This window comes from Camponotus floridanus, unplaced genomic scaffold, assembly GCF_003227725.1.
Source record: "Camponotus floridanus strain SB8 unplaced genomic scaffold, Cflo_v7.5 scaffold173, whole genome shotgun sequence".
In the NCBI taxonomy this organism is placed as follows: Eukaryota; Metazoa; Arthropoda; class Insecta; order Hymenoptera; family Formicidae; genus Camponotus; species Camponotus floridanus.
Genome location: NW_020229296.1, coordinates 288 through 288,645, shown reverse-complemented (window position 1 = coordinate 288,645; position 288,358 = coordinate 288). Strand labels below are relative to the sequence as shown.

The 288,358-nt window shown below is 38.8% G+C and overlaps 7 protein-coding genes across 12 annotated transcripts in view; 3 read left to right on the top strand and 4 right to left on the bottom strand.

Annotated features, from left to right (window-relative positions):
• LOC105251612 (fat-like cadherin-related tumor suppressor homolog) overlaps positions 1–95,711 on the top strand; it is a 100,806-nt gene extending 5,095 nt beyond the window's left edge. The window contains exons 2-23 of one of the 2 annotated variants that reach the window (XM_025407401.1): positions 51,702–51,808; positions 52,954–53,158; positions 59,766–59,827; positions 73,898–74,053; positions 75,692–75,802; positions 78,104–78,256; positions 78,789–79,002; positions 79,695–81,255; positions 81,518–82,088; positions 82,218–82,389; positions 82,475–82,699; positions 83,544–83,567; positions 85,381–85,617; positions 85,733–86,785; positions 86,896–87,539; positions 87,623–89,020; positions 89,185–89,322; positions 89,391–92,099; positions 92,442–92,775; positions 93,090–93,230; positions 93,639–93,785; positions 94,355–95,711. In XM_025407401.1, coding sequence (XP_025263186.1) covers positions 51,702–51,808; positions 52,954–53,158; positions 59,766–59,827; positions 73,898–74,053; positions 75,692–75,802; positions 78,104–78,256; positions 78,789–79,002; positions 79,695–81,255; positions 81,518–82,088; positions 82,218–82,389; positions 82,475–82,699; positions 83,544–83,567; positions 85,381–85,617; positions 85,733–86,785; positions 86,896–87,539; positions 87,623–89,020; positions 89,185–89,322; positions 89,391–92,099; positions 92,442–92,775; positions 93,090–93,230; positions 93,639–93,785; positions 94,355–94,908 — 10,916 coding nt within the window. In that variant the 3' untranslated portion in view covers positions 94,909–95,711. The remainder of the gene's footprint in view (positions 1–51,701; positions 51,809–52,953; positions 53,159–59,765; positions 59,828–73,897; positions 74,054–75,691; positions 75,803–78,103; positions 78,257–78,788; positions 79,003–79,694; positions 81,256–81,517; positions 82,089–82,217; positions 82,390–82,474; positions 82,700–83,543; positions 83,568–85,380; positions 85,618–85,732; positions 86,786–86,895; positions 87,540–87,622; positions 89,021–89,184; positions 89,323–89,390; positions 92,100–92,441; positions 92,776–93,089; positions 93,231–93,638; positions 93,786–94,354) is intronic. The other variant, XM_025407402.1, reaches the window with a different exon arrangement.
• Positions 95,712–98,254: 2,543 nt separating this feature from the next.
• LOC105251611 (heat shock protein 75 kDa, mitochondrial) lies at positions 98,255–102,012 on the bottom strand. The gene is made up of 13 exons (XM_011258550.3): positions 101,868–102,012; positions 101,592–101,684; positions 101,427–101,509; positions 101,124–101,351; positions 100,809–100,975; positions 100,629–100,738; positions 100,464–100,537; positions 100,048–100,394; positions 99,831–99,978; positions 99,631–99,758; positions 99,369–99,556; positions 98,980–99,278; positions 98,255–98,873 (listed from the first exon to the last, which is right to left on the bottom strand). The coding sequence occupies exons 1-13, from the start codon at positions 101,983–101,985 to the stop codon at positions 98,772–98,774; spliced, it is 2,085 nt and encodes a 694-aa protein (XP_011256852.1). The 5' UTR covers positions 101,986–102,012; the 3' UTR covers positions 98,255–98,771.
• A 13,525-nt stretch (positions 102,013–115,537) lies between these two features.
• Positions 115,538–258,974, bottom strand: LOC105248674 (neurogenic protein mastermind). 4 transcript variants are annotated; one of them, XM_020026705.2, is made up of 9 exons: positions 241,184–241,325; positions 239,280–239,335; positions 190,222–190,279; positions 157,292–159,058; positions 122,531–122,884; positions 119,087–119,276; positions 117,775–118,089; positions 117,209–117,463; positions 115,538–116,920 (listed from the first exon to the last, which is right to left on the bottom strand). In XM_020026705.2, the coding sequence occupies exons 3-9, from the start codon at positions 190,270–190,272 to the stop codon at positions 116,676–116,678; spliced, it is 3,177 nt and encodes a 1,058-aa protein (XP_019882264.2). In that variant the 5' UTR covers positions 190,273–190,279; positions 239,280–239,335; positions 241,184–241,325; the 3' UTR covers positions 115,538–116,675. The 4 variants fall into 4 exon arrangements, with proteins under 4 accessions (XP_019882264.2, XP_011251896.2, XP_011251893.2 ...); XM_011253594.2 differs by lacking the exon at positions 239,280–239,335; XM_011253591.3 differs by lacking the exons at positions 190,222–190,279; positions 239,280–239,335; positions 241,184–241,325 and adding an exon at positions 257,034–258,974.
• A 466-nt stretch (positions 258,975–259,440) lies between these two features.
• Positions 259,441–261,852, top strand: LOC105248673 (elongator complex protein 4). The gene is made up of 6 exons (XM_011253590.3): positions 259,441–260,071; positions 260,233–260,375; positions 260,475–260,510; positions 260,676–261,298; positions 261,380–261,589; positions 261,669–261,852. Exons 2-6 carry the CDS (start codon positions 260,246–260,248, stop codon positions 261,780–261,782), a joined length of 1,113 nt encoding a protein of 370 aa, XP_011251892.1. The 5' UTR covers positions 259,441–260,071; positions 260,233–260,245; the 3' UTR covers positions 261,783–261,852.
• Positions 261,853–263,238: 1,386 nt separating this feature from the next.
• Positions 263,239–266,737, top strand: LOC105248672 (tetraspanin-9). Its single transcript, XM_025407406.1, has 6 exons — positions 263,239–263,513; positions 263,743–263,961; positions 264,847–265,029; positions 265,322–265,534; positions 266,162–266,369; positions 266,558–266,737. The coding sequence occupies exons 1-6, from the start codon at positions 263,451–263,453 to the stop codon at positions 266,614–266,616; spliced, it is 945 nt and encodes a 314-aa protein (XP_025263191.1). The 5' UTR covers positions 263,239–263,450; the 3' UTR covers positions 266,617–266,737.
• A 4,906-nt stretch (positions 266,738–271,643) lies between these two features.
• Positions 271,644–273,284, bottom strand: LOC109609797. 2 transcript variants are annotated; one of them, XM_025407405.1, is made up of 3 exons: positions 272,717–273,284; positions 272,346–272,568; positions 271,644–271,701 (listed from the first exon to the last, which is right to left on the bottom strand). In XM_025407405.1, the coding sequence occupies exons 1-3, from the start codon at positions 273,041–273,043 to the stop codon at positions 271,691–271,693; spliced, it is 561 nt and encodes a 186-aa protein (XP_025263190.1). In that variant the 5' UTR covers positions 273,044–273,284; the 3' UTR covers positions 271,644–271,690. The 2 variants fall into 2 exon arrangements, with proteins under 2 accessions (XP_025263190.1, XP_025263189.1); XM_025407404.1 differs by lacking the exon at positions 271,644–271,701 and adding an exon at positions 271,815–271,844.
• A 241-nt stretch (positions 273,285–273,525) lies between these two features.
• On the bottom strand, positions 273,526–275,015 carry LOC105248675. The gene is made up of 5 exons (XM_020026703.2): positions 274,656–275,015; positions 274,003–274,554; positions 273,831–273,896; positions 273,674–273,766; positions 273,526–273,567 (listed from the first exon to the last, which is right to left on the bottom strand). Exons 1-5 carry the CDS (start codon positions 274,989–274,991, stop codon positions 273,526–273,528), a joined length of 1,089 nt encoding a protein of 362 aa, XP_019882262.2. The 5' UTR covers positions 274,992–275,015.
• Between the last annotated feature and the right edge of the window lie 13,343 nt (positions 275,016–288,358).

Genomic DNA, 288,358 nt, shown 5'->3' with positions numbered 1-288,358 from the left:
GCGAATAATTTATAGTGCAACAATAACAATACATTGGTTATCGAGATTCGCAGGTAGACGAAACATTTGACAAATTCGTGTCGAGAAAAGCATGCATAAATAAAACCCGCGGCATGCATGCCATATCGCGACAAATGGGACTATAAAATTCGACAAATATTTCAGTATTTTTGCGAGTGATGACTACACGATTTATCGTGAGCGTGCATAGCCGTAACGATAATGCCATACAGTGGCTCGTATAACTGCAGTTGCGATTCGTGTGATGGGCGAGCGTTGTACGTTATATACTCACCTTTCTATACCGAAAATGGAAAGTTCGACCCGACCCGTTCCGTTCCCGGTCACGAGAACCGAATTCACTCGAATCAACGCGACAAAATCAACCCCCCCGACATAGCCTCTCTTCTCTTTCAAACTTAAGTGCATGCTAGCAGACTGGATATTTACAGCGACCGTTTCGAGAAACTACTTTAGACCGGCAATAAGAGAGCGATTCTCATTAAGCGGTAAGGTCACGCGACCACTTCCGGTTATTTCTCTCGCGAAGAAGACTTTCGAGGCTTCCGCGAACGCGCGAAAACCAATTTGCATTTTGCTGAAAATCGAGGGGAAAATAGTCCTCCGGGAAAATGCCTTGATGCGCTACCGGTTTTTAACTTCTCATCTCGGGTAAAAGCGGGGCTTCGAGCACGCAATCATAGAGAGAAAGGCGAGATATTAAGGACTTTACGTCTTTCATTGTTTTTTTTTTTTTTTTTTTTTTTTACGACTTGTACATAATTACACTCTAATATTGAGAAATAGTAGGAATTAGTAGAGAAATCTCAAGACAACATTATAGTACCAAGTCTTTAGATTCCTGTTTTTATTGCTCGAATGATTTAACGACGAGATACTACTTACGAGATACTGTTTATCAACGCGTTTGCATTTATGTACTTTGTATTTAAATGACTTCCAAAGCTAAGTATTTTTACGGTTCGCTAACGTTCACTGATCTCGATAAGTTTCATTCGAACAGTGATTTCGTCATCGCGCTATCTCGGTATCCATCAAATCGCGCGCAGTCGATGACAAATTCCCGATATCATACGTCTGAGCTAACATTTGTAGAAATATAAAAAAATACGCGGTAATCTAAAAATAATAATATTTCACCGTTGATTTTCCTCTTTTTTTCGCAAAACGCGCTGAAACGAAAAGATTGTCATCGACGAGCGTTCGCTTACATCGAGCAAAGATAGAAATTTATCAGAATCATTATTATTCTAATTCTATTACATTATGATACTATAAAGTCCACCAGGAAGCGACGTGCGATAAAGCAATTATTAAACAAAGCATCGTATGCTCATCTCATGGAAGAGACCGAGGGAAATGAACCCGACAGCTGTTCTATGTCTAGCGCGTATCAGCGCGCGACTCGAGTGCACATTATAGATGATGACGCTGAAGTGGCGATCCAACAATCATGGTGGTTCAATAGATGCCACTGAATAGCCGAGGTTCGTGCCAGCGGGATTTAGCAGGCGTCGATCTTTCGTTCGCGTTCACTGTCCCCGTCACAATCGCCTGTAAACACCCTTGGATAGCTCGCGCTCCTCCGTGATGCAAACGTGCGATCGTATCACGACACAATGCAGGATCAGTCGAGTCTCTCTCACACGGTATAGAAACGCAATCATCCAACCGGAGCGACAAATCGTCGCGTGATTCGTCGTATTGTAACGCGGTCGATTTTCGTTCCCGGTCTCATTTCCGACACGGCAATTGCGGAGACGAACTCGCGTATGATTCGTTAACCGCGATACGGCAATGATTAAGACACGAGAGCGTTATATTTCTCCGAACTATTGCGCGAGTTCTTGGAGCACCTCGCGGAAATTAATCGTTGATTCGAGCGATTGTTTAATACAATTCCCAACGAACATTTATTTTTCCCCAAGTCGCTAACTTGTACGGTACCTTGAGCTTTTGTGCATCGTAATGCAATCGGACGCGCGAGACGACGCATCTCCTGTACAAAGTACAGTCCTGTACAGCTTCCCAGAGCGTCAACATTAAATTAGCATCGCGAACTGTAACTCGATCTCGGAGAGTCGCTAATGTTGGTGGGAATCCTCGTTGTGCGTAAGTCAGAAAACGTAATTAAGGAAGATCCGACGAAAGGCGAGGTGTATCGCGCGATATCGAGGTGAACGCGATCTCTCGCGAGACGACGTCGTCGTTCGATCGCTCGGGCAATAAAATTTGCGAGAGACGCAACGAAGATGAAACGGCCAAGAGCGGCTGGCGAGCTCTCCGGCTGTCATCGGCGTTGCTTTACTCTCGAGGAAGCGTTTGCCTTACACGCTCGAGCGACACTTTAGCCGATGAACGGTGTCGACGATCGAAGGGGGGAGGCGCGCGACGAGAGGGTCGTCGAGAGGGTGGCTCGCGAGTGTACGGCTAATATATTAATAGGATGCGAGAGTATATCCCCCTCCCTTTTATTACACGCACGTATACAGACACACACACAGTCGATCGAGGGAGTGTCATTAATCTTTCCAAGGCGGCTGGCGCAAAGTGCTCGGCTACTAACCTGTCCGCCTGGTACAGGCACGTAGCTACTTGCTGTGCTCCGTTTACCGTCACGAGAGTCTCATTTATTCCGATCCGGGACACTCGGGGGGAACAAAGAAACGGATAAAGTAATAGATATGTCGAAGTTGCCAACTGGGATTTAATCAAGCACAAGCCGAGATTTAAAAAATGGATTGCGCGGCTGACTTTTTTCCGTTTCGCGCGAGAAACATCCAGGGGGATATTCTAATGCGAGATCGTTCTTCGGGGCGTCGTTCTTGCAACGCGAATTGATATCGTCGCCTTTGATACGACATAACGGAACACGTGACACCTGCGGCGAATTTAGCGTCGTTCCGGTAAACCACTCTCGACTAAATACACGACCAGTCACGAACTTTTGCCATTTCGGCGATCCAGCAGGATTTAATAAAAGCGCCTAGTTGTTCTTGCAACACGCTACAGCCCTCTCTTATCCCTCGTAACGTGTAACACAAGCAAGACCCCCCTTGCGATAGTTACTCTGGTGTTACGAAGAAAGGATTTTTCGGGACGACGCCGAGATGCGAAAAGTTTCGCCAGAATTCCCGAGAACGATGTACCTCAGACGACAGCCTCAGTCGTTTTCTCATTATGATCTAAAGAGGATTAAATAATTTGAGGTTCCGAAACTCTCTCCTTAAACTTGCTTTTTTCTATTTTCTATTTTGTAAAATACTATAGGATCTTTTAGTAATTATCTACATGTGTCTTACAATTTTTTTTAATTTTCTCAGTTGTAGCAAAATCGAATATTCAATGTTTTATTTAAATCTTAGGCGTTTTGAAAATTGGGTCTTGCCGAACACTTTTAAGCATTTCTCAATATGTGTCGTTATGTAAGCGTCTCAGGAATATTTCAGGACTTGCTAAATTCAATACATCACAACGTCACGTAATTTTTTGTCTGGTACTTTAAACCTCAATTTTGATTTCCATCAAAAAAGCACTCGTGTGAGCGCGTAAAGTATTATCCGATGTGAGTGCGAAAGTTCGTAAAATCAGCTGCAAAAATAATAATTGCAGTCACGCGATCGGGATGCACTCGGCATTATTATTCAAGTGTCGAACGCCGTTTAGGATAAACATATCATGATGCGATCGCTATTGTCGTAAAGTTTCAAAATGCTCCGGAACTATCAGATGGTCGTAAATTTTACGATGAATTGCTATCGGTATTCCGGTAATTCTGGGGTAGCCGTTATACTTATGGCGACGGCGTATATGCAGAGAGATATACAGGACACGTGCGACACTCTCGAACATTTGTCTTCTTCTTAACGGAGAATCTTTCTTTTTATGAAGAAAAAATTTCTTTCGGACCCTCTTTATGCGACATTATATATAATAAATAAAATACACACATGAAATATGAATTTACTGACAGAACGTGACGCAATTGGATAGCCATGCTCGATGGGTCGTGCTAGTGTAGATGTGCGTTTCCTTTCTCGCAAATGTGGCACGCCACACGCGGATGAAACAGCTTCACGGGCATCCGAGAAAGGGGCGCATTATTCTGAAAACTCTCGGGAGAGTATCTTTTATTTGGTAGGGAAATCTCGGAAACTGCCACTGATATCTCCGGTTAAGGACTACTCCGATTCCGCAATAAGATCGTTGCGGGCAAAGGAAGGGGAGGGAGGTGGGAAGCTCGGTGAACGTTCGGAATGGAACGAAAGGGCGGGGGAGAAGGAAGACTAAAATTCCCGGGGGACTCCAACCCAATTTCCGCCCCGGTTCCAACGCGGTTTCCACGGAGCCCCGCCGCGAACGGATCGTTTAATTCGCTTCCTTCGAGTGCGCCGTGGAATTACCGTATTATCGGCAAAGTTATTTCGGATTCGCGTCTCTCCGAGACGCAAACAGCCTCGTCGAAACGATCCGTCGATCGATTGATCTTTTTGTCGGACTCGTGTGAGACCCGCGTCGTTCCTCGACCTTTTTGCGCGACCGACGAGGCAAGCATCTCGATGGCATCTCGGGCTCTCTCGCGTGATCCAATGATCGTTAAGGGGCGATTACGGCACTTTTTCAAGACACCCGCGCAGATTCTCGACGTCGCTGCCCGAACGAAAATTGATTTTCGCGCTTAACGTATTTTCTTTCGCGTCACTGATCGCGTTCACCCTTCGAGAGAAGCAGCTGCATCATCTCGCGAAGGGAGACTAATAGCGTCGTTATTAACAGGGCACCTTATCAATGTCGTCCCCTTCGTCATCGAGACATTTTCCAACTTGCTATCAAGAGGTCGAACATAAGAATGTAACGATAAGATGAAGACAGTCGTTTCGGGAATTGTTCGAGGGGGAAGGAACATGGATCCTGGTGAAAGTTCCCCCCTTCTCTTATAGAGAAATTAGTACTTTATAACTTTCAAAGTATCGGATCGTCGGGCCAATCTATAGATTCAAACTCCATTAAAGAAACTACCGATCATCAATTTTAGCGATCGACCACCGTTTGGCAGATAACAGTGAATAACAAGCCGTGTAATCAAATTTTAGCCATGAACGATGAACATAATTTCAACTCTACATGTTTTTAATAGACAGGGAGAGAGAGAATTCTTGTAACTTTCGTTTTAAATTTTTTAGCATCTCATTATTCTTTAACATCATTTTCATACAAATTGATGATATAACTCGACTCGGTATTCACTCTTACAATTAACGCTCGTTCGTTGTAAAGCTTTTATTCACGTGGTCGTAAAAACGAGCCCAAACGCACACACTCGTCGCGCAAAGTTCCGCGCAAAAAAATCAAGCGTTAAAAATTCACAATGTAGTTAAGCTCCACTATGTTTGTCGCGCTTATTACGATTGCGGTCTATCACAGAGTCATCCCCGCAATGTCAGTCGCTGACACATTCGTCTGTGGTTTGGAGGTAGCCGTAAAAAATTAATTTTTTTTCTACCATAGAAGCAAGCGGTCTTTTTTCTCGAGGCACGAGAGGCAATTTTTGCGGTGACCTCAAGTTACCGCAAAAATGTCCATCTATCTTAGTCTTCCTATTAAAAAACCGTCGCTAATTTTCGATCAGCTTTGAGCGTAGATGTGAAAGAGAGAGCTCAAAGGGATAAAGGAGTTACGTGTCACATTCTGACAAAGATTGAATTATCTTCGGGGAAATTTAATTATTTCGCGTACACGCACGCAAAAGAAAATACCATCGGTTGATGCCAAATTAAATGCGGTTTCGTGAGGAATAAACTGGTAAAATGTATTGCCGTGTCGATACATTCAGCAATGAAAATGGAAATTCATTGAAATGGATGCCGCTATGATTTTATTGTCCGCGGTATTCGTCGCGACTATTCGGTCGACCTGACGTTAAGTGCTTCCTTTGATCGTTTTTCCTTCTTTGTTTCACATTAAAGCACTCCACTAAGCCCGTATTAAAGGAAGAGAGCGAAACCTCGAAAAGCCTTTTAACCTCTTTGGTTCTATGTCTAACTCAATGAAAAACTTTTACCAGCTTTCTCATTAAAAATTGCTATTCTTTGTTTCGACGCGGCAGTTTATATTTGCTGTTGTTTTACTGTCGCGAAATATCGCGGGATATCTGCAATATTTGCGCGTAATGCGTTAACGACTGAATTAACCGAGGTAACGATAAAATATAAAAACATACGTAATGGTGAAAAATGTTTAGCCACACATGAAAAACAATTCGCGTCACCGTTAAAAAAAAACATATTTACGCAAACGTGCAAATTATTACGCGTTCAGAGTTGCGGAATAATTAAAGTATATGTTTATTAACTTTGGTGGACAAAATTTTCCGTATCAATAATTTTCAAAAAAATCCACATTACAAGAGCATCGGAAGAATTATGTCATTAACAAAACGTACAAAGCCACAAATACAAATGTACAAAATTTACAATTAAAATTTTAATCGACTTTCAATATATTGACAGATTCTCCTTGACGTATCTTAAAAGTCGAGAAGTCAAAATCAGTTTCTTTCTTAAAGTGCTGGTAAAAAGACTCGGTAACACACATCGAGCGTGAGAAACTTTGCAGCAGCGGGCGATCATTTTATCACGAAAACGTAACCGGCCATAACTTTCGACACGGAGATCTCGGATCTCGCGATGTTTGTCCGAGTTACACTCGTATAACAGATTGTCGGTTAGCACGCCTATTCTTGAGGGAACGCACGAGCGCGCCGTCGTGTATCTTTGGTTTACCCACGCGAGCGTTTCCCCCTGGAAACGCGCCCCTTTAGGAAACGAGCGGGGACCATCTCTTTTCGAGTTTCATGAATTTTTGATGCATCGCTACGGTATTCGGAACAAGAAACGATTTCGAGAAAATGCTCTTCGATATTATGCAAAGCGCCTCGAGGAGATATCTTTAGCGAAGTTTCTCGTCGACAAGCGATTCTGTCTCTCTCTCTCTCTCTTTCTAGGCATCGAAAACTGTCTCGGGTAAGTTTTTCCCTCTCTTTTTTGTCTCCTTCCTTTTTTCCCTTTTCCAATACAGTGTAACGGAAATAAATCTCTTTCTTGGAGAACGATGTTTTTACGGGATTTAGATTTTTTAAATCCGCCTTTGAAGAGAAACACGCCCGCAGTTTTGTTAGCTCGTTTGTTTCCGCAATTTTATCCTGAATTGTATTTTCATGTATATCCGACCGGATGGATCGTACATCACTATAACGGTACGCACGTGGCGGCCCGGGCCCGGTCTATGTTTTCAAAGAGCGAATATTCGCGTGATATTCGCGGTATTTAAATCCACGCGCAGCGAAATTTCGCGGAGTCAACTTTTCACCCTGCGCTCGGGTAAATCAAGCCCCTGGCGGGCAGAGATTTTTGTTTTGTTTTTTCGTTTTTTTTTTTTACACCACGTTATTCCGCGTTCGCGCTTTTGCCCGAATTCGACGAATGGGGCTCGATAGGTCGGAATCTGCCGATTTATTTGGATCCGCCACGCGCATCGGTCAAGATATCGTTCGCGCGAACTTCTTTGGTATTTTTTGGTCGCTTCCTCTCTTTTCTCTCGTCAGTAAATTGTGAACCGACGCCCCTCGACGTTCCCCCGGATATCTTTTGAATTTTATCCGGCATCTGTAAATTTTTACGACTAAAACTCACGAACGTTCTCGGCTAAAGCGCAGCGAGATTTTTTTGCGAAGCTGCGCGTGCACCTCGAAGTGCATCCTTCGAAACGAGGTTGCGCGTGTGTATACTCGGGTGAAAGGAGGTTACAGACGTGCACATTGATGCGCTGCAAGGAAGATATTCTTGATATCGTAAATCACGACTCCGAGCGACGTCGTCAGTTTTGATATTCGGTATATTCGGGAATTTTATACATACGTAATCGCGTTTTCACATCGAAGGGATCTTTGTGTAAGGTGGAATTTCACGCGCGCACACGTTTTCATAACATAATTACATCACCGAAAATAAAATTTGCATCGCGATTATATCGGATTGAATTTCTGATGTGCGACGTGAATAAACGATTGTATCGATTGATTGCATTAGCTATTCCCTCTCTTTCTGTTTGAGATAATATTTATCATGCATGTTTATCATCGACGATATTTTTGTCTACGCTTTGACAATCGGGAATAATAACGCGATGATAAATTGATACGGGTGCATTCGATAATTTTCCTTCTTTTTCGCTTTTTCGATCTTGGCATTGTTATGCGTTGTTAGCTATTCTATCTGTCAAAAGATGAATTTTTGATTTATTATAAATAGACGTCGATAATTTTATTTCCGTTTAGAATACGCGATGATATGATTTATTAATTACATTAATATTCGATTATTCGATGTCCTATTAAGTTACATTAGATACCATCAAGATACGTGTCGACGTTACATTCGATTGAAATTAGAGCCGTGCGATTATTGCGGATATCGATTGGTGGACACGGAAGCTTATCGCGTCCCAGTATGCGTGCGTCTCCCGGCATCTTAGACTGCTTGCAATAATAATGTCGCATAGTTATCGCGGGCGAATATTACGCACTCTACGCAGCGTACGATCTGAATTTCAAATCCACTTGGTGCGTCCCGTTAATTACGACCCGGGTTATTCCGCGCTAACCACATATCTACCGTGATATTAATTGCAAACGATCGTTCCCTTTGCTGCCTACCTCGCACGAGCAACTCTAACTTGATTTATTCACCCGTGGCTTGGTATCCCTAACGTTCTCCAACCGACGTGTGGCTATCACCAAGGGTCGATATTATACGATATATGCCCGAATACTTCAACGTCCGCTCGCCTCTCTTGCGGTGATTTAAACGAACAATTTACAATATCCTCGCGTTTCCAACCAACCGTATTTTCTTTTTTTTTTTTTTCATCCAACTGGTATTCATTTTTCTCACCATATTATATACGCGTCAACCCTCTCCAGTCTTTGTGTCGTTCACTTGTCACGGGGATGGTTCTTTAAGGATGTTTTGTACAATCAAAAAGTAGCTGAAAATTACAATAATATTGACGAATATATCCACTTTTGGTGTATTTTGAGTAAGAAATTGTGTGGAATTTACAATTTGATCTTAGCTACAGTGCAGAGATGTATTTTTTAATATTTATTGCGTTTTTACTGAAATATTCCAAATTTTGTTAATCGAAATAATTAACTTTTGGCAGAGAATTTCGCCTTGTGACAGATACATGGCTAACTTCATTGAATTATATTTAATATCTTTTTAACCAGTTTGTACTTGTATAATATTATTTGACCAAATTTATAATATTTCCTCTGTATCTAAATTTTTGCAAATTTTAAACAAATTCTGAATATTATTTCCATGTGTTTTTGTCATTTGAATCGATGTGGTTATACATTTCCCACAAAAACACATGTTAATTCGATGCAAATTAAAATCCTTATAACTTGTGAACGCTTTAGTGAATCGATTTAAAAATTGTACCGAAGATTCTAAACATATGTAAGGACATTCTGTACAATTTTCATTAAATTCTCAATATTTTGAAAATAGGTACAAAACATCCTTAAAGATTGATCACCGAAAAGACTCGATTTCGGATGCGAGATCTTCTGTCAAACATCGCTATTTCATGTTATAATAATATCTTTTGAATCGGCGGCAAAAATAACGTATTTAACGAAAGTCTCTGTCGATGATCGACATTTGACGAACTTTACTCATTTTGTATGATGTTATTGATTTGTTTTGGAATTTATTTACGTAAATAGTCGTCGAAAAACACGGCGAAAATATTCGCGATTTAGCGAACGTTCAAACGCAACCGCCATGTTTTACCTCTATGGCGGAAAATATTTTTCCCGTGTCAAAGTTCTTTCGAACATTGATCATTGGGCCAACGATCATATAGTTTTTAATTAAACAAACTGTTCGACGACAGACGCGTATATAAAGGTCCGCACAAATAAATCCCGGCGAAATAAACGCTGTTTGCGAAATGCGCGGATGGTCATCTCGGCCTTTACCTCAACTTTGTGTTTTTTTTCTCGCTATGTCTGTGGGTCGAATTTATCTCTTTTGCCATAGTCAATAAAAAAATAATCAATCGTGATTGGTAACATAAACTCGTGCAACTTTTAGTATCGGATGTGTTTTTTGTGTAATTTTTACGCAATGTTTTTACTCATTGCGTTTGTTTTTTAACTGCGCGAATTTCGATACCTGCTTCTATACATTTGGCTTTAACTGTATTGCATGATTGCCGATTCGTAAAATTTTTTACTTTGTTATAAAAAACGATACACAGACACACATGATAAAATTAAATGACGAGAAAAAAAAATATAATTTTTACGTATTAATATGTGATAATTTTCTTTTTTAATAACGTTTGTCAGAAATTCTAGAAATATGTTGAAAATTAATGATTAATAATTCTCATTTCACGCGGAACGTGTTTGTAAATAACAACGAGCTTGTGAAAATTGATCGTAATCGAATCTGATCCGATTCAGGGAAACGCGCAAATCAAATTACAAATCAAACAACTTTCGATGCGGCTTTATTTTATTTTGCCTCCGACGAGATGCAATTGTTTCTATCGTATATTTACGCTAATTAAACGCTAATTAAAAGAAGGAGTGAGAGCCGTAAGAGCGCGTAAAGAAGCGAGAGGACATTTAAGGGAGCGTGTCACGGATTTCGTGGGAACGATGCACTCGGGTTAGTCGAAACAAAACCGCCGACCCCGGCGACCGCGAAACTTAACACCGCCCGTTATATTCAGACGCGGAGAAACGCAGCGAGACGAAGGAGAGATACTCGGCCGTGCAACCGGTATGTGAAGGAAAAAACACAATTTCTCTAGACGAGGAGGAAGACCGAAGAGAGCATTAAAACTGAATATTTTTTGGCGTTTTTGGCGTGCACGCTTGTGTCGGGCTATAAACCCTGGCAGAGTAATTTCGGTAACGGCTGCGAGATGTTGAACTAGTTTTATTTTTTTCATTCTCCCCGTTATATACGATTGCATTGTACTTGCGTTCTCTTTCGCTCCTCTTCTGGTTGACGGGTTCGATTTAATAAATCATATGTTTTACAGAAAAAAAAAATTTTGGCTACCTGTTTTAATTCTTAAAGATCACATAATTTTGATTATCGATATTTTAATAGTAGAATATTTCCTTAATCAATAAAATAAAAATGTAAATTTAAAACTTATTTTTTAATTTTCACTGATCATTTTTTACAGATGTTAAGAAATATAATGTAAATTTTTTTCTTTCAAGACAGATAAAATTGCGACAAGATATTGTGGTGCGTATATAATCAGGAAAAAAAGCAAAAAATGTGCGACCTATAAGAGTTAATTGCTTTTTCGCGTCTATTATTTCGATAAAATATCTGCGTCGCGATTCTGAACCGAGGACCTCTCGAACCGGAATTGATTCATTTTACGCGTATTGATTAGAAGAGGGAGGTTAATTTAATGGACCAGTTACACGCGATGCGTATCAATGGCGTGCAACTTCCTCATATTTACCCCTCGAGAGAAGGGAAGTAGTCCACCAGTCGTTATATAAATTTTAGCGATGTGGAAAATTGCGGTGTACCCTTTTTTTGTTGCTGGTCTCGCAATCGCCGGACCAGGATGTTGCCAAAATAATTATGTTTGACGGGCAGGTGCGGACGAGAACGCGCTCTTTCGAGCGTCGATAAAATCGGGTTTTTTTACGACTACACTAACTATAAAAAAGACGCGCTCATTCACTCCCGGCGCGAAATCTCTTTTATGCCTCCGTTAATTTTACTACCGTTCGAACGGTACGATTATCAATGTTTGAGACATTCGTGCACGCGCTCATCGAGATCGACACCGTAAATTGTGTAACACATACTCATACTTTCGTCGCGTTTCAAAAGCCATTCGGAAAACTTGTTTCGTTTTCTTGTGTTATTCACGAGCGATGGTATATGGCACATTTTCTCTCTCTCTTTGAAAAGAAACGGGATCGTGAACGAATCCGCCTGAGAAACTCCAGTTGGTCTTTCATCTTTCTTTACATTGAACGATCTTCACATATAAGAACGCTAAATAAAATAACGCTTTAGTTCTCTGACTAAAAAGTTTAAGGGATAATCTTTGTGTACGATTGAGCTTTTTTCCACTTTATTGGGTTATTACTGACGGTCATCAACCACTTTATCGCTTTATCTAGAGATCAAAGAATCCAGTTTGTGCTTTATAAGGACACTATAAATCCTAAATGGTACAGATAAATACAATTTGCGAGGCGGATATACGTGTTCGTGTCCCGAAAAAAATTGTCGGAAGAATTGGATATCAACGATATACGAGACATATGAAAAACGTATTAATTTTATTGTAAAAGTGAACGATGATATAATCCTTGTATTGTGCGCGGCAATCGATTTCCGGTCAATGCTGCATTGCATTGATTTCTGTTTTTCACTTTGCAATACCGTACATGTTTCGTTTATCCTGATGGAAACCGCAATTTATTTACGATGTGCCATTTGCCAATCCGTAAAACACAGCAATTTACATCTTCTCAAATCCTGCGATGTCGAAAGAATAAAATAAACATTCATTTTCTGGTTTAGTAAACAAAATTTCTCTCGATTCCATTAAAAAGTACATATTAATCTTGCGCGTTTATGTTTGCGCGTAAAAAATTAATAATTTATCTATATCTATTTCAATTCGAGTATAATTACGTTAATGATTGTAATATTTGAATTATACACCAGATGGATAAATAAATTTTAATACATATCATAATACATATATAAAATTTAGATACAATATGGCAAAATTGCCGGTAATTATGTGGCGCAAGCAAGTCATGCGATGCAATCAAACATGTTGTGGCGCGTTTATCATAAAACAACAGTCACACAATACATTAATGTAACTTAATGACGATCGCAATTATTCACATATATTACAACAAAATCGTACATCTCTCCCTCTACATTTTTGCCTCGCATATTAACAGCGTTCGGACGGGCATTCGAAGATTTGCCGCAAAATCGACAATAGTTACTTTAGTGCATCGAGCATAATTTCGAAGCAAAAGCCGCGTTTTAATCATCAAAAATTAAGTTCAATTTTTCTCTGTTAAAAGATCATCACGTAGAACAAAGAGGAAATTCGAAAGCCGATTACTTTTAAATTTTCCATATGTCTTCTGAAGGTGACAGACGCTCATTTTTACTCCCTTGGACGTCAAATTCTCCTCCCTTTTTTTCATCGGACATTCAGTCGGTCGGGCTTTTCGGGGTATGTAAGGTAGGTGCAATTTGCAAATGGGTTTATCGATTCATCGATCGAGTAGTAATTATGCTGGCACGTCAATCGCCGCATTGTCCATTTTGGAACGACGCACTAACGCGATAATCCAAGCATTAGATGCCGTGGGCCACACGTATGTAACGGGCACAAGGGAATTGTCCATTGTTGGTGCGGGCCGATACGCTTACCCAAAGAGGCTTAGCGGTTAATTAGAGCCTGATCGAGCGTCACGCTTGCGATATGTCATTCGTGCTACATATACGACACGAGACGCATCGAGCAACAGATAGTCACGCCGAAGAACACCAGTGCGTGAACTTTTATTTTTTACATAAAATCACATTTCTGTCGCAATCTGATTTCCGTATAAAAAAACACTGAGTTTTATTCCTCGGAAGAAATTAGATCGGCTCGTATTCGTTGTAACTGAAAATACTTGAGTTACATTCGAGCGTAGATTAGACGTTGTCGAGTCGGGATTAAGAGGAAGATAAGGCGAGTATTTTATTTTATCGTGGAAGCTTTCCTTAATTTGATTCCTTCGCGTCGTTGACATTTTACTGCCAGACGACCAGTAGTCGTATTATAGCATCGCGACTTCTCCATCGGGAAGGAAAGCGCTGACTTTATCCCGGTCACTTTATTATATTGCTTGTCATATCGATAACCGGTTTTCTGTCTCGCGGCCCGTTGATTTATTTCCACGACGCGAAAGAATATCATGTTAATAAGAATTTGCAAAAAATAAATTGTTAAAAGATACAAATTGCAGAGATATTCCAATAATTAGAAATATCTCTGTAGAATTTGAAATGCATACTTTCAATCAATTTTATTAGCACATTCCCACGGTTTTAATCTTCAAGATTGTAATTGTGTCAATTGTCGAGAAGATTGGAAATAAAAATGCGTGACGCACGCATCATTTACAACCACCTCGATTTAGTGCGAAAAAAATCCGCGCTTGCTTAATCTAATATTAGAAATCGCAATCAGCCGCCGAAAAAAAGTTATATACGGCAACATCTGGGCGTCGCACGCAATTTAATTCCGCAATCGCAGTGCGATGTGCGCGAGCTTTTGATTACGCAGCTGAGTCATCGACAGCCAAGAAAATTTATAGGTACCGGGATTCTTTTTCGCGCGCGAATAAACGGGTCAACCGCGTCCATTAATCCATTTTTGCGCGATCGTTCGCGCGTGCACCGCCATTTTATCGGACGGAGATTTACAGCTCATTCAGGGTTATCACGCCCGGTAATGACAACGTGCGCCGTTCGCTTGGCTCGCCTGAAAAAGCCTTCGACGAGACGATTATACGTGCGAGACGCGCTCGTAAATTCAATGTTCTAAGACGTCGGCGACGGATTAGTCCCGCTCTCTTAATGCGACTGGATTTTTCTCTCTTTTTTTTTTTCAGAGAAAAAAATCCCGTCTTATATTAAGATCGCGAGGCGCGCATACATCGAGTATCTTATGCGTCGTGCCGGCAATTCATTACGCTTCAAGCAGCATTCCCGTGAAGCGGATCGGTGTTATCGCGCACACAACACACACGTGCCGTGCGACGATGGACGTTGTTACGTCTTAAATCGCAAAGGTGTTTATCTGACCTCGCCTCGCGACAAGATAGGCGTTACGTCAAAGGATTTGCTTGCGTGGTAAGAGCTCGTTAACGGAGCGCACGATTTCAGGACACTTTTATCGTACCGTCTCGGTGGCAACGGAAATAAAATGTTCTATAATGCTCCCCCGTTCGACATGTTAATGTCAACAACGTGGTTATCTCATAGCGAAGTGGAGGATCGCGAACATTTTTATGCTTGTTTTCGCCAAGACCCGTTAAAACGTTTCTACAATTTCGCTGTTAATGCACTTTCACCGAGAATGGAGTGAGAAACGACGATTCTGCGAAAACTGTCTTATTTATTCCCTAATATATCGCCACTTTATTTTTAGCAAGAATATAATCTTTTAGAATTCTAAATGTGGGACCGTTTTAAAAGTAATTCATGTGAAGAAAATGAGAGAAGAGAGAGAGATCTGTGGATTTTTGTGAGATACAAGAAATAGTTGTATTTTATATAATTAACTTGTATATATTGTTATAAATTAAAGATTAATATCAGCCGTGCTTCAACAACGTATTTATCAATTTGCACTCGGTAATTATTGAAATAAAACATGGCGGATTTATCTGCCTTCATCTTTAGAGAAGATCGTTATTACTGTAGTTAAAAGCCGTCATTTTCGCCGTCGTTTCCGACTTCATTTGCCCGACACGCTCTTGATTCGACAAGAATAATTCATATTTTAATTGTAGCCTCCCCCGGTTCGCAGTTAAATAATAGTGATTTATAGAAACGATTTTATTGCTCGGCGTTATAAGTGCAAGTCGTTAATGCGCAAATCGTGCTCGCCTCGGTAAAACGTATTTATGATTTCTCATTCACTTTTTGCTTGCGCTTTGTACAAAGATGCTTGACGAATTAATCACCTCGCGCAGATTTTCTCGTGATTTTTACATTACAGGAATGTCGAATTCTTAAGCCGATTACTCTCTTACGGTCAATTTCATTTAATTAAGAAAAAAAATATAGACCTTAAAATTCTTAACATCACGACATTCTAATAATTTATAATTAACACGCTCTACAAATTTTCATTTCGCTCGCTCCCTCAAGAATCGCTAATTAATCTCGATTGCAGCCGGCGACGTTCGTGCCCACCGTAAAGAAAAAAAAAAAGACTACCGATCGCAAAGCCTTGTTTAAGTATTGTCGGTTGCCCGAGCAATTACTTTGAAGTAATCCGTACCAACAGCCCTGTTTGTACCCTTGCGACGCATTTCTCGAAAAGACTTTCCCACGACGTAACGCCGGCTTAATTACGAGCCAGGGCGCTTAGCGCGCCCGGAGCTGCCGGGTATCCGCGGTTAATCAAATCCGGACGAGGTGAGGAAGAGAAGGAGGTAAGCGTGACGATGGGAACACGCTGCTGGGCAGAGGTACAGACATCGGCTCTCTGATCCGAATACAAACGTGCGCGCGCGCCCGAGCTTTTGCTTAAGTAAACGAGTTTCTATGAGCTGGTCGATCGGTCGTCGCCGCGGGTACCATCGAGGTACTTCGGTGTTTGCGAGTTCGAGTTCCACTTGGGAAGCCCCCAGTAAACCACAAGCCACCGGCCGTATTTCCCTTTGAGCTGTCCTTCCGCAACGCTTTTACCGCCGCCGTTCGACCTCCCTTTCTGTCCTCATCCGGTGGCGGACTTCCGGTGACGGAAACGTCTCGATCACTGAGGACCTCAGTGAGGATCTCCGAGGATTGCGGCGCGATCCTTTTTCAGTTTTTATCGAACGCGGTGACGTCTCGATATCCCACTCTATCACGGATACTAGTTTAACAATGGATGATTTTTCAAATTGGAAAAATACTTGGAGATTCAATGTAGCAGAATACAATAATAATTCAAATACGATAGTTTTCTCTCTATAGTATATTTACAACGATGAAAATTAAAGCTTGATGAAGATTTTATATTATTTTTTATTTTATTTTTATCATGATAAAAAAATGACACGAAGGTTTATAGGTTGCTGCACGATTCTCCCCCTCTCCCTTTCTTTTTCTGTTTCGAAAGTACTCGCAATATGTAGAAGCTTTCCATCTCTGACTTCGCTAGAAGAGCCTTCGATAAACCACAACGACTCGCTCCAATTCCCTTTGAATGCTCTCGTTTCTCCTCTCCATCCCCTCGCGCACCGATCTCCAATCGGCACCTTTATTTATCGAGCTCGACGATTCTCCGCTCGGGACGGTGAGACGCGGAAAATCTCGCCGCAATTTCTTATCCGGTGCTACGGAATTTCGCCACTACCCGAAAGAGGATAGACACGAATAGAACTTATGTAAATCGATTGCGAGCGCTTCCGGCCGCGCACATCGCGCGGCGCTATTGAATATACATTATTTAATACCTTCGTCGAGAGATCAAACGCTAAAATGCCGATCGCTGGCATTTTACCGTGCAACCGTGCTGCCATTTCATCGACCTGAATTTCAATATGAGATTCGAATGTACAATAAACTTGCCAGGAGATCAATGGATACCGCCAATCTCAGAAAAAGGATATTCTAATGCATACTTTTCAACGGCGACAGTTGAATGTTGCTAGTGTTATTACTTATTACTTTTCCGAAGCGGAATGAATCCGACTGTCGATTTTTTCAAAACTGCAATGACGAGCAGCCCCAGGTAGATCCAAGAAACTACAGACGAATGAATGTACATCAAGTACACTGAATAATTGGTCCATTTTAAAGGGCTCGAAAGTTTCTACGAATGTCGTCTCGTAAGACCGACGGAAAAGCGTCCGACTAGGAGAGGGAAGGAGACAAGAACGTCTAATGAAAAGTTTGCCCATCTTTTTGTATTCAACATCGAAGAACGTGCGAAGAAGGGGTGAGGGAAAGAGAGAAAACTACATAATCAGTCTTAACTCGGGATGTCGCTAATTTACTCGTGGAATCATGCCAGGTATGGCGGAGTTTACGGCCGGTGACAGGCCGAAATGCCGCCGACGAGTTTCGCCCAAAGTATCGTCGTCGGCAGGCGGAGGAAACTCGGAGCAGCGACGACGTGGCGCGAAAGAAGAGCCGAAATAAAACGAGAGCCCCGTGACCAGAAACGCGACCAGGCCGCGTCCATGACAGAGTCGGCGACTAATTTCGCGGCGAGCACCGAAACGCAAACGGGGGGCATTTCGGTGTTAATTAAAAGTTGCCGTAAACGTAATACCATCCGCACCGGTTGATTACGATCTGAGATAGTTTAACGAGCCGTAGAAACTTCTCTACCTCCTAACCCGACCGACCCGATGCGCCTCCAAGATACGGACCCCGGCACGAAATTCCGGAGCACTCGCGTTGTACATGACGCGCGTTTCGTTCTCTCACCAGAGAGAGAGGGAAAGAGAGTCTTTCCACTTTCGACGAGAACGTGCTAAAGTGCTCGATCCTATCGCCGTTGCACTATCGTTGCCAACTATGCGCGCACTCACTTGACATACGTGATAACTGCGTCTCTCGAGTAACGGAAACGTAACAGCTGTATTAGAAAAAATTATATATACAGGGTGTATCTTAAAAAGCTCCCATTAAGCGAATAGCGTTATTCCTGATTAAAAACCGAGTCGAAAAGTCCTGAACCGTTTTTTTCCATAATGCTTAATAAAGCAGTAATTAATGAATAAAGTCGCGCCAATAAAAAGAACATATGAAGATTTGGATAAGCAAAAAAATAAACTGTTTTGTGTTAATTTTTAAACAATTCATCTTTTTAATACTTAAATCTGATTAATTATTTAATGAATCTTGGAAAAAAATGGTTCAGGACTTTTCGACTCGGTTTTTAAACAGGAATAACGCTATTTGCTTAGTGGAAGCTTTTTAAGATACACCCTGTATACACTGAGAAAAATCGTTTGATTGTACCAACAAGACGTATATGATTGAAGGGATTTTGGTTAAATCAAACAAGAATTTCTAGTTATTATGATAAGACTCGATTTTTTATAACTAGAACGTTTGATAGATTTTACTATAAGGATTTGGTTAGTATTTTCTGATTGGATCTATAAAATTTCTTGTTACATTAATTTCTTTGCTTGCTTCTTGACTTAACGCGTATTCAATATTTGCCATGAAATGTATATAAAGAACTGGTATTAACATTAAATCCAAAGTATTTTTTTTTCTCTTACGAGTGATGCCAGAGAGAGGACGCTAGCTCTCTGATTGCGTGTGTTTGAGCTGCATCCTCTTCTTGCATCACTGTTTATCAGTTTAATTTCTAACAAACTGAACTTAAAATAATTTATTCAATAATCTAAATTGAATTTATGCAATAATCGTGTTGGAATTCAGAATATTAAACATACTTTTGAGATTAGATGGAAAAAATTTTAGATGACTTGGTGCTGGAGAGTTTAGTATTATTAACCAGAAAATTTGGTAAATTTAACAAGAAGAAATTAATCAGATTCATCTGGTAACTCTTATGAGAATACTGGTTGTTCGTCCATTTTCCAACAGACATACTGGTTGAATCTATCAGAATTCTAATTAATGCAACCAGATTTTTTTCTCAGTGTACCTATAAAATTAAGAATCGAAAATTATGTTACGCAACGTTATTAATGGTCTCCTATTTATACACGTGTCAACCTCGTTCTAGTGTATAGACAACCGTGTAATCCGGATTTATAGCGCGTAAGAGAATATTTTAAGCAAAGGGGGATGAAGCGAGAGAGAGAAAGAGAGAGCTTGATCTAAACGATTAAACTACCGTTGATAAATTATCTCGACAGCCGCATCGCGCACGAACTGATACGCGACGGGGAGAAAGGAGAACGCGGTTTCGTAGTTTTCGTCATCGGTTTTCAACAAAAGTTCCCTAGAATGTTACACGAGAGAGAGCAAAAGCCGTGCGCGCGCGTGCGTCATCAGTCTTCATTCAGACAGATCAACTGGAAGGCGTTGACAGGTGAATCGACCATAAATTATTATTAATTTCCACCACCGACGATTATTTATAATTGACCTAGATACACGTGCGACACATGCCGCGTTATTATTTTATGGCGTTATAGCGCGCCATAGAGTGTAGCAGTTAGCGCAGTCCTCGCGTTGTATATCACCACCAGCTGTTTCGACGTCGCGATTTCGAAGCGATTTATTCCCCTTGCGAACTCGACATTGGAAAAACAGCAAACGTGGCTAATAATAATATTATGTTAAAAAAATTCATTTATTAACTTTCATCATTAGGTATATTGTACATGAGTCATTAGTGGAAGCTGCCTATTTTTTTGTAATTTTTTATCAGTTAACGTCGCAACGTTGTTTGAAAAAAAAAAAGCACAGTCATTTTTGCCGTGGTCTCTTTCATGTTGGCCAGATATACCCGGTCATTCCCTCGTAACGAGCGCGTCACGCAATTGGCCGACAGTGCGGATACCGAAGTGCCGTGAAAAATGATGAGCCCGGGTGCGGTCATGGGAGCTTTGAATGTCGCTCGACGCGACGAGAGTTCATGATCGATCGACTCGGCGAATCTCTCGAAAGGTGCGTTTCACCCCGCCGCGTCTCCTCCTGATCTTTGAACTCGCAGCTTTCTCTCGCGCTGCGTGATGTCGTGTCGTGGTTCACGTCCTCGTCGATGTATCGAGGTACCGACCTCTCATTCTCATTCCGAAAGTACCTACGTGGAGCTGCTAATTGAAATTCATTTCTACAGCGTAAGATGATTGTATAGCTGCTAATTTATCTCCCACAGTTTACGCATGTATTTTCGCAACGCGGATGTAAAGTGCAACGTAATATCGGTAGATGATACTAATCTGATTTCAAGTATCTACGAAGAGTACGTAAATGCATTAGCGAGGATGACACGTGCTTGAAATTACACTGCGGTGGTTATCGATAATCCTCCCTTTGCAATTCAATGTTGATATTACGTGTAATACGGCTAATAGGATAATTGTAATCGCGAGACAATAATGTGCATAGAAATGTATCGAATCATAATATTGATTATTAGCAATTCATGTAAAACTGTATTTAAACAAGACGCGGTTATAATGCCAATGCGCGAAATACAAACGAAAAAATATCGCTAAAACTGGAACAGGAGTGCGCCATAAATCCAGTTTAGCTGTAATTCCATCCTCCCCCTAAGGGAACTGCCTTACTACTTTTAGGATTGCTATCAATTTTTTAACGTCGATCGATTTTTCTCGGCGCCGACCGGTTACTGCTGAATGTTAAAACGGGATCTCGGCACCGGCAGTTTCGGAAAAACGGACGGTCTGTCGCGAAGACGAGCTGCTGTCGTGTATCTCCGAACGGCTGTGTGAGCTAAATAGTCTCGGGCAGTTTCCCTTCCAATTTGACTTTTCTTTTTTCAAGGGGGGAAAGAACGAAAGAGCGAAAGAAAAGAATGAAGAAGCGTGACTAAAACGACGACGCTTCGTTCCTCCATTAGAAGCGCTCGAAGATAAATTGATTAACGAGGAACAGATCTCGGACGCTATTGAATCACGCTGAAGATCGCTGCGCTTTGATCTTTCTTGCATTCACGACTGCAACTCGATCTCATTTCGGCCCCGTTCCACGTGACGGGATGAAAACATGGAGTAATATAATTCGAGAGCCGATCGATAATGGCGCCGCGATGATTGGACACGATAAAGGGTCCCGGGATTAAGATACCCGAGCCGTCGATCGGATGGATTAAGGGATCACAAAAAGCGAGAGAGAGAGAGAGAGAGCACTATACGTTTCGCGTTACGAGTCGAGCTGGATTAAAGCATCGAGGACGAGGTGCGATTGAGAATTTCTCCGAGTAATTATCGATGCCTTCGGTGTCCTCTCGCGACGACGACTATGGAATAGAATGAAATGTTCCACTTGGCAAACGCGTTTGACGCGATAACAAATTCCGGTTCCTCGAAATCCGTTATGTGCGCGTTATATACGCGATTTATATACGTGACGCTTTAATTATCTTCCCACGGTTGTCGCAACGGTCCGCGAGCCCGTAAAAAAGGCTCGTTACACGATCGAGGTGCAAAGAAACGCACGTGGGCGCGTACATGGGCGCGATTTGTCATAGCGCTTTCCGGCGCAAAGTGACTAATGCTGATTAGCTGCCGAGCGATCTGAGTATATCCAATTACGCCGTCGTTCGCGTGTCCAACCACCTCGCCTCTCGTCCTCGTTCGCTTTAATCCCGCGGAATAATGCGCTTCCGCGCGCTCCGTCAACGAGAAACACGCGTTCGAGCAGCCCGCACAGGTAGCTGGCAGCGAGTACACTTGCACGGGTAATTTTTCTCTTTTTTTTTTTCTCTTCCTTGAGGGGAGATTTTAGATCAATTCGCGCACAACAAAACCCTTCTTTTTTTCGTTGCGTTACGCAAGACATTCTGCGCGCGTTCCGGTACGTGAGCTCGTGAATTTCGCTGGAGAAACGACGAATCAATTAGTTTGTCGGCCGATCCCTTAAATGATTTCGCCGCGGTCAAATCGATTCGTCGGGACGACGAATTTGCCGGCGCCTTTTGCCGCCCCTACAACGGGAGAAATCGCGCAATCATGGCGCGTCAGCGTATCCAGGCGCTGAATCGGTCTCGTCGGCTGTACCCGGATGTCCGAGCGATCTCCATTGTATCTCCCGCGCAACAAAGTTAATATAAAGCTGACTTGTATCGTCGGATGAATCTTTAAATATTCCTCGGGAGATATTTCGCCTCGTTTCAAGCGCGATATTTTCTACTTTGTTTATTATCGCAAGAGGAGTAGAAATTATATAATAATTGGATCGCGTAACAGTAAAAATGAGAAATATAACACCTCTTTAACTTGTCGAATAGCGTCAATTACTGTAATAAAATCAATCGTGCGTTACATCGGCTAAACTACTCTCATCTCGGATGTTCCTAAGCTTTCGCGATCGCCTCGCGCGTCGCGCGCTCCTTCCTCCTCGTGAAACCTTATTATAACGTGACTGCTCTCCGGCGCAACGGTATTTCTTCTTCACGATAATAATATTATCAGGCCGGTCGGGACGTGTAAATTATATATTGTCGGGCACTAACGATGCCGGCAGCTCCTCGTTCGCTCTCGGCCATTTTCCGCGGCGATGCCACCGCGCATTAGGGCGGATCGCGGGTTTTAATCCGCGTTCGATATCGCGTCCGAACGCTCGGCAACTCGTTTTGATCGTCTCACCTATCGGCGAGCGATCGTACAATCGATCTTGGACCGTCTTGATGGCCGCGCGAAAAGATTGCGCTCTCTCGAGCGGAATATTGCCAACTTTGACAATTTTTTTCTACAGTCCTATGGTATTTATATAATTATTTGTTTTCTTCCTTATGTAAAGAAATCTTTTCTATAAAAACAATTTTCTATTGAAACAAAATTTATTCCGCGATTGCGTTCTCGAGGATACTTCGCCGGGATGTTGACACCATCTCGTTCGTTTTTCATTGCGTCTTCTCTCGCAGCCGCATTCATCACCAGGTCTTCGCACCAGGTTATGCGCCAGACAATAATAGCCGATGTTAAAGGAGGGAGAGAGAAAGAGAGAGAAAACTGAAAGAGGGCCCAGCCGTCCGTCGCGTTTCGGACAATGAGCGATCGCCGCGCAATGGATCGCCTTTTAATCCCTCACTCTCGCGGCCCTTTTTTTCTCGAATGTCGGCTCGATGGCCGGCGTCGGTCAAATGGAGCGTGAAACCGTGGCGTGCCAGGTTTGCCGCGGATCGTCCGCTCCGATCCGACGATCTCTCTTGCCTTTTCTTCTACTCTTCATCCCTCGCGAGAAATACTTTTGCGGACAAGAATGCGATCGTCCAAGATTGAGGGGAGCCTCCGGTGAATAGATGTTTAGGACGTTGAATATCCACTCAAATAAGTCGAAGAAAATAGTACTGTATTTTTTTTATTACTATTAAAATGCAGAAATAAAATTTGCAAGCAATAAATTACCAATAAAATACACGATTTTGCCGCAAGTGTAAATATGAAAGTTGGACTTTGAAAATAGATAATTGAAAATGAGAAGCTTTTCTCGAATTAAACTTGGTAAGCTACGCTTTGTGTCGGTCCAATTGGGTAAATTCGGACTGTAAAGAGTAACATTACGGATCGACGAATATACTAGACTTCTGCCTTTTGCAACACGCCGAGTAAAATGGAAACCGCATGAATGCATACGGTCAGGAATATGATGGGATAGAACATTCATATAGAGAATTTGGATGGGAGTTGTAATACGACCCGTTCCATTTGAAATACGTGAATCGTAGAATGAGTGTCTCTTGCGAAAATACGATTTATTATTTAAACGCGAGTCTATACTGCTGGTTTGATTAAGTCTCGTTATATAAAAGATTTATAATAAAAAATTTCTACATATTTTACATTCAATTTTTTTTTAAAGATCCACTATTTTATATGTGTATAATATAATAGAAAAATTAATTTAATGCAAAGATAATTCATTTTTTAACAGATCTATTTAAAAATTTAATTTAAATATTCGCATTATAAAATATTTTCCTGTTTGCCTTATTTTATTATCAAGAAGATTTTTTGGGAGGAAGAGAAATAATATTACATTTATTTTTCTAGATTAATTCTACTATTGATATTTTAAATATAAAGCATAATATTAAAAAAAATTAATGTCTTAAAAAGATCAATATTCAATACAGATTTTATTTTTTTCTTTACGTTTCTTCTCCTTTATGCTCATGATACAAGTACACATCAAATGAAAATTTTCCTTAAGATACTCAAATGTCAAATGCAAAATGTAAAATACTTGACAACTGGTGTAATAATAATTATGTGTGAAAATTTTTCGCAAAGAGTCTTTTTTATATATTTACTATATATATATATATATATTTCAAGTGAACTTATGTGTCTATGCAAACTTATTTAAAATGAAACTCGAGAATTTTCCGTATCAGTTATTTTTATGCTATCAATTCTTTTTGTAGAATTAGCCGCGAAAAATTCCTCTCTTCTTCTCTTTATTAAATGCACTTCCACTAACTATGCTAACTATATCTACGGCAATTTTGGAATGGCAATTATTGGAATGACAGAAAAGAATCCGATGCTAAGTCATCCGCGAATCAATTGCCAATCAATACCCGAAACTTTATCGAACGCGAGGCTTTGAACTCATCCATCAAGTAATTACTGTTTTAACTAATTATATCGGAAATTACTCGTCCTTCTATCTTTTAATCAGTTTGTGCTTATATTTAATAAATGTTCTACTAAGTTTCATACATGTAAATATTACTAATACACACATACACATTTTAATTAATATTATTGAATGATTTAATTTTCCATCTTAATTACATGCATTATCTTAATTACATATCCATACAATTATATCACAGCGTAACTGAATGCGATTTGGTTTTGGGGACGCATATTGTGTGTATATCTAGATACGAAAATTACCTATATGTACAAATGAAGAAATTGAATAGATACCTCTAATAAAATCTCTAATAATCTTACTTAACAAAATAATGCATTTCGATACAATTCATGATTCGCGTATTATTGAAAAAAAAATAGTCTAAAATATTTCTATAGGTATATAATAAACATTCGCATTTATTTTCTTCATCGACTTCCTCGTTTGGAGTCGCTTGCCGATACTATCGGTTATATTAGCCGACGTAATGCAAGGCATAATATATGCTGAGTGCCGACCGTCGTTGCTCGCATAAATAGTGTAGACCGGAAACGATGCCGATCGGCATCGCCGATCGGGCTGCAAATCGTTAAAAGAGCGCCCGGTCGCATAAAGATATCAAGGAGAATGCCGATGTTATCTTTTCCGAGGAACTTTGCCGCCAAAGTAACGAGGTAAATAACGGCGGTAAGTCCCTGCCGCGAAAAACACTCGCAATCGGCCAGAGAAGCGGACTATTTCAAATCGCTCGACTAGTTTATATTCAAGAGTTCCGTTAATTCGTCGCGCTGCTACTACTGCAAGACGACGACGACGACGACGATGACGATGCCAGGGGCTTCGGATTATCCAGTGGAAACGGCGCTGGCGCCGTCGTCTCTCCATTGCGGCATATAAAGTTGGTAATCCGGATGCAGTGTAAACTAAATGCATAAGTAAATCCGATACTTTGCTTCTCGCCGCACGAAGGGAAGAGCGAATCAACTGGGGAGGAAGAGAGGGAGAGAAACGCGCGTAAGGCATTGCATCAAACATGTCAGTGACACTGATTTAATACATTTTAGACAAATAATTCGATTTTCGACTTGGTAACATTTTTATGATAGCTTATATGATACTTCATTGTGCGATAATTCTGAATAAAACTCCCGTTTCTCAGAGATTTGCATTCGGTTATGCATCGTAATTCTTGTCTTATTTTCATATTACACGCATATGATACGTAAAATATGCGAGGCCGCAATGCCAGATTTATAATTTTGCCATTTTGCCCGATAGCTACTTTCCAGCAATCGTCTTTTATACGTTTGGAAGCGTTCCCAGATGCGTTGCGAGAGATGATCTTGTAGGAAAATACGCGAATTGCGGAGAGAGAGTAAACGAGGGTAAGGCAGACGTGAAATACGACGGCGGAAAATCAGGAGGCACTTCGCGACGCTCCTTAAGTCTCCTTTCAGATTAACACCGATGACGTTAAAGTGGCTTTAATCGTCGCTAAGTGCGTGCTTTATTTAACGCGGTTGTTTCATGGAGATGCGAGAGGGCGGAATAAAATGAAGGGGAAAAGCGAGGGAGAACTTACACCAACGAAATTTTTTGCTTTACAAGATATATCGCCTCGAAACGCGAGCGAGATATAATTGTTTGCACTATACATTGTAAAATTTGCGATCTTGTAAATTATTAATATTTAGTAATGCACAAATACTTACATTCAAAGAATTTAATAGAAATTAAATGTTTTTCCGATCAAGATTGATTGCAAAATAAAATATAATTAATGTCTTATTGAAGATTCCTCATAAAATACATTGAAAAGATTTCACACTCGAAAAAGTTTGAGATATACTCAAATTTAAAATTATATATGATAATGAATGCGATATATTAGACGATAATCGATTACGAAATATGACTGTAATGTTTTGATCAAGTTTCAACTTGGAAAAATTGGCCATCGCGATTAACATAATTAATTTGGCTCTAGTAATTTTGAGCGTGATAAATATTAATGCGTGAATAATATTTCAAAATTTTAGAGTAATTAGCCTCTTTCGCAAAAGGCGAAAATTATAATTTCCAAATGGATGGAATCGCGCTTTTCTTCGACTAGAACGTTGTTCTAGCTTATTTAACACGCTTTTGTTACGGCGTGTTGCACAATTTTATCTGGAAAACATTATAAGCCACGGAATGTGTTTTTAATTAAACGTCCATTTAATTAAACCATTTAATTAAGGTCTCATAAACGTCATCCGCAACCTTACAATAGCATCAATGCTCTTTGTTCCTCTCTTCCAATGTTTCAAATAATCTTGAGACGGATATACGGTTAACCGATTATTAATAATATAATTAATTATTGTCCTTTTTATTCATTATTCGCGCTGATAAATTTTTTGAAGTGTCAATAAATAAACAAGTAAATAAATATCAATTTTTTGCCTCAATCAATATCATGTGCGATGGAATTCGCGAAGATCACGTTGCGGAAAATGTGAATTATATGATCTGATCTCTCTTTGTCTTTTGCTCTCAAATTTCACGATAAATCTGAAAAGATGCAATTAAATGCAATAAGAGCTTAAAACAATAAAGCTCGGAAGAGAACCGTTGGTTGTCTCACGCACGTGCGTTTATCGTTCGACAATTAATCGGCAATTTTGCGAGCAAAGAGCTTTATTTCTCCCATTATGCTTACACGATCTCGCGGATCTCTGTTGGGAAGAATCGAATAACGTGCTCGGTCGCACGTGTCTCGAGCATTGATCTCGGGTCGAGCCCGCGATTCGATTACGTTATATATCCGCGTAATGGCGACAGTACGTCTGCATTCGTAAAATAATAACGTTGCGCAATTGATAAATACGGCCGAATGGCACGAATGGCCGAATCGAATCGTAAATCCACTTTTGTAATTTATCGCGTATTTGCTGCAAGTTATCCGGTTTACGAAACATTAAACGAGTCGCGAATGAACGTTACATTAGAGCGAGATTATACAACAATGCCGCTTGAATATCCGTGCTGTTTATCATCCAATTAAGGTCGAAAGTTTTACGTAACATCCTGCATTTAATAATCAGATCGGAAATATCATTCCAGGGACATTGTGTTATTTTACTCTAAATCGAGTATCTTGGCTGTTATCCAGGCAATCGCGAACAACGTCGATTCGGATGATTGTCGAAACTACGGCGAATAATCGCAGGAATTTAATTACATCGGACTACTCCTCGCTCTCACGAGCGAATTGTTGCGTATACATAAATCTCGAGTGCAACGAAGACTGGGTGATTCGCTTAATTGAGACTGCACTCGCCGTGCAACGTTACCGGTCGCTCGCGTTTCCCCGCAGACGCCATCGATCAGATTCTTGCGTCTTTCTATCGCCGGATGATGACGCGGTGGCCATCGGTTTAAATCGAGCCAGTTAAAAGACCCTATGTCCATATTTTCGAGAAACGAACACGCATTCTCGCGATTCTCTATCTCTGAAATTCCGATAAGCGATGCCGCGATTCGCCGGCTCGCCATCGACACTTGACCTGCGGAATTAAGGACGACGAATGGCTGGCTCCATTGATTACCGTTAACCCCGCCGATGGAACACATCGAGGCGAAATCTCGCGGCGCGTCCCGTTATGCGATTGATAATGCTCGTCGACGCGCGCGAGTCAATTTATTATGCGCCGTCTATACGACGTAAATCACACCGTGCCGTGACGAAAATATCTCACCATTTTGCGCGATAATCTTGCTTGTCCTACGCTCGTGTGATTTATATCTCGCGCGCCCAGTAATCCATCGCGATCAAATTGTCGAGAGCAAATCCAGACAAGAGACAGGTCGTCGCGTTATTATTGCGCGGGACCCTCCTGGAACTCATCGTGTCCCTCCGATTATGCGAGGGAATATTATTTTCGCCGAAAAACAGATTTTCCGATTTCACAAAATTCCATAAAATTTCATACATATTAAAATGTCCATCCATTAAAGAGTCTATTGTTGAGGTTTAAAAAACAGGAATACAATCGAGCAAATTGATGACACTAAGATGCGTGACGAAGAGGAGGCAGCGGTCCACGTAAACACGCGTTGCACGTCGTAACGAATATTAGAGACGGCTAGTTGACGGCACCTAGTCAAGATTACACCTATAATAACATTTAACGAGCCCGGTTTGAGCGGTATATACGAAGGAGCCGCAGAGCGAAGCGTGTAACGCGCCTCGCACAAAGGACCACCGTCAACACCGGCAGCGGGGTCGACGACGTGATCCTGGATGGGCAACAGTGGGTCGAAGACCGGCCGCATTACGCCTCCGCGCACACGGTCAACCACCAAGGAGAGAGGCAGCCGGGCTAATTCCATTACACATCCTTTGATGTTTACTGCACCCGGGGGTCGGCGGCAGGGGGACGTCTTTCTCCACCCTTTCCGCGTTTCTCCCTCGTCGACACGCGGCTGGCGTTTTCGCGCGCCAGGAGATCGCGTGCAGTCTGCGTCTGACGACCGTATCGCTCCAACCACCACCAGGGGAATTCAGATCGTGCAGCTTTTCGCGTAATACGCGCGTCTCGGAGCTCGCCTCCTTGCCTCTAATTTTCTCTTTTTTCCTCTCTCTCTCTCTCTCTCGTCTCCAGTCACGAAAACTCGAGTTATCTCGCACGCCGATTCGCGTGTCACGAGCCGACAGTCTGACTCGCGGTTACTTCTGCTTCTCGAGACTTTGCGCGTGTCTTCCTCCTAAACGAGATATACTTATCGCTCGTGCCAAGAAATTCTCCAAGTATCTTTCGACGGTTTCATACATTTTTCAGCCCGATGCTTGTTTTATTCCTCATATTTTTTCCCGCAGAAAGCAAACACGCCTCAATGTTTTTCTTGTTAGAAAATAATGCTCTTTGAAATCTATACATCTTAATTCAATATTAATAATGCGACAATATCGATAATCCGTATTATATAATTTACACATTACGCTATTGCAGATGTACTTAAAATATTGCGCTTACAAATTAGACATAGTTCATAATCGGCGAGATTATATACGACGGAAAGTAGCAAGTAGTAAAAAGAGCTGATAGCGTGTCCGGATTCATTTAAAGGTCAATAACCACGCGAAATGCACTCGGTTCAAACAGGTGAGTTGTTCGATTCCCGTACGACCTTTAGTAGCTCGCAGTCATGAACGTCGATACCGTGCGCTCGATGCATCACGTGCAGTCAACAGCACCGTGCACGCGACGTTGCAGTTGCTCTTCTGCCATTTCGCTCGCCTTCTCCTCCGAGGAGGATGGGCTATCCTTAACTAACGAGTTTAACTATTCCGCAGAATGAATTTATCGATCCAATATAGATCGTTTGTTAATTATGGATAGCGGGAGAGTGGGTGATTGGAAACTCTCGGCAATCTATCGAACGAGACACGAAGCTCGGCGGGAATGTTCGACTCGAATCCCAGCGATTGGAGGGCCACTTAGTTGAAATGGGTCTGGAGGGAAAAAACAGGATTAACGGAGAAGGATATATATCGTCATTTACGGCGTTGCGAACGGAAACAACGGGACAAAGTTTCGGAATCGAGCGCGCAAACGCAGCTTTATTGTGTCGCTAATGGAAGGTGATTCTTTATTATTGAAGTTGAAATTGCGCGAAATTGTGAAATGTTTCCCTATTACATACATAAAATAATACAGTGTCGAGGAAATGAATACAAAAATTTCTCGTCGCGTTACAAAATTATCAAGACTCATACACTGAGAAAAAAATTTGATTGTATTAATTAGAATTCTGGTAGATTTAACCCAGTATGTCTGTTGGAAAATGGACGAACCAGAATTCTTGTAAGAATTACCAAATGACTCTGATTAATTTCTTCTTGTTAAATTTACCAAATTTTCTGGTTAATAATATTAACTTCGCCAGCACCAAGTCGTCTAAAATTTTTTCCATCTAATCTCAAAAGTCTGTTTAATATTCTGAATTCCAACAAGATTATTGGATAAATTCAATTCACATTATTGAATAAATTATTTTAAGTTCAGTTTGTTAGAAATTAAACTGATAAACAGTGATGCAAGAAGAGGATGCAGCTCAAACACACACAATCAGAGAGCTAGCGTCCTTTTTCTGACACTACTGCTCGTAAGAGAAAAAAAATATACTTTGGATTTAATGTTAATGCTAGTTCTTTATATACATTTCATGGCAAATATTGAATACGAGTTAAGTTAAGAGTGGCAAGCAAAGAAATTAATGTAACAAGAAATTTTATAGATCTAACCAGAAAATACTAATCAAATCTTTATAGTAAAATCTATGAAACGTTCTAGTTATAAAAAAATCGAGTCTTATCATGATAACTAGAAATTCTTGTTTGGTTTAACCAAAATGCTTTCAATCATATACGTCTTGTTGGTACAATCAAACGATTTTTCTCAGTGTAGGAAGAACGAGAGATAAAATAATTTGACAGATGCATGAAATACATTTCTATAAATTATTATGTAACTGTGATTTATAATCGATCGGTAAAAGAACAGAGCTTACATCTTGCAGTGTTTTTTTAACTGCACCAACTGTCACGTGGCCATTTATGCGAATCGAAAACACCTGGGCCGTATTTGCTTGGCCGTGGTGGAAGCACTTACGCATGCTCGGTTCATTAGCGGCGGGCGAAACTGCAGTCGTATAATCCTCGCGAGTTCCGCAATTGTTTCCCCGGTTAATTGCCTTATCGAGTCGCCGACCCGCAACGAATCGCTACGTTCGACGTCGTCGCATTACAACGCGCCGTAAAAGAGCCAGGCAAATGGGTGCGCTCGAAGGACGACAAAAATATACGATCCATTTTTTTCTTCGTCATCAGGCGATCTAACTAACGGGGATGAGTCTAAAGGAGAAGATTTACGGTAACCTTTCGATCGGTATCGCAGGCGAAATATCACGACACGGCATTAAACACGCAATGCTCTCGCTTCTCGATACGATCAATCTGTAAATTAGCCGGCTGGAAATAATCTTGAGGATTTTTCGACGACGAGTATTTTTATACGAGACATCTTCTGTCATCCTGTAATTTTATTTTTAGATAGTCAGTTCCATAAATTGTATAAAGAATTTTATAAAGCAGTCATATATGTATAAAAGATTTTGATGATAAATGACAGCTTGACAAGGAGATAATCTCGTTATCTTGTCACGAGATTATGGTGTGTTTAGTGCATCTAAAAATGAGCTCACACGACAGTGTCATGGCCACCTGTCGCGCGTGATCTGGTCACATAATCCGAGAGAGAGAGAGCGACGCGTACACCAGATGGGTACCAGCTCGCATAATCGAGATCGCGAAGTCTATTTGTGTGTTGAGAGGTCACGCGCAAACTTGATGTGAATGAATATACACTATCGTGAAAACTGGCGTTCGGCCATCGCGGTTCGCGACCGGTTACCCGCAGCAGCTAGTGGATGATTTACGGGATTCCAATTCACAGGTGACATTGAACTTCTTTGCACGATACATGTCGAAATAATAGGATTAAAATTTCGTGCGTTGTATAATTTCTCTCTCCGAGAGAGATTGTCTGTCAAAAGATTCAATTATTACCATCGAAATCTAATTATTTTTGTCAAATTAAAAATACATCCGGAGCAACGTATGCTCTTTAGGAAGATGCAAGAATTATAGCAACATGATAGACAATGTTTTCTTCAATCTTGCCACTATTCTTGAAAATTTCGAGTTTTTTGCACTCTGTCCACATCGCGATATATCACGCGAGGGCGAATAAAAATGAGAACGTATATATTTCTGTTGTACACCCTCACATTTTTTACAGCTCGCCATAAATGTCGCGCGACCCTCGCATTCCTCGCAGTACGTATCTGTTCTTTAGTACTTAATCGTCTGGTAAAATAACAGCTTTAAAAGGTCGTTACGCGGGACGTTGGTTACGCACTTTTTTATTATAGCGATTCTGCACCCGCGTTATTTGCCTTTGCGCTCCGTTGCCTTGATTGCGCAATGACGCGAAATTCTGCCGACTCTTCAACCACCCTGGAACGCGAAATGTGCAAATATTACTCCGTCTTTACTCGTCTGACACAATCGCGGAACGTATTTTTTTAGAATCGGGACACGACCAGTATATGTTATTGTGCTTTATTTTTCTTCACCAGAGAGTGATCGCTATTTCGCTCAAAATTAATTGAGAATTTAATTGCGATTGTACAAATACATACATGTATTCGTTCTTCCAATTCACCTAAAATTGTTTTCTCGTTCATTTTGAGACCCATTCCCGTGGTTCTGGGAATGGATACACCTGTGACACTGAATACCGAATTCTCTCTTCTATTCTCGCATCGTTTGTTACGAATATGACGTGACGCACTATGTAAATCGTGCAACGTGCACGAAATCGTAACGAGCCTACGCTAGATACACGGAATCAGTGAATAGATGAACTTTGTTGCCTGTAAAAAATGTAAATAAAACTTTTTTCGAATATTGAAAAATGGAAAGAGATAGAACTTGCTCGATATTAAAAGATAAACAAAACATTTTTTTTTGGATGTTGGAAAATAAACACGCGCATATCTAAATATTTAATTTAAATAAATAAAATAGTTTACGACGATATTTAACTTGTTTTTAAATGTCGCGAATCTTTTCAAGCGCGCTAGAAAAAAAATGTTTGATCGTTGATGGTAGTTTTGAAACGCTCGGTAGGACAAAAATTTTGTTCAAATATTATATACAAACAAAATAACGAAACGAGATGCAATTTAACATAGCTCGAATCTCTTTGTTTGTTTTATGTGTTTCATCCATATTTTAAAACATAAATTGTTTAATCTCTTTTAAATCACGTAGCGCTATTTGTGCATGTATATTGTTTACACATACATTTATGCGGCTTTAAGCAATTGTGTGTGCGAGTTAACATCTCTCTGGAAAGAAAATAAAATCTCGTAGATCTTTATGTAAGCTTTATTTATTTTCATTATTTCATTCAATGTAAGGTCAGTGAATATTGGAGCGTGAATCATGCTATTACGCTTGAAACTCTGCTTAGTAAGTTGCCAACCCTTAACGGAGTCGGATCTGAATGAAGATTAGTGCTATTGCTATAGTACGGAGAGTAATCTGCTACGGAAAGTGACGTAAATCCTACGAAATACATGTACTGCAAGTACTTTATTATATAAAACCTTTTACGCAGATGGTTGATTAATATTGATTCATATTCTACGATGCGATGAAATATTCTTCCATAAATAATGTTATGAAATTTATTGTATCGTTGCAGATTTAATGTGAATGAAAACATATGTACTAAATATTACATGAGAATATTTTGTCGTGTCGTGTCGTATAAACAATCCTATTTCAAGACATGAACAGAGAGAAGAAAATAATAAATGAAAGCAGGGCGGATCGAGAAACGCGAGGACATCACGTTTCGGTCATTAATATCGCTTTTTGTCAGCGGGCCAATTAGTCGCGAGTAACGACATCAGCCGCGAGGGAACGTTAAACGCGTCGAGATATATTCTTCGGTTCCGGTCTTATTCCGTTCGGGGAAACTCTCCGAGTCCCCTTGTCGAGCATCCACCAGGAGGTGTGTGCACGTTCGCCCGTTTCGACTGACGCTTTCATCCGCTCGGAATTGCGACAACTTTACGCCGAATGAATGAACTTCCCCAAGTGCGAAGTTAGATGGACGGGAGATCTTCCGTGTAAGCCCGACTGCAATTCAATTAGCGATTCTATCCTTGGCGACGGTTATTATTTAAATGCGAATCGTGTAATCCCGGGCAAATTCTCAGCAAACGTCGATTCACTGTCATAATTTCATCTTCCTAGTAAAACGTTTAATCTCCCTAAGATTAGATTAGAAAGATTAGAAAGAGGGAGAGAATTTTCATTACTGTTTGTAACGTATCAATATTACAGGAAAAATCCCCATAGCGTTTCGAAACTCGGTTTTTAATCAGGAATAACGCTATTTGCTTAGTGGAAGCTTTTTAAGATGCACCCTGTATACACTGAAAAAAATCGTTTGATTGTACCAATAAGACGCATTATGATTGAAGACATTTTGGTTAAATCAAACAAGAATTTCTAGTTATCATAATAAGACTCGATCTTTTTATATCTAGAACGTTTAATAGATTTTATTATAAGGATTTGGTTAATATTTTCTGATTGAATCTATAAAATTTCTTGTTACATTAATTTCTTTGCTTGCCATTAGGCGGTGAGCCACTCATAACTTAATTCGTATTCAATATTTGCCATGAAATGTATATAAAGAACTAGTATTAACATTAAATCCAAAGTATATTTTTTTTCTTACGAGCAGTAGTGCCAGAAAAAGGACGCTAGCTCTCTGATTATGTGTGTTTGAGCTGCATCCAATAATCTTGTTGGAATTCAAAATATTAAACAGACTTTTGAGATTAGATGGAAAAAATTTTAGTCGACTTGGTACTGGCGAGTTTAGTATTATTAACCAGAAAATTTGGTAAATTTAACAGGAAGAAATTAATCAGATTCATCTGGTAATTCCGTCAAGAATTCTGGTTCGTCCATTTTCCAACAGACATACTGGTTGAATCTACCAGAATTCTAATTAATGCAACCAGATTTTTTTCTCAGTGTAGTATTATAGTATATTCAAGACAATTGAGGGATAGGAAAAAGGCTTGTCCGCAGGCATCAATCTTGATGGCGATACAATAGCTTCCCTGTAACAATCATCGTCAATTGAATTCCGTGAGCGTGAAACCGCGAGGGCGCGATTAAACCCCCGCTCGAGACGCGTCTAGTTAAGGGAAGCGTATTATCGATTCATAGGAGGAATTACATAACGCACGGCGAACGCTCCGAGGGGAAACTGCCTCGGCGGCTGCCTTACATAACCGGAACTTCCGCCTACGATAAGCCCGATTAGATTGTAATTCGGCCGGGCAATTTGTCGCGATAAATCTAGAGCGATTGTCGTGCGTTTCGCGCGAGGAAAAATGAAAGTTCGTGCTCGCGCGAGAACACATGCTCTCAATAATGTAGCCATTTATTGAACGTCGGACGAGAAATCAGCCGATAAATCCCGATAACGTTTGAAATTTTTTACCAGTCTCTGCATAACTGGCAGTGCCAAATTTATAATGCAAGCGAGACCTTATGTCGCTGAAGAGAGAGCGAGAGAGAAATGTTGTTAATATCACATGACGCCCGTCGGGTTACGTTAAAATTAGGGGATGTTTAGTAATGTAAATTGTTTGTATGAAACTCAGAGATTCGCGTGTGCAGAAATGCATTGTATTTTCCATACTACAAGTTGAATTAACTATTATATAAGTTAAAAGTCTGCGTATTGTAATATAATTTTAATGTGCGTGTACCGTAAACACACATGCAAAGTAACAATCTGTCAAGGAAGTAAATATTTTCCCAAACAAAATTTTCTGAAATGTATAATGGACTATATTTTTTGTACTCTAAAAAATATCTTTTATAATTATCTATTTATTAATATTCTTGTTATTTTTAATTAGAAACTTGTTTTTGTAATTTCGTGACACGATAATGAGCTCTTTGTAACATTGAGTCATTTGAGACGCTTTATCTTGTTCTGGCACTCTGAAATTTCGGTAATATCCGCTTGTAAAACAGCCGTCCGACCGTTAAATCGGAAATGAGTTCTTAATCCCGTAGCTACGTCCAACGGTATACGTAACAGCTTTACACTATTTGCCTTTTTCTCTGGAAAGTAATTCGGATTTTATTACGCGCGTGACCTCGGTCGCTATGCGATTAGCGCTTCAATTTCGTGCCTTAAAAATAAAAATCTGAGTAAATTCGATTTTATCTTTGATGTCTTACAAAGTGACGGTCGTGAAAATCGTGACGCGAAAGAAAAATAGCCCGCTCGTTTTACCTGTATTTTATAGTACTTTATATATTTCCCTTCTCATTCCAAATCATTCTCTCTTTCCAAAATACAAATATATGCACGTGTATGTCACTTTAAGATCCAGAGGATACAAAAGGAACAGACTTCTATTTCTAGCGTTTTGTAAAAATATTTGAAGGGAAACGCACGATGCAATCTCTACAAAAATCTACAATTTTAACCGCTGAAAGTGACACGGAATTCTCCGCATCTCGCGGAGAGGATCTATTTATTCGGCATGAAGGTCATTTTGAGTTCCATTTTCGCCCTGTTTTATTAAGGATGATAAATTCCGGAAGGCGTTTCCCGTTGCGCCGTTTCCGCGCGCCTTATTCCAACGAGATGCCCGAAACAAGGCCGGTAGAGAAAAGCCTGGCGAAATTTATTCGTTGCGCGCACGTGGAACGAATGCACATCTCGTTGTACGAGTGTCAACGAAACCGGCAAAGTCCTCCAAGTCACGACTTTGAAAGAAACTATAAGACTAGAGAGCTTCTCGTTATCCGCGAATCCTTGGAGATGAATTGACGGAAAATATTGATGAATCACGACTCGACATGACAAGTAAATGTATCGAGCAACATTTTTTAAATATTTTTTATTATCAAAAGAAACGTCAGTTTAATTAAAATTAATATTAAATTAATATCGTAGGATTAATATTCTAAAAAGAATTCAGATTTTTGATGTCTCGCTAAAAAAAAAAACGCATAAGAATGAGATAACTTCATTTTTCCACAAAAACGCTGTCGATAAAAAGGCGTCGATAAAAAAGCCACCTCTCACTTGTCGCTTCGCAAAAATCTGTCGTATGTTTCGTCGCGCGACAGGCTGTCTGATTCGCGGGAATAAATCTCTCGCGGCAACCTCCTGAAAATCCAACGGGGAAAATCCACGTGGTAAATCTAGCCTCCGTCCGCAGATCCACAAGATTTCGCGGGTTTTATCGCGTTTCTGTTAGAGGACTTTTCTCTCGAGTATGGGATTTAAGGGAGATAAAAAACAAAATACACGCGCGTTACAAGATTAGAAGTCTCCTTTTTTTCTGTAATTTAATTCCTCGGCACACAATTTTACCTGTTTTCATTTATTGTTTCACCAGGTACGCTTTGAAACAATAGTTAGCGTGTACATACATTCTGTTACCTTTGTCTCGTAACAAACAACTATCTTCTCATTAATAATGTTTTCGATTGTTTGAGGTACAAGAACGGGGAAGTTTGTTGACAAGTTTCATCCTTAATACCAGACGCGAATTTCGTTACTGCAACGAAATTCCGAATCAATTCCTAAGCAATTAATAGTTGTTTCCAGGAGGAACGTCTTTCTTCTAATCTCTACGTATTCTCTACGTATTAGAATTGTAACGTTATCGGAATTATTAAGACAATGTTTCCGTCTATCGATCGCACTTTCGTCATTGCTCAGGTTACCGTAGTGATAGACTAAAATAATTTCAATATATGTTATATTTAATTTACGATATTTCGCAATTTTCCATCGTCGTGCAACAATGATGAACAAAATTATGAAATATTGAGCAGGATTATGTCGTGTTTGATCGAGCCGTGTGCTGCAAGTCTCTTGAACGCGTAATCTCAGAAAAGCCAGAGCGAGCCACTTTAAAGGGCCACCCAAGAAATAGGAGCGGTCTGAACGGTAGCCGAGAAGCCGGATGCACGATCCCCTTCATCTGTCGGCTTAACCACCTTTCATGTTTCATCTCTTTACACGCGACGTACTCGCGAGCTAACGTTATACCGCAACATTGGCGTGTTTTATATCGTGCAGAACGAATTGTAATCTCTTTTTACCGTCATTGAGAGACACCATGCGACATTATAACGCTTTTAAAGGAAGTGGGATAGGGAAGAAAAAAAAATATTTAAAAAATCTCTTTATAATTCGCACTAATATCTTTTTTTTTTTTACTTTTGCCTTAAATCGTGTAAGAATCGGAGCAAAAAAAGTGCTTCGTTATCGTACACGATGTCATTCCTCGCTGCAATGAATTTATCTCTCGCTCTAATCACGCTTTTCGTTCGCGACTCATGGCTCATGATTGCCCGAGTTGAAGCGAATTATCGAGAAACGATTTTAAATCGGCGACAGCAATTATCCGTCGAATCCGTTTTCGCTGACCTCCCGACGATGATTCAATTGCGCTTTTTCCACCGAATCACGATGCGATATGTCGAAGAGAGACATCAAGATTGCGTCAGGAGGAACAAACCGGCCGCTAAATTAATGTGCACATTTTGCTCGCAAAACTGCCCCATTTCGATCCTCTTTATCCCGTCGCGCTTTCTCTCTCTCTTGTTTCTTTCACCGTCTTTCCTTCAGCTCGCGTCGAGCACCAAAGTGAAAGCAATTTAGCTGCGGCGAAAACGCATTTGTCCGCAATACTTTTAATTAACGAGCGATTCGCCGGCGGCGGGATCAGAGGATCCTAATTGGCACGAGACTGAAACACGAGATGGGTGGACGAGTCCGTTCAATATACTCGACACTACTAGGGAATAAACTCACTCCGTACAATGGATCGCGCGAAGCAAAAGGGATATTTTCTATTTGGCCGTCGACAACGATGGAGATAAGGCTTTGATTTAATTTAATTACTATCGAGAGATATCTGTTCCACTAATTATCGATGATGCTTGGTAAAGCTTTATCGAATGCCTGAAAGTCGCGATCGAGCGCCAAGAAACTTCTAAGCAGAGATTCCAAGTAAAAATGTAGGAAACGCGATTACGGCTCCATTAATTTAATAATCGGTTATCAGAAAGCGCTTATTTCTAAAATTATGCGTGTCCAGCGTGACAAAAAATCGGGATCGAGTTCTCGTGATTTTTTCACCCTCCCCCGGTGAACGGAACGCGCTCGCTCGGGCGTGTCGCGATATTATCTCGTCAGTCGGAGAGATGCTTCCGCTCGGCCTCCTTAATTTTCTCGGAGGGAAGACGGAGGCATGACTCCTCCGAGGGAAACAATCCTCCGATGTCTCGGCGAAATTACACCGGGTTCTCGTCGTACATCCGTCCGTACATCTCTGTCCAGCTCTTCGCGCCGGATCCTTCGCCGCGAAAGACGGCGGCACGTGCAGCACGCGTCACGTCGGACGTGCACCATCAGTCAGACGGGAGAGACACGTTTCTCGGAAGCCCCCGCGTCGCATCTCGCGCCCCTGCCTTCCCCGCCCCCCCTCCCCGCGCCCTACATCCACAGACTGCGCGGAATCCCTCGGTGCATCCCTCAATTGAAGCCGCGTATGCACGCGATGCATCTCCCCATCGGGGAATTGCACGGCAAAGATCGTTGAATACCGAACAAGCGCGGATCTCTCTCCCGAATCCTAAAATACCGCGCTTATTTTTCGATCGTATTCCTACGATCGGTGCCCTAATTCTCCGAGAGCGGAACTTTGTTGGCATCTCTTAGCAGGATTTCGATGTAATTGCTGGAGCAGTGATTTTTCTCTCCCCCAAAAAGATTCTAAAGTTTCCGAAAGATTTTTTTCCGATCTTCCGTACAATGTGAAAATAAAAAAGCAACAAGTGGCGCAATTCCAATATATGTTGATGAATTGTGGTAGGAATAGACGAAAATAAATAATATAATGTTGATATAAAGTTGAATTAATTGTTTCGAGTGCAAGATACATGTTTGTATACATTTTTTCTGTCAGTGTGAAACACATAATTTATTTTTCCGCGCTAGCTATCTAAAGTTGCTGCTCGCGAAATAAATAGGAGAGTGGCAGGTGTCATATATTTCCAGCAGTCTTCGCGCTTATGAAATATTCGCCGGTGTTTACTTCGTTAAAAGTTTGATAATTAGCATTTTTATTCAATTTTAAATTCTACGCATCTCCGAGTCCATATCCGTGCTCCTCGATATATATATACGGTCGTCCATAAGAATATCGCGAACATGATTTTATATTCAAATAAATTTTTCCAACATGCAGTAAAATGAACGATATATTTGACAGTCGATTATAATTTTCAATTATAAATATTATTTCCTTTTTCTTTCTCTTTTTAACCGACTAAGAAATTTTTATCACGAGAATCTTATTGCGGCAGACCAAGGACTTGGATCCTGAGGATCTCGTACAATGTGGGAAACGTTTCTTCGGTGTCAGCGACAAACGCTTAAGTGCCGCGCATTAAAGATGGAAGAGACACCGTTTGTGTGTCGACGATGCAATCGCGATGTGATCGGATCGACGTGCGGCCACGATTTCGCGAAAAATTCACGACGAACCGTCGAATTTTTCCGAAACGACGAAGCATTACGGGAGATACGGTTCGAGCCGTCTTTTCGAACCAGGTCGAATAGCGAGACGGGTCGTGTCAATCAAACTGAGAAAGAAACGTTGAAACTCTGGCTTCTCCGCTCGAAATAAAACGGTCGCGTCTCGATCGTCGTCCCTTTTCTCTTTTTTCTCCATCAGAATCCACGATAGAGTACATGTGCGAGACACGTCTTGTGGTAATGTCTCTCTTTACATATTCGGAGTCGAACACAATACGTGGTTATCTATTATACACAAGCAATTCCGTACCCATTCTTTCTTTCCATCTCGTAATAAATGTATCGCGCAATAAGAGATATGTGACGCTCAATCGCGGATTTCTTATCACGATGACACGCACACCTGTGTGTGTCATCAGCCACGTGTACAAGATTCGATTTATTACGCGGCCAATAATTTGGTCACTCGTAACGCAACGTTCGGGGACGCACGAAATATTTCGATCAAAAATCCAATTCCGCGTTTCATAAAATATGGAATGCCGGTAACTATGTAATTAACTTTCCACCTGTCTAGAGCCCCGGTGCAATAATGAACGTTCCATGAGATAACGTTTCGGTCGCATTGAAATGAATTGTAAGGCATTTAAGTTCAACTACGCAGCCGGGAAATGAATGTACATTGTACATATATAACGAGGACATATATGAGAGAAAAACTTGCTCGGACTTTGACGTAAAATACAATTTTGCTTTTTTATTTATAAAGTCAAAAAAAATTTAGAATGCATATAATACTTTATAACTGTCTGTAAATTTCATTTCTTTGCAATATTAATTTACGTGAGTTTAATTGATGCATCTAGTTAAATTGAAAATAAAGCTGATATACGTTGCGTACTCAATCTAAGGTCAGACAAAAATTAATTTTCGACGCTGAGAGAGTCCGTAGCTTAAAAATACGAAAAAAGAAGGGAAAGAACGGGATATACTTGTCTCTATTCGTGACTCTTGTTCTTCTCCCTAGGCGAGAACGATAGCGCTCGCTACTCGGGGATAGTAAAAGCGATAAAAAAGGGGCGAGAGAGAGAAGATGCAGTAAGTCAGGAAACTAGAGAGCCAACGGGAGAGCGAAAGAAGACGGAGGGTACACGACGAAGGCGGGTCTTATGGCACCCTAACCGCCGACATAATTCCTCGTAACCGGCTCCCTGCGTCGAGGACAGAACGGTTTCCCACTGTTAATCCGGCTAATGACGACCACCGAGCAGTAGCGATCATTATTTTCGCAATAGCTTTTCGCGAGTTTTGTGAAATCGCCGAGTCGCTCATATATATCGATCAAAAATCAACGTTATAAATGTATTGCATGATAAATTTCGAGAGAGAGAGAGAGAGAGAGAGAAAGAGAAAGAGTAGCGACTTGATAAAAAAATCTTTAACTTTATTAGTAATCATTGAAACAATGAATATTTTTATTTCGCGAACAGAAAAATTTTCTTTCTTCAAAAATGCTTAGACGGGAGAAATAGAATTGAGATCTCAATGAATTTTCCTGTATTTTGTCGATTTTTCACTGCAAAAATGTAGAAAATGAAAGAAGTTATAAACGCCATTTGCAGCTACGTGTCAACATCTGTTTTAAAGCGGTTTTCGCAGATTTTCGAACTGCTTAAATTCGATTGCTTCCAAACTGTATTCACACTTTTGAACTTTTCTATATGATACCCCCCTCCCTCTATCACGAACTGCAGAAAGAATCGTCAGCATCGACTTGCACATCGATGCAAACTCTTCAGAACTTTCGGGTATGTAAAATCTTGGTCGAGCAAATTTCATGCAAAATTTTTACTTTATCCACACGAATCGTTTTCATATTTGAATGATTATGGAATTTTTTACAAATTTCGCAAATTTTGAATAAATGTGCCATTTATACATTAATTAATCAATTTATATATTACATATATTACATGTTATTTAGTAGCTGAGTACCTCAAAATTTTGAAACTTTAATTCTAAAATATTATAATTATTATTTATTGTTAATATAAAGTAATAAGTGTATATATATATATATATGTACTTTATATGTGTAAATTATTATTAAAAGTAATTTATATACCACGAGACGAATGTATTTAAAATACAAAATTTATAAAATATTGTATTCGATTTTGAGTGTAATTGCACAAATAATCGATATAAAAAAATATGTGCAAAGGAGATGACTCGATTATACGTAATAAAATATTTTTATTAAATTAGCAGACTTCTGTGTGTAAAACTTTTGTGGCAAGTTTGTTAACTTGGTTTACAGCTAATTTTTGTATTCATAATTTTATATTACCATAAAGTTTTTCTTCTTCCCTTTCTCTCTCTCTCTCTCTCTTTGAGAATTAATAAAAAGTGCAACACAAAAACTCACCAAACGCAGCAATGCCTTAATAGATACAAAAATGCGTAGAAGTCAAAGCCTTGATTATTATTAATTATACATTTAATAATATTTTTAAATTTAAAATTATTATTATTGTTATAATTGTTGTTATAATTGTTTGTTATTATTGTTATAATTATTATTATAATTATTGTTATATTCTTATAGTTATTTAAATTTTTTTTCATTCTTTCATCTATTTATAATAATATATAAAAAATATATATTTAAAATTTATATCTTTTATAATTAACAAGATATCTCTTATTTCTGATTTATTTGTGAAATAAAATATTTCTTATTCCTAATAGTAATAAATAAAATATTTTTCGTTTAAAGAGAAAGAGAATTCTATATTAAATTTTACATATATGCATATGTAAAGAGAGAGAGAGAGGCGCGCGCATGCGCAAACACGAACGATACCAGAGCGGACGCGTCGAGCAAACACACCTATTTAACATGTAAATTTACATTTATATAACTTTTATATTAAATATTTTAATCCAAACTAAAAATTGCTACAATGGATGCGTTCAAAATTCGATAGTAAAGACATGCAAAAATGATTTTTATATTTCCAAAGCGTCTCTCTCTCTCTCTCTCTCTTTCTCTCTCTTTCTTTCTCTCTCTCTCTCTCTCTCTCTCTCTCTCTCTCGAATAAATGAATATAAAATATATGTTTTGATACATACAGCATCGAGAATAACTATTATTCTATATATTATCTACTATACACTCGTCTCAACTACATAAATTCGACATTGCTCTCAATCTCTGATTTTACATACATCTTATCTCAAAACGATATGATTCATCATTCTTACACACCTGCGTCCAAGTCTTAAATCATTTTTTCATGTTTCTCGTTCCGATCCTCACTATCATACTTGACCGTACCTGCTCGATTTGTCACAACGTTTGTTTCCCAACAAATATTTGACAATATCGACGCAAAGTTACACAATAAAAAATGAGAGAAAATACTGCACGATACGAAAACGACGAGGGAATGCGCGCACCATGACTGCAACTGCCATTCAAGAATCGCAAGCGACATGCGTTCGATAGTATCGAGGTTGGCTGTGATAGGCTAATGACAGAGAATGAAACGTAAACGCTTACATCTATCGCAGTCATGGATGTAAAGGATAGAAAGTTTCTAAGGATTCAAAAAATTTCTATCCCGCAGCCAATCAATATGCTTAAAAAAATTTGTCGTACGACAAATGTAATATTAGCCTTTTTGCAGAGAAAAACATATACGTAAGTTAAAACATACTCTATACGTTTTTCTCTGTCTTACGTTCATCACTACGACAGACGTAAGCGCTTGCGTCTCGTTTTCTACCATCAATCATACGCGATGCTTCACGGCATGAAGTATTAACGCGAGACACATTGCGTATAAGTACGTGGTAAGATTATTGGTGAATTAAAGGATAGAAAATAGTCAAAGTCACCTTTTTTTTAAAGAATATACATGCTAATGAACACTACACGTGGAAACTGCATTCATGATGCCTGATGGATCCGAGCATTGAAAAAGACTGCTGATTATTCAACGCGAGGTTATAGAGATTGCGCTGTCAAATGCTTGAAAGAATAAAAAAACCTCGCTTTTTCGCTTCAAAATTCCTTTATATAAGGATTATTTTATATACTGGCATTTTTATGTTTAAAATGCATGTGCATTTGTATGACGTAATTGTCGTCGTAAAGTTTTATTATGAAAGTGTAATGTTATTATGAAGGTTAACGCGCGAATCTCATAACACGAAAGAATAAATTTCGATTTAATAGGATGGAAATAAATTAAAGTATCTTGTTTAAAGAAGTCTTTTAGGAAATTCTGAAAATATTAGGAATTGGAATTTCCAGATAGCTACTGTCAATATTTTAAAGATTTAAAGAGAGATAAAATGTATAATTTAAAGAGAGAGATTATTATATAGATTCTTAAGATTTATTTCAGATTACAGGTAAAATTTTTAGCGATGGAAATTATACATTTGAATTTATTTTACATTTGTGCACAAATTGTAATATTCCTTAAAAGCCGATTACAAGTTTTTATGTGAGCCATTTCATTTACATACATTTTATATGCATATCTGTTTTAAAGCACGGTCGTAATTATTATCTATTTTCTTCTAATGACATATTATTTATATGAATATGATTTTCATTTGAGAAAACTTGAACTTTAATTAAAGTATATTTTAACATAAAGATAATTATGCATTATTTATGTATGTATATATTAAATCTTAATAATGTATCATGCATAATAAATATATCATATGTGAAAATTAAATATAAGCTATAAATTGTGATGAAAAATCATTATATTGTATAGAATATTATTATTAATTTTTTAACTTTATATTCCCATTATTTTTACGTAATTTAAAATTGTTAATTATAAACAAGATTTTCATTAAATAAAATGTATATTACGTTGAAGATTTGCAAATTGTAATTATAGAAGTTAAAAAAAAACATTTAAATTAGGTATATAATATTAGAATTTATAATTTCATGCATACAACAAATAATGTAATCTCAAAGTTTTTTTATTTCTGTATATGCATTTTTTAAATTAAATTTAATAATAAAAAATGAATTTAATGAATTTTTTAAATATATGTCACAAAATAAGGTAGGAAAATTATTTGCCATTTTAATTAAAATCCATGAATAAAAAATAGTTTGAATGTTTTAAAGTAAATATTTAAAATATATCTTCTTTCGTTCTCTTTTCGAAATAACAAACACATTGTTAATTAATTAATTGTGATGGATTGAAAGAACAAAAGAAAATATACATAACGTGTTTTACCACAATACAAAACTAACATAAACTCTGTTCTTTAACTATTGCGAGATATTGTTTATTAGTTTGCGTGGATTTCCGATGAAAGTGCGGATTAAATTGGTACAGAAACTCGTCGATTATCGAAAGGGTTATAAAGATAAAGATAAACGTCTAGTGGGTAGTGCTCTTACAAAAGTTGGAAAAAAACATGAAATCGTTTATCTACCGATAGAACGACGCGGGGCACGATGCACAAGAAGATTGGACATCTCGGTAGAGTTAGAGGTATAATAATTTGTTCAAGTACTACACGAAGTCCCGCAGAGAAACGGAAAAGTTTCAAGAATCATAAAAGAAGAACGTGCTCCCTTTTGTGTGGAATGTTTGTTCGAAGCCATAATTGGTTCGCGTGCTAAATCCCACAACGAAAGAAATTTTCACATCATTTATTAATATATAATCTTTGGTTTTAATTGGAATAGCAAGCGTAGCTCTATTTAATGAGTTATCCCTCCCTGTCTCTTTCTCTCTTTCTCCATTTATTCAAAATACTGCTCTTACTTTTCATGTTAACATTGTATTCCAATCAAAGAGTTAGAAGGTATATTGCCTCTTTATATGCGTGTACATACCGTTACGCGAATCTAATGGTTAAAAGCTTTCCACGGAAACGCATTTCAATCGAATTGTTGACGATATGCTCCAGGCAATCTGAATCTCGAGCGTACCGAGAAATCCGGTTGAGCGGGCACGTATATATCTCGCAATTTCGTTTCTAGTGGCCCACTTTTATGTACTCGTGATTTATGGTTTGTATTTTTTCCCCGACATTCTCGTTAAACGTACGCGACTCCTACGCACGAGAAATATGTGAAATTAGGAGCGATAACGTATATTACAGCATGTAGAATATTCGCCTTAATTTTTCTCATACTGCGTATTCATTCGCGAAATGTTAAAATTTGTATGACATAATTTTCTTGCCCTCGAGAGTAGGAGAAAATGGATTATAGTAGTAAAAGAACTTCCATAATCACTCAAGAGTCTTTATTTGTCAACTTTCCCGATTAATTCTGACTTTTCGCGTTTAAATCCCGTGAAATTTTGTCGTTTAAAATCCTCTCCAGATTATTAATTTAATTAATGCCGGTATCAGAAAGATAGCGCGATCGTTTCAACGTTCGTAAAGAGATTTTAATGCCTCAGACAGATCGTATTTGAACGTTTATATGTCAAGATTGACGGAGAGTTTTATCTGCGATTTATATTCCTTATATTATACACGTACTAATTTGCGCTAAATAAAATTGACGTTATTACATACTAAAATGCGCACTAAATAAAAGTGAATTTCTGATGTAAATCGTAGCATTATCTCCAACGCTAACAACGAAATAGATAAAGCTCCAATTGGTATAATCAATTTTGCAGCAGCTTTTCAAGCGTTCATTAATCCCCGATATCCGATCGAGCATCAATCATCTCTCAACGATGATCAGTCGAAAGAACGATAGTCGTTGTTAACGCTTCGCAAACGTTAACGGCGCGTGTTGCCAACGAGATGATGGCGAAGATATCAGTAACGAATCTGGGTTAACGATCAGACGGACACGAGGCCGCGGAGAAGACTCGGAGAAATTTCTCAGGGAAGATGAGAGTAATGGACGAAGGATAAGACTAGGTGCGAAAGAGAGAAAGGAGCAGCTCCCGAGGCCAAAAATTAAACGACCGAGGGTTCGATTACAGCAGCACGTTCTCCATTCGAAAAGCCATCCACCGTTTTCGCCAACCAGCTTCGTCGTTACTCGAACAAAAGACACAAAGTCACGCTAGAATCTCATGCCGAAGCATGAAACGATGAGACGAGTCCTTATTGATCTCGTACACTGATCGATACCGATTCTTATCGAATTGCAAAAGTTTCGCGCGACGAAAAATCGCTAATCAGCTGTCGCGATTTTTGCTCCTTTTCTCTCGATGATACACATATCTAGAAACATCGCGTGATATGCATTTTATTTCCTTTTAATTTTTTATCGTATTACACATAATCTTTGCGAGGTTTGCAACCATCGGTATTTGCAACATTTCGTTAACCGTGTAGCTAATACGTATCTCTCTGGAGTTTGTTGCAATCTGTGCACAAGCACACATTAAATACGATCCCCGGCGCGCTATTAAATGCTGCACGCGCCTTCATCAGCTGTCTGAACAGATGGATGAGCACGAAGGAACCCGGGAGAGTTGCCAACGTATCCACGTGCTCCATCGTGATGAGATCTGATTGAAATACAACGTGACTGCGTTTCGCAGCTCGTATTAAGGACGAATGTGGATACGAAATATTTCTTAAGAAATAATTTTCTTCGTGTCTCTCTCTCTTCTCGCCACAAAATTAACCGCGATACATATAATATATAAAAATATACATTGAGAAAAAAATCTGGTTTGCATTAATTAGATTTCTGGTAGATTCAATCAGTATGTCTGTTGGAAAATGGACGAATCAGAATTCTTGTAGGAACCAGATGAATCTGATTAATTTCTTCCTGTTAAATTTATCAAATTTTCTGGTTAATAATACTAAACTCTCCAGCACCAAGTCGTCTACAATTGTTTTCATCTAATCTCAAAAGTCTGTTTAATATTCTGAACTCCAACACGATTATTGCATAAATTCAATTCAGATTATTGAATAAATTATTTTAAGTTCAGTTTATTAGAAATTAAACTGATAAATAGTGATGCAAGAAGAGGATGCAGCTCAAACACACACAATCAAAGAGCTAGCATCCTCTTTCTGGCACTACTGCTCGTAAGAGAAAAAAAATATACTTTGGATTTAATGTTAATACTAGTTCTTTATACACATTTTATGGCAAATATTGAATACCAGTTAAGTTAAGAGTAGTTCGCTGCCTAGCGACACAAGCAAAGAAATTAATGTAACAAGAAATTTTATAGATCCAACCAGAAAATACTAACCAAATCCTTATAATAAAATCTATTAAACGTTCTAGTTATAAAAAATCGAGTCTTATCATGATAACTAGAAATTCTTGTTTGATTTAACCAAAATACCTTCAATCATATACGTCTTGTTGGTATAATCAAACGATTTTCCTCAGTGTATATTTGTCTATTTATTTACCTTATCGTGCATATTTTTATATCTCAAATATGTCTCCTTGCAAATATATATATATATCTCGAATCCGTGCGATTTCAAATAATAAGTGCTAAAATATTCCGAGAAATTTCTTCGCAAAAAAGCAACATTCTTTTTAATTTATGGCAGTTGCGTTATTCATGAGAGGTTAAACATTTAATGAATATTTATTTGAATGTTATTGAGAAACAAGAAGGAAGGAGCTATGCCTCTTGGAAAAATCTGCATTTTGTATCGTCGCAGATTGTTTCTCGAGACAACCGAGCCGCCGGGTGTTCCTTCTTTTGTAGAAATTACAACATAGACTGCGAGAAAATTTATTTTTGTAATCTCAGAGCCACGTTGCCGGCTCGGTTTTTCCACCAACCAAGATCTCCCGTTATATGACGACGGAGAATGCTGCGTATAAGTCGCGTTTACGGTACTAAATTTAATACGTTCGCCGACTCACCCGCTATTAAGCACTGCACGTGTCTTCATCTGCCTTAACCGAAGGAACAGAAGAGGCGCGTATAACGCGAGGATAACGATGGCGCACAGGGGAGAGATGAAATATAGCAGTACGGTATTATTATATATATATGGCAATGTTCATTTGCGGTTAATTAAGATTTAACAATTCTCACGGTACATTCAGCTAATCGAGGAGCCCATTTCTTTCACCCTCGTTTAAGTCGCAGGAAACCACATTTTTTTACATTTCACATAATGTCTCTTCCCTAAAGAATCGCACGACTGATGCATACGCGATTTACAGCACAAGGGAAATTATAAAATATATATTTCTTTTTTTTCTCTGTCATGTGCGCCAACTCGAGACGGACAGTTTGCAACGAGAAAGCTACGGCTAGGATTCGAGTATGCGCGGAAGCTGCGAGCAAAAAGGAATACGACAAAACCGCTTCGCATACCACGAGACTCAGCGTGTGCATCTTTCAAAGACGCGGGTTCGCGACCGTGCTACGAGCGTGGGTAAAAAGTCGCAAGCGCGGGGAAAAAAAAGGAGCGTGGGTAAAACTCCCGGCGAAATAATTTATGACGAAGACGGCGACGATCCTTACGAATCCCGGATTTCCAATTAACGTTCGTTAATTAATTAACGTTCCGGTAAATTCGACGATCCAATTCGTTACCCTGAAGATTCGATGTTTCACTAATTGCACAGCAACCGAAACCTCGCGGACGAGAGCCGAAGACGTTGATTATCGACGCCACAAATCGCAAGATCGGAGAGGCTTTTACGATTCTTCCTCTCCCCCGCTTCTCTCGCCGCGGAAACATGGCGTAATCGGGCATCCTCGGCCCTTCTTTAATCCCGGCGATGATTAAATAAACCGTGAGGAGAGGCGCGGAACGCGGAATATTGGTCGCGAGCAAGAAGCCGCCGGTGCATCCGGCGAATTCGCGGCAAAAAGTCGAGTCGAAGACCTGCGGAAAGACAGGCGGCGGCGCCGGCCTGTATTAACGGCAGGAATGCGGTTCGATTTTTGCGCTGTTCGCGCGCTCGACTGGTGCACGCATATGCGCGATGACGTGCATACCTGTCGGCTCTCTTGTTGCCGGCCACTTTGCACGAGGTGGAGAAATAAATATCTCGCCGCTTCCTTTTTTTTTCTCCGCTCGCGAACCGGCCGGCCTTCCGTTCGCTTCGCGTCTCGATATCGAACGCGGGTGCGAAAGGTCCCGCGATTTTATTTCGCATTTTTAATATCGATTCCAAAAGCCGCCTGACGGCCGCGCACGTGCGATATATTTTATTATGCGGAATAATATCCGACCGCGGAAATGAAAATTCAATTCTTTTAAATTGTTAAAAGATGGATGATCGAGAGATATTATCGCCACGTGTTGGCACGTCATGTTCTCGCTTTTGAAAATTAATCGCATGGTTTTATTGCAGGGAACATCAGGACCAAGGCGGTACTTGACGTCGAGACAAAGAGGGGATACTGGTTGACGGTCTATGCTCAGGATCATGGAGTGGTCCCGCTGAGCTCCAGTCTGCAAGTAAGTGTTTCGACGTTTCATAAGTTTCTGAGATTTTTAGAAAAAATTGCGAACCCTATTTTTATACTAGAAATTAACGCTGTCATTTATACTCGATGAGCTATGACTATTATCTGTTTCCATTTCGATTTTACAATGTCCTTTTTCGTATTCCTTAAGCAATAAATCTCATAAATAGCTGTGTAAATAGCACAAATCTAAAAGAAATATTACAAGTAAAAAATTTTTAATATGTAAAAATTGTTCAAATGATACAAATCTAATGAGAAGTAAAGGAAGGCTAGGAACCAAAAACGCAGGTAATGTGATAATAATAATATATTATGATAGAAACTTTATAAAGTTATTCCATTTACATACAATAAAAAGCGCAAAAATATATTTAAAGTATGCTGTCGACGATGTTTCAATCCTGCTCTAGGTTCTTTTCAAAATCAAATGGGAAAATATAATATTATTTAAATCAGCTAACTGAATAATAAAAGAAAGAAATTAATTATGTGTGTATGTGTTTCCAAAGTTTCTACACAGAGAAAAATGTATACTGTATTCAAGTAAATATTATTTATTTTAAGTATATCATAAGTTTGTATATCCGCAAATATATCATAAGTTTGCCACAAGCATTAAACTTAATTGAATATATTCTGAATTTTAGTAAGTGCAGTATTTTAGTCAAGAATATTAAATTAAAACAAAAATTTAGTTTGCTTACTACAAGAGTTGACGTAAAGTAAGTTTGATGAAGAAAACTATTACTTTGATGAAGAAAATTATAACTTTGTTGAAGAAAACTATTACTTAAAAAAAGAAAAATTAATTGAGTAATCGCTTTTCTTGGCAGTAGAATGATATTTTTCTCTGTGTATCATAATATATTATTACTATCACGCGCCATTACCTGCGTCTTTGATCCCCCCTAGCCCTCTTTTACCTCTTATTAAAAATATGATATGCGCGATAAAATAGAGCTAGTGTAAAAAAGAACGCTTGCCTCCTCCCCCTGGATTTTGTCATGGTAATGATAAAAGATATAAATAAACGTCGCGATTGTTTGACCTTTTTACGTCCGCGAAATATAAATTTCGCGCACAGTTTTATTTAGCGAATGATTAATAGACGACGTGCTCTCCGTGCGTGTGCAGGTCTACGTCGAGGTGCTGGACGAGAACGATAACACGCCGCTGACCGAACTTCCGGTCTACTATCCCTCGGTGCCGGAGAACTCGCCCGCCGGCGTAAGCGTCCTGCAGATCCGCGCCTTTGATCGCGACGTCTCGCCCCAGCAATTCGTCTTCACCATCAGCAGCGGCAATCCGGAGGGTTATTTTCTCATCAACTCCACCACCGGTAAGTCCCCCGAGCTCGGAGCGCTTCGTATCGCATCAGCGGTGAAATAATACGGTCTCGCGGCAAGATCGGGATGACGGGTCTTTAGCCACACCCGGTAGCAGCCGGTAATGAGCTCAATTTTGCCGGACGGGAGTTTTAATAGATCCGTTACGCGGAACCGGGAGATTGGTTGCTTCCGTGTGAAAGGAGTCTCGGTTGAATCTTCATCTTCGTTACCGGCCATCCAATCGAAGGATAGGTCGAGATATCGATTCCTCGCGAATGACCCAGCGAATACGTATCACCGATGGTTCCCGCGCTGTTGCGAACGTAGGGCAGAAAATTATAAATGTTTTCGACAGAGAGAGGAGCGCGCCGATCCATCTTTATTCCGTTGACGTGCCTCACGGACGAGACGTAATAATGCATTCCGTCGATATATAGGCGCGTCTAAAGATACGTTGTTCTTGCCTCACCTGGCCGTGCATGCAAATTCAAGTGATCGAACGTCAATCCATATTCATCAGTCCCTTTATCGTTTCGCTTAGCGTTTCTGCTCGCGTGAGACGCTCGGGAATTATAAAACGATGAGAGTGCCTATCTCGCAAGCTCGTTAGATTTAGGACAGCGTCGGCTTTGTAACTTTAGAACCTGCATAAATAACAAAACAAGCAGTTACATTGTTTAATGTGACGAAATAATATATGACTCCCAAACAGGCAGAAACTAAAAGTAACGCGCAGCGGACGAAATTTAAATTTTTCAATGCTCGAAGCTTACGTAAAGAGAGATAAAATAATAAAATTAGTGATGAAATAAAGATTTTAAATCGATAAAAAAAACGCTGAGAAAGAAAAAGAGAGAGAAGTAGTTTATTAAAATAGAGATATTAATTCCCTTTATGTAAAGTTCAAATCTGAACTCGTCGAGATGATACCGATTTCTGCTGGCGTCCAGCCAGTCATTTTTCGCAAACAACGGACAGAGTCTACATTCTTCGAAAGCCGTTTACGATCGATATTAGTACGCAAAATGAGAGTCAGTTATATCGGGGGATACTTCAACAATAGAAAAAGTCAGCCAACATTTGATTTATATTCATCGTCGTCGGCCAATCCTGGAAACTTCCACTTCGCCAGCTGGCCAATCCCTTTTGCGCGCAAAACTTTTAATGTGCGGGATTGTGCAAAACTTGGCCCGGCTCGTCGTCGCGTATTTCACACACGAGGAAAAAAATCGGACAAGTATTGGGCGGAAACTGTGTTTTAAAGGGGGATGAAACACGGCTCGATATACGTATCGTGTTCACTGTTGACTATACGTCAAATGAAAATATTTGATGATAAATACAAGTACGTAATCAATACGTATCGGTTACAAATACCAATCGGATTATCATCGATCAAATAACGCTTATGCGCGAGTCGCATATTTTCGACACAGCTATTATCGAGCCATTGTCGCGAAAAGTAAAAATGCATATACGCCGATAATTATTTTTTGCTCTCGAATTTTTTTCTTTTTATTTATATAAAACAAATGGAAAAATATATGAAAAATCATCAATATTTTATTCCTCTTTGTTACATTGTATATTTATGTTACATCGAAAATATTTGAATATTCTCTTATATATATTAATTTATAGAATATTTTTTAGCATTTTATATATTGTTTTCGAATTATAGATTATAATATAGATTTAAAAGAGTATCATTACTGATACCTTGCCTTTTTTGATGTATAACATTATGTTTATAATCTGTTTATTTCACATATTATTGTGCATATAAAATTATTATTATCAAAATAAACACGTCTATATATAAAATAAACCAAATATTAGTGAAATCGAACTGTTAAACAATGAAAGTATAGATATATCTCGTGGGTTTGATGTTGTATATCGGAAACTATTAACTCGTATCTCGGATTTTATCCCAGCGGCGATGCCACTCCAGCAACAGTAATTAGCGCGCGTAGTGCAACGAGTAGATAGCTTCCAAATTTCATGTAACATCGGCTAAATTGGTTTCCGCCGATCCCGAAGAAAAAGTATCGTCGACTTTTTTGCGGATCGATCCGGGCATGGCCTTTTTTTCGCGCGGAATTATTATAGACGCGTTGTCGTTTATCGATGTCGCTTGATTTTTGCGACAAGTGATGTCGCGACTGATTGCAATTATCTGTTTTTAGGCATTACATTATTCGATTAAATTAAAATTATAATAATTTATATCTGTGTTACTTTTACCTCCGCGCGATGTATCGCCAGCTGTTTCTCTCGGCAAACACATAGGTTCGTATTTACTCGGTATTATTCGCTTTGTCGGGAGTCCATGTGTGTAATAGAACGATCGCGATTTTTCTTAATGACGGTATTATACGATAGCTCGGAGTCTCACGGTGAAGTCAGACAAACTACTGGACATGCGATATTCCTCGTAAGACCTAGGCTTGCATTTTTCAAAGTCCCTTTCGGATTTAGTTACACTGTATCTCCAGCTAAGTCGGTAAATTCACGTGATCCGGCAAACTAGATAGTTAATTATATGCAATTTTAATTTCCGATCGACATAAATAAAAATTTCTTCCCGTACGTAATACTAATTTTAAACTTTATGACAAAATTCCATCGTAAATATCCACGCGAGGATTATTGATAGTATAAAATAGACCTGAGTAACGCATTTTATTTCTATATCCGTGACACCAGCAATGTAATACGAAACTGATGGCCAATCACGACAATGTGCATTTTTGCATACGCCGTTCGCTAGAACAAGTTACGGCTCGAGTTATGCTATAACGCATAATCTTGCAATTAAACGGGTAATTATCGTATTATAAAGGCGCGGCCAGAGTGGAATTCGAAACCTCCGGTTAGTCTAACATAAGAAGAGGGCATCTCTATGCGCGTTTTGTTTAGAGACTTTGATTATTCTCTTCCAAAGAGATCTAATAATTAACACAATATTAATTAATTTCTTTTCTTAATTTCTCCCACTCGGTTAAAGGCAGGAATAGGAAATAATAGGAACTGCAAAATAACGATTCTAATTAATTCCGTCATGCACGTTTCCTGCCTTTTATCTTTGATTTTAAATCGAGTCTTTTATTTATGTTTGAATCTATCCTAGGTTTATTTTAAACGAGTCGTTTTTGCTGAAGCACGGCGTGTCGCGCGACTTAATTGTAACATTGTTTCGCTGCTTTTATTGGAAGATCTTTGCCGTAAAAGCGTATACCGCCTTTTTGCCAGGGAACAGCGGCCCCAGCCGAGAGCTCGTTTCCGCAATTAAATCACCGGGTCACTCGATTAATGCATCCCCTCGCTGTCGCCTACGCGCGGTCATCTCTTTTTCATCCGCGCGCGCATTCCTCATCCGCGGCATCTGTCATCTGCGACCGCCCTTCGATCAATTTTCGCAAACGCTCGATAACAAGCAAGGAGACCGAGAGATTTTTTTTTTTTTTAATTTCTCAGAACCCGCCGCGCGAGAAAGGGGCGATGTCGATGGAAAAGTCAGTCTGCAAAAAGCTACTTTATCATGCGCCCTAGAATGCACGCTGGAATAATGCGTCACGGTATATCGCATGCACGTGCTTTATGATTACACACCGTCGTTCCCCTCCGCCCTCTTTAACATTATTATGCGGCGCGAGGCGGTGTGTTGTTTTATGATCTAAGATCCATAGCCTGGTGCAGAAAAAAGTTTCATAGATGTAAGAGAGTCACGTGTTGCGTTAAAAAGACAATTAACATCCTCCCTGAATTCCGAATGAGAAATGTCCGAGTTTTTTTTTTACGATTTAGTTAGAAAAGCAGCAGCCTCGCATGTTTATGCTTCTCGTAACAGGATCTTTCAGAGCGTAACGCGACACGTGAGGAGGTTCGGGCATATCTCAGGTGTTAACCGGTGCATTCGCACGCGGGTCTCTCCTGTTATAGGGGGCACGTAGCGTAAGATACGGCGATGCTGGAGAACAATGGTGGTGTTATACGGCAGTACGAAATTAGATTAGATAGATCTTGGTCGAGTAATACGACCTCGCCCGCGGGAACGAGCTTACACGAGCGAATAGCACGTTGCCATCGTAAGCGTTACACGACCCCCGTGTAACTAATCGCGCGGTTAATCGCGCTTTTGGCGCGTAACACGCGTTACCACCGCAAAAATACGTTTTCCTTCTTCCCTTTATCCCTTTCTCCTCTCCTGTTCGTTTGTTATATAACGAGCAAATAGGGCATAAAACGCGATATTAATTAAATCCACTGAGCTTTGATGACCCGTGCTTCGCGAGTCGCTTTTAAAAATCCCAGGCTTTTGTTAAACGGTCCTACGTATATATCCGACTAATTTTATTAATTACGTGAAAAATGGGAAAATGTGAGGTTTTATTTCACGGATATACGTCGCTGATTGCTCGACGTGTTATTGTTATAAATGATCGCGATTTAATTCGATTAACGCGTCTCGATGTTTTAATAAAAGCAGAGCGAAACTGGCAAGATTGTCAAAATATCAAAATATTTTTTCTCGCTTTTGTGATTTCACATGTATTATTTTAACGTAATGGAATCTATATTTATAAGTATAAATGAATATGTCATCGACAAGTCACGACTTTTAAAAAAATCGCTCAGACGATGCTGACTGAGTTAATCAACCCTTTGACTTTTATTCGTACCATAAAAAGCAATTTCTTTAATAGAGGCGTGAGACCCATCAGGCAAATTTCATATTACATTCGATAATGCGCCTCGTAAAAGACAGATAATCTTGGTTTGTCATAAGGGAATAATTCCGATAAAACTTTCTCTCGACGAGCGATCTTTTAAGCGGAAGTTGCCCCAGAAGCCGTTAGCTCCCGGCAGCATTTTTCATTATCATCATAAAATATTACTCCGTCGAGCGTTCCATGGTGCTTCAAGAAAAACATCCTCGCGTAACGTCCATTGGGACTCGCGCGCTCAGGAGAAAATAAATCCATCGTTACGCTTGTCGAAATCCTCATTTAATGTCGCAGTATCTGCCATAATATGTTGTCCACGTCGCGGGTAGTATCGTAAATAATTTCGCCTGATCCCGGACTCTGATTTCCGATAACGAATTTCCCATTCCGGGCTTATTCGCGGTCAAATATACGCTGCTGCTGCAATAATAACGCAACCCTCGCGCACATGTACACGCGTGCGCGAGGGTGTGTGCATTCCTGCTAGGTCGAGGCCGAACCCTCGGGTCGACCGGTCGTCCAGGGGGTAAGGAACGAAAACGAAAAGCAATTATTTAAATGCGTTGAGGGTCGGTTATATGCTCGCGGCACGATCGAACGCTATTTCCCTCAATTCCCCCTTTTTCCCTGTCCATCGCGGCACTTCCGCCTCCGGTCTTCGTTCCCCTTTTCTCATACTTTTTATTTAGAAATAAAAAGAAATGTGTGCCCGTTCAAAAGTCGACTACGTCGATAAAATTCGAGAGAAAAAGGATCGAGCAATCAATCAGTTCGCACGAAATGAAATCGAATTCGATTAAATGATGATGAAGATTAGATTCGAGATGATTCATATTGGCGTTTCCGCATTTTCATTCTATCGTGGCTCTAATAACGATGCGCTCCTACCCCTATGCGCGCCGATGGGGGTGATTTGGCCCGACGAAAACGCGGAACTAGTTTGTTTTAATGGTAGTGCTTCGTATCAGTTGTACGAGTTCGGATTCACGCCACGCTGATATGATAACGGGTAACGCTGCAAAGCAAAAGTTACGAGAGCCAGCAGCACACCGCCTTGTCGACGGATCGTGGCTCCGAGCGAAACGACAACGGCTTCCTTGTAACTCGATTAGCGGCTCGCGGTGTAATGTAAAATCTAGGCCGTCACCGGAAGCCGTAAGACTATAATGCAAAAAAGCCGCTCGGCCTTTACACAACGCGGTTGCGCTCTCGCTATTCATGGCTTCCCTTTTTTGTTTGACGGTGTCGCTTTGTTGAAACGTCGCGCTTGCATCTCTGCGGAGGCTTCACACGCTCAACTCACCTACCGTAGACTAGCTCCATATCGTATTTATGTCTTTCTAAAAATACTTGTTTGTATTTCCACAATTAATCGTGCGTAGAAACACGTTTTATTTCGCCAAATTTTGAATAGATTCGCGAGCGCTCGTTCTTGTTTGATTAGTTTCACGTGGAACACGTAGTAAATTGAAACAATTGTTCTCCAACGTCAATAACTTCCGCGAATTTTTGCGCAATTGAGCGAAATTTTCGAGCGAAATCCACATCCATGATAAAAGGGATGTACGTCCGTGCGCCGTTAATATAAAGCTCGGTATCGCAGTGGTTGAACAAGGCAAGAAGCATCATGTGGCAAAATCCGAACGCTATAATTTCGTCGAGTCCGTTTCATCGGACCGATCTTTGTCTCGATAATAGTGGTGGTCCCTCCTATTTCGCCCACAATTCGAGACTCGTACTATTCCTGTTTTATCGAGGGGAAAGTCATCGTGCAAAATACCACGTTTTATTATCCTATACCGTAATAGATATCTCGTTTTCGATCGTTATTTATCGCGCTATTAATGATCGGACATTTTGCTAATCGCTATTGCATTCATTGTTGCAGGTCTCATTACCACTAGTGGCAGAAAGCTGGATCGCGAGAATCAAGCGGAACATGTATTGGAGGTAAGTCAACAGAAAAATTAAATTTCACGTTTCTTTTAAAATTCTCCGACAGCGAGATGTAATTGAATAAACTAAAAGTACGAGTAAATTTAAGAGAATGTAACGAATTCGAAACGCATCGCGTCTTTGCAATTGACAACGGTTTAATCGTTAGAGCAAATCGTATTCTCTAATGGCGCGCTAATGCCAAAAGCTGATAGATAGATAGATTAGTGTGCCTCCTTTTCGTCCATCCATTCGTATTCCATTTCTCGACGATACTGTCGACAAAGTTCCAGAACTGCCTTCTCTCTTCACTCCAACCACGCTCCCTCAATATTGTCAGAGTGGAAATGAGGAAGAAAATCGCATCTTTCGTGAGATTGAAAAGTAAAATGAGGAAAATCTGCTGCCTCCAACGATAAAAGCGAGAAGGCTAACTTGAGAGTGAGAAAAGGGGTATGAACGAGGAGAGCGAGAGAGTCTGGAAAACGAATGGATGGCTTGGGACAACGACGGGCAGAAAGAAGGGCGAAGATGCAGGAGAAGGCGGGGGAAGGTAGAAAGAGGAGGCTTTGGATGGAACAGGGTTGAAAAGGTACAGTGGTCTCCGCGCTAAGATGGTGGAAGAAAAAGGGTCATGGGGTGAGACACGGCAGAGGCGAGACATTTCTCCGGGGAAAGTCGTCGGAGCCTTTCGGAGAATTTCTACCTGCATCGGGATTAAAGAAGGAGCTCGCGCGATAGTCTCACATCGTGTACGGCGGTAGACACTGAAATTTCCAGAACGATAAAAGCAGGAACAGATCGATGCCAATTTCACGAAGAGGCTTCTTCCGCGGCTTTAGAACCGAGGTGAATGCGATTGATAGGGTAAACGGTCCTTAACCTTACTCATGTCTTCCTTCTACTGCCTCCGTTACTACCATTTTAAAAATTTAAACGTAATTGATTCATTCACGTAATTATTTCTAATCCGAAGCAGAATTTTCTAACATTATAATTAATTAAGATTGATTTGGTTTAAGACAGTGATGGAAAGAAAGAGGAGTAGGAGGAAGAAAAGGAAGATTTTTGCATGTAACAAGATTAAAAGTCTAGTGTCCAAGAAGGTAGAAAAAAAAAAGAATTATAAAATGAAAGAAAGGTGAGATAGATTAAACTTGACATCAACGAATGAGTGTAACTGAGCGAAACGGGAGACGCATCGTGTATATAACAATGTCGTCCTGTAAGTTTTAAAGATTTACGAACATGTGGGTCTCGCGCAGTTTCACCTTGATCGCGAAACTTGCAATACGTGCATCTCTCTGCATATTATACCGGCTCTATTGCAGTTTCTAACAAACTTATACCAACGTGTTACTTGTCTGATACCACTTTGGCGTTGTCGCATTTAGGAAAGTTTTGCAAATAAAATCACTGGTAAAGCTTCTTAGCTTCGTTCTATTTCTAGAAAAAAAGAAACCATGATATTTTCCATATTTTCTTTCAAAATAACAAAAAGTGCATTATAATCTAAGTATATATTTCTTTCTAGTTTTTCATAAAATTTCTTAAGAATCGCAATTTGCAGATTTTGTTATAATATTCGCGAAATTATGATCATATCTTAATAACAAATTTGCAATAAAGCAATTTTTACAGTAATTTATGCGTTATTTTGAACCGCGTGCAAAAGTATCTTATTTATTCAGAATTAAAATGGTTTTAATGCGATAAAATCGTATCAAGTAATGTTAAAAAAAAAAGTGCATGGACCATTACGGTGGCAAAGTGTTTCATAATTAACATGAGCATATGCTCGCCCTAAATTAAATTGCGCGTTATCGGTTTTAATGGCCATGTTCTCGTTCGTTCGCACGTTGGGTGCAATTTAAATTTTCAGCACCCCCATCGAGCCAACGAATTAAATGCATTTTATGGCAACACTATGATATCGAAAATCAAAGCGAATCCTGTATCTTTCTTGTATTTTTAAAATTAATATTTAGTATATTCTACAGTATTTATTACATTGCAATATATGACAAAATTGTTTGAAGTTTTGATATCATTTACGGATATTATTTAAAATTTTTTTTGAAACTGTCAAGGTTTAAATTGAATTGAGTGCTCCTGACCTTACACTAAAAACTATCTAGATGTCATTAGACGTGATAGCAGCACGTCTGATGACATCTAGATAGTTTTTAGTATGTTTTTTACCACAGTATTATAAAGTATCTGAACCGCGTGCTACAGAATATGACATATATATATTACACAATATATATCTATATAGAATATTGGAATGTATTTTCATATAATAAAATATAATCAAAAGGTAATATAAAAGCTAATATAAAACGTGCTTTGAAATAAAAACAAATGACATTTCCCACAAAATATATAATAGACAGACTGAAAGACTGTGACATTTAAGCTTGCCTCGTATAGATCTGATTTCATTAGACATCATTACAGGAATTTTCCGACGACTCCATTTCGTGTCGCGACCAGGAAATCACTTTAAGAGGCTTTGATCCTACGATGCGGGTTGTTAACAGCGTGTTTGTGTTCGTAACCGAGTTAAATGAGTCTCGGCTCTAGAAACAAGAGTTCGTGAAAACGATCGCCTCCCCCGTGGCATCTCCTTGCCGCTTTCTTGCGGGGAAACTTGCGCAATTCATTTCACAAAGTCTTCCCGCCGCGAATAATTAATGAGTGTACAGAGTGCTTTCTTTTATCATAATCTTTAGCGATTATGCCTTGATTATCAATCGCACGGATTAAATTGGTTATTCAGCGACTTATTCTATTGAGCGCGTAATACGGAGGACAAATTTATGAAATTGACAAGTAGCGGAGGGAACCTCCCCCCAAATAATATTCTCGAATTATAAAATTCACGTAAAAGGTAGAAAGTTATGCGCGTCACGTAATAGCAACCTAGCAACTATATATAAGTCGGGGGATTTTATTTCTCCATTGATATTCCATGCATTCAGTTTAAAGGGGACGCATGGAATATATCCGATCCTCTCTTTCCCTATACTAGTTAAAAATCTGTTTTATTTTCGAATAGCATCTATCGCATCGTCACTGCAACCATGTTGGTTCAAGGATCGGCGAAATTGATATCGGCTGAAATAGCGTTATTGGCAGCACGCGCATCTAAACGGGGCATATATCCCGTAGATTCCGCGCTTTTCGATCGTTAGACTTCCTTTTTATTGCGCACCCGTTCGCTCGCCAAACTCGTTTATCTGTCATCGATATGCCGCTTAACCGATATGTATAACCGATGTCAAAGGGCGGCGGACGCCGGTATATTTCGGCATGAAAGGTCGGCCGTTTACGTTTGCGCAACCCGTTTATGCGAGATGCGACCGGGATGACCGCGTGCGTCCTCCTTTTTCATAATTCCACGCATAATTTACGGGTCTCTACTGCATTCTCATGGTTGTGCCCTGTCACGAAGAGACATTTTTTTCACTACCCGAGAGCGTATCTCGCGTCGCCAGGCGCCTCTTTTACATGCCGTATAATTCGCAGAGCGTTCGATAAATCTAAAACATCGACAATGTCAATGTTTCGCTTTCGATGGAGTTCACGTAACGACAATGGATCGCGTCGTGTTCCTTTGCTTTTATAATTTATTGTCCTTACCTCCTCCCACAAACATCCCTATCCTTTCTGGAGGCCTGTCCTATTTAGGGTCCATCCGTCACTGCTATTTGGTACAGGGGATTTTAGTATGTACTAGAGGGATTTTGGGGAATGTGGTCACTCTATGGCGTTGTGCCGTTTCTTATGAAAGGCGGAAGCCAGCATACCGTGCACGCGAATATTTCTACCGGTACTTATTTGGTCAGCGAGCGAACTTTTCAAGGATCCTCCATGGCAATCGGCATTGCATCCATCGAACAAGATACCTCTACAACATTGCTCTGGAGTCGCATATCACTGTTGAAAAGCAGTATTAGCAGATGCGGTCTGGATAGTTCAGTGGTCTAGAGCAGTTGCTTCGGATTCGATTCCCGATTCAACCACTTGCACCTCATACATTTTTCTAGTCCGCGAATATTGTTTTCTAGCAATTATTCCTGAAAAATGTGTGAATGCTCTCTCCACAGGACATGCGTCAATGCCGTTGCCATGGATGGATTCTGTCGCTCATTGATCAAATGGACATGTCCGACCTCCTCCCATATACATTCCTATCTCTTCTGGATTTTATTTTGTATGCATGTAGTTTCCTCAATTTCTTATTATTTTTTATGATTTACTTCATATTTCTTATCACAATATAATTTTATTTTGGATCGCTTACAAGATAAAAATTTAAATTTTAACTTGTGAGCAATCCAAAATAAAACAAATACATATGCTTAGTACTGTTAAAGAGCTTTCGACGTAGCCATTATCTGTTACTGACATAACATCGAATCGACTGATGCTTTTTTGCGATGACCTTTTGTTGTAAAGATGCGCTTTAGGCGCTCCTTCTAATATTCAAAGTAAGCCAGAAAATTGCTTACTACCGTAGAACAGACAGTCGACTCTCTACTAAGTACTGCTTCAAGTATCGGCTTGAGAGTATTTCATCGAAATTTATGATCGACCGGGCGTACTTGAATGCAAATCGAAGTCGCCGACAGATAATCCATGAGAAAGAGCACGTAAGAATCAATTTTCAGCTCACGTGCCACTCTTATAGACGCAGCAAATTTTTTATTTAATTTCCCATTTCTACCTGCCTTTTAAAACAGGGCTATAAAAGGGGAATTCGAATGGTAAATAAAGAGTTATTTAAAAATGTTATGATAGATTTTTATGTCTACAGAATCTCTCTATTAGATGCATTAATTTAATGCAATTATTTCTGTCTTCTTGCCCCGAATTATTTTTGAAGAAAGTCTTTTTATTTCATCAAATATGAAAATTCGGCTTCCATCGATTTCCGAATTTTTACCCCTTCTTCTCCGCTTCTCTTTAAAAGTACTTCGCGATCGATAACGTCCTGTCTCTCGACGAAAGTGCTGTGCGTAAGTTTCGGCGACTCGCGAACCATCGGCCGCTAACCACCCTCTCGAGAAGTTTTTGCCGGAGTCTTATTAATAGGCGCGATTTTTCACGGTCTCCTCCGACCGTCGCCCGAGAAATATACCCCTTCTTTAGCGCAAGCGGACATATTTCAAATGTGCCGTCGGGCGTTTTCACTATGCGCCGCGTATATTAATAAGGGCAGCTACGAATCGGCCCTTCGCTTATTCCTCACGAGATCCTTTTTTTCCCGCACGTTCCGCACGACGGCTTTCGCTCAGATTCGGTGCGTTATAATACGTTATAATACGCCGATTTTCCCTCGACAACCATACGTCGTGACGCGGAGATAAACGCCCCGCTCGCTCAGCGTTTTTCGCGGATGACTAATGACTCTGACGTGTGATTTATCCCGCATAGACGAGTGCGCACGAATCTAATTATCCCCGCTTGCATTTGGCTTGTTGATCCTGCATATGATTATTCGAAAAGATAAATGTCAAGGGTAAATTTTACATCGCCGTAAAATCCTCCCCTTACATTTTTTCCGATATTTTAAATATTCAATTTCCGATATTTTAAATATTCAACTTCAAGTTCATAAGATGTGTGTCAAAGAAGTTTGTTAAAAATAGATAACGAAAGAAGGAGAAGGAAAAAATCGATAAGTAACATAAGGTAGAAAAAAGGAGGAAGAACTCGAAGTTTTCTTCTTTCCACCCCATGTCTCGTCCCTTTTTACATTCCACTTTTCTGCCTGCGCGCTACAAAATCTTTCGTTTTACTGCCGGTGTCGCCCGAACACTCAGAAGCATCACTGAAGTCGCTTAATTGACATTCTTCCTACTGTCTTTCGCGCACTGTCGTGAGGATTATCGTCGCGACGCCCGGCTCTCGATGTCTGGATCTTTCTTACAGTGCAATGGAAACTTCCGTCTCGGTGCACGTGACGTTACCGTGACAATGAGGAAGCACTGCGCGATGCCATCGTCAAAGAAACAGAGAAAAACAATAGGGTGTAGTATTCTATAGGATGGACCCTCGTATTACGTTCGGGGATAAGGAGTTTCGTATCTCAGCAAGAACTTGAACCGAGAGAAACGAATGCAAAAGTATCTCCAATTCTCCCCGTACGCGGGTAGTTGTAAATATTTTGCGTTGTGGATACAGACAAAAATAACGATCACGTTTACGTGCAACAATGGCGTTCTAAAAATAGCACAACTTTTTAATTTCGTGAGATTATTTTACAAGTCTCGGATTCTTTATTCTATGATTCTCTATAGATTGAGAATGTTGTACAATTGAAGAAGCTAATTTTACGAAAATTTTACGAAAATCACATCGTTTTACTATACACTGAGAAAAAAAAGTTGTTAACTTGATTAAATTTTTTAACTAAATTATTATTTTTCTAATTGAAATATTCAAATATTTTAAAGTTAAATAGATATTATGTTAGATTTAATATGTCGTGTTTAATTTAAATATTTTAATTAAAAAAATAATAATTTAGTTGAACGGTTTAGTTAAATTAACAACTTTTTTCTCAGTGATATGAATTGCATTGACATTAAGAGAATTAATGTTCAAATTTCACAAAGGGTATAATAATCGGAATATCGTTGATTTTCATCTCTCTTTTCTCTCCTTGAAATATGAAGCACAAGGAAAAAGAAGAAGGGCTTGTTCTCTGGACGCTCAGTATACATTATGTGCAGGAATGGTATATAATTAATATACAGCACTACTCTCATTTGCCTAGTCCCTTCTCCTGTTTACGTTTCACAGCGCATTGCAAAAGAGCTCGCGAGTAGGTAGAAATAATTATGATGAATAGCCAGGAATCTCTATGGTGGAAATTCCGCGGCACAAATACATTTCGTGTATTCGACCGAGTGAAGAGGGAGATACAAAGCAAATGCGCGCGATCGTGAAAAATTGACGCGAGAAAGAAACCGATAATCCGCTGCACTTCGCTCAGAGTCATTGTATCGTGCTTCAGATCAAAATGCAATCGAGGCGCGATTAATTATTGAAACCGATCGTGGTTTCGATTAGGAAATTACGCTTCGCTTATGGATCCCGGGGTGTTTATCGCGATGGAATATTTCCGGGGGAAATCCGATAGTCATCTAGATAAAATGCATACTCGCTTAGTAATACTAATTAGAATCATGAATTGCACGCCTTAGGAAGCGTTCCTTAATTGAAGATAAATTTTATGTGTGGTTACGATTAAACGGGGAAAAAAAGAAAATACTATCGTGCGTCTACTCGATGTTCGATATGGTATGTTCGCCTTCGGTTGGCCTTCCAGACAGGAATTCCAATTATTAACGATCGCAATTACGCGCGATGCTTTCTGTGATAACATCTTTGGAGTCTCGACTCGTTCCAATGGGAAATGAAAATCGCAAGTTTATGACAAAGTTTGAAGGTCTTTGCTTGATACCAGATCAATTTCGGTTTCGTTAATATCTTTAATATTAGAGAGAATTTACGAATATTATACTCCCTGAAACTTTTTAAAAGATCTTTCTCTTTCTTTGAAATGTTTAAACTTGATACATTCATTTAATTACATAATTTTATATTTTTTTAATATCTTAAGATCAACCGATATAATTTCTGCAAAAAATGCGCACGAGGTGTATCTGTATGTAAGGTAAGAGATCAAGGGATCACGATATATTCGGAACATCTGGGATAAAGTTGGCTTTATTCCTATCTCAGATAGCCTTCAACGTTTATCTAGCCACTTAGCCATCTTACGGGGTTGCCATAAGCGTTTTCCAATGCCTAACTGGTGGCTAAACGACAGTTCTATCCGCTCGCTGCTCTAACCAACTGATTAAATACGTATTTTTCGCAGCATCGCTTACGTGTACGTGGCATTTGATAAAATATGCTTATTAGCGAGGAATTTCGAATTTGTGGGCATAACAGCAGTGTGCCTGCGGTTGAATATAATCGCTTCTGGAACGTTGTGGCTGCGAATAATGCGTAACAAAGCTAAATTCGTAATTTTATTGAATTTGAATTTTATTACCAACAAAATATGGTTAAATTAGTTTTAATTTCGGAAATTTTAATTAGTTAGTTTTAATTTCGGTAATTTTATTTAATTTAATAAAAAATTACTTCGATAAAAAAGTTATTAAAATTGAAATATCCATATATATTATATATAAATTGAAATATCCATATATATTAAAACTTTACTATGTATTAAAACGTAGTTCTTTTTGATTTCATTTTTATTTAAAATTCTAATACAATATGTATAGGAATTTTAAATAAAAGTAAAATCAAAAAGTATAATTTTGTGAGATGGTTAAGGAAGAGAAAAATATAATATTTGCGATCCTCTTTAATGTTTTATGTTATAGATTTTTTATTTTTATTTTCAACGTTCATTAATATTTATATGTATACATATATTATATATATATATATATATATATATATATATACAAATAAATATGTACAAATAAATATTAATAAAAATTAATATTAATACATATTAATAATGATCGATTGATGTTACAAGATAATGAAATACTTGACAAGATATATCGTTAAACTTTATTAAAGAAGAATATGCTATCAAAGTATTTAATTAGTTCTTTATTGAATTTTTCAATTTATTGTCTTTTAAAGAAAATAGCGTATCGATTTTACTATGCATCTTGAAAAAAAACTAGCTCAATGTCAGATTCGTTCGGACTATGATGGATGATTGAACACTTTCATCAAGATTTGAGTTGGCAAATGCATCTCTGTTGGTACATTACGACTCGATCTTACGTCAACAGATGAAGTGAATTCATAACCATCGGTGATCTGATGAATAATGAATACAGCGCGATTGCGGTATCTTTGACCAAACTATCGGTCGTCCGTCCTATTCATCTTTTATGATAATCGATCTACCGTGTAGTCATTTCCGAAATCATACTCCGTGCGCGAGAACGTAAATTCTAAAAGCGAGCGATCGCCGGAAACGGTTTCGACCACGCAAACCAGCCTGGAGCTGGATCTTCTTCAGACAGCCTTCAAATTATGCATGCTTTTCTGCTCCGGTAAGCGAGTGATGTTCCCTTAACGATCTGTCGGTTTACTTTCAAAGAGAAAGGACGGAAAAGTGGAAAAGAAAAGGAATGGAAAAGGGAAAACTCGACTTGCCAAATAGAACGTATTATTGGCACGTGATTGTGGCGAGAAAAGAAAGAAGAAGATGACGTAAAAAAGCTCTAAGTACCGTATTTCCGGAGAATTAGCATTCGCGAAGAAAACGTGTTGGAAACGCAAATTTATTATGGCACGAAATTAGCCGTGGCTGGTTTTGTTCTGACCAAGTAACGCGAGAAGTAGAAATTTCCCGCGAACACGGACCGATTATTATTAACAGAGCTTTAGATAGATCAGAGAATATTACGATATCCTCTGGATAAGTCCGGATTTCGCATTGCGCTTCCCGCCCTGCTATTACAGCGAATCGGCTTACATGAAACTTTCGAGGGTTTTGCTTTATACAAGCGGAATGATTATTAAATCGCGAACGGGAACAGATCTCGTTGTTTTCGATTTCGTGATTACGAATTATTATTCAAATATTTTCATTTCCTGGCGGACGCAATGGTGTGTGTAAAGCTTTATTCTAAGACATTTTCGGTTATTTAACGGCCAGAATTATTTGTTTAAACCATATCAAGATCTCTAGAGCAATTGAAAATAAAGACAGAGCTCTTAATTATTTTTTAATTTTCTCGAGAGGATATTCTAGCTTGACACGCACGATGCAATGTGGGAGCCATCGAAGTATAATGCTGCCCCGTTAGGATTTTAATGCGCCGGGCGGTTAGTATACTACGTGCTTATTCGTTGTCCATAAAAGGGACCGTAAAAGTCAGCGCGCGGCTTTCGAGGCGAAGACAATTTCGAGAAGCGTAAGGGGTAATGATGCCTACCGGGCGTCGTCGACAATTTACGTCTTCCGTGAAGCAGCTCCTCCAGCTGTCGACAATGCGGATTCTCTCGCGATACGAATCTTCGAATCGCGCTCGGCAATTTTCTGCATTGGTAGCGTTTACCGAAAAGTCAGACTCTTTATCGACGTACAAAAATGTCGTCTTAAACGGAATAATTTCGTATGATGTATAAATATTCTCGTGAAATTTTTGCCGGCTGATTCCCTCTCGCGTAAAGTATGGCAAAATGGTAACCCGATCTGACGATCACAATCAGTAGGAAGAAAACAGTGCGGCTACTTGCGAAACCGCGCGCGGCATTCGGAGTTTATTATGGCGGCTGTCACGAATGGTCGGTGCCTGGTCGTCGTGAATCCCTCGGATTTAGCCGCAAACGCGGGGGTTAAGCCCGAGGAAATCATCAGAGACCATCGAGGTAATTACGGAGAGTCGAGCGAGAGGAGCGACAGCGAAGGCGGGTGACGGGACGAGCGGGGAGGGAGAAGATGCCGAAGAACTCCTCGGCCGGGCAACGCACAGCCATTACCCCTAATCACGAAGAAAACATGGTTTCTCTGGAACGACGTTCTTCTCCCGTCGCAAAACGTCGCCAGATTATTCGAAAAGTCAGTTTCATCGCTCGTTACTCAACCGATGCCCGTGTCGGAGAAATAACACGGTTCTATCACTGACTGTCACGACGGCTACATCGCTTCATCTTCCGCGTGGCCAGTTGATGACAAGATCCTATTAGAGATAAAAATAATTTCTCTCTCTCTTTTTTCAATATTAGTTTACAATTATTTTTTTTATATTTATCTTTTTAGAATTTTTTAATCAATTTAATATTTTTCTTAATAAAAATATATATACATGAGAGTCATGAGAGAGAAACTTATTTTTAAACTATTGACAAATAAAAATTTTGACGGAGATAGCTAAATCTTAATCTACGATTTTTTTAGCTGGATTCGTTCGCGTTGTTGCTTTCATCTGTCATTTATCGAAAAATCTCTTAGATGTATAAATAATAATAATGAATGCGTTACTTTTAGTTGCTTTAGTTAGTCTTTATTTAGAATTTACATGTTTGTCGTTCTGATCAATTCTTGCGGACACAGATCGCAAACCGATATGAAACCACTCCAGTAGCCCGAAGCGCGAATACTCTCGCTTGTCGAGTGAAATGATAAAATTTCGAGTGCTCGGAGGGAGTGCGAAGCGAGGAAACCTACGAAGTACCTGCAGGCGAGATACGATGACGCTCGGACGGATTTAGCGCGATCGGCCAAGCGTTTAAATCTACCACGCCGTAAGGACCCATGTTTATCGTGTATAGGGTGCTCCAGAAACGCGACACTTAATATATTCTCGTGCCTTGCGAAGGTACGAGAAGATGAGTGTGGTGAAATTTATATAGCCTCGAAGAAACACGACGTGGAGGAATCTTAGCGCTGATGTACATATCTTCTAAATTTATTTAGAACACATATACGATTTTTTTCATTATAATTGACACAATGTAGAAAAGTGACAGAAGAGGAAAAATATTTTTATTCTATTTTAAAATTATTTAAATCGTAAACATTCCGAAGGGAAGAAAAGTATTGATATCTTGTTTTTGACGAATCACAGAATATATAAGTTTTATTCTATATCTTTAATATATTTATTAAATTAATAATTATAAAATTTATTAATAGAATTATTAATAGAAATTTATATTAATAGAATTATTTGTCTTTCTTTTATTCTATCACTTTGTGAGTTAAATACTCTGCGATATTAATCGTAAAGTAATAACATTCAGAAAGACAGGTGATAATTCTATAAATAAATATATGAAAAATATAGGACAAAACACACTTTAATATTTAATTTAAGCTTTAATCATATCCTGCGAGAAACGGATAATCCTGCAGCGCGAGTACGTGAGAATACGAGAGAAATCCGTGAAAGAGTAGTTTCGCCCGGAGAAGCTCCGTCGCATCATTGTCGTCTACTACGTGGATGAGAGTGCCCGGGTACCCGACGTCCGGTGTATAAAACGGAGTTTCGTACTCCTAATTTAGTGCAGGTATTACGCCGGAGGATCTGACGCGTAGTCCTCTCCCGCGAGATGTCCCGGGGAACATTGGATTTACGTCGCGGTCTCCTCGCACAGCCTTCCTCCCCGTTCCTTCCCGTCCGGACGGAAATTGCTTCGTGAAAGGCCCGATTATTGCACCGAGGAACGGCGGGGACGATGGGGCCCCGAGACGGAGGATTTCGTAACCGGTCTACTCTCTCTCTCTGTCTGTCCGTCTTTCTCCTCCTCATCAGTCCGTTTGGCTCTTCCGCCGGACGAATAGATGGACCGCCTGCCAGATCTCGTAATAGAGCGCTCGCCATCGCGCTGAGTCACATACTTCGTTACTGGTCTCTACCGTTGATGCGGCAAAGGGCCGCTTTAGAAATTAGATGTATTTATAGATCCGTTAAGTAGAATAGGGAACGTCTGGAAACTGGAGCGAGAAACGTTTGAGATTTATAGACGCGAGGCAAAAGAAACCAAACCGAGGATCAAGAGTATGAGCGACTACAGTCGTTTTTTCGGCAAAAAATGCTAAATTAAATTTCACGAGTAAAATTACGCGAACTGCGAGCATTTCTGGTATCATCCGTGTAACTCATTCAGGAAAGTTAATTATAAGCCTGTTTGTCTGACCTAAAACAGTGATCTGACGTTTTACCATAGAAAGATCTCTCTCTTCGGCGCTTACGCATTTATTAAAATCACATTAATTAAAGCACAACTGAAAGGGACCTTGTGTCATTTCTGCGACATTTGAATTTTAAATTGCTACAATTATTTCAGATTTTAATTTCATTTTGCGCTTCTCGCGAGTATGAAGACCGGAATCTCGGGTTTGCGACATCTTCTCAAATGCGGGGACACGGTTTTACGACCCGAATCTCCTCCGCCTCTTTCTCTCGGTCAGCATCGCCGACTGCACAGATCGTACGTGCGATATTCGCGCATGAGAGTCCTGGATTTCGCAGGACACGGAGAAAGAAGGTAGAAACGTGCACGATAAGACAACGACCGTAGTAAGGGAAAAAGGGAAAAAGGGGCGCGGTCGCATGAAAAGTCATACCGCTGGAAAATCTAAAAAGATATCGCATTAATCCGGAGGACATACCACCTGGACTTTTCTCAACATACTTTTCTTCCGCCCTTTTCCATTTCCTGATTAATAATCCTACGATACGAATGAATGGAGGCTGTGTTTTCATACGTATTTCATTTATGTTCCCGAATAATTAGACAAGATATTAATTTATGCGTACATTCATAATGTTTCTTTGTTATATACAGTTGTAGATTCAAATGTACAAATATTTATTACGACACGCACGGAACGAGAAAACAAGAGCAGATTTTGTATATTAATGAACGATGAGAGGTTGAAATTTTCGTGGTGAAGCTGATCGTACGTTTTCATTACGAGACAATAAATCGAGTCACCGATATGTTGATGCTGTGATTCGATTTGTTGATAGCTCAATGTCTGTGTTAATTTAACCATGAATTAATCAGGATTTGCATTAACTCATTTATTTATTGAAATTATCGGCGCCGGCTTTTCAGAGAGTATTTGAATATTGCTAAATCTGTTTCAATAACATAAGTCTTTTTTGCGTGCAGTGATGTATTTATGTTTTATAACTAATTTTATAACTAATGAGAAATTCATATTTACTCCCATATTAATATCCATGCATTTTTCTTCATATAATCGAAATGTGGTTATCGCGTAAATAAAATTAACATGTTATTTATCGAACAATATTCCTTTGCCTTATATTTTTCATTTTAATATTCGATTTAATATCGATTTATTTTTAAATTTATGTTCATTGATTAGATTCATATTAATGTAATAAAAAAACAATACTTTATTTAATAAATAATACTTTACGCATTTTCTGTGTATTACGTTATATCTTTTTGAATGAGACGTGGAATTTTACGATCTTGCAAATAACAAGTATACCTGCTGATATATTGTGTTGTTTCACGCTATGATTTGTAATTTTGTGCTTTCAGGTGACAGTAAGGGACGACGGTAGGCCTCCTTTGTCATCGACTACGAGAGTCGTCATCGAGGTGGCGGACATTAACGATCATGGACCCGAGTTCGAGGCAAAGTTTTACACTGTCCAGATTCCAGCATCGCTGACGACCGACAAGCCCCTCTTCCAGGTACTGGAACTTGTTTGAAAATTCTTTCATGTGCATTTACCACCGGGTCTCTTCTCAATTCACCCAAGTTTCTTGTAAATACATTTCCACATCGATGAACGGATCGAGTGGGAACAAAGCGGTCGCCGATCCACAAATCTCTCCAAAGCGACCCCCGCTTTCTCCATTGTTGTCCCCGCGTAAAAAGTATCACCTTTTCCACCTCGTTTTGTATATACGTGCGCACAATCTGTGAAATTTTTTAATCCGCAATGCGATGATGAATCACCCCGCGACATAAGCGTAAAATTTCTATTCACGTCTCGTCAGCCCCGCGATGACGATTTGACGCTATCTCGAGAGTCCGCGAATATTTCACCGACCCACAACTCGCAGAGAGGCGCCGCACTGTCTCTTTCTCTCTCTCTCTTCCTGCCTCTCTTTCTCTGTGTGTGTCGGACCGTAAAAAACAGTCTGATATATTACACCAACACGAAACAGATTGCTTGGGACCTCTCCTCCCTCGCTTCTCGTTATCGTTTTTCCATCAGAGTCTTCTCTTCTCGATGTGATCAAAGTAACCGTCACCGAGTATCGTCGCGTAGAAAGGGTAGAGATTTAGCTCACAAGCACGAGATTCCCAGTACAGCATCATCCCATTTCTCTCTCTTTCTCTCATCCCCTCTCTCTCGTAACCTTTGTGAATACGACGACGAACCTTTATGAACGTCGCACGTCCGCTGCAAACACGAGCATCGACCCTGGAGATCGGCCGACGCAAATTAAATTACGAGGCGTCGCTGAAACGATGCAGACCTAATTGAAGACGGGGAAATTTACGACCTTGGTTTAAAACAGATCAATACTTGAATGCAACGCGCTTACAATTAGCCACGAAATTATGTTGCCAAATGCATATAAATAATGATAAAAGTGTAGTTTTGATTTTTAGAGATTTGATTGCCATAAGAATTTAAAATACGGAAATTTATAATGTTTTAACTAGTACGGAAATAGGGTAAAACTTGTTAATTTTCATTACATCAGTCATTACGACGATCGATCCTCATGCAGCGCATAAATATTAATATTATTTGCTTACAGTAAACTATAACATACATGCTCATTTATTTAATCTGCATCATATAATAAAAAATGTAAATAAAATTGCAATATTATATTTAAAAAATTGCTTTCTATTGCAATATTATATTTAAAAAAATATAACATTTTTCATATTAAAAGCTTTACGTTGTAAATCTGTCAACTTTTAAAAGAGGAAGGGTATTGAAAAAGAAAATTATTTTCATTTTTGCGTGCATTAAATACATAGCTATGTATCGTGATATTTTATAATGTGTATATAATATTAAATATAACGTCGATATAAAGTCAGAGTACATATACAAAATTATGCAAAAATATCAGATTTTTCCTTATAAAAGCACCTCCAAGTCGCGCGTGGCTTTACTGCATGGAAACTTGAATCGACTTTAAGTTTTTCTCGGGCGACGTGACGTCGGATTGCAAGAAGTAACGAGGATAAACGATCGCCACGTAGACACGTAGCCGCGTCGGGAGGAAAGAAAAGAAAAAATTCGAATCGCCGATAGAAACAGAGTCCTGAGGCTAAATGCTGTCCTCTCTGGTTCTCGACAGAAATCGAAGAACCGCTCGCGGGAGTTCGACCTTTCGAGCGATACGTTACTAGAGAACGGGACTTGGGAGACATTTAGCCCCGACACCCTGTCAGGAGATCGTATCTTCAGGGTAAGGACACCTTGGCACGTAAAATAAAGCGTCTGACACGACGCGCGCGGCTATAGCTCTATATATTGTATACTATATTTGATTATGCGATTGAATCATATCATTTCTGCGCGAGCTGTCTTTGCGTTAATTCACGAACGCTTTTACATATCGATCAATCATATTTTTCTGTAATTATACATCTCTTTCTTCTTCTCGTGCTACTGTCCATCGATAGGACTACATGTGTACACGCATTTAACTGATTGCACTTTGATTAGTCGCGCATGCATGTATAATCGAATTATCAACCAATAAAGATAACAATTATGGCAAATGAAACGCGATAAATTTATTGAGCTTTCCATGCGCGACTATTCAAGGTTCTATAATTTTCATTGTGTATGATTATGTATATATGTCACTTTTAGCATTTTTGGCTGCGCCTTATTTCGTTCCTCGTCTGTCTTTCTTCTCTATCTTCTGTCTCTAGCCCTTCTATTCGCGTTCCTCCACTTGTATCTGATAATTCGCGTGCCTCTCTTGTGCTCGTCTATGTGTATTGTGCTCCTGAATGTTGCCTTATCATACGCGAAGCTGTCACCTGAGAATGTTCCGTTATCTCTTATCGCTACTAATGATTGCACCGCCGAGGATCTTGATGCGGGAATATCAAGGATATCGGTTTCTCCTTGAAATTTTCCGCACGATATCCCGGTTTAGCACGGACCATTTGCGTTTCATTATTACTGCAGAATCGAGAAATATTTGCGCTCGCTTCTTTTCCGAGCATTATATCGTATATCGCGGATAACAGATTCGCGATCGAAAAATACTTACTCGCACGCACGATCGAAGGGAAATAGGACGAAGCTACAATAGATTGCGCCTGCATATGCATATTTCACAAGCGACTGTACGTTTGAAATTTGCAAACAGGACGCCGGGCTCGGTGCATGTGTGAAAATGCATGCGCTGCATAAAACAGGTCCAGAGATATCGAGGTTTCTTCCTTTTCTCACGTGGCGACAACGTAATTAGTCAAATTTATCGCGTCTTGATTTCGCCGCGCGACGTCATCTGGAAGATGCACGCGCGAGAAGAGGAACAGGATCGCCGTCAACGAACCGACGTGTAGAAAAATGCTCGCGTGGAAGGAGAGATATCGGAGCAATAGCGAAGACTGCGGAGAGTAACGTGTAGACAAGCATATGTTTCTCCATACGTATGTGCACCGGACTCTCTCTTGCCGAGAATAGCTGGCGAATGCATTCGTAGCAGTTCTCGTTTCGCACGGCTACTAGATCACGTTCTTAACGTGTTACCGCGATCGCGATCGTTGACCAGGGTGTCTACTCTCTGCAAAAGCGTGCAAGACCTGCGATTTTTTTATATCTGGAAAAATCGGAATTTTCATACAATTTTATTTCTCACTCACAGAACTCGGGAAATTTATTTTAAAATTCTCTCTTTGATAACTTTGCTCTTATATTGTAGCCAGTCGACAAGAGCCAACTAAATTACGTATTTTAAATATAATATGTATTTTTCTTTATACATTCAATGTTTTAACAGAATATAGAGATAATTCATATTTTTATCGTAATTTTAGTGATAAAAAATTAAAAATGTTATACAGATGAAAAATGTTTGATACCGAGCTAAAAGCTATTCAGTTTTTTGCAGTATATTTTCAAATCTAGCATTGAAACTTAAGTATCTCTTTTTTTTCTTTATGAATGGAAACGCACACAATAAAAAAATTATTTATTATTTAGAAAATTGCATTCAAAAAATATTCTCTTTACTTGAAATTTTGAACAAAAAACCTGAAGGATCAGGAAATTGTTTTACAAAATTTGAGTAGACACTCTGTTGATACGCTTGAGGCTGATCGACACACAGCAATAGAGCGATTGCTATACATTTTATTATCACGACGATTTTAATTCTTTTTCTCAATGTATCGCATGTGGATTGTGTGAATGCCAATGTGCTTCGAAGACTCGTTGTCTCGCGATGGAACATGTAATTGCCCGAATTTAAAGGATATATATTACGTCAAGCTATTTCTTTATTTAAAGAAGAAGAAACATTAAAAACATTCTCTCTTTCAAGTATTTAAATTTCGATGAGAACCATCTTACGATTTTACGATAGAAATGATGTCAAACGAGCCACTGTCTGCAATGTCGATTTTATTTATAGTCTATACGCGGCTATAGATTAGACTAACATTAGGTTTACGCCATAGTAGATGTATTTGCCGTAACACAACAACAACAAAAGCAACAGCGGGATAACTCTCGAAATTTGTGTTAGGTTCTTGCATACGATCAAGATATCGGAGAAAACGGAAGAATCCAGTATAGCATCAAGGGCGGTCGAGGAAAGGGCAAGTTTAAAATTCATCCCACCACAGGCATGGTGTACTCCCAGCGTGGGTTCGAGGCTGGTCAAGAATACGAAATGATGGTAAATAGTGTACAAATAACTACTTTATTTATTAAAGAAAGGAATCATGATTTTACGTAATCAAGTAAAATATGAGATAAAATTGAGTTTGCGAAATTTAATCATCGAGGATAGAAGCTATACATGAAATAGTTAAGATAAATAATAATATAAGAGAGGGAGAGATAATTATTATATGGAGTTGTATCTCTCTCTCGTATAACGCGAATTATTATGCATTGTGAATTAACATCTCTCGTAAATGTGAAAATTTTTAAAGCATAAAAATGAAAAAACAATGTAAAGAATATTTAATGTATAATAATTGGCTATTATATTCTTGTGAAATTGTGTAAAACTACATCACACACTGGCATATGAAGGGAGAATATTGGGGCGAGAAGAAATTGAAGTGAATTTACATGGTATTACGCAAATTACGTCAAATTGGGTCTCAGATTCTGACTTTATAATGCAGCATATTCATACCGGTATTCCTGCGATGTAAACTCGATTTGAATCGGAACTTCCACGTATGCTATATATTCCGTAGATACGAGCGGCCGATCACGGAGAACCCCCGCGTAGTCATCAGACTCGAGTTTCCGTTCAAGTTGTAGAGGCACCAAAGGAATCGGAGAACCCTCCGGCGTTCAAGACAAATAATCAAAGCGTGCAAGTCACGGAAAGCGATCAGGCGGGCTTTTTAGTTGCGCTCATGCAAGCCAGTGACAAGGATGGCGATGCCTTGTGGTATGATATTTTAGGTGAGAACTTGACACTTATTGCTAATTTAAGATATTCTTGTATTCGTAATCACATAAAAAGTAATCACATCAAAAGTTAATTAAAATTTTAAATTCCGTAATAACACATGTACATACAAAGATACAAACGAAATGTACACTGAAGAAAAAATTATCTTAAAATAAAAAAATTTTAACTCAAGAAAACTTTATTTAGTGGGAACTAATCACGTATTTACTTGTATTCAAAACATCTGTTTTCTTAAGTTAAATATTTATTTACATATGTTTAAAAAAATATATATGCTTAAAAAAATATAATTTTTAATTAAATATTTTTATATTTTAATTTTACAAAATATTTATTAAAATGCATTTTTTATTCCCAAAAATTTTAAATTTTTTAATTTAAAAAAATAATATATTTAATTTAATAAATTATAATATATATTTTACGAAAATAGTATTTAAATATAAAAAATATATAAATGAAAATAATGTACTTAATATAACATGCATATTTAATTAAATGCTTTTGCTTAAATGAAATAAACAATTTTTTCTATAAAGCAAAAGATTCAAGAAAACAAATTTATTTGATTTAAAAAAAATGTTTCCCTCAGTGTACGAAATATTTTAAAATCAGATTTTCGCGATGCATTGCGAAAAGAGAGGACATCCTCTCTAAAAATCTATCGGCGCGTTTTTTTTAGACGGCGATAAGCGCGACGAGTTCTTCATCGGTCGCGACAACGGCAATGTACTACTGGCCAAGAGGCTGGACTGGGAAACTCAGAACTTTTACAATCTCACGATCGGTGTAACGGATGGAGTGCACACGGCGCTGACGCAGCTACTCGTTACGGTGATCGACATCAATGATCACCGGCCGGAATTCACCGAGAGCACGTATCGCGTCGACATTTCCGAAAATGTCGAGGAAGGGGAGAAGATCCTGCAGCTGCACGCGACCGACGAGGACGAGGACAAGAAGGTCTTCTACAGCCTGCACGCGGCACAGACCCAGGCCTCGCTTGAGATCTTTCACGTGGACTCGGTACTGGGCTCGATTACGCTCAACAAACCACTCGACCGAGAGACCATCGAGGAGCACGTGCTGACGGTGATGGTTAAAGATCAGGGCACGCCGGCCAAACGCAATTACGCCCGGGTGATCGTCACCGTGCACGATCACAACGACCACCAACCAGAGTTTATCAGCGAGATTATTCAAGGCAAGGTATACGAGACATCGCCGATCGGCTCGGCCGTGGTGCAGATGTGCGCGATTGATCGCGATCGCGGCGAGAACGCAAGGATCACCTACTCGATCACGTCCGGCAACGTCGGCAACGTGTTCGCCATCGACCCGGATCTCGGTTTCATCCGCGTCGCTCGCGAGCTCGATCTCAGCGTCTCGTCGGAATACATACTTCTCGTGAAAGCGATCGATCACGGTTCTCCCGCTTTAACCAACTCGGTGCCGGTGCACGTCATGGTGACAATGGCCGACAACGCGCCGCCGCGATTCACCCAGAAGGAGCTGTCCGCGGAGATATACGAGAACCAACAGCTGGGCACGTACGTGAAGCACGTGGAAGCGAGGAGCACGTCGTCGTTGCAGTTCGAGATTGTACGCGGCAATCGTAATGACACGTTCTTCGTGAATCCGAGCACCGGCGTGATCGTCATCAAGAATCAGCTGGACTACGAGAATACCAAGTTCTACAATCTGACGGTGTCGGCGACGAACATGGCTGGCGCGTCGGCCACCTGCAACGTCATCATCCACGTGCTCGACAGAAACGATAACGCGCCGCGATTCCTGCAGGCGCTTTATAGCGGTGAGATCAGCGAAGGCGCCAGCATCGGTTCTCTCGTGTTGACCAACACCAGCACGCCGCTGGTCATCAAGGCCGAAGACGCGGATTCCGAGTTGAACGCGTTACTCAATTACGACATCGTCGAGGATCTACCGCGAAAGTATTTCCACATAGACTCCAGCACCGGTGCCATTCGCACAGTCATGTTGCTCGATCACGAAACCATACCAATGTTTTCGTTCCACGTGAAGGTCTCGGATCTCGGCAAGCCGAAGCTCTCGTCCGAGACCACCGCCAAAGTGATGATAACCGTGACGGATGTTAACGATTGCCCGCCCAAATTCTCCAAAACTGATTACAACGTCACGCTTCTGACGCCGACATACAAAAATGTCGCTGTCATTCGAGTGAACGCCGTGGATCCCGATAGTTCCGAGGGAACCTCGTTGAGGTATGTATTGCAACAATATCTATACATTTTTTTAGTTCTTATTCATATTTATCATTGAATGCAGATACTTAATTTACGCTTCATAATCTTGATATATTTCCTGTACAATTTTTACATAAAAAATGAAATTTAAATCATTTAAATATTTGTAAATAATTCTTCAATTATTAATTACCTTATAAATGAGAGTTTTAATATTGTCGCGACATAATGGTATCTATGGCTTAATTTTTACAGATGACGCATTTAATATTTGTTACAGGTACGACATCATTGACGGGAACAAGGCTCATACCTTCAATATAGATGCTCAAAGCGGCATTATTACAGTCCATAATCCCGAGCGTATGAAGAGAAGCTATCTTCTTCACGTGCGAGTGTCAGATGGCAAGTACTCGAGCGTGGCGCAGGTGAACGTGATGGTGGAGAAGTCGGAGAATTCCGGTTTGATCTTCCAGAAGAGCGTGTACGAGGGTGCCATCCTGGAGAATTCCACGAAAATTACGACCGTGGTAGTGGTAAATGTCCTCGGTAGCTCGTTGAACGAGCACATTGTCTTCAGCATTCTTAATCCCACCGACATGTTCGTAATCGGACCGACTTCCGGCGCGATCAGAACCACCGGCGTACGATTCGATCGGGAGGTGTGCGATCATTACGAATTAATCGTCGAGGCGAAGAGTCATCCACCGGATCAGGAGAAGCCGAGAGTGGCTCACGTTATAGTGAACGTCACTATACTCGACATCAACGATAACTGCCCGATGTTTGTTAATCTACCTTATTACGCTGTTGTGTCCGTCGATGCTCAAAAAGGCGAAGTCATTACGAAGGTAGAGTGCTTTTTAATACGTGACTTCTAGTGCATGCTTAATACATGATTTAGATTTTTGCGTTTCAATTTATTTTCCATTTCGATTCTTACATATGCAAATTTTAAACAATTTATTCTTGCCGTTCAGGTTCACGCGATAGACATGGATAGCGGCGATAACGGCGAGGTGAGATACGAATTGAAGAAAGGTCACGGGGAACTATTTAAGGTGTGCCGAAAGACGGGCGAGATATCGTTGAAGCAAAATCTCGAAGGTCACAATCGCGAGTATCAGCTTACAATCGCCGCGTACGACGGCGGTAAGTTCGTTAGAACACAAAGTCAATTCACATTCGCGCTTTCCACTTGATCTCGTTTCAAATGAGCTTCTAAATATGATTGCAGGAATAACGCCATGCTCCATTGAAGTGCCAGTCAACGTGAAGGTGATAGATCGCTCGATGCCGGTATTTGACAAGCAATTCTACACGGATAGCGTGCTGGAGAGTATAGAAGTACATTCACCCCTGGCGTTATCCATTCAAGCTGAGTCACCTTTGAATCGCAAACTCATATACAGCATTACTAAGGGCAATGATTTTGAGGAGTTTGCCCTGGATTTCAACACGGGTAAGTAAAATGTGCGATATAAATCTCTTGGCATGTGTGTTATCGGATGACAAACGTGAATTTTACGTTAGAAAATAATTTCGTATGACGTATAGCGTAACGTTGTAAAAATGATATGATACAGTGAAAAATGGTAGAAACGTATAAGAATTGGCGATACAATTATTTTTTATTTGTGTAGCAAAAAATTTCATAAAACACCAATTTATTTGAAAAATTTATTAATCAATAAAAATAACATATATACGCATCTATTATTATATCAAAATCTTTTTAATTAAAAATACGTGAAAACTATGTTAAAATGAATATTTCCTCGGATCTCGGTTAAACATTCCCGTTTTTATTTCATAACTTGGCTATGGGACTTACACTGTTCAAATCATAGAATTTCTTATGATATATTGCTGGTTTGGCTATATTTTAGTAAACTATCAGTTTTGCTGTATTATGGTAGTTGGTTACTAAGTTCTAATCGCATAACGATATAATTGATTAAGAGAAAATAGGGAAGTCGAGAAAAATGAATAATATAAATCTATCATAATTTTAATTTGAAAAATCGTTTATGTTCACGATTTTATCAAACATGTTTAGCGCCGATTCTACATTTTATCTTATTATGTATTCTTTTTTTATTTTTATAATTTTTTTCTGGTTTTCTACTATAGTAAATATATTTTCCAATTATGTACTTTTGTAGTAGTTGCTCGTATATTTATACGTATTTATTACTCATAAATCATTCAGTTAGAATCATAATATTTGTCCTATATGTATCTCTTACAACTGCTTGTCTGGAAACTAGAAATTAAAGTTTTGTTATATCTCCCTGTTTTCGCAGCCCCTGACAGTAACAATGGTCCTTGTGAGTATAAAATGAAAATTCTAGTTCTATCGGTCTGTACTGTTGCTATGCTATGTTGCACACCGGCTCTGTGTTCATGCACGACGTAATATCATAGGCAAATTGCTCCAGTTGGGTTGAACGGATTTGAGAGAATGCGCGAGCGACGAAATTGAACTTGGATAAATCTGAGATTCAATAACTAAATCGAAAGTGCGCTTCGACTTAATAACATTGAATGCAATATGGAGCTTCCAATTTAAATTTCTCGCTTTTTAATTCAAAAACTCTTAATTCATTTTGTACATTTGTATAATAGTGGAAATCTCTTATAAATTCTTAAAGAAAGAAATCAAACAACTTTTCGATTCACATTTAAAAAGATTAAGATTCTTATTGTCATGCATAATATAAAATCAAAGTTTTACAATTAGAGAGAGAGAAATTGTTAATTAATAATTCAAAATATATATATAAGTTTATCGATTCTGCAGTTTTCTGCAGTGCTTGATTGCATTTCCAATTAATATTTTGATCGATGCAAATTATTCAATTATCTTATACAATTACCATAACAACATATAACTGACACGTACTGTTTATTAATATCTCTCTTTTAATATATATGTAAAATATATGTCATTTATATACGCGAGAACTGTCATTTATCTTAAATTAGATGCAACTAACATAACAGACATGACGCGATTTATTGTTTCTGAAATTTGCATAAGATGCATTTCACATTTTCCAAGTTTGGCATGTTCATTTTTCCACGTTTTTTAATTCCTCTTCACTCTCTCAAATAATCTTACTCGATAATCTATTATTCGCAACATTAAATTAGATTTATTAATCACGATGCATGATACTAGTGACGTAGTGAAAGTAACATTAAATGCTTGATTGCTAGCTATGATTGCCAGCTTATGATAGAAGCTTGTTGCATGTATTCACTTGGAAATTAATATCCTCTTTCACGAAGACAAAAAAGTTTAAAAAATAATTATAATATCTGCTCTTTTGATGATATCATCCCTCCTCTTTCTCTCCTCTCTTCTGTAATCCGCTTTTGTCGTATATACCATTCCACAAAATTAATTTTGTTCTTACTTCCCGTTTTTCTACGATCGTAATCTGGGCGGGTCTCGTTAAATTGTAATCGCGATGGAACCACACGAAACCGGCTTGGAGCACAATAGCTGCTTACACGCACTATATCGTTCCACGATCCGAGGCCGCTCCAGACACATCATAAATATTTCGCCTGGATGTGAACGTACGCGGCCCACCCATTTTCTCATTTTCTTCACGAGATTTCAATAGCTTCAATCTGCTCGCATGACGTGCTTGCACCTTACATAAGGCGGACCGCCGTTATCTCCATCCTATTTTCTGGATTATTTAAATTTAGAAAGACTTGATAACACAAAATTGCGATATCGGTAACAATCACAATGTCAATTTTTATCTCTTGAAAGGTGCAGGCACATGTTACAATAGCATTGGCAAATTATTTACGGGATTTCTCGATCTTTTTTATATAAACGTGACTGTCATTATCTTCCAGTGTCTACGAATCCGTTGGATTTACAGAAATGTCGTGACATTAATTTTTATGACGATCCCTTGAATTTATCGTCCTAAATGATTGCAAAATAAAAATAGCAATAATATAAAAATCAGATGTTGATAAATTATTGTAGATTGATTTCGCATTCACTTTTCATCATTCTTAAGGAAAACGCTTGGCGTAGAAAACATTCGACGGATGTGTAGACACTTTGCTGCATAGTGCTTTATGGGTCTACAATTTTCTCTTCGTATAAATCAGGTGTAATCTATGTGGTGGATGAGCTGGATTATGAACAAAAGAAGCAGTATGAACTGACCGTACGCGCCACCGACAGTGTGTCAGGCGTTTACGCCGAGGTGCTTGTCAGCATTCTCGTTTTGGACGTAAATGACTGCCCGCCTGAATTTACGCAAGATTCTTACAACATCTCGATATCGGAAGCAGCGCCGTTCGGTACTTCCGTCCTACGAGTTAGTTCAAGGGACAATGACACAGGTAAAATTAAATTTAAACTTCACGTTAAATCATCGAATTATCTCTCTCTCTCTCTTCTAGATTTATATAGATAAAATTTAGAAAAAATACTAAGAGCGTACTCATCTTCTCACAGGTATAAATCAACAAGTTCGTTATGCCATTCAAAACGACACGGAGAACAGCACGGATCTCTTCCACATCGATGCTGATGAGGGTGTGATATTTCTCAAGCAATCCTTAGATCATGAAACTCACGAATCTCATCACTTCACGGTGATCGCCATGGATCGCGGCGTCCCAAGTTTGTCAAGCACGGCGCATGTCTGGGTGAGCGTAATCGACATGAACGACAATCCGCCGAAGTTCGAGCAACCCTCGTACACTTGTTCTCTGTCGGAGCACGCCGAACGCGGTCAATTCGTGACAGTGGTATCAGCTAGCGATCCGGATTACGTCGACGAGAAACTGACATATACCATCGTGGGTGGTAACGAACAGCAAACATACAACATCGGTCAGTCGACCGGTGTCATCTCATTGATAAACATGCAGAACTTTGGCGAACAGAAGCTTAGCATGCTCAATGTATCCGTCACCGATGGTGTCTATACCAGCTTCACCCGTGTCAAGATCGAGATCTTGCCAGCAAATAGACACAATCCGAAATTTCCGAATCCGGTAGTTGAAGTGACTGTTTTGGAGAACCAGTTACCCGGAAGATTGGTCACTAGCGTATTGGCCGAGGATGAAGATTTTGGCGAATACGGCGCGATTACGTACATGATAATGTCGGAAATGATGAAGGAAGTATTCGACATAAATAAAATCACTGGCGAAATTGTGACCCGAAAGAAGCTTGATCGAGAAGAGCAAAAACGTTATGAAATACCGGTCATGGCGATGGACGGTGGCGGTAGATCTGGATTCGTGATGGTGCGTGTGAAGGTCGGCGACGAGAATGACAATTCGCCGGTATTTCTTCTTAGAGAGTACAAAGCGACTATTCAAGGCAACTTGTCCATAAATACATCATTCCTGAAAGTTAAAGCGCAAGACGCGGACGAGGACGAAGCGGCTAAGATTACTTATTCCATCTATGATTTGCAAACGTCACCAGCTAAGTCTCTGTTCGGTATAAACCCCGACACAGGATCACTCTATTTGCAGAAAAGCGCTGTGCCGTGGGGTAAGTAGAAATATTGCATTGCATTTTTACATTGTAGATAGAATGTATGAATGAATATATTCATCTTGAAAATTTTTTCAATGTGAAAAATGAATATTCATTATTTTCAGAAAATCAATTGTTCGAGCTCTTTATTCGTGCAGAAGATAGAGGTACAATTACACATCACGCCGATGTACCACTCAGCATCTATATAATGGGTCCTCATGATATTGCTCCTCTGTTTGAGCGAAAAGAAGATAAATTCTTTATAAGGGAAGATTCTTCTGTCGGCACGCCGATCACGAAACTTAAAACCGTCACTAACAGTACTGTGACGTATCGCATAGTGTCAGGTGATGAGAATAATCCGCTCTTTACGATTGATTCTCACGGTCAGATTACGTTGGCAAGACCATTGGACCGAGAATTGAAAGATAATCATTTGATCGGTGTTCTCGCTGAGACCGATTCCAGTCCGCCACTCACGGCTCTCGCCGAGATCTCTCTTCAAGTATTGGACGAAAATGATCATGCGCCGAAATTTGAGAGTAATCCGTATGCGATTAGCTTGGCCGAGAACATCGAGGAGGGAACGTCTATATTAAAAGTTATCGCGCATGATAAGGATCTCGGTAGTAATGGCGAGGTGCGTTACTCGTTTGGTTCGGACATAGGGGAACTAGCAAATGTTTTTGCGGTAGACGCCTATACCGGTTGGATATCGACATTGGTGCAACTCGATAAGGAGAAGCAACCAGAATATAAATTTCAGGTAAATACAATATTAAATATTTTGAATAATTTGCTATCTGAATATATTTATCTCAGATAATCACGTAATAATTTTCTTTTCAGGTGGTTGCCACTGACAATGGAAATCCGAAACACTTTGCGAGGACATCGGTACACGTCAAGCTAAAGGATTATAACGATAACGCGCCCGCATTTGTCGATGATCGTTACGAGGCCACGGTAAACGAGAATGCTCTACCGGGAACGGTTGTGGTGAAGTTGATCACAATCGATAAAGATTCAGACGTCAATACGCCGATAGAATTTTACATAACGTCCGGTGATCCTAGATCACAGTTTCAAATCAGATCTACCGGTGAAGTGTATGTGGCGAAATCCTTGGACAGAGAAACCATCGATCGTTACGAGCTTGAGATTATCGGTACTGATGGAAAATACGTCTTCGAGACGAAAGTGACGGTGCAAGTTTTAGACGTCAATGATAATCCGCCGTATTGTCTGCGGTATCGTTACAGAGAGATACTTTCCGAAGGCTCGCATCCTGGCGCCTATGTTCTGACTGTATTGGCCACCGATTACGACGACGAGCCGAACGCTAAGCTACGATTCTATTTAACCGGTGACAATAATGACAAATTCTCGTTGGATAGGGAAACGGGCGTGTTGAAAACCGTCGGACAGCTCGATCGCGAGACTCAAGCCAAATATTCCCTGATGGCTCATGTGCAGGATCGAGACAAACCAACCTGGGAATGTTCATCGCAGTTGGAAATTCTCGTTTCCGATCTCAATGATAATGCGCCGAAATTCACTATGCAAACATACAGCAGCACTTTGCCCGAGGATGTGGAAGTCGGTACGCTAGTGACAAAGGTACACGCTACAGATGACGATATCGGTATTAATCGGAAAATCAGATACGAGTTTATCGATTCAGCGGACGGCCACTTTCTTATCGCGGCGGATAGCGGGATAGTCACGCTGGCCAAACCATTAGACAGAGAAACCAAGGCCATGTATAATGTGACTATTCAAGCGCTTGATCAGGGCACTCCACAGCTGATGGGCATTGCCTCGCTTATCGTTAACGTACAGGACATCAATGACAATCCACCTGAGTTTGCCTCCAAGATCTATTTTGCGAAAGTGCCTGAGATCTATGCGATCGGTACCGAGGTGGCTCGCGTACTCGCTACATCAAAAGATACGGGAATTAATGCCGACATATATTATTCGATTGTCGGTGGTAACGAACACAAGAAATTCCAAATAAACGCCAAAACGGGCGTTATAATCATTGCCGAACAATTGGACTATGAACGAGCTCGCGATTATTTTCTCACTATTCAAGCTGTCGACGGAGGCATTCCACCGCTGAGTAATCACGCTACTGTCAACATCACTGTCACTGACAGCAACGACAACGCGCCGATCTTTAGCGAGGTCTCATACAGGGCTTTCGTGAGGGAAGACGCAAAAATCGGGGAGAAAGTTACGCAAGTGAGTTTCGTATATTTTCTGTTACAATGATTTTATATGTAATGTGATTATTCACAATAATAAAAATATGAATAATTAATAAAATAGAAAGTACTTCATGCATAAGTGAAGCGATATTTCTTACATATTAAGATTTTATGTTTTATTGTTTTAATGTTTTTTAGGTATACGCGAACGATTTGGACAGCGAAGAGAACGGCAACATATCGTATTATATAGAACGGGGCGACAGACAGAAGCAATTCTCTATTGACAGAAAAACTGGACAAATAATTGTTGCTGCGCCATTGGATCGAGAGGAAGTTAGTATCAAATACACTACATAAATCTAATCAAAACATTTTGTTATATATTATACTTTCTCTCCTAGATCGCGAGTTACGTATTGGAAGTTCACGCGCGTGACAACGGTATACCGATGCTTTCGAGCTTCGTAATGGTGAATATCGAGATTCTAGATGCGAATGACAATCCACCATTGTTTTCTCTGCCGAATTACACCGCTATAGTGCAGGAAGATAAACCACTTGGTCACACGGTTCTACAATTCATGGTCACCGACGCGGACATTGAACCGAACGCCGAGCCATACACCTTTGATTTTCGCTCCGGAAACGAGGGTGACGCTTTCCGACTGGAACAGGACGGTACTCTGCGAACGGCGACGAAGTTCAATAATAGAGTAAAGGATAAATACGTACTGCACGTTAGAGTGTTTGATAATGGCAGCCCGCCTTTGTACTCGGACGCGTGGGTCGTAATCAAGGTGATTGAGGAGTCGCAGTATCCACCGGTAATCACACCTCTCGAGGTAATTGTCAATTCTTACATGGACGAGTATCCCGGTGGTATCATCGGAAAAATTCACGCGACTGATCAAGATCAGTACGACACGCTACTCTTTAATTTGGTACCATCTTCGCCAATTCCAAGTACCAATCTCTTCGAAATAGACAAGATCGACGGCACATTGGTGGCCTTACCTAGACTCGATGTCGGCGAGTATAGGATAAATGTCAGCGTAACGGATGGTAAATTTCATTCATACTCTATTGCGAAAGTTACCGTCGATCTGGTGACCGATAAGATGCTCGAGAATTCAGTGATTGTAAGATTCCGCGAGGTTAGCCCGGAAGATTTCATGCTGAGCCATCGCAAAGGCTTTGTTAGGACCGTTCGCAATGCGATGAATTGTCGACTTAAAGACATCATCATTATCAGTGTGCAACCATCGATTGACGAGGCGAATCTAATCAAATCGCGGGCGATTCGCCAGGCGGTGCACAACGATCTCGATCTTCTGTTTGCCGTGAAGAAGGCAGCGAGTCCCATAGGTTCGTTGGGCTTCTACGCTTCGGAAAGCATACGCGAGGCACTGAATCAACATGTCGAAGAGCTGGAAGAATCGACGAAATTGGTGGTCGAGGAGATCGTTCGTTCAAAGTGCAACAAAGGTTCCTGCTTCTACGGCGACTGCCAAGACAAGATCACTCTTGATCCCACGCAAATCACGCCCGTGTCCACTGATGTAATGAGTTTCGTATCGCCACGTCACAAATACAAAACGGAATGCAATTGCAAGGAAGGTTACGCCGGCAATCATTGCGAAGTAATAGTTAACGAATGTGCTAGGGATCCTTGTCCCTTGTTCAAAGTCTGCGTGCCCGACTCGTCCGTGCAAGGATATTCCTGCCAATGCCCTGAGGGATTCGCCGGCCAGATCTGCGACATTGACATCTCCAAGTGTCACGACGAATCATGCTATTTTCCGCGTAATCCCATATCTTTCAGTGGCAAGAGTTATGCGCATTATAGAATCGACAAGGCGCTGATACGGCAAACGATTGAAGATCGCTTAAGCCTATCCTTGAGAATCCGAACGGTGCAGCCTACCGGCAATCTAATGTACGCGGCTGGCAAGGTAGACTACAATATCCTAGAGATCGTTAATGGTGTCGTGCAATACAAATTCGATTTAGGTAGCGGCGAGGGGCTAGTCAGGGTGAGCAGCGTATACGTGAGCGACGGACAGTGGCATGAGATTCTTTTGGAACGAGAAAGCAACGGCGCTCGACTCACCGTCGATGGTAAACACATCGCTCACGGTGCTGCACCTGGTATGAACGACATTCTAAATCTACAGTCGGATGATTTATATCTGGGCGCCGAGGTACGACAGCACCCATCTATCATCGGTTTTGAGGATGTGCAACGCGGTTTTATTGGTTGCATGGACGATGTCAGAATTGCCCGGGTATCCGTGCCGTTGCACATGAGCGGAGCCAGCAGCGTCGCGATATTCAAGGGCTTCAAAGGACAGGTTAAATTCAGCTGCGATACGGCGACCATTCTGATGCCACCGGGTGTTTGTGGATCGCAGCCCTGTCAGAATGGCGGTACTTGCAAGGACGTGGGCAGTGACAGCTACGAGTGCCACTGTCACAATCGGTTTACCGGTTTCGCCTGCGAGATCGACACGGATCCATGTGCCTCGTCGCCTTGTCTTTACGGCGGTCGTTGTAAGATTGTGCCGGAGGATGGCGATTACGTCTGCGAGTGCGTTGGACCGAATCTCAGCGGCAAACGCTGCGAGTACGGCAGATACTGTAATCCGAATCCATGCATCCACGGTGGCGTGTGCGAGGAAGGTAACAACGGTCCTATCTGCAAGTGTCAAGGTTTCACCGGTGAACATTGCGAGACCGACGTCGACGAATGCGACACGAACCCCTGCACGAACGGCGGCACCTGTATCAACGAGATCGGCACGTATCGATGCATCTGTCCACCGAATATGACCGGCTTGAACTGTGGCAATCCGGCTTTCTCCACGCCCATCATATCCAGCCACTTTAACATCACGTGGGAGCATCTCATGTGGATCGGCGTCGCGGTATTACTCAACATATTCCTCATCATCATATTCGTCGCTTTTCGACGGATCAGAATGAAGCGGACTAGAGCGCGCGCCAATAACATCAACAACGAGACGCGGAAGCAGATTGTCCTGAATTCCGCGAGGCCGCACGAGCACGAGTTCAAACGCAGTTCAAAATTAAGCAATCTAGAAGTCATACAGGTACTATGTTTAGATGATTGGATATTATCTTAGTTATCGTGCACAGTATAAAAGCATGAACTCTCAAGGGCTATAACATAAATTCATTTTCAGAAGGCATTATTTCAGTATCGACGTAAAGGAACTCGAGCGAGATTTTCCCGCAATACTCTTTTGTCTAGTAGTTTTACTTACGATTGAGATATAATGCCTTCAGGTTCATCTCTGCGCTGTTTTAGTAATCGATCTGTTTAGTAAACGACGCTGTTTTATTTTTGGTTTGCGATCATCGATTTGCCGACACGATACAATCCCTCCCTGCGGCGATCCTGTTTAAGGTCTTTGTGATTCTTCTTTTTACAGAGAGAACCTCCCCAATGCCCTCCCAGACCCGCCTCCTACACCCCAAGCTCGAACAACGAACCAGTCGCGTATGGTAACTCGGCGGCGGTGGCTCTAAATAACTTGGACACCCTGCGCAGCTACGGTAGCGCGGGCGACGAGCTAGAGAACTTTCCGCCGGATTACCTGCGAAACTTGAATCGCAGCACCCCCGTACCACCCCCGTCCTTGACCCTCGCTAATCCGGTCAGTGGAAACGCAGCTGGCAGCGACACGGACAGTCTCCACAAGCCCACTTGGCAAGAGCAGATGCAGCTAGCTTCCTTCATAACTGACACCACCAAGATCAAGAACGGTAAGCGTCAATGAAAGAGAAAGAAAAAGAACAATTTCTCCCAACTCCATTCGATAGCTTGTTAATTTTGATTTCGCTTGCGGCATGCGATCGTAAGGGGTGGGAGCACTAGATAGGCGTCTTCCCCCTTCTCATCATTGCTCACGAATCTCATTCTCAAATTTTTACTTACTCTCGGCTTTCTCTTCCTCTGTCTTTCTCTCTTTCTCATCTTTCCTATCGCGATCTCTTTGTATTGCGTGCTCTGACTCGATTGGGCGTGTAGCGAATTATTCTATTAACACCTGCGTATTTCGTATTGTGTGTACTAACAGACCTGAAACGAGCGAGCCCAGTGGTACCAGAGCTGACCACTGGAGGACTTCTACTAAACTCCTCTCGACGGGCGCCTCATGCGGTTGGATCTTCCGTCGTCTCCGTCACGTCCATCGAGGATGATCCCCGCATCGTCGGTGGTAAGTTGAGACTTGCCCGCTCGTATTGATCACGTGAAGATACAGAATGTCCTTTGAATATCGCACTTCAGACTAAAACGATCTAACTTGATTTAAATTTTACTACTTGAATTTGTGCGTACAAGATGCAAATTAATACTTAAAAAAAATGGTAAAAATAAACATTCTTTTTTAAATAATTGATTTTGATCGTGTGTTTCTACAATCAAATTTCAAAAATTCTATAGTTAAATGTGCACCATTTCTCGGACATTCGGTATATACGTCCGTAGAGTCTCGCTTCTTCGCTTGCACTATCTGTTTCCAATTGAATGCTACTATTTGTCCTGCCTATCTCTTTACTGCACAACACTATGCTGCATCGCATGTAGCGTGTCAGAGTACAGTCGTTGTCTACAATGCTTTTAGGGTATCACTGGGACTGCTCAGACTGGGTCAGACGAAGTCAGAATCCTTTACCTAACATCACGGAGGTACCCGGCAGCGAGGTACCGGACTCATCCAGTTTTCACAGTAATGAGAGTAATGAATCCAATACTCATCAGTTACCAACAAGTAAGTATAGAAGTGCATGTACATCGATTCTATTTTTCTTATATCAGCATGATTTGCATAACATTGATGTGTTCACTAATTTTAATAATACTGATATTGCACAAGCACATTGGATTTTATGTAAGTTTGATAACAAACTTACACACATATTAGATTATTGCAATAAATGTAACAACTTTATTACTCAGCCTATCGAAAGAGAGAGAGAGAGAGAGAGAGAGAGAGAGAGAGAGAGAGAGAGAGAGAGAGAGAGAGTGATTTCAAAATTTATACATTTATATGTATATGACAAAATTAAGAGAATAATACAGATTAATACCATTAATCCAATTAATCATTTATATTAATTCTTATGCATGGCAAAAAATGTAATATAATGTAACGATTGTACATTTTTCATGCCAATTTTTGATATTTTACTAACAATGTGTAATTGTCGCAATTATTTTACTATTTTATTATTTAATATAGTGTTATATATTATTTAAAATAATCTTTTATTATTTTACTTAATATAGATTTTACTCAATATAGACTTATAGAAATGTAATACTTCAATTCTATTATAGTACACGGTCCGGTAGATCCAACGAGGGACATCGAGACCCTGAACGAGGATCAGGAGTCGGAATATGTCGGCGATTCCGAATGCGGGACCGAGTTCTCGGAGCAATATCACTGCGCGGAAACGCAACGTCTCAATCCCCTCGACAGCGGCGGCGAAGGGGAGTACAAATACAAGAGCTCTGAAACCTATTTACGTCATCCGAATTCGTATCTACCGCATTATAATATTCATACTGACACCGAGAACGAGACGAATCCGCTCAACGGTCGTCTCAGCACTCTCGAGTCCGACGAAGAGGAAGACGATGTAGTGCCTTATGGTTTTCCAAGCACCCGCAACCGTAACCGATGCCACAAGGTGGTCGAGGACGACGATATCGGCTCTGTCATCACCACGTTGGAGGAAAGAAACTCGCTATTGGGCGGTGCCACGAGCAACAGTGATCTCTCTACGAATCTGTGCGAGATCGACGATTCCGAGTACGAGATCGCGGATCAGAAGAGCAACGGGCGCTTGTGGCTGTCGGGGAACGGCATCACGCAGACCTCGGTGTGACAAACGAAGTTGGACGAGGATAGACTTAAGCGTGCGGGAGCGTGTTTCTCTGTGCTTCTGCGATCGAGACACGCGGATGTCTGTGAATATGCAATTTTGTACATAAATGTTATATCGCCGAGAGATAAGATAAGACGGTCTGTACAGGCAGCTCTATGAAATAAGGAACCAGTGTGCGCGAGCGAAATCGACGCGACGTATTTCGACACACGTATAATATATCGTCGCGAAAATATATCACGCCTGAAAAATCTCCTCTCATAAAGGTAGAGTTCAAGCATCAGCGTACTTAATCCTGCAAATTAATCGCGCATAGTCGTTATACATTTTACAGTCGCTAGCAGTGCGTGCATTACGTCATACCGAAAGGGATGAGAATCTGATTTTTATTTTATTCACTTTATTTTGATTTTATCATATTAGCAGAGATACACGTCATATATATATATACATTTGTTATAGTAATATATTTTTAAATATTTTGTGGAAGAATGTAGAATGATCATGATCAATGAGACGTTATTTTTTATGACTTGGTAGTAGAAAAGTAGATATCTAAACATTAATGATCGTATGTTTTTTTTTCGTTTCTACTCTCAAGCCACAATATTTTCTCTTCTAGTTGCAAAATGTTGTATACATCCATTGTTTGGTTAATCAAAAATTATGCATTATGTATTGGGTGATGCTAAACGTCATGCGTTATTTTTATTTCATTTTCACGTAACACGGTAATATTCCTTTCGACTCTACCAAGGAGATGAGATTTATTGAAGAAAAATAGAGTTTAGGGCAATTCTACGAGCACATATATCATATATATATATATATATATACATATATATATATATATATATATATATGTATGTATGTATGTATATATATGTATGTGTAAAAAATGATCTTAATTAAGGAGTGGGAAATTTTCATTACTCGAAAAAAAAAAACGTAAAGTTAATCGCGACCATGTCGTCAGACCAATGACTATTGTTTAATGATCTATCATTTAAATTTAACATGTTAATCCAACAATTATATAATTCCAAGTGCAAAAGATACATAGGCACATTTATGTATTTTTACTATTTGCTAACTGACTTTATTTTGGTTACGTATAAATGAACCGACGGACTACTTAATAATATATAAATATCTATATATTAAAAGTAGCGTATTAGTGTGTAAGTAAATGGACTTTAGTGAAAAAAACAGCCTGCCTCACGGAGCGATGTGCGTGGCTACTGCGCGCGTCTAGTGCACTAAGAGAGGCGCAGGTTAATAGTTAAAAGATATAATGAAATATTTTTACTGTGATGATAATAATGTTTATACGATGATCAAATATTATATGACTTGTATCATAATAATTACAATGTTAATTATCCAACGTTTTATAACTAAAATCATAAGCATATAAAATTAATAGACGGAGCCTTTTTCTTCTTTTTCTGTCTTTAATTTTATCGGCCAACGCTGACTCCCATAGGGGTCATTCCGACCGTATATTAAAGTATAACGATTAATATAGAATAAAATTTCTCAAATCAGAAGTACAACAAGATTGTGGGGAAGTGGGTGGGAAAGGATATGAAGGAGGTAGGTAGGGTAGCTATATTGCAGGAAAATTTTCATGCTGTAAATTTTTATGATTTAAACTCGAGATCCTTTATAACACTTAAACACTTTGTCGCCTTAGCCATTCGCCACTCTTATGGCCTTTTCAAAGGGAAAACTAAGATTTCCAATAAGGGAAAAATTAATAGCAATTTATACTGACTTGATAATATTTCTGGTAATTCCGTCGTGACGCGGCTCGAAACATACATAAGTAACGCTCAGTATGTAGAACATGCCATCTACATAAGCATAAGATATATAAAGTCAGTAATAGTTTACGACTTATTTCCCTAATGTCAAAAGTATTCCCATTTTGGGTCCCATTTTGCCCATCGGCAGCTAATGCTATGTCTATATGTTTTATATGTTTATGATTGAAACTTGAAAAAAAGAAGAAAGATGAGAGAGCGATGGAAGAGACGATGTTTTCTCGTCTGCGTATATGTAAGCTAAGTCAACGTTCCGTTTATTTAACTCTTTCTTTTCTATCTCTTCATTCGTTAGTCACCATCAATACGGTCGATACAAATCTGCATACATGGTGCTACTACTTACATCACGCTTTATCCACTCTTTAATAAGACTGCTCAGCAGCGCGAGATATTCACTTATCTATATTCATCGCGCTCTTTACCAATCTGCCATTCGCATTTCATATATCGTTCTTCATCATAGAGACTTGTCTATATAATGTATAATGAAATACTTTTTAAACTGCCAATTAATTCGTAATGCCATATAAACAATATATTTCCTTCGATTAATTTGTATAAAAGAGATAGAAGAATCAAGGAGCAATCTATTATATCTAAGGTTTTTTACTCATTGTCACTTCCATTTAGAGTATCTTTCATTAATGGATATTATATAGTGGCAGCTTTTAATTTGGGTGAGGTATAATATAATATATATATTTTTTTATATACGCGCGTAGAATTCTGTTGAGAAATTCGATTTTATGTTCCTATTCTGTAAAGGACGCCAGCTATCCTACTCGTAGGATATATTAGCGAATCACATTAATAATAATGCTAAACAGGGTGATTTTTACGTTGACCAAGAACAAAAGCATCGCATCTCTCGTCCTTGTATAAGTTAAAATCAACTGTGCTTCTACTTTCTGAAATTTTAACATATTACAATGTTAACACCTATGCACTATAAATTTTTGATGATTTTTATTTTATTTAAAATAATATACAAAAAATAATATACAAAAAATAATATACAAAAAAAAAGAGTAAGAATGATATAGATAGAGAGCACAGATTTGATTTCGACAAGCGATATAAAATTTCAGACAGTAATATGAAGCACAGATAAAGCTTATATAACACACATTTAGAGATTAGTTTTATTTAAAAAAAATGAAGCACATTGGTCAAAGACTGTAAAGTAGAAAATGTGAATGTGACAGAGGACTTTTTATAGTGTACACATTATTTAGTAATCTACAAACATCGCAGAAATCCATCTTTCATAATCATCTTCCAACCAGTGAATTAAGAACAGTAAATGCGATAAAATATGAATTCAAGATGTATAAATAATTTATATATATATATATATATATATATATATATATATATATAATTTTCTATATTATTACTTCGAGTCTACTACTTCTATTTATGAATTATGTTGTCGAAAAAAAATCACAAAGAGACTGGAATGAATATAAGATTATGAATAATTTTATTGAATTCATATATTTTATAAAATAACTTTACAAAATTATTTATTGCTTGCCATTTATTGTTTCACTTTCTTTTAAACAGTTGAAGTGAAAAAGTTTTTATAAAAACAGATTGTGAAAGAAAAACATGGAAAAATATGGGTACAATTTCTAAATTCGCCATAACACTCCTAGCCCTGCTAATAGAATACATATCGATATCATTCAAGAAACTGAGGAACTTGACTTGTTATTATTGTAAGGCTATAATTAATTTGTACAAGATCAACCTATTGTAATAAAGAAACCAATCTTGCCTATAATAAGTTATACCTCTTTATTTTACAATTATCGATCTTATTATTGAATAATAAAATAATTTATTGGTACTTTATTACGATATCTTAGGACATTCGACGTTCTTCTGTGATATGGAAGAAAGAAATGTTTATACTTATAAAGAGATATACAAAGGAAAATATTCTTTTACTTCCAAGTCATAGAACAATGTTGGCTGTTCATGTTTTCGAGGTATCGATATGATCCTTTCCTCTAATACAAAAATCAATTATTAATATTTTTGCAATGCTAACGTAAGTAATTCATTCATTGGAGTCAATAAAATGCGTGGATCCTCAATTAGACCAGCTCCAACCATAGCACCGGTAAATAACTGCAGCATTAAAAAATTTTAAGTGCATAAATAAATATATAACTTCACATATTTTTTGAATGTGCAGTTTCAAAAAGGATTGTAATATATTATTAATGCAATGTACCTGTTGTATTAGACGATCGGCTAATTCGGTATCTGTAGTAGTCAGTTTACATAACTTTTTGATAAGAGGATGATTTGGATTTATTTCAAAACGCGGTTGAAGAATAGAATACCGCATTTCTTCATTCATTTGATGGCTTTGCGTACGAATAAAATGCCTTGCGGTTGCCATATCTTGTACAGTTACAACACAAGGATGTGATTCCAACCGATTCGTCATTTTAATGTCGTATGCTTTTTTATCAAGAATCTTTTTCATGTAAATAACAAGATTATCCAATTCATCCTTATTTATAATACCTGTTGAAAAGAGATAAAAAGAGTGTTCTCTCATAATTAGATAAATTCAAAATAATTTACACACACACAAGTACAATACTTGTTACATACCTAGATTTTCTGGTTTATTTGCCTCTGTATCATCTCGCATTTCTTTCTCCACAGAAGTCAAAAAATTAGATTTATACTGTTTCAGATGCATCAATACTAATTCATCATATGGTTCGTAACAAAATAGTACCTCAATGTTTCGTTTTTTTAAAGATTCATAATACGGTGACTGTTCGGCTAAAGCCCGACTATAACATAAATATGAATTTTGCAGATTATATTAGAATGTTACTAGAGTTATTCATGTTTTAATTATATATACCTCGGTGCCGACAAGTAATATATATCTTTTTGATCTTTCGCTAAACGACTGCAATATTGTGGCAGACTGACCAATTCTCCTGGAGCAGCAGTAGAAGATTCAAATCGCAAAAGTTTACCTATGTTCTCCTAGATTAAATACGAAAACGATAAATCGCTATATTTTATGAAATACCCGCAGAGAATATAATCAATTGTTACCTTTTCAGATTGATCAGTACTGGTGACAATGCCCTCTTTTAAAAACAAGCCATAAGCCTTATAAAATTCATTATAGTCTTCTGGCTCTTTTGTAGATCGCTCGTGTAAGAATTTTAATATACGTGCGGTCAATACATTTCGCAGTTTCCTATGAAAAAATTACACAATTTCATATCATACATAACAATGATGTGACATACAAAGCGTTTATTCTTACCCAATTAGTGCACTATTTTGCAGTAGTTCGCGACTTAAATTTAAAGGTATATCTTCCGAATCAACTACACCTTTAATGAATCGTAACCATTTTGGTAAGATATTTTCTGCTTTGCTTTTAATTAAAATTTTTCGGCTGTAGAGTGACACTCCGCTAGTAGTATCCCTCGCTAGATCAAACAGTCCAGGTTTTTCTTCTGGAAAGTATAATAGAGCCTTAATACTCAGCGGCACATCCGTTGAATAATGCAATATAAATCTTGGCGCATCGAGACAATTTCCTATAAATCGATAAAATTCTGCATGCTGTAATGGCGTGATATCTTTCGGATCAGACATCCATAATGGCTGCAAAGATAGTTATTTTATAATATCAAATACAAAGTATGCAGCAGATGATAAAGCTAAGAATGATACCTGAATTGTATTGGCCCTCTTTCCATTCACAAAAATAGGACTGCCAACGAAATTACTGTACTTATTGATAACACCTAAGAAAATTAATTATATAAAAATTAATTTTATTCTTGGTGCGTAAAAACAACAAATATATATTTATAATTTTATGACTAATATACTTACGATTTATAACATTCTCATCACTGAATTCTCGGTTATCTGGTTTCAAGTGTATAACAATTTTTGTGCCTGGCTGTACTCCGTCTGCATTTGAAATCTCAAATGTACCTGATCTATATATGTTGTATTTTTAATATCACTGATATAATATTAAATTTGTATAGAATATTTTATTTTTTTTACCCATCTGAAGTCCAACAAAGGCCTTCTGCATCTCTTGCAAAAGATTTTGTAAAGACTTCCACTTTGTCAGCAACCATGAAAGCACTATAAAATCCAACACCAAACTGTCCAATAATTTTAGAAGTATCACTAGCGTTTTGTTCTCCTTTCAACTTTTCCAAGAATGCCTATAAAATGAATATAATATAATTTTTATTTCGAGCAAAACAAAATGAATAAAATTCTTTTTTTTTTGTCTGAATATAAAGATTTTGCAATTTTAAGAATTATAATCAAAATAAAAAAATTAATAAGTGCTCCCTTAATGATCCTTGCCTTAGAACCTGATCGAGCTATAGTTCCCAAATTGGATATTAGTTCCTCTCTAGTCATCCCTACACCAGTATCTTGGATTGTGAGAGTACGATTTTGTTTATCAGTGCCTATATGTATTTCTAAACTTCTATCACCAGCTACTTGCGCAGCTTCGTTGTCACTTAAGCGTAAATAACGTAATTTCTCTAATGCATCACTAGCATTTGAAATAAGCTCTCGCACAAATACCTAAATAAACAAACAAACAAGTAAATTGTTAAGATCATTGTCAAATATTTCTTACTGAAATCAATATGTAATTACCTCTTTGTCGGAATATAAAGATTTTGCAACAATCTGTAGCAACATTTGTGTTTCCGATTGAAATTCATGCTTTGCACTTTCACCTGTGACATAATAAATATTGCATCTATTATGTTTTGCTATAAATTATTTAAAATAAATATAATTATTATATACATTACTCACCTATAGATTTTTCTGTATCTTTTATAATATTATGGTACTCTGTAGTTTGAGCTTCTGGTTGAGATGACCAATATCTTATATGATTGCAAATAACTATAAAATTATATAAAAATAATTTATACTTTTTAACATAAAATATTTAAAAAATATACTTCAAAAAACATTATAGAAAAATTATTAAGACAAAATATAAAAATCAGTACTCTCACAAATCTAACCTTAAGATAAAAATGTGATAATGTTCTAACATGAAACAAAAATAAAAGATTAACAAACCTGGAAGTCGCTGGCATTGTTCTCGAATTAATTTTTCCCTTTGCAAATTTATATTTAGTGATCTCGAAAGAGATCTTCCTAATTTAATAGTCTGCTTAAGCATCAAGGTAGCAGCCATCTTTAAACTCTTATATATGAATAGAGAGGGAGCAGCAGAAGAGCAGAATCGACATGTAAGTGCTAAAATATGAATGCAAGACAAGTATCAAGTTATATATTCTCTCTCTCTAAATATATGTATAAATATATATATATATATATATATATATATATATATTTATACTGAAATTTATACTGAAAATAGCTATATACAATATATAGAAATTTATTCATCATATTATTATAACACTTAAAAATAAGAAAATTTTATTAAACTATTAATAAATAATTTATATTTATATATTTAAAGAGAGAGAGATAAAGTTTGATATTATACTTTTAATGTAAAACGTACAATATAAGAAATAAAGTATTCAAAAGTTAAAATGTGATGTATATATTAACGCTAGCGTATAAAAGAGATTTAAATTTTAAATCATAAATGTTATTTTTATATTTAATTATCATAAATAATCATAGGTATATTTACATAAATTCATATAAATACATGCATTTTAATGCATATATGTATGTGTACATACATGTAAAAATTAACAACGATTTAAGACTTCAAAGTTACAGTTATATTAAAAATTTTAAGATCACATTTGATTAAATAAATCCTCCTAGATGACTGTGCAAACAGTTCCAAGAGACCAAATATTAGCGTCCAAGGATGAGAGGTTTTTTAGTTGCCCAACATTACCCGGTATTCGAACGATGGAATATGTATAAAATGTATTTTTTCCCTCGCGAGAAAACAAAATTGAATTAATACATTATTTTTAATTTATTATATCAGCATATTATATTAATTAATTATATGTAAATGAATCAAATTAAATAAATTTAATAAATATTTAATTTAAACTATTATTGTTGATTATTAGTTCACTAATTGTCGAGATTGACGTCAAGTTCTTCGCTGGAAACGTATTCTGAAATATTAGGAAATTATTAGGCGAATATAATCAAGTTGGAGGTAGCACAACTAGTAAAATATTACCTACAGTAAATATCACCTACGGTAAATTATCGACCGTTGAAAATCCACCTTTAGCGATAGTTTGCTGCCTTGTCGACGATCGGTAATTTTCTGTTACTGTTAGCTCCTATTCGATTATATTTGCCTAATACTTTCCTAATATTTCAGCTAATATTTCAGAATATATGCAGCTTGAAAATCATGGACGTCGAATGAGTTGAGGCGCGGTAATTCGCAAACCGTAAATATTGAAATATTAACAAAGTATCCGACTAATATAATTCAATAAAAAGTTGTACTAATTAAAACCCCAAGAATTACAAGTATTCTTAAAATTTTAAGTCTAAAGCTTTGTATCGCAAAAATATAAATTCACAAATGTATTAAACTCTTGAAAGAATTGGAGAATTCTTGAAAAGAAATCGTAATATCTTTATAAAAAACTTGCTATATTTAATATAATATATTTAATATAGAAAAATTTCTTTTCTAGGAACAAAAATGTTATTAAATGGAGATTTTGAAAAAATATATTATTTTATCAGCTATCTTGCGAAATAACATACAATTATGATTCTTTTATAAATCAAACATATATTGACGCCATATCTAAAATCCAGCGATCAGATTATATTCGAAATTCTGCGACCAGCAATTGTCTATGACAGTCAATTACAGTTGATCGAATCAATTAGTCGAATAATTGCATTCCGGCTCGCTTTTTCGTTCGGTATATATAAATATTCAATCAATTAATCGAACGATTGCATTCCGATTCACTTTTTCGTTTGGTATATATAAATATTTAATTCACTATTCGACTGATTGCATTCCGACTCGCTTTTTTATTTTCTATATATTTAATATTTAATTAATTAATCGAACGATTGCATTCCGATTCATCTTTTCGTTCTTATATATATATATATATATATATATATATATATATATATATAAGATATATATATTTAATCAATTAATCGAACGATTACATTCTGGTTCGCTTTTTCGTATATATAAATATTTAACGAATTAATCGAACGATTGCATTCGGCTTGCCATTTTACTCGCCGCATTACAGTGAATATCACGCGAGAGAGGCAGGCAACATGCGCGGCGTCGTGCACGATTTGGACCGTCGCGCACAAACGAAAAACGGCCAATTTATATATCGACTTCCGGACGCAATAGCGATTTCGTTCTTTTTGCATAAAATTCTACACCATTTCGTGCCACTATCGTTTAAATCTCGTCCCGATCGCACGAGGAGCGGCTGACTTACAGTGAATATCCGAAATCTGCTTCTTGGACTCACATTTAAGTGTAATATTTATATATATCGAATAAAAAAGCGAGTCGGAACGCAATCAGTCGAATAGTGAATTAAATATTTATATATACCAAACGAAAAGATGAATCGGAATGCATTCGTTCGATTAATTTGTTAAATATTTATATATATAAATATTGCATTCCGATTCATCTTTTCGTTTGGTATATATAAATATTATATATAAATATATAAATATTTAATTCACTATTCGACTGATCGCATTCCGACTCGCTTTTTTATACGATATATATAAATATTTAATTAATTAATCGAACGATTACATTCTGGTTCGCTTTTTCGTATATATAAATATTTAACGAATTAATCGAACGAATGCATTCCGATTCATCTTTTCATTTGGTATATATAAATATTTAATTCACTATTCGACTGATTGCGTTCCAACTCGTTTTTTTATTCGATATATATAAATATTACACTTAAGTGTGAATCCAAGAAGCAGTTTTCGGATATTCACTGTAAGTCAGCCGCTCCTCGTGCGATCGGGACGAGATTTAAACGGTAGTGCCGCGAAATGGTGTAGAATTTTATGCAAAAAGAACGAAATCGCTATCGTGTCCGGAAGTCGACATATAAATTGGCCGTTTTTCGTCTGCGCGCGACAGTCCAAATCGTGCACGACGCCGTGCATGTTGCCTGCCTCTCTCGCGCGATATTCACTGTAACGCGGCGAGTAAAATGGCAAGCCGAAAGCAATCGTTCGATTAATTCGTTAAATATTTATATATACGAAAAAGCGAACCAGAATGTAATCGTTCGATTAATTGATTAAATATATGTATCTTATATATATATATATATATATATATATATATATATATATATCGAACGAAAAGATGAATCGGAATGCAATCGTTCGATTAATTAATTAAATATTTATATATATCAAATAAAAAAGCGAGTCAGAATGCAATCAGTCGAATAGTGAATTAAATATTTATATATACCAAACGAAAAGATGAATCGGAATGCATTCGTTCGATTAATTCGTTAAATATTTATATATATAAATATTGCATTCCGATTAATTAATCGAACGATTACATTCTGGAACGATTACTTACAGTGGGTGCTTTCCATTTAGCGACACAAGTCGGCACAAGTGTCATTCTATCTTTTTTCAATAAATAACAATAAACAAAGATAGAATGACACTTGTGTCGACTTGTGTCGCTAAATGGAAAGCACCCAGTGAATATCCGAAATCTGCTTCTTGGACTCACAACTTCGTGAACTACACGTGACGAATTTTGATCTTTGTCGGATCGCTCGTGATTCGTTATCACTGCTAATATCATCAGACATTACCTAAATATCCAAAATAAGCTAGATATTCGTTAAACTACGAAGATTACAATATGCGTAAAATCTAGTATATACTAGATTCAGTAATAGTAGCCTTCGTTTCCATATGAATAATATGAGAGAAGATAAAAATTATATGTATAATTTAGAATGTCATTATTATATTTTCAAACGCATATCAAATCACTATTAAACAAATGGTATTAATACATTTCGTTGATCGAATGTGAAATTTAGAAAATCATGTTTATCTTTGTAGTTTAATGAAGCTTACTCTGGATATTTAAGTATATAACGTCTGATGATATTAATAGTAATAACGAATCGCGAGCGGTATTTTTAGTCGTTATTGTAAATTTTTCAAGCTGAGAAAGTCGATGATTCCCGACAAACGTCACAATTCGTCACGTGGACGAGTCCAAAAAGCAGATTTTGGAGATTCGCTGTAAATCGGCCGCTCCTCGGACGATCGGGACGGGATTTAAACGATAGTGCCGCGAAATGGTGCAGAATCTTATGCAACAAGAACGAAATCGCTATCATGTTTGGAAGTCGAGATATAAATTGGCCGTTTTGCGCGCGGACGGTCGAAATCGCGCATGACGCCACGCATGTTGCCTCACTCTCACGCGCAATATTGACTGCGTTCAGCAGGAAAAGCTGCTTCGCAACTGTTGTAAAATTCGTGAATCTGATTGGTGTGTGCTCTTAGATTCAGTCAAAATTAAGAGCATATGCCAATCAGGCTCACGAATTTTACAACAGTGGCAAAGCAGCTTTTTATGCTGAAAGCAGCCATTCACTAGCCGTAATGCGACGAGTAAAATGGCGAGCCAAATGCATTCGTTCGATTAATTCGTTCAATATTTATATATACCGAACGAAAAGGTGAATCGGAATGCAATCGTTCGATTAATTGATTAAATATTTATATATGTCGAATAAAAAAGTCGGCGAGTCGGAATGCAATCAGTCGAATAGTGAATTAAATATTTATATATACCAAACGAAAAGATGAATTGGAATGCATTCGTTCAATTTTATTCGTTAAATATTTATATATACCGAATGAAAAAGTAAATCGGAATGCAATCGTTTGATTAATTGATTAAATATTTATATATACCAAACGAAAAGATGAATCGGAATGCATTCGTTCGATTAATTCGTTAAATATTTATATATACCGAATGAAAAGGTGAATCGGAATGCAATCGTTCGATTAATTGATTAAATATTTATATATACCGTACGAAAAAGCGAGCCGGAATGCAATTATTCGATTAATTGATTCGATCAACTGTAATTGACTGTCATAGACAATTGCTGGTCGCAGGATTTCGAATATAATCTGATCGCTGGATTTTAGATATGGCGTCAATATATGTTTGATTTATAAAAGAATCATAATTGTATGTTATTTCGCAAGATAGCTGATAAAATAATATATTTTTTCAAAATCTCCATTTAATAACATTTTTGTTCCTAGAAAAGAAATTTTTCTATATTAAATATATTATATTAAATATAGCAAGTTTTTTATAAAGATATTACGATTTCTTTTCAAGAATTCTCCAATTCTTTCAAGAGTTTAATACATTTGTGAATTTATATTTTTGCGATACAAAGCTTTAGACTTAAAATTTTAAGAATACTTGTAATTCTTGGGGTTTTAATTAGTACAACTTTTTATTGAATTATATTAGTCGGATACTTTGTTAATATTTCAATATTTACGGTTTGCGAATTACCGCGCCTCAACTCATTCGACGTCCATGATTTTCAAGCTGCATATATTCTGAAATATTAGCTGAAATATTAGGAAAGTATTAGGCAAATATAATCGAATAGGAGCTAACAGTAACAGAAAATTACCGATCGTCGACAAGGCAGCAAACTATCGCTAAAGGTGGATTTTCAACGGTCGATAATTTACCGTAGGTGATATTTACTGTAGGTAATATTTTACTAGTTGTGCTACCTCCAACTTGATTATATTCGCCTAATAATTTCCTAATATTTCAGAATACGTTTCCAGCGAAGAACTTGACGTCAATCTCGACAATTAGTGAACTAATAATCAACAATAATAGTTTAAATTAAATATTTATTAAATTTATTTAATTTGATTCATTTACATATAATTAATTAATATAATATGCTGATATAATAAATTAAAAATAATGTATTAATTAATTCAAGTTTGCTTTCTCGCGAGGGGAAAAATATCTTATGCACATCCTACCGTATATGGTGGAGTTGAGTGTTGAGGAAGTAAAAAACCTCTGAGACGACTCATCCTTGGAAGCTAATATTCGGTCTCTTGGAATTATTTGCACAGTTATCTAGGGAGATTTATTTAATTAAATGTGATCTTAAAATTTATATAACTTTGAGCCTTAAATCGTTAATTTTACATTGTTAATTTTTACATGTAAACATACATATATACATCAAAATGTATGTATATTGATATGAATTTCTATATACCTATAATTATTTGATATTTAGATATAAAAATAATATTTATAATTTAAAATTTAAATCTCTTTTAAGCGATATCGTTAACATATATGTATCTCACTTTAACTTTTATTTGAATACTTTATTTCTTATAGTATACGTTCTACATTTTCAAAACTTATATCAAAATTTCTCTCTCTTTAAATATATAAATTATTTATTAATAGCCTAATAAAAATATCTTATTTTTAAGTGTTATAATCATATAATGAATAAATTTTTATATATAGCTATTTTCAATATAAAAGCCTCTCTCTGTTGATGGCATAGGCATTCTGACATCACTGTGCAGCAGAAACGTCAAATCGCTGTGCGTCAAGCGCACACGTGGTCGCACCAAACCTTATTGCATGTCTCTCATTCTCTTTACTGCTGTTGTGTTTGCAATCCAGCTTTTAAATTACACGAGTATTCTAATCTTATATATAAATAATCTTGGGAATAATTTTATATTTGTATATTCGAAATTTTTTGTAGAGAATAATTATGATTCAAAACCATTTTTTAATTTTTAGAAATCTATTTGCTTCACAAATAGATTTATTGAAGAATACATATTGAAGAATTTTCTAACCATCCAAATTTTAAGAATTGTAATTTCAGTAGTTATATAATATTTGATTTTAAGTTGGAAAAATTTATTTCTTAGAAATTAGTATCAAGAAATAGATTTAAAAGAGGACTAACAAAATTTCCAAAATAACAATTCTTTAAAAATTCCTGATTTAATGGATAATGCATAATTTTATCTATATTTCTGAAGATAAAAACAATAACACCGAATATTGCATATAAATTTGTTTATTATTATCTGTATAATATATTTGAAACAATATCATTCTACAACATTGCATAAAAATATACAAAGACATGAAAAAATGTCTTGACTCTCATTCGATAAAACATGTTTATGAATAATTGCTTAGTACTGCATCGCTGTTATATATGTAACTGTAACCAAAAAGATTCGATATGTCGATTGTGTATTTGCAGTTTGATCTACGTTTCGTAAAAATGTTGGACTGAAAGTCACAAAACAATTCATAAAAATATATTATAAACATTTTAAATTTAGCCACAGGCAAAATATTATCGATAAATTTGATTTAATATTTATAACCGATATATACATATATGGGTTACAAATATATATTAAAATAAATATTGTTCATAAATTGTTTCAATAACAATGCTGATGAAATTTACATCGTTTAGAAACAAGAGTTTCTAATTTTTTTCCAAAATATCTAATTAATTATTATACAATATAATCGTGAAAGTAAATAAAATCTTACATGTCTTACGTTTCTTATGCAATAAAAGAAAATTGTCCTGGAGAAATTTCTTTCTTGGAATGCGTTGCACAAGAAGCGTAGATTTAATAATTAAAGGAAGAAACAATGAGATACACATAGGATGTGTGCATCTACTGTGTCATAAACATGTTTAGAGAGTACGTAGGCCAGAAATAAAATTCGTTACGTTTAAATTAACTTACGTTTTAAAACGTAAAAACACGTTTCAACATCAACGAAAGATCATGCGCGTGTTGTCGAATGAATTTCAAAAATCGGCACATTCTCGTACGAACGCAATTACTATTTCCTTTTGAGATCATCATTGGCCGAAGAATAACAATGCTAATCATAATATTAATAATGACAATAGTAATAACTAATAATATATAATGGTAATAATATATAATCATTGTGTATATCATAATAATATAATATAATAATATATAATCATATATTTTACTTAATATAATAGTAATAAAAATAACTATCCGTAAAAGTATGCTTTATTAGGAGAGATATACCTATAACTTATGTACATATTTTTTCCGTGCGTGTTAATCCTCGCTTCCTGCTTTTTCTTTTTTTTTTTAAATTACGTATCGTTACGATAATTTACTATTACTCACCACGGTAGCAACATAAATAATAATGCAACACTATTATTTACAGATTCGCTTGCTCTCTTTCTCTTACACGTATTTTCTTTCATTCATTCTCTTATACTTGTGTTCTCTTTCTTTTATTGCTGCCTCGCTCGATCGCGTGCGTTGTATGCGTATATTTGGCGAATCGCCCGATAATCAACGATGCACTCTTCGATTCAAATGCATATATTACGCCTTTTTATTAATCCTCTCTTGACAAAATTATACAAAGATTCATTTATCTGCTCGCGATATCGACAAGAATCGAATAGTGATCTAATAAATTAGAGAGGATTAAATCGATCGATGCTACCTATTCCTTTCGAGGAGGATGCGTTTTATATTCATTATTAACAATGAATATATAAGTTAAGCATTAACAATAAATATAAAACAATCATCACATAAAACACACACGCACGCACGACACACGCACGAACGCATCGCCCTCGCGTCGCGAAACGATTCGGCGAAAGGAGTAACTTTCGATTGCCTTCCGCGCGAAATTGGCGCAATTTTCCGCAGCTTCCTGAGATATACATATACGAAGATAATTTTAGAATTCAGAGCACACGTGTGTCGGCTCTCTTCCGCGAAATGACGAATCGAAAGACGTCTCGATCCTCAGGGCGATGCATCGTTTCGCATGGCATTTACGCGATCCGTCTTGACGGATCCTTCGAGAGCGATTCGCTGGACCGGGAAGATTTCGCGAAGAGAAACGTCTCTCTGTCATATTCGCCATAGAACGCGTCCGAAGGGAGCCGTCTGCACGATCATCGATCATCGCAATGACGTCGTCAGGAAAACCGCCTCCGCCCGATCCATTCGCGTCGTTCTCTCTCTCTCTCTCTCTTTCTCTCATATTACATACTGTGTCTATCTATCCTCTTCTCTTTCTTATTTTACGTCTACAATATTTACAGCGACAAAGAAAACGAAACACCGATGCGCCGTATGTCATCGTCGAGCTCTCTTCGTCGATATAATCACCCCCTCCCCCCTATAAACTTACTTAATTTTTTTTCTTCTTTTTTTTATGTATATGTATATATCAAAACCTTTTCGCGTAGAAATACTGATCCCACTAAATATCCCCCTTGTGGTGATTAATTGATATCTAAGTTTTCGACCGACTGTCTTAGAGCGTACAATCTTCTCTCGTTCAAGATTCTTTCTTCATCATTTTTTTCTTTTTTTTTTGCGAAAAAGAAGACCGCGAGGGAAGGAAAGGTTGTGGAAAAACGTGTGAAAACATTGCTCCCGATGTTCAGAAAAGACGACTGTTGCAGCGTCCAAAGTTATTACAAACTTTTCATCCTCAGAATGCGAATACAGCGTATAATTTCGATACATTACCACGTTAATACAAATGCTCGTTATCGAGAATGAAGATTTCACGATATTCGCGAGCATCCCTCGCACATATCGCCCCGCGCACCGTTACATCGCGAAAGGTCAACGCGCTAATTGATATCGCGTTTCACGATATATTTTCACGAGCGAGACTCGGCCGTCGTCGTTGTCGGGGAATTGTTACGAGGAAACGTGCGATGTCGGCCAGTGGATCGTTGTTCTGCTTGCGCATCGGATCGATGAAAGCGCAGCTCGTGCGAGACGACGAGCCGCGAATACGACCGGCTCAGAATACGGCTGTACCGGGCATCCCAAATGACGACGCTAACAATTTCAGGAAGTATCCTCTGGAAATGATCTTTCGCACTTTGCCGAAATCATTAAGATACAGACGGGAATCCAGATATTTTTGAAGAGCGTAAATGCAGGATGAAGCGAGGAATAGATCGAGGTAACGACCTCGTGAACGAGAAAATTAATGAAATTCGTCTCAGGAACGACGAAACACGTTTGAAGACGCGTTTTCGCGTCGCGAGGATAAGCAGAGGAAAATAGCAGAGTGCGAGCGCTGTCGAATGAGGTCCTCACGCGGACCAACCCTTATCACGATCGTAATTTTATGAGGAGCCGGAACGACGAATTGACATTTTCAGGGTGCGCGATTCTCGCAAACCCTTCGCTATTTCCCCCTCGCTCCCTCCCCTACCCCTCCTTCCCCCCCGTCGTCGCTGCCGCCGCCCTTGTAATCCTTATTCCTCATCGCGGCGGCAGTGGCGGCGGTTCCTATCCCTTGCTCCCATTCTCAGTCTGCTCGTTTCCTCTCCCTCACGGTGATATTGATCCTCCTGCCGCGAGGCCCACCCACGAGCAGCAACGTTAGGCTGCTACTCGACCTAGTGTTGGATCGTAACACAGCTCGAGACGCGAGAAGTGGTATTTATTCCAAGATTTTCAAATTATGAGAAAAAGATAAGATAAAATAATATATTACATTATAATAAATATATGACTGATAAATAAAAATCTTGATTTGCAACGGACTGAAGATCTTTTAAGGAAATGAAATGTATCGAAAAAGGTAAAGTGAGATATTATGGAAAATCTTACGTTGCCGATCGCGAAACATTTGCGTCATTGCGACAGGATAACATGCTGAATAATGCGCATTAATTTTCGAATGAATCGATATTAAACGAGATAAATCACAATAATTTATCCTTTCGGAATTTTCCGCATAACGAACGCGCGCGCGGATTGAATTTATATTTCGTTTCAGTCGATTATGAATTTTCATTGAATAATATAATACAGTATAATTAATAAGACGAGTCCTTTTTGGAAGATATTTTTATAGAAATTCAACGCTTTTTTATGATTAATAACAAAATCCAACATAGAATTTATTCTATATATAAAATGCCCGTCCTTCTTTTATACATATTTATAGATATTTATATATATGTATATATATATATATATATATATATATATATATATATAGATATTTATAAATAATACGAATATATACACCCCAATCATAATTAGAGAAATTAATACGTCGCATTAATTTCCTTCGCATTGATTATATGCTCCTTCGCAATCGATTATCGCGACAGTGTAAAAAAATCATGATTTCTCAATGATGTGTGATTCTCCTGTCAGCGTACGCACGTGCATGTAAATTCCCGTACAAACTTTGAGCGTATCCTGACATCGTATGCTAATATTCTAACAACTTGATAACAAATGGATCAATTTTTTTAGGCACTGCTATTAATTTTATCTGCTCGAAAAGAGAGAGACAACGATCCACTGTGACAATCGACATCAAGCATTTTTGCTCTCTTGGTTGGTCCCTGATGCTCTTTTTCTTATAACAATGCGCAATTTCGTCTTCCTATTCTTATCCTCCTTTCTCGTTTGTGCGAAAAAGTACAAATGATAAATAAACATTAATAGTGGTGATTTTTATCGATCTTCCCATGTTAAAAATAATTAGAATTAGAGCACTATTTCTCTTTTTCCCACCTCCTTTGTTTTCTATTATTTTTTTTTAGATTATAATGTGGCCCCAATATTTTACAAGAGGATAGAATAATCTACCCAATGAGAACTTAAAAAAAAGAATTATTCTATCTTGGCGCTATTTAATTGGGCGCGAGATTTATCATTAACTTTTAGCAACGGGGTGCGACAATAAAATCCAATCAGAAATCTTCGTGCACACTTTCGACAGACAATCAAGAATGTGTTTTTTTTGCATATATGTATATATGTATTTATATATAAAAAACATTATATAACATACAAAATGCACATCCTCGATTATTTGCTGAAAACTTCCAAATTTTATTGTCGCGACTCGTCTAACAATTAGCAATAAAAAAAAATAATAATCAAAGAATTTAAAAGAAAATAATGTGGCGTATTAATTTCTCGTAATCATTATTGGGACGCATATCATGTATAAAGATCCATAAAGAAACATTATACAAAAAAATATAAGCATTATACATAGAATAAATTCTATGTTGAATTGTTATTAATAATAAGAGCGTTGAGTTCCTACAAAAATATCTTTTCACTTCGATATAAACTTTTCTAAAAAGAAAAAAAACCAATATCATTTCAATAATCGTACTATGTATTGTCCGACGAAAATTTATAATCGTTCGAAACGAAATAAATTCAATGCTATAGTCTTGGAAAATATTAAAGCCGTAACAAGATGCAAACAAATAAAAGGGAACGAAAGGATGAGAAGGAACAGATAAATGCTCTAATTTTAAATATCTTTAAAATGGGCTAATTGACCAAAATTGCATCAGCGTTATATTAATCTATTTTTATCATTTTATACGTTTCGCATAAGCGCGAAGAAGGGGAAAAAGGCAGGAAGTCTTTGTGCACGCTTTCGGCGAACAATCGAGGATGTGCTTTTTGCGTGTATGTATGTATGTATGTATGTATGTATGTATGTATGTATGTATGTATGTATGTATATACATGTATGCATGTTTGTGTTTATGTTGTGTATGTACACATACATACATACATTTAAGCATGGGATTCAATATATCTCTGCTTCTCTTATAATACAATATTAGTAGTTCTTTCTGGGCTTTTTGCCTTTAAAAATGGTACTTTTGATTAGACGAACCACAGATCACTATTCTTTTTGTTATCTATGGAATGTATCGGTATTTGGAAGATTAGTTTCATATTTCTTTTCTTTCGTATAGCATTGAACTACGTTATGATGTTATTAACAATTCTACATACAAACAATTTGCACGAATTTCAATTTTGTTCGTGTGATACTATAATCTGATTTAAATAATCTAAAATAAAACATTTATTTTGATAAGTAAAAAAAAATGAAAAATATTTCTGTTAAATTACTAAAATTACTAAAATTAATGTAATACTTGTAAAAAAAGAAATCTTTATTGTATATAGATATTATTATATATAGAAAAATTTATTATATATAGAAAATTAGAAGAAATTCGAAATTTTAAGATTACAGTTTAGACAAATACATAAATAATAAGAATTTTATTATATATAAAGTGTATACTTATATGTAGCATAATTATTAAAATAATAACGATAGACAATGATGTAAATGGATATGCCATGGATAAGAAATTTAAGGAAAAAGTGTAGTAAAAGAAAACATGAAAAATAGATGTCCCAACACATATGAAGTACATTTGCCAATCAATAAATATATTTATTAAATTTTAATCTCGAATGTTATATAGCATTATGTTGTTCACAAATAATGGTGAGGTAGAAAGTGAATACAATATATCTCATATAATATATTCCGCAAAATTCCAAGAAATGATTGCGAAAATACGTGTAATTCATCGCATTGAAAACAAAATCAATTGAAATTCATGATTTAAATCATTTGTATGCAGAGTTATTAATGTCACAATTAAAAAATAATAGTTTAATGCTCTAAAAGAGAAAAGAAACTTGCAACTAATCCTTTTTTCGTTCCATTTGCGTTTCCATTTATGCATCATGTTACCGTCATATATATCATCATTATAATTACTATATCATCTCATTATATATATATATGTATATAATAATCTTTTACAAGTTTCTTATTTTGATATACTCGGCTAAACTGTACAATTTTAACATTTCGAATTTCTTTAATTTTTAATATCTATGTACAATAAAGATTTCTCTTGTTGAAGATATCGCATTAATGTTATTAATACGATTTAGCAGAAAATTTTCTCATTCTTTATTGTATCGACAAGCTGGCGCAAGGTAACCAATTTTTGTGGCCGAATACGGTCAGCCAAGTAAACTCTAATCGTATCAATATTTCTATCTAGTTGCGCGGATTTCGACGTGAAAGATCAAGGGAGAGGAGAATCGTTTTATGGAATGCTCGTCGAAGTCACCATAAGTGTCGTCGACGCGAGCACTCGAAAAGATTTATCGATCGTTCTCGATATAGCCATACGAACTTGAAAAAGTAAGAGTCGCGAGTTCTCGCATTTTTCTCCAAGCGCGCAATTGTTGCTAAAGAAAACGAGAGATATAGAACGATTTCCACGTATCTCTTGATATCCCACGCTATTATATCTCCGTTGGATTAACTTCCTCGCCTCCCCCGACGGTTTATCATTACAAAATTAAATTTTACTAAAAAATGTGATTCCCTAGAAGAATAAGTGTCGGTGACCGCGAAAACGGCGACCGAGAATGCACTACAACCGGTTGTGGAACGCAGTTGCACTGGTAGGTAACTGTCACTCAGTCGTCAAATATAACAAACGAACTTGCAATAAACAATATTCACGTATGTTACCAACTTGTGCTCGTTCCTTCGTCGCAAGGTCGGAAGTCAGCAAAAATTTTTCTATTACATAATTATTATCCTTAGATCATATTTCATAAAACTCGCACATTTGAATTAACACACGTCTTATAGAAATTGTTTCTTTTCCATTCAGAATTAAATTTTACTACTAAAAAAAAATATTACAAACAAAAATCTTTGACTCTCGGTAATATCCTCAAAAAATTTGTCCAAAAACTTTTGTAATACAGTAAGAGCAAAATCGATATGGCGACGGACGAAATGAAATTCGTCAGTATCGTCGCGCCAAGTATATATTTTTTACTTAATATATACGTGTGATCGTGTCCTATAATATAATAAATTAGCATATCGGCTGACATACCGACCATACAGCAAACGTAATGATCTCATTACAGAATATCGAGATTGAAACCGGCCGTAGAATCGAGAGAATTAAGCAATTCTTGAGCGCTGAAATTCGACGTGTCTCCCGTAGGAAGATTTTCCAGGAATTCGAGGCTAAAGTCAGCGGCTGCTACGGACGGATCCGTAGTAGCGGTAGGCGGTGGCGGTTGAGGGTGTTGCTGCGGTGGCGGCAGACTCCGCACTCCCGGGCTACCGGCCCCATATTGCTGATGCGGATGCAACGGAGAACCTAAATATATTCGAAATTCATTTATTATTTATCTCAGAATTATTGAATAAAAAAGCCATACTTCTTGAAAGAGAAATAACACCCTTCGTAATATGATATTCCAACATTACTCATTCCTCGCATAAATATATTTTTTCTTGATGTTAATATTTGATGATACAGATATCGAGAACAAATAAATTTGTGCGAGGTTTTACTTAATAGGATTTAATTAATTTATATTAAAAATTAGAATCGAATTCAAATGTTATTTTTTATTATTTTGCTTAAAATGTTTCGCGTACTTACCAGTTCCAGTAACGTTTACCGAACTAACGGAACTTGTCTGTGACATCTGCATCTGCAATGGCATTTGGTTGTTGTTCTGCTGCATGGCTAGAGTTTGTTGTTGGTGCTGTTGCGTCAACAATTGTTGCATCTGCGTGCTGTTAGCCATTCCCGAGCCGGCTATATTACCGTTTTGCGAACGGATTAACTGTTGATGCTGCATCTGGGCCGCGGTCATTTGCATTGTGCCGCCTGCACCACCCATGCCAAAGCCACCTATGAAAAATCACATGATTCTATAAAATCCTATATGTCAATTTTATAAATAACTTTTACGAACAATAATAAATTCATTCATTCGAAACGAGTTCAATTTTTCGTGAACTTTTTCGAATATAATTTGCATTTATATGTTCATATAATCCGTCTATTCAAAAAAATGAATAAAATGTAGTTTTCCGATAAAAAACGAGAATGTTATTTAAAAAAATTAACAGACAAAATATAAGAGCAGTCTGATTAGTAATTGATAATATCGAGAATACAAGGACCATTCTCCTTCTCTCTCTCTTGTTCTCGGTATTCACCTTGGTGACCTTGCTGATTGAATTGCGATCGCATCTGCGCCTGAAAGCCCTGCTGCTGTTGCTGCATTAGAACGTGTCGTCCCCATTCCTGTTGAGGGCCGCGACCCGCGATACTGTTCCCAAGGCCGTCCGGAGGACCGACGCTAACATTGGGCGGCCGTTGATTGTTAGTTCTCGGATAGCCTAGCCGTTGGTGCATCTGATGCATGCCGCCAATAGCGGCCATCCCGCCGCCACTCATGTACATATTACCACCGGCCGCGTGTAATGCCTGCTGTTGCTGCTGTTGCGCCATTTGCGGCCTCATCATCGGACCTGCGAAAAACATGTCATATCATGATGTAAGAAACCCTCATTGCTGTTAAATTTGGCATTTAATAATAAGAAATCCATTTTTTCTCCTATATATTTTAAATTTATCAAGATCTGCTTTTTAATCAAAGATTAAAACTTGTATTTCTTAATGAAAGACTAAAACTCACTTTACACAATTTTAAAAAATTTTAAAATAGGTAGTATTTTAGAAATTTATTAAATCTGGATTCTTATTAAGAATAATAATTATATTTCGATAAAGACATCGAGAATATGATAGGATTGGATTTTATATGTATATAAAATATCTTTTTCCTTTTTTTCTCTTCTAGATTTTAATTAAATTACAATACCTAGAAAAATAAGTAAACAATTTAAGTGATAATTTTAAATATCTCGTGTATCTATATTGACTAAAAGAAATAATTGTTTATATTAATTCAGACTTTTGTGTGTCTCTAAATTGTTTGATAAGATTGCCTCAATTAAATGAGAGAGGAAAGTACACAATAAAGATTTGCAGATTTTTGCTCGAATAGAATCTCGGGAAAACCGGCGTCGACCCGATCGATAGGAGTCTTGTAGAGAGGCCAGGGTATATAAGGATAGTTTCGACTCCCTCTCTCTCCCTCTCCAGTTCCCTTCCCCTTTCTCTCTTCTTCTCTTCACCATCTAGCTTGGAGCGAATCCAGCAGGACGTCAGCATCGCGTTCACGTTCGGTCAAATTCTTTTCGCGCTAACATTCAACGCGCAATCCGTGTCAAAATATCGAATAAAAATGTACTATGAAATAAAACGTATGAAATATTTATTTATTGCAAGTAACAAACATTATTATCGCAAAATTTATTTCTCTTTAATCATTCGATTGAACGTGACCGCCGATACAGTCTTACATATTTATGATACGAATGTTCAATTATAAATGAAGGAATAATGAATGGAATAGATATTAGATTGATAGAACCAATAAGATTTGTTTTTGTTTGAACTTACCTGACGGTGGCATAGGTTGTTGCGTAACTCTACGCATGGGCCCAGCATTCGCGAACCTCGCCTGCTGACCCATCCCGATACTAGCGTGCATCATTTGTGCTTGGGCCGCGGCCTTGTATTCGGGCGGTGGCGGCCTTACAACAGCTCCCATTCCGCCTGCCATGTGCTGCTGTTGCTGCTGCTGTATCACCTAAAATAAAAAGAAAAGAACACATCATAATTAGAAAAATAAGAATAAACACAAGATATCTTATATTAGATAGAAATAATAAAGGCGAGATAGTTTGATATTAATTCGAGGATTATACGAGAAGACGTTCTCGTACTTGAAGATCTCGATCGATGGACGTACTCTTTTAAAATCGCACATGCCGATTTTATGATTAACTACTGTTTTCTCTGCTCTTTCGCAGGAGAGAGCTTTTCCTCTCTCGAATGAGAAAGCAAAAGGGCGTTGCTCGTCTAATCGCAGGTTGCTCGAGAATGGAAAGAGATGTCGGCTGGTGCCGACGAACAAGAGGGAATGAACGGGAAGGCGAGGAGAAAGAGAGAGCGAAAGGGTGAATGTATCCGATGACGAGAGGAAAGCAACGGAGTTTGTCTCGGCCACATCGCGGTCGCTTTCCTGCGGTGATGCTGTTCTTTCGTTGTGTCGTACGTCTCTCTTTCTCTCTCGCCATGGACTTTCCTCGCGCCCGCGTAACACCAGGAAGCGAAAAATGCAACGTCGATGGTACCGACTTGTGCAACGTCAAATATTATTCCCCTTCTCGCTGATCTCGATAATTCGTACCGAGTGCAACGATGCGCCAATAGGTCATCGGTTAGGAATAGTATCGTAATAATTTAGAAAGAATAGAATATAATGCTACAATAGAGTGAGACAAGCAGATTTTTAAAAATAAAGGGCTCTAGAAAAAGTTCCTGTTTTTAATAGCATTGTTTCCAGAATTTATTTTCCTGAGAAAGAGATATTTAGTGTTTAATTATATTAATTCGTATTTCGCTAATGAGTTGAATGGCTTTCCATTTGTGTGTCACGAGCTTGGATAATTCCTAGAACTCATAGATATCCGTTGATGCTCGTTGTTTTATTCACGTTAACTGTTCTAATAAAATGAAATAAATACCGGACCGATTATTCCAATATCGTTGTGAATCTGTCAAATAAGCGATAATTGAGATCGTGTATGTGTCTATTTATATGGAAACATATGCGAAAACTCGAAAAGGAGAGACTGCAAAATTCGATAAAGATATTGACTAAATCTAAATTTATAATTTCAGGATTTACATATGTACATTTAAAAAACATTTATATAAAACAATTACGCATATAAATATATTATAACAAGATAAATATAATTTGATAAAAATCGTAATATATGTGCAAATATATATAGATAAGCAAAGATAAGTAAACATGTGACTCTCTCTCTCTCTCTCTCAGGCAAATATTATGCTACTTTAATTAATCGGGAGATTTTTTTATTAACTGATGATCAATTACACGTATACAAGTATGAGAATATATTTCAATTAAAATAAAATTTTTATTTGCTTATATTTGCCACACTTATGAGAAAATAACTGAGATATCTAATTTCGAAAAGTAGCCAAATTAATTTTTCTTAAGTTTGCGATTTCTATTAATAAAAGTATTTATATATCAAAATCATAAAATTAAAAAAAGAGATTTGATTGTTTTTTTAATCTAGGCATCATAATCATTCTTATTTAAATTTATCTTATTTATTCAGAAATAATTTTCTTTTATATTAATTTTGAGAGAATTTTGAAATTTATTGAAATAAAAAATAAAACAAAATATTGATGCATGCTAGATAAATGTTTTGAAATGTGGTAAAGAAAGAGGAAAAAAACACATGAATACCATATTAGAAGGCAGCGATTTTTCTAAACCGAATCCACTGATTTTATCGTTGTGTCGAGAAAAAAATATACATAAAAATAAAACATCTGCAGCGTTTAAGTTAATATTTGACATGCGCATACTAACATTCACAAGTCGAATTCACGTGAATATTCCGGATAAGATCATAAGAGCTGCTTTGGACCGTTCTAGATAATACAGTGCTCTCTCGCCCGAAGCTATCCCTGGAAGAACGAGTGAGTAACAACTGCGCGAAATGTACAATTAGTAACTGGAGCACGACGTTGTCTTCGGTACCTTAGCATTATCAAGATAATCGCGTCGCGCGCTGCGACTGAGTCATCTGCCCAATAGGCGACTCGTTACGAGATCTAGGCGAGTGCGATCGCGTGCGCCAAGAGTAGTTTCGTGTGTGCACCACGCAATTTTGCGTTGACTTCCCGACTACGCGTTTAATCGTGACGATTCCGTGAGAACAAACCGCGAATAAGGAGAGTCTAATTTAAATTAATTTAAAAATTAATTAATTTCTATAAATTTAATGCCAAACATGTATCTTGATTAGAAGAGGACCATGATTAAAGAAAGATTTTTGAAAAATTAAAAATCAAAAGGGATTCTATCAAATTCCAGTATGAAAGAAAGAAATCAGAGATGTAATCCATGCAAAGACTGACGGATTTTTACAAATTGTTTATTCAATATCCTCTATTTAATACGAGCAATTGCATATTTTACGCGATTGAGCAAATTTATTAAAAGCCGAAAAACCATAAATAAAAGTATATGTATCGACGACACTTAATCTCATGTGAAGCGCGAATAATCACCTAATTCACCGATATATTCCCGCGATCGAGTCGAGTCGCGGCTCGATTTATTCCCTTTCTCGATCATCGAAACGGATTCCTCGCGCGGAAACTCTGGCAAAAACTTTTCCATTGTTCCCTGGTCGTGTCTCTGAGAAAGCATCCCGCGCTATTTGTCCTATTTGTGTCTGCTTCTTTCAACGCGGCGGGACGCAGAAGTTGCAAAAGACCTAGTAGCGGTACCTGTTGCATACGAACGTCGCGGAACCCTCTCTCCTCTTTTTCTCTTTCTCTCTCGCTCGAGCTTAATGTCTTAGATAATGTGCCATCGGAGGTATCGCGAGCTTACCTACATAGACGATCGTCACGGTGCAAGTTTTGCGATGTAACGACTCTTAATCGCGAGTCTCGAGTTCACGTAAGTACAAACGGTATGAGCTAAGAATGTGAGAACTCGGAAGGAAAACAATCGCGTGAAAATGTATATATAACATACATGACAGTTGAACAAGAATTGAATATTGATATTAATGCGTCACGAAAAGACTTTTATTTCACTCACCATACGTTAATTTGTAAACGATAATCGTTTAGATCAGTGGCTGTTTTACGGAAATTGACAATACGGTTCGAGAGTGTATTCCAAAACTCACATCGAGACATGTATTTTTGCGGTATATGAAACCATCTCCTCCTGCAAACTTATCAACAAAAGCAAGAATGAACAAAATGCGCGTTTACTTGTTGCGCGCGCATCAATTGCTGCTGTTGCTGAAGAAGCTGATGCTTCGCGTGCTGATGCTGGTCGACCTGGGCCGGTGACACTTGCTGTGGATGGCCTCGCGCTCCTGGACCGGCTGCTCCAGGTTGTGGGACCCCACCAGCGGCCGCAGCCGCGGCCGCCCTTTGCCTCAGACTCTGCTGGGTAAAGTTGATGGTCTGAGACTGCGAGACCGAGCAGTAGGTATCGGTCTGGTTGGCCGAAGGCACAGCCTGATTTTGCGTCTGTTGATTGAAGTACATGCCCTGCTGCGCCGCGACGGACACGACCGGCTTCAGATCGCCCGTGAGCTGCATGTGCTGGCCGGCTGACACCTGCGAATAAAATCCAAGATTTAGTTTACACCCTGTAGATTGCGCGCGATAAAAATCTCCAGCTCGGAGGTAATAAAAGATACTTAAGGATATTTAAATATTTGCCCTACAATAATAAAAAAAATATATTATATAATATTAGTATAATATTAATATAATATATTATATTATAATTTATTTAAAAATATATTATATAATATAATATTATATTATAATATAATATTAAAATTATATAATATTAAAAATATATTGAAGTTTCTTAAGTAAGGGAATCCACTTATTTAATCATGAGAATTCACAGAAAAAAATTGCGCGATTTTCTGAGAGAATATAATGGTATAATTTAGCCACGGGAGAGTAGGAATTTTGCTACTGAGGGAAAAAAGTACGATATAAATAAGCAATGGCTATTGTCATCCCTCGAATCACCGGCAATAATACGGGATGGCTACCGTTCTTCTATATTTGATATCGCGCGACGAAAGAGGAACGGAAAATAAGAATCGTGTCCAGCGAGTGACCCTTCGACCCTGCCGCCGGCTGTCGAACCCTCGTAATCTAGTTGCGACTTTGTATCTCGATAGCACAGACGCGTACAATTCCCGTCTCGAGCCCCCGCGAGACTCTAAGCATCGCCAAATTGCGTCCCCTACAGACTCGTCGCTCCTGTGTTTTTATCGGTAAATTACACGATCCGTCGTTGGTCGATTATCGAGTTTGCGACAGAACGAGGGATGCTCACAATCCGCACCCCGTCCGAAAAAAAAAAAAAATAATAGAAGTAGAATCGCGCGCTTGTTGTTTGACTTCATTCTTGTAAAACAACAAGCTAGGAACGCTGACAGATGTTTATGCAAATACCCAGGTGTGGAGTCACCTTTTCCTCTGATAGCCGCTCAGTCTGCCGAAATTTTGAGATATATATGTATGACATACATAGGTATGTATATTAGCGTTTACCTACGTGTCCGTCGAGATGCGTTACATACATATATTATGAGGAATTACGTACATATGTATAAGACGACCGTCTACCGATACTTGAGGCTAATTATACGCGCAGTCAAGGATCGGTATTTAGTACAACCACTACGCATATAATTTCCTTATATATATGTACATAAGCATATATCGTATACTCATTTGTAGAGATTATGTACAATTACACGTACACATTTACATGTGTAAGGGAATTATAATTATCATGTCTATTCGCTTCCGATGTGTGTCCGTACATATATATTCCACGCGATAAGCAGTCACACACACATACACATATATATATATATATATATATATATATATAATATATACATATACAGTGTCTCTTAGGAATTACCATCGCATTCTCTTTATCAGAATTTTAATCTAGAACTTTAATTATCGAAATATTCAACATGAAAAATTAAAAAAATTATTGATATAATGTAGAATTAAAATTTCTCTTCATTGATCTCAAGAAATTCACGGATGAGGCTATAGAATTCTCGCAAACATGTGTACACGTGTATATGTATAATTAAGTAGGGAAACATGCATAGAGATGCAAAGCGTGTAAAGGTGCATCCACGCATGTACAAGTGCAAGATACGCGGAGCGAAACGCAACGAAAACTCTCTGCGAATCTGAGATAGATGCACGCAGTTGTAAGATGGAATTTATCCGGGAAAATAAACATACGACGAATAGATGTACGCGGATATGTTCTCGTGCGCACGCGTGTATGCACGAAGATTAACATGGTGGTAGCTGGAAAGGTCACGTGTCCCAGTAGGATGCATAGAGATATACCGGTTGGTAGGAGAAACCTATTTGGCCGCGCATAATTAGCCTAAATCACGGTGGTGTCCCCCGCGAGAGCCCCTAAACGCGACATCTGCATATCACATATTTTGATACAGCGCTTAAAAGGGGTCTGGAAGAGAGGAAAAAAGAAATATATACAGTACTAGACAAAATAAATCATACGCCTTTCAACAAATTGAATTTGTTAGTATAACTATTCTTTTAACAAGCAAATAGATTATTAGATACAGGAAAGTCGAAGCATTTCAAAGTATTTAAAGAAAATAGGAATAATAAAAATTATGCTCAATTATTTTGTAAAAAATTTATTATTCAATATTGTTACATTTTGCCCTGGACAAAATAAATCATACACTTTTAGAAGTAATAGTTAGCAAATAAATAAAGTTAATTCTAATTGTGATTAATACTTAGTATAGCCACCTTTGGCTTTCAATACCGCTTCCAGTCGGCGAGGCATACTTTCGACTAATTTCTTTAAGTATTCAGAATCAATTTTCTTCCGAGCCTTTTGGAGTGTTGCATAGGACGATGTCTTGTCACTTATGTTCGTTTTATTCACGTTCACATCCAAATAAGCCCACATAATTTCAATTGGATTAAATTTGGTGATTGTGGCGGCCATTCGACCAGTTTTATATTCAGAAGACTGCAAAATATAAAGGCGGTAATATTATGGTATGAGAATGCTTTACATGGTATGGGATCGATAATTTGGCTCGAATTGAAAGCATCATGACGGCAGAAGGATATATTGATGTATTGAGAATTTGAAAGAATCTATTTGAAATTGGATTTAGAAAACAACTTTATCTTCCAGCAAGATAATGACCCTAAGCGAAGAATAAGGCGAAGAAAACCACTGCATTTTTCAAATCTAATAAGGTAAAACTGATCGAATGGCCGCCGCAATCATCAGATTTAATTCAATTGAAACTATGTGGGCTTATTTAAATGTGAACGTGAATAAAACGAACGTAAGTGACAAGACATCGTCCTATGCAACACTCCAGAAGGCTCGGAAGGAAATTGATTCTGAATACTTAAAGAAATTAGTCGAAAGTATGCCTCGCCGACTGCAGGTATTGAAAGCCAAAGGTGGCCATACTAAGTATTAATCACAATTAGAATTAACTTTATTTATTTGCTAACTATTACTTCTAAAAGTGTATGATTTATTTTGTCCAGGGCAAAATGTAACAATATTGAATAATAAATTTTTTACAAAAAAATTAAACATAATTTTTATTATTTTATATTTTCTTTATTTAAATACTTTGAAATGCTTCAACTTTCCTGTATCTAATAAGCTATTTGCTTGTTAAAAGAATAGTTATACTAACAAATTCAATTTGTTGAAAGGTGTATGATTTATTTTGTCCAGTACTGTATATACATGGTAGATTCTCTTCTTACGTATCGCGAAATAAGGATGAACCAAAAATTCCAAACAAGTACACTAATGGAAGTGCACACGGATCGAAGTATCAGAGATCTGATATTTTAGAACTGGAAAATTCATCGAAACTTTGAGCTAATAAAATGATCCTGTCGTGTTAACGATCAAAATAAATCTGTCGCGATTGAAAGTTTCAGCCTCGATCGAACGGAGCTTTTACGAGATAAGAAAAAGCTTTCTTTTCCTTCTGTACTTGTATTTCGACTCGAAACTCTTTCGACATCAAAGCTCGCGGTACGAAAGCGCGGAAAAAAGCAAAATCGCGAACGTGGATGGACGTGGCCCATTTCGAACAAATCGATATTTACACCGAGCTCTCCGAATGCCGATATACGAGCGCTTGCAATCAAGCTCATTTAATGACATGGCCACCATTAACGAATAATTCACAAGAACCGGTAAACGGAAGGTATTGGACGGAATTCATAAATTAAACTATTTCTTAGATTCGAACGACTTTTTTTACTCAGACATGCATGTACGTCATATTGATAATACTCGATTTTTCTCTTTAACAAGTTTTTTTATCAAGCCTTTAATCAGGTTATTAGAATCGATGTTATTATGATCTTGATTGATTTAATTTGTTTCTAATAAGTATTGATTTTCTTTTTTTTTCTTTCATCGTACGTCAGTAATAAATGAATTTAAACGATATATACATATTTATAACAAGTTATAAATACAATATTAAATTCTATGAATAATTGAATAATACCGTGTTACGCAATTTTTTTTGCCTACACTTTACGCGATTCGAGATTAATTTCCATACATTTTCATTGCGTTTCCAAGTTCCGGTAGAATGTGATTATATGCTGCTTTTACCTACGGAATTTTCGATCATGCGACATTGAAAATCGTGACACAACATACTTATCTCGCGAATCAATTATTTCTACGATCTAATATCTATATCTTTTACTTCACATGAGAATTAAAATCTTTTAATTGCTAAATAAATTTTATCGATGTTTTTCTCAAATTAAACAGAAATTAATTTTTATCAGCATTAAAAATATCACGTATAGTGTCCTAAATAAAATTCGGAGATGGAAGACAATCTGATGGATTTGAGATATTTTATGTACATGATAGTGAAAAATAAGAGGGAATATAAAAGATTCAAAGATTGAAACAGTGAAATAACCATGAAGAAAATCTCTGCGTAATGTGCATGTTTAAATCGTTATTAGTATATACTGTGCATAGAGCCATCATACTGATCGATATAGCTCGTAACGTGCTATAGACGTGATATGTACATGCACATGCATATGTACGCATGGAGGAATCGCATCGTGACTAATATCGCGATGTTGTAATCGCTAATCATAGCGCTCGTGTCCGAGATGCTCACTCGCGACACACATTTTGAAATTGCGCTTTTAGAGAAATGGCCGAAACGCGTTTCGCAAACGCGATCTAAATGTATCTCGAATGCAACGTGGTACAACGTAATTATTCAAGTTTCCCCCTTTCACTGCAGTTGAATTTAGGAAGCAACGTTTCATCCTAATTCTCGTTAACTATGAATCATACGTAATGGTTCGGGTAAAAGAGAGAAGAAAACATGCAAAAAAATATGCGACTACGCGCATTGTGTCTCGAAGCCGCTTGGAGAACCACTGATAGGTTTTGCCGGGTGCAACGCACCGAGGTTCGCGAATACCGTGTTGCAATGACGATGGTGTCGCGGGAATGGCATCCTGACGAGTGACCTTGAGATCGGGATACCTCGCGACACGGATGGGGAGAGAGACCTCGTTTCTCGCGATGAAAACGGAGATGAGCGAGCTATGCATGCGTTACACCTACGTGGTTTATCCTACGGATTACGCCGGTCGCCGTTCGTAGAACGGTACGCAATTGCGTAGGGAGAGGACTACAAGTGTACGCTGGCGATAGAAGAAGAGAGCCGGGAGGAAGGGATGAAGAAGCGGCAAGAAAGACGAGTGAGGAGAGGGAAAGAGAGGGACGGAGCGAGAAAGAGAGAGAGAGAGAGAGAGAGAGAGAGAGAGAGAGAGAGAGAGAGAGAGAGAGAGAGAGAGAGAGAGAGAGAGAGAGAGAGAGAGAGAACGGTTCTGTGGGCGAGTCGCACGAGTCTCCGCGGCCGGTGACCTCTGCCCCCTCTCTCTTTCCCACCCGACCTCGTGTTCCCCGTACACATGCGATATGTGTTAAACGCCACCCGCGCCACCATCACTACCACCACCATCACCATCGGCGTCGGTGACAGCGCCGACGTATCCATCACCTTCCGGTGCGAGCGAGCACGTCCGACGACCCGATCTTCAGCCGCCTATCGTCATCATCCCCGAGCGTCGGTCTCGTCGCTCACCCTTGGTAGCGGATATCGTCACCCTACGCATCAATCGGCGCTATGATACACAGTCGGCCTGCTTGACCTGTGCGAGCAAAGGGGGTGCGTGCAAACCCGAGGTTGCGCGCTTCACGCTCGGCCTATCGAGAACATAGAGAATTAATCGCCTCGTCTCATCTTGCGACGCGTCTGCGAGAATTAGGTGGACTGTACGCGAATACACAGATCGTTAAAGGTGTCCTCACAAGTGCGAACGGCATCGTACAAACATGATTGTAAGCATTTGTGAAATTATCGAGCGAATTTTACTCGATATATATTTGATGAAAAATAAAATAAAATTATTCGGCAGAGATATTTCGCTTTTATTTCCATAGAAGACTCGCATTATATTCTGAATTTGTGAAAATTTAGCCTGTCGCAAATAGTTTGCTAATTGAAGATCGATGTATCGCACACGAACAGCAACATCCACACATATACGTGTGCAAAAATATCGATATACGTATTTCAAAAATATCGATTTTCTGCAAATAATCGCATTACAAATATTCTAACGTTTTAACGTCAAATTCTAAAATCTGTTCATCAAGATCGATTTGTAATTAATTCCATGTTACATATCAGCATCGTTCGAAATCTTTAATCTTAAAATAAGATACTTTGATTTCGTGCAATGGTCGAGAATTTTCGGATAAATCGATTGCATTGTTTCCATGTTTCCATGTTTTATTGTTAAATCGAAAAGCTTCACAGCTACATCAGTTTCTTGATTAATTAATCGTCGAGCAAATAATTGGCTAGAGAAATGAGAGTTTGTTTTCATTGAAAAAAAATAATTATATATCGATAGAATTTTCATTATCTTATTTACATTTATTTACCTATTTATAACAGTGAGATTACTTTATAAAATCCACAGGAATTTTCTTTTTGGAGGAGTATCATATATTTGCCGTAATCTTTACTCTCTGCTTTCTTCCCCTCGACCTTTCGCAGACCCATTTTCTACGGTTCAGTTCAAGTTCACGATTAGTTCGACCGATTCGCCCTTTGCGTCTACGGGCACGAAGACCTTCACAGCAAAAACGTCGATCATGGAAAAATTCAGTAGTGCAGCCGCCACAATCGTCAGACATGATGACAGTCCCTTCTTCGATAACGCCGACTTTGACCGTCGTGTACTTGTCAGCGAAACCAACACGCCATAAACAGATTTTAGCAGAGTTCACTTTATTATGCTACCCCATGTTATAATATATAATGACCTAGTGTTCACAATTATTCTAGGAAAATGCATCATTGATCCTCATGATTTATCAAATTATTATCAAGACTGGAATTAACAGATTTTAAAATATATCGATAAAAAATATCATAGTTAAAATATAAATAGCGCATTTATACAGGGTGTTTCATAAGTGGTGGGAAAAATTTCACGAATGGATTCCTCATGCTTAGAGAAGAAAAAAAAGTTAATCAACATAGGTCCGGAAACGATTGGTTTTTGTTATTAAGATTTTTGTAATACAAAATTTTGTCTCATTTCTCGTCTTAGAAGTTCTTTTACAGATATCAACAATGTTTTTCAAGTTCGAATTGTGGAGTTATGCAAAGTCTTTAGTGTATTCATTTCCAGTGGATAACGTAGAAACTCTCCGCAACCGAATTGTGGCAGCTTTTCAGACGATACACGCCACGCCAGGAATTTGGGAGCGTGTTCGGGATAGGACGACGAGCTGAGGCTTGTATTGTGACAGGAGGTGGACATATTGAACATTTCCTCTAATTGTCCAAAATCTTAATAACTCAAAAACTAATCTAATTTCTGAGCTTATATTGATGAACTTTTTTTTCTTCTCTAAGCATAAGGAATCAATTGCTGAAATTTTGCCCACTTATGAAACACCCTGTATATAAATATGTATAATTTATCTAAAAATGGCTCGTAGAACAAATATATTGTAAGTGATATTCTATTATTTGTGTGTTTCTTATCTTGGAGCTCGAGTAAAATCGGAAAATGTAATACGCAAAGGTGAGTGACTGCCCTAACGATATTGCCGAGTTAATTCTGAACCGAAGCTCGGATCGATAATGAGCGCTTCGTGGGTATTCTATCCACCTGGACTCTAAAAACCGGATACCCTCTAGATATCTCGTCGGTGTACGGTGAGGGTGTGGTGATCACGTGACTGTGACAGTGACAGGCCCGTATAAAACGAGGAGGGTTGGAAGACAGAGTTCCGTGAAGGATTTGAAGGCCGCACGCGACCACCACCTACATCTCTGCCATAATTCTAATGTTTCTTTTCTCCATCGTCGCTTCTTGGGTGCCATCTGTCTCCTTCGTTCTCCCGAAGCTTCTGTTTCCCTTTTCTATCCCTTTCTTCTCCCTCGACTCTTTCGCCCCAGTAACGGCCTTCTTTCCTTCCTTCCTTCTACTCACTCGAGCCATCGGATTGTTCGATACTAGGTACTGTCGAGAAAGTAGTGCCATAGGCATCGCTCATTGGGGGACGGATTTCAATTTTATACGCATGTACCGCGTAAAACTAGAATACAAATATGTATATACGACACTATTTATTGTTGCAACAACTTTAGCAGCAATCAATGCTGTTATTTGGCCGACGAAAAAAACACATAGATTTACATCGAATAATATTTATAGAAATATTTTATCCCCCTGGGCGTAGCTTTTATTCGCGTAGTTTTTGATATCAAGAGAAAATTCGGAATGTTTAATCTTCCGATTTGTCTACGATAAATAGCGACACTTGTGATTCGTCGTGTTGACGTTCTACGTCTATCGACAAAAGAAGAAACATACGCCGTAAGAAATATACGAATTCATGAATATACAGGCGCCAGAAATATACGCGCTTCGGGGGAGTAGACGATACAATAAGTGGCCAATTGTCACGCACACATGTGTGCATCACGCAATTCAACCGAGAGGGAAATCGCGAGAAGGGAAGCGAAAGAGTAAAGTCAAGTTTATTAACGAGCCTTTAAGACACAGGTTTCTGCGCAAGGTGAGAAAAATCATAACAAAATAAATCTCTTATAGATTTTCCTTATAACGAAATATTATGACTTGTAAAAAATATTACAGTTTGTATTTAGTATATTTATAAGTATTTTAATTATTATAGAATATTTTAATTATTTATAATATATTTAAATTTTTTTATTTTAATAATATATATTTTGCGCAATTATACATCAGAATCTATTGTAAATCCATTTACGATGCAATGTTGTAACAAAATATCTATTACAGGATAAAGGAAAAAATCTATTATGTACATCAAGACAAATTATTTCGACAGAATTAGCCTTGAATGGCTGATCGATACGAAACGAGTGGGCCTTGAGACTTTCGGACGTGGCAACGACGAGTCGCAGCCACGTGCAACGTTAACGCACTCGCTTAATGACTCGTAGGAAGGGTGGACAAGAAAGTAGCGAAGCGAAGAGGTCGGGTTACGTCGTGAAAGGGAAACGCTTGAATACGGTTTAAGCGGGGCGTGCAGCCAACAACACGCAGGCGGGGGTCGACAGGCGTTGATATTCTTGTGTCGAGGAGCCTGGATATGCACGTGTGTATGTGTGTGTGCACATATATGCGTGTATGTGTGTGTCGACGTACGGGACTTCTCCTGATCGATATTACCGTGGTGCACGCCCGTGTCCCTCCGCGTGCACACGCCTCTATTGTGTACGTACATTTCTCTATGCCTTGCGAAATTACTCTAAATCGGTATCCTTTGATATATTTCCAAGATTAGCAAGTCTCATCTCCCATTTTGCAAATCGAGAAAACTGTACGTCTGACTTTTCTTCATCGAGTTATGTTACGTCGTTGAAAAAAAAAAATTGATTTTACTCCAACAATTTTCTCAGATAATATCCCCCTCGAGAAAATAAGAAATTACATTAGTCGCATGAGTGCATGAATAAATAATAAAGCTGCGTAATTGTAATCGTTTCAGCTCGGCTTGCGAACAAACGTACATTCCTATTGTCAATCTGTTGTGTTTGCATGTGCATTATTAGGGACGGTACTTCCGCTGGTCGATGTTCTCTCGAGAAATTACCCTTGGAACATGATAAATTCTCGCTTTGCTCCACTCTGCGCTATACAATGGATCCGCTGACCCGAGAAACTTGTATTGTAAACCGACGACGAAACGGCCGTGTTGACAAACCGGTGAAGCATCGGAGGACGGGGCGCTGATCGACGATTTCGCGCGGTCCACGAACTTCCGCGCGCACAGGTCAGTCCAGAGATCGATCGGCCGACATCACCGTCTAACCTCGTGGCATTCGGGTTTGTGCGCCGTCAGCGTGCCTCGTCGGCCTCGCGAGACCGAAGGGCGGAATTGCCGGAATTGCGATCGCGCTTGTTGCGCGGACAACGACGACGACGACGGAAGGGATTAATTTTCATTAGCTCGCCTCTACGTGCGTGCGTATACGTTTATTGAGTAACTACCATCTCGAGGGACGGATCTAAAGTCAGCATTAAACAAACGATTCAGATCCTTCGAATATTTATGATGCGAGCGTCGTAATCCGCGTGTCTTTAAAGCACGGAACCGTCAATCGCTGCAAATTGATTGCAATCACATCGGGATTGGATCCGGCGCTCTTTTCCTCTCCGTTAATCGCGGATGAGGCACAAAGTAGCTGTAATAGATAGAAATGTAAACTCCGAAGTCGATAATTGAAGCGGCAATAAACGCACGAGCCACTCGAGTCCCAGACGAATCGCAGATTTCTCGTCGTCGAGCGTAGTTTAATCGGTAAGCTTTGAAATGATATTAGCCGATCAAATCGAGTCCCGTGTGTACGTAACCGGAATGGATATGCGGTAGAAGGTGTCGACGTCTCTTCCAGACAAAAGCGCGACTCGGATATTAGTGGAAGAACCAGAGAGCAAGAGTCGATGGTTACAGAGAAAATTGAATCTATGGGTGATTAATTTTGTTCGCCGAAAAAAAAATCGTATTTATAGACGGCGCCATTGTAATATTTTGCAATGATATATTAATTATTTTTCAATAATTTTATAAGTATTAAAGAAATAATTTTTTATGTGATTTTACAAGGCCTATAAATTTTATTATTCCAAAATATATTCATGTCTCGCGCCACAATTTTTCCACCGCCACGATTATCTCCCGATCGATCCAGCTTTTTGTCTAAATACAGTATCAGCAATTTTGAAAATAGCTCTAAAAAATTTCCGCCACGATGTCCGATGATGTTTATTCCGTAATGTAAACCAACGGGAAGCATCGTAGTGGAAAACGGGCTTCCCTCATCGCGATATCGTCAATTATAATATTTTAAAGTTGCAATTCCCGACTGGCTTACTCCTGGTTATCCCGATATAACGTTCATCGTTATCGAAAGACCGATCGATATAGTCGTTGCGAGGATACTCTTGGACCGCGCTAGCTGATAGTGAGAGGGGGATGGGAAAGCGGAAGGAGAGCGGGGGGTCGACAAGAATTTAGCGGTGATTCGTGAGGAAGACTGCGCCCTTTGAAGAATTTTTCGCGAGAATGGATCAGAAGGAGAAACTGACAAACTGAGATACGACGGATAAAGAGATGCGATAAAAATACGACTGACAAAAAATAAGGTGGAAGAAGCGAGGGAGGAGGGAGAAGGTTTTGGACCAATGCGATAGAGCGAGAGAGAGAGAGGGAGAGAGAGGAAATTTTCAACGAAAGCGAGAGAGAGACATGAAGAGTAGCTGCTGCTGGTTCTCCGATATCGATTTCCGATAGGCGGCATTTAGCGCTCTGTATATTCTGTCTGGTCCCCATACGTGTCTGATACGAGGACATATACGTATCCGTGATAGGCACGACACCGTGATACGCGGCAGGCGATCAGGGGTGAGGGAGGGAGGGGGATAGGAAGGAGAGGCGAGAGGCCGCGGGCGCTTGACTGCAAATTGCAGTCAAGCGGCATACAAGGTGACGCAAAGGGAACGGCCGATGCGTTCCCGATGAACCTCGGAGGCGAATGACCCTTTCACGTAGCAATTAGAGAGAACCCCGACGAGAGATTGAAGACTGGTTACTCGTGGTGGTGTAAAAAAAAAATAAAAAATAAATTCGAATTAAAAGTCCTTTGTATCTCGAGTATTTCAAGCTTAAGTGAGTGAATTTCTTGAGAAAGGCACGAAGCTCTTGGAAAATTTATTCCCCTTTGGTTAAATGTAAAAGACACATGTTCGATATTTTGTATAAAATTCCATAAAGCGAATTAAGATGAAAAGACGAACGCGTTATTTAAATAATAAGATAAACACGAATATTAAAATTATGCATTTTTCTGTCGCCTTTTACAAACTATTCAAACTGACGCGTGATATCGTAATCGATTCTCTCAAACACCGCGAGCAAAAAAATAATCCTCGATACGCGGAAGCGACCGATGTAAAATAACGTTTGTAGGATTTATCGATAAAAAGAGCAACGGAGATATGTAAGACGGTAAAGATCGCTGGCGGTTGTAATTAAGTATCGTAATGAAGCCTTCTCCGCTTCCGTGCCTTTATAAAACGCAAACGTGTTATTATTCGAGTGCACTAACGGTGTGCCATATCGATTGCTATAAATAAGTCGTACACGTGATGGATACCAGATTCTTACCGGCATATCAACTTTATGATATTACCTCGAATCGATCGTAAAGTTTCAATGTGACGCGCGCGACGATTATTTCCCCAGCTAAGAAGCGAAATCAAGCACCGAGCAAATACGAGGTTCTCCGTTATTTACGTCATGCTACAACGTCTATTTTATCTCTACGATCTTGTTTTCCTTTTTCAATCTTTTCAATACACGATAAGAATTCGATTTTGCAGCGTCCCGAAAATGTTACATCGACATTTTCATTGTCGCTAATTGATATCCGATGGCGAAACAAACATATCGACATTTTAGAATGAAAATCTCTATTCTTCAAACTTTATCAGCGTATCCACGGAAGAAAATTAATTAACTTTGTTAACTTCCATTCGCACATTTTTTTTTATAGACGCAACATTCGATAGAATCATAACAACGTTATAGCAAATTCCAGAGATTTCTCGCACACTTTCCCCAGTGATTCCTGACTTTCCCGAGTTTACACAATTTCCTACGCAATCTCGGTTTCTTAATCAGCGAGAGAACAAACGTTCGATCTTTGATTGTGTGCCGCAAGGGGTTATCGCGAAATAACGGGGCTCGATTTACACGGAAGGGTCTCGCTTTCTCGCGGATTGAAAGATGCTCTCACCACGAAGCATCGGCGAACGGGTTGGTCATGCAGGGTGTAATTAGCCCGCACAATAGCCAAGGTGCCAGTAAACTCCTCATTAATCAAAACCTCTGCTTCCAAGAGAAGACCTTGTCTCCCCCCCACTCTCGTTCACTGGGAGGAGGGCACGTATTAATTATTGCTCGCGGTTGGCCTTTGTTTATCCCATCTGTTCTCTCTCCGTTTCATTCCTTCTTTCCCCTTATCGCTCCCCTGTTTTACGAACGACTCCTGGCGAAGCCGATGTCGATGCGTTGTTTCTTAATCGCCGATCGATACACCCGTCTAATCACCAATCAGTGCACCCCGGCCACGTTTTCGGGGAGCTCGTATACCAGCACATCCCCACTTACTAGCGAAGCTGGTGATTATAAATACGGAAGCATCGATCCGTTCGCCGTTTCTCGCTTCCACCCCCGTTGCTTTCCCCATGCTTCGTCATGGTTGTGTGCGACACTCACGGACATCTTATGCTTGAGTAAACTTGCCCTAGTTTTCAACTCTTGGCCCGACCCTTAATGGCGAAATAATGAAATCGATCGTATAGGTGCACGATTCATGCGTTAAATCGACAAGATCTCATTTCGATTATACCGCGAAATAAAACAATCCCTAATTATCTTGGAAATTGTAAGCGAATCTGCATTTCGCATACGAGTGAATGAGAAACAAACGAGGTTCGTATAATAATCAAGGATAATTTCCGCATTATTTGCGCGAGAAGCGTGTCGTGTCGTGGATGGCAAAATCCGAGGGGAGAGGATAGAGAAGGAGAGGCGGAAGCGGTAATCGATGCTCGGCACCAATTAGTAAAACCACCCTGCGTCGATGGACTGCTTTGAACCGCGTTTCGCGGAACAATGCACGATGGAACGCGTATCGATCGATTCTTTGAAACTTCTTCCGAGAGAGAACGTTGCACCGCCTTCCTGGGTTTTCACGTACGTTACAATTTCACGAGCTACGACGATTGTAATCATCTCTAAATCAACGATTAAAGTCACAAATGTGTGCTTTTCAAAACTGATAGAAAATTTCAAGGAATTATTTTATAGAACTTGCTTTCCACTGCATGGCTCTCGTACGATGTAATATAACGTTTATCATAAAAGCAAAGTCATCTTTTTGCGCGCGATAAGGCAGGATGCTGCACCCTTGCTTACAGGATGTCATCCCACGGGTGTCCTACTTCGCGCACGCTTGTGTGCACGCGTACGTGTGTGTATTGTGCGCGCGCACGCCACAGGCATGTGGAGAAGCCGTGTCCTTTCGAAGTTTCGTCTGCTTCTCCTGGTCAACGTTCCCATACCCGTAGCCGGGTATCGACCGCCGCCAGAGGATAAGGCGCGATTTAATTCTCCGGGGGATGAAAAGGCCAAGACCAAGAGAAAGAGAGAGATAGAGGAACCGAGGATCGTCAAGAGTTCTCGGTTTCTATCATCTCACGTGAGAGGAAATTGTCTCGTAAAATAGTCAACCGCCGTGGAAAATCGTATAAGTCCTTTATCTTGGAAGAAGTTCGTCGATCGATTCTTAAACGATCCTAGAAAAAGGAACGAAATAAATGAATTATAAAAAAGATTGTTCGACGATATTTTCAGATTCGCAATATCCGAGGAACTCATTGCAACAAGAGTTCAATATTCCGTTGAAATTTCTCGAAATACACGGGGAGGGTAGTCGCGAGTAACGTTTTACTTAAAGTGGAGGAAAATTTCGCAGCGTCTCATCGGCCGTCGAGCAATTGTTTGGTCGCAGCGGGGAAAAATCTCAACGATGCTACACTTTGCACAACGATTGCATCGGATGAGATCCGAGTATTTCGAGATCTCCGACTTTTCAATCGTCTCTCGTCGCTGCAGCCGCGCGTTCTGTCGCTCGGTGAGAAACTTTCGACTACTCGCTAGCCGGCGAGAAATAATCCTCTCAGGAATATTCCTGCCGGGTGCTAGTCGTCGCCATCGCCGGCGTCGTTATCGCGGTACGGTAACGATCGTCGACGTTAAAGTCACGAGAGGAAGAGAAAGAGAAAGACAGAGAGAGAGAGAGAGAGAGAGAGAGAGAGAGAGAGAGGGAGGGAGGGAGGGAGGGAGGGAGGGAGGAGAGAAGGTCGAGGGAAGAGAGACAGCGAGACCGACGAGGGGATGAAGAGTAATAACGCAGGAGGGAGGGGGAGGCTTCTCGTGTGTATAGGTGTGTCTGCCGGAGAGCTCCGCGAGGGAATGTTAATTAATTAGCGTTGCGGCATTGATCACGCCGCTACTTTACACCGCGCTGCGCCCTACACGCCATCATCGCTTACAAGTCCGTCGTCTTTCTCTCTCCATCTCTCTCTCTTTTCCTCACGATGCCGTTTTCTCGCCTCCATTAACCGTCGCTAATAGCAGAGTGTGCGGCACCCGTCACCGTCGACGTCGACGACGCCGTCGTCGCGAAACCACTCGTCTTGAAGGACTCTTCCGCCGACTGCGCCAGACTGTTCCTTCGAATCGCGCTTCCTTGTATATTTGCCTGCATTATGCGACGCGAAAATCGTCGCACGGAAAGTTCACGTACGCTCGTAGTCGGTATAAAGCACGTCGGAAGTAAGCTCGGGACGACAAAGCGCGAATTGCACGGCATTTCATTGAAAGGGATCAACCGTCAATTTTAGCTATTATACTTCGAGGTAAGGAAATCGGAAGCTTGGATCTTGAAAAACCACATACCAATGCGAATCTTTTGTAACTGTTATAACAAGCGATCGATTTTATTTTTCCACATGAATGTGTCAAAGATGAATATTTAATAAATATTTATGAGAGAATATAAAATATTTCTGTACGTTTAATTTCGTTGATAATGAAATCTTTGAATTCAAATTTCTCCGTTCAGTGGATTAAGATTTATATGTATTGTCGCGTTATAAATTTGAATTAATCGATCGCCGACGAGACGCGGAGATCTCAATTTCACGCAGAGGGCGAACAAGAATGAAGCGTCGACCCTCGGAGACGCGACGAATTACGCAAGCAAATCCGAGGGAAGGAAAATGAGAGGAGTAAGAGAGGGAATAAGAGAGGGAAAGGGAGAGAGCGAATATACCCACGACAGGACAAGCATTTTTTTTCCTGCGGAGATTTGTGTCAGGCAGAGTGGCGGGGTTCCGCACGGCGGTATCTGGGGCTCGGCACGGAACCACTACCCGTTTCAATGTCTACACAGCGTCCACCTACACACGGGGGTCGGGAGGGAGGGAGGGGGAGAATCTCTCCCGCCGCCACACATCCTGGAATGCCGCTCAACCACCCCGTTCGCACCTACGCGCCGCCCCCGCGGCGGAAGTAGCAAGACGACGGGGGATTGCGAGCGGGGGCAAGTAACGGTGTAGGCAGAGTCCTCGCCCCAAGAGATCTCATCATCGCGCTACCACCAGGAGAGAGAGAAAGAGAGAGAGAGAGAGAGAGAGAGAGAGAGAGAGAGAGAGAGAGAAGAGAGAGAGAGAACGAGGGCGAACCCTCGGGAAAGTCAATACCTTTGGCCAAGATCGCACCTTCCGAGTGCCTACTTTTCCGCCTCGCTCTTTCGACCCGTCTATTTTCCCATCGTCCGCCCCCGCTTCTCGCTTCCGCGAACAGAAGTCCAGATTGCGGAGGGTTCTTTTCCCAAAAGTCATTCGGTAGGTAAATGATGCTTCAAAAATAGCTTCGATCGATGTTTTATTCACGATGCCATTTAATGGCGATCTTTTGTAACTTGATCCCTGCTTGAGGAAAATGTTGATTCCGTTTCTATTTCATAGCGATTAATCTCTTGTAAACGTGGTATAAAATATAAATATTTTCAAGCCATATATAATTTCAATTATATTTTATTTTATTTAAATTTCAATACTTACCATATTCATAATTCAATCGCCACTATAAAATCTGATTATGATTTCATAGGTTCAAGGTTCATTTAGATAATTAAAGCAATACAAGATCATGTACGCAGCCATCTATTTTCTACTTTGGCGACATTTAAAACTTAATCATCGCAATTATGTTGTGTATATAATTTCAAATAAATCTAACTGAAATCAAACATTTAGGCCGCAAAAATTATCTCAAAAATTTCTTTATGTATTAATCATCATGTTTGACTGCGTGAAAGGGTGAGGAAGCTATATTTTGACGAATTTCAAGATTTTTCGATCTTTCTTCAACTGCCGCGTCTCTCTCGAGACTTTCTAATTTGCCACTCAGCGCAGTCAAGACGCCTCGCTTCCTCGACTTCCAGGTCATCGCGTCGCACCTGATACGCGATCCGTTAAAGATACATCTCGGCGGTAAAGTAGCCGAGTAATGGGAATCGGATACTTTGGCCGCGGTCGCACTATTACATACTTTGACCGTCGTTATACGAACCGACGTACAATCAGCGAAGGAGGGCTGCGCGCGCGGCAAATCACCTTTGACCCAGATTAGAGACACCACTTTGTGCCGACGAGGGCGCAGAGAGCATCGACCGGAGGTACGTTAAACCGACGCGATATTCGGAAATTATGCGCGCTGGCAGAAAGAGAGAGAGAGAGGGAGAAGTACGCTTATTTACAACCATCGATGCGCATCTCCTTTAACGACTTCTGATCGACGATACGTAAAGCGGGATGTCTTGTTACGTTCGTCTTTTTCTACCCTTTATGCGAAGCCCCAAGTACGCTCGTTTCGCGTCACGTTGCATTAGCGAGATATCGAGGTTTCTTGATGGCCTTTTTCTCTCCTTCCCCATCGCGCCCCACCAACTTTGATGATCCTTCATCTCCTCACTTCCTAACTAATTTTCGTTAGTTTACTCTGGCGCATCGCGATGGACCTAGAACGACGATCAAAATCCCACCCTTTAAGGAAGATTTTTTTCTATTTTTTGCTTTTTGTTTTAATATAATATTTTCAAGGAGCGTAAATATGATAAAAAATCGTAAGACAAGGAACTTGAACGTATGAGTGATTTTGCGTAAAGAAACAGGAGCGGAAATATGTAATGGTTTACAGACGTGGATAACTTGGAGCTAATAACTTCCAACTCTCGCTTTCGCCATCTCAGCGCACATCAGGGGGCGATACGAAAATGGTCGTCTCCATTGGGACGCGATGGGTCGAAACATTAATTTCAAATCGTGAATAAATGTTTGCTTGCCCGGGCGTGCTCGGGGTTACAGGGAGGATGGCAACAAGGCGCTGGATAAGGTCGAGACGAAGGACGGTGTTGTCGGCGTTGCTTACGATGGCAACTATTGGAACCCGGGGAATCGTGTATCCTCTGAAAAGACGATGCGAAGGGACGGCAAGAGAAGAAGGACGAAAGAGAGAGAGAGAGGGTAAAGAATTATACTACGTGTCCCGAGTGCCAAGTTCTTGGGGTGGTTTATATGAAACAATCGTACCGGCGAACCCACGTTAGGGTGGCTTTCGGTTAATGGTTTTGTTAATGGCCGGTTATCTTCGGGATATATTACGGGCGGTTTGCGAACCTCTGCAAACACAAGTACAATGATTGAAATGTGACCGTGTTTGCGAACTGTCGGATCGCCAGCATCTTTGTGATTAGTTTGATATATTCTTCGTCTGATACATTATATTTATATTAATAACAATGCATCTTATGATTAATATAATACGGAGGAATATAAATATCTTTATATTTTCTTTTAACAAATTTAGTCGTCGAGGACAAAGTACGCTCTACCACAGGAAGAGTCATCGTCACCTACCGAAATCATGATCATCAATAAGAACGATATACCGAGCGTCATCGCCGGCATGCGCCGTCAACAGCGAAATATTTCGAGCAAGTAGGTCGTAAGAACTCTTAATTAAACGCCCCAAAATACCCTCCGTGCGTGTATTTCGGGATGAAGAGATACGTGAACGGCGTCGAAAAGATATCGAGTTCATTGCACGCCGACGTAAATGTCTTCGAGGGAAGCGTCATCGACAAACGTAGAGTTTGCGTCCGCCTATTTCTGCGATTTATCGAAATCAACAGTTTGCGCTGCTTTTATCATAGAATAATACAATCATCTTAATTTTTATTTCGTCAGCGATGAGATACGAATCTGTCGAATACGGCTTTTTAGCGTGAATTGCGATTAAAATCTCGCTTGATGCACGATAAGTCTGTCAAGACGAAGGATCAGCTGATCGCATGCGAAGATAAAACGCATGCATTTTTATTCGGCAACCAAATATCGCAAAATTACATTTACAGAACCGCGGTTTGATTCACTGAATCGACGTTTCGCGCATATTTAAGAAATATTTTAAGAAATAGCGTAAATGAAACTTTCGCTAACGGCATGTTTGAATCTTGGCCAAGAAAAGCTCATTTGTACGATACACTTCTGAAATTACATGCATATGCCCGTCCTATTACACGGCACGCATTGATAATAATACTTTCAAGTTCAATGCATAATTATGCAGCCAAGAAATACTTTGACATCCCGAGCCAAGACAGTATTAGCCGCGACAAATGTCTGTTTACGGACGATTTCGTATTCTGTCGGATGTTTGATGAATTCAATCGAGATCCACGATTGTAAAATAAATGCTAAACTTTTTTTAGAATTTAGAATTACTACATAAATTACGTAACGTTCGCAACGTTCGTGGCGCAACGTTGTAAAAATAACTCGGAGACGAAATCGAAGAGGTTCGTTTCGTCTCCACAAAAGTTCCAACTTTCCTAAGAACGCAATCTGCAGTTCGCGCAAATTCTCAAAAAGTTTCGATCATATCTGTTTGCATAATGCCAGCAGAACTTTCTGCACCTCTCTTTTTGTAGAAGTTTATATATGCCTTTCCATTAAATAAACTGCGAATTTTAGTTTTTTCGTATAAATATTTTTGTCGTTATCCTCTATAACGCGGAATGGAGATTAGTAATTCACGATGACCCTGTACATAGTTTTCAGCACGAGGGCACGCGATAAAGTCGCGTATAATCGCACTCTGAGAGCATAGTGTACGTGATCAAAAATGAAAAAAAAAAATCGATGAATCGCTGATAAAATATATCTGGCTAAATCGACAAACTATGGGAAAGCGTACCATGCACCGCGTCCAACACAGGATTTCATCGCTTTCGAGGGAATTAATTGTATTTAAAGGACAAATATATCGCATGATTTCCCACGTGGTTCATTACATATCATTTATTACGTACCGCAGCCGATTGAGATTTCATAATTGCATCCACTGATGGAGATTCGAATCATAAAGTTTACTCGAACAGAAGGAATCGATTTATATCGCGGTAAAGCCTCGCGTAAAGCGACACATTTATTCCACGAAGATGTTTGAGAAACATGCATATTCGATAAGAAGCGATCAAAATAAATCGATATGCACATATTGATTTCTTCGCGATTCGAGAAGGATCAAGAATCTAAATTATGATATCAAAATCTATTTCAACAATGTTATAAAGTTAAACAACATATCGTACAATGATTGGTGTTAATACACAGATTTTGGAATGAATGTGACGTAAATAATGAACATTAGCTTCCAAGGCCTTAAAACGAAGGCTCCTCATCTTGTATAAAACCTTGCCGTGCAATCCCCGGAGACAATTGCTAACTTATCGAACATTACCTCGATGTGGCAGTATTACTACTATTAGCAAAATGAAAACTGCACCGACTAAACCTAACATACGACTTTAATTATCGTGCAGCCATTATGCGCCGCTATTTGCCATAGATTTAGGCTTCTTTTCTCTCTCTCTCTCTTTCTCTCAGAGAAATTTACAAGATTCGTAAAATTTTACGATTACTAAATTGACGCGATATTGCAAGTTTTTATTACACTACGTCTAATATATATACGGAAATGGAGTATGCGCAGTGGAAAATTGCGAGAATAAGGAAAAGAACAAACGAGAACTCTTTTCCTTTACACGCGAGTTCGTATACAACTCTAATGATCAGCAGCTGCAATGTCGAAGATGTCGGCATTTTAATTGAAAACGTTATTCGCGAGATACCAGCTGAATATCCCGGTAGCTAACATTTTGCACTTCGCTTACTCATTTCTGCTTTAATAACATGTTGATCTCATGAAAACGAACTGCGCGCTTCGATCACCTTTGGCTTTTAATTGAACAGCTGGATTCGAATTTAGATAGATTTATACGAGTTAAAAAACTGTATATATTATTTAAGCTGTATATATTAATTAACTGTATATATTATTCAATTTGGAAATGAATGTTTTATCTATGCAAATTTTTTCTTTTGCAAATTTTAGAAATAAATATTTATTGTTGTCTTTAGTATTCAACATTAAATGAAATGAATTATCTTATATCTTGCTTATTACATTGAAACATTAATCCTTTAATTCCTCTTGTCGAGAATATTGTAGGCAATAAATATTCATACTTGATGTGTATTGAAGTAATGAAATATAACTAATCGCACATTGCGCATAATGAACCAACGCGAAAGCCATTCCACGGAATCTCGTTCGGCTTCAATATTTATTAGAACAACGGGAGAGGAACCGGGGATATTTAAACCCGGAGGAGGGAGAACAAGGGGCGCAGACACAGACGGAGAAGAGAGTAGATGCGGCGCCGAGTCGTTTTAAAATACATCTGGGAGACGCGCGATGCTTGCTTTCAGAGAAACGAGATGCTTTGCGAGCGCGATGGAATGGCTCTCGCGGTATATGATTGCGAGATGAAGGACGGGATAGACGGAACGGACGAGGCAGGAGAGACCGGACGTAAAGGGAGATGCATTGTTTACAGTAATGAAGGCGTAAATAAGTGATGAGCCGAGCGACGCATCGATCTCGCACGGCGGGCCCTGCTCTCCCCCTTCTCGAGCTCGCTACGGCACTGCCCTCGGCAAATTCGCTCTTCCCAGCCACCCCTTAGGAGGTCTGCAGAGACGCGGGATATTTTACGCGTCCTGCCCGCAGGTTTAATAACCTTCTTTCTCGTACTACGCATCCGGAAAATGGCACGCCAGCAGCGACGTGTCTTCCCCGAAATTAGATTTATCATCGGCGCCGGTGAGGCGAATAGTAAATATTAATATATTCCAAAATTTAATGATAAAAGATGTTCTAATCTTACGATCTTTTTCGTATTTTTGATATGAGATACGTATATTATTTTGAATAATTTCAGGCGTTTCCGTCCATTCTGTCTAACAACGTATTGTCAATAATTTACGCGACTTGCCCCCCTGAATGCGAGTAGTCTAGTCAGCGTATGATCAGACGAGCGGAAGGGAAAACCGCGTACGCGTAGAAACACGCGAAAATACCATGACATGCAAGCGATTACACAAGAGATCCTAGACATGCTATCGATAACATTCAGATAGCTATTCGTTTAATTGCAATAAGCAATCAGCTTTTTTGCATCGGTATAATTATATTCGAGATAAAATGACGTTAGCGAAAACTAAAAATGCACGTGCGATACAATATTCAGAATACTCTGTAACAAAAATATATTCTTGTATTTGTTTCACATAATTTTATGCCTATAAGATACATTCACAATATTCAGAATACTCTGTAGCAAAAATATATTCTTATATTTGTTGCACGTAATTTTATGCCTATAAGATACATTTTCATGCGAGTAATAATTAAAATTCTAGTCATAATCTAGTTAAACTAATTCTCAATTAAATCTGGCTAATTGATAATTCCGTATTAGCTTGAAAAATATATCAGTCTGATGGATTTTACAAACAACGGGAGGTCCACGTTGCTGCGGGTCGATCGATTTATCGTGTGAGCGCGTCTCGCGGAAATATTTACTCGATTAAAAGCGTTCATTGGGCACATACTCGGCACATGTACGTTTCTAATCTGCTTTCGACGTATCGGACTTGTCGTATACCGTTGACGCCGCTTGCAACCGGGATCGGCGAGCTAGGCGTAACTTCCGTCGTCGTCGCGAATAAACGAACGAAGCGACGAACGGACGGACGATCCACACGTGTCCGCCGCAAATGAAATTAACATTGAATAACAGCCGTCGCGAGCGCTTTATGCTTCATTGAATCGGCTGTAAACTCCCGCGTAACGTGTGGTGTATCTTATTCTCCTGCGCGCACATTTATGCCTCGCGAGCGCGTATAACGTGTCAGGTTTATTATCGGGATAAGAGCGTTTAAAGCAGCGCCGAGAGATACATATGAACAGTTTTATGCACGATTGTCCGAACACGCGCGATCACAATGAATACACGATAGCGTAGTAAGTACGTAATGTATTATAATTTTACCGCATATCGATTCTCGCCATGATGAGAGAAAGAAGGAGAAAGAAATGAATTAATATACTATTGTAATGAACCGAGAGCTATAAGCTAGCGAGCGCGACGACGTCAAGGACACAGGACTCGCGAGCATCAAAATAATGAATTACGACCAATAATGTCCGTAATAAAAAGTATTGCACTGCTGCCATTGGACCATACCTGTGCGCATTTAAATCTCTTCTTTTCTTTCTCTCTCTCTCTCTCTCTCTCTCTCTCTCTCTCCTCTCTCTCTCTCTCTCTCTCTCTCCGCGTCCTTACGGATTTATGAAGAAAGATTTGTTCTACTTTACACGCCAACTACCTTGACTCAATTCCGACAACTAATCGCGGAAATAAAAACTATAATATTTTTCTTTAAAACTTCTGCAACAAGTTAAGATCGATAATTACTCGATCGAGTTAATAATAACGAAATCTCTTCCAAAGTTGAAAAGTCTTTTTCTTATTTTTTCAGATTTTCTATTTCCAACGATTCTATTTCTAAGCGAAAAGTTTCAAAAGATAAAATATAATCTTGCTTCCTTCATTTATCAAAAACCGTGTTCGATAAAATATCAATCTCAAGAAAATTAATGATATCGAGAAAGAGTAAAATATTGTGACACTGTGGGATATTTATAGAAGCACTTTTTTGTATTGTTGAGCGATCGCGAAGCACGTACGTGAGGATGGCCAGCAAAGACATCAGCATTGAATCGGGCTTGCGTCACGTTCCATACGGGAAGACAGTCTCCGGTATCATCGGGAGCATCTCGTCGCCGCTCGCCACGCCTAATTATCATATCTTTATGCGTCGCGCACGAGGAACGTAAGTATTGGAGAACGCACGCAAGACGAAAGAAGAAGAACACTAGACTCTTGCTGAGCAGAAGTCGGCGTTTCTATCCGTCCGAACTTAATTAGCGCGATATTCGTGTCTCACAACATAGTATTATTAAATGGCATAATGGTCGATCGTATTAAAAGATTAAGCGAATCAAATAATTAATTAAACGGAATAATGCAGTCGCTGTCTAAACCAGTTATTGCATTTAAAATGAATAAACATGTTCTGCTCTCTCTCTCTTTTTCTCTTTCCTTGTTTTCCTTCTCGTTTATTACGAAGGCTGTCGCCAAGCACGTACGTGTTTATTGTACAATACACGAGGAAACTCGATTGCACGACCGTAGATGATACAGCATTTTAGTCGCTTTTCAGACTTTTAATGAGTGAGTTATCCATCGGTATCTGTAAATTTGTCAAAAAGTAACGAAAATATTAAATTATCGCCTTTTATTCTGACTTATATATCGCGATATCGATAGGATTGAAATATTGAATTTGATTTTTTGAAAAAAATAATTAAATTTTGTTGAATTCTATCATCAAGAATTAAAATCGTCCATAATAATTAAATAATACTTTACAGCTTTCACAAAAGAATATTTTAAAATATGAAAAATTTAATTTCTCGCGAAAAGAGATGATGTAATATCTTGATAAATTTCAAATTTCAATTAACGTCATCGTCGGTAATTATCAAACATCTGTAGATATCAAACAGTGAGTGATCACTGACACTTCTTAATCGAGCTACAACCATCTCAGAAAGAGACTTGAGCAGACAACAGCGCGAGGTCGTGTGCGGGAGTTTGCCATGTGCGATCGAGGAGGAATTAGTAGCTACCGTGTTAAAAATAGCACGGTGGCGGCGAATGATTTCCGCGACGGAGGGAATAGGGGGAAGGCAAAAAAGAGAGAGAGAGAGAGAGAGAGAGCACAGTGCGCCGAGCTAAATTCTTGATTTACAAGTGGAGCGGAAGTGGCTATCGCACAAAAGCCATGGTTCGCGCGTCTAATGTACTCGTAAACGAATTTTATCGTTGTTACGGTCGCGCAAACAAGTAGCCGGAGCTTGTCGCGAGTGAAAAATAGAGCGGCCTCTACGAGGGTCCCTCATCTGGGTGGCCGCTATCGTCGATAGTTGAGCCAAAACATTGTATCTTTTAAGACGTTACTTTGCGATAAACAACTGAGAGAATGCAAAATCTACTGTTACCTGAGCTCGAGAATTCAAAAAATAAAACATTAAGACTAAAAATAATAGTTGTATCTTGTCTAATAAACATTAAAAACACACCCATCATAATATATCCTGTGGAATAAATCTCAAAAAATCTACTATGCATGAATTAATAAAATCTTGTAAGAATTTAAATCGAAAATTAGACAATCAGATCCGAGAAATTTATCCAAGAAAACATTTCTATTATTTATTCTCGCACGCGTCAGAAAAGTCTCTGCTCGATCGAAAGGACGCGTTTAAGAGCGCGACGTTCCTTGTCGTTTGGAGCCCGAGAGTTATTTGCAGTCGCGCGATCGCAGCCTATATGGATCGTGGCCTCTTTTTGCAGCAAAGACGAGGGGAGCCAACCATAAGCATCGGTGAACGAGATGGCTGGCGCTCCGAAGACGAGGCGATAAAGTATCGCGCCTCCAGCCACGATCGTTCTTCAAATTCCTCTTCGCAAACGTCGACTCCGACTCTGTCGATAGGCTCTATTGCACGTTAAGAGATCGCAAGCGCATGCTTGTTAACACATCGGATGTCATACCGGACGCGGCATTTGAAAACTCATGAAGGAGCGATAAACAGGAAATTGCAATAAAGTGCGATCGATTCGGATGAAGTCTCTTAACCTTTTGTATCTCGCGCATGTTCCTTAATCATATCGATCATCGTCCATTCATTCATTCCTAGACATATTTATAATATCGCACATATGCAAATTTCACACTTATATTTATACTTATTACACTTTTACGGCTCCTTTATTTTTTTTTTTTTGAAAAGGTGCAACTTTTCTATCATACTAAACTAACTTAATTAAATTATCAGCATCCCAACTTTAAAGGCCGATCCGGTTGGCATGAAAAGTTAAAGCGTGCTCGCGCTCGCGCGTTTACCGGCAATGGCGACATTAATACGTAGCGACCTATCTTTAGAGGCGAGCTAATCTCGGTGCGCGAGGAAAGAAACGCAGCGCGATCGAAGCGAGTACGAACGAACGGGAATCTAACTGCATATGCGGTCCACGAAAAAAAAAAAAAAGAGAGAAAATACGCGGATTCTTCGACAGAGTGGGAGGACTTTTTTCTCCCTCCTCCACCCCCTGGAAGACGAATCGCGATTTAAGACCGCCGCCATCGTCGCCGCCAACCCGGTCTCGTTGCTACACACGTCGGTCGGCTACTATTTCTGAGAGATGTTTATCTGGCCTGGATCAAATATATAGTTATGAGTTCCAGAAGGCGCTCGATAGTTCCCCGAAGAGGTCACTATTGGCCGACGCCGCACCAAAAATACGCGTGCTTGCGGTCGGTCTACTTGTCGACGCGTTCGTTCGGCTGCCGCGATATCCTCGGCGACGTGCCAGAGAGTCGGGGATAGCGATGGCGCCGATACCCTCGCAGCGAGAGGTACTCGGGGTCTCTTTAAGGAGGATTAAAAATCCAAACAATTTTTTTCTCTCTCAGAAAAAGGCACGTCTCAAGTTCGAAAATTAAGGGAGTGAATACATCTTGAAGGAAAATTACAAGTTTGGCCAAGCATATGTAAAATATATATGATTGTCAGTTATATATAATTTAATATCCGAAGGTTTACATGATCTGATAGACGTAATTGAGGCATAATACTTTGGAAATTGCGAGTAAAGTAGCGCCCATCATGTGGGATAATCTTCAAGAGAAGGCAAACGCGCGCGCGCATCCGACGCCATTGGATGTATGTAACATCATCGGCTACATCTCGTTTGTCTCGAGTGGATTTTATTAGCCTTACATATGAGAGCAATATTTCGGAATATCGTCGCGGACGAAAATACATACAGCGACATTTTGTGGTTTTGATAAAGAATGCAAAAGACGCGATAAAAGTAAATCTCGAACAGACGCTATGCTTCTTTCCTCCTCTTTACAAAAATAATTGATTGTTCACTTTTATTATCTCAAATATGTATTTCGAATATAAAATTATTTTTCGTAGACTTTTTAAAATATATAATTAATTAAGATATAATAAAAATATCTGATGCACAAAATATTGTACAAAATTAAATTTTGAATGACAGTCATCCTACATATCTGCATTTTATTCGCAAATAAATATTAATTTTCTTAGAACGTATACAACGTAGGCAAAAGGTAGAGAGCAAGAATCAACAATCCTTGTAAAATTACACGATGCATGGACAACGGTATCATTTGCAGAACGTTGAACAAGAGACACGTGCATCTGTTTGTACTTCAAAGAGCGTACTAACGCCCTTAGCATTTCCACGAGTCACGATTCGTCGCCGTTCGGATTAACATACATGTTATCCGATGCGTACGCAAGTCACTCGATAGGGATTCACCCGATTCTCTCTCACCCTCTTCTAATCCCTGTCGAGCTTCATCGAGCGCATTTTGCGCGCATGGAACCTCATTGAACCTCGATTGCAGAAATTGTAGGAGCGAAGAGAGCGAACCACGAGTCGTTTACCCTACATACGGCCGCGCAACATGGTTTCCATGCGTCCGTACACGCGTATATGGGGAATCGCGGATTCCTCGGCAACTCGTTCGCTCGCGCGAACTGTATAGTTGCACTTGCGCGGTGTCACGGTCGAGTTAAAATTAGCAAGTCAACCGGATTCGCGCCGGGACGGGCGACGAGAGGTGGTGCGGAGGCGCCTCGGCGGCGAACTCGACGAACACGAACGAAACAATGACGACGGCACGCTCCAAGATGCTCCGAGACGTGCACTCGTGTTCACCGCGAGCGCTCCTCCTTCCTTCCTTCGCCGGCCTTGCCGCGGGCAAAATTTCCGCGATGACGACGACTACGGCGACTTACGTCAATCCGATCCGATGACGATCGACATCGAGCGTCACCGGATCGGATCGCGAGCATTTGCATGCGATCGAACGCACTATCGCTTTTAAAATCTGCACAATCCAGTTTATAGAATAAACAAAGTTATTTTACGTTTTTTTAAGTCAGTCTACGATGTTCCATTAAATGCCATGTCGGAAATAAAAAACAAATAATAAATATATAATATGTAATAAACATATAAAATATATAAAGTATATAATAAATATATAATAAATAATAACAATAATAAAAACAAGTAATAAAAAATATCCAAATTATATAAAAGGTAAAATTATAAAAATTATACAATTATACTATTATAATTAAATATTGTAAAAGAATTTGTACTGGTATCTTTAGGATTATTAGCCAAAGAGGCATTCATCTTTTTTTCATTCGGAGGAAAAAATATGTACGAGTAAACTATCCGCGTTCTTGTGTTTGAAAGTAATTATTCACGTAACATGGGTTGACGTCTGTCCCTGTGCACGATTATGTAAACCGATATCGACGCACGGGCGTTTTTTTACGTTGCTAATTGTTCGCGAATTCGGAGCGTATGTGGAAATTATTGCGCATGCAGAACGCGACGCAACATTATTTGTATCTCGTTAATATAGGGATGTGCTCGTGGGAGTATCTCTCTCGTCGAATTTTATTTTTCGCGCAAAATTGAACCGAATTTGAGAACGCAGATTAATGCGTTTTTGTCCGATAAAAATAATGAATTGCCAGTGCGATATTTCTGGTAATTTCCGACATGGCATTCGCGCACGAAAAATCGTAGGATGATTTCGGGAAAAAAAAAAGAACGTAAAATTAATCCGCGCTTATAATATAAATAATATAAATCTATCAAAGTTTTATACAAAAAAAATTGCAGCTACAAGATTTATGGACAATAACGCCGCGTGAATATTGACTCTCATTTGAGTGCGAAAATGCCTATTGAATCGACGACTTATGCGAGAACAGACTGTACAGAGCCGACGCGATGTAGGTTGCAAACAGAGGGACATGGATATCGATTTCAGCGCGGTATGCACAAGCATTGTGGAATGTGCCTTATACATTATGCTCGTTCGTGCTGGTGTGCGTATTGCTCGCTTATACCATGACGCGCGGAATCGACGAGCACGTCTGTAAAATCGCGAGTTAGTTGACTAAGACACCATAGGACGTAACGTACAAGCAAAGTGCATTAAGCGTAATTGGTTAATACATTTGTAATTTTTAAAATAATAATAAAAATCAAGCCGAGCTATTAATTTCCATATCGTATCGTGTCATCGTTCAGGCTTTAAAATCAACCGTTTCGAAATGAATTTTATACAATTATTAATCAAAATGTTTTACAAAAAGTCAAGTCGAAAGGAAGGAAGCTGAATTTACGGAAAAAGTCTGCGACACGTGTGACGAATTTCAATTTTAATGAGAAAATTAATATCTTGTATTATCAAATTACTTGAGGTATGTAAGATACCCAAGAGACGTATATACACGGTGGCTAAAGTGGATCTCATGCGCTAGACCGGTACGCGAAGTAACAGCGGTAGTATCTGCACGTGAGCCATCCGTTTACTACGAGCGAACCACGTATTCACACATTTACGATTGTGGAACGTTTGACGCGACAGGAATTGCACGGATTGTACGACGTTTCGTTGCAATTTGCAAGCGACGACGCGGCGATTACGCGGACTTCTTCTTCGATAAGAGCGCGGCGTTAATTTACAACCAGGCTGGCAGTCGCGTAGCGATTTATCGCAGCCGTGCAACGTCGATTTTCTCGAGCGCCGCGTTAAATGTTCCAGCGGAGAGATATTTCCAAGCGTTGTTTGTGCGTAAAATATTCCATTTTGGATTTAGTAGATTAATCGAGGTGATTTAAAAACACGAAAGAATGGCCTCGTCACGTCGTATGAGAGCGATAATACATATCGAAAATACGCTCGAGCTTCGGTTGGAAAGTCAATCATATGTTTCGGCAAATTAACAGCGAGGGTGATGCTTGATGCGCCGCATCTCGCGTCTCTGCGCGTTGAATAATGCGAGATATTTCGAGCGCGAAAATCGGCTCGACAACGAACGAGTGCTGTTTCATTAACGAATCACGTTTCAAGTGGTACACGCGCGGTGTAGAAACAAATTGAGAACAACGTTGCACACCAAACGGCGATTCTATAATACACGCATCGCGTATAAGTTCATAGTGTTTGTTCCTGCTAAAAAAACACGATACCACCCGTGCATCGATATGCGAAATACCGATGCATTTTTTTAATCAGCGAGCAGCAAGAATCCGTAATCGTCGCCAACATGAGAAAAGTTGACAACGAATAAGATATCTCAAGTTTGACAAGAGAGCGAACTGTCAATTTAAAGTGCTTGACGGGAGCTTGACTGGACTTTGTCACAAATGAAGGACTTCCTTTTCGATAAAAAGGCCTTTAATATAATATGCAGATTGACAGATAACCCCTTTGGTAAATCGTCGGTATTTCACCGATTTCCTCGACGACGAGCGAAGGGACGGAAAAGGTGTCAATTCCAGGAAGAAAGAGGAAGCTCGCACGCTCGTAGTCACATTATCATTTGAATGCGCGACGTGACCGAGCCCTGATACGTGTCTCGGAATCGACAATTTGAATATTTCGTCAATTAATCCGCGGATGCTACTTTGCATAGGTGAAGACAGGGTTACCAACCGATGCGATCGCTCCGCTTTATTTTAACGACAAACATCTGACGATGTTATCCGAACAGGATATCGACTTAGTGATCGAGGGAATTAATGATTTCCGGATCAAGTATAAGAATCAATATCAACGACAGTTTAATAACAGCGTGAAAAATCGCCTCGGAATTTTCACCTACAAGAATGTAGGAGAAGAAATAAATCGATGTTACTTAACTGGCAATTAATAATTCCGGTTAACTTTCAACTCATAAACATGTACCGCTTACTAAGGAGAGGAAAGTATGTACGCGATGAATACCCAAGTGAACGCTGCACCCTCGTCGGAAGCGTTTTCATCTGCGTGAAATTTCCGGCATAGTTTGCGATACGAAGAAAATTCCACGAAATCCATTCCACGTTATTCTTTTCCTCTTGGAAGATACTTGGCCGGAAAATACTCGGCTTTTTTTGCCTCTGTACATCGATTAGACGGACCAGTAGCGCGTATTCCGTGATTACAGATTGATAACGAGTTTCGGTGATAAATTCTTATTGAGCTTATCCGTTTGTTGCGACATCGCGATCCTCGATTATCGTAATTAGCGGTGAATTAATATTCGCGATCATTGAATGCGTCGCGGTTGAACGTTTTGGAAAAGGCGCTTAACGTCCACAACATACACGCCCTTTCACCGAGTGGGGAAGGGAAAGGGTAGCAGGGGGGAAAATGGGCTATGCTTTGCAAATCGTATCGACCGCGTGATATTTACCGAATGAGTTTTACGAATTACGTCGTGGCATGTTTGATTTGCACGACATTTCAGTAACGTTCATTTTCCCTGCCCACGGCTACACTTTTGTTGCTTCCTATCGCGCGGTTAATTTCTATATCCAATGTAATGTGTATATATAAATAAAGAATTATTCTGTTAGCCGATAAAGTGAGCATCGTATGATAACTTTAACAATAAAAGCAATTAAATGGTATCATAAACGGATCGATTTTTCGATTAAATTCTAATATGCATTCAGTTCTTGCGAACTTTCCCTTCGAGATTTACATTCGAGAAAAGATTCGTTGTATTTGATTGTGCGCGATTCTAAAATATGTTTGATATCGAAGGTTTTGATAAGCGAACGATACTATCTCAATAACAACATTGATCCCATGATCTTTGATGACACGAAAAAAACGTGGGAAAGTCAACATGTAAATCGATTGCTCGACACAATGAATACTCAAGTAAAATTTAGAGTTTTCCAATTAAATGATACAATCGATACGCTGTAAAAAATTCTTTTTCGCAAAAGACTTATATCGAGAAAAGCAGATTCTATATCGTTTGTGCTTTTAATTACGATTCGATATTCGAGATTCGTGCACGATTTTGCGCGGAAGTTCCGCATTGAATTCCGATTATTTCGTTTAGATCCTTTTCTTTTTTTTTTATGAACTTCGCTAATAATTCGCCGGTAACAAAATCTAAAATCGAATCGCATTGGCATCTACGGAAGAGAAGGTTCAATGATTCAGAACCGTTGGAGAATGATTAATTATATAACTGTGCGAATTATATAAATGTGGCGCGCGCTGATCCTCATTATCGTGCAGCGAATCTCCGTTAATCGCAGGAATTCTCTAACATATTACTGATATTAATGACGTCGTTATTCCGCAATGATATTTATACGGACAATATTGCGCTCGAGCGATTCGGACGAGATGGGAAAAGTAACGCGTAGTCGCGTAAGAATGAAAATAGGCGATAACATAAAGTACGAAAGAAAAGCGTCTACGGGAAAATGGAGAGGGCCGGAGAGAATGGTTGATCTTCCGGTTAAAGAGAAAAAAGAAGCTTCATTCGCCGCGTCGCATTGAGATGCAAATACACGCCACCTTACGTGATTTACGAGAGGGAGGAACGTGCTCGTGCGAGAGCTGGGCGAACTAGGAGCGCTTCCGAATCCAAATCCGTTCGGGGTACGAGCAGATAAGACCTGTCCGAGCAGCCGCCACAATGGACCGGGGATTTTATAGCGTGGGGTATCTCGCGTGCGGTGCCGGAGAACCACCGATTTTCTCTCGGTCAGCAAGTTCCCTCGGACTCGGACGTGAAAGACCGCGCCTGACCATATGAGTTTCCCACGATCTGACAGAGAACCGTAAATTGCGGCCCGATCATCCCTGAATCTTTCGCGGATCAACTCGAATACGCTCGTTAAATTGAAAAGATGGCGTACATTGTAAATTTTATATCGTTATTATAATTATCGAATTGGATGAATAACGAGTCGGCTCGATTATCGCGACGGCGTTCCTAACAATTAATTTCCATTGTTTACACGAGAGATACATCCACGTGGATGTATTCATTGACAGTTTATTCAGAGAGCCGCATTCAAGCCGTGCAACGTTGCGGATTGAATCGGGCTCTCCGCGCATCGAGCGATTCTTTTCATCCATCCAGGTGAAATCCTTTGTACGGATGGAAAACGGGGGCTATCTCGCTGCCGACGAGTCCGTTGCGTGACGACGGCGTCGCGTGCGTATTGTTACGAGCGCAGCCCCGCGACTAACCACTCCGGAGCGTATTGACGCGGATTGCAGGCGCAGGTTAAATCGAGCAGACGGCGGTGGCGTCGCGACGCCGGCTGTGCGCAACCACCCCTCGCTGCGTCTCTCTTTCTCTCGTCCCACTCCACCACCCCTTAATCCCCCCCCCCCGCCCGTCCAGAAGCGTCGGCGCAGAGAAAGAGAGAGAGAGAGAGAAAGAGAAAGAGAAAGAGAGAGAGAGAGAGAGAGAGAGGAGCTTGCGAGAGCAGGGGTGGACTCTCTGGCGAGAGGGAAAATTTATAAAGAGGAACCGTCGGCGGTGTGGCGGGAGAAACGAGACTACTTGTTGCGCGTCGCGGCGCCCCCGTGACGCCGGCGCCCCCTCCCCCTCCCCTACTCCCCCCCCGTTTCATCGACGACCGACAACGCCGCCCCCGCCGCCGCCGCCGCCGCCACCCCCTCGACGACGCCGTCGTCGCCAACGACGCCCCGCGATGCCGCCGACAAAAATAGACGCGTCGTCGCGGCGCAACAGATATCACTCGGTTCGGCCTCGAGTGGCTCTCTCGGTGTAGCTTCGCCTTCAGCCGTTCGTCTTGATTGCCGCGATACCGGCGATTGGCGTCCCGCTGATCGAGAAATTTTGCCATGTCGAAACTCGATGCGAGTTCTATCTCTTCGTTGAGCAAGATATACGCGGTAACTTTCGAAGAAACTTTGCTTAATCCGGGGGGGAATCTGCTTAATTCGAGCGGTTCAACGTTCAGCAAATTTTATTTACAGCTTATTTACGATTGAGACTCCAAAAGGATATATACGCACGATATATAGTAATGATAAACTACCGTTAGTACACTTTTGTGCCTGATTATTCAGTTTACAAAAAATTACGCGCATGACGAGAATTTTTTTTTGGAAAACAAAAATATACAAACGCAAAACAATGAACGCATACGGCGATTCCTACAAAAATAAAGTCGACACCCCGTAGAATAATTCTTTTCTATATGAAAATCGATTTCATGCAAATAACATTTCACTTACTTGTATCTGGTTACTGATGTGCAGTTGCTGCGCTTGATTGATCTGCAGGGTGGAAGTTCCGGGTCCCGAAGGAGGTCTCGGCGGCGTGGAGTTGGTGTTGAAAGGTCCTTGCGAGCCAGTCTGGTTCGGTCCACCGCCTTGGGATCCTCTGGGTGGCAGCGGGTATCCCGGACTCCCGTGATTCGGCATAGAACCCGGGCTACCGTACGGCGAGTATTGCTGCTTGTAACCGCCGCTGGGTCCGAGCATGCCAGGCTTGCCGCCCGTCGTAGCCGGTTGAGGCCTCTTCATGTCCGTCAGGCCCGCCGCGGCAAACTGCGACTGCGAGCCGACGAACATGTCGTTCGTCTGCTGGTTCCCGAAAGTCGGTGTACCGTTATTCTTGTGATAAGAGCCGGTTCCGGTGGCCGCGGACTGAGTCTGTCCACCGGTTGGACCCGTGCTGCCAGGACTGCCGAGGTAATCGGACGCGCCAAACTGGGAAAACTCGGCGTAGGGGGACCTCGCTGTTGGACCTCGCGCCGCTGCAGCCGCTGCGGCCGCCGTAGGGTTAAATCCGCCCAGACCTAGTTGTTGACTCTTGTGCTGATGCTGCTCGGCCATCTGCTTGAGCGTCTGGGCCGCGGGACTCATCTCCGACTTGAAATCCAGGCCGGAATAGGGAAGTCGCGCGGGCGAGAATTGCGAGGAACCTAGAGCGCCCGGGCTCGAGTTGGCCGGCATCGCGTTGCCGTTGTTGTTACCGACGTTGTTGCTATTGACACCGTTGTTCGCGCTGTTCGGGTGCTGCTGCTGTTGCTGCTGCGGATGCATCGCGTCCTTGTCATCCTCGATCTTGATCTGTCCGTTGTTCGTCGTTGGGAGCCCATTGTTGTTGTTGTTGCTATTATTGTTGTTGTTGGCAGCAGCGGCCGCGGCGGCGGCGGCCGCCGCCGCGGCGTTATTCGCCAACGTGTCCACGCTCTTGTCCTCAAAGTCGAAGTCCTTCATAAACTCCGGGTGGAAATCCGATATCTCGGAGATGAGATCCTTGAATGCGTCAGACGTGATAATCTCGTCGCCGGTGTCGTCGCCCATAAACTCGGAAAAGCCGGGAAAGCCGGTGCCATTCGCCGCGGCATCCTTCTCCAGCGCGGCCGCGCACTGTTCCAGATCCACGAATTCGTTGTCGGGTTCCTGTTTACATTCAACTAGGTTACCGATGTCGACGCAACCGATCCCACCGCTGCCACCGGCGCCACCGGGAACAGGTCCGCCACCCGCGCCGGGCCCGGGACCACCAGGTCCGTTGCCATTTCCGGCCTGCGGCCTGGACGCAGCGGATGCAGACGTCGGATCTGGACCGGGTTTCGGCGAGGAGGATGCATTTAGCAGATGCTCGCTCTTGACAGACGCGTTCGTTAGTGCTTTAACTGTTACGTTTGTCGAGATTGCCTGCGCCTGCGAGTTATTCGCCGCCGAGGTCGTGAATTCCAGTTGCTGAACGATCTGTACCTGGAACTTGGTGAGACCCTCGTTCCCGTCACCGCTACCAGTACCACCCCCGCCGCCGGGCGCCGGGCCCGTCGAATTCGCACCGTTTCCGGGTTGATGCTGACCGTGGCCGTGATGGGGCCCACCGCCACCACCGGCGCTCGGGGCCTGCTGATGCTGATGCTGACCCTGCGTGCATTGCAGCTTGACGGGCGGTTCGCCGAAGCCGCCATCGCCGCTGCCAGCACCGGCAGGCTCCAAATCCTCGGCCGTCCTCTTGAGGTATTTCTGTTGCTGGAACAAGAAGACGGGATGTGATCGTCAGTTTTCGCGGATTCTGTAGAGAAAAATGAAGAAGTAGAACTTTATATAAATCTGTCCGCGCGATACACAATTTTCAAGAGAGATAAATTATATTGTATTATTCTTCCAATTTTCTTTAATTATTTGTATATAATTTTATTATTTTGCCCTTTACTTTATAGTTCGATTGATAGTATTGATCGCCGACTGATCAACTTTAGCGAGAAAACAGCTCCTGGTTTTGCTTGAAAGACAGCAGCTTTTTCTGTACCGCTGCTCGGCACGAAACCGAACCGAGGTATTTAACTCGTCGCTGATGTCGCCGAGCTCGATTCCATAGTTTTTTCTACGATTAACCCGAGCAGTTTCTCACCGTATCTGTCAATACTTGCGATGCTTTTTCAGCTGCCGTCTTTGTACGGATCGCCGACGACGACCCACGACGGGCCGTTTTGTTTCGCGGGGAGCCGGATTCTGACGGCTCGTAAATTTCGCGACGAGCGAATCGTCTCCCGAATCGAAAGACCGATAGCACGTGATTCTATGCACGACAAGGTGTTCCAAGTAGTCTCTGGTCGCAATCAAATTCTTCAAATATATACGTATATTAGAACATTACAAGGCACGCATTATGAGTATAGTAACAATATTTTAGGTGGTTCACAGATTTTTTTATATAAAAATATTGCATTTTATATTATATATGCATAAAATATTGCATTTTATATTATATATATATAAATTATATTTCATATGTAAATAATATTTCGTATATGTTGTAACGCGTTTTATATACATGTTTTTATGAATGCTGGAGAGTGACTCATAATCCTAATGATTAATTAATAAAGAGAACGTAATTAAAATCATTAATTAAATAATCATTTTAAGTTTAATTATTAATTGTTAATTAGTAAACGATAATCATATAATAAAACATATGTAAAAGATATTACCATTCAATAAAGTATAACATACATCAGTATATTTAAATTTATTTTGAATTAATCATAATCAAAAATGGTAATTTTTTGTTGAATAATTTGTAATTTAATGGTAATTAATAATGAAAGCTTAATCTGGATTACTTCTATATATTCCTGATTACTATTCATTCAATAACATAATCATTAATTATTAATTTAGTAACGCTCACAGTTTTGATTCTTATGTCTAGTTTGTTATTACGAGATATAATTATTTTCCGCGAATTTTTTTAAAAATTTAGTAGTTATCAATTTGACAAACATTCGACAAATCTCGAGAATTGACAATGTACCCTCACGATTGACTCCTATTTGTCGTATTTCGATTATTCGAAATACGACAGAAAGCAACTCGAAGCAATTATCGCTGGATTTCAAAGATTCAGGAATCCGCTTAGGCACGAGCTACTTCTCGTCGGCGGGGATTTCTGCGAGATCTTCAAGTCGCCGACCCTGTTTTCGACCGGGCAAACAAATTCACGGCGGCAGCGACGTAAGGCGGGGGGAAGAAAAGGAGAAGGAGAGGAGAGGAGAGAGAGATTGGAAAAAGTTTTCCCAGGGTGCGGTCGCGAGAGAAGCGCTTCAATCGACGAACGCACACGACCAAGAGCGCACGGTTGCGCGCGCGTCGGTGTATATCTCTACATTTGTCATGATTTGAACCGGGATAACCTACCGTTTTCATCCCAAAAAATCGATAATACGTATTACCCTCTAATAGAGAATCGGCCGCTCTACGTTTCCCTCTGGCTCTCTCCTCTCGTCCTCTCCCCCCCATCTCCCCCTTCCCCCCTCTGTCCCTTCCAAGACCCGAGCTCAAATAATCCCGCGTCTTCTGCAGATGTAATACGATATTCCGTCAGCCTTCTCTACCCGCAGCATCCTCCCGCCAATCGCAGGACCAGCATCATGCTCGTTGTAAAGGTGGATGGCGTCTCCTCGATACCCGGCAACCCCGGATTCCGTCCTCCCCTTTTACGTTCCGCGGAATGAAGTACGTTATACTAGGTATAAAGGGAGCTAAACTCCCCGTTGCCAATCATCTCCTTGATGATCTCGACAAAATGTAAGATCCATAATTGTGCGATAATAAGGAGACTCGCGGCAGGCATATCGCGATTGTCGTTTCAAATTTATGATGACCTTTACGTTGTGTAAAAATTTATTATCACATTTTCAGATTAATATTTGCGCACTGAGAAAAATCATTTGATTGTACCAACAAGACGTATATGCTTGAAGGCATTTTGGTTAAATTTTGGTTAAACAAGAATTTCTAGTTATCATGATAAGACTCGATTTTTTATAACTAGAACGTTTAGTAGATTTTACTATAAGGATTTGGTTAGTATTTTCTGGTTGTTGGTCTATAAAATTTCTTGTTACATTAATTTCTTTGCTTGCTTCTTAACTTAACTCGTATTCAATATTTGCCAAAAAATGTATATAAAGAACTAGTATTAACATTAAATCCAAAATATATTTTTTTTTCTCTTACGAGCAGTAGTGTCAGAAAGAAGACGCTAGCTCTCTGATTGTGCGTGTTTGAGCTGCATCCTCTTCTTGCATCACTGTTTATCAGTTTAATTTCTAACAAATAAATTTAAAATAATTTATTCAATTTCTAACAACTAAATTTAAAATAATTTATTCAATAATCTTGAATTTATCCAATAATCTTGTTGGAATTGAGAATATTAAACAGACTTTTGAGATTAGATGGAAAAAATCTTAGACGACTTGGTGCTGGCGAGTTTAGTATTATTAACCAGAAAATTTGATAAATTTAACAGGAAGAAATTAATCAGATTTATCCAAGAAAATTAGATAATTCCTACAAGAATTCTGGTTCGTCCAACAAAACATACTGGCTGAATCTACCAGAATTCTAATTAATACAACCAGATTTTTTCTCAGTGCATTAATGACTACCGATACAAAATACAGATCGAGTTTTATCCGGCTTCTTTTTAAGTTGAATATTAACGAATATCGCGCATGCATCTCTCTCTGATCGTATGATATTATAACAGGGGCGAGAGTCATGACACGCGTTGATTGCACGTGTGTGCCAGACGCTGGAAAAAGGCCCGTGAAAGCTCTCGGGAAGCAATTTTACAGGACGAAAAGTGTGTGTGTCGGGGGTTGGCAGATAACGGCGTATCCGAGCCCCTGTTCGCGTCAATATTGCACTCCACTTCTCTCCCTCTCCTTCCTTCCCCTCCTCCTCTTTCTTCATTCGTGCATCGCTCCACCGTGGCTTTGGTTGCGAGCAAAAAAAAAAAAATACTTTAAACTGTGCTCCCGTTTCACCCAACTAATTACTTTCTCCGAGTTGCGCGATTTTCAGCCGCGCAAAAATGCGAAGCCTCCCTTTCTTTCGATTCGACGCCGGTCAAAGGTACGTTTACAATCGGCGAATTAAAACGCTGTGCAGCTCAAAGTGTGCGTCAACGGCGACGATAAACGGTAAACGATTTTTAATCGTGAAAACTTGATGTCGCAAAAGTGTGTATTTTGACAATAAATATAATTTTGTATTTTGCGGTTTTAATTTCCTATCCGACGAAATCGGTTAATGATCCTGCGGACTGTGAGTCCGGATACGAGTTTGCCAAACTCAGAGCCGAAAACGTTACAAGCCACTTCGTCTGGAAATAATGTTTCGCGGTATATATTTCGCGTCAATTCAGTTGCTTAGGTACAGAGAACTGCGCTCATGCGTCGCATTAGAACTAAAGTTCTGTTCGTTACACCCTACGAGCGAGGCATCGCGCTCCACCACTGTCGTTTGTCAAACGTAACGAGTAACGCGGGTATGAATATAATATGATTGAATTAATTCTTACGCCGCTCTGAGCGCGCTGCTCCGAATTCGGGGGATAAATTCGCGGATTCTGCTACAATTTGCACATCCGTACTTCTTGCTCGCGATATTTGCGTGATATCACATTTGCGTGGGAACGCGATTGCGAAAGGGACACTATAGAAAGAGCAGTTATCTTATTAAAGTTGATTCGTAAATAAAACATCACTTGATGGAATAAATAATAATTTCTTGTTGCTCGTCTATTGTGTCATGTTGACGATTGGCGATCGCATTATTACTAGTCATGTAATAAGCAGAACGAATTTGAGAAGTCGCTTAGAAAAGCACGCGAAGGCCGGTTTAATTCGTGAAGCCGACACGTCTATAAAGCGTCCCTTCTTAATGTCCACTTGCTTCGTACATAATGTTACGCCACGATTAAGTTGTAAATGAGTCAGGCGTCTGGAATTGGTATTTTAAATTCGTGTCATATTATTTTTCATTATAGTCCGCAACTTTTTTACAAAGATTTTTATCTCTCCTGTTTTTAATCGTGTAAATATTTTTTTGTCAAGAGGTTTAATTTGAAATTCATAAACAAATGTGTATCCAACATTATATTCCGTATTCATTCTTCTCGATATTATCGAAAAGAGATGTGTGAATTATATCATGTGCTATATGAGCAGGTCTATTATTTTCGTATTAATCAACCTAAATAATGATGCCATAAATTAACACGCACGGCGAGCGTAATCTCGAATTTATTTGTTAAGAAATTTTTGTTCCTCTTTTACCGCAAGATTTTCGTACAATGTTCGCAATTGAAAAGATTCTAAGAAACCTTTATTATTTCCTATTTCAGATTTTTTTCTGCTTTCGCGATATAAAAGCATTGTCGACGATGACAAATCGTACAGCTTGAGCGGTGGTGGATCTTGGCACGTCGGTAATTCCTCGAGATAAGAACGTGTCACTAACCTTGACGTATGTGCGAGCGCATGTATTCGTGTGTACGTGCGTGGGCGGATACACCGGTTTCTATTGAGCGTTACATTTCGTTAATAATGCTCCCGCCAGTCGCGTCGCGACTGTTAACATGACCTAAATATCAGCTGGTGAGAATGACGTTTCACGATACGCGGCCACCTCACGACTGTCCCCCTCTCTCTCTGTCTCCCTCTATCTCCCCCTCACCTCTGCTTTTCGCGCTCGAAGCTCTTTTTGCTCGTACACGCGTTTATCGCTTCCGCGTTTTCACTCCCGATAAGCCCGCGGGCCCTTACGCGACATAAATGTAAATAGCGGAAGGGGAACCGCCAAACTTTGCGGATGTCGCCGGCGTGGCTTTCGGTTTATTTAGAGATAAGCAGACAATAAAGCGTGTCTGGAAAGAAGAACGCATTGTTTTCGTGACGATTAATTCGAGGTACGTTGGTGAAATTATGCAAAAAGGAGGAATTTAGTATTACATTGTAATAAAAAAATAAAATTTGATAAAATTTATGAATGTAAAATAAAAATTGCCCTTTATCCTTTCGTCTTTTCATATTCAAACGCGTCGAAGAGATTCCCAATTACACAACTACGCGGCTCTACCAAGTGGAATCGGTACACGAGAATCGTAATCTGCCAACTGATAGGCACTTACAGCTTCTTGTGCAACGACGTGTTTATGTAATCGTCGTTTTCAGGATAAGCAATCGCGTACAATTTATTCAGATCACTTTCCCTCTTCTTTCCTCTTGCGTGAAATCGCAATCGCTTTACGATTTACGATCATTTTATCATTATTTTAGTCAAGAATCTTTTTATAGAGCATCTTTCTTCTTTCTTTCTTGTAATCACTTTGCTTTATTTAGTAGGGATCACGCGCGATCAATGAGAGAACACTTACTTACTTCCGGCATAAAAAATACAATACAACAGATTATCTTGCTTTCTGTTTGTAGTTAAATAAATGTCATGTTAAATTACTATGTCGTAAATTACTATGTCGCATTTAATTTAAGTACTTAAACATGTCAATTAAAAAAATACTAATTAGTTGAAAAATGGTGAAGTTTACAATATTTTTTCTCAGTGTAATATTTTTATTACGTGATCTACTAATTTCGCGATTGGATTTCGCGACACTTTTCGACATCGCGCGCATGTTTCTGACAAATTTTAGCGGTCGGCCGGCTCTCGCTGGACTGTTGTTAATCATCCGCGCTTCTCTCCAGGCGTCACGACAACACGAAATGATTTAATTTCCCCCGAAAATCCGCGAACTCTCTGCCGCGAACAAGTAAAAATGACTCGCGGTATTTCAGCGTCGACGCGAGGCGATTTTTCCGCGGTGAATGCGCGGGAGACGGAGAGAAAGGGCGAGGGGAGGGGGCGGGAGGTCCTCGGTGGAGAGAGGGGCATCCACGCGCGATTACAGATGCAATTACGATATTCATCCGTGCAAATGTAAATGCGCCGATGCGACGCGCAATCCGACGCATCGGCTTTCAAAAGAAAAATGGATTCCCCATTGCGCGTGCATTACAGTATCGTAACCCGGACGCACACGCGCGCACACACGCGACACAAGCGCGAGCGCGCTTTTGAATAATCGTTATTGCTGTAACTCTCGTTGCGCGCACATTTTGTCGGCGAGCGGTTCAAACTGTCACGCCTGTTTTAAAGAATCACGCGCTTTCGAAGCACGTCGGCGTCAGGCGCCACTTTACGCGGTGCTCGCGCTGTCCGTTCGCGTATTTCAATAATCAGATGCAATAATGTGGATTTTATATATATATATATATATATATATATATATATATATATGCGTGTACGTAGGTGTGTAGACTCGCGGCGCGTTGGACCGCTTAAAAAATATTTGCGCTGACGGATGGAAATGAATTATACGAGAGGTAATCGCGTGCGCGAGATAAATTAAGCGCGAGAAATATTCGTCGGGAATTTTATTCGGATCTGCAAAAATCGCGTTATATCGTCAAAAAATTCATAATTGTCAAGATGTGGTATTTTTCAACAGCTATAGAGAGCACACGTATCGCTAATCTTTCGACGCAATTGCGAGAGCAAAAATGATCGGAATGGGGATACGACCTACTCTAGAAAGTGTAGAGACATGACGCAGTAGACGGAGTAATAATGTACGCGGCGCGCTACAAATATGACGTTGTTGCACAACGTTGAACGATGACGATGTGTCAATTCGGCGCGTCGCGCGTGTCCTCCCTGTTTTCTGCGGACCGTCCATCTGCCTTGGATAAACCGGACCCGATGGCGTATCACCGATTTGCACAACGTTTATGTAAACGAGGACACGTAGCGCCACGTATGCACCATGGCACCGCGTTTGCTCCTGATTACAATACGTCGTCGAGCGTAGCGCGCAATATAACGCGAGGATAAATAATTTGTTAATTATTTACGCTGTTTCATATTTTGAGAAAGAATCACAAATCAGATCGTTCGGAAAATTCATAAAATTATGACTATTGGACAAATCTGTCATATTTTACATAATTTCTATTATAATTGTATTATCCTACATGCTTCGCATCGTGATTTAGTTGCATAGAGTTAATATTATAGAGGAAAATTATTCGCATAAATCCGAATAAATATGAAATATTCTAAAATATAAAAATATCCCTATCTGTTTTATATTATAGTTGTTATATATTTTTTCCTAGATCGAAATAGCAGAATCGAAGTAGGATACATATATATATTTCGCAAAAAAAGTCTTATTACAGAGAGCAGTTACAACCAAAGTCCGAGGGCGATGCTCGCTCTATTCCTTCGAGTACCATTAATTCAGGGACGTACAAAAGAATAGGTGCGAGATGTAATTGCGCAGCAAACGATGCGGCAACGGCAGTATCGAAGTTTATTACAGCTCTGTATTATTGATACAACTCCATTACAAAAGTCCTCAGAGAATTCCAGCAATTCTTTCGTCGTTATTTTTAGTCACCGAACGTTACAATCGCAATGAAAAATGGCGTTTCTCTCTCTAATGACATTTTTAATTATTTTTGACAATTATATAGCTTCATAAACTAATGTAATTTGAGCTACATAAGAATCTTTTTTTCGACATAAGATTTTCACATGACATATCAAGATTGCTGTTACCTCTTTCTTTCTTTCTCTGTCGCTTTTGATTTCCTCAATTAATTAAAATTAATCTTCTTTTAACGAATGTTAAACTATTCGATATCAAGTATTTCAAGATGATTCCTATATAAGATTCTGTTAAATTTCACTTGACCTTAAATAAAGAATAACATTTTCAAAAAACAATTTCGATAATTACGATGAAAATGACGAAAAAAACTGAATATTAACGCAATTTATAAAAAAACAAAGTAATTATAATTTAAGACGTACATGTGTAAAATTTGACTTGAAAATAAAACTGAAGAATAATCACTATGTAAAAAGACTATAGATTATAGATCTTAATTGTAAAATCAACAAAACGTAAACACACGTGGACAAAATTGTTTAGTGAATTGAAATAAAGATTTCGACAAGAAAAAAGCAATATTGAGGACGAGAATAAAAGAATTTGGTCCAACCGGAAGCTGCAGGTTGTCACGAAATGCGCGTCAAGAGGATCGTCAAATGAAACTTTTTGACCTAATTCCTTTTTCTCTAGCCATGTCCTTGAGCGAATTTATCGTGGCCTACAAAGCGTAGGAGGATCTGCGAAGGTCCGAGAAAAGAAAGATCGCATACGACGTTGAAAGGTGAGGTCGATTAGGGGTCACGTAAGGGTGCGTCTTTGTTTCGTGCAAAGCCATATTTAGACTCGGCGCGAGAAGGCGCAGTGGTTACTTTTGGACGACGAGGAGAGAGCTGGATGACGTTTGCGAACGTGGGCGAGGAAATTTGTGACTGACGAAAATATTTTCCTTTCTCGAGAATAAATTCATTAACTAAAGCTCAAAGAGCTTTATTGTTTGGACAATACGAGAAAAATTCTTTCTGAAGACGTACTAGACTTCATCGAAACACCAACATCATTATTAAAAATTTTAATAATATTTAACAGCATCTCTCACACCACTTATATACATTATATATGTATGTATATAATTTGTACGATTAATTGAAATAAAATTCAGTAAAAGCTTCATGTACGTTTATAGGAATTCTGCACATTCATCATGATTATGTAAATCGCAAATATGAAAAAGAGATATGTATATGCAAAAAGATTAAAGTCGAATTAAAAAAAAAATATGTAAAATGGAAAAATAAAAAACCCATGTTTTTTTATTTTTTACTAAAATGAAAATTATACAACTAATTTTTTTTTAGGACTATTTAAAATAAATGCATTTAAAAAAGTCATTTTTCCCTTTTTATTCATTATTTAATTATTTCGAGTATTTGTAAATAAACGAATTTTTGTAAAACATGTTGCAAATATCAAAGTAATAATACAAAAAACACGCAAATAAAAAATGCGCATATGGCACCAGATATTATACTAATATTATACTAATATTCTCGCATGCACATTTCATATTTTTCAAGAAAAAGCTATTAACCTTTATCATTCTTATAAATAGAATTGCTTCGTTAAAGCTAATAAATATTAATCATCATTTTATACGATATTAATTAACACTTGGCGTAAAGAGAAATTTATAAATGAAATACTATTATCTGAATCAATGATGATGATCAAATAGATTTTATACCGAATAATTGTGTACCAATTTAAAAAAAAAATATTAGAATAAATCCGACGAAAAAATTATTCACTCATCTTATAGAGAGCAGAGCGATATATGGATAAGGATATTTAAAAGAGAGCTGAACTATCGTTTAACGATGTATTGTTAACGAAAGGATTTAAACAATTTCAAAAAATAGATCTGTTAAGACGCGAAGCGAGCGAGCGAGAAAGCGTATATGATACGGCACACAAACCCATCGACGTCGTCCCATGTAAATTCGCGCAATTATAATTACAAATTTCACAGAGCCAGACACACCGGAATCACGTGATCGTAACGCGCCTAAGTGCTATAAACGTGATACGCGAAACCTCGCTCGGGTCGGCTCGATCTTATCACGACGTCGAAATCGCCGTCTCGGTGACAATCTAAATATATATACACCATGTTCGAAATTCTCTCTCCGAGGCTATATATCGACCCAGAATTCGTCATCGATACGTTTTATCTCTTGAAATTTTTTAACGTAAGACATTGACTGATAAAATTTGATTTAATTATTTTATCGTCAATTAATTTCAAAACTGCATCTGTATAAATATTAAAAAATCGGATTTATTAAATTAAAAATTAAAATATAAAAATAAAAAAAATAAAATTAGTGGTTTGAAAAAGAAGTTCAAAAGCATGATTACAAGAGAGTATTTCAATGTCATTCTTATGTCCAATATTTTTTAGATACTTAAAATTAAATATGTTAAGTCAAAAATTATTTTTTCAAAATGTTGAGAAAGTTACCTCTTTCCTCTCTAAAAAATAATAAAAAAATTTTGATATTTTTCCGTCATCTTCAAGTGCACTCGCTTTCTTTATGCATGAAAAGAGAAAGGATAACTTCTTGCGTTTCACTCGTATCATGTACTTCTCATAATTTTTTTCGCATATTATACAATCTCAAATCTCAACAGGGGGTAAACTCTTTTCGCGAGAGATTTCTTATATCTACAGAACCTTAGTCGGTTGCATTCATTGTCAACACCGCGTATCACCTCCCGCAGCTAAGAGACGAAGAGAGAAAAAGAGCGAGAGGTACGCGCACCGACTAGGAAGGGGTAGCAGATAAAGAGAGAGAAAGAGAGAAGAAGCGTTACGCAATCTTGTCGTCGTACTTGTCGGTAATTGCTTATTTATTGCGCTGTCACGCGCTCGTCTCTCGTCATCGCGCATATCTACGCCGTTGACGACGTTGTTGTTATCCTTTTCGACACCGTTTTTCCCATGTGTCGCGCTTTTAACAAAAAGACAATTATTCCAAGTTTAGCAATTAACGAGCACAAACTTGAAGTTCACGTACGAGAATCGATAAGAATAAGAAACTGTGAAACGTAATCGTCCGCATGAAATTTAAATTTTGATTTTCCTGTGTATTTATCTGCAAAGATACGAGGAATATCACCTGGCATCGAAATATTATTCACGCTTCGTCCGATCGATGATGCGATTCCTCTGCCAGCCATCGGTAAATATTGATTTCGGGGCAGAAGCATACGTACACAGAGAATCGTGATACAATCACGATTTACTAGACGCCAGAAAATTACTCGCAAGATATAAATTTCTCCTCGATTTCTCGCGCGTGATTTCTAAAGAAAATAACATTAGGTGTTTCATATTCATGCGCAATTTTTTTTTAATTATATCCCCGCCAATCATAATCCATTACATGTAACGCGATGGTAATGCACGCCGATAATGCACACGTAATGCTGGAAAAATTCGCGAAATTATTCATCATGTGCGTGGGAAACGTTCACTTGCGACACGCACGCGACAAGTTTCACGTGTAATTCGCCATCGGTGCATCGTCGATTGCGTGCACATATTACGGTATTAAACGCTCAAATGTGTCCCCGCTGTCCCTCGCTTATCCGAGTGTCTCAAACACATCGCGCTGCGCGTCTAGTCACGGTATAATATCACGTTGAGTTGGCCCCTTTGCAAAATCGCTCGATAGAGTGTCGCGTCTGACGACGAGACTCCTTATTATCGTCGATCGTAAGACAAAATTCCAAATTTATCCCTTATATTCCATCCCAAAAATATTCTCGATCGACATTACATATAATCTTGTTTTACGTACGATTAATTGAATTCGTTTTCGGTCGGAAATCAATTGTCTCGACGCGAATCTTTGGCCTTTCGGTAATTCGCACCGTTGATTGGATCAGAGGTAGCTAACTTTGTCACGTGTCCGGATTCGCAATCAGCCATGCGGCAAAGGCACGGGGCGATTTTTGCGAATGGAGAAGGATCCGAGAAGAGGAGAGAAAGAGCGAGAGCGAGAGCGAGAGCAAGGCAGATCGATCGCGGGAGGCTGCAAGCGCCGCGCTCGACTGCGGCGCGGCGCTTTTCACTGCGACGATAAATTCTGGAACTTGCAAGCTCTCTCTCGGAACACCGACATGCAGCAGGGCCAACGACGCCCGTCGTTGCGAGAGCTTTCGTGCAAAATATATTTCAGCAGCACCCCAACTGCAGCGGCGCAACTCGCCGCTTTTCCTTCTCTCTCGTCGAGGCGTCTCGAATCGGTTATTGAACAAACAGCGTCCGCCGACGCTTATACGCCTGCGATGCCACTCTCGGGAAGAATGAGGATTGCAATATGTATAACGATGCTCATAAGCGCGAATTCGCGATATCGTGAAAGGTGTTTTGCATCTCACTAATTGCCTAATTACACGTTACCTTTTTAGGCGAAAAATATAAAAAGGGCCAATCGACGCGAATTTTTTATTTACTAGAGAGACGTGGTTGCATTATGTCACATTTAACTTTTTTTTCGACGCGCATAAGCTAGCATAATTCTTTCATGCCTGGGAAAAATTTAATATGATAATATAATATTCGCAATATGCGCATATCATTATCGCAATTCGAAATCTTGGCGATTGTAAAATCGTGTAAATATAGATTCCATTTGAAAATAGGGACATGAATCGATAAATTAATAATGTTCGTTGAACATTTGGAGGTAATTATGAAACGAAATATTTTAAGCGTACAACTGGACGCATTATTATGCCAAGTGACGTAACATTGAATGTCTACGATCTCCGCTATTCGTAACGTTCATCGATAATTCGCCGACGAGCGTTTCCCTTCGAACATTAAACTTTTCATCGAAGCGTTTGATTCGCGTTATAAGCGTACACCCACGAGAGAAGAAGGGCGCTTAATTATTCACGATGATCCTTTATTCATACTTGCTATTCCGTGGTAAAGCAGAAGCGCTTGATTAAAAACAGTGTCGGCGACGAGGCACTTCCTGCGAAATTCGCGTGGAAAAGCGGGAGGCAACCTTCCACTTTATATACGATATTAGAATATAAATTATTTCGCGATAATTTTCCATTTAGAAAGGGACCAATTCTCTTTAACAAACGAGTTCCACTCCTCTAGGTTTCGAATCTATAAAATATACAGTAATTTTTTCGACGTGGAACACAATTTTATTACGGTAGGGAGGCGCAATTTAGCCGATTCTATGCCATGCTATCTTCCTTATTCAACGTCGGTGTTATCAACATTTACGCAAATAGTAACTATCTTTCCGGAAGTTTGCCAATGTTTAATTCAACGACAGGTCGCCTACGTTACTTGCGCTATGTCACGTGACACAGTTTCGATATACTTTGTTCGCTAGGACGGCCAGTCGCTTTCCCAGAAAGAAACGGAAGCGATGCCTACACGTTTACGTATATATATATTGCGACACCCTGTACGTGCGATCCGTCAACGCGCGGATACGAACGAGTGTAGGGCATCGACTTTTGGAACGCGTTTTTGCCGCGAGATATCGATCCCCTTCGACCTCCTTCGCCCTGCGCGACTGATTTTCCCTCGTGTCGAAGGAGAACGTTTACATTCGCAACTTCTTTAAAGGTGCGTTAAAATCGACGCGTGCGCGCGAGAGGGAACAAGTGGGGAGGGAATGATCCGGATGTAAAAGAGGATGGAATCATCGACTCGTTCTCCGCGAACTTTACCCGTGAGAACCAACTTCCCTGGCACGAGAATCGTCTTCAAGTCTTTGTCACGCGTCTCGTGAAAAGTTTTCGAAACGATCGATACGAGACAGCCTCAACTCGACTGTCGCGTTTCGTTTCTCTCTTCTATCCGAGGCAAAAGGCGTCTTGCTTTATTTATTTCGATGCGCAGGAATGTCAACAATATTTTTAACAAATAATAGAGTACGATACATGATGTATAAACATGGTGTGCTAATGAGATTTTAATACAGTTGAATTTATGTGAAATTTATACGCATTCTTGCACGATAATTACACACGTCATTGTACGTGAAAATCTCGCACCATTTATTAGTAACGCAATATACGTCTGCGTTTTGGAAACGCGCTTTAATTCAGCGTTTCGATGTCGACGATCTGGATAATAATTCACGATTCGATTCCCGGAGATCCTGTCGAATTTTCTCACCGTCAAAGCCGAGGCGTCTCCACGGAACGAGGAGATTCATCGGGGCACCGCGTGGAGCTTTATTAACTCCCCGTGATTTACAGCTGCTCTCAGGTGATACGTTTCCCTTCGCTCAAAATGAGTATACGGGAGTTGCGATTTAATTGCAAAAGAGTGTATGATTTACAGCCGTTTCTCATTACAGCTCGTCGTTCCCGATACAGCTCGTTACGAATCCTCGGTTCTACCATTTGTAAGTGTTGTCTGATCTCGAGAGGCTCTTGATCGAAGATAAAGGTTAAGAAGAAGCGATATTTTTAGAACGTAAAAATAATCAATAATGATAAGGCGGAACTGCAGAAGCATTCGGAAAAAAAATATTGGATCACGGATTAGACGCCGATGTTATCTTGATGGGAATTAATGTAATCGCTGACAAATCGATTTCGTTGGAAAGCAAACAAAGACCAGCAGATCTCGAAGAAATGAATATTTTCCAAACGAGCAGCATCTAGATTTTTTTCTCGATTGATTTATTATTACGGAATGTAGGTAACGCCGCTTAAGCCGCATCGGGGTAGTCGAGGAAGAAATACAAGAATATACCTAGCGATACGATATTATCGATTAAGTATTACGGAAGCCGTACTAAGGATATAACTCGACCAGACAACACTACGTGTGTGCCTATAATTATTGTCTTATGATGACGCAAATAATCCAAGTCGCAAGCTTGATCGATTTTTAAACTTGTCTCGTCGCCTCTGTAGTAATATAAATATTCCTGGAATTTTTCCACCTAAGTTGTTTCATACAATTTTTCTCCAAGTATTCTCCGAAGCATTTTCTTTAATCCATCAAAATCAATTTAAGATTAAACATTTATTTATTTTAATTTTCAAACTTTTAAAAATCGTCGCCTTTTCATTACAATTTAATAGCGACTCATTAATAAAAATCATTAATAGAAATCGCTAAGGCAAGGTCTATCGAAAGAGAAGGGGGCGATTAGGTTCGAAAAAGGATCGACGAGCCGCGAATTCGCAAACTCGATCGTCACCCTCGATCACCCCCGTCGTCACCTCCCTGAGGATCCGAGGAGTAAGCGAGCGACAATGCGCGCGAATGATACACGCGGATTCGGAATACGTAGTCGAACACGCGCGAGTTCAGGCCAAAGTCTAACAGACACGACACACCTCCGACCTTCCTATCGATCTGCGGCCGGAGGTTTTACGCGTCCTCCACCCTCCGCAAGCTCGACGACCCTCTTCTCGCCCTCTCTCTTTCTCTCTCTCTCTGTCCTACTCCATCTATCTCTCTCTGTCTTTTTCCATCTCTCTCTTCCTCTACCCTTTGCTCTGAACCGTATAACCCTCTTTCGCTCCCTCTCTCTTCCTCCTACTCTCTCGGCACTCAAGTCCTGGCGAGAAGGAAAGGCGAGCCTGCTTGCCCCTCGCCATGAGAACGAGTTTCTCGTCCACCACCTCTCGTCCTTCTCCTCTTTCTCCGCCAGCAACCACCTCTCTCTTCCACCTCGTTCTCGGCAGTCGCGAGCCCGCACCCTCGCACTCCGTTTCTATCGCGCCCCTCGTCACCTACGGGTTCGCGAAGGGGAGAGAAAAAGGAGATGGAACGGCGCGGAGAGAAAGAGAGCCAATAATGCGTCTTTACGACTCCGCGCTTTCGCAACACAGCCACGCCAGCTATGCGCATCGCACCGCGGCCGCTCTCGATTTGATTTAAAGACGAGCTGCCGCTTTAACGCCCCGCGCGCCAACCGAGATTATCGCCCGCCGAACCAGATCGCACAGCGTAAAGATATCGTACGATTTCTCGCATGAAAAGATTACAGTCGTCGTTATTTGAACGAGTTCAAATGTCAAAGTGCAAAAAATTCAAAATCTTTCGCAGAATTCTGCTTTAAACGTTTACGGATTTTTAAGTCGCAATCAATCTAGAGGCAAAAAAAATTGGGAAATTATTTATATATTTTATTATATTATTTTATTTTATTTTATTAGTTATTATATTATTATTACTGCATAATTTTTATTAAAGTCCAATATGTATCATGTATAGTACCGAGAGAAAATAATATTCTTGATTAATTCTTTACATTTCCTATTCTTCTATTAAGAAATCAATAATATAAATTTTTCTTCAAATTCATATCCCTTTGACGGTTAATATATTCCATCTGGAAAATCACTCGGACAAAATTAGCATTCTCGATATATCTCCGAGATTAGATTTTCGTTAAGTAACAATTTCCGGTAAACATTCCGCCCATTCGAGAGCGTCCGAGAGATACAAAGCAGAGGAGCGATAATTCCTCCTTCTGTGTAAATAAGCGTACGGCGATGATGCGCGCAAGACGTGCGCGAATAATGAATTCGGTCGTTCTTTCTTAAAAGAGCTATCGCGAGATTCGTCGACGAGATGCACGATCGCCTCTTTCTCCTCTCTCGCGCTCCTTCCCCCGAAAATATCCCTCCGGACGAGAGCGGTATGGCCAAAGTCCAGAAAACCGAAACCAGAAATTCTCGCGCGGGCGGGTGGACGGTATTTCTGGACATGGGCGCGCGGGAGAATTCATGGCCGGAACGACTTTTCGTCACGCTGGAAAATTAGTTGAGAAACGCGGAGGTTTATCGCGTCGTAAACTGCGCGCGCGATGGCGAATCGTGCGCACCGATGCGCAACCATCCCTTTTCTATCATTTCTCGACGAAAGGTGAGAGAAAAAAAGCCGCACGCTCCTTCTAACCAAATTCGAAGCATGTTAATGATTTTTTTGATGAGCAATAAAAAAAAGCCAAGAGTAATAATCTGCACAATATCCGCGAAAAGTATAGAATCTATTAAAATGTATGGAATCGTGATGAAAAATAATACAAAATAATAAAAAATAATAAAAAATGTAGAAAGATGCAAAGAGATACAGTTCTGCGAAAGAAGACGAGAGGGAATCAACCGCATACTGTCGTAGCTGCGAGAAGCGAAAAAAAAAACAGAAAGAAAAAAGGAGAAAGGGAACCGTGAATAATACTAGCGTGAATGCACATCCACGCTGTACGCGATGGCATTAATGCGAGCGAGTCACGAATCATGATTATTTCGGATGGCTCCTCTCTCCTCTCTCCCTCGGGCTCCCTCTTTCCCTTCCCGCCGCTGCAGCTCGACCATCCTCGACGCGCAGGCTAAATATATCTTTTACAGACACCCACAGAAGACTATCGACAGAATCGCAGAGAGAGAAAGAGAGAATAAAACATCGGATTCCCGTTTAAAGTGTATCCAAGGTCATCGGGTGAGTATTTTCGTGGTCCAAATCGAGAATTTCGAAGACACGCGCTTCTTTCGAGGAGGTTGCACGTGGAATCAAGACGAATCGTCGCAACGTACCGTGACGATTGACGTAAATCGGCAAAACAGACCCCGTCCAAAATCGATCGCGAAGCGGCACGCGATTGGACGTTATAATCAGAGTCGAAAAATAATTAGCAGAAGCGCGACTTTGCTCGGCGATTCTGACCAAACTCGAAGACATAATAATAATACCGATAATATCGCGGTGATATCCGGACGCGATTTCGGATCCAAAGCATCCATTCGTCGCCAAAATAAATTTATCGCGGTTAACCGGATCCGTTGCTTGTTTGGCAACGCTTCGTTTCCGCTTCGCAAAGTAACGATCCTGAATATTCGTCTTTCCTTCGATTCAAAATATAATGACCGGTATTAAATAAAGCATCGAAATTTAATTCAGCTACGAATATTCAATATTATAATTTAATTGAGAACCTCATAATCTTTCTTCAAATTTTAACACAAACGGTCCGATTTTAATCTCGATCAAACCAACAGCGTAGATTTTGTATCGATACGCGGCTCGAGCTTTCTGCGATATTAAAAGAAGACCCCAAGGACGACTCGCGTCGAGCAGAGCGTGAACGAGCGAGAGAGAGAGATAGAGAGAGATAGATAGATAGATACGCACCGACTTTCCTCAATGTCATTATGCGCGTCGAACGCGAATTGTCGTTCTCGTTATCGCGCTCCTAACATCGCCGATAACGAGCGAACGTGTACGTATGACACTCGCAACGTCGGCATCGATCGTCGATGGAGCGAGATCCGCGCGCATCAAGAGACGCGTCGGTCGCGACGACGGTGACGCGAGAGGAAGAGGCCTCTCCTCGCTCGCTCGCTCGCCTCCGTCTCTGTCGGCTCGTTTGTTTCCGCTGGTCGCTTCGGCGCGGCTCGGCTCGGCGCGTAATCAAGTGGTATAAATAATTCCGACAGTGTGCAGCCATGAGCCGAGCGTCCGCGCGAGGCTTAATCCCCTGTTATGACATGCCAGAAAACGGGATGCGCGTAAACTGGAAACTGTCCCCTGCCATTTCGCCCGCAAATTTAACCCCTCGCCCCTAATTCGCGCGCCCAGATACCATTTTTCTCGATCGATCCAACTCGAAAATTCAATTCTGAAATTCGATTCCGATATTGGCGCGTCCAAGATACGTTTTAGTAAATTTTAAGAAATTTTAAGAAAATTTTCTTAAAATTTTAAGAAATTTTAAGAAAATATAAATGCTGATTTTGTAAAATATTAATAGTGCATGATTTTGGCTAAAATTGAATCATTAATATTTGAGAAATAATACGAGTGAAAATTCTTCTTTAGCGAACATTGTGTTATAGATTGGCCATTGTATAAATATATATAAGAGAGCTAGCTTTACATAGATAATAGCTATGAAACTAGAACTCAGCAAGCAACACTGAAAGCACAGTTACGTTAATATCGCTAGACTAATTTTGACTCGTCGGTGAAACGCGGAAGATAACGGAATGCGCCAAAGAGATTTTCACGTTGCGTCTTTACTCGGAATTCAATTAGCGTTCGCAAAGTTGCAACCTATAGCGGTAATTATACAACGCATAAAACATTATATATATATTATTAAAACACATTAAATAGCGATAAATAAAATTAAACATTTTACAACGATGTTCGTTTTAATTTTCGTTATCACGACCAGGCGCGCTTCGTTTCGACTTTAAACTCGTGCGTCAATATTTTCAAACGATCGCACGAACGCCCGTAACGTCGCGAAGGCCGTCGACGAGAAACAAACGGGCGAGGAAGCGACGACGACGGTTGCGGTCGCGGAAGGCCGTGGAAAATAGCGTAGAGGACGCGGAGGAACGGTACGGCACGTCGCCGATTCCGTCGACTAACGCCCCGGATCGCGAACCGGTCATTAGTGCAACGGAACCGGTGCATCGGAGGGACAGAGGGAGCGGAATGTCCGCGAGCCGCGCGCAATGGGATGCCCCTATTATCGGTCGTCCGACCGTTCGCCAGAATGCCGTTAGATGCACGGTCAATCTATTGTCCTCTACGTGAACGCACGCAGCTCTCCCCGGGGCGTTCCCGCGAGTGAGAGAGAGAGCAAGAAAGAGAGAGAGAGAGAGAAAAAGAGAGAGAGAGATTCTCGTGCTCGGCCGAGAACCAACGTCGTCAAGTTTAACCGGGCGACGAACGAAATTAGCTCTCTCTCGTTACACGAGGAAGACCCGCGGCCTCCTCGAGCTCGCTTTGTTTGTCTCGTACAATATTATTATCGAATTCGCGTTTAAACATCCGCCCGATCCCGTTAAATCGCGACTACCGATTTCTCAACGCGCGCCGATGTCGCTTTCCCGCTGCCTTTATTTTGATCAATGGAGAACCATATACTTGGTAAAATAGGTTTTTTTACAAAAAAATTTCAATTATCTCGAAACAATAAAAATCGGAAAATACAGGCGACAGAAATAAATCTGGCATTTATAGCGACGGGTGGGGAGTGAACGAGATTGAAAGAGCGAATCATTTTTATTCGCTTCGACTCTCTCGATCGCCGAGAAACGATCGATCTCGGAACTTTCTCCGATTCTCAGACTCGATTCAATTTTATTCGCTCCTCGCGAATTATGAATCAGATAGACGAGGCTTAATAAGAGCGATCGAGGATGATGCGTAAGCGAAAACATGACACTCGCTCGAGAGGCATAATTTCAAAGTGGCCATGTTACGACGATGAATAAAAACGCTCGTCGAAATAACAAACGTCTTTTCCTCTCTCTCTCTCTCGCCATTCAGCTGGAGGGAGGGGAACGGGATGGGGAGTCGCGCGCGGTGTTGCAATGAAAACTTACGGTACGGATGCACCTGTGTGTTATGCTCCGAGAGACACAAGGCGCGATTTCAATACGGACAGCGGGGGCCTCTCTCCGGGTACGGTACGTAATACAGTTACGACGGTCAGCAGTTTCCGGTTTCTTTGTATCTGCGAAAGAGGAAGACGGACGGGAAACGGAGCCGAGAGCGCGAAACATCGCGAATCTTCAACGCGTCTCCTTTTTTGCTTACCGCGATAACTAAATATTCGCTCTGGCCTAACATCAAAACGCAAATGTTCCGTCTGTACGTTCAAAAATAAACACTAAGCTGCAATCAACACTGATACGCACGATGCGAACCTTTGATTCGAGAGAAAGAGAGAGAGAGAGAGATATCCCTCGTAACTAAATATTTTCTTATTTACTTGGCGATATTCATATTCTCTACACAATCTAAAAATAAATTCCAATGTTTAAAAAACGGAGGCAAACACGTACCATCATTCCAGGTAGTCTAATGTGGTACGAACGACGTGGTAGAAGGAAGATTTCTTTTCATAGAGAGGCCACCCGGGCCTGAGGCCCTGGCTGAGGGGGGCCCACCATGCCCCTCCAGGTCCCGCGTTTCTTTCTGTCAACGCAGCAGATTCCGAGTTTTCTTCGAGACGATCGTCGAAACACTTTTTTTCCTGCTGATCGTAGGTATCAGCGAAACTTGAATGTCATCTTTCCCTCACTCGTTTACAACGACACGTATTCTTTCGAGTTGTCGCAACGTTCAATCTCCTCTTAAATGTTTCCCAATAATCGCAAGTGGACGTTAAGAAGTCAACGTTTGTTCGCCAGGGAAACGTACAAACACTCGCACAATACACTCCGAGTCTCGCTCGCGCGTTTGATTCGATTATACCGTTATCTCGATGGCATCGAATGAGAAGTAAACGCCACTCTGGAACCGCGGAAAAGGCGCGATAAACCGCACCCGAGAGCCTTTACTTAATTAAAGTCCGTGCACTCGTTGCCGCTGAATGTCACTCGAGCCTTTCGCACCTCGTTCGCCAAACGTATACAATGTCAATCGATCGTGATCCGTGAAACGTAATATAATGCCCATCTAACAATTTGACTAGCTATCATCGTAGATATACACTATCGACGTTACTTCCATGCGTGCGTCTTTCGGAGAATTCTTTCAGTCGCCCCGCTTATCGCTTCTTCGCTCCAAGTCACCGATCTTCTCTCTCACCGAAAGAACGCTAACGTTTCTTTCGATCTTGCGGGTCTGTGTATCGCTAGCTATTCCCTGACCCCTGCACTCGAGTTCTCTCCGGCGACTTGGCCAACAACGACAGATACGTATCGACGATAACACACCCGGCTCTGAAGAGCACTTGACGCGATGCGATTGTCTCGACGCCTCTGCGACACGAGTCTCTCTCACTTAATAATTTTCCGAAAAACAATTCGTCGCACAAAGAGTCTCTTCGTAAAAATGTAAATTTTCTGCAAAAGAGAAAGAACCGACGTTTGTCACTGTTTTCGAAGGATACCTTTCGCAAGAAGTCCCGACAAATTCACGCACGATTCTCGTCCTTCCAGTAACAACGTATCTGTCGGGAAGACGCGGTTCCCTATCGACGCTCGCGTTATCACCCTCGTATCGCGACGCGCTTTCGTTCCAGAAAACGATCCCTCGATAACGTGATCCTCTCGGTGTACGAGCGAGCGTGGGAACGGACGAGCGCAGGACGAAGGAAATCGCGACGAAGCGCGGCCGCGCGCTTCGATTTTCCCTCGTAAATCGTCAACAGGTGGTTTTCCGAACGACGACGCGGAATACGCGACGCGGATTCTCGGTTCTCGCGCGACGTCACGCGTGGGCTTCTCGCGCGCTCCGGCGAACAGCTGATCGCACGTCAACGTCAACGTTGCCCCGGCGGAGGGGAAAGTCGCCACGGTATCGCCACGAAACCGGAAAATGCTGACGCTTCGTATCCGTCTTGGTAAATTTTCTCTCTCTCTCTCTCTCTCTTTCTCTCTCACTTAATCACCGAGAGAATCGTCGTCGATTCCAATCACCGTTCGTCGCACAGCGCGAAACGCGACGGACTGTTATATCGGCCTCGCATTCTTGTTCGCCCTCCCCTCCTTCGTCGATGTTTCGTTCGTTCGTCGGTGTTCGCGCCTACCTTAGTCTCGCGAGACTATTTTCGTCTCGCGATGGAAGGAACGACGCGTTTAAGCACGCGTCGCTTCCCCCTCTATCGCGGGCCCCGCTCTTTTCCGTTTCCTGCCTTCTTCTCGCGCGCCTTCTTCTTTCCCGCCTTCCGTCGTCGCCCCAACGTGTCTGTTGTCCCGTTCGTGTTTTCCTCGCGCTCTTCGTTCATACGGCTCTCCTCGTCGCTGTCGTCCTCGTCGTCGTCGTCGTCGTCGTCGTCCTTCTCACCGTTGCCCCTTTGCTCGCTCGGTTTACAGTACAGAGATCGCGCGCGTCTCCCCCCTCGCAGCAGACGCACAGCAGAAGGAGGATGAGACGGAGGTAGGCGACCGGATTCTTTCATACGCAAACATCGGTTGACGACTGTCGTCGTGCGGCGTCTCGGCCCCTCGACGCCCAACGAGCGAGCGGAATACAGGAGCTACGCTTCCTCACGAAACGCGAGCACTCGACGGGGGATCGGCAGTCTATAATAATCCGTCGAGGAGCACTCGTGCACTCCGTCCACTCGCGAATCACGGCACTTTGTGCCGGGGCGAGAAAGTCGGGCTAACGTCCTCTACGGCTCCTAATCTTGCCGTCCTTGGGTCTCTCTTTCCTCTTTCTCTCGACTCTCTATCTCGGCGGGGACGATACACGTGCGAGGCCGCCGCGAGAAAAGGGGAAGAAGCTCCCTTCGCCGATGTTAGTTCGAGAGAGCAACTTGGCCAACGTTCGCAAACCGAAGCGCACTGACGAGGGAAGAGAGGAGTGCAAGGACCTTGGGTGCTCGCCCTGTCGAAGACCGCGAGCGATTGACTCTCGCGCGTCCCGGCCTCTTGGTGGCCGCGGCACGCGTGAAAGAGGAACACGGGAGGGGATTCCCGCGGGAGAGGGGGGAGGAGAGCGGCGACGAACACGGCGGTAGGGCCAGGAGGGCGCGCGCGAGAGAGAGAAACGGGAGAGCGGAACGGGGTGGGCGAGGCAAGGGAGAGAGAGAGAGAGAGGGAGGGAGAGGGGTGCGGGCGGCGGCGGTAGCGTGAGTGACGACGGGGGTGGCAGGGAGGAGGCGGTGAGTATGGCGCGTGCCACTACACGCTAGCAGGTGGAGTGCGCGTGCCCAGAAATCTCTATATCTCCCTCCCCTCCCCCTCTCTCCGCGCGCGTTTCCGTTTTCTTCCACCGCGCGATTCGCCGTTACTCTTTCTTCCCGTCTCTCACTCTCTCTCCCTCTCTCTCTCTTTTTCTCTCTCTTTCTCCCTTTTTTTCAGTCAATCTTGTCGTATCTTCGTTTCTAGTTACTCGCTCGCTACGTTTTTCGGCTTTTCTCCGGATTCGAAAAGACTCCGGTCTTCTTGCTCGTTCTCTGGTTGGATATTTCTCTTTTCGAGATTATCTCGAGATTGGCGCATCACCCCTCTTGTTTTAAAATTTCACTTTCATTATTTCTGGCTTTACGTTCCGTAGTTTCTCGCGCGTGTCATCCAAGCCTGTCATGTGAGAAAACTGTCAACAACGCTGCGATGGCCACGACGCGCCGGCATGATAATTCCAAGTCGATTCGCCCGATAGAGAAATCCGTGCATTTATAATATTTACGTTGCACAGTCAGGTTATTCTTGTAGCGTCGATAAGAGTTGCTAACGAAAGTTCCAGCGATAAGTACATGGTCGAGTTATTGCGACAATTTTTCAACATTCTAACATCGCCACGTTCGCGAATCTTGTCGCGTCGAATACTCCGCTATCCTTCACATTCTCTCGAGTGTTAAAAAAAAAAAATATGACGCACCTCGTCAGAGGTCTTTTTATCGATATACGTTACCTCGCGCTTCGGATTCGAGAACTGTCAGATTCTACCGGAAACGCGAGACGCCGGTAACCTTCGCTCGAGTTTCGTCGCGACAATCCATTCACCGAATATCACGCGTTATCTCGAGAGGATACGGATCGTCCACGACGATGATTCTCATCGAATATCCTCGCTTACGCAAATTTCGCTATCTCTTCCACGTGATTGCATTTGCCGGACGAGGGGTCTACGGATCTACGCGGGAGGTCGTCGAAAATTGTCGAGCCACGAAATTTACATCTCGCGTTACGCGCCTCGATCGGGGATCCCTCCCTCGCATTCGGCCGGTTACGCGCGTAGCTCGTCTCGTACGCGCTACGCACGTGGCGAGAGCAGGAGACGCGGAGCGACAACGGACCCCCCCTGATACGGAGAACCTGACGCCCCGAGAAGTCGTCAGCCACTGACTACGTGCGTCGCGACCGACCGTCGCGCCGGGAGGCCCAGGGCTACTCTCGAGCGCGGGGCGGGGGGGGAGGCACGCGAGACGCGTCGTCGGCTACGTTCGGTCGGGCTCGACTCGGCTCGTCCTCTCTCAGAGACCGATTCGAGGCACTTGGACACGGAGACTCCGCGCCGCGCCTCGTTCCGATCCGCAGCCGAGGCCGCCGGCTGTCTGTCCGATGTCACCCGACACTACGACTTCTAGAACGAACCTTATAGACTCCCCTCCCTCCTCCTCTGTCTCTCCTCCTCGCTTCAACTACCGTGGGTGTACCGTAACTGCGTACGACCGGTGTATATCGCTCCGATAGTACACGCTGCGAAACAGTCGGTGTACTAGGAACGATGTTTTAATCACTTAAGTTGCCCTTAATATCTCGCTTAGGCGCGATAATTTCCTCGTCGATTTCGAAGAGAAGCTTGTTCTTTAATAAACTAGGGACGACCGAGGCATCGAGTAAAAATAAAAAAAAAATGGTTACATCCTTTAGACTTTTTATACACTGAGAAAAATCGTTTGATTGTACCAACAAGACGTATATGATTGACATTTTGGTTAAATCAAACAAGAATTTCTAGTGTTATCATGATAAGATTTGATTTTTTATAACTAGAAATAATAGATTTAATAATAGATTTTACTATAAGGATTTGGTTAGTATTTTCTGGTTGGATCTATAAAATTTCTTGTTATATTAATTTCTTTGCTTGTTTCTTAACTTGACTCGTATTCAATATTTGCCATAAAATGTATATAAAGAACTAGTATTAACATTAAATTTAAAGTATATTTGTTTTCTCGAGCAGTGCCAGAAAGAGGACGCTAGCTCTCTGAGTGTGTGTTTGTGCTGCATCCTCTTCTTGCATCACTGTTTATCAGTTTAATTTCTAACAAACTGAATTTAAAATAATTTATTCAATAATTGAATTTATCCAATAATCTTGTTGAAATTCAGAATATTAAACAGATTTTTGAGATTAGATAGAAAAAATTTTAGACGACTTGCTGGCGAGTTTAGTATTATTAACCAGAAAATTTGGCAAATTTAACAGGAAGAAATTAATCAGATTCATCTGGTAATTCCTACAAGAATTCTGGTTCGTCCAGTTTCCAACAGACATACTGGTTGAATCTACCAGAATTCTAATTAATGCAACCAGATTTTTTTCTCAGTGTAGTAAAATTTATTTATTGTTTGTCAAAGGAATAATAATTTGGACAAAATTTGGAAAAATCGCGGTTATTTCGAAAGAATCTAAAAATAGATGCTCGCTCGATATTAATGAAATTTCTCGAGAGAAAGCTCCATGGCACAGTTGGGAAAAAGAAAAAGAAAAAAAAAAAAAAAGAAAAGAAAAGACGCGGAAAGCGACTGGTTGAATCTACCAGAATTCTAATTAATACAATCAGATTTTTTCTCAGTGTAGTAACATTTATTGTTTATCAAAGGAATAATCATTTGGACAAAATTTGGAAAAATCGCGGTTATTTCGAAAGAATCTAAAAATAGATGCTCGTTCGATATTAATGAAATTTCTCGAGAGAAAACTCCATGGCACAGTTGGGAAAAAGAAAAAAAAAGAAAAGAAAAGACGCGGAAAGCGACACGGTCGCTGTCGCGACTTAAAGGCCTGCCTCCCGCGCAGCTGACCGCGCCGGAGCCTTTACACAGGCGCGCTCGCGCGACACGTCGCCCGTATATACTTCCAACAAGCCTCCTCCACTCGGCCGTTGCGTCATCGCGCGGCTTCGCAGTACGTCGGGATTCGAGCGGGGGATCGCGCGGAAGCGGGCGCGCCGAGGACGACGCATCTGTACCGCTCTGCTTACACTTACTACAAATCCGTCCCAGTGGCGCTCATCCTACGCGACGACGCATCGCGAATTAGCCTCAGCGGCTCTCGCGTCACGATGGAGGAGAGACGACGCACGGAGAAACGAGAGATCGAACAAGTATATACGATGGTCGGAGAGATATCACATTCGAGATAAACTTGCGATTGCGCAACAAAACGCGCGTGATTAACCGCGATTACTTTGGCTGCGCGCGCGGCCGCTTTATGCTAATGTAACCGATAGAAAGGCGATTATTTGTCAATAGATAATTAAGCGACGAGGTGTACCGCAGGACGCGAGGCGCCGAATGACGGGGGGCGAGCAAATTGCGATGCGGATATTACTCGCGATTGCGAGTTGCCGTGGCGTACTCCGTAAATGAGAAGTAAAATTGCTGGATGGCATGCAAACGTCCCGCAGGAACGTGACGATAATACCACGCGGACAGCGGAGGACGTTGAGGCTTTTAATTAAAAGTCTTACGCGGCGCCATAAAGGCCGATCTCTCGCGGTAAGCGATGCCACCTACACGTCGTTGACCATTCTCTTTCTCGTTTAACTCGCCCAGTCAGTCTTTGCTTCCATTTCTCTTTTTTTATTTTCTCGGATTAAATCTGTAGGATTTATATTCGATAAAATTCCTCAAAATTTCCCACACAATTTTTCTCGGAATTACGTATAATTTTATGTAGTTTACATCTATCGGTCTAAAAATATAATATTTCACATGGCAATACATCATCCTCATCCTCTCGTTTTTCGTCCGCACGAAGGAACCGAAAATCGTGTCGTAGCGTTCGCGAAAAAATAGAGAACAGCGACGTAATGTAACCTCCGTAACGTAAGATGATCTCCCGAGATAACGAGTCGACATCGCATCGGCTTTCGTTGAATCTCGAGGTAACGCGCGCGCGCGCGAGTTTCTTTCTCGAGGAGGAATCTGCGACTCGGAGCACCGAGACGAAACCGCGATTATCTCCTACGTTGCTACAACACTCTGACGTCGGCTGAGTTTCTTCCTAAGTATTTCGCGCAACAGCGGTACGTGCCGGACGACAGCCGCCGAGTAAACGAGCCGCGTTATACGATCGAAGGTCGATTGTAAACATTTATGACGACGCTGCGCGGCTCCGGCTATCGATGTTTACGTTACAGATATACGAGCCGCGAACGGCTGAAGGCCAACTGTAAAAATACGACCCGATTCGCGGCTACAATAAAGATAAGCAAATGCGTATGCCAGGCTCGGGAAGCCGAAAATAATGTAGCAAGCGGAAAGACATTTCTTCGTTAAGGATCGTAGAAGCGTATAAAAGGCCAGTGTCGGGAAAAATAATGCTCGTATCGAGCGACGAATCGATTACGAGATCGATCAGCTGTTCGGGAATAATTCTTGATTAGTCGGATTAGAGAAAAAGTGCAGGAAAAAAATTCCCGCTCCCTCTCTCTCTCTCTCTTTTGTAATGTAATTTAATCTACTACATCCATCTCTGTTGCAGCGGCGGCGGTATATTTGTCTGTGTACAGAAAGTCAATGGAAACGTCAAAAACTTGATTAGATCACGTTCCTTCCTGTCCAACGGTAGAGAGCTCTCTCTTCGAAATCTGTCAGCGCGTTATCAAAAATTCGGCTCGAATTTTTGCCTCGGTCGTCGACGGGATAAAAACGTCCGCGGGATACAAATGTAATTTTCATAGCGAACGCAAGCTTCGCGTTACTTCCGGCCAGCTTACGCTCCATCGAACATGTTTTTTGAATCAAAGAGCTATCCTTTTTCCGAATCAACGAGACTCGGCTCGAGAATAACGAGCGAACAGAGAATCCTTTCTCCTGTATTTTTACGCATGTGGGACATTTTTCGCCGTGTTTCCATTTTACTTGCACGAAAAAAGAGGCGATGGTTTGATTGCGAGATCGATGCCATCTCCTTGATCTATGAAATCCACCCGCATCTTTTCCCTCTCCCTCTCTCTTGTCAAATTTCTCTCATTCAATTTACTCTGCATTGTGAATGCAATCTTGATTCAATGGACGATAATTTGACAAAAATCACAAAATACATTTAAATAATAAAGCGATGAATCAAACATTTTCTAAACATTAGATAAATAAAAAAATGGAATATAATTTCAATAATGAATAGAATTTTTGAAAAGCGCTCGAGAAAAAACATGTCTAGGGTTGTATAGATTATCGTAGAATTAAAAAAAAAACGATTATATATTTAATGGTGACTAAAAGTACATCGAGGATGCTGTGTTCCTCGCGTACGAAAGAGAAAGAAACTGATAAAGATTCTGAAGGAAAACGATGACGATGGAAGAAGTTATCTTGCGTCTTCTTTCACAAAGCTTACCATCTGTTCATCCTCAGAAACGGACGAAAGGAGCAACGACGTTTGCGCTTGATAATTCTTCGATCTGATATCACTAACGACATTTCTTTAACAACTCCGAAAATATCCAACCGCGATTTAGTCATATGACAAAATTTTGACTGCTTTCCCGCGAAAATGTCAGGATGAGATCAGATAAAATGTAGCTAAAGTAATCTATTCAATATTAAAAATTCAGTACCGAATAAAAATACAAAGAAATAATATCGCCGCTGGTGGAATTAACAGAATTGTTATTTTTCACGTGTATTATTGGATATTCAATATAATATGTAATCATGATTTAATTTATTTTCATCTCATGTATTAACGTGTTAAATAAAATGTCTAAAATTAGGTAAGTAATTCGATGCCTTTCCAACTCGATGAAATTGTGTATTTATTTTACGATTCATTTGATATATAAATAAATAAAGACTCTGTCGAATTGATTATCTCGAATATTGTTTATGTTATACGAAGAGAATCGCGCGACATTTCCGCAACGTGAGTATCGTTACGTGACGTTTAAGAAACTACGGGTTAAGTCGTTACCGCGCCTCATGTAATTTAATCACAGGAAACAATTCCAATTTTGCATGCATAACGTCACATATTGCGCACGACATATTGTAACGCGCACATCCGAGAGTGTCAGCGAGCGCGCGTGCAACACATTACATGTCTGCAAAAGATGCGATCTTTTATCATCTACCATCTTTAAAATATCGACTCTCGGGCGAGCGATCTATATTTATTACCAACGGTTTACCCATATATGCCTTATACGACACGTGTTCGTCTATAAATAACCGTATCATTCGAGACGAAAAAAAATCGTTAACTATTTATAAAGATACAATCGACTTTTCCCATCTTGTCGAACTGAAAAATAGGATAGCCCTCTCTCCTCTATATTTTGAAAATTTATTTTATTTATATTCGATGAAGAATATCCGCATGCGGATATTTATGCGAGTGGATGAGAGGAAAAATTGCAAATGAATAAGATCGAATGGCACGAATGCGTTCGCTCTGTTTCTGCCTCATCTCGCTACCTCTCTCGTCGTAAGCACTGCTCTCTGATTTATCTCGAGGCGTGCGCGTCGTAATCGCGCGATTCCAGCGAAACCTGCCGTCAGCGAATTCCTCCGGCAAACAAAGAGTCGCGTCGGTGATCAGAGAAAGACGGAGCGCGAGAAAGAAGGCCATTAGGAAACGAGTTGGAAATAAAAGAAGCGTCTTCGTGCGTCGCCAAGTCAAGTCTCTCTGTCTCTCGCCCATTAAGATATATATATGCATAACTTTTATAAACTTTTAAATCATGAAGATACAATTTATAATGAGCGAAATAATAATAAAAAAGCCAAGAAAAGCGAAATAAAAAATACGGAACAAAATTTTAATTATGATGTATTCGTTTTTCATCTAAAAGAGCACGCCCGATGATTGGTACGTGTACTCGGGAGTAAAAATAATAAATGTCTCGATTATTACATATAAAGAAGTATCGAAAGCACGATTGCAATATACATATACAAGGTGTCAGGGCAATCTTTTGTCAAAAAAAGCTCTTATCGCTTACCTCGAGAGCTTTTCGAAACATTATAATAAAGTATTTTTTCATCGAATACATGAGTTATTTTCGATCGAGAAAATATATGTAATTTGCAATTAACAATTACATTTTTTTTTCGGAGCAATTATATGTTCTCTTTACACCAATTTCTCTCATTATTTTGTACATAAAAGTATTAAGGTAAGATAATTAAAAAATGAATATTTTACTAAATATTTTATGATTCATGTAAAAATTAAGAAATTATTTCAAGCCTCATAACTCGAAAGGTACTCGATAAAAAAAGACGAGAGATTATCCTGACACTCTATATATATGAGAATCATGATGCAAAAGTTGTTTTTTAATTGATTCAACATACTTTGTCGCAATACGAATTTAATTCGACTTAATTACCTACACTTAGCATTGGAAATTAATATGTTACCAGGCTAATCGCACTCAGGGGACAAATGCTAATGAGAGCCGCTGCTTAGGAATGACATCCATTCTACCTACTTGTTTTCATTTAGACACTTATACGAGCGTATATGAACGACCAACTGTTTATATCACTGCAACGCTAGAGTCTTCTGCTATCGACATGATTCTACGTAACCGGATCACGCAGTCGTCATCAACTAACCAGTTCCGTTCTCGGTAAGCGATATACCGAGAAGATTCCAAAGCAATCGGAGGTAACTTTATAAAATTACGCGTGAATTAATTTTATTTTGTTCTTGTTAACTTACGTGGCAGATCGCAGACCGATGAAAGGGTATCGTGCATGACGATCCATACATGACTTACCTGAAACAAAAAATAAAGACAGTTATTTTAAAGTTATAATCTGAGAATATACATCTACATAAATATAAACTTTATATATATGAATTTCTCAGAAGCTCTCTGACATGTATGAATTTCTCCAAATTGATTAAGCGTACTTTTTATAAATTTCTTAATTTTAATATCAGAGCGCATGATGAAATATTTATCTTTGCTTTATCCAGCAGTTGGAGAAATTTAAAAATTTAAAAAAATTTTTTTAAATATCAAATTTTAAGAAGCGAATTAGTATCAATAGATATGAAATATTGCAACATGTGTATGACAGATTATATTGTCGACGATATGCAAGTCCAACATACGCGTGTCACGAGAAAAAAATCTAACCATCGTTTTCCTGGTATGTCACAACAATAATAAAACATGAAATGAATTTCGCTCGTCATTGTCTCCTGTATACTTATTATCTCGGAGCGCATTATCATTCACGATAATGCATTTATATGACTTTTTACATCGGACTAGCAACTGCTGGTAATGACTTTTTACGATTTTTATTGGGAAGATTTGCCGAGTTATCAGTTAACGTCTTTCAAAATAATAGCTCATTACTTTCGTAATATAATGCGTTAAGGATGTTTTGTATCTATTTTCAAAATATTGAGAATTTAATGAAAATTGTACAGAATGTCCTTACATATGTTTAGAATCTTCAGTACAATTTTTATTAATTAATTAACATGTGTTCTTATGGCAAACGTATAACTACGTCGATTCAAATGACAAAAACACATGGAAATAATATTCAGAATTTGTTTAAAATTTGCAAAAGTTTAGAGAGGAAATATTTGGTCAAATAATATTATACAAGTACTAATTGATTAAAAAGATATTAAATATCATTCAATGAAGTTAGCCATGTATCTGTCACAAGGCGAAATTTTCTGCCAAAAATTAATCATTTCGATTAACAAAATTAGGAATATTTCAGTAAAAACGCAATAAATATTAAAAAATACATCTCTACACTGTTAAGATCAAATTGTAATATTCCACACAATTTCTCAAAATACTCAAAATACACCAAAAGTGGATATTCGTGAATATTGATTTTCAGCTACTTTTTGCTGGGATTGTACATACAAAACATCCTTAAATTTATAGTGATAATGTGACAATCGACAAACGTGATGACTTACTAATGTCATTGGATTTCTTTAATGAGAGATCATTCTCTCCATACATGTGTAAGCTCGAAAAAGTGTTATTCATTTTGTAATTGAGAAAAAATTCAGGTTTTCTTCAACTCTCGATCTAAAGGAAAATTTAATCTCAGCTGATTATCAATTTTCAAATAATACCAATTTAAGATTGGCTCGAGACAAACTCCTTTATGATATATATATATCAAATATAAGAATGTATTCCCTCGAATAAGTTCCACCAGTTGTTACAGTTTGGACCCGAGCTGGAGAGCGCGACTGTGAATCATTGCCTCGAGTGGTTAAAAGTAGGGAGCTGTTAAGAAGACGAAGGAAGACGAAGAGGCGGAGGAGAAGGAGGAGGAGAAGCCGGGGAGGAGGCAGGGGGCGAGGCGCGCTCCAGAGGAGACTGAGGAGGATAAGAGGCGTTCGGAGACAAGCAACAGTGTTTACCCTTGACGGCCAGCGAACGCCACCCGTGATCCCAGAAACCAGACTGCGATTACATCTCGCTATCTTGGGTCTTTCCTCGTCGCGTTATAGGACGCGCGTACCATGTGACGTACTTTTCTCCTCCCCGATCCCCTCGCCGAGCATTCCTTCTCCTTCCATCCTCTTGAGAGTACGATAAATCGTTTTTACAACTCGCTTCTCTTTTCTAAACAAGAGCGCGGGGCATAACTCGACCCTTTATATGCAAAGACCGTTAACGACCCGAAACGGAAAATACTCCCATGAATAGTCATTTGGACGATAAAATACATTCTCTCTCCCGACGGGGTGAGACAAAAGTTGATGGAAACGTTGAAACGCGTAACAAGCGGGAACTCAAACCGACCGGTATTTGCGATGGACTCGAAATTCGCGGGGAACTAGATCCGTCGAAAAGCGACTGGTTACCGCGAGCGATTCGAAATCGAATTATGCCGAATAGCGCGGAATCGAAACGCCGCGGGGATATCCCGCTACGACAGCGGCGAGATCTCGGATGGCCGGGAGGCCGGTTCGATTTATCGGCGAAGGGATGAATCCGGTGCAGGGGCGCGTAAACGAGCGGGGCGTACGATGCTTGCATAAAGCGGCAGAAAATTCGGGTTGAAACCTGTGAAAGCGGGGAAAGAAGATCAATAAAGTGGTGTGCCATACTGTCGGTGCCGCCGGTGTATCGTTGTAGTAGCGGGTGGCTCTCGCTGGTGTGTATTATTAAGCGAAGAGGTGTGGAGCCGGAGAGAGAAAAAGGAGAGGTAAAAGAGAGAGAAGGAGAGAGCGAGAGAGAGCGAGAGGGAAACAAGGAGAGAAAGGGGGAGAGAGGCGAAAAAGAGACGCGACGGACGTTGCGGAGATAGAAGAGAAAGGGGAACGAGGGGAGGGGGAGAGGCCGGTGACTGCAAAAAAAAAAAAAGGCTGCGAGGGAGCGATGTCACGAAGCGAGACAAGGAGAGCGGCGGAAAATGTGGAACAGACGTAATAAAAACTTATGGCAAAAAAGAGGGACAGAAGGAGAGAGATTACTAGGGTGATAGTCGTGTAATCTACCGATATCAATCGTTGCGGGGATCCAGGCGAGATAAACTCAGACATGATCTTGAATACGATTCGAACGGTTCCATCTCCGGATTCGAACCTGGATATTTGACCCGCTTGTCGAAATATTTTATCTAAATTTTGCCGAGCGACGCGATACGGAATATCACGTATGCGAAAGAAAGCGAAGCGTTTTAAGAGGACAGAGGGAAAGGGGAGGCAGGAGGGGGGGGGGAAATTTCCCATCGAATGATCGATTATAAATTTCGATCTCTTTGGATTTGATCTCTGAGAAACGTCCGAATAACAGTGTTTCGCCGCGAGAAATAATCGCATCAACGCAATCGGGCCGGAAGATAACGACATCGGACTGCACCGAGGTCGATCGCTGTGTACGGTCTACTTGGCAATGCACTTTTCTGCATGGTTTACACGCAAAATCGACGCAGCAAAACGAGACAGATTAGAGAAATTCGTTCTACATAGTTATATTCGCGGAAACGCGCGGGAGCAAGTATCTCCGATTTCACGCCTTTTTTCTTCGATGCTCTCTAGGCAGCTCGCGAGGAAGTAGACACTTTGGATTCGCTTTAATTTTCAATAATACAGGGTCAAATCGGCGAGGCATTGAGCACCACTGGCTACCGAGGTGCTGCGTTTCCCCTTTATGCAGCCAATGGCGTAACCGCTTGCGGTATCAACGTAACGGCAGAATCGACAATGTCTATTAAGAGCGTAAATCTTGTCGCTTTTAGTGCGCCATGAAAGGTGGGGACTGTGTCTACACGTCGTTCTGCGGATTTACACCATCTCGTCGTCGTGCAATTACGATGTAAAACGACATTGTTTCATCAGGTATCTTCGCGTCGTAAATATTTAAATGACGCATAATCAGTTTTATAGATTGAAGAGTCGTTTGCGCAACGTCGTTGACGACGATGCGCCTTTGTATGCGCGCGAAAATAATTTTCGCGATTTCGCGAATTACAGCCGGTTATTTTCCGTCGTGTCAACCACCCTCGACGACCCGCGTTTATGTGTTTAACGCCCAATCTCTACAACCCTTTGTCAACCTCTTGCGCGTTTCTTGCCGGCAGAGGGGAAAGAAAGGGAGTATATTTCCCTTACATGGAAGCTTTCGCGTGTTGCCTCAGCGTCAGCGCTCCAAGGAAATCCATAAGCCAACATCCGGTATTTTCTCGAAGGATGAGTTTTAATTTATTTAACAACTGTGGCCGATTTATCGAGTCTGATCATTTTTCCAAAGGCATAGTCTTTTTCAATAAACGCGTTTAAAATATCCCAAGTCGAGGAAAGCTTAAATTAAAGTTTCGTCTTTTTCTCTTTATTCTTCTTCCGGTAAGTAAAGTGTAGCTGAAAAAAAGAGAAGCGATCGCAAATTTCCACGTTAAATTAGATTGACGTTTCATGGCGACCACACTGCAAATTAGTCGCCTTTCATTCGCGCGCAAATTTCATGGCGATCGTATAACGACGATTAATACTTTCTTTCCTACTTTCTTTGCCGCGAGCATCTAACGATATATATGCAGCCGTCCAAGAGTTTCGCCAACGGTTTTACGAACTTGCATTTCCGTTATTCCAACTTAGTATTACGCTACGTAAATACGGGTAAAACGATAGTTTTAAAACGGTACTCGTAAGAAATATGTATCTCATGATCGTTTAATAAAGTATTTGTTAAAAATTGACATGATTTTTATTTTTATTAAATCCTCAGACACATTTATCACCCTATTAAAACATTTAATTATTACTCTTGTTTCGCTTTTTTTTCTTCCTTTTCCCTCTCTTTTTTTAATTGAAGTAATTTTAATTCTTAGAATTAACAGTGTTTTTTTAAACAGGTATAAAAATATAAGAAACAGACATATTTTCAACCGTTATAAAAAAATCAAAATGATATTTTAATCGGGAGAAACTAGTATCTTGCAACAAAAAATAACGCAAAATTTAGTTTAATCCTCTAGATACTCCGAATCGACGAAGTATCAAGAGTCAGAGTGCAGTCGTGCAAGCTTCTTTCTAAACGAAATGGTACTCCCAAAAATGTTCCATCGCCAAAAAGTTAAACTGGGACATCGCGCAACGTCTATCCCGACGAGGTCTCCTTCGCGGTGAGATAGTCGTTCGTTCGTTAATCCCAAAGCGTCACGACTACTTCGCAGGAGCTTACCCTCCTTTCGTCATCGCTCTCCTACCGGCGGTAGCATCCTTTCGTACCCTCACGCGCTGCTTGGTCGGCAGTGGCGCGGGTGGTAAGTGGTACAGGGGGATGGAAGTGAGGTACCACCATGTTATGCAGCCCCACCACCGACTCCATCCTGACCAACCGGCTGTTTACTGTTTGGCCTCCCGGGATATCGATCCCAGTGGCGTAAGAACCCGCAACCCAGGGCCACCCGACCAGAGAGAGAGATAGACAGGAAAAGCGAAAGAGAGAGAGAGAGAGAAAGAGAGAGGGAGATCGGCACGCGGTAGGTTTCGGCCGCGGGCGGTTGGCAACCGACTTTAGTGTTGATACAGCACGATTCCGACACCGCCTCCTTACCCTCGGACTCGGTCGGCACTCAGGTAAATTGACTTCGACTGAGTAGCACCCGTCTTTAATTGAAGATGTGCTTTGGCACGAGCGAAGCAACGCAGATGAAATCGCGACGAGAAGCGAATTCCAGAAGAGAACCCCCCGAAATAACATAAGCCAAGTTTTCCTTAGACATTTGTATGGTCAAAATCAAGACACAATTTTTGTATTACGTTTTTTTTTATTCGTCGTTCAATTCTAAATAGACTTTATTTTAACGATATTTAAATATAATTTCGTTAAAATTAAAAAAAAATTATGACTTATCAACGTCACTTTTATTATGCGTGTGAACGTGTTTATTGAATCCAGAAAAAATTGTCTTTAGAAATAATGCCTTTTATTTATATTATGTAAATTTTTTTGCAAATTTGTTTTCTTTGCAAAATATTTTCAATATTTATAATGTACAAAAATCTTAATATATTTCGGATATATTTCGATAAAAGAACACACGTGTCTACATTTATATATTATTGTTTATAAATTTTAAATATAATGAATGTCTCAATAAATATGAATAAAATAAATTGTTATATTATAATTACATAATATTACAATTTATTTAATGCATTCCCATCATACTTCAATTTCAAATTCATAGAAAATAATATTAAATATATCTCTTTTGCTAAAGTTTGTCGAGAATGCCAGATTTCTTGTACGACCTTGTATAGTCATTAATCGATCTTGTTCCGGGCAAGAAAAGCGAATCTCTTCGCAGTCATTTTATCGCAATTATTTATTCGATCGGCGGAGCGGAGTGGATCATGTTCGAAACGGAACCGGCAGCGGCCATTGTTGTGCCAAGAGGGTTGAAGAATGAATCTTGCCACGAATGGATTTTGGGTGGGATTATGCCGTCCCACTTTCGATTCCGTTCGATGGCAGAATTTATCGAGCCACCACCATCTTGAGCGGTCTTCCTGCTCGGAATAATCTCCAGTCGCGTAAATCGCACAATATCAACGATGCGAATTCAAAAGTAATTCTTATCTCGACGAATCGAATTTTTATCTCGACGAATAATATATTCCGGATATAATCTTGTCGTCTAACATATTATTTTTTAAAGTATATATATTTTACTAGGCATTTATTTAATCTAGTAAGAATATTTAATATATTAGTAAAAAATATTTAATATATGTATCTGTCCAAAGAAGTGTCAAATATATTAAATTATTACACAATAACTGAACCGATTAAATATTTATGTTAATTATAATTTATTTAGTTTATATCGCTACTAAAATGCAGCTGGTTCAAAAGTGCACTGGGCATAAAAACCGAGCAGCAAAATTCGTAATTCATGTACATACATCTGACGACAGCGCGTATACGACGATGCGTGCATCGCGGTGCACTGATACACGTGTCCCGCGGCATGTTGAACACGCGCTATCGCTGATCTAATCTTTCCGACCCTCGTGATTCGTACCGATCGCCGCTACTTGTCTACCAAGCTTCAACGTCCAAGCGTCACCTTACACGAGAATTATGCATCGACGACACAACTATTTGTCAGTCTGCGAAAATCCAAACGCGTGCATAATCCACTTACGAATATAATTATCATTAAATTATTTGAGAAAATTATTTTATAAAAATTCCTATTTTAAATCAAATAAAAAGCAAACAAAATCAAAGTCTTGAAAATTATGAATAATTCAAGATAGCTTTGCTTTCTTATCAGTTTCGGAATTTTTATTTCAAGGAAAAAAGGTGACGTTTGACGAAATCTCTCTACTAAATGGAAATCAAACGGAAAATAATATTTTTTTGCCGGTCTCGGTCGGATATATATTTGTACACCGAACGCATTAAATTGCTACTGCAACCGTTATATCCAACGTTCAGTTCAAGAGGCACAGGAGAGGAGAGACGCTTTCGTTATGTTGCACGCGCGAGAGAGTCGCGCGTGCGATCACGTGACGTTGCAATGACTGCGCGGCGACCGCGCATTGCGCGAGCATATTTATTATGCATGTACACCCGCATATATCACGGTGATACACATTAAAGCGACGCAGTTCCGTACATGCACACACACACACACACATACACGTACCCCTCACTTGTCTCCGGCCGACTTTACTTTCCGACGACGCGTTTCGTAATAATAAGAAAGCGCACGCGCGTACACGACAATCATTCGCACTAAGTGCGAAGTTTTGGCATTGACGGTATTTAATGTCTAAGAAGAAAAATATGTTTCACGTATAATATTATCAATTCTAACATAACTTTGTAATATAATTTTAGATCAACGCGAATTATATTATTATAGTTTTTATTTTAATACCATACAGAAAAAAAAGAAGTGTCAAAACTGATATACTTTAACGCGTTCGTTGTTTCGTATATACAACAATTTATAATCTTTTTAGGAGAATTTAATAATTTTAAATTTTAACAATATTATAGTCTTATTTTAATATTGTAATTGTCATCTTAAGTATATATAATTATTTAATTCTACTTTAAGAAAATTATAATCTTTGATTGAAAAATGTTATTTTCAATCCAACATTGTTTCTTTTCCATTCAAGAAAATTAAATCTTAAATCATAAGAATATATTTTTCTTGATTGAACTGTATAAAATGGCTTCATTCAAGTAAGCAATTATATTTTTCTTTAATTAACGCAATATAATCTCATTTCAAGATTTTCATGTTAAAACTAAATGTATTTTCAAAACAAGAATGTCCTTTTTTTCTGTGCATGATTTTATTATTATCAACGTCGAGTCATAATGATTATATTCGAGTTATTCGGAGATACTTGGAAAAATTTAGCGCTCGCGTAATACGCTGAAGGAACACGAGTGTACGAAAGAATGCGAATTGAAGCGAGAGAGAGACAACGAGGGAGGAGGACAGAGAGAGAGCGAAACGCGAGAGAGCGAGTGCGTTTTGAAATTTTTGCAACCGTTGCGAGAGGACTGCCTTGGGCAATCTCGGCTCGGTTACTCGCCGGGAGTATGTCGGATGTACACGAACACGCCTTTCCCCCGGCTGTACATGGCAGCGAGCGAGCATGATCCGTCTGCACCTCGAGAACGCATCCGCGACGCAAACGATGCGGTTTCTTTACGATCGATCTCGGCGACGGGATCGCGATCACGTAGGCTCCACCAACATTGTGCCCGGTCGAATGATGGTTATAATGTTTTCGCTCCCGCGAGATACTGTAATCGAAAATACCGCGTTTTCATCAAGTAACAGCAGTGACAGTTACAAGATCTCATTCATTTTTTTTTCTCCTCATCCCTGGAAGCGCTGTTTTACAGTTACGAAACTATTCGTGCGAATTAAATGCGGCAGAGTCAGAGATTACGTTACTCGCGGCAGCGCATTTTCCACTTATCTCATTTTCTACACATTTTCTGGTCGTGACAGTGGCCGCTCTCATGATGACGCAGTACCGCGAAGAGAGAGAGAGAGAGAGAGAGAGTTCCCTCTCTAGACGTTCCGAATATTTTTCGCGTTGCCTAATTCGCTACCACGAATTCAGCGAAAAATTGTATCATCTATCAAATTTTTTTCCTTCAAGTTCTTTCATTTTAAAAAAAAAGTGAAATAATTACAATTACCTCTAATTAAAAAAAAATCCTTGAATATTTTACAGTCGTAAAACAAACAGAATCCTTCGCGAATGTATGCTTCTTGGCGAGCAATCATAGGGAGAAAAACGTTCCACCGACAGTTATATGAACTAATCCGCGATAAGAAGGTCAGGGCGCGGAAGAAGGAGCCGAGGCTGTCTCCTTCGAAGGAAAAGGAGCGAAGGGAGCCGCTGGGAAAAGGAGCCGCGCTATTACTCGCAGCGCGAGAAGGCAATCTGTCGGCTAAGCCGTCTCTTATTACCTTGCCAGTCGGCGACTGCCGCGTGAAAATGCACACCTTCGTGACGTATACATTGTCTACATATTGCGTCTCGAATAGAGAGCTCCTGGGCGCAATCTGTTCCTCCCTCGAATCGGCAAAGGTATCGCGGATATTAGCGCATCTACCCGCATTTGGTCCGAGAGCGCTTGCCGCTGGATATGCATTATCTATTCAACAGTTTATGCACGGTAGATTTTATTTTTTTACACGGTCAAGACGTTGATATATATTTGGACTCGATAAAAAAAGAATTTCGAGAGTCTTATCAATGCTCATTCCTATCATCGTAATTACATTAATCGTGAAATTTAAAAAATTTTAAATTATTCCATTTAAAAATTTTAAATTATTCTATTTTAACTAACTTTTAAAAATTTGCTTGGAATCTCTCTTGAATTTAACATCAATTAAATTATCTTAATGTGAAAGAATTTATCATATTCATATTTTACATTAATAGTTACAATTTTTTTACATATGGAAAATGTCTGTCTTCCTTCTCAAATTGCTGTATTAAAATGACGCCATGTCACTGAGTCTTCTAAATAATAGATCAACTACTATGTGTGGCATTAATCGTGGAAAGCAATGAGGAAATCGTCTCGAGGGCGAAGATTTCGCGCGCGCGTAGAAGGCCGAAGACGGGGGGCTCGTAGGGAGAAGCAGATGGGGACCTTCGGTGATAAATTCAGCCGCGATCGACGGTATAAATCGCGAATAACGGTAACGCGATGCGATTATTATCGCCGCGTAAGAGCAAGGCGGATTAATAGGGGCTGATAAGCATGCTCGGAGCCTAGCGAGCTACAAAGCGCTTGGATCTCCGATGGGTCGTTACCTTCGTGGGTGCATCATGTGATCGTCACGGTCAACCGAGTACCTGGCTGACGGCTGACAAACGAGAATTCCTCACGAAGATCGCCGATACTATGAGAAGCCCGCCGCCGGTCTCCGGTCGGCGACCCGTTTCCGGGTGAAGGAGAAAAGGAAAATTCCTTAAACCACCTTACACGCAGAATTTCCCGGGCACAAGCATCCTTTTCTTTCCTTTTCCTCAGTTTTCTTTCGATTATCTTCGCGTGGCACGTAAATAGAAGCAATACAAAGCTTTTCGTGCGACTTTTATTAAATCAAAAATGCATCTCTTCCGAAAGGATGGATTAAGATGGCGATTAAATATTTGCGAGGGAGTTTTTTTTCGTGATGTGTTCTTTCTAGATTAGAAAAATGCATTGCTTCCATCATGGAAAATTCATGAAACGTATAATTCGTGATGAATTTCAAAGCGGAACGTTTTATTAGATATTTTATACGAATGATTATATATCTATATTTTATATAATACTAATAACAAAAAGCATGTCACTCGCAATTTCTTCCGTGGAAACTGACTCGATGGACACTGATTTATACATTTTCAGGGCGGGGTTTGCTACGATATTATTGATGATGAAGCACTTTTCCCCCCGGAATCGCGACATTTAATCAAGAGGGACAACAGATCAGTAGAGGAATGAGAAAAGTATGATATTGGAATTTTTTATCATTGTAAAATACAAGATGCGCTCGATTCCTGTACTCGATAATAACAGAACCAACAGAGCGTGTATACCGGCGACTACAAAGATCGCGTGCGAGATTTTATCAGTATGCAGGACAATGATCTGAATTTAAACATAACTTTTACGTCAAAACATTATATATATAAAAAAAGAAAATGCTTGTCAATTGCATAAAGAGAACAATGCAGTTTAAATTAAGCGGAATGGTACATTTACTCATCTTAGTCAACCTAGTTGGAAAGTAGAGTGTAAAAGAAAAGAGCTTACTATAGAAAAATGAAGATATAAAATGGCAGAAATAATAATATAGAGATAAACTGTCATCATTAAAACTATTTTTACGTCAAAGTCTTTTGACAATATTTTTTGCATGCAACATCAAAAGTATAATATATTACATATATATATATATATATATATATATATATATATATATATATATTTATTTATTTATTTGAAATGCGTTTATTTCCGAGTCAAAGGATTTCTTTTCAAAATTTTTTTGTTGCTACATTGAAAAAAGGACCAATTATAATATATTTAAATAGTAAAAAAATTACATAGTTGAGAGATTTTTACTTTTAAAGTTACAACTACTACAATGTTGATAATAATAATCTTATGCGTAGTAAAAATAATTTTAAATATAATTGCCGGTAAAAATAATTATAATTTACGATAGTTACAACTACTTACGATAATTACGATAATTACTACTAACTTTTTTTATCAGTGTATATATATATTATATATATATCTGCACGAAAGTGACGTTAGCTGCATAAATATATGATTAATTAACCGAGTAATTGATTAGGGTGTAATTTGATAAATAATTTTACGAATTTACGAGTCTTTTAATAGTAAGAGATGATAAATTTCATGATCGAAGCATGTTCGATTGCGTCGCGTTATACCGCGACGCGATGGCGCATTTTATTTTTCGCGGACGGAGAGCAAGCTGCAGCCATCAAAATCCTGCAACGCGCAGGAATTCTCTCGGTAACAAACGGGCGTTCAGATCGCGGCAGATTTCGTCGGACGGCCGGCAGAATAAATATAAAAAAAAAGACTACACGAAGCTCTCTGGCGAACGTGCGAAGAGAGGGCCCTGAAAAATGCGACGAATCGATAGTTCGGTGCACCCCTATCCATACATATATGTATCCATTCCGGGCGGATCCACACACCTGCCCGTAGAGTCTGAAGCCGCAGCGGATTCTCTTTCTTTCTCTCTCTCTCTCTCTTTTTTCCCACTCGCTTGATATGCCCCTGTCGATAAATCACGGCTGCCGTTATTAAAGAATCGCGGAATCGGTGATAAAGTGAGGACGGAATGGAGACCGAGCGAGAAGATCGGCCAAAAGAGCGAGAGTCATCCGGGTCACTCCGGACGAGAGATGATCGAATTGAATCTGCGCGCCATTCGCTAGTCGAGAGATTTATAGATGCGCGAAGATGTTACGTAATTAATGAAGAACGACATCGGTCGCATCGAGAAGCAATTATGAATAAATCAAAAATATTCTTCGTAGAGAGAATCATCGTTTTACCCCGTATTCTGGAATAAATCTATTTTCTTCTTTTTTTTTTCGAAAAGTGCGAAATTAAGCGCGCGGTTAATGTTGAAAAAAATATAAGAGCGATGAGTGTATAACACACAGAAACAAATATTGTACATATGTAAAACTAGAGAGATTATTTGTTGTAATAAATAATATATTAATATATCATATTAATACATTGATATATTTAACTAAGCAATACTATAAATAATATATCAATGTATTAACATGTGGTATACATTAATATATTGCACCGTAAATAATACTATAAATAATATCATTTATAAATATAAATAATTTGTAATTAAATATAATATACAATTTAAAAAACATTATATGGTAAATTATTAAAATAAACTTGATCATAGTATGTTTTACTACTCTACATTACAGTATTTTTTCGATGCATATTGCGATTAGCGTAACGCGTCAATCGCTGGTGAATAATCGCTGTACGTGCACGCGAAACGTCCATTACGCACCAGTTTCATCAATGCAAAACGATCTTGCCGGATACATCAAACTGAAACCGAGACGGTTCAAAGCGTTGCCCCGAATCGCTCTCTCGCTTTGATACAAGTAAAAGCAGAATTGCCAGTTGCAAAGGAGCAGAGAGAACCGGCGCAATGCTATCGACTACCGGAATTCGAGCTAGCTTTGTTAGCTTTGCGTTGCTGATGAGAGATCGTATCATCGGACCCCAGCTATCGTCACCTATCGCTTCCTCCGCGATTTCCCCGATTGCTCGCCAAGACATCAAAATCGAAGCGAAATGTCAATAGCTGCGAAATCGAGAACAAACTATCTTCGCGCCTTGTAAAAGGAGGAGAACTCGAGAGAGAGAGAGAGAGAGAGAGAGAGAGAGAGAGAGAGAGAGAGAGAGAGAGAGAGAGAGAGAGAGAGAGAGATCACAGGCTGTACGAATTTATAATTTTAATAATTTATAATTTACGTTAATAATTTGTATTTTAATAATTTACAAGTTTCGACAAAATATGTTTCATTATTCGCGTACACTGAAAGTCTCTTGAAAAATATTAAAATGTTGCATTTGACAGAGAAATTAAAAAAAATAAATAACACAAACATTTGGACTCAAGGTACTGACATTTCATTGATGATTTTATTATCTATATGAAAATTGAGAGGATAAATTACGCGACACTTTCAATCAGAAAAGATCGAATAAAAAAAATTCGCCGAGTGAAAGGAACGACCAGTGAGTGAGAGCGACCAGTATCTTGCAAATTAATCGTTTCTCTAAGATGATCGCAAGTATATACGAATGATATCGTTAGCTTCGCGCCTATTACCCGGAAGTAATTATCAGGCTGCTTATATTCTCGCGAGATATCCATCCATCCATCCATCCATCTATCCATCCGTCCATCCAGCCGTCCATTCAGGAATGAACCCGACTCGCGAAAAACAACAGCGACGAAAACAGCGGGCAACGCGAGAATTGCAGCGACGGTCCTCGCGTAAATCACGCGTTATCGACCCGTACCGTATAGTATACAGTATACTGTCGATTCCATGGATCATCCGCGACAACGCGCCACGAAAAGGCTTCCACAAATCACCCGGTGCTTTCGCGCGTTGCGACCGGAGCTGTATATTATCGCGGCTATTACCGTATTCTCTCTCTCTCCGTCTCTCTCTCTCTCTTCGAATGCCGTCATATTTTTGCGCGAACGCGGGTCCCGCGTTGTAACCGAGCACTACGTTCCCGACTTCACATCCGTATATTTGCCCAATTATGCGTAACGAGGTACTACTTGCGCACTCCTGCCGCGGAACAAACTGGACATCAGGTATCCTCTTAAGTTTCGGGGATCTCGTGTCTCGCGAAACCCATAGCTTCGTTTAACGGAGTTCCCCGGGTGGTTTCAAGGACCGTTGTCCAGTAAAGATGATAAGACAGTGTCTGTTAATTTAATTTGCTCGCGAAATTTCGGAAAATAAACGCGCGCTTTTATACCCGAGTTGAGAAAGTAGACCAAAAGTCCACGAGGAGAGTTATAATAATCAACGAAACAAGGATCCCGCGAGACGGACGTTTCTCCTGGAACCGTTAGCTTCATTTTGCGAAACCCCGCAGCGTGTCTCGCGAACCAGCCACATTTACGAAACTGAACGATAAAGCACTTTTAGTATTACGAGAAACGTGCGCGAACCGTCACCGGGCTCGTGACTGCAATCGAATCCGCACAGCGTTTGTCTCAATGATATGCAAGCAACCTATGTGCATACAGCGTGCACATTGTAAGTATTTTCGACGTTAATCGAGGAGAAATCGCGGTCAACCTTGCGTCGGGAACGCGTCATCGGTCCCCGTAAGGGACAAAGAGGTCGTCTGTACGAAAGGAAGGTCCCCCCGAAAATGATTCACCGGATCCATGTGTACAATGACATCGCGCGATTGTCATCGTCTCGGGCTTTGTTACAACGTCTTGGAAACGGTAAATGATGTGCGTGTTGCGAATACGAAATATCGCATTATTGTACGCGTTATTGAAATTATTACATTGAAAAATTCGATTAAAAATTACATGGATTTCGCGAGCTTCACGAAACTTTATAATAACATCTTATTTTTTCTTAATTTTTTATAAATTAATCAATATATATATATATTATTGTCAATTTTATCGATTATTTAATTTATAGATATTGTAGCATTAATGAATGTTCATTATCTAAGCAATATAGGGCAGTGGTTTTTGTTTACGTTTGGTTTTTTTATAAAAATTTCTCTCTTCTTCGTGCAAATTAATGGGTTACGAAATTAAAATGCTAAATAGGAATGCGTGTCGGCCTTTGTAGATGCAAGATGAAAGAATGGAGAAAGCACAAAACATTACGGGCGTTTCTTAAGATCGTCGCCAACTTTCGCAAATGAGGACCAGACGACTACAATCATCTGAAAATAACGCTGCTTTCCCTTTCGGCGCGAGACATGCATACAAAGTGCCAAAGTGCATCAGCCAATAATCGTTTTCCGGCGGTACAGGCGAGAGATTTCGCGAAACTTGGATTGTTTACTCTCACGGTGAGTATTCTACCGCGTAGTTGTGTACGACTCTCACGTACTTTTCGTACAATTATGCGCGAGATATCCATTTCGCCAACTAATAACTGCGCGGTGTAAATTCAGATTAGATACAGTTCTGTACTTTAGTCAATACATATACATGTATAAAGTAAGAGAAGTGGAACTACACGGATATAACTAAAAAGAAGTGATGATTTTACAAGAAAAAATAAGTAAAATAGAAACGCGATATATTTTCATATAAGATTTAATTTTTAAGAAGAAAAGTTTTAAAAGGGAAATTAAAAAATTAATTAATAACCAGTATATTTTTTAAAATCTAATAGTTTGTCATAATGTTTAGCATAATTGTTATTTTGGCAAACATTTCTTTTTTTTAAAGAAAAATATTATAAATATCATTTGATATTATTTATGATATAAAAATATATTATAAAATATAAATTTATATTATAAAAATGATTGATTATTTATGACATAAAACAAATATTACATTTTAACCAAATGTTTAACCAATAAATAAAAATATACACATAATACATATATATATATATACGCAATTATGATTAACAAAAAATCATGGCATTTACTGTACATTAATTTGATATTCTTTTGGCACACTTAATTAAGAGGTGGTCCCGCATTCTGTACGAAATAAATTTATAATAATCGTTCAGATGTCTGCGTAGGATGAACAGTCTCGTTACTCTCGAGGGAACGTGGGCGGCGATTGTATGTTCACGATTTAATAATTCGATAATTATCAATTCTTATACAACCGGAGACGGCGATCATTGCTTTAAAAACTAATTTAACTTGTTTAATAACCGTCTCGAGCTTATCGAGGTACATCAATAAGCAACGCGACATTAACGAGTAACAAGCGTACATTGTTTCTTCACCGAGTAACAGAGTCATTTCACAAATGGGACGATCGATTGGATTCTCTGCGCGATTATGAACAGTATAAACTGACTGATATGTTGTCATAGCATATGTTAAGGGTCAAATCATTCTTCGGGAACACGTAGAATACGCAGCGCTCAAGTGCTCTCGTTACGTAATTTACCTTTCATCGCGTGTTACCTATAACAACGATGATCTTGTAATGACAGATAATACTCGCAACCTGTGTCGCGAGTATTGACCAGGTATCAGACACACCTAGCACTTTTCTCATGAATGGCGATCAGATTCATGATTTATGCAGCGTTCAGTAGTAGCGATCACCCGGCAATCCGATCGACCTCTGGCTCTCCCAGCTGACTATCAATTGCATAAATCTCGCGTCGCGATTAAAGTCGTGTTTATATTTGAGCAAGTGCAAAATAAAGATTGTTTACAGAGATAAAAGATATTAGAATATCAATTTGGTATTTTGAGAATTTCGATAAAACATATTTTGACGAGAGATATTGCTATTTTCATCGAAATTTTCTCCAAAGAAAGATCAAGCTGAGGTTGTTTACGCTCAAGTATTACGAGATGAGTTTATCAGGAGAAAAATCATGTGTAAAAATTACAAAAAAAAAATATATAAACACACCATCATTTCGAATGTGTATTAAAAGACAATTTCAAGTTCGCATTTCATCGAAAAGTACAGACTCGATTTAAGGGGCGCGTTCATCGAATCAACGGGGACACGCCATGTATAATTTTCCCCCGACACGCGCAATCGTTGCTCATACATTCTACAAAAGCCATGACACAAGATAGCCGAGTAAGTAACCCGAGAGCACGCCCTAATTTCAGGCGCAAAGTGGCGCGAAATTCGCTCGGCACAATCGTTACGAAACACCGAATGCCAGTTAGGCCAATAATTTTAAATTTATCACACATACAAATTTACACACACACACACACAGATTGTATCTGTTGATCTCTATTTGTAGGATAAATCATGATGACTAATCATCAGTGAAACCTATCAACGTGCAATCGCGAAAATTATTAAAGGCCGCTATGCAAGAGGTTCATAACACAACGATAAGATTGCCACGATACGACACGTGCGGCGTGTATACTTTGATGCGCCTGTGAATATTTTAGATGCCGGCGATCGATCTATCTCAACCTAGTCTTACGCGAAGTCAAGTGCATAGAAAAGCACATCGGGGATTATTATAACCTTTACTCGCTGGCGTTTATGTAAACCTAGTGTTTCTCTCTCTTTCTCTGAATATATACATAAATAATTTTATAAAATATCCCAGTGTTTTCATCTGTATTAATGCGCCTCGTTTCTCTATTAATCTGCCGTTCGCGTAATATTTTATTAATTAATTAATTAATTTTTTTTTAATTTTTAATTTATTTATGATTTATTCACAAACTTCATGTTTTGCTCGATATCGAATTTCCAACGATTGGAAAATTAGGAGCGCGACAAGACTAAAGACACCAAGTTGAGCAGATGCTCGTTTGTACTGTTCTTCATATTCCGTATCAATGTCTGTATTTATTCAGCGTTCTTCCACTTTAAGTAAGCGTGTCTGGTACGAAGTGGTACCAGAGTGTTCATTGTCATTGTCGTGGGCATCTTTCGCTCGCTTATTTCGTCTCGTGGCGAACGGGCGTTTCACTTTCTCCGCGACAAGCGGAGAGGACGAATTCCAGGTGGAATTCCAAGCATAAGGGTGCGGACTGAAATCGCCCGCAAACACGCCACGAGTTCATCTAATCGCAATTAGATCCCTCGGAACGATTGTATCGTTATTTTATTATGAAGAAACCAGGAAATTTTTATTCGATCCGATGCTACTTATTGCATTAAATATATATATATATATATATATATATATATATATATATATATACCACAATAAATCTATTGTTGCACGTAGAAAAATAATTATTAAATGTCCATAATAATAGGGTGTTCAAAATTTTAACGCAAGGCAAAAATTCCTTTCAACGAAGAATATAAAAAATTCAATAGAGGAAACGTTTTAAAAGTTCAAAAAATTTCTTGAAGGAATATTTTCTTTGTATCGCGATGAAATATTCATTGTCCCAAACTGATTGTTGCCGATCGGCGTCTCCTTTAACCGGCACGCGAGCAAAGGTCCAAATCTCGAATTCCACGGTGGCTAGTCAGCAGCGACGAGACGCCTCCGTTAAGTAATCCGTCACATCCGTCCGCCGCGTGTCCGATCCCTTTGTGCGGCGGATCAATTGTAAACGACTCTCCGGCGGGACTTTCTCGCGCATTTTAAGATCTGGAAAGTATTTATCGGCACGTTCCTCGCGTCCCCGCGAACGTGTGGCATTGTGAAGGCAGGCACGCGACCCGTTCTCTCGGCGTTTCTCGGCGCGCGAGCGGAAAGTCACCGCCGGCGAGGGAGGAGGACGAAATGAAAGGCCCGGCGTGTTGCGTCGGCAACGAACGGAAATCGCGCGGCGGAGAAAGGGACGAGGGAGGGGAGGGCGGGGGGAGGGGGGAGACGGCCGTTCGACAATCGAAATCCTCTACGAGATCGTCGAACTCGAGACGACGTTTCACTTTTAGGTCTTACGCCGACGTCGCGATTATTAGCATCCTGGACAACTCGAGTCTCCTCTCTTTCTCTCTCTCTCTCTCCCTCCCTCCCTCTCCTCCCCGTCCATTATTGTCGGTAGATACATAATTTAACGCGTCGGACCACGATTCTTGTTTACCATCGTTTATAATTCCACGTCCTCTTTAATCTTTATCAGTTTTAATGGATTATTCGAGTCTAGTCGGATTTCGAGTTATACTGTTTATCTGGGTAAATTCGATTAGAGCAAAAATTAAAAAAATACTGTAAACGCGCACTTTTTATTGGAAAATATTGTACGAATTTCTCCCTTGTATCGTAATGTGGTGTCGTTAATTAGCTCCGCCGTTTGCTCTCTACTCACTTCGAAAACGATCGTGTCAACAAGTACCTAATATACTCGCTTTCTTTCCGCAGCAGCGGAAGTGAAAGATCTCTGATGATACAGTCGGGGACGAGCGCGGAAAGTCGCTCTTTTCTCTTCACTTTGAGCTCCGTGCTATTCTCAATAACAAAGTTATTAGCGAAAGCCACGTTCACCTCTAGAAAGATTATACCGATCGTAACGTCGGTGTCGGGATAAAAAGTATCGTGGTACAAGCCGCGCGAGAGACTATTTTCACCGCGATATTTTTATCGTTTAAGTATGATCCGACGATTTACAATGCGAAAAAGTTGCCAATCTTCTAAATGGTATGTGCAAAAAAGAAAACGAGTATACACGGCGATCTGTATCGAGAGGTGAGAAGGTGAAAGTGCAGTAAACATGCAATGAAGCAACGAAACGAGCGACGTAATTGTTCTGTTAATCGCGGCTTTCTTCTAATAAGTAGCTGAAAGTATGCATCGTTGTGCGATAAATAGATATTAAAAATAACATTTCGATGTCTCCTATTTCTGCATCTCCCTTTAATAATCTCCCTAAATATTTATAATAATAAAAAGTTTCATCGAATTTAATTCTACAAAGCGATACTTTGCATCCCGAAATAAATTTGTATCGCTACCGAATTCGAACTCTAGAATCAACTTAATAAAATATGAAAATCGCTTCTCTTTAGAACTTACATATTTACTAATTTAATTAAAAAATTAATTCATTGAAGGAATTTAAAATTATTTATAAAATAATTAATTTAAAAATTAATAAATTAATTTTAAAAATCCAAGCTTGAAGAATCGATAGATGAGATCCAAATATCGATCGAAATCAAATCGACGAAGCTCGCAGACAACCATAACGAAGAGGGGAAGGGGATGTGTTTGCGTGACTAACCGGGAATCGCGACGAGAGCAGTTTTTTTTGCGCTGCAGAAGAGTAATAGCTTAAGCGCGACGCGCGTTTGGCTTTCGCAATAGTGAGAGGCGTGTGCCGTTGTACGCACCTCTTGATCTCGGGTCTCGCTACGTGTCACCGTTGCACCGCGGTTTGCTCCTCGAGGTCCTGCGGCACCGTTGCAACGCGATCCGCGCAAAGGCTCGTCTACCGTTCACCTCTAACGTAACGTAACATAACGTAAAAGGCTGTTTCGTGCAATCGGATTCGTCGGTTGCGCCATGAGACGTTCTTAGAGGAGACTTTGCTGTAAGCGTGACTATCAAAAATGCGCTGACGCGAAGAAACGTCAAGAACGCTGCAAAATCGCTGAATTTTTAAAACAATTTATCATCCGAATCTACTGACCTCAATTTCAAATTTTGAGAAGCGAGAAGAATGCGAGCATCTTGTATCATCCTATATTTTAAAAATTCGAGTAATAATCATCAGTCAATGATTTTATAATTATTGAAACTATTTATATATTTATATTAACGAAAAAAATATTTCATGAAATCATCATTGAAATTATTTAATATTATTTATTGTATATTTGAGATTTCATGAAATCGTCATTGAAATTATTTAATATTATTTATTGTATATTTGAGATTTCATAAAAAATGTCAATTGTAAAATGCACGTGCGAGGAATGCATGCGTAAAAAAAGCGAGGTAGCAAGGGTGGTGACCTTATTTTTTGGCGTCTGGTTGCAACCGGTACAAGCCGGCAAACCGTATTGTTTGCGCCAAAAGTAGGTGAGTCTCTCATTTCCATGAGTTTCGTCAGCTTCCTCCTCTGGCTCTACCCACTTACTTAGCATCGATTAAACGGTTACATTACCGAACCGGCACGGACAGTGGACCGGCACCTCCTCTCGGGTTTCCAAATCGCGGTTGCGCACCTCTTTGTGAAATCCGGTAAGTAGGCGTGGGATCGCGCCAGCAACGATTACACTCCCGCGATAGACCGATTAAAGGACGCATTACGGTCGAGCGCGATTAACCGACGATCGACGTTACAACATTAATCGAAAAGTTTTTGTGTCCCGTTAAAATACTCGAATAATTTTCTCAATTAAAAAAAATTACCTTCCCAAAAATATGAGCGATAAAAATCTCAAATATTGTTGGCCATTAGATGTTATTCGAGCCTCGTACGTTAAAATTTCCCCGAGGAAAAAAATCACGAAAGACTTAAAAAAGAAGAAAAAAATATCGTATTCTGCGGGAAACGTGAAGCGGAGACTGCGCATGCACGGAAGGAAATCCACGGCAAGCTCCGCCGGTGCGGAGGATAAATTTTGTTTTACTCTTTTGTGCCATGCGCAAGCAGCACGTGTACACGTGTAAACGTGTGTGCGAGATGGTTCTCTCGCAGAGGCGGAATCGCAGAGGCAGTTTCCAGGCGACCCCGGTGCGGACGCGGAGAAGCCGACTCTCCCTCTCTCTCCGTCTCTCTCTGTCCCTCCGCTACGGCGTTTCTAGTAGCACCTATCGATCCTATCGAGCCGAGGCTTCGACGACGGCCACGGCGCCGAATACATTTTCGCGCCAGGTGTTATCGAGGCGAGGTCCGCGTGTGTAGACGGCGCGATACACACAGGTATATATGACGAAAAAAGAGAGGACCGACGGTCGCCATTGCTGCTCTCACGTGCGCGCGAGGCTCACCGGCGATGGACGCTATTTTGCATTTCGCTCGATAGCTACCGTCCGGGAGCGTCGATCGAACGGCCGAACAATGAGCCGCGTACGTACGGATTTCAACGTGCGATGACGCAAACGCAATTTAAGATCGAATTTAAACGAGAAATTGCCCGAGCTTTATTCCCTCGGTTTGGTAGAAGCGTTCCATGTGGAGAACGAGCTATCCTATTAGATTCTATATTCGAAATCTTCTCGAATTGTAAAATATCGAAGACCTGCACGTTGTCAGATTAATCGTCGATAAAATTCTTGGTTAATAATTAACGAGCTGTCTCTACACGAGTACTATGATTTAAAATCGCAGGGTAAGCCTGAAATAACACATGGGCGGGGATCATTTCGCGAGATTACGTGCAACCCTCTCTCGCATCGTGATTTTCTTATCCATTCTTTTCAAAAATCCGGGAGAGCCCCCCGCTAAAAAAAAACTGGATCGGCCGTAGTCAAAAATTATGTGCCATACTCTCGTTGTCGTGTTATTTTTGATCCAGCGAGAAATTACCATGGCAAAGCCCGAGATTGCCCTCGAGCCGAGCTAAGCAGCGCCGAAACACAGGGTGGATGATGCGACGACTTGCCTAATTGCAGGTGACGTACCCACCGAATCCGCACCTTGGCCCGAGCCACGCACACGCGTACATCCCCCTCATCATCCGTCCCCCCTCTGTCTCCCGATACGGTGCATTTGGCCTCGAGAGTCGATAGTTTACCCCAAGGCGATTCAGGATCGTCGCAATTAGGAGCGACGTATCGGTCACGCGGATTCGCGACGAATAATGTAGGCGAAACGGAGAGCGCAGAGAGAAGATGTCGACGAGACATTAAATATATATATATATGCAATCTTGTAAATTTTCGTTCTTGCAAAAATGTCATGTATAAAATGATGATGGGCTTCAACAGAACCCGCTCGCGGATTCCCCCTCGAGCAACTTGACGCTCTCTTGCTTCAAACGATTTTCGCTCTATATCGGTAGGAGCCTCGCAAAGGTAGGTAGGTTAGACGTCACACACATGTATATACATACATACATATATATATATATATATATATATGTATATATATGTATATACATACATACATCTATGTATATATCGATCTGCAACTATGTAGGCGCCCATGTGCACGAGAGACCATCCATTTACCTTGCTACGCAGTGGATGTACATAAGCGTAGCTTCCTCTCTTCTCAACTTGGCGTCGCGCCTGCAGCCATGGCAGATACATAGGCGCGATTTATATAAGCCAAGCACATACCGTGGCAGTGGCTCTTTCGCTGTCCTACATTGAAAATTGAAGGTCCTGCGGAAAATAGCGCAACGTGATGTAACGGGAGAGATCGCTTATATCGTTACAGCCCTTTCTTTTAAATGATAATGGCGCTTAAAATATTGTCCTAAATCAGATTGTTTACACGTCAAATTTTAAGAGATGGCCAAAAGATAGAAACATGAATTTTCAGGGTTTATAAAAATCGAATAATCCTCCTCTCAGTTTTTCGAATTTATCAAATCGGAAATTCCATATTTTTCGGAAAATATTGGTAAACAATCCCTGAAATTTGATGCGATCTTGCAAAAAGTTCTGCATTTCAATCCCGATTGTATATGGAATGTTCAACAGCGGAAGAAAAATAATTCTACACCGGACAATAAAACCTGCGAACGTACGTGCTTCTGACTGGACAACAGATCAAATCCGAAAACAAACTGTGTGATAATGAAAATTGAAAGAGGGACTACAGCGAACCGGCGAGGCAAATAGCAGAACTCAACGATTCGGCATCGAAATTGAACGAGTTTGAATATTTTTATTTTCAATGTGTTCTCCCCGCGCGGATCCAACTGCGAAATCGCGAGTATACGCTTCGATCTCTCCTCCTTGCATCCCAACACTTGTCTTTCGAAGCATTTTTCCCAATTTTTTCATGTAAAGAAATATATCAATGATACGGGAAGTTTGAGAAATCTAAATATTGACTTAAAATTGCGCGAGAAATAAATTTTATTACTCTACATCGCTCGACCATCATGCTCACGATCGTAGAATATCCAAGTATCGTGGGATCGAATCGTTAAAGACTTGGACGCCGCGGAAATCGGCCAAACGATAGAGAAACGATCGTCTCGCGAAATCGTCATCGTAAACTGCGTCGCTCGTTAAAACCTTAAATCGCGCAGACGGCTAACTCGCTAATACTAACGAGAAGTTCTAATGACGCAATTAAGGTGCAACGGCAGGTGGGCCCGCGAACGCATCGTTCTGTTTGTTTGAACCCTGACCTCGCAGTTTTGACGATTCGCACAGCTTTCGAAGACAGCTGGAACGATACAGGAAGTGATATAAACGAGTAAATGACATAAATTGATTTCTGAAAATTTTAGACCTTTTCTCTCGAATTTTTTACGCCGAGAATCTTCAAAGGATAACCGATGGAGGGACAAAGAATACGAGTATCTAAGCAAGGAAGCATAAGATCAACGGTGATGGGCGACGTAATTTTAGTATGTTAATATCATCGCTCTCACGTCGTCGACTCGTAGCACCTGCATTATCAGATTACTCGGTGCAGCTGCCCGGAGATCGCGCTGCACTTTACGAGCAGTTTATGCACAGCTCGCATCGCTGTGGAGTGTTTCGGATAAATCATATTTACCAGCCGAAACTGTCGCCGAGATGCATTTATTTTCGCGACGAGATCGAAGAATCAACGAATACACGTAGAGATAAAATAACAAAATTTATACCTCGTCCTATTTCCACAACGTTTCCATCGAGTAGAAGGCTTCGGGACGCATGGATTCTTCGTAAAAATTTAAGTGTTAATTTTTATTTTCCGTCTTTTGCTCGGTTAAAATCTACTTCGAGGGTGGTCCGAATATTGTGCGAGATGCGTTTATGAAAAAGGGTGTGGCAGGGAAGAAGAGATCGCTTCGGTAACACATTTTTTTCGATGAATAACGCTCGCGATACGCGAGATGCTAAAGAACCGTAAGTGACTCCATAAAATATCTATCCGATGGCGCATCTCTAGAGCGTCTCCCCGACAGTGCCGTTGGAGATCATATTATGAAAATGCATCCGTCAAGTCTAATACTTCGTAGGTGATGCGGTGGCTTACGACCTGCCATAAAATGTGCACTATTGCGCAGACACTCGGGAATATTCGCGAATACTTTCTCTAAGACGCGCGAAATGAAGTCTGACTCGAGCATCATTGAAGCAACCGCACCGCTAAATTTTTTCCCTTATATAATTTTAACAAGCTAATAAGAAAGAATAATAGTATCGCGTTAAACTGGATAGAGAATTAAATTCTTTACGGTAAAGGGAAGCTTTTATTTCTTTTTACATTATTTAAGTTCAATTTATATTAAATAATATTCGATTAAATATTACGCGATATGTCTCTGAAGTCTTAATAACGAAATTCTATACCGCCATATGCGGGGCATGTTTATTCCGACACCGGTCAGAAGCTAATCTTCGAAATGGTTAATCGTCGCTGTACATTCCGTTACAATCTCTGACTGGTGGTCGTAAATTTCCCGGCAACCTGAGAGTTTCGTGGCATTTTCAGGGAACGAAGATAACAAGCTGGATTGGCCGGGAAAAATAGCGGGCCATTTACCAAACCCTCATCGCGCACCCTCGTGAAATATTTGTCGGATGCAGCGCGGCTGTGCGATGATCGCGCGATACACACGAGCACACGATACATACCGACAAGAAATTCGTGACCCAGATAGTCCTGAAAGGCGAGATGGCGTAACATCGCTGCGGTCTTGCCGCTATATCATCTGCGTCATGAAAAAAGAATCGCGCTGTCAGAAATATATACTATACGATACATGTATACCGGATCTAAATGACGCGCATACATACGAAACATTCGAAAAAATTGGATACATCTTTCTATATAGAATTCCTAGATGGAATTTTCTTTCTAATCAGAAAGCTGTTTTCAATTTTCTGTAAAAATTTTAAGATAATAAATTAATAAGTTGCGTGCTGAAATGCAAATGCGTTTTTTTTAGAAATTGATTAACGAATATATACATGTATATCGAATTTAAAATTTCTTTGTCTTAATACAATCGATCAAACGTTGCGGTTTATTATTAATAAAGACACCGCGACCTAAATATAAACGTTCGTTCTCTTCCCGACAAGTGCTGACGGGCGACGATTTATCGATCGCGCGAAAAACCAACCGCCGGGACCTACGACAACGTCCGCGTTAAGTGGAAAGGTCGACGTATGTACGGACCGCGGCGGCGGCGACGTGCCGTTAATCGCGCGATCCCAAGGCCGTCGCGAGATCGCCAGACTCGTCCTCGAGGCGCGCGAATGCGTATTATTCGCATTCGATTCGGCCTTCGGATTTGCCGCTCCGCTTGTCAGAAACCAGATAAGTAAATCACAAGACGATTCTTCATCAAGGCAACGAAAAGTCAATGACGCGATGCGTTCCGCAAATATATGCAACTTTTGAAGAATGTCTCATCAAAAATATATGTAATTGGGTGCATTTTTTTCTAGCTTCCGAAGATCCCCCCGAATTCGATCCAGGTAAAAATTTCCGTAAGCAACGGATAAATAGCAATCGATCGCAAATTAATAGCCCGATCATGCGAAATTATATGCGTTGGAACAATGCGCGGCGGTATCATGCTGCAGGATGTTATAGGAGGCGATATGAAAGTGACAGTTTGCAAAATTGGCAAAGCGTAAATTCCCACCATTGGCCATATCCGGCGCCGACGAAACAACGTTATCGGGCACGCTCCCAATATCCGACTACCCAACTATAATTAAGCTCCATTCTTTGTGCGAAAATTAATTCAAACGCCGGGGACGGCGCGACGAAGCCACGCGGAAATCCGGCCGAGCGGACGTCGACCGACCGGGTGTACCGTAAAGCCCGATCCTAATTTGGTTTTCCAAACGATGCTCCGCGTATGCGGATTCCTTCCTCTTTTTTCTCCCGTTTTTAATCTCGATGCTATTTTTAGCCGGATAAAACGCGAAATGCGTAGCCCGCGAAGCGCAATTTAAAGCGTGTCGCGCGCGCCTCTCGATTTTCGTGCCACATTTCACGCGCCGAATATTTCGTTGTTTGATATGTGAGCTTAATTCGTACATTGGCTACATTTTTCGAGTATGCTCGCGAAAATAAACAAAATAATAATTTTCCCCAAAACGAGCAAAGTATCCACCGTATTCCGCTTCTTAGTTCGCGTCAACATTTTTCAAGTGTCAAAATATTTAATTCCAAAAACTGTATTAAACGTGTATAAATAACAATATTATTATATAAATATTCACAATTCTTAAAAATGTATCTTGACATATCCAGCACAAAATTAAATTGTCAATAAAAAAAACATAAATTGACCGATATATCCAAGCTTAATTCGTTTCTCCGATTTTAGCATCTTCCTGCCAAAGAATCATCCGAAGTACTTGCGCATCTCGCGGTTTTAATCGCGGGAGGGAATTTTGTATTGTGAATGCTTAGGCGCGATAATCGAATATTCGCGTTCGAGCGCGCCGATGGTGTGGACGCGCCATAACGAAAATATCAATATGCATGGGAGAGACGCGGCGCGATATAGGAAGCCGGCTCGCCCGCTCGTTCCGATTTGCGTGCGTGTAGCACACGCACGCCAAGTACGTACGTTCCGGCGGGTATTACGCACGCATTTACACGTTCTCGGTTTCCCCTCCCGAGTCCCGAGCGCGCTGTGCAGTCCCTACCCCAAGCCCGACGACGGGGCAACGCGAGCAACCCCCTCTGGACGCCCCTCCAACGGGGAACGAACCCTTCTCCGATGACGCCAACCCCACCATCGTCCGGATCCATCCTCCCCTCCGATCCTGCGTCTCGCTACCTGTCGTGTCGCTTCCTCTCTTTCGGACGTCTCTCACCTGCGACGAGCAACATCGGCTGCGTCGTCTATAAACTCGTAGGTTCGTTCGCGTGAGAGGGAGGAAAAGGGACGCGACGAGATGCGGTGCGGAAGAAAGAAAGAAGAATCTCACGCAAGAGGGGAGGGGCGAGAGAAGGGGGAGAGAGAGACCGAGTACGCCGCCGAGAGAACTTCTCTCTACCGCTATCTTTCCGCGTATCCTTTCTCCGCGCGAGTACAGTCTCTTCACGTCGATTTACTTGGCAGCCACCTCGACCAGGTCGACCGACCAGCCCCTGTCGTCTCGCCCGAGAGCTGCTGTGTTTATCGCCCGTTGTTACGGTAGGAGAAAACGCCGGTACTGTCTTAGACAAAAGATATCGTAGGCTTATCTCGTCGTCACTGATGTCGACAGTCGCATAATCGCGACGATGAAGATTGAAATTTCGATCCCTTCATATCGATCTTTTTTTCATATCTGTCTTGATATCAATCTTCGGTTAGAGATTGTCCTCTAGATTGATCGTAAAAAAAATTGATAAAAAAAAGGAAGAGATGCCCACATGTTTCTTAAATTATATAAGTGTGTATTATATATATTAGAAAGTTAAATTTAATTGCAATCGGTCTGTTTCGGCCATTTTCAAACTATCGTAATTTCTCCGCGATGATCCGGAAATAAGGCGGAATTAGTTGCTTGGCTCATCGCCAATCGGGACACTCGAGTCTTCTATACTAATTTTGTCCTTTAAAAAATCGACGCTTTATTCATGTCGTACCTTCATAAGTTTGTCAACGCGATGAATCAACAACGAGAATTATTGGTTACTACGGCATCATTTTTAGCATTTAGCTATTATTGGGAATGATAATTAGGGAATTACAGAAATCAAAAAAGAGCTAAAGCTAACGGAGAATCGATATCGAGAAAATTTAATTTGCGTGCAGAAATGCAGCTATTCTTCTTTTTTACTTTGGATTTCAGATTCATCGGATTTCAAATACCGAGATATTTGGACGTCACTCGTCTATCATTGAATGTCATTATCAGGAGATACGACATTGCAAGATCTTTTATAGGATTTTTCCGTCACGTTTCTTACATTAATTAATTCGTTTTCTTGTTAATATTCTTTCAAAACACCTAATTGAAAAACCTATAAAGCGTTTTTTTTGTATTTCTCTCTCTTTCTTGCTGTACAATCGTAACATTGAAACAACTTGCGTCGTTATGCAAACGGCCTTGTTGCGTTTTAATCCGCTTTGTGCGACGCGCCGTTATTAATATCTCACTCTATGATACGTTTGTTATTAATATCTACTGTGGCACATTCGCTATTAATACCAACGATTTCCATATAGAGTTGCTCTCTCTCTCTCTCCCTCTCCCTCTTGATACTACTCTTGACGAGAATTATCGTCGTACTTATTGGTAAAATACTTTATTTATAGAATGCGCAAGCTTAACTCTGTTAACATGAATATTAGGAAACAGTAAAACAAGAGAATGTTTTAAGAATGTTTCTACAAAAATTTTGATCCGGATATATTCACAAAATAAAACCACGTTAGATTTGACATTTTAATATCTTGCATTATTATTATTATCTATAGCTTCTCTTTTGATTAATAAAATATGTCTCGATTGAGAGGTACAATTATCTGTTAAAAAGGCGCTTTCAATTTCTCGACAATTACCTTAATAGCGCAAATGTGCACCTGATGAAGCCATGTCTTGTTTCAAACGAGAATTGCAATTAATCTTGCAATTCAAGGATCAAAAAATGTATGCCTATCTCGAGAGTTTAAACGTATCTATTATACTTTACGAATGCAATTCTCTACGTGTGACATCGTTGTATCCGAGCCGCGCTCGATGCTTTCTACAAAGTAATTGCTCACCGGGAGCCTCTCTTGGCGAGATGTGGAAGGTAAAAGAAGGCGGATGGTTACGGGAGAAGGTCGATTCGTCGTTATTACGTGACACCGTTACGCAACGGCTCGTTGCCGCCGTCGTTCGATCGTGTGTCTTCTTCGCACACACGCGCAAACAACGTTTCATCGAAATTGCCCAATATTCGCGAGATCAGACAACGGACGACACTGCTATCGAGATGACTCCTCCTTTGATGCTTGCAACACGCTTTGCGGCCTGCGAGATGAATCGTCGCGTTATCGCGAATTTATGAAAATCTCTCGGCGAGACAATCCCGATAATTGCAGATAATAATCGACAACTGATTATACACGACGTCAGTAAGGTCGCTCGTGTCCAGAAAGTATTTTTTAAATACCGATTCAACATCTTAATGTGAAAGACAAGTCAGACAGAAAAAAAGAAACGTGTCCCCCCCTGTACCGTAAGTCGCAAAATATTTGACTCGAATCGGCTTCAACGGGTTGGTCTCGACTCGACGCTCTTCCCAAGGAATGTCGAAAGCGTGTAATTCCACGAGCTACTCGGGATGCATCGGTACTGTTGACGGGCGAACCGATCTTTTAGCCGCTCGTCGGACAAACAAGCCGTCCGGCTTACAGCGCGATCGAAGCGAGACGGAAATATACGCACGCGAGAATCGGATGGAAGAACCGAGAGAGATGGGAAGAACAGAAAGACGGATGGAAAGAGAGAGAGAGGGGGGGAGGGGGAGGGGAGCCAGATAGCCGAGGTGGACGGCGGCTGAGGGAACGGCGGAGGGTATCCGCTAGAAGGCAGGGAGGGAGAGCAAATAATAGAAGGAGGGCGAGGCGGTCACTTGTTGCGATCCTGTTAGTTCACCTCTTCGCCGACCGTCTCTTCGTCTTTGCTCCGCTCTCCGTGCACGGTCGGTTTCTGTGCGCGTCGAGACGCCACGCTGCATCGCATCGCATCGCGTCGCCTCGTATCGGAGCACGAGGCGCCGCTAAAGGAGCGACCAGGAGGAGAACAACCGTCTATTTTGCGGGGTGTGCCGCGCATGTACAGCTATCCGCGAGGTCATCCTCGAAGAGCGAGCGAATACGCGAAAGACAAGCTAATGCAAAGTTGCCTAATTTGCATTGTGTCTCATCCGTGTTTATATTCAAATATTATTATATTATTAAAGATGAATATATAATTAATGAATACATGTGATTGCGCTCATTCTCGTTGTTCGATTTGAAATAGGATATGTAATATACGGTTTCGAGAAGGAAACTTTATAAAGGACAAAATTATGAAAAAAAAAAACTAGAAATTAATTTAAACGATAATCGATCGACGTATCACTTTCCACATTAATTTATCGCGACTCGCGTCGTATATGCCTTTGAAACAATTTCTATTCGGAGAACCTCATACGAGCGTACCGTTGTCGATGGAAACGTATAGGCTGAGAAAAGCCACGCCATCATAACAAGGTTATTACCCGCCTAGACTCCCGAGAGTGTACATAATGTACCTTACGCTAAGATTCGGTCGGTACAACCTCCATCTCTCTCTCTCTCTCTCTCTCTCTTTCTTACTTTCCCAACTCTCTCCTTCGTTCTATTCTCTCTGTCTCTCTTTCTCTCTCGAGTGCCTCGCTGCACCGAGGAACGTACTCTCCATGCGCGGCGCTCCAGGACTCGTCGCGAAACTATAGGCGCGCCGGATGCGGCCGATGGTCTCGCCGGAGCAGCCGCGAGCCGGGTCAATACATACGCGATCCAACGGGGCTATGAACTATTGACACGCATAGCGAGGGCTTATTATTGGCCCATTCGAAACGGCCCGACGCGGCACCGCGGCGGTCAATAGTTTTCCCCGCGGGCATCTGGAAGCTCGGGGCGCGGGGCGCGGGGGGCGACGCGCGGTAGTCGGGGGATCTAATGCCGGTCCCGTATAATTATTGCGTAATTAGCAAATTTGAGCACCACGGTCGGATCGATAATCGTAAATTATCGGGATTGGTCAGCCGAGGCTGATGCATTGCTCGCGGCGATGCACACCAGCGCGACGCGGCGGCCGCGCGATATCGTTGCTCTCTCCACCGGCGTGTCGTTATACGCGTACCTGGACACCCGTGTGGGGCATTTATCGGTACCGCTGCGTGCACGCGCTTCGCCTCTATGGATGAATTATCGGGTTTCCCTTCTTCTTCGAGCGCTTAACCGAGTGTCTTAACGACAAGATTCTGCGATTCGACGATTCAGCGTGATATGTCAAAATTCGACGAGACCCGTCGAGCGTTCCCTCGAGATTCGTACATCGAAGAGTTATCTGTTTTTGAATCGAATATGATTTGTTGATTTGAAAAAAAATAAAAAGCTCCGTAGAGTACGTTTGACGTTTAGTATGTTCTCCAATTCCGTTTTCGATTTTTATTTATTTTATTTATTTCGCGGAGTAGCCCGGTGCAGAGAGGCGACGATATCGCGCGACAAAAACGTTATCGAGACACGACACGCGCGCGAAACCTCGCGAGCGGCGAGCCTCGATTACGGGGCTTGCCTGGCGAACCAAACGCGTCGAGGAGCGACGCGGGGTCGTATCACGGGGGACGATGATTCCACGCTCGGTTAATATCCGCGATCGACGCTATATTCGCTCGCTCCCGCGAACGTCCGTCCCCCCTTTCCCTTCCTCCGGGAGGCCGGCCCCGTCGATGACCGAGCACGCGTGTGCGTCGCGCGCGCGGATAATAATTATTTTCGTAATTTCCTGGCATTCCGCGCGACGAGCCCATCAATCCGAAAATCGTATAAACTCGACTGTCACATTCACGCCCAAATTCAAAATACGGAGGGAGGAGGGACCCGTCCCGCCGCGTGGCCCGTCAAATACCATTTAATCCCCCGTGAAATCCGGTTTAATTTCGCCCGGCACAATATCCCCGGGAGTCTGCCCAATGTCGAATTCCCCGCCGCCCAATGCGGCGAATCCGAATCTTTCGCCGTCATCTTTCGCCGGAAAATGTTTCGCTCGCCTGGCGCGAGCGAAATTCAACTTCTCCGAGGAACTTTTGCGAGGAGCGAGATCGATACCGTGTCGCGTAAAAATGCACCGTGATCTCATCCCCCGCCGCACGTACTCGTCTTTATTCCTCCCGCTATTTATCGTACTTTAATATTAAAACTATTTCCGCAGGGGATTCCTCTTTACGCAAATTCCTGGATACTTTTGCCCCGAGTTATTAGCGCGTCAAAAGGCCGGAAAAATCATTGGAAATATCATCGCGCGGTTTCGGATGCGGTATCAGTGACGGAGGGGGAGAAATTCAATCGGTCCAACCGCCGTGTGTTCCCTCCTAATTTCGCGACACCGCGGCTCGTTTCTCTCTCATTCGCGCGCCAGTTTATACCGCCGTCGTCACCGCCAGTTTCTCGATCCCGTATGTTTGTATATGCTAACACGCTACACGGCCGTAATATCAAGCCAAGAGAAAGAGAGAGAGAGAGAGAGAGAGAGAGGGAGAGGGGGAGGAAGGGGAGGAAAATGGGCGACTGCGAAGAGAAGAGCGGGCGAGCAACGGGCGATACTGTACACCGCGCGGGCGATAGGGCCGTGTCCGATATTGGAAATCCACCGGCGAGAGGGCTCCCTCCGGAAACGGTGCGTCGACGCGTCAATCATGCATACGAGAGAATCGAGTTTCCGAAAAAGTCGCGTTTTTACGCGCGATTCCGCTATTCTCCGAGCCAGACGCTTTCTCTACTCCGCGACGATATCTATTAAACGGAGCATAGCTTTGGAGGGAGACAACGTAATGATGATCGAAATTTTAATTTAACAATATGTTTCTGCCGAGAAAAAGAATATTTCTGCGTCGACTTGAGAGAAAAAAAAAGAATAGATAAATGTACGATTAAGAAATGAGCTACTTTACAGGCTGACATGGGAATTACCGATAACGAAAAGTGAATAATTTCCATGTCAATAAATAAAAATATATACATATGTAATATATAATAAAAATAAACTCTTTCCCGAAAACACATTTATCGTAAGGAATAAAAATTTCAAAGGGGAGTAGAAATTTATTTTTATCGCGAGCATCTCTCTGCGATCGTAGATACCGTTGATCTACGGAACTCGCACTTACATATCCTACGTTCGGAGCGAAGCGAGAGGTCACGTGAATATGGTAATAGCGTGGAGAATCGAAGCACAGATAGATAAAATCGTGATATTTGTACATGCGTTCTGTATTTGCCGTGGCGCGTTTTAAATGTTAAAAAATTCCGAGCACCTTGACCTTTTTGACTCGTTTCGACGGACTGTGTGTGTTTTCCGTTTTGTTTGTGCAGAGAGATGTTCATAAAATTAATCGTAGCGTCTCCACTATTGCTTTGAGAGACAGGAAGTCTCCGATCGGAGCGGGATTGATGTCGCGATCAATTAAGGAAAAAAAATTAAAATGAAGTATAAATTAATATTTATAATAAAACATTATAGAGCAAGATAAAGATACAATAATTTAATGAGATGCAATTTGTCACGCGCGATTTCCTTATTCAATTTTGTAAATCAAATTCTTTGGAGTTTAAATATTATTTAACACGACAATTTTTGTCATACATTTAACAAAAATATTGTATGTCAATTATCATGTTATCGCGAATAGATGTAGAGGTAATGTTCCCGTGTCAAAATTTGCCTAATCTCGTCGAGATTAGCTGCAATCTCAGCCACAGCGGGCCTCGCTGGCGACCACGCGGCAGCTGCGACTGCGGCCGCAGTGTTTGTTCACCGCGATGCGTTCACCGGGATTGCGCGCGGTCGGCGGCGGTGATCGGCCGGCTAGTCGCGAGCTGGCGCGCGCAGAGAAATAAAGAGAGGAGAGAACGAGACGGCCGATCGAGTGAGAGGAACGGCGGAGAAATTACGATGTCGAAGGTAGGGAGGATGGCGGGCGGATTCGCGACGTTGCCGCGAAGTGCAACGACGGTGTCGCGTAATCGCTACCGTATTCCTAGGTGCATGCACGGAGCGGAGAGAGCCGGCGAAGTCTCCGCGAAGCTTGGGAGTCGGGACGAAACGGAGAACGTTGGCGAACGAGGAGCGGGAGCGAGAGGGAGAAAGGTCGGAGGGAGAAGTTGCGAAAAGATCAACGAGGTAGGGGGAAGGGAGCGGGCGTTAGCGGCATGCAGAGCGCGGTGCGTTACACCTGCACGATCACCGCTATATCGCATCGTGTGGGTGCGGTGGTGTCATCTCCCGGCGATCTCCGGAGTGACCTGGGTGTCCCCCGCCCTCCCCGCTCTCGTCGCCGTCACCCCCTACATCGGCGTTGAACGAGTTTCCTCTTCTCCGAGAAAAAGAGGGAGAGAGAGGATCCAATCTAAACCAGCCTAACCTCACCCGTATTCCACCCTCCCCTCTGCGCGCGCGCGCGCGACAATGCGCTCTACCCCCAACTTCCCTCACCCGCGACCTGGCGCCCCACTACCATCGTCATCGCGACCGCTTCGACGAGTGTCCACTTCGTCTCACGTTGGGGAATCAACCGGGGTGGGGTTGGCAGAGAAGGAAAGCACGACGCGCAGCGAGAGGAAGAGGTAGAGGGCGAGGACAGAAATACTGCTCCACAACGCTGTCTTGCTTTCCTGCCTCTTCGTTCACGGTCATACTCGCAGTAAAGCTCAACCTCCGGATGTCTTCAACTCGAGATTACTTGGGTCAAAATTCCTCACACGGATTTGACGTGGATCAAGAAGGAAAAGGGGTCAAAATTCCTCACGGGGATTTGACGTGGATCAAGAAAAATTCATCGCATGTATGAATTGATCCAAATATAAAAAATAATATGCAAGACATCAATGTTATGATTGCTGTAACTTAACGCATTTAGAAATTTAATAGAAATTTAATATATAAAATGTTAAATTTTGTCAAGATTGCTATCCAAATTTTAAATTTCCGTTTTATTTTTCATTACTTTAACATCATAATGTAGCACGAATATTTCATAATAAATCTCTATGGAACAACCTGCATCTACAGTAATTGTAAAATATATCCCAGTTGATAAAAAAAATATATCATATACAAGACAGATAGATATACCGTTTATTATAATGCCACGGGCGATAAGATTCTCTTCCAAACAGAAAAGCGATGTATTCGATGCGGAGTAAAGTTAGACGGTTTTATTCTTTCCAAGACAGAGTTGCCGGTGCCGCGGGTTGAGAACCGTCGAGGGTACAGTATCAGGCCGGCTCCACCTAGCATAGGGTGAACGGGTCGAAGGCCGTTGGTTCCTCATAGAGTTGCTCTCTTATTATTATTACCCGCGCGCGCGCGCGCATACGAACGCTCGCTCGCAGACACGCACGCACGCACGCACGCACGCACGCACGCACGCACGCACGCGGCGCGCGCATGCGCGAGGGGTCCGGAAACCAGATCCCGAGTGGGGAAGATCCCGAGACGGAGGCGAGGGGCGGAAGTGCTCGGTCGTGGGGCACGCGCGGTGGGGAGGGGAAAACAGGTTGAACCGCGCGTGAGCATCATGCCGACCGAGGCTCGCGGTGGGGGAGGGAGGGCGAGAGTGTGATTCAGTTTGGGAGGGGTGGGGGAAAATCACAACACACGAGGGGGCGACGGCCCCCCGAGGGTGGGAGCGTCGACGCGAGTGGTAGGAGCCGATCGGCGCGCGAGGGGTGGCGCGACCAGAGGTTGCCGCACTTACTCCCCTGCCTTATCCTAACCCCCCTCCCCCTCTCACCCCGCCCGCGGATTACCATTATCATTATTCCTACTCTCGGTCGGGCGCCACTGACAGCTCTGTGTCAGAGCCACCGTTACGATCGGCATGTTGCGCGCGGCTCTTCTCCACGTCGTCCGGTTTGTTTTTCTACTTTTCTTCTTTCCTGAGTTTTTTTCTTTTTCTCTTTTTTTTTCGACGTATCGCTTCGTTCCCGCTCGCGGTCGTTTCCTTTGTTCTCTATACGCGACACGGGGATTGAGGGAACGCTACCTCGCGTAATTTCAAATTATACCATACGCCGTGATCCGTATCCGCACTCTGCGTTTAATGCTAAATATGATGATATAATTTTCTTGGTAGACGGTATAATATACTTGATGCTACTTTATTCTAGATTGTAATAAACGCGTTTTCGTACACGTGGCAATTATGATATTCCTTTCCTACGTTTCATGTAAATATATGTATCGTGTAGAAAGAATGAGAGAGAAGGAAAATTGCATATGTTATCTTATTAGAATTAGACAGATATCAAGACAGAAATTTCTTTTGTCGCGTGAACCGCATGATTATCTACAGTAACTTTCCTCCTCCGCTGCACTGTTTGTCTCTTCGAACAGTATTGCGCATAGCTTTGTTACAGTAATCGTTTACGCGAGTAATCCATCCCCACTACCTTCCCATCGTCCCATCGAGGTTCGCATCATATTACTCATCGATAAGAGTCGCTTATTCTCGCTTAACACTCGCAAAATACATTAATAATGGGAGCAGCGCGATATCGTTGCGTAAAGCTCCGCGACGCTTTATCATTCATTACGGAACCTACTTTAGACGATCTGAGAATCTGAGATTATTAAACGGCATCGAATTGTACGTAGAATTTTGTTCCAACTAAAATGTGTCTGAGCGAATTGGAGCACGATTCATAATCGTAGACAACTGCGGAAAATTCCGGAAGAACGCATAGTTGCTCGCGTAATTCTTAATATGAGTCATTTGTTTGTTTTATTGAATGGCTATTGAAAAAGCGCGACAACGTCGCAACGATTATATTTTTTCTAAAACGTCGAAAAACTCAGGAAGATAAACACAAGAACGTGAATGCAAATTGAAGTATTTCATTGTGTGTTTATTAATATTTGTCGCATGATTAAGTAAGAAATTATTAAGAAATTATTAAGAAATTACCGAAATTACAAGCGGGAGTTTCGATATCGTGGCAGGAGCGAAAGATGCTTCTTTAGGACGGCATTGCGGATTATCTACTGGACCTCAAGGTGCCAGCATCATTACACAGTGGATGATTGAACCCAACATTCGCCGGTTCGAGATACCAAGAAACCTCGCGGGAGATGAGAATATCGCGGCCGCCATATTCGTTAAATCACTCGAGATCGGTCATATAAAACGAGCGAATGCAAGATGCAATTATCATCCATTCCGAGCGAGAGAGATACATTCGCAGCCTCTCTCTCTCTCTTTGGGTTATTCTTTCTCTCGCGTTCCTCCGCCGCGAGTTTCCTCACCTCCCGGTTTCTCTTCAACCTTCCAAGTCCACGACCTTGGCGCCTCGACCGGTCGCCGTGATTTTGCCGACGATTCCGAGAATGATATTCGCGGATCAATCACGAACGCGAATAATAATCATTATTGCTGCGAAAGAACGTAACATGTCGCTAGATTAGATTCAAATATCGTGTTGCAATTTCTGATAAAATTACGACTGTATTGAATCCACAATACTTATATGATTCTCCGATAATATTGGTAATTTGATAACATCAAGTATCGTTTGACGTATTTCGTTTTCGATATTAACTAAGCTCAAGAGTCGATATCCTTTGATTTTGCATAATATTCCTCACTAATCGAAAGGGATTACCATTTTTTAAATATAAAAATAGACGCGATTATCAACGTGATTGTCGTATCGATCGCGAGATTGGGATGACTGTGACAGAAAGATATTCTCAATCAGAGTGCCGTTTACAAGATAAAATCGTCGTAAAAACACACGATCGGAAGGCCACCGCACCCACTCTGGGTCTGGTACTCGCACCAGATCGCGCCTTTTACCTGTCATCCGTGAGTAATAATCTTGTAAAGCCGCGGACCCCGCGGATGGGATATGGGAGAAGAGAGAAGAGGAGAAAACACGCTCCCTGTGAAAGAGAGAACGGGATGACGGGGAAAAGAACGGACGCTAGGAACGAGAAGAAAGGATCAACAACCTGCGGCGCGCTCTTTTCCGCAGTATCCTCTTCCTATGGCAATGAGTCGACGGGAACTTACTAATTAAGAAACATTGACAAATTTCCTTCTCATATTTTAATACAAATTCTAAATATTTAATAAAATAGTTAGGCAAGAGCAGGCAGAAAATTAGGAGACGTGTATTTGTATTTCACTGTTTTAACGCTAAAGCAAGAATTAGTATAAATCGATAATATTTTTGGAATCTATTATAAATTTCTAAATGTTACGCGTGATTACGAGAAAGAAATTTTTAATGGCATAAAGGCACATAAAGGTATAAAAATAAATTTTTTAGAACCACGTACAAGTTTTTGCAAATTAAAGACTAATTCCAAATTTCAAAGAAATTCTCTATTTTCAAAAAATTACTTAACGATAAGTTTTAATTATTAATATCGTGTCTTTATGTATCGTGTCTACAATATCCAAAGTTTGTCGAAATCGCAGAAGCTCTCAGGAAATGCGAATGTTTCCCTCGCGAGTAGCATCGGCTGCACCGATCGCGTATATCCTATCCGGTTTGCCATACCTAACGGTCGCAAGGAGCTTCAGCCATTATCGCGGCGAGTACCTGCTAGTGTTAACTCGCGGCCACGACGAGACGCACGAGGATCGGCAAGGTTAATGCCACCGAGAGAGAAGATCGAGAGGAACGCTACGGATCCTAGTTATCGGCCACACCCGATAGGAGATGGTACAGGGGAAGAGGCTACGACAAGGGGATCGATTTATATATTTATATCTCGGCGATCGTATTTATTTCTCGTATTCGTATTTCTCCGATCGCTCATGGAATTCCTCGTTTATGCATTTTAATATCCCGAGACCCGTAATATGATCTAGATATGGATTAAATATCTATATGAGACATCATAATTTGCACTTCGATTAGATCGCACGAAATGAGCGCACAAATGGCAAGCGATGTAATAAGTATGAAAAATTATACTTTCACTAATTTTAAATGCATTTAACGCTAAATTTGACATTATCTATCAATTTTTATCTCGAAGCCGTTCACGTTAAATTTTGAGATCGCACATCTTGGAATGTAATGTAATTCCAATTGATCGAAAATGTGTAAGATGTGTAACAATGTGAAAGCAGAAAGCGGAGTTAAAAGTACGTTATGTGAGTAAATTTAGAGAAATCTTTAATAAATAAATAACTAACAGGCGGGTTTCGCTCCATTTCCGCGGCCGTTCGTCTAGCTAACGGTAAACGATTATTAATATACGTTCCAATTCTGCTTCTTATGAGAAAACAACGCTTTCCGCGGCTATCACGAAACCACGATTACCATGAAAAACACATGTCTTAAGCAAGGTTCGATGCTTATCCGCCGTATTATCGTTCCCAAAATAGGGAGCAACGAACTTGTATGGCGTAAAAAGACTCCCGTTGTTCCTTCTCCTCTCTCTCTCCCTCCTTTCGTATACTCCTTTATAGTACTGCTCGTACAGGCGGCTAAACTAGAGTATTATTCACGGACTAATATTAGAACAGCAATGATCACCGTCCCGAACAAAACTTTAAAGAAATCGAAACGATGCATCGCACTAGTGAAAAGTTACAAACTAGCAGATTGATGTAAAAGACACAGGAATGCATCGTTCGTGACTTTACGCGATAGCGTGTATATAGATAATTTTCTCTGCATTATGGAAAAGTATACTAGTTGTATTTCAGAAAAATATTGATGGAAAAAGAGAGACAGAGAAGGATAGGGAGAAAGGCACACTTGCCGTCAAAGTTGTGCACTTTCTCCGAATCACAAATATTTAAGTAAATCCTAAATAGATGGTTATTTCGACGAGAACATATTTTAAATCTTACACGTAATATTTCTTCTTATTCCTGACACACGTTAATCCTTTTCAAGAGTTTTGTGTTCATGATAGAGCGCAATCGCCGCGATTGAGCACAGCTTTTTTTCGTTCTGTCAGCTGATGATGTTATCAGTGATCGGTGACAACTCGCTCAAAGTGCGAGATGAGCGCCCCTGTTTGGGAAGGGTACACAACTCCAGCACGGTATTATACGGTATGTCCGCATAGGTCGGTAGACTGAGACTTGTCTCCATAGAACCGGCACAGCTGTTTCATATCTTTTTCTCTCGGTCTCGGCCTGCCGACTCTCATCCCTTGCATCGGTTTGTCCCCTCCATCTCGAACGCACTACGCATCGCTTCCCTTCGCCCGTAGACGCAAATCCTGCATGCCTTTCAAATAGGAGAAGGAACACGGTTCAAAGTACGAAGCCTGCTGAAAACTTTTCGTTTCGTGATAAGTTTCTAGTTTTCTCTTCGGGACCCGATAAACCGCGACGCGATTATTTTTAGCCCTTGATTCATATGAAAAATAATTAATAATTAATTAATTTATAAAAGAGTAAACTTAACAGTCTCTAATTTTCATTTTTTAAATTTGTACTTTTCCATCAGAGCTAATCGATAGAAAATAAAAAAATAAATAAATAAAAAAATGCACGAGCACATGTCTCAGAAATTCGAAATATGCATAATAGAGTGTTTCTTTTATATTCTACAATTTTTATATTTCATGTGACTTCGATCGCAACCTGGCAAGTGACATGAATAAAACATATTTGATATTTTAATACGTGAATTGCATAACAGGTTTGAAACTTCTAGAATCTCCTCCTGACCCGGTTTTTGCCGGTTTCAAACCGCTGCATCAACGAGAATTACTTTCATTATATTAATTCCATACTATCACGTACGAAGATTGTGACTCTTTACTCGAAACAATTAGTTAATTAGCAGACGGAAAATCATTTGCGCGTCGTATTTTATTACATAAAGATTTTTCTCCGTCGTAATTTTTCATAAACAAGTGTACTCGAATCATTATTAGCTTATCATCTTGGCGTTTCTACGAATGCTACTTTTAATGACACAAAGAAATGGAATTATAACGCAGTAAACTCGACTCAACCGCATGAGATGCAAATAAAAACTCTGTTTTTCGAGAGCGTATTAATTTTGGAAAGAAAAATTTGGTAGAAAATAATTCGTACGACGAATTCTCGTTCCGCCAACAGTGGGTAATCTTCGGATCCTTCGCGAGGTGAAGCGCGAACGTATCCGTTGCCGCTATCTTTCGCAGGCTTTTCAAACGGAAGAATCCCTTTTTAAGGATAATGGTGGTTTCGCGTTACGCACATACGCGCGCAGCCATCGAGACGCGCGAGCTCGCTTACGATAGGATGCGATGTTACCTTGCACAACATGTAATTCACTTAATAACGTTCTCTCTATCTCTCCCTCTCTCTCCGCGCGCTCTCCGTCTCTTTTTCTCTCGCTTCTTCCCCCATCGCATCTTGCATTTCCCTCTGCGCAAACACTTTGTGCGAGAGTTAATTACCTGTTACACACTCCGCAGAGTAGAAAATGTCAGTTTCTAATCTCCGTCCATGTAAATCGAGTTCGATTTCTAAGCGACTTTTCGTAAATTTAATCGAGAGATTTCTCGCGGCGAAAAAAATCTCCGTTAAATAAATTTAAAGACAATTGTGCCATTTCGAAAGAATTGACGTGTAACTTTGTATTCGTCAATTCATATCGCTACGTTTCTTTAAAAGTCTTCGCACGTATCTTTGAAATAGAGAGAGAGAACGTGATCTTTTGAACAAAAACTTTTTTTTATCGATACGCGATAAATCGGACGATGATATCATTTTGAAAACGGTCCTGTTTATTTCGAGCGATAAGAATCGCGTTTAACACGCCGGTTAAAACGGAATCACGAGCAAAAAAGAGATCGGTCTTATCTTACCCGGGAAACATTTCGCTTCACGTGCGAAGGCAAAGTCCCTATTTTCCGAGATTACGACCGCCCGACAACACGTCACGTCGGCGCGATTGAGCACCGCTGCGCCCAGGAAACGTTTGCAGCGCGATTAATACCGAGAGGTGTGTACTACCCGGGTCGCGCACGTCGGCTGTCAGCTGTCGTCGAAGAGGGTCCAGAGCACCGGCGAGCGAGTGTGCGACCTTGCCGGCCAGTTGTCTTCGCTCCGGTCGGCTAATTAATGCCGCAGCGTCGCGCGATACACACGCGCGTCACGACGCTGTGATAAGGAACCCGCGGTCGCGTATCGACGCGTCATTGGATTATTATACTTGTCGTAGCGGAGCAGAAATGGGTTCGACACGCTCGTTTCAGATACGTGAACCTTTGACTTTGGGACATGACACGCGCAATTAAACCCCGCGCAATTCGCTCCCGATCGCTTCCGTTGTAATTCAATCAATATAATTTAAGATAATTTAAGTTAATTGCTCGTCTTACAAATGTCTAATCTCTCGTTTAATCTAATTGTGTTAACAATAGTAAGAGTTGAGCGAGGAAAACCGGGACTATTGTAGCCATATCGTAGCCATTAACATTGATTCGATGAGGAAAAGAAATCGAGACCGAGGGGAGATGGAATAATGCAGCACGAAGAAAATTATTAGATTAGATTAGATTAGAAATCATTCAAAATAAAAAAATAAAGTTTATATTTTTTAAGTATATCTATAGCTTTATCATTAAAAATTTGATATATTTTTGAGCATCATGATCAAATTATGTTTCGATCAGTAGACCTGAGACGATACGTTCCTAGTAAGAAACGCGAAATCACGATGCATAGCACGCGCGCTGGACGATCGCAAAGAGTAACAAGTGGGGAACCGATTAAACGAAGCCGCGCGACGTACGTTCCCTCTCGATTAAAATAGCCTGGAAAACTCGTTTGCCCGCAAAGTGTGTCACTGTCACGATAATTGGCGAAAAAGTCGAGTCCCTTCCCTACGATGACACACGCTCCTTTTCTCGCCTCTTCCCGTGAAAATAAAAGGACTCTATCGCGACCCGTCTCTCCTTAATCCAATATCTCTCGTTATCATTATCCGAGAATATCTGCATTCATTATTCACACATTCACGCGATCGCAAGAACCTGTTGTCCTGTGGAGATTTGACGTTTCTATTCTCGGAAAAACTGGCTCAACTATGCTTTTACTCACGTGTATCGCATATCAGCTGTTCATTTTGTCAACTTAGTTAGTAAATTTAACAGATTCTATATCGAATGATTTTTCCCGTATCGCAAAATATTTTTATGGAAAGCCATTAGTGGTAAATTAAAAATTTAATGATCATTATTTCGTGTATATCAAGTATGAAAAAATTGTAATACATCTGGTTTCGAAATTTTAACAAATAATGCATCATTCTTACAATTATTTTTATAATTTCAGATTATCTTGAAATACGTTTTAAATATTATGAAACGTTTTCTATCGTTTTATTACGTTTTCTATCGGATCATTAAGTGATTAAACATCAAACAACTTCAAATTACCGCATGATATCGGAATTAATTCTCGATCAATACGTCATAATTCGCGATGTGTTTCAGATTCGAGTCGCGATGCAGAAACTCCATTCTTCAATCGGACGTTCAATTTATTATTATAGACTATTGTGAGTTTAATATGCTTGAATTTAGCATCTGACAATAGTATCTTAGACTAGTCTGGCGACTCTACCTTCGGGATATTCTATTCATAAAGCCAGGAAAACCAGTGTTTCTCGGTTATCACTTTGACACATTTTATTTCATACGAAACAAAGCATTGTGAAAGTGTTCTTGCCTGAACGATATTTGCCATCGTTAATGAAAAATTGTGTCAATTCGAGAGAACTGGCCTACTGAAGTTAATATTCGAAATCCAAAATTCAATTATTTGATGTGTTAATTCTTTGTTTTTACAACTGCTAATGATTTGATATTTGTATTAAATATTTTTATCATTGATAAATTTTAATATAAAAATTAAATTGGAAAATTATATTTATATAATAAATTTTACTAATTTTTGAACTTTTGATGTTAAATAAGGATATCGACTAAAATAGCAATATTTAATATTTAATAAATTTAAACGCCCCTATCCCTATACGCATTAAACAATTATGCACCTCATGGGGAAAAAAGTGAGAAAGAAACGGGCGTGAATGAAAGGTTACGGGTGTTTATGACGAACGCAAAAACCACGAAAGTGATCAGCGAGGGAGGCGAAATATCGACGGATGCTTAATTTGAGCCCGTCTCAAGCACGTAGCCGCGTCTTCATCGATCGACCGTCACCTTGAATTAAGCGTCTCGAAAAGAATGGCTACTCGATCGCGAAAAAGAAAAAAGGAAGGATGGACGGATAGAGAAAAGAAGAAAAGGATATAAATCTTTAATGAGATATATGATAGCGAGTAATATGAAATATGAAATTACACATGGATCTTGTTGCATTCGTGTCATTTCTTTCTCACTTAAATTAATATCATTAATTTAAAATTAATATCATTTCAAGTAAATTTTTAAAAAATTCATATATAAGTATGATAAATATATCGTAAAAAAATTTTTAAAAGTTTAAAATATTAATTTTTAACATTAATGATAAAATTAAAAATAGAAGAGTTGCGACAATTTCCCGATTTTTGAGTTAAAAATTATATTTTACAGATGATTATATATATAATTTTTTTCTAACTTTTAACGTTTAACTTTTCATTTTCTTGAAAGTTTTGAATAACTTTTTAAAAAATCGATTAAAAAATATTTAGATTGAAACTGATTGAATTAAATAACTTTTTAACTAGTTTTCGTAAAACAAAAAAATTATTCCATCTTCAAATCCGCACGTATTTTAAAAGATTCTTTTTAAACTATCAGAAATTTTCTGAGAAAGAAAGACAGTGATAATATAGAAATTGTGCTAGCAAAGATTCAAGAGATTTTAAAAAGAAATTCGTAAGGTCAAAGACTTTATACAACTACGCATATGCGCTGAGACACCATTATGCTTAACCTTGACAAAATTTCATGCCCTTTGTACCATGCTTTACTTTCACATATGTTCTACAAACACCATCTTCGAAAAAATATTTTTTAAACTTTCATCTGTAGATAAATAATCGTGATATTGTAACATCTACCTCGTGATATTGTAAAAATCGATAATCAATTTTACCCATTCTTATTCCCCGAATTAGTTTACAGCGGATTTAATGAATTTTGTGATTATAAAAAATTTACCTTCTTCCGATAAGAATGATTTTTTCGATTCTTGCGAATTTTTTTTTCTTCTTTCTGAAGTGGGTGTTGTATCCAAGATCCAGACACAGCAGATAACAAAAACGAATTTAAAAAAAATGAATTTTGATCACTTGATATGTCGTACCAAAATTCATTTAAAAAATTCATATTTACTCTTATTCAGCAATACTTTCACTTTATTTAAAAAACCACGGAATGACTTTGATAACGTGATGATATATATTATCAAAATATATACGTGAATTATCACGTGCAAAAAATGTCACGTATTCAATCACTTTTACATTTTTGCTAATAATTACACAATCAGTAATCCGATAATCATTTATTGATCACTTAGTGAATTCTTTTTTATTTAATCCAATCGCATTTAAAAATTTTTCCTTCTTTTGTATTACGCTTCGTTCGAAACACAATCTTTTGTCACTTGCTTCTCTTTTCGACTGATGCCTTCAAAGACAAACCTAATTCTTCAGAAATTGTGACAAAGAGGGATAAATTCCTTTAGCTTCAACCTATAGTAATGCACACACTCAAATCTAAACTTTTGAAAGCAGCTACAGGAAATATTTCTTTAGAAAGAGAAAGCGTGTCACACAAAATAAATAAGATAGTTTATCGAACGAACGATAAATACTGTGCGATTTCGAAATCAACATTGACTATATAAAAATTATTCTTCTACGATTCTTACCATCTTCTATATTAATGCATCTAAACTGATTTTATTAATTAATTCAAAAAAAATTTTGTTTAAGAATGTAAATTATCTTGTATTAAAAAAATAAAATTATTCTATATTACTTATTTTAAGAAACAACATGTAATCAACATATAAATTATTTACGTAAATAAAATATCCAAAACTATTTTTGGCTTTTTAAATAAGATTATATATTTTTTTAAAACTCGATTTTTTAAATTATTCTGGATATTAAAATATTTTAGTTAAAAGTTGACTGAAAGTGTCTCTAAAATATCCTTTACAAAATATATATTTCATATTTTATATCAGAATATTTACAAAAATGAAATATTTTTCTTTTTCGATAATTTTACGCGTTAATTTTTAGATACAAATAATAAAGATTATTAATTTATTGAAAAAATGAATAATTTTATTTAAAATAAAAAAAATAATTTTTTAAATTTCCAAGAAAGTATCTCCATTTGGCACAAATTTGTCTTAACAAAAAATATCTCTCTTGAAATATAATAAATTCTTCTTCTTGGATTTTTTCTCTGATACTTAATATCATGATTTTTTTATACATTATTAGAGACAGATTTCATAACTTAAATTAAATTTCATCTAAAACTTTGTTTTAATATAATCAGCAGCTTGAGAAAAAATAGGGTAGAAATTTTAAAAGAGATAAAAAGGTATATATCCTATGTTTTTTTAGTAAAATTTATTTTTTTAAATAACCTAAAAAGAATAGTCGTAGTCTAGTGAATCATCAAAAGTATACCTTTTTTAATTTTGGAAATAATCTATTTATATATAACTGTCTCTTCTATATAATCTATCTATATAATCTGTCTCTTTTATATAATCTATCTATATATAACTATAATTTCTTATCTTGTGATAAAGAAATTATAATTTCAAAAAATTTTGAATGTGTGTGCGGTCTTTGTACATATCTAAGTGTGTGCTGTGTTATAATGTATAATTTTAATGTAATTCTCAAATAATTTTTGTTAAGAGAGTATCAATATTTTTTTTTTAATCGAATTCGAAAAGAAAATCTGCAGTATAATTCTCAGCCAAAAACACATCTATTAATAATTAATTTTCCAAAATTTGTAAAAATTAATATATAAATTAAATATTATACAATCAAACGTTATTTATACTTAAAAAAAAAATAAAATAAAAAATTGTATACATTCTCTGGTTAATCGCACAAAAGAAATTTCTTTTTTATAAAGAAAAATGGGGAAAATGACTACTAAATAAACATACGCAATATGAAGATGGTGCTGCATAGTACGCAGACTTATAACGAATTGAAAATCACAAACGAAAAGAATTACTTAAGAACGTTAAGTCAGGAGGCCAAAAGCTATTGAGAAACTGACGTTCAAGAAACACCGGACATAGGAATTCCAGAAAAGTTTTGCTAACATGGCGATGGTGTCAGGAAGAGTAGGTAGGCAGATAGGTAGGTATACAGGTAGCTTCTAGTAGGTTTAGATGCAAGGGATACACGGTGTGTGATGGGTGAGGGACGAGGAGCGAGACAAAAGGAAGAGTGGGGCTTGCCGGCATCGAGTCTGCACTGTCGTCCTGCAATAACCGTTCGCTCTTTGTCCGTTCAGCTGCCTCCTGCTTGCCAGTGGTTACCAACCTAGATTTGTCGCGTGCCGTACTCCATCTCTCGTCACCTATCTACTAGTTACTACGCGCGAAAAGACCCGCGCCGACTCGCGATTCTTAACCCGATGTTGCGTAACGTTGCGGTCCAATTGTTATGAGCAAAATTCAGAGAAATGCTCATTATTCTCAATTGAAATCAGACGATATCAAAGTCAAATAAATTTCCGTATTATATATATATATATATATATATATATATATATCGAATTAATTAAATTAATATAATTTTGTAATTAAATAACAATTATGTCCGATTAATCTGATTGATCTAGTTAATCAAATTGGTTCTCGCTTTTTCTCATATGAAAATTAAATATACAATTCCCTATAAGAAAAATAGAATACTTATTTAACAAATACTGTATCTATTATGATTTATGATGATTGATTTCTGTATATGTGATATATTTTTGTTATTTAATCGCACGCTATAATCATTTCCTGTATCGCATCTATTTTTCGAATAATTGCGATGCCCTATAAATGCTTGCTATTTACGTATAAAATATGAAACGCAAGTCACGATAAGCGGTCAATTCAATTTGTTGCGTTCATATTACCATTTGTATATATGTTGCGCAAAAATCATATTAAAATCAATATTTATAAAATATTAAAAATTCCTAACCAATATATATAAACTATTCATATTTTATAAACACGATTATTAAATTCGTAAACAATACAATATTGTAGAAATATAATAAAATTATTTTATTCATTATTTACTCACATTACGACGATCAAAAGTTGACAATACATCAAGATTGTAGTGCTGCGAGTACTCACCTGAAACAAAAATATAACAGAAATATAAATATTACGTCCTTCTAATTAAAATATTAACATACAACGTAACATTTATATCATATCTCGTACTTGTAATTTCATAAAAGCAAGTTAGACAAAAAGGAATATTGAAATTAACATCGTGATATTTGCAGAAAGCAGGAAATGAATCGTGGGAGTAACTAGGGTAAAAAAAAGAACGAAAGCAAGAAAAGTCCGTAGGTGTATAGGGTGGTCAGTATCGAGCGACCTACCCTGACGTAGCATCCCTTCGTATTCCTCGTTTTACCAGTCTTTTCCTCCTTCTCCTCCTGGCCCCCTATACACCGTCCCTCCCTGCCCCCCTCCCACCTCGCGACAACCCACGATCACCAATATCCTTTATCACGATCTCCCACTTACGTGGCTAAGTAGCGTGAATTTGTTTTGATAGCAAGTCGCTGTGCGTTTATCGTACGTGTCATAATATTTCGCAAGATGACTATAAAATTAATTAATCAAAATTATTCAGTGATTAAATAATAAATTTATAATAATTTTCTTTATTCGATACATCTTTCTGTCTCACTGAAATGAAATCTGTCTGAATAAAATAATACATTAATCTGTATTATTTGTTTAATAAAATATCGATATATGTCTGAAACGCACACGTGGTATTTAGATTATACATCTTGACGTATGCGAAATAAATGTTTAAAGCTCCACATTTCCATGAAATAGTCATCTACACCTACGCACGTTATGGTCGATTAGACTCGATTTACCTAAATATTACTTCTATTATTATACATTGATTCGAATTGATTGGAAGAGTGGAAATATTCAAAGGGATAAGAGAACACAAGAGAGCTATTGTGTGGCGCTTAACTCCTTTGATATTTTCATTCTTCGATCGTTGAAACAAACGACGCACATAGTCGAGTTGCATGATTTGACATTTTTAAGGCCATTGCGTCTACGATTTATAAATAGATAAAGCTGTAAAGCTTTCTCCTTTGAAAATTAAAATCTGCGCGGTCTCATTGAATTTAATTTTCGACGTAAAAATAAGCGAGATAAGAATTTGTGACGAAATCTAGATTCATCTGAATTAAGCCAGTTTCAACCTATTATTGATATCGATACATCATAATACTGCGAAGAGAAACTCGCCTCGATCTAGCCACGATCTAGCCACGACGCCGTCCGAAGAAACCACAAGATTCGAAGATGTATCTCGACAGATAGGACGCGCCGAAGTCAATTTAGTATCCGGAGTTACGCATGCTTAGAGAACGAAATTAAACGGGCAAATCTAATTTCCCCTCGGGGACACGAGCGCAGAATCGCGAGCTCTCTCTCTATTTAACTAGCAGCTCTCCTTCCCATTCAGTCAGCAATAGAAAATATAAAAAAAAAAACAAGTAAAACTTGAGAGTTAAAAAAAAAGAAAGAGAGAAATGAAAAGAGATGAGAAAAATATACATTCTCTATTTTCTTTATAATTAGCTCTCTGCTTTAATAATTTGGAGATATAACTGGACATTAAATATTTTGTTTTTGTCTTCAAAAATATTTACTATCACAATAGATTACGCGCAATAAAATGTTACAATATAAAACAAAGTAGAAATGGCGATTAATAAGATTATTTGGGTAACGTTGTATTTGATATTGATGGTTAAATCCTTATAATCTGCGTAATGTATACGCATATTGTTTTATTGTAACATGTGTCGATTATGGTATCGATATACATCAAGCTTAGTTATACACGTCACAATCGTAAAGCCGGACATTCCATTACGTTCAATGTCAAGTTGTAAGCTCCATAATTATAGGTACTCTTAATCATTTAATACTCACTTATAATAATCAAAGAACTATGCCTCGTACACACTTGATACACATGACACACACGTTCGCAAATATAGCGTTTTCCATTCACATTTATTCAGTCCACATCGTTTAACGAAGGAACATCCTTACTGCTCGACTTTCACAATTCAACTAAATGTGATCTTGCCGTTTGACGAAAAGAATGCGTGAAAAGAGTTTTGTTTACGTTTTTTGATCCGTAATCTTCCAAGTCTTTAGTGTTTACATTTCGAGCAAGCGGCCTTCCCGTGTAAAATATTTATATACAATCCACGAAGAGTCAAGTAGTATGGATAATTTATATATATATATACTGTGTTTTATTATTCATTACATTCGCACAATTGGAATATAACTGTCGTACAGTGGAAAAATTCAACACTTGTAATAAGTGAACTTATGAAACAATAATGATTATGTTTTATACAAGATAAGCACATTATTTTAGATAAGCACACACATCGGAATTAAAGAGCAAGTTTATAACGCTCGCAATGATACACAGCGTGAAAAATATATGTGTCACTCGTCTATCAAACGTTTCTAATGGCCAAGATTATTTCGTTCTCGCTGCTTCCGTCTCAATATAATACAGATGAACGTGCGATGAGTGCGATTTAGCGCGCGCATACTGCACAGCTGCTAAAATAGAATCCATCCGAGCGGTTTGTTTAACGATTTATTACATGTGTATGCGATATACCGTGCACGCGAATTACGTAACACGATAAAATCATAAAAATACACGAGGACATGTTATCGCGTTACTTCCACTTTTTTGCTGCTCGTACTTGATAATTTTGAGACAACAAATTTCTGCACAGTTTTCTATTCGATCGATTGATGCATTTCGCCATCTTGCACGTATATTGATATAAATCAAGGACACATATACCTATCTACGTGTGTAGAACCGGTATTTTGTCAGCGAGGTGAAGCCGGAAATTAATAGTTTAAAGTTGGTTGATTTATTTCAACACTTTTTCCAACAAGATATCGCTGCAAGATGAGAAGAGCGAGGAGATTATATACAGATTCTCCGTAAGAGAAATTATCTTTTCTTGAGCCGTTAAATTTACAGCCTCATACGCATCATAGTGAAAATATACAACTCTTGGTCTACAATATATGTCATGTGTTTCAGTTCGTTTTAATGTCGACACAGTCGGAGAGCCACAACCCTCGCGTTCCTTCCACCCTTATATCTGGTGCCAATAACCCCGGTTCTTCTGCTCTATTCTAGAGTTACATCATACCGCGTAACTATAGGCGCTGCTATCATTGAATCAATAAATACCTGCCTCGTGTTGGAGATACATGGCGGCTTTATTCCGAGAATGTGCCTAACGATACGGTAACTGTTTAACTTTTTAACCACGTCGAAAATGTGTCCACGCGCGCTCCGAGATCTTTTATTGTCATCAATTAATTCGGGAAGACGGGTATTTGACATATCGAAAAATACGGTATCTCAAACGTATAGCAACAACGAATGTGTGCGTTCTTAAAATATATTCTCTTACGCGTAAACGTGACGTGTTAAATGATCTCGTGGATAAATTATCCTAAGCAATCGCTGTGTTACTAGATCGTGATGCGACTCGTGACATCGCGTATAAATTGAAACTGTCAAGTTTTTACGTGAGATATGTATGTCTCAAATAGACTTCATAATTATGCAAAATTCCGCAATTTTAAATCATAAAAAATCTGATTTTTACAATCTTTCGAAGTGGCATTTATCTATATATGTTCGTACGATTTGTGCTTTTCATTAATTTTCTTCTATTTTTGCTCTTCGATTATTGATTGAATTTTGTAATCTAAACATAGGTTTATATTGATTCACTATATAAATTTACCGAAACAAGTATTTTATTTACTAACGTACACAGAGTATTTATATTTCCTGAACTTGAAGTTAAATTTCTGCTTATTTAACTTATGTAACTGCTTTTGGCAATCATAAGAAATTAACATAATTTGAGGATCACTGTGAAAGTAAGCACCTTTCTATATATGTGAAACCTCTTTTTCTTTCTTCTATCATCCCCTCGCTTATCCACCGGCAGGATGCTACGGAATCGAGGCAGTATATTCGCTACCATGTGAATTATATATGATGCCAACCCTACCTGAACATAAAACACTGCCGCAGACACCATATGGTTATGAGCGCGGCTTTTGTATGGTGGTTTAACCTCATTTCGCCAACTTTAAGACCGCCTATCGCGGGAGACGACATCGCTAGCAGGGACGTAAAAACCAAGAACTAGGTCAACGATAATTTTCGAGTTGTAATATACATTTACAATACTTTGTAGTAGATTCTACATGTATTCTTAATTCCTAAGATTATTCATTATATAATCTAATAAGTTAGGCGTATAAATAACATATTTTTTTTTTCAAAATATGTAACTATTTAAAAATGCATTGAAAACAGATTAGAAAATAATTTCAAATTTTAAGAGTACTTTATAAAAAGTAACCCATTTTTTATAATCTAAAAAAATATGTTTACGACGTTAATTAACAAGTGACATACATATATCAGAGAAGGAAATTTTGAAAAAGAAATGGTTCACAATCTATATTTTACTTTGCACTTTTCTCACAGATCTTGTAAAACAATCGAGTAAATTTATGCAAGCGGTGAAAAGATCGTGCAAGATGTCACGCAAGGCTTGATGAAATTATTCGCGTTATTAATGCGAAAACAGCGATATAATAAAAATATTAATACTTATTAAGATTTAAATTTTATGAGGATAAAAATAAAAAAAAGATAATATTGCAATAATCAAAGGGAAAATCACGATTACAAACAAATATGACTTGTTCAAAATAAGCTAAATACTCAAGAGAATCTTATGCAAAATCTGATAATCTCGTTAACGTAACACGCCAAATCAGCCTCATATCTAATAATATCCATTTACCATCGCAGGAAAGTGTGGACATTGACTTAAAAAAACAAACTACCGCATTACCATGTCGAGAAATTGAACACGCAAAAATGGGCATGCGAATTGTGACCAATAAAAGCTTTTGATATCAAATTTCGACAAAAATTAAATTTAAACGGCATCAAAATCAAGCGAAAAATTATAATAATTTTTTCAAGTATTAATACATTTTACTTTATTATGAGTATTTTCATTATTAACTTAAAATTTATTTTTTTGTCACTTTGAATTAATTTTCGTTACCTAGTAAACTAAAATGAGTATCGCTGCTTTACCTTTCTCTCTCACTTTTTAGAAAACTTGTCTCCAAATAAATAAATTTGTCCTGCTTATTTAACGCGCTTGAAAATCGACGAGAACGATGTCCATCCTGCATTCCATTGCGCTCTTCGACCTAACAAGCTTAATATCTTATGTATCATACGGCAAGTTTATCTGATATACCGATTAACTAACAAATAAAGAATTTTTGACATTTCGAAAACTTCTTTATATAACAACCAATCAGCATACATCCAATAAATTTACACAAATGAAACATCAGCTTATGACTAAGTTGAAAACCGCTGCGGAACGCTCAGCTGGAGCTCTGACACGAGGTACTCGCGGAGGAAGAGAGGGACGAAGAGACGGCAACAGCGCTCGACGGACGGGTGGCACCACTTCTCCGTGCACGCGAGCAAGCAAGCAAGCAAACACACACACACACACACACATTTCGAAGGAAGAGCAAGCCCAAAGGAGAGAGGAAGAAAGCAGAAGAGAAGCAATCGTGTCGAAAAGAGAGGAACGCGCGCAAACGTATACATTCGCATTCGAGGCCTGACACGGGGGGGCTAGGTTGCGGGGAGCGAAAAGAGAGGAAGCGAGAAGGATAGGTGGAGGGATCTACCGCAGAGAGGGAGAGAAACAGAACGTAGAAACGAACGAGAGAGAGTGCATCGCGTGAAATGTTAGCGCACGCACGCGCATGCGAACGAATATCTCGCTCGATCCCTCCCCCTCCCATCCCTCCGCGCGTTCCATATCTCTCGACGGAGCGCGATTCCGCAACAATTGGCGAACTATCCGATGACACGTACAAGTCGCATCCATCTGAGCTCGATCGCGCGCAGCGCCTCTTGCAACGCGCCGCGAAGGAGTCCCCGGCGCCAGGAAGCTGAGCGAAGCGATGGATATTTTTGCACGATTCCCCGTGTCGGGTTCTCCCCTTCACCGACACGTTGTTTCGAGAATCGCCGTGACGCGCGATTTCCAGCGCACTCGGACATTAACTATAAACTAAACTGTAGGTCGATATATTTATCAAAAGAAACGCTGCAGGGCACGAAGGTGATGTATAAAATACCTTCTATAAATTTTAATTTGAATTTCATCTGTCATATCATAATTACTAATTTTTAATGGGAGCTCTATTTTTATTAGTCTATCTCTCCGATCACGTATATTTGAGATGAAGTATGAAAATTTTAATAAGACGTCCGGAATAAGGATAGCGCTCATCTATCGATGCCTCTCTCGTATCTTTGTTACACCGTTCATCCGCAGAGAACGGAGAAAGTTTCCCGTGCGAGTCACGCAAAAGCGCGGGGGAATCGAAGACGACGGATGTGCAATGTATGAAGGTTACGCAATATCCGTTTTACCGAAGCCGTCGATTGTAAAAAGAAAGGAAACCGCGGGGACCGTGATTATATTGTCGTTGCGCTGAAACCGGGGAGGGGAAGGATGGCGGGGGAGGGCGCTGGCTTACTTAATAAACCGGTGATTTTATGCCGAGTAACCTGGTTTCGATTCAATGACAATAGGGGGTGTGTACACGTGTACGCAAAACGAAGGAGGTTGCGTGCAAAGTTCGCGATGAATTATTCTCTTATTTCTGACATGTGCGTTTCCACATCGATCACAATTATTTTCCTTCGCAAAGAATCCTTGGCGATAATTATTATCGAACCCGATCGCGGATTAATTTTGCAAAAATGAGAAACGGTGGCAAAAGAAATCTACAATCCAAATAGACATATTAATATTAATATTTAATGTTGTTCAAATAGATAAATTAAAAAAAGAAGACAATTGCTTTTAGACAAAATTAGAATGTGTAAAGTGGTGACGGGACTCGCGGATCGATATTTAACGCTTGAATTATTTCCTCAAGTATTACTCATCTAGAAGCGAGTGAAATGGTGAACTTTATTTATCATTCAAACGATAATTTTGTAATCCGTGGTGTTCGACACTTTCTGTATCCGCATGCAAAATTATTAACATTGTTAATAAATGTGTTTAACGCAAACGTGAACCAAGCTCGTGCATAAATTCGACACTCATTTTCATTCTGCCTTTGCTCTATATATTTTATATCGTTTTCAAATTACACATGTAAATCAATTAGTAGATTAGTACAATAATTTTGTTATTTGTATAATTCGATCTGCTTTAAATTAATTATGACTTAAGAAGCTACATAACGGTAATTAAATTCCACGAATAATTTATTATTTTAAAAATACTAATTTTAAAAATATTATTCAGCACCATGAGACGATTATCAATCCTTAAAATTAATTTCTGAAACATCCCGCATAAATATAATTGGTAAATTAAGTCTGAGGAAAGCCGAGATTGTTCGTCTTATTTGTATACCTATTTTCATAAGTATTATACATGTAAGGAGAGAGCCTATAAATAATAAAAGAGTGAGGAATTCATTCAGGATTCAGGATGACAATTACATTATTATTCCGACGGTATCCCCTACAATGGCGATGCTCTTCCTTCCTCTCTTTGATTCCGTCAGGAGAGCCCAACACAAACGCGCGTAACAAAGAACTCACGCTGAGCAGCCTGAATTGAGACTGCATTGTCTACATTTGTGAGTTCGATTTTTTTTCGATGCAGAATAGATGTTGTTATGTCGAGAAATCCCCAAAAGTTTTTTAAACGGCGGAATTTTAAACCGGTCAACGACCACGAGACCATTTTTAAATCAGATCGTATTATATGTACACGTATAGAATATCCTGTCACTTATCATCCAACACTTTTGGAATTATTAATTTTTCTCTGATATACGTGTCAAACAATTTGTATTTTCGGTGTTTAAATTTGAAATAAACGTTAGCTAAAATTAATAAAATCTTTATCACACTTGCGGCAAATATTCGATCGTTTCAAGCTCGCGATAAAATGGAAGGATTCGCAGCAGAGTACCAGAGTTTCGCGCATATCCTTTTCCAAATTGTCGAGTTAGAAATTTTTGTAATTAGAGTTAAGTTTTCGTGACATATGCACCTATTTTTTATCATTTTTACCTTGTTTTGAATTTCAAGTTTTATTTTTTTTCCATTACAGATTTGCAATTTTAGTTTTAGTTTATGTTATTGTTGTATTGTCACTATTTGTAATTTTGCAGTAAAACTAAAATGCAATATCGAAAGCTATTTTAAATCGAAAAAAGAATTAAATAAAATAAATAATAAATAATATACACCGCCATCAATGTCGCTGCGTTATCTGTATCCATAACTTCATCTATGCGTAACGCATTTCGTCATCTCGGTGCGCGATGGATTCCGTATTTTTTCGCCATTAAAACGTACGTCACTAGGCGCGGTAATGAAAGTCGCGCGCGATAGAAGCGCGGCGCACCTGGCGCGGTAAATCGTTACACGTCGGTTGCAACGCGCAGCGATCCTTTATTGCGGGACATTTATTTTCTTCATATACGATCTCGGAGAGTAGAGTCTGGCGAGTTAACGCGCTCTCCTGCGATGTCTATAGACTGTAATATTTTTTTTCTTCCTTTTCCCTTGTGACTATAGCGTTTCGACCCCATCGACAGCAATCGTGCGCAAATAATATTCGTATTTTTTTTTTTCGATCGCGATAGTCGGGTATAATTAAGCAAATGTGACGACGATGTAAACTGATCGCTGTTCTTTAAGGGAGCCGATCTCAGCCCTTTATACCGTATTCATGGACGAGCGAGCCATCTAACTTGTACGTGACCGGCCAGATTAAACATGTCGCTCATTACACTCGAGAGCGAACCATGTGTTCGCGAGTGAACAGCCGAGAGGAGATATCGGCGAAACGTATACCGGGGGTCACCGGTGCTTGGAGACCGTAAAATTTACGTCAGTATCTCGTACGAGTTTGGCTCGCCTGTAAAAATGTCAGTCGATATGTTATCTTTATGACAGAATCGAAGAGCGGTTCCTCCGGAGGGTGCGAAGCTCCAAGAGACGAAGTCGATCTTAAACTGTCGCGGACAAGGTCGCGGCAAAATCGTAAAGGAACCGTTAAATACCGGGTAGTCGAAATCGAACGGCGTTCGAGTGCGATACGTTTTCGAAGCGACCGCGAGATCTGGAAAGCCTCAAGGCCGCAGGAAAGGGATCGCCCGAAGCCGTGCATGCGTCATACGTCCGGAATGTAACACCCTCCGTCTTGTCGGAGCGCGGCCGTAAAGGGGCAAACGTCTCGGCGAGCATATGATTCGACCGGTCGACGCGACGCAAACATCGACGCGCGTGTGTCTGGTCGTGTTCGCACCGTCGAGAGACGCACATTTTTCGGGGCCCCGAGCGTTCACCGGGACCGTGCGCTTCATCGAGAGATTTGCTCCCGTGTTTATTGTGTGCCAAGGAGAGGCCACCCAGCCAAGAGAAAGATAGAGACTCGTCCGACAAACTCTCACACATGTACCAACGAAAGAAGCCCGGACCCTCGCACGCACTATACGAACGCGCTCGTTTTCGAGATCTCGCCGATGATCCGTGAGCAATTCAAATGCATCTCCAGGCTCTTATATTATTTTGGTCACGCCCGGGAGACACTGGTAGAAAATCCCCCTCGGAAAATGATTCCATTCGTCTCATTTTATAGAAACTGTAATCATTATTCCTCTTTCCTTTTCTAAAAAGGAATCTGCATAAAACGAATACGTAATTTGTTTTATATTTTTCGAAAAAATGTATAATATATTTTATATATTTTATTTTATTTTTCTATATTTTCGAAAGAAAAAAAAATGATTGCAAGGGACGACATCGCTAATTGTAGACGGCGCATCTCTGTAGAATGCTTTTCCTAAACATCTCCTCAAATAAATTTACGGCTTACCACACATAACAATAAAGGGTAGCTGCTACGTCTCGTTTTATGACGTATTCTTCCCCCTCGCCTGGCGATAACCAAGGTGCGCGCTTTCAGGGAAGATCGCGGGACCGGCTGGCGTGGTGAACGTGATTATAACCGCGCTCGTGCGATTCGCTCGTAAACATAATCAAGCCGAGGCAATACCGCGTTCGACTCGTTCCGAAAGACGCGACCGGCATGTCCGGCGGAACCGCTTGGGTGGTCGGAACACGACCACGAATTCCAACCGTTCCCCGAAGCGTTCCGAGAAGGCCCGTTACATATCTCATGCGCGTAACGTCGCATCGGCATGTTTCGAATCTCGCGAGATGCGACACTCTTGCTCTCATTAAAACGGAATGATAAAGGAAAAACGGAAGTCGGACACATCTGCCCGTAGCTTCGTCACGACTCTTTGATCCGCGAATCGAGAGAAAGGATTTAAAGGAGCGTGCAATATTGCATGCAAATAATTTCTCGACAAAATATATGCAATGATTCGCGTTATGAAATAATTTTTCATAATTTTTTCATTGATTATTATAGAAAAAATATCGTCTTTCCGACCGCAATAATTGCACAAATTAATGACGTAAATTAGCGATGACTTTGATGCATATTTGCATTTTATTTTGCGATGTAATGTTCGAAGTTGCATCGGCCTCTCTCTTTCTCTCTCTGACAGTTGGCGATATTCAAAGACAATAATGGCAGCGTTATTAACGTGCTTAAAGTGGCTATTACGGATAAGTTACGGTTTAAGAGTATAATTATACGCTTCTCACAAGACAACTTTGTGAGATTTTACAGAATGCTACGGACAGATGTGTGCGTTCTATGACGAGCGTTTTTCGACTGTGTACACAGAAAAGAAGAAATTTCTTGTTTTGAAAATATCTTTAATTTCAACAAGATTTCATGGAAATCTTGAAAAGATGAGATATTTTCAAAACAAGAAATTTCTTTTTTCTTTCGTGCTAATAATAGACATGATAAAGACCGATAATGCTGGCCGATACTTCAAAATAGCCACTTCGAAAGTGAAGTTTTATCTGTCGGTGCATGATAATTTGTAAATCTCGAAATGCCACCTGAAACTTCACTCGACAAAGCGGATCTCCGTGTCTTCTGGCAATAATTTGTGTCTTCTGGAAGCGCTTCCTTGAACGCTATTGGCATAAGTTCGCGCGCATATACAATTCCGATTATCGCGCAAACATCGCGTTGGACGATGTAGCCTTGAAATTTCTGCGAATCGAACACAAGGCAATCTGCATTTCACAAAGATAACGCTTCAGCGAGTCGCTGTGATGACGACTTGTGGTTTTTTTATCGAACTTTTAACGAAGCAAAAGCCGTTATCGTTCCTATCAACGAAACTTATTCGGATAAAAATGGATAAAAATTTGTAACTTTTACAATATTACATATCCCTATATTACTAGTACTATATTACTATATATTATGCACGACGTGTATATAATAAAAAATGATAGACAAAATTTTATGATTATTCGCGTTTTAATTAAGTACGTTAAAAACAATTGATTATATATTAACGTATAATAAAAAAATGTTGAATATTAAATGTTGAATTTTTTATTCGATATCGAACGAGATAAAGAAATAAAAGAATTTAATTTCTAAATCCCTCGTGCACATCCGATACTGTGTATCCGAGAATTAAATGTCAGGATGTAACAGCGAACGCATCCTGGGACCGTTATGATAACACTTGATCGTTATCGGCGACTGCTGCTTAGTCATCTTATGAATGGCATTTCAAACGAAATTTCGTTCGTCATCATCCGCGTATAATAACGTGATGAGAACCGCTGCGATTCATTTTATTTGTGCCTCAAGCATGAGGCGCGATGCAAATCGCGCGCATAGAGAAACGTAGCATCATCGGGTACCACTATTTCTGGCCTTTTTTGTCATCGTTATGTCCTGTTAACTTGTTGACCAAGGTTTCGATTTGGCGGAGACGCGTTTCGCGGTCATGAACGGACGCGATCGTAGGTGGAACAAAAGTCCGAATGACCTTTTTATTTTTTTTTCATCGCCTTCGTGACAAAAATTTATTCCTTTCGTTTTACGATCATGTGTTTATCGATCGATCTCATGTGTGAAATTTTTCTTACTATTCTTTTCGGAATATAATTTAGATATAATTTAGATATATAGTTTAATCCGTCATATATTTCGATTTTTATTTCTGTTTACAAACTGATTGAATTAGAGATAAATAGCAAAGTCTAGCAGTTAATTTCTCGAACAAAATTCTAAATTAATTCGATAAAATAATCCGAGATTTCGAATTAAGAATTCGATATCTCGGATTAAGGGATTCGTGTCCTTCAGCACGTGAAGAATTTAAAACCGGACGCGATGTATCCTTGAGACTATGCTACGTGTAAAAAGGCCCGTCTAGCATTTAGTCACATCACAGATTCGACCAAAACGGAGAAATAAATCTGATTCTTATGAACCGACACTCAGAGACGAATAACCGAGATGCCTAATACCACAGACCTATACAGTGTCCTAAATTGTCGGTGGGCGTCCGGCTAATGGGTCGTAATGAAAGTTGTCGGGCTAGCATAATGACTATGCTGAAATGTTGAGTTCTCTCGATCAGCTTGAAGGGAAACATTTTCGATGGAAAAGGGATGAACGGGCGCGTGTGCAGCGATTAACAAAAATTCTTTGGTCCTGACAAATTATTATCTATTTGGTCGGCAAAATCTTTCTGATTCGTATAATATTAGACGAACGAAACGCAGCGATTTTACAGTCGTTTCGGTCTCTAATCGAGAGGTATAACATAGCTGTTTCTTGTAGTCCTTTTATTCGTGTAATAAAGTAAATTCAACAAAATAATAACAAATTTGCAATAACACTTTCCAAATCAGCATTGTTGGAAAAATTATTCTTAAATGTCCGAAAATCAAATATATAGAGGAAAACATTCGCAATTATTTTATCTTTAACATAGATTTTTATATTATCTGATGTTAAATATTCATATTTAACATAGATTTTTATATTATCTGATGTTAAATATTCATATTTGTTACACAAAAGTATGTAAAAAATATACAATACTATGAGAGAAAAAAATTTAATATTTAATAAAATTTAAAAGAATATTATCCACAATAATTAAAAAAAATATTTTTCCACAATAATTCTAGGTACAATGCAGTAAGATAAAAACGTAAAATAATTTATGTTATGTAACAATGAAAAAAAGGTAGTTTCTTAAATATAAATTAATTAATATTACATAAATTAAATCATTTGATTAAATTCGATTTCCTTTCTGCTTTTGCAGATAAATATCCCATAAATCAGAATAATATCTCTTAGCAAAATGTATTGAAGAATAATCAGCTATTAATTGAGCACTTTCAAGGTAAAAGTTTCGATCAAAACAACACAGTGTCTCGTTCGACAGGATGAGTATCGCTGCAACTGATCTCGCTGGTCTCGTTCAGCAAGTGACTCACTCTCGAGGTAACGTCGGATAAGAATGAACACGAACAAATAACCTCGAGTTTCTTTCTCCTGTACATCGCACCGGTTCGATTTGCGGGATCGTCCCCGAATAGCCGCCGATTGAGCACCACTGGAGCCGATCTAGTCGGAGTGGCATCCTTCGTGTGTCGCGAGCCACGGCTCCCTCTGACACGTGTCATTCGTGGCACCAGACGGCTTTGAATAAGAACGAACAGCGGTCAAACGACAAAACGATTCCGTACGTGTCGCGCGCGTTAAGAACCGATCTTGTTGCTCGAGAAAAATGGAGAGAGAGAACCATGTAATTTTCCTTTCATAGTATTATAGAGACTGTTGAAGTAAATTTAACAATATTGTCACATAGAAATTATTTTTATTTAATGTGTGAAAATTGTTACAGCGAAAAAGCGTCGCTTATATTTTCTATCAACATAAGTAAGTCTTCTTTAAGCTTGATAACTCCTATTAACGTCAGAATCAGAGAGTAAACAATATTGTTTAACTTGTATGGATGATATTTTTTTCTATATTTTTTTTTAATTTTTAATGTAAGATTAATTCCTTGTCGCAATATGCTTTGTTACTTGAACTTTGATAATGTATTATTAATAACTCGATGAGCAAAATTCTTATAAAACTGTAATCATATACTGTTCTGATAAAAATTATCGAGATGGAAAACATTTTGAATTGTTTGTGTACATGTCGAGTGAATCATAATAATTTTATTAATATAATAATATTTATTTGCATCATCTTTTTATTTTTACACGATTAAAAGTAATATTTCGAGCAACTATTATTTGTTATAATATCCTTACAATATCATAAAAAACATACAAAACATACGTAGACAAAATTTCAAGAGAAAGTTTACTCAAAAAATGATTTTAATTTTATAATAAAAATTCTCTCAAAATTCCCCTAAAAAGTTATCTCTATTATCTTTTATTATCGCGCAATCATAATCATAAATTATTCTGTCAAATCTGATATTGTTGTATAAAACTCTCGATAGCCAATCACTTACTCAATACGATCGTTTTTCAGATATAAATTGGGAATCACGCAAATCGAGCGGCGATGCCGCAAGGAAAGCGTTTCTAGATCTGGTTCAGCGCGGTTAGCTTCTCTCGGCGGAAATCGTGATTCCCATAGCTTTCCCCCGCATCGGTGGCCCACCATTGTTCGCGGCGCGTTATGAATGAGCGGAACGCGAGACTTGAACACGCGCGCGTATTCGAGTTAGACTCGATCGAGAATGAGAAAGGAAAAAAAAGAGACGAATCGTGCGAGAAGATGACCGCGATTATCGACGATCCTGTTGCATCGTATCGGATCATGTTTCCTGTCGATCCCCTCCCTCGCACGAATTCGCTATCAATCGGACGATAACGCAAGACTGGAATATCAGTAGTGTAATTGTGCGATATGTTCCTTAAATTGAAGAAAAAATGATTTTGCATCGATTAGAATCTTTAAATAAAGTCGAGAAAAATTTGTGAAAATTATGACTTTGATTATGAAGTCGATAATGACGAAGAAAATGTTTGCAATAGACAAAATAAAGAAAAAAAAATTGTATTAAAGGAATTGGGGCTTTTTGTAATCAACTTGATTTTGTTAAAAATATTGATATATATGAAACATTTAACAAATCTCAATTAGAGTAAGATAAATGTAAAGTTTCCAGTTTCTTATTAAGCAAGGAAGGAAGGAAGGAAATTGTTTTACAGACAACTCTGAAACGTTGCATCCTCGTTATAAAGTTTAATCACTTCATTAATCGTAAGATACGAATATAGCGTACACTGTAAAAAATATTAAAAATTATATGAACAATAAATGAGTATAATAAAATTGCACAATTATTATTCGTGTAACTTTTAACATTTTCTTACAATGTATGAAAATGATGTAAATGTTTGCAAGTTATTATTTCGAATTTTCGCATTAATCTGGTTTATTGATAAACATTTCCGATATTTCCGTCTTTCATATGCGACTAGGTTTTTCGTGCAATCATGCGAATTAATTAATATCAACTTCATAGTAATTTCGTATGACGCGAACGTGTTACCTATCACCTTTATAGGCTGATGGCGATTCGTATAGGACGAGCACGTCACATTACACACGTACAACACACATCGATGACCTAACGTCATCCGATGTGGGGAAGTTGTTATCGTTCATCTTTGCACGCGACATTTATAAAGTGCACCCCGATGACGTTCACATTTACGTATTACTTAATATCACACGCTCGGGTACGTTGACAACGTAATAATTATGGTAAACAAGACAGAAGAAAGTTTCATCATATCTTTGTCTTCTGTTAGTTTTGCTTTCGACAAATTATTTTAAATTAAATTTTAAAACTATTTCTTTTAGTCGAATCAAAGATCAATTCAACGAGCTGCAATGCATCGTAAAAAATTGTGCGTCAGTCTTTTTTACATACACATCATATCAATTAATCACCTGTACTATATTTATATTATCAATAATTTCAAATTATAATTTAATATCTGCAATCTTTATATTGTGATTTTATCTGAATTTTATAATATTGGTTTTAAAACATTTCTTGATTACTTTTTTCCAGATGAATGTATCAAATTTTTATTTAACTTTTTCTTCATTAAAAAATAATATAATTCTTTTTACTTTCAATAATAATTTCGATCGAAAGAATGACTTCTCAGAATTAGTAAATTCTTTCACATCACCAAAGAAATAGTTAAACCGATGCATATTTGACGTATCCAACATTCACTATTTAATTAAGCTGACGGAAGTACTTGTTTTTTCCCCAAGAGATATTTGCACACGGCATGCAAAGGTCTCTATACGTAAACATTTTGCGCGAACGTTCGTGACAATGACGTTACGCGTAGCGAGGATCGTAAGAACGCCCCTGCATTGACGTAAAGCCAAGGTTAACACAGGGACGTCTCGAATCGAACGCCTACGGGTAACTAGCGCGGGCGCGACCTACGACCTTAACAATCCACGTGTCCACCTGTTCCGTCTCGATTTCAACGCCACGTTAAATTCATCGATTTAACGCGGTAGAAGCGCGCGATTAATTGGCACGGTCAGATAAATATATTCCGATGGTGCCATTCAATTTCTAACAAGGCATAATTTTTTTTTAATTATTATATACTTTAATTATTATATACGTGTAATTATTGTTTCTTAGAAATAAACAATATTTAATGAAATAATAATATAATATGATGACATGATATAATGTAATGTAATATAATACTTTTAATATAATATTTAAATAAATAATGATAATAGTATTTAAAATAAAATTATTTCAAACTAAAATTTTGCCTTAAATGCCTCGGTAAAATTTATAAAAAAGAGTGCATTTTATAAATTTTATATAACATATTTTTACACATCCTTCGAAATATTTATATTATATATACATCCTTTTGTGAATAATATATAAAATTTTTTTCCTCAAAACAATTTTAGAAATAGATCTCTCGATCAATATCACGGTACTGGAAAGCGAAACTATTCGAGAAAACGTCACACAACTGCTTATCTCCAATTGTCATCGTCCGAATTGATAAACGTACCGTTCGTATACAATAACCGACGTGATTCGATGCTTTCGATGAATGCTGTCAATACCGGGGATGCCCGCATATATCTCCAATAACATTCGGATGGTATTCATGAATTCGATTAACGGTCAAGGGATACGGGAGCCTAACCGTTTAACCGCAATCGCAAAGGCCCGAGATTCGCAACTCGAAAAAGATTCGAGAATTTTTGTAACAACAAGGGAAAAAAATAAATTTTATTATTCGGATATTGGCAGAAATACTAAACAGGAAGACGAAGGTTTGCGAGGATATATATTTGAATTTCTCGAGTATAAACGGTATATTGAACGCATCGGATACGTTCGTCTACCGCGTGACGCGAGGAGCGCCTCCCTCGTGCGTGCTTCCACCTCCAAGGTGAGGAAGTTGAACGGGGAAGGAAGGAAGGAAGGAAGGAAGGAAGGAAGGAAGGAAGGAAGGAAGGAAGGAAGGAAGGAAGAGAGCCGCCAACTTTGTAACAAGTTCGAATTCCCACAGCGGCGTAGGCACACCTACGCTTGCCCGGCAAGCGACGAAGGCGGAGAGAAGAAGACGAAGTCGAAGAGGAAAGAGTAAAAGAGATAAAAGACTTACCATGTGAACGTTGGAGAGCCCGACCGAGTCGCTCTGCTTCTTGTCCGTCTTCTTGGCCTGCCGCTTCGCCTTGTTCTCGAGGAAGCGTTGCTTCAGCACCTGGGTGTCGTATGTATTCTGCTCGCACAGGCCGTTGAAGCTCTGATCGAACCTGGGGATGCAGTCGGTCTGTCTACGCCGATAACTCTCGATTCTGCGTCGCAAACGGTCCACGACCGCCTGCCTCTTCGGGGGGAGCACCTCACCCATGCCGGGTGCCTGGCCCATTTGTTGTTGCTGCTGTTGCTGCAGATGCAACTGCTGCTGGCCGGCTAGGCTCAGCTGACCGGACGCGTTCAACTCGTGGATCGCGGACTGACCGAGGACGTTGCCGGCGTGCCCGTTCGGGCCCTGGCCCGCGCACACGGAGATGGTGCCGGGGGGGCCTTGCGGGGGCTGACGGGGCAGGAGCCCCCCGGCCTCCATACAGCCCCCTAAATCCACCGCAGGATAAGCCAGTTCTCAATTAGGGCCACCGAGGTGGTCGTTGATTACGCGCGATGCCGGCCGCGCGACCTCGTCGTCCTCTACCACCGGCTTCACCGATGTCCGCGTGCCGTGCATCCTCCAATCCGCTGGCGTGTCGACGATCGTCCCCGACTTCCGACAGGGAAGCATCTGGCCGCGTGTAATTGAAGACTTGACCGCGGTCAAGATCGATGCTTCGTCTTTCGCGGGACCTTGTTTCGGAGCAACGACTCGCTCGCTGTCAAAGTAGCTGTCTCGATCGCGAGACGTCCCTATGTAACGGTTACGACGGGGAGATATTCCGGAGTTGGCGCACATATACATACACACTCGCGACTCCCGCGATACGCGATACGACGCGATGCCACCGGCGCGCGGCGTCGACGCGACTCGTCAATGAACGCGGCGCGTTCCGCCTTTTGTTCGTGATCCACGTGACCGCGCGCGCGATAGTGCGCGCGTCGTCGCACGGCCCGTTAAATCGTCGCTCTCCTTCCTCCAGTATTATTTCCAAACTCCGCACGAGTGCGAATTACCGCGTCCAGCGCGTCTCCATCGAGCGGTCGTGCATTTCGCGGCTACATTTACGGCGCCAATATCCAGCGCTACGTTCAAGTCGGACGTATTCGGATTTTCACGTCAATGTTTATGATATATATACTTGTACGCGCGCGTTGTACGCGTCGCTTCGAGTCCAGTGTCGCGTCAGAAATAATTGGCTTCGGCAACTGTCACTCTCGACAAGGCGCGCAACGGAAGATTTGACGAGACGGTGGGACGGAAGGTTCGCCGCGCGCGACTAACTTCACGATAAGAGCCCGCTCGAGTCCTTTCTCCCGTTCGCCTCTTCTCTCTCCATCCCACGGGCGCGTGTCGCCCCTCTCTCTCGCGCGCTCACTCGTTCCCCGTCTCTCCGTATTGCTCTCGTCACGGAGATGCTGGCGTAAGAAGGAGAGGAGGGGGGATAGGGGCCACCGCGACACACAAGCCTTTCGCGGCTTCGCACAATCCGGGGGACCTCCTTCACGGTAGTCGCGTTGCTCGACGCGCCAAAATCTTGCCGACGCGCTCGATTCGATGTTATCGACGCATCGAACGATCGTCGTTCGACGAAGGGAACACACTGAGTAAACACCAACGCGACTTTAGGTACTTACGGCGAATTTGTTCGGTGCGTCGAGCGCGCTGGACGTCACAACAGGTAGTTGAGCGAGGGCAGCGTGCTGCCGCTTGTCCGGAGAAAGAGAAGAAAAGAGAGCGGGTGGGAGCGAGAGGTCGTCAAACGGCACCGCGGAAGAGAGACGCCACCTATCGGATAGAACGAGAAGGAAACGCGCGGCGACGAACGAGCTGGCTGAGCGGGGGGAGGGGGCGAGACGAGGAGGGAGGGCGTGCGCGCGCGCCAAGGAGCGAGAAGGAACGAGGGGGTCGCGAGAGACGGCGACGAAGACGGAGAAGGAGGGAGTGGGAGGAAGAGGGAAGGGGGGAGCGGCGGGCTCCAACGTTCGGCTCCGAGTTCCTCCTGCGCGCACTTCGTGCATGAGACGCGGCTTGAAGTTGGCCGCGCGCGCGAGGAACGTTCCTCACCTTTCTCCGGAATCTATCTCTTTTCGCGTCGCGCTGTCCCGTTCTCTTCTCGCGTGTTTCCTCTCCATAATTCTCCCTTCCTCTCCCTCGAGATCGAGCACTCCGCGATCGACGATCCGAGTCTCGTTATTTCGAAACGAGGACTGTCGCGAGCAAGCGCGCTCGCGAGAAACATTCCGGAAGTCGCTTGAAGTCGTCCGAGCCGTTGACACGCGCGAAATTCGTTTTTTCACACACACAGTCGTCGCGCACTCCGGCCGCGTCGATATTGGTTCACTGACACGTACACACACACACGTGCGGTCGGGATCTGTCGCGGGTAAATCACACAAAGTCACACGTCGTGCGTCGACATGAAACGCGCTGCGCGTGCGAGCGATCGTACCAAACAATTACATAACCTTACTTTTCGCGTGTCGCGACACACGCACGCGCGCGCGCGCGCGCGCCTCTCGATGCGACCGACTCGGCTCTCGCTTCGACTTGATTCCCTCTGTCTCGGTCCCTGTCATGCGGATGCTCGCGCGCGATCGCATCCGGCGACGAAACGAAGGATCGCGCTCTCGAAGGACTCGCTTCTATCGAACGCGCGATGCCATTAACAGAACTGCGCACAGGGATAGAATGATGTATCGTTCAAACGGCGAAACATAATTACTGCCGCCGCGACGCGGGCGCACTCTGCTGGTGATGCGGGAAATCGCTAGGAACGTCAGCTGTCGATTGACTTCATTCGCGTGGTGTCATCGTTTAATGGATATCGAAACTACGACGAACAATGGTCGATTATGGAGTAATAATCGTAAAACATGTCGTAAAATTTTCAATGAGGTGTACACGTGAACTTAACCTAACCTAACCAATGTGAAATAATCTGTTTACAAAATCGGTTGACAGCAGTTTAAATTCCACAATAAAAAAATAATCTGTTTACATATTAACAGGTGAATTTTTGTTGTATTTACTATATTCATGTGCTTTTAGTAAATATGTAAAATTTCAATCTAAAGAATGTAATTATTTTGCGTTGTCTCGAAATAAAATATAACTTTATGAGCGCTTTTTAGGTTAAATTGTATACATAAATTGCTAAATTATTTTTCAGATAATATATTAGGATGGCTTCAGACACAAAAGAAACGATAAAAGTTAAAACTAGATTTCCTGCGATACCAGGCACAAAACCATCTATAAGAAATGCACAATTGCTTATATCAACAGGAATACTTTCGCTAGATGATATAATAGGTTTGCAGTACATGTGTTTGTAGTACATGTGTTATTTTGTTTCTTTACAAGAGAATTGTGAGAAATATTTCTTTAATTTTAATTTTTTTCCCTTTTTAGGTGGAGGTTTACCCATTGGTTCAATACTTTTAATTGGTACGTATTCAAATAAGTTTATTGCTTTATAAATAATTCATTGTTTGTAAACTTTGTAAATATAAGATATATATAATTTTATAAGATATATATAATTGCTTTTTAAATAATCTATAGTTTATAGACTGTAAATGTTTTACAAAATATATATATAATTAATTACAGAAGAAGACAAGTATGGTCTCTATGCTAAGACTGCACTAAAATACTTTATGGCAGAAGGAGTAGTCACATCTCAGCCTATACTGGTTGCCTCGCAAGATGTTCAACCTTCTCTATTTGTGTCAGAATTGCCTGCAGTTATAAACGATCCAGATCTATATACAAAAACTGTAAATAACGTAGATGAACAAATGAAAATTGCTTGGCGATATCAAAATATGAAAGTAATAGACTCATCTCCTATGGCAAGTCAAATCTTTGGTCATTATTATGATCTTACAAAACCAATGCAACAAGATCTCTTAGAACATGCGGATATAAAACAGTGGCATGAAAATAATCTGCAGTGGCAAAATAATATATTTGAAAATACTGCTTACACTGACTTGTTACATACTGTTGAAGAAACTTTGCGTAATGAACAATATCTTATCTCTGAAACAACAGATAAAAGGAAAATTTTAAGAATTATTATACATTCTCTGGGATCAAGATTGTGGCTTTCCGATACAGAAGAATCTTCAAACCGAGATTTGTTAAAGTTCTTATATTGCTTCAGAGGACTTTTGAGGAACTCATATGCAGTTGGCGTAATAACAGTTCCAATTAATAATTTTGACAATACTGTAAGTTTTAACAGAGTTAATTTTAAAAGAATTTTTATTATAATGATTACAGTTAATTTATAATGTATGTTTTTTTTCTAGAATGTCATTGAAAGAATTGAACACATGTCAGACATAGCAGTCAGATTAGAATCATTTGCAGGGTCTGCCAAAGAGACCAATCCATTATTTAAGGATTATCATGGTCTTTTACATATTGAGAAATTGTCTGCATTAAATACATTGGCACCTCGCTGTACAGAATTTAGAGATCTAGCATTTAAATTACGTCGTAAAAAGTTTATCATAGAAGTCAGTCAAGTTTATGATTTTATTTAAGTTCAAGTAATGGTATTGATATGAATTTTTATATTATGTATTTTACTTTTAGGTTCTACATTTACCACCTGAATTTGAGGATACAGCCCAACGAGAGCAAGATGAGCCAATAATATCCTCCACTGGATGTATGAGTGGATCTCATAAGAATATGTTAGAGTTTTAAGTTTGAATTAAGTTGAACGTTTTATAAACAATTAAATTTAATAAATTACCATATGTATATTTATATTAATCAGAGTAAACATTTATATTTTACAATTGTACATTCTATTCATCTACTATATTTTCTGTCAATCTAGATACACAATTATTTTTATTATTACAATTTTTATCTCTTACTAATATCATTATTGCAAATATTTATATATATATTTATATATATTTACGATTTTACTTCATACCTGTAAATAGCAAATTGAATTTTCATGTACGCGTGTAAGCCGTGCCTATTCCGTTTAACGGGAAATGCATGGTGTGGCGGCTGAATTAATGTAGACAAGAGGAGATAGGCTTCGTGCACACTTACAATAATGCGCATAAAATATCTTTTTGCCGTGTTATGCGGTATATGATCTTAACCTGCAATTTCGTTTACACCATAGAAAAATTCCTATAACGAATATATTCGAAGAATAATCAGTTATTATGTATAATTAATGACGACATTATAAAATAGTGAAATGTTTATTAAAATATTATTACTTCTTATTAAATAATATTTTTACATAATTTACAATATTTTACATAATTTTACATAAAAATGGAAAAATATATATACATAATATATCGCGTGATTTGCAAATAAGATTTTCAACTGTAAATAATACAATAAAAAAATGAGAGAAAGTTTTGTTATAGAAAATGCATTGTTTTACAAAAAAAAAATCTAAAACCTTTCTTGCATTTTTAAAGCATTACGAAATATCGTAATGGTTTAAAATCCCATGTAACATTTTAAAGTGCCCTAACTGAGCTTTTTATTAAAAAACTGAATTTATAGAAACTTATAATATATATTATGTACTTGAAATGTATATATATATATATATATATATATATATATATATATATTATATATATAAAATAAATGATATATTAATAATATTAATAATAAATAATGGTGCGCATTTATATGCGAATATTATCCTTACATATAATCTTACATTAAATATAATCCTCCATTATGTGCGAATATTATCCTTACATATAATCTTACATTAAATATAATCTTCCATTATGTGCGAATATTATCCTTACATACACGTAAAAAAGGAATTTTAATAATTTTAATATTTTAATATTTGTCTACAAAATAATGTATATATACAAAAAAATAGCACAATTTTGATATGCAAAATTAATATACAAAAGTATATTTAACACCTGAACGAGTGAACATCTGTCATTGAAAGTTCTCTTGATCAAGTGAAACCTTAACTTAAATCGTACGTAAAATGAAGCGGCCAAACAATCGCGTATACATATAAACTTTTCATTCCCCTTCCGTTTTTTTTTGTATCCACACCTTTCTACTTCCTTCCGGTTCCGTCCGGTCGGTCGCACATGAGGGCACGCAAGCGCGCCTACAGACGCGTACGGCAAAGTCCCATCCACCGCATACAAGGGGGTTTTCAGTCCGTCAACATACGCGATCAGGTCCGCTTCGGAAGAAGAGCGGATTATAACTCGCAGCGAATTATTAAATGACACAATCTTGCGAGTCTAATTATTATGCGGCGTGCAGAGTGTGATTGTGGGAACTTATGTGACTAAAAAAAGTCACTTGCAAATCAATAATTGTTCATTAAAACGAACGCGTCCGGATATAACAATGGAAACTGGAAGATTAGCCATATCACACGCCTTTGTTTGCTGCTCGAATATAATTTTTTTGGTGAGTTATCGATTATTTTTATTTTTCAAATATAAAATCTCATTTTACATACTTACTGTTACTAGTTTTTAATCAATTTTGATGGATAATGACATTTGAGTAAATAAATATATATGAAATGATATGTCGGCTAATATGATGCAAATCGATGGACATATCTCGTGTAAAATGATTATTAAAATAATTTGATATAAATTCAATTTTTATAAAAAAATATTCTTTCTTTCAGATTTCAGGTTTTGCATTGATGTCATTAGGTGGATTATTATTAGCCGATAATGAACGAATTTTATTATCGCGTCTATTAGGACCTGGTGATATTCATCCTGATCAACCACTCTTTTATTATCTGGCTTTTGCTATAGTTGCACTAGGATTTCTCATTGCCATCACCGGGCTTCTCGGATGCTGGGCAGCTTGTCTCTTCAATCGCTGCATCACAATTTCCGTAAGAAAGATCTATATATTTTTTAATTTTACAATATAAAAATTGTATACACGTATTTAATAATATTTTATATCTTCGAAAAAAAAACAATGCAATGCGCCAGTATTTTTTTATATTGTTTTATTCAATAATATTTAATATTCAATGCGTGTAACATCAAAAATTTACATAGGCATTTGCAACAATTCTTTTTTATAGCGATAATTTTAACAAGATAAATCAATAAAAATATTGTAGAGAATACAATATATGGAAGTAATTGTAATGATTTTCGCGTATTTTTATGAAGAAAAAATTTGTTTGAATAAAAATCGAGATACGAAAAATCGGATTAATCACGTAATCGGAGTCTATTCTATTCGTAACATTTCGTTGAATGCACTATGGTATGTTATTCATCGAGCCTATCTGAAACTAGATTTCCTACTTTGGAATCAGTCACGCGTCGTTGCCCGGAAACGGATCTGCTCTTATGCAGACACGCGCGTAAATAAAAGGAGGGCGCGTCCGACTGCCGCGTAAAAAACACTAATTATTTGCTCATGGACGAGCGAATGTGAATTAGCTCGTCGAGAGAATAATACGAGATAGCGCTCTTTTTTCTGAAAAGCAAAAATTACTTAGCGTTTCTAATTTTTACGTACATACACTAGTGGAACGGATTGAATTAAAATATATATTTCACATTGAATTAAAAAAATATATAATATTAAAATAAATATATAAATTAAATATATAAAATAATATTAAACTGATAAATATTAAACAGACATTATACATGGAGAAGTATTATTCGTGAATATAATCGTATATAGTAACATGCAAAATTGATAGCTCTCTCAATATAGATAGTTGGGATTGATCCTTTAATTTTGCACTTTCTAGTATCTCGTGACGATAATTTTACTGCTCCTCGGTGAATGTACCGTGTGTATCATCGCCGTTTTTTGGCCTCACATATTGGGGATCGATGTAAGACCGGCGCGTTTGATACGCGCTTTGCAACGCAGTTACTCTGTTCCTGGACGTGAACAATTCACGGCGGCCCTCGATCTTGCACAAACGATGGTAAGTCTATATAAGGTTTTTCTTTAATTTATACAAAAATAAAAAATATAGATTTGGAAGAACCAATGTCTTTTAAATTGTCATTATAATTGTATTACATAACTATTTAAATATTGCAAACAAATTGATTCGTAGACATCAACTTGTACATACAATTTTTTTAACAAATTAATATAATAAAAATTAAGATTCTAAAAAAAATTGAACTTATTATTTCATTACTTATATATATTACATATGTGATATTTCTTTTCACAATTCTTTAGATTTTATATCGTTGTGACGATTACAGTTCGCCTGTTGCGGTATAAACGGAAGCAGCAATTACGGCACGTCGTGGTGGCGGCTGCAGGAAGTCGGCCGAAGAGAATTAGTAGTACCTCTCAGTTGCTGCACCCTGAATAACGCCAATGAGACGGACTCTTTTCTCAATCCTGAGCCTGCCAATCTCACTTTCTGCCAGGCTCTAAACCCTGCTGAACATCAATACGCCCGACACACGGTGGTATGCGCGATAATCAGGAAGTTATTGCTCCCCTTTTTTTTCGCCATGCCATGCGAACGCATGCGAGACGGCACTTTCGATTCTTATTAAAGATAAACGCGGATGCCCGCATATATCAAACGGGGACAAATGCGTTTTAAATATGGAATATCGACATATTGTCGACGCAAGACACGTGCGTTATTATTTTATACAACTCTCATTTTTATGCAAAGTAGGAAAGAGCTATTTTATTTTAATAAAAGATAAAATTGCATATCTTGCGTGAATGCGAAAATCTAAATAATATTTTGCGAAGTGATATTTTTGAAAGAAATATGAATTTCATTTTTACTCCAATTTGTTTTTCTCTAATTATGTTCTGTAAATGTAAATGTTTCGTGCTTTGTTAGGAAATTTATGATAAAACCGGCATGTCCTCGTGTGTGAATTTTAGAGAATCGTATACTAATGTTAATGGCTTTTGTCTTATCTAGCAAGGTTTTCATAGAGAAACACTGTGAACAAACTTATTCAAATGCGGGTAGCTCTGATATTTCATTGCTGCAGTCACTTTTCTGTAATAGTATTTCGCTACACATTAATGTCAACAATTTTTCTTCTTTAATAATTTCTTTATTTATTTAGGGTTGTCTTGAATATATCGAAAAATGGACACAAGATCAGGCATTGATACTGCTAGCTATCGTATTAGCTGTCATGTTTGTCGAAGTCACGACGCTCCTCAGCATACTTCTCGCTTGCTCTCGAGGAAACAGGAGAAACAAGTCACAAGCGTCGACTTTTACCTCCACGCAGACTTTAAGTCCATTTACTGAGAGCGATCATGATTTTAGTAAGAGAAGTTTCTGTCTTAAAATTTGCGATTTTAGATCACATGATTTCACGCCATAATCGAAATATTTCGTATTTTATGTCTTTATAATTACATTTCACGCAATTATTTTTAATTTCTATTCATTAATTATTTCTAATTTTTATTATTAACTTTGTATTTTTTTATGTAATTTATATAAATTATAGGTATAGGTATCGAGAACAGGATGCATACGGCCGGGACGACATTTGGTGCCAAATCATGAAGATGGCTGGAGGGCAGTCAAGGACGGACAACGGTCGACATTAAGGACGCGAATAATCGAGAACCCACATGCGATGATACTAAACATAGCGTATTAGCATCGAGTAAAAAGAGCATAATCGAGGAATGGCAAAATCCCTTCAAATATTCCGAGGATTTATTACGAAACGATCAAACATACGAGGAACGGGCAGTTGATGTTATAATCGATAATCGTCCTCAGGACTATCTTAAGAAATTCTCACAGAACGCGCCCACCTTAAAGATTGTGAATGATGACGTCAATAAAAATAGCAACGATGACAAGCTGATTAAGATTAAAAGACCTCAAGGTGGTGGTACAGTTAGAAGCATCCCTATTAAAGATTACCAAGCATCGATCGCGCATAACATCGGTACGTTACGACGATCCGTGGCACCTCAATCGCAATTCGAGACTTTAGTCTCCGAGCCTGAAAAGAGCATTTATATACCAGCGAAGAAAATAATTCCCACAACTAGTAACTCGCATCATCGGACAGCATCGCAGATTACATGCATCGCCGCGCAAATGGAAATGGATAATAGTCGCAAGAGATCATTCTGCCATTTTTGTAACAGTCAGCGCGATTTACGTAGCTGCCGTTGCGCTGATCCGAACAAGAACGCCGAAGAGAATCGATATTTTAATAAGACAGAAGACCGAAGATCGCAGGACGGATCCGACATAGATGAATATTTTCATAGGAGCTCACGCAGGGGATTTAGATCGAGTTACGATCATTGGCCTTCGAGATGTACGCGCGACTCTTCGGGAAATACAACGGTAACAGTGGCGTGTACAAAAGATGGAAAAGTGAAAATTGACGATACTGATGCATTGCAGGTAGCGGAGGGTCACGTTGGCCAAAAGATATCGACGTATGAACAAAACACTCGACGTAGTTTACGTGGCTCCAATCCTAGGTATCGATCGCTCTTCGAGGTAAAGGGACACCGAAGCATCGGTGTGCCGTTGGTAGGTATGCACAACGCCTGTGGCTTACCCGTTGTAGCTTCCTGGCATAACCATGAGCTTTTGGATCCTCTGCGAATTGCGAGGTCTGTTTACAAGAATCCTCGCACTGTTGCTAACGTGCGACGTCGAACTCAGAAACGGAAAGCGCCGCAGCCGAATCGCGAGATGATACATTCTAGAGATGTTGATCGCAATACTACAAGATCGACAATCAAAACGGTGGTTATCTGGATGTTAACAGCGGTGAGAAATCCAGACGAAAGCATCGTCGCTCATCGTTTATTACAAAAACTAAAGCGGGATCGCTGTCCTCGAAGAATTCCTTTAAGAGAACAAGTAAATCCAGAAAGCACGGAATTAAAGTAAGTTCGCTGGTAGATACTTTTGGCAGAAAATCGATTAAAATGGGAAGCGCGAAACGGACGACTCTGTACGCAAAAGATGATGGCGAAGAGGCTGTACAAGTTTTAAAAAGCTTATGTTTAAATCCTCTAGCGCGTGCCAATCCGGAAACGGATATGATGTGGTGAAACAAAGTATTCATCGATGCAGCTTTTTGTGTTTTTAATAATTATTACATTAATATATTTTATCAAACCATTTAAAATAAAAAAAAACATAAATTTCTTCATCAATTGTACAAGCGATTTAATAGATACGTTTCATTTTGCTATTAATTTAAAGCCAAATGTGTAGAAAAAATATGAAATAAGAGCTTTTTTTATTTCTTCTTATTTTTATCCATTATTTATGTTTATTTTTTTTTGTGCAAGTAAATTAATTACATATGAATTGTGTGTAAATATATATATATATATATATATATATATATATATATACATATGATATGTTCTTGAATTTTATATTTGAAGTTTTATAATAAACGGAATCCTTGTGCTGCCCTCATTAAAGTTAAGCATTGTTTTATTTTTATGAAATGTGATTTATGTATTATATGATATATTTCATAAAGCTTTTCTGAAACATTATCTTTTTCAATGAATCTTTAGCTTATTACAAGATTTATACTAACATTGTTACATATGTTACTGCGACAAGAATAATCTGAAACACGCAATAAAAATTTATGAAGTTATATTTCAATGATACAGGAGGAATGAATAAATTGATCTTACCTGAAATATTAAATTTAAATTTAGTATGAAGAAATGTGCGGCTGTGAAGGTATATCTCCGATGATAAAAATATAACATCATTTCAATGTTGTCCTAAAATCATTATTTTTATTAAATAACTTATAATTTTATTACAGAGCAAGGGAGAGGACAAAGAAAGTTTACCATGCGATATTTTTTGTTTTGAAAAGATAGTCCATATTTTAATACCTGGTATTCAACGCGATTTGCCTGGAATAACAATAATAATATTATATTCGAGATTTTTTCCTTAACAATAAAAATGCTTTAGAATATTCTACTTTCAAGGAAATATCAAATAAAATTTTATTATTTTAAAAGAAATAATTAAAAAAAACAAATAATTCTTTATAGCAACGCTTTTTATATTTACTTCGTAAGCCACAAATTGATACATTCCGTAGAAATAAATAGTTTGATAGAATAATTGTATTATATTTTCGATATTATCTTTATGTATGTCTTTTGTTGCGAACAAATATATAAGTCTGACGTATTCTAGCAATATAGCAAAAGAAACGAAGAAGCTGGCCATCGCGTACATCTTATTTATTTGATTCGCACTATCAATGAGCATACGATGCAAATAGCGCACATCGTAAACCGTGATTTCTCCCGGCGATCTAGTGACCGGTAATTGCGAAACTTTAGGTATTATTGTTTTGTTTAGATGACAGAAACGTTGGCCTATCAAATCCAGAAATATCCCGATTATAAAAGTGACATAAATGCTTATGACAATTCGAATGTATTCGATCATCTCTTGTATCGCTATATTAGCACTAATAATATCATATGATCGTTTACTCAGATCGCATGTTGCTATTACGAAATATAGAAATATGAATATGTGCTTATCCTTTCTCTCATGTCCTAGTGCTCTTGCCATGTCATCATACATTTCCAGTTTGTTGGAAAACTGAAAGGATTACAAGACACGATATAATGAACGATGTATTTAAATCTCCGCATATCACTTTTTTTTAAACTTTACATATTAATGTTTTTAAGGAATATATATATATATATATATATATATATATATATATATATATATACGTGAATAAATATGTGTGTGGAAAATATTTTGCTCATTTACCCTAATAAACTCTTGCTCTTGAAAGCACGCCACGTAATAGTAAGGAATAAATGATACCGTGAAAATAGTGTATTGCAAGATATTAAGCAATATGAACTTTTGTCCAGTATCTTTTTCGAGCAATGCAATGTATGTATCATAGTAGAACATACCCGTGCACGCACAATGAATTAATATCCATAATGCACAATAACAACGGCCACTGGCACTCGGTTTCAATCGACCTTTCACTAATTTGCATGAAAGTAAACCAAGTATTTTAATGATCATTGTTATTAATTTTAGATTTTGGAAAGGCGTTTGTAATGTCAATATCTTTTTTAACATGATAAAAATATGAAGTATTATTCTCAACACACTAACTTAACTAACAGTTTTTGATAATTTATTTTTACCGGCTACACAACACGAAGCTAGATAATTCATATAATGATTATCAGAAATATTCTCTATATGACTTTTATATAAATTATCATTTCAATTTTTATTTTTTTTCATTGTTATTAAATTGCTAATATTAAATATTGCTATTATATATGCTATTAAATATTTTTTAACACATATTTTCTGATGGAATTTACGTGTGTGATAAAAGATAGAGACTTAAATCATAATAATGAAAGCTGATATAATCGCAGCACCGATAAACGCTAAATCGTGCATATAATATTCTAAATCTATTTGCGACATCAGTTAATAAAAGTCGAATGACATTTATTTATTCGAAGATATGTGTTACAATTCTGTTTTATGTCGAATCACGCAACGTTTAACACATAACATGCAACAAAATACGATAAAGATCCATGATTTATCGTCTTTTATTATATATAAATTTATGTTACGCTTATTCAAAATCTATGTCACCGTTGCTATCAAATCATTATTTACTGTATTGCAAAATAATCAAGTTTCACGCATACGTATGTTTATCACGCTGTATATGCGCAGAAATATGTGGAAAATATATGAAATAAGAGTTTTTTACTCATTTTTCTTTTTATCTATTATCTCTTGTATGTTTATTTTCTCGTATATTCATACAAATAAATTAATAACGTATATAAGTTGTGTGTAAATATACAGGGTATCCCATTAACTTGAATATTTTCAATATCTTGCATGTTTTTGATGCTAAGAAAAAATGTTAGAAAGAAAATTGATTTTGTTTGACTAATATTATGATGAGAACGAAATTTTTCTTAGTCAAATTTTTGGAGATTTCAAGGTCATCAACTCTTTTTTAAATGGAACTCCCTATTTTTTATTGCATATTTCTATAGCTTTTTTCGAGATATTTCTATAGCTTTTAAAACAAAATAACTTTTCTCTTTAATATTTTGTCTTACTATTAAAAACAAGCGAAATATTTAAGATACTGAAGTTAGGTGGGATATCTCTATATATCTATGTTATTGATATCGCGTTTTATATTTGAAGTTTTATAATAAACGGAATTCTTGTACTGTCCTCGTTAAAATTAAGCATTGTTTTATTTTTTATGAAATGTGATTTATGTGTCATATAATATATCTCGATATAAAGTTTTTTTTTTAGAAACATTATCTTCTTCGATAAATCTTTGGCTTAATATAAGATTTAGACTAATATTATTATAAATGTAACTGCAACAAGAAGAATCTAAAACATACAATATTATGGAGTTATATTTATGGAATTAAATATTTATGGAGTTATTTTAATAATGGTACAAGAGGAATGTGAATAAAATGATCTTACCGAAAATATTATACTTAAATTTAGTATGAAAAAATCTGCAGCTGTGAAGGTATATCTCCGATGATAAAAATATAACATCATTTCAATATTGTCCTAAAAATTAATTTTTATTAAACAATTTGTATTTTTGTTATAGAACGGGGAACAGAGCAACAAAACCTAAAGTTTACCATGCGGTATTTTTTATTTTGAAAAGATATCCCATATTTTAATACTTGATGTTCAACACGATTTGCCTGCAATAATAATAATATTATACTCAAGATTTTTTTCCTTAACAATTAAAATGCATTAGAACATTCTACTTTCAAGGAAATGTCAAATGTCTAATAATTTTAACATTCTAAAGAATTAATCGATAAAAGGAAATAATTTTTTATAGTAAAGCTTTTTTATATTTACTTCGTAAGTCACAAATTGATACATTGCATAAAAATAAACGGTTTGATAGATTATATCTAGTAAATCTCCGATCTCAGGTTTCTGTGTATCTTCTGCTGCAAATATATACATCTGATCGATAAATTCTAGCAATATAGAAAAGGAAACGAAGAAGCTGCCCATCGCGTACACCTTATTTATTTGATTCGCGCTATCAATGAGCACACGATGCAAATAACGCACATCGTAAACCGTGATTTCGCCCGGCGATCCAGTGACCGGTAATTGTGAAACATTAGGTATTATTGTTTTGTTCAGATGATAGAAACGTTGGCCTATCAAATCCAGAAATATACCAGTTATAAAGATGTCATAGGTGCCTATGGCCGCCGGAATGATGTCTTCGATCATTTTTTGTATCGCTCCATCCGCTATATTTGCACTAAGAATATCATATGTTCGTCTACTCAAATCGCATCCTGTTATTATGAAATATAGCCATATGAATATGTGCTTATCCTTTCTCTCATGTCCTAGTGCTCTTGCCTTGTCATCATACATTTCTAATTTGTCGGAAAACTGAAAGGATTGCAAGACACGATATAATGAACATGTATTTAAATCTCCGCATATCACTTATTTTTTTAAACTTTACATGTTAACGTTTTTAAGGACTATATACATATATACGTGAATAAATAGGTATGTGTAAAATATTTACATTTACCTTAATAAACTCTTGCTCTTGAAAACATGCCACGTAATTGTAAGGAATTATTGAAGCGACGAAAATAGTAAACCGCACAGTTTCAAATATTATGAACTTTTGTTTAGCATCTTTTTCGAGCAATGCAATGTATGTCTCATAGTAAAACGTACCCGTGTATACACAATGAATTAATATCCATAATGCACAATAACAACGGCCGCTGGCACTCGGTTTCAATCGACCTTTTACTAATTTGCATGAAAGTAAACCAAATATTTTAATGATCATTGTTATTAACTTTAGATTTTGGAAAGGTGTTTGTACTGTCAATATCTTTTTTAACATGGTAAAAATATGAAGCGCTATTCGCAACAGACTAACAGCTTTTGATAAGTTTTTTTGACGCCTACATAGAAGACATTATATAACGATTCAATCGCATCACCGATAAATCGCGCATATAGTATTTTAAATCCATTTTGACGTATCAGTTAATAAAAGTGAAATGACATTTATTTGCGTGAAGATACATTCTGTCTTATATTGAATCGTGGAACGCTATAAACATGCAAAATCCGATAAAGATTCATAATTTGTTATATATAAACTTATGTTACGATTATTCAAAATCTGTGTCATCGATACTATCAAATTATCATTTATTATTATATTGATTATTGATGATTAAGTTCCACGCGTATATGTTTATCACGCTTATTAAAAACTATTTATTACTAAATTTTATTAATCTTCTTTTTGTTAATATATATGTATATATTTGCTTGTCTTACAAAAATGTGTAATTGATGAACATTTTAGTTGAAAGATTATATTAATAATATAAAGTAAGTAGTTATCGTTGCAATAATCTAGAAATAAAAATTCATTATAAAAAACGGCAAAAGTGTAATAAATATTTATAATTATTTATATGTATGAATAATAATAATTTATATAAAATAGGAAAATACTTACAGATTGAAATAGAGGTAAATTAATTGTAAAATATCCTGCTGCATCAAAAGACACACGAGTGTTCCAGAAATACGTTAAGATTTCAATTTTTTTCTAAAATAAAGAAAATTTACAATCTGATACGAAAAGAAACTCCTATTCTTTATTAAATAATTACCATTGTTTGTCCTGCGTTAACAAGCAAAGTCATACTTCCATTTATGACACAACTGGTTTCATTTGCCTGAAATATGCAATTATTTACATTACATAAAACGGATTTTATAAAAATGAAATTATTCATAGTGAACTTCGTATAGTAATTGAAGTGGATTTAATTTTTCGTATACTTCTTTCGCTGTGTAGTGGCAAATTGTGCATAAAATTAACATTTGCATAATTGGAGGAATAACGAAGGCACAAGCTATCAATGGCTCCATTTCTCGAAACAAATGTACATTCCCAAGAACATGTATCATGAGATTTGCAAACCATATCAATAAAGGATTTCTGTATATATCCTTAAAAGCTTGCTGAGCATCGTAAAGCATCGAGTGCATAATTTGCACATTCGAGATGTCGATCGTCTTTGGTTCGTATTGCGTTTTGTTCCACGATACTTTTGGCACGATTTTTTCGTTTAGATGTTTGAAACGTATCAGTATCAAATACAACAGGAGAGATTTCTCCAAAGTACCATAAATGTGCATGCATATCGTACATATATCTGAAATCATCCTAAAGAATAGGTGCGTTGATCTCATATATATTATGACGTTTGCAAGCAATAGAGTAATAGATATTACTAAAAGCATTGCAGTTCTGGGTATCCATAAATTGTCCCTTCTTTCATTTTTTAATCGTGCAGCTTCGTAATCATAACTATCCAGTCGGTCGAAAAGCTGCGGTGAAAATTTATATTAGAAAAGTGTCAGCGCATATGACGGGTGGAAATGCAAATCATTTAGATGGTGTACGCTTTTTCGTTTTATTATCTTCTTACCTTGCCGAAGTGATTTTGCGAAGAGTAAGCAGCTATGACGTTAATGCTAAGACTTATATACCCTATTAAATGTTTGATCAGGTCTACTGTCGTTCTTATTTTAATATAACCTTGTAGAAAATCATTTAACAAGAAACAGGTATATGAGATATAGACGCCAACCCAAAAGACACCAATACCATAAAATGGCTTAGAGCAATGTTTTAATTGACCGTCTGTAATCTTGTTGGCAAACATTCCGCACAATTTGAACAACAATAGAAATGACTTCATACGTTCCGCACATCGTCCATAAGATTTGAAATTCTGTTCTAGTACCTGTTTTAATACGTACATGCTTTCGAAAATCAATTTTGCAAATTTTTTTTCACATTGGTAAATGCATTTATTAATAACTGATATTATAACTCGAAAGATATTATGCTTCAAGTATTGAATGCCGTTCGAAAAAAATCAGTTTAGCTGCGATCGAACGTGCCTGTAAACTGTATTGCGATTTGCATAAAGCTATTTTTAATATATTCATTTTTCTACCCTCGCGTGCTAATAATAACAGCATTAATCTATGCCATTAGCAACATTTCTCTATTTAAACAGTGGATTGAAAGGAGATAAAGAAATTTTATGTAAATTATTTTTATTTCTATTTTAATAAATTACATATTCGTACTACTCATTATTATTCATTAAGATCGATAGAAATCCAAAATATTAAATAATCACTTCAATCTTTACGGACAATAATTATTATTTTAATACATAGGATCACAAATATATTTCATCCATGTTACTATACCGTTCTACTTGACAATCTAAAAATAATTTGAATTATGAAAGAATACAAAGTAAAACAGTCGAATTATAGATGCAAATAATTAGCATAACGAAGGGTTCCGTGATAAATTTAATAAATAATCAATTTAATAAATAATCGTTCAATAAATAATCAATTTTAATAAATTAAAATATTAAAAAAAAATAAAAAAATAAACATATTTATTGAGTGTTTTTTTTTAATGTTTCAGTACCTATTATCCAGTCTAAGTGGAGTTATAAGTACAGCACTGATTATAGTGATAATACACTGATTCACTTTTAGAGAGTAGGAAATCCAAAGTATTTCCATATAGTATTTTTCATTGTATTTGGTACTACTAATTCTTGAAACTCGATTTCTATTTCGTTTTCCATCTGATGATAACTAAAAAATAAAAATAGAAAATAAACTTTTAAACAAGTGGATGGAGCGAATTTGTCTAATCTTTTGCTAAATTTATCGGTGTAATCCAAAAATTAGCTTGTCCATTTATGGTTAAATGATTATTATATATGTTATTGAATATTAATTATCAAAATATCTTATTGATCATCAAACTATACAAAGTTCGATCGATTAACTTATCGAGTAATTAACTTAATAAACGACTGATGATGGGCTCACTGACTGACTGATTGACTGCAGATTCAATGACGATCGTGAACGATTAAAAGAGAATGTTTGTCTTACAGGATGTTACGATGAATTTATATTATATCACGATACTACTGATACTAATTTATTTTTGCTTGTCGCACTTATCAGATCAGATTATCGATCTTGTGAAAACATTCTTAGAGATCAGAACACTTTTAGTGAAGTTTTCTCAATAAACTGTTGAGAACAATGTAGATTTATAAGGAGAAGTTTTCAAAAGGGATATTTAAGCTTTAATTTGAGCTTTGTTTCATCTCAATACGATAATTTTTTTGTTGATTTATCGAAAGGATTTATTGAAAGGTGTTAAAAATTTGTGGCTAAAAGTTAGTGGCCCGATTTTTGCAGATAGTGTATATATTTAATCTAATAAAAAATATATTTGAATATAAAGTTTGTATATACATATTTTAAGATACAAAGATGTTAAAATTTAGCGGTAATCATGGTACCAAGATACCGATAGAAGACGCGCCTGTCGATGAGAGTGCGCGCAAGGATATACATATAATTCGATTATTCACACAATGTAGCAGATATCATTTTGTATCTTTTTTGCATCTCTTTATATTGAAGTTTACATTTTTATTTGGGATCGTCTTTTTTACATCAACACTGCGAAACCTTCTAATAAGAGATATCAACAATGAAGAAGACAAAGCACTCAGTGGGATATATAACTTTATGTTCAAAATTAACAATCCCATATAAAAGTTTAATTCATATTTAAAAATGTATGTATCTCTCTCTCTAATTAAAAAACATTTTACTCAATAAAGCATTTTTATTCAATAAACATAGGTAAATATGAATTAATTAATATTTATATTTTTAGACACGAGATAATTTATTTTTAAATGAATGCTCGCAAAATAATAAAAATAAAAATGTGCAACCTTATTTAATCAATAGTAAGACTACTGAGGAAAGAAAAGGAATATATTATATTAAGGCAGATATGATCATCTAATCGAAACTGGAAGCAATGGCTTGCAAGCTTTTGATATTTTATTAAAATTGCATGATTGTTTTGATGTTCATTTTTCTGTAGATTTGATTACTTTTTATAATTTTATCACTTGTATATTACATTTAATACAACCCAAAGCATGTTGTGTAGTATTTGATGTTATTTTCCAAAATTTATCTACAGCAAAAAGTATTAATTTACATAAGTAAGTATATATTTGTAATATATATAGAGGAGTAAATACATAGAGATTTTCGATTATTTATATATATATATATATATATATATATATATATATATACATATATTTTTTTTTAATTTATTGATTCATATATATTCTATGTCGCATCGCGAAGTATAAATAAGAAGTTGAAATTTGACTTCAATCGCGAAAGATATTGTAATTCCAATATAATGTTTAAAAAAATGAAATATTTTATAAACGCAATATTAGAAAAACACCTGAAATGGCACAAATTAACAGATAACGATAGCAGATACTTTAATTGAACGCCATATATATTTTTATTATTAATAAGTATTAATAGCTTTACTTATTAATACTTCATAATTCATTCTTATATTTAAGATCGTCTTAAATAAGTTGGAAAATACAACTATTTTACTAACTGATCGGAATCTCAAGACGCGATTTAAGATCATACTTAAGATTATTTTAAATATAAAAATAGTCTACATATATGAATATCGGCGTATTATACGTTACTGCCGGCATAGCTCTTAGGTTCATTAGAGTACTCAAACCTCATCCGGCAAATGCCTCTGTAAGGTAGAGATACGAGGAAAAAATTTTTTTAAAATTTTATTTTTATTTTCTTTCAATACAGGGTTTAATACAAAAGTGAATGTAAAATATAATTTGAAACTTAATACAAAATAATTTTTATTTATTACATGGAATAATTTAATACACGAAAATGTCTCTAAAATATACATATAATAATATAAAATTTACTAAAAATTTTTATATAGTCCAGACAAGCCCGATTAGCAATGATTAATTATGCAACATTTATCATTGATAATCGATATGCGATAATAGAATTTAATAAGTTTTATGTAACGTAAATATATATAATCATGATTAAAAGAGTCATTAATAAAATTATTGATCATTTCTTCGATTGTAGAAGAAAATATTTGCATTACTATCGCATTTTGTGTAGATTATCAAAGGAAATATTCAAAATACGAAAAAATAAAATAAGCTTCAATGTAAATCAACAATTAAATTACAAAATAAATCGCGATTTAAAATTCGCGAGAAAACGCGAATAAATAAATCGATAATAATAGGAATATTCGATTACGAGAAATATACATATAATTTTTATAATATGATAATCAAAACTATCAATAGATACGTGCGCGACATAATTATTATCACACAAATGATAATACACGAAGATATTTTGATAAACATTTGTGGTCCGCATTGTTTATGAACAATTATTACTTTAATGATATTTATAGAATAAAATATAATTCCCGCGACGCTTTATCTCGTTCTATTTTTCAATTATTTAAAATTTAATTATTTAATTTAGAATCAAAACGCACAGCAAAACAATCGAATCATAAATCGAAAAAATTAACATAATAAAAAGCTTTGCGATACATCAAATTAACAAATATTATTTAATCCATGTAATTTAAAACTTTTATACACTTTAACATTTCGTGTATATGTTAAAGTAAACTATATTAGCAGTGAATGGATAATAACACGGTCGGCCTTGGCGGCGTATGACGCGCTGTGTTTACAAGTACGGTCTTGATATTATTCACACGGCAACATTCGAAGAGTAAGGTGCGAAATATTTCGTATATTATTAAATTTTTTCTCTAACGATAAAACACAATTATGACTAATATTAAAACATAATTCGCTATGATAATTATAATTAGTACTTGCTAAACTTTTAATTGTAATTACTACGCGATCGGGAATGCCGTGCAAAATGTCTCGCGATTTTTGCGTATACTAATATTAATTAACTAATCTTAATTAATCTTGTTTTCAGGAGTGAAAGTGAGTGCAACGAAAAAATAGCGAAGGAGAGGAAAAGTAAGTCTAAAAAGCACTGGACCATGTACTAAGCAACATTATTCGGTAAATAGTTTATAAATTATTTATCATTTATATTTATCATTTATATTCAGATTATATATATATATATATATATATATATATATATATATATATATATGTCATTTATATTCAGATCATATTATATATTGCATGTTTTCTCAATAACGATTCTCTCTCTTTCTCTCTCCCTCTCTCTCTCTCTCTCTCATTGTAAATTATCTAAATTATTTAAGTTTTTAAATTATATTAGTATAACATATATCTAAAATATTCTGGATTATCTTATTTTAATATACTTAAAATATCTATAATAAAATATTTTTATATTATTTAACACTTTTACATAGATAGTAATATTTCATAAACTGCTTCACAATAATATATTTAAATATTTTATGCATAAAAGATTCCATAATGAATAAATTGTTTAATAAATAATCAATTTTAATCAATCAATTAAAACATTTCTATAATTCAATATTCTATGCGTGTGTATTTTATAGTACATAAAATATTTCGACAACGAATTATCAATAAAATCATGACTTTGGCAAGAGTAGTGCGTTGTTTATATATTACAGTTTTGCTATCATTTGCTCGGTGATATATAAGCAATAAATAATGATACGAAACGTTTTGTATATTAATTAATTGTTTAAATAATAAATAATCATTTAATTAATCTATAAATATAAAAACTTCAACAATTTAATATTTTGCGTTACAATCAAACAACTAAACTTCAAATTTTTCTAAAATGTGAACATAAACTAATTATTAATTAAATGACTGCTATCACAACTTTATTTATTATTTTAATATTTTCATTCTTATAATTCGTATATTATACAGCATATAATATGCGTATCATACGCATTGCTATAGCAAGTAGCGAATGATTTTAATCTCGTGTAAAGGTAAATCTTATGTTGCTCTTTTATTATTTAAGTGCGTATATAAGTATAATTATTTTGTATGATTATTGAAAGTTTCGTGCAAAGTGCGTCACGTATTTGATTAATTATAATTATAATTATAATTAAATCGTGTTTTCGTGAGTGAGTGAATGCCACAAAAAGAAATAACGAAAGATACGTAAGAGAAGAAAGGAAGTTTGGAACATACGGAGTAAAATGAAGTAACATGAAGTAAAACAATCGAATAATATATGCAAATAATTAGCATAACGAAAGGCCCCGTGACAAATTGTTTAATAAATAATCAATTTGAATCCATAACTTAGAATGCTTCTATAATTTATAGAATGCTTCTATAATTTAATATTTCACGTTAATGTACAATATATTTTATAATATATAAAATATTTTGGTAACGAATTATCGATAACACGATGTTCGATTTTGGCAATGTAAAATATAAACAGTAGCGCGCTATATTACGGCTTTGTCATTATTCGCACGGTGACTCTCGAGTAAAGTAGTGGTAAAAAACGCTTCGTATACTGTAATTTTTTTACTAAACACGATTACGGTTAGTATCGAAACATAATTTACTATAAATATTGACAAAAATTAATTAATTAAAGATTAATTAACGACATGAAACTGTATCGCAATGATACAGTTAAATCTTTATCGAATCGTAACCATTTATTACCGCGATTAAAAATTGAAACAGAAAATACATAAAAAGAGGTAGGAGAATTAAACATAATCTTTCGATCATCGATGCTTATTATATTATTTCTTTAATAATATTAAACTTAAATATATTTCGATCAATGCTTTAAATTTTCTCAATCCTTGTTAATTAAACAATATACAATTTAATTGAGAATCGATTAAATGATAATAATCCAAGATATTAAATAATCATTTCGATGATTGCAATCTTTACGGATAATAATTAATATTTTAATATTTAGAATCACAAATATATTTTATCCGTGTTACTTTATCGTTCTACTTGATAATCTAAATATAATTTCGAATGTGAAAGAACGCGAAGTAAATCAATTGAATTATAGATGCAAATAATTAGCATAACAAAAAACTCCGTGAATTGATTGATAAATAATTAATTTTAAACAATAAATTAAATACTTTCGTAATTTAATATTTTACGTTAATGTATATTTTATAATATATAAAATATTTCGGTAACGAATTATTGATAATACGATGTTTGATTTTGGCAATATAAAATATAAACAGTAGCGGACTATACGGTGCCGCTTTGTCATCATTCGTACGGTGAATCTCGAGTAATAAAGTAGTGGTAAGAAACGCTTTGTATATTGTAATTTTTTTAATAAACATGATTACAATTAGTATGGAAACATAATTTACTATAAATTTTAATAAACATTAATTAACTAAAAATTAATTAGCGACATGAAACAGTAGAGCAACGATAAATCTTTATCATTGCAATCATTGATTACCGCGATTAAGAATTGAAGCAGGTTATACATAAAAGAGGATAAAAGATTATGTTGTGATATTTCGATCATCGATACTTATTACAATATTTCTCTATAATATTAGAATATAACATTAGAATTAAAAATATTTCGTTTCGATGCTTTAAGTTTTCTCAATCTTTCTAAATACAAAATTTAATCGAAAATCGATGAAATTATAGGGATTTAAAATATTAAATAATCACTTTGATAATTGCGATTTCTACGGACAATAATTATTATTTTAATATTTAGAATCACAAATATATTTCATCCGTTTACGTTATCTTTCTACTTGATAATTTAAATATAATTTGAGATGTGAGAGAACGCGAAGTAAAACAATCGATTTATAGAAGCAAATAATTAGCATAACAAAAGACTGTGTGAATAGTTTGTTAATAATTAATTTTAAATAATAAATTAAATACTTTCATAATTTAATATTTTACGTTAATGTATATTTTATAATATATAAAATATTTCGGTAACGAATTATGGATAATACGATGTTTGATTTTGGCAATATAAAATATAAACAGTAGCGAGCTATACGGTGCCGCTTTGTCATCATTCGTACGGTGACTCTCGAGTAATAAAGTAGTGGTAAAAAACGATTTGTATATTGTAATTTTTTTAATAAACATGATTACAATTAGTATGGAAACATAATTTACTATAAATTTTAATAAACATTAATTAACTAAAAATTAATTAGCGACATGAAACAGTATAGCAACGATAAATCTTTATCATTGCAATCATTGATTACCGCGATTAAAAATTGAAGCAGGTTATACATAAAAGAGGATAAAAGATTATGTTGTGATATTTCGATCATCGATACTTATTACAATATTTCTCTATAATATTAGAATATAACATTAGAATTAAAAATATTTCGTTTTAATGCTTTAAGTTTTCCCAATCTTTCTAAATACAAAATTTAATCGAAAATCGATGAAATTATAGGGATTTAAAATATTAAATAATCACTTTGATAATTGCGATTTCTACGGACAATAATTATTATTTTAATATTTAGAATCACAAATATATTTCATCCGTTTACGTTATCATTCTACTTGATAATTTAAATATAATTTGAGATGTGAGAGAACGCGAAGTAAAAAATCGATTTATAGAAGCAAATAATTAGCATAACAAAAGATTGTGTGAATAGTTTGTTAATAATTAATTTTAATCAATAAATTAAATACTTTCATAATTTAATATTTTACGTTAATGTATATTTTATAATATATAAAATATTTCGGTAACGAATTATCGATAACACTATGTTTGATTTTGGCAATATAAAATATAAACAGTAGCGGGCTATACGGTGCCGCTTTGTCATCATTCGTACGGTGACTCCCGATTAATAAAGTAGTGGTAAGAAACGCTTTGTATATTATAATTTTTTTACTAAACATGATTCCAATTAGTATGGAAACATAATTTACTATAAATTTTAATAAAAATTAATTACCTAAAAATTAATTAGCGACATGAAACAGTATAGCAACGATAAATCTTTATCATTGCAATCATTAATTATCGCAATTAAAAATTGAAGCAGGTTATACATAAACGAGGATAAAAGATTATGTTGTGATATTTTGATCATCGATACTTATTACAATATTTCTCTATAATATTAGAATTAAAAATATTTCGTTTCGATGCTTTAAGTTTTCTCAATCTTTCTAAATACAAAATTTAATCGAAAATCGATGAAATTATAGGGATTTAAAATATTAAATAATCACTTTGATAATTGCGATTTCTACGGACAATAATTTATTATTTTAATTTTTTAATTAATATAATATTTAGAATCACAAATATATTTCATCCGTTTACGTTATCGTTCTACTTGATAATTTAAATATAATTTGAGATGTGAGAGAACGCGAAGTAAAACAATCGATTTATAGAAGCAAATAATTAGCATAACAAAAGACTGTGTGAATAGTTTGTTAATAATTAATTTTAATCAATAAATTAAATACTTTCATAATTTAATATTTAACGTTAATGTATATTTTATAATATATAAAATATTTCGGTAACGAATTATCGATAACACGATGTTTGATTTTGGCAATATAAAATATAAATAGTAGCGAGCTATACGGTGCCGCTTTGTCATCATTCGTACGGTGACTCTCGAGTAATAAAGTAGTGGTAAGAAACGATTTGTATATTGTAATTTTTTTAATAAACATGATTACAATTAGTATGGAAACATAATTTACTATAAATTTTAATAAATATTAATTAATTAAAAATTAATTAGCGACATGAAACAGTATAGCAACGATAAATCTTTATCAAATCGCAATCATTGATTACCGCGATTGAAAATTGAAACAGGTTATACATAAAAAAGGATAAAAGATTTTGTTGTGATATTTCGATCATCGATCCTTATTACAATATTTCTCTATAATATTAGAATATAATATTAGAATAAAATATATTTCCATTCAATGCTTTAAGTTTTAATAATATTAGAATTAAATATATTTTGACTAATGCTTTAAATTTTCTCAATATTTCTAAATACACAATTTAATCGAAAATCGATGAAATTATAGGGATTTAAAATATTAAATAAACACTTTGATAATTGCGATTTTTACGCACAATAATTATTATTTTAATATTTAGAACACAAATATATTTCATCCGTGTTACTTTATCGTTCTATTTGATAATCTAAATATAATTTGGGATGTGAGAAAACGCGAAGTAAAACAATCGAATTATGGATGCACATAATTAGCATAACAAAAGTTTCCATGATAAATTCTTGAATAAATAATCAATTTTAATCAGAAAATTAAAATACTTCATTAACTTAATATTCTGCGTTAATGTATATTTTACAATGTATATTTTACAATAAAATATTTCAGCTAATTTTCGATAACACGACGTTCGACTTTAACAATATAAAATATAAACAATAGGGCTCTATACATTACCGCTTTGTCATCATTCGCACAGTGACTTTGGAGTAATAAAGTAGTGGTGAGAAACGCTTCGTATATTATAATTTTTTTTTGTTAAACACGATTATGATTATTCTTGAAACATAATTTGTTATAAATATTAATAAATGTTAATTAATTAAAAATTAATTAACGACATGAAACTATAATGCAAAGATAAATCTTTATCGAATCGCAATCATTCATTACTGCGATTAAAAATTGAAACAGATTATGCATAAAAGAATATAAGGGATTATGTTTTGATATTTCGATCATCGATGCTTATTATAATATTTCTTTATAATATTAGAATATAATATTAGAATTAAATATATTTCAACCAATGCTTTAAATTTTCTCAATTTTTGTTAATTAAATACAATTTAATCGAAATTTACATAATCTTATTATGTAAATTTAAATTTATATACTATATTTCAAAATAAATTCCAAATTATATATATATTATATTATATATTATATATTATATTATTAAATGGAGTAAGAGTAAAGGATTTGAGAGCTTTTACTCTCACTCCATTTAATTATTTTTTATAGAGAGCTTATTAATTACAATTATTATATTAGATTATATTATATATAAAATTATATATAATATAACCCTCCCATGGGGTACACCTTGTCGTGGTGGGAGGGCTTAGTACTTGGATGGTGTCTTGAGATTTATCTTAAATTTTTCTATTTATGATAAATCTTAAGGTGCTTGAAAGGGAAGCTAAGTACCCTTTCGCGTCGTCGGTGCCGTCAACGTGCTGCGGACGGCTGCGCTTCGTAACCGCGTTTTCGCGTTATAGCATTCTCGCGTTATCGCGTTTTCGCGTTTTCAAAATCCCAATTTTGTTTTTGTCAACGAGTCTCTCCTTCCGACGCCAACTAAGTGGGATGTTTCATCGAGTCGTTGCTTTGCGACGTACTCGCGCCTTGTGCAACGTGGCACTTGGTGATGCCGGCCGCGCAGAACGTATGTCCAGTACAAAATGTACATGGGCGCGCGGGTTCGAGCTTCGCGCTCGATCGGCTTAGTGATGAACACGCTCTGCTTCGTCAATTGATTTGGCCCGAATCGATTAGAACTCGATCGATTGTTCGAAATGGTCGTCAATGGGTCCCTTCTCTTTGCTCGTCTACTCTACAGCCACACGCCTAGCGTGTGTTAACCCTGTCGAGGAGTCGAGTGGATTCCCCTAGGCGCGATTTTCGCTCGGTAAAAGGGGTTGCCTCCCCATTTTCTAAATTGCTGAATGTTAGCTTTTAAAAAATGTGGGTATCCTCTTCTTTTACCGTCTATCAGCCTTGTGTACTGCGCTAGTGATATAGCATCCGTGCGGGTCACTTGAAATCGTGCTTAGCGGGTCCAGGTTCGATACGAGATAGGATAATTATGCGCGAAAAAGAGCTGGTGAACTTTATTTTCCTCTATTCCGTCAATCGTTTCGTCTTCTTTCCGGTTCGGGCCTAATCTTTGCTCGTTGTATCGTTGCATTCCCGACCTGTTGGCTCGAAATTGATTCTCGTGAAATGAAATGGGATTTTCGCTCGTACCGAAACCGGGAGTGTCGGACAAAGTATATATATATTAAATATATACATCGCGCGACAAAATTTTTAATCGTACCGAATTAGTGCGGGAGTGCCGTTTAGTATCGCGCGTAAAATAACGAAAATAGCGATATAAAAATATCGCTCGTGAGTGCGGGAGTGCCGTTGAAAGTATCGCGCGTCAACAACATGAGAGGAGGAGGAGGCCTGGGAGAGGCATCTTGCATCGGCGGAGCAACCTGATGGTGAATATTTATTATTTGTATATCAATTGTTATAAATCGTACGCATAATAATTCGATCTTATTATTTAAATGAATTAAAGAGAAAATTAGAGAGAAAGTTTTTTATAAAAGTTATATAAAACTTTTTAAAAAAACTTTCTTAAAAAACAGTTTTAAAATTTCATAAAATTTTTCCACACGTGTTTATCTCTGCTTATTATTTTACACATCGGATATAAAATTCCGCGCGATAAAAATTTTTTGAAATATTGATTGCATTTTGTGAGCATTAATATAAATAAATTTTATATTTGTATGTTACAGACAACTAGCTTCGATAACAACAACTCTGCTGTTGCGCATCAGTGCCGGTGAGTGAGAAAAACTTTCATTTAATTTTAAGGTAACGGATTCGTAGAGATTGTAGATGTAGATTGTAGATTGTAGATTGTAGATTGTAGATTGTAGATTGTAGATTGTAGATTGTAGATTGTAGATTGTAGATTGTGAATTGTAGAGTAAGTCCGTTGCCTTAAAATGGATGAGCTAGGATAGATTAAATTAAATAACTTTTAATAAATTCTTTCGAAATGCTTTGCATCTATTGCGAAAATATATTGAAGTATTAATTTAAAAAAGAGAATCAAGAAAAGAATTTTTTTTTTGTAAAGACTTGACTAGTTTATTAAATCAAGAGCACGCATTAATAATTTTAACAATTTTATCAATTTTTGATTCTACTTTATTCTTATAACGCGCACTTATTTTATTCTAATTTCTTATATCATAGCTCATCCATTGTAGAATTTGTTTGTAGATATTGTTTTTAAATTTTACTTTATCTTAAAATAAAGCCAAACGATTAATTAATTAAATAATTTGTAATATCATAAAGTTATACACATACATGAATTTTATATTTATTAGAAAATATAGTATATAGAAATTTGTAGTAATTTGGCTTTATTTTAGTTAAAATAAAGTTATATTCAAATATTTAAGAAACCGATCGTAAAATCGAGCGATCGTTACGATGAGCGTGAAATATTTACGCTCATTTGTCGGTAATTAATCGGCAAAGAAGGAGTGTTTATCTCCTTTTTCCGATCTCTGATTAGAGATCGAACGAGAAAGTGGCCAGAATCAACGAAAAGTAAGTTCAATTGGCCTGAAGAAAAGCTTTACGTACAATAGTACGTAATGTCGGACATTTATTCACGCGGTTAGGGCATGCGGTTAGAGAATGTAATTAGGGCACGTAATTAAAATATATGTGATTAGAGATAGGCTTTCCTCAAATAATTTCACTTAATCGAGAAATAGGATTGTTAGGCTATTAGGTGATCATTAGGTTTTTTTTTCTTTCAAATTCCTATCTATTATGTCATGCTATTAGGTCATCATTAGGTATTCCTTTCTATTATGCCATGCTATTAGATCATCATTAGGTTTTTTTTCCTTTCAATTTTCCTTTCAAAAAGTAGAAAATTGTTAGTGCTATTATGTGATTAATTTAGCTGATTTTATATTATGTATCTTTTAAGGAATCAGGAAATGTAGGTTTAAATAATATTAGGGAAAACAAATTAATAAATATTTCAATAATTATATTATTAATATTAAGAATTTTTAAAGAATCAGTATTTTTTGAGTGTTTTTTATAGGTATTTTATTTATATAAGGATGAAAATTAAATTGTTAACACTCAATAATTTGTATAGTATATCGAAATTTTTTTGCGAAATTTTATGTACTTATGTAATGAAATTTATATATTTTTATGTAATACGAAATTTTATAGAAATTAAATATAAATTATATATTAAGCTATTTTTTAGTAATATGATAATAAATTTCGTATATTTATGAAATTATAAGTTATTTTTAAATTGGAAATTGCAAGATTTAAAATAAAATTAGAAAATGAGTAGATATTAA

Excerpts from the sequence above, each read along its gene's own strand:
- LOC105248674 (XM_011253591.3), bottom strand. The coding sequence starts at position 257,498 with ATGGAGGCCGGGGGGCTCCTGCCCCGTCAGCCCCCGCAAGGCCCCCCC. Across the intron at positions 122,885-157,291 it reads ACATCAGTAACCAGATACAA|GTGTCAGCCGGCCAGCACAT; the intron begins GTAAGTGAAATG and ends TTTTATTCGCAG. Across the intron at positions 117,464-117,774 it reads CAATCAGCAAGGTCACCAAG|GTGGCTTTGGCATGGGTGGT; the intron begins GTGAATACCGAG and ends GATTTTTCATAG.
- LOC105248673 (XM_011253590.3), top strand. The coding sequence starts at position 260,246 with ATGGCTTCAGACACAAAAGAAACGATAAAAGTTAAAACTAGATTTCCT. Across the intron at positions 260,376-260,474 it reads TTCGCTAGATGATATAATAG|GTGGAGGTTTACCCATTGGT; the intron begins GTTTGCAGTACA and ends TTCCCTTTTTAG. Across the intron at positions 261,299-261,379 it reads TTAATAATTTTGACAATACT|AATGTCATTGAAAGAATTGA; the intron begins GTAAGTTTTAAC and ends TTTTTTTTCTAG.
- LOC105248672 (XM_025407406.1), top strand. The coding sequence starts at position 263,451 with ATGGAAACTGGAAGATTAGCCATATCACACGCCTTTGTTTGCTGCTCG. Across the intron at positions 263,962-264,846 it reads ATCGCTGCATCACAATTTCC|TATCTCGTGACGATAATTTT; the intron begins GTAAGAAAGATC and ends TGCACTTTCTAG. Across the intron at positions 266,370-266,557 it reads TGAGAGCGATCATGATTTTA|GTATAGGTATCGAGAACAGG; the intron begins GTAAGAGAAGTT and ends TATAAATTATAG.
- LOC109609797 (XM_025407404.1), bottom strand. The coding sequence starts at position 273,043 with ATGTTAAAAAAGATATTGACAGTACAAACACCTTTCCAAAATCTAAAG. Across the intron at positions 272,569-272,716 it reads AAGAGCAAGAGTTTATTAAG|TTTTCCGACAAATTAGAAAT; the intron begins GTAAATGTAAAT and ends CAATCCTTTCAG.
- LOC105251611 (XM_011258550.3), bottom strand. The coding sequence starts at position 101,985 with ATGGCTGCTACCTTGATGCTTAAGCAGACTATTAAATTAGGAAGATCT. Across the intron at positions 100,739-100,808 it reads CTTTGTTGGACTTCAGATGG|ATCAGGTACATTTGAGATTT; the intron begins GTAAAAAAAATA and ends CAACATATATAG. Across the intron at positions 99,979-100,047 it reads CAAAATAGTGCACTAATTGG|GAAACTGCGAAATGTATTGA; the intron begins GTAAGAATAAAC and ends ATTTTTTCATAG.
- LOC105248675 (XM_020026703.2), bottom strand. The coding sequence starts at position 274,991 with ATGTACGTATTAAAACAGGTACTAGAACAGAATTTCAAATCTTATGGA. Across the intron at positions 273,767-273,830 it reads TTAACGCAGGACAAACAATG|AAAAAAATTGAAATCTTAAC; the intron begins GTAATTATTTAA and ends TCTTTATTTTAG. Across the intron at positions 273,568-273,673 it reads ATTTACCTCTATTTCAATCT|ATTATTGCAACGATAACTAC; the intron begins GTAAGTATTTTC and ends TTTTATTTCTAG.